This window comes from Anthonomus grandis, chromosome 1 (assembly GCF_022605725.1).
Source record: "Anthonomus grandis grandis chromosome 1, icAntGran1.3, whole genome shotgun sequence".
NCBI lineage: Eukaryota > Metazoa > Arthropoda > Insecta > Coleoptera > Curculionidae > Anthonomus > Anthonomus grandis.
Genome location: NC_065546.1, coordinates 46,542,909 through 46,831,266, shown reverse-complemented (window position 1 = coordinate 46,831,266; position 288,358 = coordinate 46,542,909). Strand labels below are relative to the sequence as shown.

The 288,358-nt window shown below is 29.8% G+C and overlaps 2 protein-coding genes across 4 annotated transcripts; one reads left to right on the top strand and one right to left on the bottom strand.

Annotated features, from left to right (window-relative positions):
• The first annotated feature begins 52,746 nt into the window (after positions 1–52,746).
• On the top strand, positions 52,747–66,595 carry LOC126736169 (major facilitator superfamily domain-containing protein 12-like). Of its 2 annotated transcripts, none has more exons than XM_050440417.1 (3): positions 52,747–52,870; positions 56,056–56,408; positions 65,283–66,595. In XM_050440417.1, the coding sequence occupies exons 2-3, from the start codon at positions 56,247–56,249 to the stop codon at positions 66,546–66,548; spliced, it is 1,428 nt and encodes a 475-aa protein (XP_050296374.1). In that variant the 5' UTR covers positions 52,747–52,870; positions 56,056–56,246; the 3' UTR covers positions 66,549–66,595. The 2 variants fall into 2 exon arrangements, with proteins under 2 accessions (XP_050296374.1, XP_050296366.1); XM_050440409.1 differs by lacking the exon at positions 52,747–52,870 and adding an exon at positions 55,864–56,000.
• Positions 66,596–71,947: 5,352 nt separating this feature from the next.
• LOC126736162 (chaoptin-like) lies at positions 71,948–257,973 on the bottom strand. Of its 2 annotated transcripts, none has more exons than XM_050440393.1 (6): positions 257,727–257,973; positions 175,678–175,851; positions 107,095–107,239; positions 93,645–93,755; positions 86,441–89,448; positions 71,948–74,051 (listed from the first exon to the last, which is right to left on the bottom strand). In XM_050440393.1, exons 1-6 carry the CDS (start codon positions 257,752–257,754, stop codon positions 73,726–73,728), a joined length of 3,792 nt encoding a protein of 1,263 aa, XP_050296350.1. In that variant the 5' UTR covers positions 257,755–257,973; the 3' UTR covers positions 71,948–73,725. The 2 variants fall into 2 exon arrangements, with proteins under 2 accessions (XP_050296350.1, XP_050296356.1); XM_050440399.1 differs by lacking the exon at positions 71,948–74,051 and adding an exon at positions 86,075–86,202.
• Positions 257,974–288,358: the final 30,385 nt, after the last annotated feature.

Genomic DNA, 288,358 nt, shown 5'->3' with positions numbered 1-288,358 from the left:
TAATGTTGGTTGTTGGATAACAGGTTGTATTGCACCAACATACCATTAATAGGCTTTTAAATTTGAACCTTACTATTTAAAAGTTTTAGTTAGATTAATGTGACTTGACTAGAGATTGTAAAAGGTATTTTAGGGCCAGTGAGGTATTGTGAATTAGGCTCCAAACATATACTTCTTGTAAACAACACGTGATCACGTTTTGGATTTTCCCCTTGAACAGTAGTTCAGTGTGGATTTGTTTCTTTTTTTTATTACTAATTCCTCGCCTTAAGCATACCTCAAGTAACTCTTAATTCTTTTATCAATTTTTTAATTATTTAAAATTACTACAGTATTACATTTTGAATAATTATCTAAATTTAAATATCTCAGTTGAATTTAATTTTTTTATATAAATGGTTATAATAAAGTGACTATGTAAATTCTTGGATGATTATATCAATCTGGTGGACCTATGGATTGTTATTTGAATTTTTTCCAAATTATTTTCAGCTTTTAGGATCTAGGTACAAGCATAAATATAGTTCATCATTTTCTTGATTAAGGGGGGCTTATATTACCATCATAATATATCAGGGTTTGGTGTAAAATACTTAAATCAAGTGGCGCTCTTATTAAAATTTCTTCCACTACCTTCTCCACTGTCTAAAAGCTGGCGGCCACCAAATCTCTGAATCTTTTAAGACAAAATTTGCTTGTCTGGACTTAGTAATTTTTTTTTGTAGTTGGATAGACTCACATGGGTTGGAAATAAATTGGTTTAAACCGAGTTACGCGCTACAAGCTAATAATACAAAAGAAAATTATTTTGCATCTAGCCTTATAATTATATATTAAACTCTAAAAACTATTAGACTTTTATCAAATTTTCACCCGCAGCAATAATGTCTACAGTATTCCTAAGCAAAACCTGTAAGTGTTTAAACGTAACTTTGGTTTACGGTTGGTAATATTATTTAATAATCGTCCTTCTCATGTAAAAAAGTCACCCAATACACAGAGTTTCCATAAAAACATTAAAAAACATTTATTACCATCTCGAAGTTAGGGCGTTAGTATCCACATTTAAATTTTATGTATTCCAGTATTGGTAGTATTAGTATTCTTAGGAAAATTGTTATATTGCATATCTTTAAATAACTAAATCTAGATCAATTATTTCTTTTGTTCGGGTGATTTTATATGAGCAGCGTCACGTTGTATACAGCCACATCACATATTATTTTTTCTCGGTATTATTGTAAATAAAGGCATTTATTATTAATATTACACCTTCCCATATATTCTACACGCCCTTAGTTTAACTTATAGTATGAGATCTAATAAACTTTTACTTTGTCATAACCTGTGCCTAAAGCTTTTTTAAAGGGAACTAATTTAGAAAAGTCACAAAATGTTTAACCATCTACCTTAAAATTGGTTAAGTCTTTTGCAGTCAGCTTAAGAAATTGCTTTTGAAAGAAGCCCTTTATAGCATGGATGAATTTCATCAGGTTAGTGTTGATTAATGCCAGCAGTTATTGTGCAATCCCTTCACCATTTTTAATTTGTACAAAACTGTATTATAGAAATAGTTTATTTTTTTAACATCAATAACTTTATGGTGTTAAACTTATATGTTTACTTTTGGTTGGTTGGCCTTTTTCTGGAGTGGAAATAAATTATAGAATATATCTAAATCTGCATAACTTAAGTGAATACGATGCTTGTTTATTTATAAAACCAGAAAAAAGTGTCCTAGAATATAAAATTAAGATAATACAATTTCATGCGCTGTAATTAAAAATATTAATGAAATTTAATTTAGATTTTTTCGCAGATTAAAAATTAGTGTTCATAATCTAAAATAACATAGGTATAACAGCCACTCATTACTTTTTTATTTTTACACATAAATCCCACTTTTAATATTATAAAAAACGTGGTTTAATTAACCTTTTTTTTGTTTCATTAACCCAACTGCTCTCGTAAATCACGAATAAAAATTCATGCTAAGGGGTGCAGGCAATCTCGAAAAACATGACGTCATTTTTTACCTCCAAATGATTTCCCTCTTGGGAAAAGCAAAATAGAGGTATGAATGTTGCCTCATAAATTCGTAGCCGATTATTTATTTCATTTTTTTTATTGTTGTTGATTTATGACTATATTTATAATAGGGAAAAATATTTAACAAAATCCGTGGCGTAATTTGAACTTGATCAATTGATACTCATTTATTTAACCTCAGAGAATTTTTATAATTTAATTTTTTATAACGTTTTATATAAAACCGTCATAACTCAAACATCGACATACTCAAAACACAAAATTTATGCCTCGACCGCTGATAAATATTTAATTAATTCGAAATGTGAGCTGTTTTAAAATTCAAAACACTCACACCTGCCATTTACCCCGTAGGCTTTCAACATGTAAATTGACGAGGGTTTTTTTCGGATTTTTTTTTCTTTTACTTTTATTCACCTATAGGTCGCGCCCTGTACCTTTTTTCCCGAAACAAATTTGATGTTTCGCCCCGACTCAATTAAGGCGAATAGCCTTAAGAGAATAGCTGTTCTTGAAGTAGAAAAAAAAATTCGTTAGGGCTTTATCACGATTTCGAAAATAAAAAGTTTTCGGGGAAACTCTAAATGTTTTAAAAAAAATTTGGAGTTTTCGTGGGTAACTGCAAAAATCTAAATAGCTAAGTAGGGTATTTACTAATTCTGATTTATTTAATAAAGAACTTATATCAGAATTGATTAAGTAATATGGCAACGAGGTTGTTGTTATCTTTAAAAACGTATAACATAGAAGAAGAATTTCTTAGTAGAGCATATCATAAACTGAAAATATACCTAGTAAAATGAAAACTGTTTAAATTTTTATATCTTCTATATTTGAAAATTTAGAGTTTTAAAATTTGCTAAATAATAATACCAAAAGAATATTGTTCATCTAAGGAGAGGATGAATATAAACCATAATATTCTTTATATAGTGCACAGTATATAAATAAACTTTTTATAAGATCTGATAAATTTGGTTTCTTATAAATCCAAGTTTGTTATAAATGGAAATTCTGAAAATTGCTTAGTACATCCTAATTTTAAGTACATTCCAAGTTAATAAATATGATAGTTGGATCAATTGATAGCTATTTTGAACTAGTTTTAAATAAGTAAAATATTTAAAGAAGAATACATAAACTTCGAATTTATAATTCAAGTTGAAAATATTTTTTTTTTAAACTAGTGTTCTTTTCTTATTTTAATAATTTTTTATGCCTTTCAGGATTACCTGAAGTTACCTGAGTTTGTTGTTGGTTTTATGTTTGTTAAAATATACATGTTATATATATTCCACTTGGTTCTCTTTATGTTTTTTAGTAAGCCTTTATTGCGAACACACTATTCGTCTATTTTAAAGTAAATCGTAAATAAATTAAAGTATTTATTTAAAAATTAGAAAAGTCCTTGGAAATTACTTATAATATAATTTAGTAATTTATGAAATATTTTTTTTTTTAACCTAATTCTTATATGCATTAGTGGTCAACTAATTAGAAATAATTTAAAGAAATAATTTATTCAATGTTTTAGTTCTTTAAAATAAATTAAAACAAACTAGTTGTAAAATTTTGATTGTTTATCATAAACAACAATACATAATTTATTGATAAATATTCCACTAAAAATTTGTAAGAAATGCAGAATATAAACAACATTTATAGATAACATAATTGGCTATCTAATTAAAAACGACAAAAATAAACGCGCGTAGTTCACTTTAAACCTTTGTACTGATAATAATTTGTTTTTTTTTTTATATTTATTAGCCTTGTCTTTGTGTATTATACAGTTTAAAATGGGTAGAAAAACAATTGTGATCCGTCAATGGATAAAATAATTTTTATGCTAAAAGAAAGAAGTTGGATTATTAGTAAAATAGCTGACCACCTAAAATGGTTTTTTATACACTTAAACACATAAAAGGAAATTAAACGTACGAAAATATTCCAGGCCAGAGTAGAATAAAAAAAATCAGACAACGAACTGATAAAACTATTGTTCGCTAAAATAAATCCATTTTTAGCCACATTAAATAAAAACTTTCTTCAGTTAACGCGATATCATCACGAATGATAAAACAGCTTAATGAGACCACCTTATTTGGATGAGTATCTCGCAAGAAACTAGTGCTAAAGGAAAATAATCACCAAACTCGATTAAGATTCGCCAAGGACCATATTAATGGGACCACAAAAAAGTAGAAAAAGTTATTATGGTCTAATGAGATAAAAATTAATCGCATCGGTAGTGATGATAGAATATTTGTAAAAACATCAAGATGTTTCGAAAAAGAAACCGAAGTGTACAACCAGCAAAGTCAAATATAGAGGTGGCAATATAAAATTACAGGAATGTTTTTCTTGGTATAATGTTGTCTATTAATGAAAATTGACCGTTATTTTAACCAACAAAAATTTAACGGTATTATGGAAAACCACACGTTGCCGTTTGCTGATAAAATTTTGCCGTTGTCTTGGATTTTTCAACAATTCAATGATCCTAAGAATACGGCGGTCTGTGAAAAAATGGTTTGATGGTAATTATGTTATTGTACCCAATTGGCCCTCATGTTTTTCGGATCTCAATCCCATTAAGAATCTTTAAAGAGACCTGAGAATAATTTTAGAACATTAAATAGAATACAGAAATATTAAAACTTTTAAATGCCTGGCGGAATTAGCAGAGCAGGCGTGGAGATCCATACCACTAGCAAAGTGTCAACATCTGGTGGAGTCAGTGTTTAAGAGATATAGAAGTGTTATTGCAAATAATGGATTTGCTACAAAACATTGATTTATTTAGGGTGTAAAGTAATAATTTTTTTAATTGATAACTTTTTTGATGATTTCTTTTAATGTATTCATACTGTTTTTTATTAGTTGTCCAGCACTATAGCTTTAATTAATTACAAATAGGTGCTCACCAAAAAACCTAACTAGCAATACTAGGCACCAAAATAATACTTGAGTCTACTAATCAAATAAAATCCCAGGCATAACTTAAATGAGCACTATGCCTATTATTTAATAACTAACAGGAAAAACTTAATAAATGTCTTTTTCATTTGGTTTTGTTAGTAATATTAGGAAATATAATTAACAAAAAATAGTTTAACAACTTGGGAATAGAAACCACATAAAATAAATTACATGAGGCAACATATTCCACAGCAGTGTAGTGAACATGTCGTCGTCTAGTGATGAAGAGGACATTGTGTTATATATGTATTTTAAGAGATTACAACAGAGAAAAAAAAGGAAAATATTGGGTGCATCCATACATCGAAAGAAACATTAACTGTAGGTTATTTGTTGCCGCTCAAGAATTAACTTTAAATAATGGAAAATTTCAGTCAATGTACAGAATGAGAAAAGCTTCATTCCAAGAACTTGAACAACTTATTAGTCCAATTATTCATAGACAAAATACGAACATGAGAGAATGTGTAAGTGCTGGAGAAAGGATTTTAATAACTTTGCGGTAAGTGATATGAATAAAACAAAACACATTACTCTACATTATCTGTATTGAAATTCGAGAAAAAAGAGTAAACATTTGGTGCTACGGCTGACCCTGATTGCGCTGTCGGAATTTCATTGTAATAAGTTTCTTCTGGAGAGTGAATCGGTCGATCAGGAGACACTAAAGGTGTTAGTACAGAGTGGCTGGTAGATGGTCTTTCGAATGAAAATGAGGAGGATGGATTGAATGTAGGTTGAACATTTTGCGATCATCAGTTTGATTTTAAATTTCCTTTATTGTTCTTCTGTCATACTTTCCAGGTCAGGTAGCATGCTTAGTAAGAAGTGATGCATGTGGCTGATTTTTTCTTTATTTTCAGAGTTCTCCACGTCTTGAACCTTTCTTGTTTTTGCTTTTAAGTAGTTGACAAATGTTTGCTCACCTTCTGTATTGTAACGTTTACGACATTGAACGGTACTCATTAAGGTAGATGCTGGCGTCGCTGATAAATGTTATATTGTTTTCTGTTTTGCTAATGATGCAGGTCGATTTGTTTCTTCTGTTAAATTAAAGTCGTCATTCCGAGAATTTTCATTAAAATTTTCATTTGAAGGTGAGTCTTCTGTTGCTAGATTTTCACAACTACGGTCTTCATCAGGACTGGGACTTCATCTGGGACATTGCCATTATTTTCGGAAGTATTTACTGCTTTTACATCAGGCAGTATAAATTGCAAATAATCCTTGCGGTAATACGGTTTTTTTGGTTTAAAACCACTTGGAGGGGTCTTCATACTTTGAAGAAATGAAGATCTGATGTTGCGCCATTTTTCCTTACACTCTTGAACTGAAATAAAATAAAAACAAATCAATTTGTAGAAATACAAAAGTTACATGTTTGATTGTTTCTTATTAATTCTAGGTATCTTGCCACGGGATGCACTTATTCTGCTCTGGCCTTATATTTTGCAAGAGGAGTTACGATAGTATCGTATATAGTAAATGAAACAACATTAGCTATTTGGACCACTCTTCACAATATTTATATGAAAATTCCCTCTAACGAAAATTGGAAGGAAATAGCAAATCGCTTTTACAAATTATGGAACTTACCTAACTGCTTAGGAGCAATTGATGGCAAGCACGTTAGAATACAAAAAATTCCCAACTCTGGCTCAACAAATTACAACTACAAACACTACCATTCAATTGTTTTACTTGCGGTTTGTGATGCAGATCACTTATTCACAATGATAGAAATCGGCTATGCAGGCAGAAATAATGATGGAGGAATTTTTCGTGCATCAAATTTAGGTCAGTGGTTGGAAAGAAATAATCTAAATCTACCCGCTCGTGCTTGTTTGCCACATGATGAGAGCCAGGAAAAAGTACCATATTTCTTCGTAGGAGATAACGCGTTTCCCTTAAAACGATATTTAATGAGACCATTCCCTATAAAAACTGGATAATAAGAAACGTATATTTAACTATAGGTTGAGCAGGGGACGAAAAACCATAGAATGTAGTTTTGGCATGGTAACTCAAAAATTTCAGGTGTTGCTAACCCTCATAAGGTGTACAAAAATCTCTAATATTATAAATATAATAAAATGTGTTTGTGTTTTACATAATTTTATACGAATTAAAGACGGGACGTGGTATTCGACACCAACATCCGAACATCGACTGAATATCGCAGTTCAAAACTATAATTTGCTAGAGGAGATTATTCGCATAAACCCTGCATCTTCTGGAGCTACTGTTCGTAATTATTTAGCAAATTATTTTATCTGATGATGATGATTATATCTTCTTGATCTTGATAATTTATAATGCGGTATAAACCATTTACCGCCTAAAAACTTGCAGATAAGCAGCATGTCGTGCCGAAATCATGTTGCGTCGACTCGTGTGAAGTCAAACATTTAGTTATATAGAAGCGACATTTGCTCTGCATACCGAACGTCTGCCGCACTGCTGTTGTACCGCTGCCATACCGAGCCGTCTGAAAGCGGCCTAAGACTGCCCAAAATTGCCACGAAATGGATACCACCAAATCGCGCGAAAACAAGGCAAACTGAAGAAAACTTAGATAGAAGGCATAAAGAAAGTTATGATATTGAATTTTAGAATAATTAATTTACACTAAAGGTACAAACAATAAATGCCATTGCCAGCCTTAGGGGCTGCCTTATATTTACCTTGTTGAATGACACATGACTCAATTTAATTTGTTCTTTCTGCTTTCACGCTAAAAAAGATTATACTACTTCCGAGGGTTAAATATGTGGTACTTTATTTCAAGTATTTTGTCTTTGTATAACTGCCCTACCTCTTGTTTTTTAGTTTACAAATTAATATATCACAAACGGAGTTTAAGGTAAGAACAAGCTGTATACACAAAAGGTTTTTCTATTATCATATCACTTAGGAGATGTGGGTATTATTCCCAAATTTCTAAATTCAAGTTCTTAGAATTCCATTGTACCAGAGTACCAGAGACCTGCAAGAGGAAGAGTGGAACCACAAAAGACAGTGGCAAATAGGCATCGGAACATTTATATATATCTATATAAATTTAATATTTAAAAATTAATATACAGACTTACTAAATATCCTTTTTTCTGTGCAAAACTTGTAAAATATGACTTTGTTTGAACTACTAAAATAATAAACTATGCATAACTTAAACGAATAGTACGCTTATTATTTTATTAGTAAGTGTTTTTTTGGTGTTTTTCAATGCTAAAAACGTATAAAAAACACCTACTAGAATAATAAAATATATATTATAATACTTCATTTATATTTATATCATGCTAAGCGATCGGTCTTTTAAATTCCGTCTACGACATCCCAAATAACCAACATATTGGTATAAGGTCTTCAATCATCGATTGGAGATTGGATCCATGGCGTATATTCCCACTTTTCTTTCTAAAACAATTCATCACACACTCTGTTCGCCGGCCATAATGGAATTTCAAGTGTCCGTCGTGTCCACTTTACTCCCTAAAAATTCCTCTCGGGTGCGGTGGCTTTAGGGATAGATACCCGCTTATCGTTTATTTATTAAGTAAAATTTATGGTTTAAATTTCTGGTTATATTTATTAATAATAAAGGGAAAAGATTCATTAATAAATTTTTAAGTAAAATCACCTCGCTCCACGCTCTAGAGAACTTTTTTTTGATTAGTTTAAATTAAAATTTTAATTAGGCAGAAAATGTATGAGGTGCATAATGTGACGTTAACTTGAAATTGTTTAATATTTAGTGATGAACGTAGATTGAAAAAAGAGAGAGAGAAAAATATTTTAAGCTTTTGTCATTCTCTTTTATTTACCTGATAGCTGCTGTAATTAAATTCGTTAACAACCATTAAATTAGTGCATCCAAAGGCATAAATAAGTGGTAAGTTTAAATTATTTAAAGTTTCTTGATTTATTAAGTTAGGAATTTAAAAATGTTTTGATGGGTTTTCAATATTCTGATTGCTGTAAATTGCAGTTTTTATGTTGAAATTAAAAAAATTTGAAAATTTAAAAAATTGTACGGCATTGAATATTAAATAGGATTAACAGAGTGATAATGAACGAAAATATCTGGGTGTCTTGTACTTCTATTGAAAGATGATGAGGTAAAAGGGAAGCAGTTTAAAGAATTATATTTTTATTCTTGTTATTTTTTGATAAGAAGTTGAGACATTGAGAGTATCCCTATGGCGTTTTAATTAAATTACTTTGTAAGCTAAATATTATGATTATTCACTAGACTAATGACAAATTATTATCTTGACTACACAATTAAAAGCAAATTTTTATTTCTTATGGAGCTGCAAACCTTGGGAATATAATCACGGTTAATCCTTAAAATTCAAATTAGATAAAAGTTGTTTAAACATGTTATAGGTTAAATATTTTTTTAAAGTTTTTTAAACTTCTAATGTGCGTTAATATACCAAAATATTTATAATCTAATATTTAGTAGTTTCTTATAGAACGGTATTAACTTTAGTATTAAAATAAAAATTAAAATACTTTTTAAATATCAAATAAACTTCATGTAATTTTTTTTTCCAACTAAGGACACACAAAACTAGATAACACAGTTTAAAACAAATCCACCCATACAAATAAAAAATTATTTTTAAAATAGAAATAAACGGTTACTAGTAAACTAAAACATATTTTATACATTTTCAGCAGATATGATGCTTTGAGAAAAAAATTGTTTTTTAGGTGGCATGTGATTAACTAGTTCTTTAATTATTTTTTTTGTATGTTCTACATTGTATCCGTCGAAGTTTATACATCAAAAACATCTTTGGCTTTGTTCTTCTTTTTTCCAATGCCATCTGCTTTCATATAAGAGTGACCAGATTCAAATAAACTCATGAACTAAATGAAAAAAAAGGAAATTAATCTACTTACAAAGAATGAATTTTTAATATTCATTTTCGAAATAATTAAAATTTAAACTCTTTTCTCAAGTTTAATTAAAATTATGGTCATATTATTTGCCTATATCTGATTTTATGCTGTTTATATTATTGGCAGGTTTTGCAATTATTAGTAAAATATTGTCTTCGTCATTTCATTTTATTGACCACACACACACACACACCACAAGTTATTGTTTTCTCTTATCTTATTGTTGTTTTTGATTAAGTAGCTCCATCTTGATAACTAGTTTTTTCTTTGTGTCATTGTGTCTTATATGTCAACAACATTTTTTTAAAATAACCAATAGATATTTAAGATATTCATATAAGTACATGGATGCAACATACAAGAAATCTTAAATCTGTCATTGGCTATGTAACTATAAGACAAAATGCAATGTTACAAATAAATGACATATGAGCGTATAGAGGAGCCATTTGTGGCTCAGACCATAATATAGTCAAAGCAACAAGCAAACTGTAAACCTCATTCAGACGTCAGAAGTTCACAAACAACAAGAAACAGAGAAGTGCACAAACAACCAGATAATATAATGTAGACAGTCTAACTAATGAAAATACAAACTGTATAAACTGTACAGCGTAGTAAAAAGCTTTAACGAAATAATGAGATTGAATAATTGGTATATCAGAAAAATAAAACTTTATCAAAAATAGTTGAGCTCCAGCACCAGGAAGGTAGAGATCAACGCATAGAAATTAAAAGAATAACCAAAAGATCTATAAATATGGCACATAGAAACACAATAAGACATGTGACGACAACTGTAGATAAATTAATACCTATATAGCAAAAAAAGGGCTCAAAATCTAGTCCGAAGTCCGAGTCAAAAAATAAGAAAAATGTCCAAACTATAGCAACAAAGGAGTGGCTCATCAAAAGCTATTAATTGATAACAGAAAAGAATATTTGTTGATCACACCTATGAATGTGAAAGTAGATGGTAATACAACAAAAACAAAGATTACAATGTGACTAAAATTACACATAGAATTAATAAAAAAAATTGACTAAAGCAAAGTACTTTCACTTAATTAAGTCAGCTAACTAATGCAGTGAATTATAGTACTTTATATTTCTAAAAACCTGTTACGATATTTCTAAACTAACATAATTTCTTTTAGGTAACATATAATTAAAGAATACTGTTTAGGAATCAATACAGTATGAGAGATTTGTTATTAAGATCAAATTAGACAGAAACCAAGGGCAAAAAAGCAAAGAACAAAAACGTGTATTTTCAAAAGCGCCCTTCGCCGCCTTTTAGAATTTGGCGATAAAAACAACATGAGCCAACTTTGAGCGTGATCCAGCTTTAAAGTTGTTCATTAATTATTTTTTAAGTGACATTTTAATGTACTTATTTTTAGTTTGGTCTTGACACTTAATTTATATAGTGACCAGCATATCTTACGTAAAACATTTTACACTTAAAATTTAACCATACCCATTAAACAAATGTGATGTGCATAGGTTGTATCAAATTAATTACTTTTAATGATACGGAACGATCTGTTCTAAAGCCATCCAAATTTTTATTTTTATGGTTGCGTATCATTTAACTCGTCTTGAAATAGTATAATTTAAAAGAACACGATGCCTATTATTTTATATTTACTAGAAAAAGTTTTATCAATGTTTGATATGCTATTTTCAAACTTTTAGAAATTAACATAAACAATTAAGAAACTTGAATAAATTTGAGCTAAAAATATAAGCTTAAATAAAACAGATATAAAATTCACTTCCAGTTATATAATTTTAATAGTCAGGGATAATCTGTCTGGCTGCTCCGCTGCTAGGATTAATATTTTTGAAATAAACAAACGCGTTCATCGTAAACTACCACTTTGTTTAAAAATCGTAATTAATTTCTAATCAATGCAAAAGGCTTTGCTTTTAAAGAATTTGAATTAAAATAAACCTCACCATGCTCTTCTTTTTGAAAAAATAAAATTACCTTTATAATCATTTATAAACTAAGCTTAACAGTTTTTATCGATACAAAACCAATATTAATATTATTGACAAAAAGTATAAGATAATGTATAAGTTAATGAGTTATTACCCTAACCTTTTCCACTTAAATGATAATCAGTGACTGTCTTTGATAAAAACCAGGACCCCTAATTAAAAGTTTAGTTGTTTCTTCTTTTACCTATGTCTAGTTTAAAAATTAAAATTATATCACAATTAAGACAAATTACAAATTACAATTATCAAATTTTTATTTTGGCACTTGAGAATAAACCTAAGGCAAAATGCCATAACTCGAGTAATACGAGTGAAAGTCGAAAATTTGCAAAAGCGCAAAATTAACTGGTTTTCGATTTCCAAAAAAGTTTGTGTTACTTTGTGAAAAGGAAGTTCTGGCAACTGTGAAGCAGCTACTGGCTCACGAGGCTGCAATGGACCATAAAATCATTTGTTTGAATTAATAATATCATTGGGTAATGTTCGTCTTGATATAATATCTGTAGGGTTTTGCTCGGTAGAGACATATTTGCATTAGTCAATTTAAGAAAGTTGTTGTAAAGTGAAACTCACAGATAACCTCACAGTAACTTACATACTCACATTTAACTCTACAAAAACTTGTAGAGTTAAAGAACACTTGATTTAACTAAACAATTGTTATATTGTTATATATAATTCTAATTTTGGAATACTTAAAGACTTTGGAGTATTGGATGTAAGAAATTCGTAGTAAAATTTATTTTATTCGTCTACAGTTCGGATATAAATACTTGCTCCATATGCACTATTTAGTAAGTTTTTAACAGTAAGGACCTAGAAATCCTACTAAAATGTTTAAGGCACCGTGTGGCTGAGAAAGTAGTGCAGTCGTACCACATATGACAATGTTTAAAGACAAAACCTTTAGATCATATATGTCTATACATTTTGCAAACATCTGCTTAAAAGGCTTAAAATTATTAAAATTAAGTCGTGCTGAAGTACTAGCACTACTATTTGAATTAAACTATATGATAAACAAGAAGAGCTTAGGAACGAACTCTTCAAAATGACGCTGAGTTTAATTATTAGACGTCCTTTACGTAGAATATCATGACGGTGTAACTCTGAAGACCTTAAGTTAAGCTTCTACAATAAACTTTTTCAACATTTTCAGTAAAATATTTTTTAGCTAAGGATTCTTCTTCTGAAAGAATTCACGAAGTTGAAACCTCTTCAACTTCCCAAAATTTTTGCAACTTATTTTGAGAACCCATGGTGTTTAAAAAATAATAAAAAGTATGCTTTGATGAGTCAAAAATGTCTATAAGACCTGACTATTGCTTGCCTGCAGATTATTAGGGCCTAAAATAATGCGTACCATAAAAATAATATCTCAAAATATCTAAGCTCTAATAAATAGGTCAACGTGATTAAGCTCCAAAAATGCTGGATAAGCTAAATGATAGTTAGTTGGAATATCTAGGCACTCTGGATTTAATTACGTTAAATATCCTTAATTTCTAGAATTAATAAACAAAGTAATGAAACATGAAGGTTATTATAGCAAGACTTGAATTTAGCGTGATACGATTTGTCAATTTCAAATACTGTTTGCCTTATTCTTAGGCTAGGACTAAATATACTTTGTCTAGAAAAGCTCTGCTTATATTCCCTTTGCCCTGAATATCAAAAACTGAAACTCCTGCTCTGGCTAGTAAGATTTGATTCTTAATTGAATTATGTAAGACAACTTGACCTTGAGTGCATTTAACACTTGATACAAGGTAGATTCAATTGAAACTAACGGTTGCTGTTTTTGAAATAATGAATTATGCCTTTATTTACCATATTTACAATGGACATATCGACATTTATCCGATTTGTGGACACTGCCTAAATAGTTAACACATAATTTTACTATTTTCAATTAACAGGATATCAATATACAGTAAATATAGATTGCATGCTGTTATTTACGTAAGTTAGAAGTCAAAGGAAAATGAAAGGTTAATTGACAGTAAACATTTTTCGAGATTCAGACTTGTGTATTGGTAAATTATTCAAGAAGTCTACACAAAATTAAATAGTTCTGCTAAAGATAGAAGTTGTTTTTCGAAGCATGATTGTTTTCATTTCCGAACTAATTTTTTTAAAGATATTTCCATCGTTGTAAATGGCCAAAATCCAATTTTATATTACAATTATTAAGCAAAAATTTAATGTAATTTTTTATATTCAAATTTTAGACATATATAATAATATCTCATGCTCAGTCATAGTTTTCATTAGTATTATTACTAACCTAAATTGATTGTCCAGCAACACCTTTTAGATGGATCTTTTAATACTAAATTTTCTTGATTGGCTTAAAGCAATTATTTTGCTTAACTAGAGGAGTGTACAGATACCTGAAATCTAGGCCCTTTAAAAAGAAGATTTTCTTCCCTTTTAACATGTAACAAATGCATTCCTTAATATTTTAAGTTGAAAATATTAGCAGCTAAATGCACTCCATAAACAACTTTGCTCTTTTGATCACTTAGGTTTTTAATTATTATTTCTTTCTTGTTTCTTGCCCTTGGACTGGTAGCCCACGTACCTCTTTTAGAAACATATTCTGAAGTTTATAAAAGGCTTTTGTGACATCACACATTTATAGGTTATCGCTTTCTAGTCTTGTTATCTATTTTAAAATAGGTGACAAAACTCTCATTACCTTTTCAACCTTGAACTAATTTGATTTGCTTAAAAATGCTAAGAATTGAGAGATGGTTAGCATTTTTATTATTTGTCTAGTACTCCATAATTTCAAGATAAATCCCCACCGAGTTACCACACTTCTACTGCCTTATCGGTTTTCTCTGCTTTTAATTTATCAAATGCAGCAAGTACAATATCTGAATGTTTAATTTGTTTAATAATTTGTTTGCACCACTTTCACAATTTTTTGAGAGATTCAGATTTAAATAATTAACACTAAATGATGCCAGTATTTTTAGCAAGAATTTTACTTGACTTGACATCTGTAGCTACATTGTATTTAACAAGAGCCATATAGTACTTTTGACTGTCTTATATCCGATATTATTTCTAATAATTCACTTGCAAGATAACTTGATTAACTTATTTGTAGCATTATAATAAGTGGATTTAAAATTGTATTTGTTCTAAAAATATTTTTTATATTTCTTTGTTTACCTATCTCAATAATAGGTAATAGGTACTATTCTTACCTACTTTGCATTAAACCAACTGTCAAATTGTATTCCAATAGTCTTGGTTTTTAATATTTTTTCTTTAGTATGATCTTCAGCCAATTTATTCTGTTCATTCAAAATTTATTATAAGTAATATGTCTGGATGTTATCTTGCGCCAAGGACTAATTTTTAAGAAAAAGTTTTACCAGTATTAAGCTTCAGCAATGGAAAGTGTGTACCATAGGTGTATATAGCCTTTTCCAATAATCCATCCAAGTGTTACTACAATTTATTAAATTACTAAGGGCTAATATTATATATATTGGTTAATGCTAGAAACAAAATAAATTAGTTTATTTAACGAATTGCGATTTTTCAGCACAACCCCGACGACGATACGTAAACCCGGTCTATTTATTCACAGTGGTAAAATGTAAACATTAGAGACCTGAATTGCAAGGGTCATAATATGAAGGTAAATAATAAATAAAGTTCTGTAAATAATAAAAAATCTTATATAACTTGCAGATCCACAGTTGAAGTTGTTTATATTGTGTTAATATGTAAAATTTCAAAATCATTCAGATCCTGTTCGGTAAAATTAATTATAAACCTTCATGTTTTTTATTCATCTTTCAATTTATAAAAACTGTAAGAGCAACCTTGTTTCTATTTTCTCTAAACTCAATTTTAAGAATTGTTGTTTAGTTATCCTTAGAAATATGATTTATGAAAAGAGATAATTTTCTTTTAAAGAGGTCCCGCTTCCTTGCTAGATTTTAAATTTGTGATGGTATTTTATGTTCGTCTGACCTGTTACTAGTCTTTACACCTTTACTTGGTGCAATTATAAATAGTTTAACAACGTGTTTGTATTTTAGTTTAGAAATGTACTCGATTTCACAAAGAAATATAAAAGATGCATTAAATGAGCAATCCTTGAGGATCCAATTATAAATTTACTAATTAAAAATGCACCAATTTCCTAATTTTAACTTTTTTGAACTTGCTTGCAAGTTGCTATTGTTTTTGCTAAACTCTACCCTACATACAAAGATAAACTAAGTATCAATGTTAGTCTTGAACATAGCTGATTATAATTCTATGCACAAACTGTTAGTGTAAAACATTATTATGTTAGTAATTAAATTAATTTTTTTTTAAAACAATATATTTCTATAAAATAGGTGTAAAAGTTTTCTTATTTATTTAGTTCTTATGGTCAAAAATAATCTGTACCATCGTCATGAATATTAATATTTTTTTGAACCAGCATATTTTTCACTAACTGGTTTAATAGCATAACATAAACGAATGGGATTCCCACTATTTTATAATTACTTAAAAAATTATACATTTTTATGTAGTATTCTTTGTTTTGCTTTAACAACTTATATAGATTAATATGAAGAAACTCTATACAATTACATACAAATTTAAGTAAAACGGATGCAATATTTAAACCAAATTGATAAGTTTTTATAGTCAACAACAATCTGCACCATCGTCATTTATATTTTCTATGCAGGCATATTTTGCATTGAATCGTTTAAGAATATCATAACTTCAATGAACAACGTAATAAGCTTAATGAAGATTTTTTAAATTTAATGTTTAGAGCCTAAATGCTCTTCATAACGAAACAAAGGGTTAAATTTATTATAAGCATATAATAAATTTATTTATTATCATATATTCATATAAAGTTCAAATTTGTGATTTTCAATAAAATGTTTTAGAAAGAAGTTTAAATTTATAATTAGTACCTGATTGTCAAAAAAAAATAGTTTGATATTTGATAGTCTTAACAGTCTACAAATGTCAATATTATTATTTTCTAGATCACTGGGACTGATCAGCTAGTATTGTATCGAAAATCAATAATTAAAAGAAAATTGCTAATAGATTTAGAATATTTCAAAATATTTTTCAGCGCAAACTAGTGTAAAGTATGTTGAACACGTCGCACTTAACTTGTGATAAATTAGGAATAAACTGATCTTTAATTGTAGATAAGTCATTCGGTATCAAGGAGATAGAATGTCGTTGTAGTATGAAATACTGTACTTAAATACGTAATGGTCTGACGGTAATTTTTATATATTTAGTATTGAAATCCTTAAATTTTAGAATAATGTTGTAGTACTGCAGCAGCATCTTAAATCTAGTATTTCTATGAAATTAGGAATTATAAAAAAAAAATTTAGGCAAACATTGGATGTTTCTCTACTTTATTAAACTTTGTAATTACCAGAAACCCAAGATAGAACAAAAGAGGAAGTGAAATAAAGAAAGTCATAGAAATCCTTTTCTGAAAAGTTTTTTCGTGCGTTATTCAGTGATTAATTACGTTAAACTAAAATACAAAAGTTTATTTTCAGGTATTTCAAAGTTTTATAAAAGCGGAATTAAAGATTCGAAGTCGGTGACTAATCTAATAAAATATAAAATTTATAGGATAACGACAGGCATTATAGGTATACATGGCACATAAATCTTCGTTTTATAACTCAAGTATAATCCACAATATTACAGTAAATTTGATCGTTGGCCTCAGGACTATATGCCCGGATGAATATGAATAGCTCAAAAATGCCGTGATGAAAAATAAACTTATTGGATTTTCTGATACATCTAGTTGTTTCCAGATATCTTAACTGCCGATTTCGGAAAATATTTATATAGCAGATGGTTGGGACAGGGCGGGCTAGAGTTACAGAAAGAAGCAGACAGACGAGCAGTTTCCAAAGCAAATCCCTCACTCAGCTCGGCATACATATTTATGTGACTGACTGGTATAAACGCGAACGACTTCGTCTAGATAAACGAAAACGTGGAATTGGATTTGGCCCGGTCGGAGATTTTTTTAGACCCGTCACGTTTTCTTTTATGGCGCATTTTGGTATTATTAAATCATATTTTCCGAACGCGAGGGTTTATTCTTTCGCTAAACCATGGTTATGATTTAGGAGAACTCGCTTGCATATCTAAGTGCCGTTTTACGTTTTATTGTCATTAAAATTAATTCGTAATTAGTTACTGTCGTATTATGATTGTTTTCATACGTAATTGGATGAACCTCAATAGAAAAACACAATTTTAAATTGATACCGAGGATATTTAAAAACTGAGACAAGATTTTGGGTCTCTCAAGATCTATATCCTGGAGGCAGTTTAAATATAAGCAAAGGATTATTATAAACTGAGCGTTTTAATATGTAATTGGATAAATCTTAATAGATAAATACAATTCTAAATTAATAGCAAGGATATTTGCAAACTGAGACAGGGATATATCTCAAAAAATTGGCAAAAAAGTCGCAGTTTTGCCTTTCCAAATACCTATATCCTGGACGTAGTTTAAAAATATGTAAAGAATTATTACAAAATGAGTGTTTTCATACGTAGCTGAGTAAATCACTACAGAAAAACATAATTTTAGAATGATACCGAGGATGTTAAAGAACTAAGATAGGGAAAAGTCCCAAAAAACCACCAAAAAGATCGAATTTTTAGCTCTTATAAGACCTTTATGCTGGACGCTGCTCAAAAATAAGAAAAGAACTATTATAAAATAAGTATTTTAATACGTTATTGGATAAACCTCAATAGAAAAACACAATTTTAAATTGATACCGAGGATATTAATGAACTGAGACAGGGATATATTCCAGAAACTGGCAAAAAAGTCGCGATTCTGGCTTTCCTAATACCTATATCCTGGACGTAGTTAAAAACTAAACAAACAATAATTATTATAAAATGAGTGTTTTAAAATTACTTGGATTGTAATATATTGGATCGTAATTGGATAAAGCCTAATAGAAAAATACTATTTAAAATTGATACCGAGGATATTTAAGAACTGAGGCAGGGATAAAAACCGGCCAAAAAGTCCAGATTTTGGCTCTCCTAAGATCTATATCCTGGACGCTATTTAAAAATAAGCAAGGAGTTATTAGAAAATGAGGGTTTTCATACGTATTTGGATCTACCTCAATAGAAAAACATATTTTTAAATAAACACCAAGGATATTTACTGACTGAGACAGGGATATGTCCAAAAACCGAAAAAAAATCGAGATTTTGGATCTCCTAGGAACTATATCCTGGACGCACTTTATAAATAAGAGAAGAATTATTATATAATGAGGTTTTTTATGCGTAGTTGGATATATCTTAATATAGAAGCACAATCAATGAAAACAAACTGAAGCAGGGATATATATAGAAAACTGGCCAAAAAAACGAAATTTCAACTCTCCAAAGACCTATATCCTAAAAATAAGCGAGGAATATTATAAAATGAGGGTTTTTAAACGTAATTAGGTAAACCTCAATAGAAAAAAACAATTTTAAGATGATACTGAGGCGGCTTCTCAGACGGTTTTATTTGTATTGATACTTATATTAATTTTTATATTTTATATAAAAATAGTATTAAATTACTTACAAAAAAATCGGAAATTTCACAGGCACAAATGTGTCCTAATAATGAGGAGCGATTAAGTAAAACTAGATAAATCAACTTTTTAATAAAAATCAGTTAAACATGGATTTCTATTTCATTTTGCCAGATAAATCCAATGGTGAACTCAGATTTATACAAAACCTGCTAAATCCCTTTTAAAATAGATCTTAAAATCAATTAAGTTAAGCAAAATCAGAAAAATCCACAAAATAAAAATAAAGTATTAAGAAAGTTAAGTAAAACGTATAAATGTAATAGACTAAATATAAAATAATAGGGTTTTTATTTTACTTCTTTATAAAGGAACTTATAATAAATGATACATAATATAAATTAATACCGAGGATATTAATGAACTGAGACAGCGATATATTCCAGAAACTAGCAAAAAGTCAAGATTTTGGCTTTTCTAATACTTATATCCTGGACGTAGTTAAAAACTAAGCAAACAATTATTATAAAATGAGTGTTTTCATACGTAGGTAAATAATTGACTACAGAAAAATTCCATTAAATTGATACCGAGGAACTTGACAAGCTGAGACAGTATAATATATCGGAAAAACCGGCCAAAAGGTCAAGATTTTGGCTCTCCCAAAACCTACATCCTGGACGCTGTTTTAAAATAAGAAAAGAATTATTATAAAATGAGTGTTTTAATACGTAATTGGATAAAGCTCAATAGAAAAACACTATTTTAAATTGATACCGAGAATATTTAAAAACTGAGGCAGGGATATGTTCAAAAAACCGGCCAATAAGTCAAAATTTTGGCTCTCTTAAGACCTATATCCTGGACGCTATTCAAAAATAAGCAAGGAATTAATATGAAATGAGGGTTTTCATACATAACTGGATAAACGTCAATAGAAAAACATAAATCTAAATTGATACCAAGGATATTTACCGACTGAGACAGGGATATGTCCTAAAACCGATTAAAAAATCCAGATTTTGGCTCTCCTAGGAACTATATCCTGGACGCACTTTAAAAATAAGAGATAAATTATTATATAATGAGAGTTTTTATACATAATTGGGTAAACCTCAATATAAAAACACAGTTTTAAGTTGATACTGAGGCGGTTTCTCAGACGGTTTTATTGGTATTGATATTAGTATATATTTTATTTAAAAATAATATGAAATTACTTCGGAAAAAAAATCGGAAATGCCACTAGCACAAATGTATCCTAATAATAAGGAGCGATTAAGTAAAACTAGATAAATCCACTTTTTCACAAAAGTAAGTTAATCGTGGATTTCTATTTCATTTCGCCAGATAAATCCAATGGTGAATTCAGATTTATACAATACCCGCTAAATCCCTTTTAAAATAGACCTCAAAGTCAACTACATCAAGCAAAATTAAATTGGGGTATTAAGAAAGCTAAGTAAAACGTATAACTGTGATAGGGTAAATATAAATTAATAGGGTTTTTATTTGACTTCTTTACAAAGGAACTTATATAAAATGATACATAATAAAAATTGATACCGAGGATATTAATGAACTGAGACAGGGATAAATTCCAGAAACTAGCAAAAAAGTCAAGTTACTTCGGGAAAAAAATCTGAAATTTCACAGGCACAAATGTGTCCTAATATTGAGGAGCGATTAAGTAAAACTAGATAAATCCATTTTTTAACAAAAATGAGTAAATCGTGGATTGCTATTTTATTTTGCCAGATAAATCCAGTGGTGAACTCAGATTTATACAAAACCCGCTAAATCCCTTTTTAAAATAGACCTCAAAGTCAACTAAATCAAGCAAAATAAAACTGAAGTATTAAGAAAGCTAAATAAAACGTATAACTGTAATAGGGTAAATATAAATTAATAAGGTTTTTATTTGACTTCTTTACAAAGGAACTTATATATTCAAATGTTACATAATAAAAATTAATACCGAGGATATTAATGAACTGAGACAGGGATAAATTCCAGAAACTAGCAAAAAAGTCAAGTTACTTCGGGAAAAAAATCTGAAATTTCACAGGCACAAATGTGTCCTAATATTGAGGAGCGATTAAGTAAAACTAGATAAATCCATTTTTTAACAAAAATGAGTAAATCGTGGATTTCTATTTTATTTTGCCAGATAAATCCAGTGGTGAACTCAGATTTATACAAAACCCGCTAAATCCCTTTTTAAAATAGACCTCAAAGTCAACTAAATCAAGCAAAATAAAACTGAAGTATTAAGAAAGCTAAATAAAACGTATAACTGTAATAGGGTAAATATAAATTAATAAGGTTTTTATTTGACTTCTTTACAAAGGAACTTATATATTCAAATGTTACATAATAAAAATTAATACCGAGGATATTAATGAACTGAGACAGGGATAAATTCCAGAAACTAGCAAAAAAGTCAAGTTACTTCGGGAAAAAAATCTGAAATTTCACAGGCACAAATGTGTCCTAATATTGAGGGGCGATTAAGTAAAACTAGATAAGTCCATTTTTTAACAAAAATGAGTAAATCGTGGATTTCTATTTCATTTTGCCAGATAAATCCAGTGGTGAACTCAGATTTATACAAAACCCACTAAATCCCTTTTAAAATAGACCTCAAAATCAACTAAATCAAGCAAAACCAGAAAAATCCACAAAATAAAATTGAGGTATCAAGAAAGTTAAGTAAAATGTATAAATATAATAATAATAATGTTTTTATCTTACTTCTTTACAAAGGTAGTTAATTTAAAAAATAATAACGAAATAGGAGAATCTTTGCAAAACGGTAAAAAAATAGCTGTTAAAAAGTTTGAAAAAATTGGAACTATCTGCGTGAAATTACTCCAAGCGAACTTAGTACCGATTAGCACTACCTTTATGAAATCTATACTGCAATTTCCACAGGAAATATGTCTTTAAGATCGCAGAGCTGACTCGGAAAATTGAATCATTCCAGGTGGTTAATTAAATCCAACCAGATTTTGAGATTTTAAGTTGCAATCAAAATTCTTATACTGCATAGTAGGAGGTGGAGTGAAAACGGCATCGAAAAAAAAATTCCTTAAATCAGTTGATCTATATGTGGAAAAGTTGCCTAGTATAATGGTCTACTCTAGAAAAAATAAGTGGCTTAAAATATTGCCATTTGACCATTTGACCTTGAAATTTTATTAGTTAAAGAAAATATTTTTTATAGCCGTGATGCAGCTCTTTGCATATTTTTATCGAAAATCTGTTATTTTTGATAGAAATAACCCAGAACTCACCGCGTGGAGGTAGCTGCATATCGAGTTCCACCACCCTCCCACCCTTATTTGTACTTTTGTGATTAAAAACTTGAAGGTATTGACTTTTTGACTCGAGTACTGGCAAACTACCTCTAGAAGCAATTCGTGCCCTTATAAATCCATCCCTTGCTGTATTTCCACATACAGCAACTGACGCTTTGTTTTTTAAATCAAACCTATTTCCTGAAACCAACTTCCTGTTGGTTTGCTGTTTTCCTACATTTCAATAATCTTCTGAGATCTAATTCTCACACTGTTTTGCGACTTCATCCAAGATAGCCAAGATAGCCAATAAGAGATTTTCAGGATGACCAAAATAGCCGTTCCTTTGAATCTTCCTATTCTGTTAGAATACTTAGATTTTGTGATGGTTTCTCTGTGGAGACCTATAATCGCTAAATCCGGTTTGTGGTCGTAAGCCATCTGGAATGAGCCATTTTACCTGGATTCCTTTTCGACAAGTTCAAAGAGATGTTACCTTTTGAAATGGCATTACAAATTTCATATAGGTATTGTTGGTCGGTGCATTAGTTGATTAACACTAATTTCAGGCAAAGTAATTTGTATCCTTTTAAAATTTGTAGGTTGTAAGGTTTCACATTTTTCTAATTGCTTTCCTATCTCACCACGAAATCCTTTTGGGCCAGTGGTTTTTGCGTCCAAATGTTGCAGCAAATGTCTTAAAGGTAGTTCGTTTGCGTGCAATAGGCAAACAAACCATTGTACGGATCGACTCAGCGAGAGCTCAAGCTGTCTAATAATTCCATTCTTATTACCAGTATTTACTGCTGTACCATCACAACCTATAGCCCACAAATTAGAAACGTCAAAATTATGCTCCAAAAATTCTAAAATGCTACTCTTTATACTTTGCGAATTGCCAGAGGCAGGTGTCAGATGACCAATGTATTTGGATCCTGTTTCTGAAACTAGAACTATATGCTCCTCAATCTTCGTTTTCTTGGACGAAATTCCTTTTCATTAGTTTGAACTAACGTTTGGCCTTTTCTTCCATCGAAATGTATTCCATATACGAATTCAGAACCTTCTTCTTTATCTTTTCTCTTGAGGTCAAATTGACATTTTGCCCTTTCTCTTCGAATTTTACTGCGGTCGACAATTTTTGATGAATCCGCGGTAGTAATTATTCCCATATCTTTTAACTATCTTACTTTAACTAATCTTTGTTTGCCTCGTTGGCGCTTAGCTGGCGCAACGCGGTGTCAAAGAACATGTAGTATTCTTTCAAGGTCGTTATATTGAGTTGCTGTTTGGTTCTGGGAATGTTTTGTTATACCTTCTTTTCGTAAATATCCAGTAATAATTACTAATAAGATATTATTAAAAATAATAAAAAATTATATATTTTTTTTTTACTATTGGGAAAATTCCAATTTTCAAAGCTATTTGGGCAGTAGAAGTTTTAGGTTGATTGAACTGAGATTTTTTTTGGTGAATACTGGTAGTAAAAGGCAACTATTCTACACATAGGCTTTAGGGAATTATGAAAAAAAAAATTTCGCTCCAGCCTACTGCATAGTGAGCCGAGTATATAAAAAGCTGCGCTGTCTTTTGCTAATGACAGTTTAGTGCAGTGCAGTTCGGAATATTGGCGTATTAATTAAATCGGTCATAAATAAATATGATGAAAATAAATATTTTTAGGAATCGTAGGTGATTGTGCTTAGTTGCCTAAGTGTTTAAATAAACCAGTTGACTATTTTCATATATCTAAGTCAACGGGAAAGATAGTTACTTCAAATCTACGGCTAAAAACGTGAGAAACACTTATAGTAAAAGGTTATCAATTTAGGTATTATCAAACCTATTATTTATTAAAAAAAAACTAAAATTAAGTATAAGATCTGCAAATTAAAGCAATTTGCTTAATTTACTATATTCGTTTATTGGCAAGCTCTCCTTATAATGTTTTTTGACTACGTATGTTTTGTAACTGTTGATTCAATTAAATAGTCCTTCAAGTAAAAAAAAATAACATTATGAAGTGTTTAAATTTTTTTTTTACATTTTCTATGCTTTTAGGGACTTTTATCTTTTAGACTACGGTAAAAGATTTATATTTTTTAATCATTTAAGCTACGTTTTTATTTTAATTCAATTAAAGTATTTGACGTATTTTTCCTAATTTATTGTCTTTTTGCTGCAGTTTTGTGGGAAATAGCAATGTTGTCTGCAAACTTATGTAAGGATTTACAGGTTCATAAAAAAGAAAAACAATATGTTTAATAATTAGTATATAAAAATGACACACTGGTAAGTTTGTTTGTGTCCTGAAATCATTATTTTTCTTCTGGAAAACAAAATAAAAGAAAATTCGACATCTTCACAAATATTATTTTCAGGCAAAAAAAAAACACAAAATTGAAAGCCTCTGTCAAGAACATATTGCCCAAGGGCTTAGAGAGGTGATAATAAAAAAAATACTGACATTCTCCTAATCAATTTAGATCTCTCAAGGATCGAATACTTAACTCTCGAGGCATCTTGTAAACGCTACCCTATTTACCCTCCTAACACTTGACGGTGTAAAAGCTGTCCTCGCTTTTCCATTTTATTTTATCTTTCATCAGCAAAAACGACGCTGCTTTCTGCCTTTTTAAAATAACTTTTTAAGTACCTGCTCTCGCTATGGAATTATTTATTAAACTATCTACAACAGCTATGATTATTTATAACTTTATTAATTAAAAATGAGTAGTTAAATTTTAATAAATAATATTTAAAAGAATATTCAAGTAAATCTGCTGAATCAAATTTTGAGCCTCTTAAAATGTTAACCTAGAAAGACCGTATTCTACAACTCACAATCCTATTATCTCTTAATACGTTCTCCTGTTTATTGCCAAATATAAAGTTCGGAAATATAAAGTTTCTAAAGAGAAACCGGTATCAAAGAAATCGTTTGCCCCAATAACATTTCTTGTTAGGATATTGAAAAACACCCGGAAGCTGATATTTCCTGTAAACCCGCTTATGAAATTTTATAAGGGATATATTTTGTTGAAATTATACGCTGATATATTTTTTTCTTTGAATTCAATAACAAATTTTTATACCTTTTCTATAGCCTAATGCAATATTAAATGATTATATCAAAGAAATGTAATTTAGTTGAATTATTCAGAGGCAGCTTTATTGACGAGAGGCAAACATATTATTTTTTTTTAATTTCTTTTGATTTTTTGTTATAACTACGCTTATTACTATAAATTTTACTCGTCTATAGAAGAGCCTACACTTTTGGTTGAATAATTATTTTCAAAGTATATCTACTTTCACAGTATTTAAAACAAAATAACTAGAATTATTAAGGATCTAGAAAGATTTTGATTTTAAATAAATTTATAATAACCTCAATAAATTCGGCTTACTAAAATATTCAGTCGGAGATAATCCGGTATAGAATTTTCCCCCCAATATAAATTGAATAAGCGTAGCTCTCGAGGGTACGAAGAGCAATGGAAACCCAATTTTCGGCAAAAGTTTTAAAAATTCAAAACGAAATAATCATATTAGGAAGCAGTTCTTTACGTTTTATGCCTTTCGGCGTTTCCTTTACATTTTTTGCGATATTCACCGAGCTATACAGAACCATATGTTTTAAGCGCTTTTTATGCCCTAATAAATTTTATTATGTTTTGTTGTTATCTAAACTTCTAATTTCACAGGCACCATTTCCTTTCGTAGTTCTTCTTCTCGTAAAATAAATTTATCTAACGTCGCTGTGCGGAACAACAAAAACAATGAAAGAAAGTTTGAACAATAAAAGGAAAACCTTTTGATATCCCAAACACTTGCCAAAGATACATAGAATTTTCCCCAGTTTACAACAAACTTTTCCAAAGAGAAATTTAGTTTAGAAAAGTGTTTTCTTTTTGGAAGGCTTAAAATTGAGAAAAGGTTCTTCTTAGAAAGTCTGCGGGACAATATGTGCTTGGATAAGGAATGAGGATATCATGTTTTTTCTTTAATAAATTCAAAATAGAATTAAAATTGGGTTTTTTTATCTTGTTAGGAATCTCTTTAATCATTATCTTTTTGCCAATAGCTGCTATTCATTTTTGCAAAATAGTTACTTTAAAAAAAAGTATTTATGACACATATACTTTCATAACAATCATCCTACGGGTGTTCCCAAAAATTGAGCAAAATCGTGGATGAAAGATAATTTAACCTTTAACAAAAAGCTATTTTTGAGTATGGTTATCTATCAATCTTGCAAAATTCGACTGGTAATTCTTTTTCTAATAATCATAAAATAAAGGGCACTCTATCCATTTTTTTTATGCATATAAAACTAATTGGAGCTTCTACTCTTTATAAGGTTATTATCCTCTACGGATGTATATAATATTATCGTTTCGTAAAAAAATATACATAATATTATCTTGCTACCCAATACAATAAATAAAAAATAAACGTTTAGGAATATCACTGAAGTACACTAAACACTTTAATTTCAAATTTAGTTAATTATATTTTTATTGAGTAAACAGACTATAGCCGGGTTAGAAAGTTAATTTCAAAGTATAATCGGTATAGTATACACCAGTAATGCATGTAAGTTGATATTTCGAAAGCAGTTTAAAACAAAAAACATTTATTGGGATTTACGAAATCATTAAAAATGTCTGTACCTTTTAAGAATATCGAACTGTTGGTTTTGCGTTTGAAGGAGTCAAAGTCAACCATCTTTGTATTGGAGCAGAATATTTTAAGTTCCTTCGACTCGATAAGTTTTAAAGGTCATGACTAGATTCGCCAATTTGTTCTGTCGAGTAGTTGAATTTCGGTTAACATTTAACTTTACCTTATTTTTCTTTATATATTTAAAATTTTCTAAGCAATAAAGTTGACGCAAATCTAATATCATACTTTTAGAAATTCACTAGGTTAACAGTCAAATATTTTCGGTCTCTGATAAAAATTATTTTTAAAAAACCATTTTTAAATTGATTTTAATTTTTGTACAGGTATTTCAGAAACGCTTTTCCATCCCAAAATACGATAAACTAAATGATTTTGTTAAGGAGAAATATATAGAAAAATTTTTAGATGTTCCGTACTAAGAATTACGTAAATTACGAAAAGTCCTCTTAACTTGTTGAATTATTAACATGGTGAAATATGACCTTCATCGACATGAAGGTTCCTTTTAAACAAATTGTCAATTTTTTTACTGAGATATTTAAAAGATTTTATATTTTCAAATTTTTATGCTGCTAAGCCTCTGAAGGTAATTTTTTTAAGATGCAAGTTACTAGTTGTTAGTTTTTTGTATATTTAAAGTTAAATTATTGTGTTGAAACCAGGTCTTTAATTCCACAAAGTCCTTTTCATTTTGGGTTGTAAAATTTTGCAACACAGACTAAACAGCAGGTGTCATCAGTAAAATTAATCAGTGTTCCATTTACTTAAAGATTAAGCATGTCGTTTACATAAATGGTAATACCTATGATACGCCAAACCTAAGATCTCTTTTAATACTTATACCATTGATGTCAATACTCTACGTTTTATTTGTAAGATAGCTTTTAAGCAAATCGAAAATTTTGCCTCAGAGTCTACAACAGCTGTGTAGTTCTTTTAAGTGTCTCGTGACAGATAGTATCTAATGCTTTCGAAAGATCCACAAACAGGTATAAGCAAGCTTCAGCAATATCTAGTGCAGCAGATATTTATATTGTTAAAAGTTTAATTGCATCCTGCGTTGATCTTCTCTCCCTTAAACCAAATTGCAATGCAAAAGTCTGACAATGCAATAAATTTAGTCATTAAATTTGTCATTCTTTTTTTAATTATTTGTTCAAAAATTTTTGAAAATGTTTACAAAATTGAGACAGTTCTTTTTATCATTACTTTTACATAAGTGCTTACTAATTCTGATTTTAAAACAGTACGAAACACCTGCGTTAAACGACTTATTTATTACCCACGTCACATATGGTGGAATTTCTGTCCATATTTGATTAACGCATTCACTTTTTATAGTCCTACCTGGAAGATTTTTTATTTAAAGATTTATTATTGTTCTTTTGACTTCAATGATTAACTGAATATCGCTCTTATAATTTTGAAAGTTTTTAATTTTGTTTTTTTGCAAGATTTTTATGTAAATCTTTAGTTAGAGTTATTTAGTCTAGAAGTTATTTCATTCATATGAAATAGTATATTTTTCAGTGTATTTATTACCTTTTTTAGTTTTTATTTGGCGTATTTTAGATTAGTTTTGTTACAAATTTCATTTATGTAGTCCCAAAGTTTTGATTTGTACAATTTTGATTTGTTTGCAATTGAACATATTTTTTTCTACAATTTTTACTTTAGGCTTTCAATTTATTTTTATATGCGATATATTTATTATTGTTAAGGTCTACGTTATTTAATTGTTAAAGTAAGTCAGTGTATCTATTATTTTTTTTCATGTTAGTTTTTTGTAGATTAGAGTTCGTCCAATATTTCCGAAAATGGTTTTTGTCTTGCTTAAATTTTTCAAATGTGGCATTGTTTTCTAAACAGAGTCTTGCAGTCTATCTATAAATACTTTTATACTTGTACTTTCATCATTTGTGTTATAAATATTATATGTATTTATAACAATATTCTTAAGGTTAGTATAATTTATAAAGCGCTGAAATTGAACTCGTTTTATTTCATTTGAAAATTGTTTAAAGGAAACGGACAGTGCTACTGGATAGTGATCAGTAATATGATTTGAAGTTTTCTAGTCAACTACTTTGACCTTTAAGACAGATATGATCAAGACAAGTACCAGTCGTGTGACTTTGTTTATGAACAATTAAAACTGAAATTGCGCAAAAATATTTATGTAGTTTTTCATGTTTTGATCTGTTATATTAATTAAATTCATGTTAATGACTCCTATTAGAACATGTGTGTTGTATTATTTACATTTGTCCAAATATATGATCAAACTATTATTATAATAAATTTTTTCTATTTGCGAAAATTTTAGATTTATATATTCCTGTTATAAGCACTTACATGTTTTTATAGAGTAACTTCCAAAATCCTTATAACGTTAACTTGTACAATATTATAATTATATTACAGATCAAAACCTATATAAACTACTACTACTACATAATTTTTGTTGTAGTCACCACGATTATATAAGAAACTATATATTTTTATTCCAAAAGATATGTTGTCTAAATTAGCACGTTTAAAGGTTTCTGTTAAGATAATGATTTCAAAATGTACAGTTAAACTATTTAAAAATACACACAGTTAGTCAAAATTTTTGCTTTTTGCATAACTCTTACAGTTTTCATATTCGATAATAGTAAATAGTTAATATAAAATAATTACCCTTACGTTTGCTAGTAACTAAGTATATAGATGACAAATAAAAAAGCTATCATCTAATGTCGAAAGAATCGGTACACATTCTGAAAATTTAAAAAATTAAAAAGATGGGTTTGTTTAGCTTAAAACACATTAAAGCCAGTTTAATTTACTTTTATTAACTAGTTTAATTCGGTTTTACTATCAAACTTTTTATATTTACTAAGATTTCCTCTAAAAATTATATTTCTGACCGATTTTTCAATTTTCTCAAGCCAATGAGTAATATTACGGTTCAAAGTAATTACCCATTGCTGCTTGCTTGTATTTTTTTTTTTTTGGAAATTGGTTTGTTAATGCTTTTTACTGGATAAATAAAATTAAACGCATAGTATCTTCTTAAATAATACATAGATTTAATAATTATTTTTGCGTTCGATAATAGTTTTATTTAGTTTTTCTATTATAAGTTTTGTTAGTTACTATGAACCTGGTATAATTAAATGTGAGAGGAAACTTTATTTTTAAACAGAATCTTTGGAAAGAGAAATATATTTTCTCGATTGATGAAAAGACCCTAAAAATGCAAAATTTTCAGAGAATATGATGATACCACGATACCTAAACGCTTTTAGTACCTTAATCTAAAAATAATGAATTAGCTACGAGATCAACATTTCGGAATATTTTTAATTTAGCTTTAATCCACCCTCTTAAAATTATTTTTAGGTAGCTGACGAAAGTCATTAAAAAGCTATTTTGCTTAAAAATTTACTTAATTCTATAAAAATTATGCAATATATCTTTGATGTTAGGTCTTAAGTCACTTTTTGACGAAATCCCGAAAAATGTTGGTCTTAAGTCAACATTTTTTGCTCGTTCTGGTGATATTAGAGACTTAAGTCGTACCGTTTTTATTTAGGTCCCATAAATTAATACAAAAGACTTAAGTAAAAAAAAAAATCTGGTCTGGTAATAGAGTCTTAATTTATCATTATTATGTATGTGGAATTTACACGTGATTAGAAGTTTATGTGTAGTCGTTGTTTGTTTATCGTAGAAAATCGTTGAGTTAACATGAGTGCAAGAAGTAAACTTATTTTGCAATTGGCAAGAAAATGTGAAGAAACAGGTAAATATCATTGTTATATTTTTTAAAATTGTCTTATGTTTATTTTTAGTAAAGTATTTTAATACGACATAACAAAACTTCATTATAAATTTACAAAAATATAAATTATTAATTCCAGTTATTTCACACTCCCATACACCGGATAATGATCACGAAGAAATGCCTAATACTGATCACCCAAGTTACAAAATTTTAATGCCTTCTCCAACTGTTAATTCGGATTTTTCAAATATTTTAGACTTTGATGAGAATTTTTTGGGTGAAAATTATATACAGTTGGATACAGCAAGTAATAAAGGTAAATTCTTTTAAAACGGTATAGTAAAAGAACTATTTTTGCTTGTAATTTTATTGTGTATGTTACTGACTAATTTTACATTTCTAGTTATCGGCGATACAATAAATAAAAGTTTAGCTGTGTCGCTAACAGAAGATCAGATCCGAGATATAGGGTCTGTAACATCATCGCCAGCCCCTTCACTGACGGCAGATTTGACAGCTATCTTAAAATCAGATGACAGTTATGCAGATAAGGACTATTTACCTGGACAATCTGAAAGTGAAAGCAGTGACGACAACATTGATTTATTGTCCATTCAGAGAAAAATAAGTCCTTCAAAGGCTAATATTTCCTCTACTAATATTCAAAGTAAGTACCTACTAATATTTAAAGTAGTATGTTAAGTTTTTAGAGAGTTATATTTTTTAAATTTTAGAATCAAAAGAAAAATTGAACATAACTGATCAAGCTGGACCTAGTGCTTTCTCAACAATAATTGGAGCAGAAAAGGCAAAAGTTCATATAGATAAACCATTAAAAAAGTGGTCCCGAGCTGTAAGAAAAGAGAGAACTGAAAAAATTCATTCTGGATAAAGTTACGTGAATATAAGCGGTAAAATGGTAAATGCAAGACATATGAATCCTTTAAAAGATTGTAAAAAAAAATGCTCACAAACACTAAATGAAGACATTCGAAAAAAAAATTTTGATGAATATTGGTCCTTAGGATCCCATAGCAAAAAGGTAACATTTATTGCAAATTTAATTAATTCCAAAGATACCCAAGTAAGTCGTGAAAGAAAACGCGACTCTTCAAAAAACAAAGAAGTACCTTACAAATATTTTTTTTAAATAAATGGAAAAAGAATATCTGTATGCAAAGATTGTTTTTGTAAGACTTTGGATGAAAAGGAAAAGTTTATATAAGTGGTTTTAAAAAACAAAATGCAAACCACTTCTGGCATTACTGTTAAAGATCAAAGAGGTATAACACCTTCCGTAAATAAAAAATCTGAACAGGAATTAAATGAAGTGCGTACACATATTAAATCGTTCCCTTCTCACGAGAGTCAATATACAAGACATACAAATGATAAAAGGTACCTACCATCGCACCTAAATCTGCGAATTATGTACGATCTGTACAAAGAAGGAAGGCAAAATCCCATGGGAAGAAGGATATATGAAAAAGAATTTCACAAATTAAAACTATCATTAAAACTATTATAACTATCTATTAAAACTATTATAGTTTAAAAAGCCATATGTTGATACCTGCTATAAATGCGACACTCTTAGTATGCAAATACAGGTTGCTTCTAGATCAGAAAATAAAGAAGATGAAATTCGTTTACAAAAGGAACTGGAATTGCATCACAACCAAGCTAATGCTGCATTCGAAGCAAAAACTAAAGATGAGACGGAAGCTAAAATAAATCCCCATAAAAAATGCTTTAGTTTTGATCTCCAACACCCTTTATAACTTCTTCAGTAGAGTTCGATAAACGTCAGCTCTGGACGTATAATTTAACAGTGCATGATAGCAATGGAGAATCGTCGCATTACATGTGGCATGAAGCATTCATTGGCTGCTCGGGGAGGTAATGAAATGGCTTCCTGCTTGTACACTCACAAATTAAAATTTGCCCAATGATGTAAATAATATAACTTTATACTCCGACACATCTGGTGGACAAAATCGAAACAGTCATGTCGTTGCTATGTTTATAAAGGCTCAAAGTGAAAATCCCAATTTAACGATAAACCACAAGTTCTTAATATCTAGGCATACACATATAGAATGTGATATTGATCATTCCATGATAGAAAAGCAAAAAAAGAAAATGGAAATTCCAGTATATCATCAACATGATTGGTACCAGTTGGTGAGAAAAACTAAAAGATAAAGACAATTTAAAGTCCATGAAATGATGCAAAATGAATTCTTGCATTTTTCCGGGTTATTAAAATCAATAATGGTCAACAGACAGAAAAATATATTAGGGGAACAGTTTTATTGGCATAATGTGAATGGCTACAATATAATAATGGTGGTATGGTACGTTACAAAAGTTCTATATCTGATACTAAAGATTTTAAAATTATAAGCTTTCTGAGACGGGGCAAAAGTCAAAACCTAAAAGATTTGGTAGTTAAGGAACTGTATACTAAAGGGTTACTTCCAATATCAAAGGAGAAAAAGAAAGACTTGTGTTCGCTTCTTTCTTTGGTGCCACCAGTGTTTCACCAATTTTATCAAAATTTACCTACCGATACTAAAGTTATTGATAATGACCCAGATCTAGTGGATGAAGCAGTAGAACAAGAAGAAAATAAAATACTTACTTAGGCTAAATGAATCAATTAGTTTCTAAGGAAAAAAAAGTTAGTTTGATATTATTTGCCTTATTAAAAGTTACTTCATTCTGACATAAGTCCTTTATTAAAAATCAGTAAGCTAAAAAAAACTTTTTTTTGTTGATAAACACTTAAGTCATTCAAATTTTGGAAAATACACTTTTGTAGATAATTAATAGTATTTGATCTGACAAAGAATTAAATACTCTGATTAATATCAAAAACTCTAGGCTTTGGATTAATAATCGGATTTACAGCAATTTTTGAAATTTTCAAATTCGTTTTCTGAAAAACTATATTTTTTGACTTAAGCCCTTATTACCTAACATCAAAGATATATAATATTAATACCTATCAAAAGTGGATTTTGGATCAGGCATATTTTAGGCATATATAAGATGTCACAAGAAAGCGTAATATCTGTTATGTCTTTCCACTAATAAAATTTTAAATAACTAATAACTTTTCTGCTGAAAATTTAATTTTCAATGATGTTTATTAATTATGTTGTTAATGCTTTTCAAAGGAAATATAAAATAAAGACTATCATATCCATTTATGTTATGCATATGCGTAATAATTAGTTTTTTATTTAAGCATTTGATACGTTATTAATTACGTACCTATTTCCTATAAATGTGTACAAAAACTTTCTTTAAGAAGACCATATTTCTTCCATAGACAAGAATTTATTTATAAATGTAAATGCTTTAGACCCAACACTTGTTAATTGCTTACCTAGAAAAAAATCAGTTACCAAATAAACGTTTCAATTTCAAAAAAAAAAGACGTTGTAAAACTGTATATTTTAAAAATCTAAAAGATATAAAGAAAGCAAATTTATTCAGTAACGTTTATATAGGAACTGAATTTGCCTTTCATATGAAGTATTACTCGACCCTCTTTTAAAAAAATTATTGGCCAGCTGGATAGGGGCTGAACTCTGAAGTCATTAAAAAGCTTTTTTACTTAAGAGCTTTAGTAATTCGTACAAAAATACTACAGTATTATTAGCTTAAACACTTAAATCGAATGTGAAACTCATATGCCATATATAAAAAAATTAGTACGCTTGAGACCACATGACTGAAGCAAAACTTCTTTAGCTCCATTCATATGTATATATAATATATCTATGTATCTACTCTCTCTTCCTCCATACAGTAATATACAAAACGTACCTTTACTTCAATAAACTTTACCTAACGATATTTCATCAAAATAATTATATTTTCGATCATTAAAGCTAAAATTACTTCAGAGAGAAAAATATAATCGAAAAAGTTACTGAAACTAAATTTATCCGAGGCACTTTATTTCTTAAATGCTTTGACCTATTTAATCTCGATAGTATCTAATAGCAAGACGAAAACTCGATTTTCGAAGGAATGCCTAGTATCGAGCAAAGCGAGATTTATAAAGATTTTAACAGAAAATTTTGAAACGTAAAATATCTTCGTTCCTGCGAGACGTTAACTGCAGCAGATTTAACGTTGCGAGGGTAGAGCGTCGGCGTCGCCTCTGTTCCCGGACGCTCTAGATATCGAGTGCACGCCACCATCCTTCGGGACTGTCTCTCACTCAACAGCATATATATTTATATGACAGGAATAAATGCACAGGCAGAGTTGTTTCCTTTGATAGCGCCGAATAACCCGAAATTGGATTTTTGTCGAATGATTTTCTGTTATTTATGTCACTTTGTCGAGTTGCGGCGACGATATTGAACATTGTTACAAAAAGGTACTGAACTGATGTACACAATACAAATATTATATCAGATTTTTTTTAGCAATATTACCCAGTTTTTCACATTCACTCAGTTCTTAGCTGGTTGGCAGTATTACTAAGTACCTATTTTGTTCAGTACTTCGACACTTTTATAGTAAAAATCCATTTAGAAAACACAATTTCGCACTTTCAGTTATAACCTTAAATTTTTAATGATACCTGGGATGCTTTCATTTAATGATTAGTTAACACTGAACCTTGGTACAAAAAGGGCCAATGTCCACTTCAGCTGTTTCAAGAAAAACAAGGTTAATGGTATTGTTTTATTTTTAATCCTTGTAAATTATAACCAGTTTGTCTTACTTTGTTTATTTGTAGGATTTTAAAGCAATATTTCTTTTAAAGTTAATGTTATCTTCTAGATTGCAAAAAATAGACATTGGCCCCGAGAATCAAAAAGGAATATTGACATTGGTCAAAGAAATATTAAAAAGTCATAGATCTGGCCGCTACAATAAAAGAATACCTATTGCAATAACACTCTTTGTTATTTATGTTAAGAAATGTTATAATTAACCTTTAGAAAAGTATTAAATTTACTCCTTATACACTAAAATAACAAGAAAGCTTAATTATTTTCTTCGTCGTCAGGGTCTTAAACATCTACAACATTTAAGTTAGAAGCTCTTTTAATCTTTTTATAAAATGGTTTGTTAGATGCGCTTATATAGGGCAGCAAATCTAACAAATCTTTGACTTTAAGATTAGCCAGTGGTAATGGTTCTTGATTTATAGGTCTAAGCAGACCAATATCAAGAGCTACAGGCCGGTGGTGTGCAGCACCCCTTCTTAGGTCAACAACTTTAAACTCTTTATTGTTGTTAAATCTCGTTTTCTAAAAAAGCTTAAACTCACGTTTATTGAAAAACTTTATTCATTTAATCCGCATTCATCAAACAACTTCACCAATCTTTTTTTTCTCTGTAAATTAATTTTCCAGTCAAAAGTTTGTTGACATTGTAAGGGTGGATTTCTGGGCACAGTTCTTCTAAAATTAATCCGGCCATGAACGACTTCTATTTTAGTTGTCGTTTTCTTCTAGCATATTTTAATTGCTGCATGAGTTGTATCGCCCTTCATATATGTATGGCCAGGCTCCATAAATTTGATCGATCTCCTGCAATTTATGTCTAGATCTTGGCATTTTTTAAAACATTATGCACTTAAAAATATGTCTGGTTTGGCTTAGTCACTATAAAAATTTAAGACTTTCGTTTCCTTTGGTAGCGACAGGTCATATTTTCAGACACATGAAACAATTTCTTGACCTCCACGAGCAGCAATTGTCTAATTTCATAAAAAGCAACTTCCCAAAGTGCCAGCAGTTGTAGTCTGATGAACAGTTAAATTATAAGTCCAAAGTTGCCTTTTATAAAAAGAAACGCAATTACGAAAATAAATTTGATGTTTTTTTTGCTCCCAAATGTCTTTAACTTTATATTATAAATGCCACTTTATAGCAAATATCGTTTGTAAGAGCCTGAAATAAAAAGCTTTTCATTAAAATATTATACTGTTTTTTTTTGGGAGTTGTATTTTGTTCTTCGCAATACTGAATGTAAAGTGGATACATTTGGGTAATTAAAAGATCGAGGCTAAGGCATTTTTTAAATGTCCGCTCGCGAGAATAGTGACTGCTGTAAATTGGAAAACTATTAACATGCCATCTAATAAAGTCCTCGTTTACTTTATAATGCCTTTAATATTTTCCCCGATCGTCTTGAGAACACTTATATTTGAATTTTTTAATCTTTTTTTTTCGATTATTACTCTCACTTTTTCAAGGGTCAAATTAAAAGTACTTAAGCACGTTTTTTGGCAAACCTCCACGCTCTGCTCGTCTCCATCTGTAAGAATGTACTTTCTCTTGAAAAGTGTCTTCAACTAGGTTTTATTTGCTTATTTGGCTTTCTTTGTCACTCTCTAAATTTATTATATTCTTTTACAGTTTCTGCTATAAACTGATGCTATAAACTTGACCATGCCTTAATAAATTGTAGAAATCTCTAAGTAAATTCCACCTTTGGATATCTTCAATTTTCTGCCAACATATTTGTTTATATTTGCACGGTTCCTTTCGCTCTTTTGCCCTTCATAAAATTTAATTCTTTCTTTTATATTCTTTTTCCTTCAAATCCTTTCATGTTTTTTCTTTCGACCCCTTTTTTTTTAGCTGCCAGTCATTAGTTCCTGAATAAGCTTGTCTCAAATTTTAAATTTTCATGAAAATCAAGACTTTTTTACAACTCAAGACTTTACAAGGAGTAATGTAAATATCCCTAATGTTAAAAATGCATAGGTTAAGTCTAAAAAATGTAGCGTCTATTAGTAAGGTTACGCGTTTCACATTACGGCATTATCAGACCTAGAAAAAAATCTAGGACATGCAGCTATGGCTAGACACAAAAAATATACGTTATTTTAATGTGTATTATTGCCTTGAAATAGGGTATATTTTTTATGAATTATTGTCTAACCATAATGCATGTCTTAAACTCTACTTTGGGTCTGATGATGCCGTAGGGCGAAATGCGTAATCTAGCTAATAGATGCTACATTTGGGAGACTTTGAGTTTATTTTCCTTCTTGTTAGATACCTCAAATAAATTATTATATTTAAGATTTGTTGAACTTAGATTAAATTAGATATGACGAAAAGTATTGGGCCGTTCACATTTAATTTGTGAACGTTCAAATAATATTGATTATTTTTTTATTTATTTTTCTCTCCAAATTAAACTTTATTCTATTTCCCTATATTACTACTATAACTTTAATTAAATCTTTCTAATTTTTCTGTCTTTTAACAATAACAAACTTGTGCGTGTATGGTAGACACATTAAGGTTCTAAATGCTTCTGGTTTGTGCGCAGCGAAGACCAGAGAACGCAGAACTGACTCCCTCTATGTATCTTTCCTTAATTCAAGTGTCGTAATCTATACATAAATTCACTCGCTTTTATATTTTTGCAAATTTTGTTTTTTTTTACAATACCGCATTGTGACTTACTTATCAAACCTGCAATCACTTAGTGAATAAAAGTGAGTTAGAAGGTTTAAAATATCCAGAGCAGGCTTGCCTAAGCCCGTCGCAGAGACCTTAAAATATAAATCTTTCAAAGCTCCTTTTTTTCTCTTTTACCTTTATTTTAAGCGCAAAGATAAAGTCCACAAATCTCTCACTAAAGTGCTTTATAAGTTATTCTTGATTTCTGTCTCGATTTTAATTTTTTTTCAGGTCATCTTTCATGGTCTTAATGAGGTCCTCATTTTCTTTCCTTAGGTCATCTTTTATGTTTCTAATCAAGTCTTCATTTTGTTTCTTCACGTCAAATTTTCTTAACAGCAGCTCCATCAATTTTTCGGTCTTCATCTTGGCCTAACTTTTTGTTAAAGCCATCCACTAAAATATGCTTCCTACTAATATCATACTTATGACACCAATTGTAACAAAATTCAGGAACACACTTTTATTAACAACGTCAAAAACTCTAACCTAACTCGCGTTGACTGTCGTTTAATTATTTTTAAGGTGAAAACTGAGTGAATTCATCTCACGAAACGCGTCCCTTGTAAGGAGAATCACTAACGTATTTACATTATTATAAAAATATTATGAAAGGCATACAAACACCATAGGCAACAAAGAATTCACTTCTTCCAGATATAATATTTTTTATTATTGCTATATTGCGAGTGATATTGTTCTTGTAATTTTTCATTTCATTCATTGTTTTGGTGTATCTTATTCAGGGGAAGGTTTGCTTTCAAGTAACGTTACTAATAGACGTGACTTTTCACCCATTTGATTTCCTGGTTCCTTATTATAATTTTCACATACAAACACATAATAATACCTTTCTCAGTGATAATAAATCAACAAAAACCGTGCTAAAGGATTTTCACAAAATCTTTCTCAACAGCCCTTATTTTCTTAAATACTTAATCCCGTATTAGTTTTCCTGTAGCCATACAAGTAAGGCGTAACTAATTTAAATGTGGAGGGTAAAACACCCTAATCATTTTCTGGTAAGCGGGGCAGGGGGGACGAAAAGGGACAACCTAGAGCCTAGCAGAAGGCTCCTTCCTTATCTGGGCGTCTTCGTAAAACCTCAAGTTAATGAAGACATTTAGCACTAACAGGCAGATTAATTAGGGATATAAAGTAGGGGTGTCTTGCGGCTAGCTAGCGAACTAGAAACACTTTACTTATAACTTATTTGGGTTTAACTTTAGGTATGAGCACAGTAGCTTATTTGCTTGAGGATATAATATAATTAATACGTAATGTAATAGATAGGGTAGCAGCTGCTCTATGGTGAAGATGAGATAGAGAAAGGCGGTAAGTCTAAAATTTATCACCAAGATTAGTTCAGATCTGTATTTAGTTCTATTTGACATAAATGCTTATTCATAAATAATTGAGGATAACTAGCGTTTTAGTAAAGTAGCAATTATTAAAAAGGAAAGTTTTTCCGCCGATCAGCTTATTATTAATAATCTTTTTTTGGACATACATTTATAATTTATTCTTATAAGAAATGTAAAAATAATCAGTTGTCTATTTTATTGCTTTCTTATTATATTTTATTTTAGCTATTTAAAGAATACTCTATTTATTTTTTTTCCATTACTATGATAAAAAACCAGGGATTGTATGTATGTATTATATGTACAAAATAAAAATTAAAAAAATCTATTTGTGATTTACTTGAGATGAACGAATCACACAAATTATGCATGAACTGTAACACTGACTATTAAATTATTTCAATTAGTACGCATTCGGGGTTATATGTGTCCCAGTAACAAATTACAATATTTACATTATACAAAGGTGATAATTATTGACAAGTCGTATAATAAGAAAGTGAAAGGTACATATCTAGTTATTTGTTACGGTAAGTTAGGCCCATTTGTTACTATATTAATATTTTTTATTTATATTTTTTAAATATTATATATTTTCATAAAAAAGCTTCAAATAATTAATCAAATAATTAAAACTCAGAAATAATAAACAAGCTCAAATTCCATTAAAAATAGCATTACGCCATTATTTAAAATAGCAGTAAATGCTTTTTGATTACTGGGTCATAATTTATATTTAAATATATACGTATGTTTCATTAATATCAGTAATTCCCATAAAGCATCCCTAAAGAGCAAATGAATGCTATGAAGGTGCCAATTATGTCCATTAGCCCTAATGGCATTTAACCCTTCAATACGAATACCTATTAGCAAGATCTGTAGTTAAGGCTTTTCTTCGTATTTCAGTTACTTTTATATTTTCTAGAATTAGCTTAATTCACAAATGTCACAATTTTCTTACTAAGAAAAAAAATTATAATTGTTTTTAGATAGGAAAAAAGATAGAAGACCTTAACACGTTAACTGCCAGTCCCAATTAGAAAAAAAATTACCGGGTCCTACGAGCCACGTAACTTTTTTATTAAAAACAGTGTCTGTGTGCATCAAAACGAACGCATGTGTAAAAATTTATGTAATTTTTGCTTTTTTTAGTTTAAAAAAGCTGTGTCCAAATATGGTACACATGGCACCTGATTATACAGGTTTTATTTTTTGATGTCGTGTGCCATGTGTACCTTATCTAGACACGTACAAGGTCAATGTTGATTCGCCTAAAGAGATGGCAGCAGTTGTACGGTTTTCACTAGAAACGCAAATACCACGTGCATTTTATGTTTGTTGCCTTCTTCAGTCATTCTTTCTATAAAAATCGGTGTAAAAACATGTTGTTTTGTGAGCTATAATTTCGAGGAGCAATGGCGGCAAAGAAAAGAATTATTTCTAATACTGAGTGAGTGAGATGCAACAAGCAGTGGAGGCTGCAGCAGAAGAAATAGAGATTTATAGAGACCTCGACATGAGTGACGAGTTTTCAAATATTTCAGATTCTGATTTGGATCCGACATATTTGGCCGGCGTGATATCTTCAAGCAGTTCTGAAGAAGACCGCCCTAGAAAGAAAAAGATAAAGTATGTACGTCAGTTAGGTACGTAGGAGGTTTGGCCATTTTTATATATATTTTATTTTCTAAAATGTTATTAGAAAAAAACAGTGTTGTAAAAAGTTTCAATATACTAACTCGCGTACGAAACTAAGTGAAATACTTATGTATATCAAATTTAACGTCAAAAAATTCATATTTTCTCTTCCTAGTAATAATTATCATCTTATACACTACCCTCCATTTTTTTAGATACTTCCGAGCCTTCAACATCTGCTCAGTTAGATATAGACATAGATTCTGTAGGCAATGATGAAAGACTGGAGTGGAGACCAGCTTCAGGAAATTTTTCGACATTCACTCTACCAATGAATATTGGAATTTCACTGGCCTTGCAGACCTAAATGTGCGGTAAGGATGAACTTCATTTTTTTGAATTACTTGTATCCGACGATGTTATTAATAAGATCGTTGTCGAAACAAATTGATACGCGGAACAGCAAATTATTCTTGCAATAACGAATGAAAATATTGGCCAATATTCTCGCCTAAATGCATGGGTGGATACTAATTATAACGAAATACGAACATTTATTGCTATTTTATTTTGAATGGGATTGGATAAAAAACCATCACTAAAAGATTATTGGCGCAAACATCTTGTTCATCATCGTTGCTAGTACAAAGTTTTGAGATTTTTAACATCATTTTTGAGATGTATTTCTAGCACAGTTGTTATAGTACCAGATTTGAATGCAAAATGTTCCGTGTTTAAGTACGCTCAATGTTATATTAGGTTTTCCTAGGATATTTCAATTCCTGAAACAAAAATTAAAAATTGTTTTAAAAAATTATTATTTTACCGTCCTGATAGAAGTTTGTTGAAATGTCGATTTTTCTATTTTTTCAGTCAGTTGGGAACGTATGCATTAGTTAAGCCTAACTTATATTGACACAATAACAAACTTTTATATATAATATATAAAAGTTTATGTGATCCTGGCTTATTTGATTTTTTCCGAGTGGTAAGTGATTTTTCTTTAAAAAATATTTAAATTATGTTCAGAACAGTTAAAGTGTCATATTAATTTTTCCAAGAAGTTTTTCTCGTCTGCTGCTGAAAGGTCAATTTTCTTTTTTCGGTGTCAGTTGGAAACATAACAGCTATGCATAACTTAAATGGATACGCCCAATACATTTTTATTATATTTTCCTTTTTTTATATTATGTATCTTGACGCCCACCCATTTGAGTTTTTCTGAGTGGTTAATGACTTTGATTTTAAAAGATCATAAGCCAGAAACAAAATGACTAAAAGACATGAAAAATATTACAAAAGCATAAAAAATAGGGAAAGAAAATAGGTGAAATACTTGCTACAAAATTAAAAATTATTAAAAATGCTTAAAAGGCATTAAAAATTTATCTAAAATTCATGAAACAAAATGTCCAGCCTGAGGTAAAATGAAAACTTTAATAATATCTCTTAAATGTAGTAGTAGAGTAGTTTCTTATAAAGTATCATTACTTAACTAAAAACGTAGCATTACAGAACTAGCAGAGTAAATTAGCAGATGATAGAAGTAAATTAAGATACCTAAAAGATATCTACAGTAGATACCTATTTTACAATAATAATTTTTTTGTTGCAAGTCACTTGTTTACTAGACTGGTCATGTTGTTTAGTTATGTAGAAAAGACTATAATAATTATATAAACTTTATTAAATGCAACATAATAACTTTTTTCTTTAGACAACTTATTTTCAGCACTATCTAATATTAATGTTATTGCTTTTTGTTATTGCTTAAAAAGTACCTTTTTTAGACTGGCGATTTTATTTTTAAATATAGTAAGTATAATATTATTTAGTAATTATGCAATTCCATATGAACTTTGTATTAAATACAGTAGTTGTAGTTGCTTTCAATAAAAATAACCATTATCTCTTACTCCATGCAGTATATATCAATAAAAAAAATTCTTAAATTTAAGGCACTAATATACGTAATGATACGTCATCATCATATACATACGTATACATTGACCCAACATCATATATTTTAGTAATGACTACAGTAACTTTCGTCTTCCTAAAATAGAAAAATATAACTTTAATTTATATTTTTACCAATTAGAGTAGTAAGGCTTTATTTCAGTAAACAGTCGCATAAATTCTACTACAGAAAACAAAGAACTCTGTACAGTAGCCTTAATATTATAGCACTAATATTGTTCATAGTAAAAGTACTAGTAAAAAAATATCAAAACTTGTCCCAGTATGCTAAAGACACTATTGTGTAAGACTACTACATAAAAGGTTTCTAACTATTTTAATTAGCTAACTACTAAGATTATATGAACTATTCCGGTTTGCAAATTAAATTAATTAAAATTCAAAACAGTATATTAAAAAGATTGGTTTAATTAACTATATTTCGAAAAATTTAAATAAACAATGTATTGAAAAACGTTGTAAAAAGACTCCAACAGCGCTTACCTTTTACCGTCCTAGTAGGGAAATGTCGTGTTGTGTAAGCGACATGGACTTGCTTTTCGTCCGTCGCTCTATTTAATTCGAAATTAATGCAGTTTGTTTCAAAGGGAACAGAACTTTTCGGATTCAATTTATTTTAAATCCCCGACCGTTCTTGTAAACATGTAAACGTAGTACTAAATTAAAATCTACTGTTGCTATGCTTGTTTTACAAAATTTCAAATTAGTGGTTAGTTTCCCTTGTTTTTTTTATGCAGGTTTTACTTTTTAACGTAATAGTAACTCATTTTATGCTATAAGGAATGTTAATTTAACTTAATTATTTGGAGCTTGTTTTATAGAAAATAAATCAGAATTTGTTTCATTCATTAAGTATCTAACTAATAGTCTCTTTTCATAAATTTATTTTTTTTAAATAAATTTCCAATGAGCAGCTGCTAGTTGATTTTTATGGCGAATAGTCTAGTAGCTTTAATGAAGAGACTTCTCAAGCAATATAAGTAGTAAAGATGTATGTGTGTAAATCTTAAGATTCTAGTGGTTGATAGATGATTAAGAAAATGGCAATATAGTAATACTAAATCTTTAAGAAAATCATAAAGCTAAAATCAATTCTTTCATAGAATCTATTGAGAGATATTATTGACAATTTAAAAAATAATTATATTCGACAAGCATTTTCAGTTTAGAATTTCTTATTCTAAATACAATAATTAGCATTCAATCAAATTCCTGTAAGTCTGATAGAAAAATATAGTGATCTTTTGCCCAGTGAAAATTCCCTTATATAAATAATTTTAATAAATGCATTCTGTTTGGCCAATTCCCTAATGAGTAAAAATGAGCTGTGATTCTTGCTTGTTGAAAAATAAATATTTCTGACCTACGACCTATAGGTTTTTTGTGTGCTATGTTTTTAAAGATCCATGAAAAAATTTAGAATTACTTAGAATTTCGTACATTGTTTTTGCCAATGGAGGCCGATAATTTTAAGAGATTACTGATAGTCAAATACAAAAATCTCATTAATTTTGTGTTTTTCACCCTCTTTGTGTATTGCTTGTTTTTGTCAACTGAGAGTCAAAGTAAGCAAGTTAACAAATTTCAGAAATTTTAAACTAAAGTGATTTACAATAATATTATCTAAAATGTATTATGCCTGTTATTAAAATTATAACTCTTAGTATACAAGCTGCATACATTTGTATTGCTTCACCACCAAATTGTTATTAGAAAAACTTACTTCAGTAAATAAATGTCGTTTTCTTGTTCTGTCTGTCTAAGAACACAATGTCTGGTTAATTATGATTTACTGTTTCAGTTACTGTAAGCCGCGTAGCTTCTTGCTACTGGGTCATGACGTTCTTTGTATTTAGTTTATGGTTTCTGATGGTCGAAAGCCATATCTTCATTTATCATCATTTATGGGTCCGTCGTTTGTTATGTATTTATGCTGATTTTTATTGCAACTTTTCGATCTTGCAATGCATGAAGATTTTGTTTCACAAAACAATTATTTTAAAACCAATCAGTACTTTAATGCTGATTTGTCGACATAATCTTGGTTAATCTCATTGTAGTATTTCACAGGTAATGATTTCGCCTTCCACATCTTGATTTTCTCGTTTTTGGTAAAATTACCAGTAAAAATTCCTTGCTTTTTTAATTGTAAAGATATGGAGTTATTTCGGCCTTTGGTAGAGGTTTGTAGTTCGATAGAAATATATTCGTCAGTTTCCTATATGCTGGTCCACAATTAAAGTAGAATAACACTTAAAAATATAGCAAGGCAAGGTTACAATTTATATTCTTCTTTTTTTTTGCGCACATATTTTTTCCACAATGCACGCAAATGTGACGTCCTTTTCGGTCTTGAGTCTTGCGCAAAAGTCTTAAGGACTTCAACGGTTTGGAGGTTGTTGTGGCATCGGGTGTTTTTTAGGATATCCTAGGTAAATGTAAATAGATCCTCTTTATTTCCTTCGAAATCTTTTATTTTCCGCTGTTTTCTGTATATGATTTTGCACCAAAACATAACCTAATTTTTTAAAGAAAATTTGATCGCGTACCAGCATTATTCATTAATGTTTGGAATCGATATAGTATAAAATAATTTCAACAGCGTCCAACATATCATAAAAAACTTTTAAGGGCTTAATCTTTTTGTTTTTCGCGCGACTTTTTTGAGGAACAAAGCTGATCAAAAATATGTATTCCTCCTTTAGTAGAATTATAAAGCGTCGCTATTTTTGGCCCCATGGTTTTTAAATTTATGTCATCCTAAAAAAAATGAAATTTATCAAAAGAACTAATATCTTCTTTTCTAATACATGTAGTACCAAACTAATATCTCTGGAAAAGGCAGAAGCGGATAAATGATTTTTTTTGCGTTTCATATAAAAAAATTGGTTTCTTCAAGGCAGGGCGACCAGAAACCTAAAGGAAAAAAGTTTTTTTTTAATTTTTGCTTTGAGTTTGTGGTTGTTCTGCCCTGAAAAAGCCAAAAATCGAAAACACGCGTCGGCAGGTACCATCTTTACCTGTTCTGCTTCCCGTCTTACAGAGTATCTCCATTAACCTATAATGTACTATTTAACTCTCCGTGCTAGCTTGCACTCATTGAAATAATTTCGACTCGGGTTAAGGTTATATCACACCGGTAGCTTTTGCTGCCTCAGTGTGAATGCTGTATTTTTTCTTTAAAGCCGGCTTTAATAGAGCTGATTACACATGTTGGTTATTTGCTCTTGTTCGTGATTCCTTAGGTTTCTTTCCATTACTTTTTCCTTTTTTTTTAATTGTTTTGCCCTAAAGATGCCAAAAAGCAGAAACAAGTGTCGGCAGGTACCATCTTTATTTGTTCCGCATCTTGTCTTACGTAGTATCCTAATAAACATTAATAGGTTTAAGGTTTATTAGCAAAGTAATCTTTGCTATTGAACTCTCCGTATCAGCTTTCACTTTTTGAAATTATACGGGTATTTTCCTTTTATTTTTTCGTAGTGTTTCTACGATAGTAAGCTTATTTTTAAGCAGCTTTTCTAGTAATTCGAATGAAGAAAGCCAATTAGCCATTGCGATATTGCGATTGATTCCTGATAGGAATTTGATATAAATCGAAACATCCTGACGATTTCTATCGGGATGTTTTCCAGTATATGCAATACCAGACCACATATAAGATGTTTTTGCATCGCATATGATAATAATCTTATGACCAAATTTAGCCAGCTTACTCGGTAAATACATTTTAAATAGACATCGTCCCCTAGAATTTAAAAGCTTATTCAAAAATATATTCGTTGCTTTCACAGTTTCTTATAAAGTCTCTCTTCTCGGTGAGAATTTGTCTACTGCTTTTCTCTCAGCATGTGGCTTTATCATCAAATCGTAAACAATTTTCTAGAAATTTAAATAAGTTTTTTGCCATTATGTAACGGAATATTGCTACACCAAATTTTTCGGATCACATATCTTCCAGGGAAAGACGTGCATCTTTTAAAACTCTAACAAAGTGAAGAAACCCAAACAATCCCATAAGCTCCTCTTTATCTATCTTATGCAGATAACGCTGCCTTGCAGAACCTTTTGATTTTGTAAGCTCTATTTCTTTATTTGTAAACTCAAGAATTATATTTATATCACCTGGGTAAGAAAGAGCAGCCTTTTAACTTTTATCAGGCTTCATTCAATAAAAATCATAATTTAAAACTGAATGCTTTGAAGTCTTATATGAAGTTGGTAACAAAAAATAAAAACTTTTTAAAATAATTATATGGGATGAAGCATAGGAAGCATATGAGAATATACCCATTGTTATTGGGAAAAAGAGTTTAGGAGTGGTAACTGATTTAAATTTAACTTTTACAACACGTATTAATAATTAAATTAACGCCGCTTATGTACAATTTAAAAGTACAGAATCATGTTTTTGGTGGTAGCAGTCCAAAAATAAAATATTGGCTGCGTGTTTTGCTTGTTTTATCATTGCTTGATTACGGAGACATTGTGTATGGTGATTCTTTAGCAGTTAACTTATCTAAAAAAATCAAAAATTTAAAAATAGCTGCATGAGATATTCATTTAACGTACCATTTAAAAATCACACCACTCCTTATTTAAGTTCAAATTCTTTTTTAAGTAATATGAGCAATAGGAGAAAAGTTCAAATGTATAATTTAATATATAATTTTTACTCAGGAAGTTTCATATAATACTAGAAACCCTACTTCATAGAATTTCAGCTTTTAAAAAATCAATTGAATACACAGGTATTTTTATGTGAAATTGTCTACCTAATCATATGAAAGAATATTCACCGAGTAGTTTTTTATTGAATATAAAGAATCATGTTTTAAATACATAACTTGTTGCAGTTATATGATATTTGGAGGGTTCACCTGTCATAGATCTCCTTAGCTAAATTCTGCTTTAGGCTTATATAAAGCTAAATTTTTTATATTTTAATATTTAAAGTATGTCAGTTTTAGTCTTGCCTATTTCCTCTCCTGTTTTAGCTTCTCGTTGCGCTGATTCCTACACTTTATTTATTACCTATTATAACACATATACTGGTATTTCTAATATTTTGTCTTTTTATGAGTTGTACGATACTTTCTCTGATGTACCGGGATGCATGAGTCGGTCTTACCTAGTGTCTTACATATGAACCTATACACTAAGGCCAATCTCCGATAATCGAAATCAAATCTCAATAATTATGGAATACTTAAACTAGAAATGGATGCGCACAATTATAGGACAATTTCACTAACTTAAACTGATAAAAAGAGATAACAGCTCCTATAGCAGGTAATCTTAAGTCACATTTGAATTTTTAAACTAAAGCTAATAGCAATGTAGATTTATCTTCTATAGCTACTCTTATTTCAGCGCAAAAAAGCAAATATATATATATATATATATATATATATATATATATATATATATATATATATATATCTTTTTTCTTTTGAAGTAGAGTTGGTATAGTCTTCTAAGCCCTACCTTTGTGTTTCACGCGATCTCCAAATCGTCCACGTATGATAACACCTTTAATTTCCTGCCCATTTCTATAACCTTATCTTCTAGCCCTCTTATTACATACTCTAGAGATATTTGAACAAGTAGTAAGCGAGTTACCCTATCGTCACTCTCTTTAAATATTGAAGCGCTCTGACGTTCTGCTTTCAACTTTAACTCGGGCCTTGCATTCGAGGATGCACATCTTCGTCAGATTAATAGGTTTATTTGGGAAACAGATAATTTTCATGATTGCGGTCGATGCGGTCATTACCCTGTTTAAGGTCTACAAATAGAGCAAATGTAGCTTGGGCGTGCTTGCATTACTTCCAAAATTTGTCTCGCGTTGAATATCTGATCTATTTTTTCTCTTCTACTTCGAAATCCAAACTGTATTAGGAGCAACACACCTTTCCGCAAAAGAAGTCAGTCTATTTAGCAGGATATTAGGGACTAATGTGTTTGTCATAATCAGTAGTGAGTTGCTTCTGTAGTTTTGACATAGCTTTTTTGGGTCTCCCATTAATAATTGATCTCATTGATTATGATGGAGTAACTGGGCAGCACTTCTTAAATATTTCTGATGCTGCATTAGATACTTTGATAAGTTCCATAAATCAGTCTTTTTCTACAGACATAATTCCAGAATCTCTTAAGAGTAATTCCCTTGCATAAGGATAATGATCCTAAAACTCCCTCTAATTACAATTACAATTACAAACCCATAGGATTACTCTCAACCCTGTCCAAAATTATTGAAAAATTAGTAAAAAACCGCATGGTGTCATATCTGACGCAAAAAAATATCATTCTGAGTGAGCAGTTTGGGTTTTAGGAGACCAAAGGAACATTAAATGCCATTTTGTCATTTTTAGAGTCTTTTATATCTGGGAATCAACTGACCAAGGCATTTGATTTTGTTTATCATGGAATGCTGCTGTGGAAGCTTGAAGGATACGGATTTAGAGGGCTGTCTCTTCAATGGTTTGAAGAGACAGCCCTATGTATGGGCTGTGTATTATTATTGTCAAGGAAGCAATGTATCACACGTGGTATCCCAGGCATCAGTGTTGGGTCCGATATTGTTTTTACTGTACATAAATGCATGGCAAGTGTAAAGATCACAGGTAAATTTATTCAATTTGCAGATGATGCAATAGTGCTGTGGCATGATATTAATGCTGCAAATCTAAATGAAAGAATAAATAGAGACATTGCTGTGATAAAAAAATCGTGTGACTGTAATAAATTAACTCTAAATATTGCCAAAACCAGTATTATAAATTTTAAATGCAGTTTAAGTAAAGTATCCTTAGGTACAAGTGATTTAAAAAATTTGAGTGAAAATACATTTTTGGGAATAGGCATAGACAATAAATTAAAATTTGAAAGCCATATAAGGCTACTAACCATTAAACTAGCATCAAATTATTATGCTCTTAAGATAGTGTCCCAGGAGGTTGAGTTTAGTGTTGCCAAAAATACTTATTTTGCATTAATGGAATCAAATCCAAGGTATGGATTATGTTTCTGAGGTGCATGTTATGACCAACTTTTCAAAAGTGTCTTTGTGTTGCAAAAAAGGGTTATCAGATACATCTGGAGCGAGGTATTCATGCAAAGAACTTTTCATTTCACACAAAATGTTAACTCTGCCTTCTTTATTCATTTTGGAATCCGTTTGTCTTATTCATAAAAAATATAGAAACTACAGCAATGTAACAGAAAGACATGATAGAGAGACACCTATACCCAACAGTACATTAATAAAAAAATCTTTTATTTTCGATGATGAAAGGCTGTATAATCATCTTCCTGCAGATAATAAAGAGATTTATAATAAAAAGCTCTTTCGAAGAAATATAAAAGGATTGCTTGTTGCAAAAGGCTACTATGAAATAGGAGACTTTTTAGCAGAGAGATTTTAAATGCACTGTGTCTTTTTTTTAACATTCTTTAATATTAAAGTTCTAATATTTTATCTTTGTATATGTAAATTTAAGTTTCAATTTTAATATTGTAATTTGTTTATTTGTATTATATGTTAAATCTAGTTTTATTGTATTCTTACTATATTATGGTTTGTTAATTTTTTTTGTTTTTTTTTGCAGCTTTGTCAACAAGATTTCTTATAACACTAAAGCTTATATTGATTGATTGATTATTGCCTCATTACTCTAAATGAAATAGAAAGTAACTCTAGCAGCAAAGTTTATTGTCTACTAAAGGTTAAATTTCTTAATATAAAAAGTCAAAAATCTAACAGTTAGAACAAAGAGGACCTTTTAAAAATTTATCTTTTAGATCGACAACATGGCTTAGACCGTTGATACAATCGTATTATAAGAGCAGATACAGTTATAAGTAATATTTTGAATAAACATCTTACCAATGCAAGAACTGAAACAACCAAAAGAGGCACATAAAAAAAAAGCGACTAAATGTACCTCCAGGTTTTCAATAATGATTCAATTGCGGCTCAAAAAATCATATAAGAGTGACAATTCTGAACCTGGAAGCTCCGCTATCCAACAAAATAAAATTCTAAAAAATGGTCGAATTTACGAATCATTATCAGACAGTTTCAGTGAAAATGAGGATAATGGTAACTACATAAAAATTGATGCGTAAAACTCAAAAAGTAGGCAAAAAAATGGGCAAAAAAGTGGGCAAACTCATTTATATGTGTAATAGCATGTGTTGAAAAATGATGAAAGTGGACTCAAAAGAAGGACGAGATATTTTTAAGAAATAAGGAATATTTATGGGTATAAAAGCTTTAATGCAGCAAGGAAAGTGGCCTTTATTAAACGTTTTAAAGTTAAATAACTTTTTTCAGTACTTTCTATTATGTATTTATGTGATTTATATACGTGTAATAATGAGTATTTTGTTATAATCTGCATAAGAATTATTAGTTATGCCAAATAAAGATTGACTTTGTATTTTTTGTGCTTTTAATTTTAAATAGTTTTATCTAAACTAGTACTTCTTTTTATATTATTTGTATATTGAAAAAATGAAGAATTTGTACATTGATAAAAAAAAATTGTACTTTTTGGTACCAGAGCTGCATTTCGCTTTTAATACAAAAGTAAATGCTACATGTCACAAAGTAATTCCTTTTGGTTTTTTTTTTTTGAAATTCTAAAGTCTATGTATTTCACTTAAAAAAAAAATAAAGCAACAGGGTCGCATATAATGGACCTAAAATATGATACACAATATTACAAAATTTGTTATCAAGCTTAAAAAAGTGTCACAACATATCCTTAGTTGATCTATTTTTAAGCATATTTCAAATTACTATTAAAACCCTATTTAAGTAAAATAAATTGATTCATAAGGTTTATTCCATCTGACGTTACCCTTAAATTTTTATGAAGGTTACCAGACATTATATCCTGCGTAATCTGATTAAATTTAAATTATTAGGCAACTCATCCTGAATTAACAATTGACGTGATATAAAATCTGAAGATTTGCGAAATATCTACTTCTCACTTCAAAAGTATTCCTACGAGTCCCATTGTTTAGTTCAATATTAATAGATAACAGATCATATCTGTAACCTTTAGTAGTTAAGCTAACCCTATGTTGCATATTTTAATGCTTCAGTGTGTTTCTTATGGTAACGTATAGATTTGAAATATTATAATTTTATAAGTGTAAGAAATTCAAATTTTTTAATATCCAGCTTGTGTTAATTCAGCCATCTATGTGCAAGTAATTGAGTAACTGAAAAAATAACAAAATATGCTAATTTATTATATAATTAAATGTATAACGGATTTATATGTAATATTCTAGTGGAGGATACAAAATATAGCAAAGAATAATAAAAAATTTGGAAGTCTGTACAATCTGATATATTTTTTTATTTATATTTAGTATGTTCTCAATGCAGGTTATCAAATTTGTCATATACTGTATCATATATAAAGTATATATATATATATATATATATATATATATATAGCAAATACACAACTACCTATGTATATTGAAGTGGTATTGGTAATTTATTTATTTATAGACTTACTAAAGTGTTTTTGGCACAAATATAAAAATTTACCAGTACTATTTAGAGGGCAATATTTATCTATTATATGTTTTTGTTTATTTATTTGAACTCAATATCAAAAAAAAAATAATATATCGCTACATATCATCCTCGTAGTGATTTTTTAATTTAAGGTTAAAATTTGAATTAAATACACCCTAGTTGAACTTTAAGCAAAAAAACAATAAAAAAATAACATTTATCTGGGTTTATTTTGTATAGGTATTTTGTTGACTATATTAATATCTAAGGGAAAAATTATAAACTTATGCGAGTGATTGATATTAGTGTGAATATTTTTAAAGTACTGCAAGAAAACGTTGCAAAATCTAATCTTATTGGTACTCTAATAGCAAATCTATAAAGTCACTTAAGTAAATATTTATAGTACCTAACTAGTTTTATCTGTTTCTTGCAATGATCGATTAGCTGTTGCATAACTTATACAAACAAATACTGAACCCAATACAAATACTTCCGTATTTTATGTCATAATTACTCATTATTTAGATGTCTTTTTAAAAAAGGAGGTTATCAGGTACCTTTAGTAAATCCGGATTTGTAAACTTTAATCAGGAATGTATGTTGAAATATGTGACAGAAAAAAAAATTTATTCTTATATCAGCATCTGAGTTTGAAGTTGCTCAACCCTACTTATTTTTTATTTAATGGGATACTACCACATGTGGCACAAGAGCACTAGGGAATTGTTTTCAGTCAGATTCCCCGTCCTGTATAAAAAATAACGAACAAAGTAGCACACTATGTTTGAATAACATAAGAAATTTTTTATTGTTAGAGAAACTCTTGTACAATGTAGAAGGCTCTACCGAATACTAAATTTTTAATTGTTTTCTTGATATGCATTATCGTGTCAGGACGATGGCTATTAAATTAACCCATCTAACTTGATCAACTGTAGCTCGAAAAAATTAATAATTTCTAGTATTTTTTTCATTAATTTTGCGTTGTAGCATTCTGTATATTTCTTCTTCTTATTATAGGTCCAAAGTAATTTGATTTTCTTTGTTTGGCAGTATTGACCATTTGTATTTGTTTTTCTATACTGTTTAGGACCGCGATGTTGGTAATATGATTTGTCTAAGGAATTCTCAGCATCCAGCAGTAGACCATATTTCAAGGGCATCCATTTTCCGTTGCATTGTTTCTGTTCAAAGCAATATGCTAAAAACATAATACCTCAGAACATGGAGCTGGGTTTTTAGGTTAAGCCTAAGAATACATGGCACCTTATGCAAGCTAATAAGATATTGCTTTTGCTTTTTTTATTTTATCCTATTTCAAATAAATCATCATTGAGTACCGAGCCCAGGTATGACATTTTCCTCATTTGTTCTAGGGTGTTTCAGATGTACTGTTTTAGTTATATTGATAATTAATTTTATATTCTTTGCAAATAGTAACTAGTGTATTTATAAGCCAGTGCAATTCTTATTGATGTTGTTCACAATCGACGTATCATCCGCGAATCGCAGATTATTCAGACATTATAATATGTATATCTTGCTTGCTTTCTTGCTGACTAAATATGTTGAATTAGGTTTATGAACAATATTATTAATATTATATATATTTTTATTTTTAGTAACTTTTGGGGAAATTTATTGTTTTTGTATGTAGCTATTTATGCTAAATAAAGATTATTAATATTATTATTATTATTATTTATACTATTATTATTATTATATATTTAGACATTCGCCCATGATAATAACAATTCATTTGTTGAGTTGAGATTTGTCCTTTTTTAAATATTTCCTTCTAATATATATTAAACAGAAGAGGTGACAGTATACATCCCAATTTTACTTTTTTTTTAATATTTGTATATTTTATAGTTAATTCTTATTTTTAATTTAACTTTACTTTATTTATTTTGTGACCTATGTAAATACAATCGTATGATAGCAGTCATATATGAATATGAATTTGACTTAGTAACAGAATATTTTTATAGTATTTTTTGACAATCTATGCTAAAAACATAATTTTCAGAATATCCCAATAATCGTCCATAGATGAATTGGTAGTATAGGAAAATTAAAAAACTTGTATTTTATAAATGAACCAACCAGGAAGGAAGCTAATCTTATTTATAAAAATTAAAATTTAATGGACTGCTTACTTAACGGGTCTTAAAATATAAAAAAATTATATATAAATAAGCTTAAAACATTTAAAATAACATATGACTTAAAAGTGCTATCGGACGTACTTTTGCAAAATTTGCGGAAATATCAATTTTATTTAAACTTTTACGTTCGTTATAATCTACCCTACTTGAAATTAACCTTCAATTTTCTTAGAAATGCATATTTAAATAGCGTAAAAGTTTAGTTAGAAGATCAAAACAAATATTTTTCCATAAATAATAAATTAAAAAAAAATTATTTTTAATGATACACGTAATAGAAACATATATGTGTATAACAATTGAGATAACAAGTTTGTAAATATTCATGCTTATCTACCTAAAACTGATTGATGAAAATGAAAATCTTCAAGGTGGTTGATATCAATAACCTATTATATTTAGATAATTTTGTTAAGATTAAATTTAAATTACAATAATTTTAATTTTACCAACCATTAATAAAATCATCTGCTTGTAGCCCACAGCGGTTCTAACTTGTGTTGCAACAGAAAATATTTAACTTACATACAACTTTTATTGAGGTAGTTTAGTTATATAAAATTGTACGTTTTATTGAATGTTTGTATTTTATTTTAGGTCCAATGTATTTTACGAAAGAAATGGTTAAAGTAAACAGCAGCACCTCCATTGTGTCCATTGTCAGCACTTTTTCGGCAATTTGTTGCTCTTGTCTTTGTTGTGGCTGTCGATGTTAGGCCAAACAGAACCAAAATTTTTTTTTAACTATTATAATAACTTAAGAAAAAAAAACATATTTATATATAAAAATGGACAAGAAAACCAGTACACAAAATATTCATGAGAATATTTTATTAAGGGTTAATAAAAAGCTCACATTAAAAATTTATGTTGCTTATGGATTGGGTCATATCCTCAATGATGTGTGTTCAGCCATGTGGTTCAGCTATCTTCTAGTGTTTTTTCAACTGGTAAGTTATATTAATCACTTTTTGGTTACCGATCAACAATATTACCAAAATATTCATTATTTGCTGTATGTATATGCTTTAAGTGCTATTCTCAAATGATCTACTTAAATAGCCAATGTAAACTCTATAAATTGAAATAAACTGGGTTTTAGCCAAGGTACTGTTAAACTTAAATATTTTTAAAATGATGTAGGCTATCTACTAAATAAAAATAAATGGTTAGCTTATTACACTCTTCATCTCTTAAAAATTATCTAAATGACAAATTTCTAAAATTACCCTACTTTTAATAAAATAATGTCAATTGTTTAATCAGAGTTTAAGATAGGATTAATATATTAAAAAAAAATAAATTTTTGTATTTTTTTGAATAATCGTTACTTGCCTTCCTGATACTTCATACAATACAACAATACAATACAATACTTCATACAATATCATTTATTTAATAAATTATTCAAATTGTTACGTTTTTATAATACAGGGAGACTCAGGTTTATCCAGCAAAATTTAACTTTTACTAAACAAAGTGAACAACTTTTGTCCATAAACTTAATTGTCCATAACTTTACCCATTTTGAGATATTTGCGATTAATGTTTTTTTTAAAATATTTCTGAATGTCAAACCTAAAATTTTTCGAAAATTGCACTTACTAAAAAGCATTATGTTATATCAGATGCAAGGTAATGAAATGCTTTTTCAAATCATGGTAATGAAAATCCTGACAATTGATGCTAGATTCATTTTTTAGAGCCCCAAAGTTTAAGCTTATAATTTTTCAAATTTTTTTCTTTCTCTTTAAAATTTTTTAAAGAAGCACTAATCAAACTTCTAAACTTTTCAACTTCTGAAAAACTCGCTTGTCCAAAGGAGTTTCATATGCAGTTAAAACAAAATAGTTTTTATGCTGCGTCTTTTTATATGAGGACTTGTTTAAAATTTTTTATTTTTTTTTTGGTATTTAGATGATTGTTAACTGGACATGCTAAAATCGCTACATGCCGCTTGTGGGTCTTTTTTTTTCGTTGTTTGACCTTATGCTTGGCACAATTAGCCACTTGTTCTATGGTCAAATCTAATCATTGTGAAACAAAAACTAGACAGCTACCGTACAAAGCACTGTATTTCACAAAAATAGTAACAGCATACGTTAACAAGCCGCTTTTTAAAAGCTAGTTAATGATTTAACCGTAAATTCATTTTTCTTATTACTTTAGCATACGTAAGCCACCCCTAAGGTTTGTTTGTTCATCAATGTTGGTCAAAGAAATGTTGTTGACATTAATTTCTCTAGGCAGTCATTTATACAGGGTGTCCCGAAATTACATCGCAATATTTTACCAGTTTTAAGAATTATAAAACACCCTGTAACATGAAAACGAGTCACTTTTCAAGATTCCTGTATATGAAGTTTTTGCCTTATTTTTAGACAAAGATGCAGCTGGCAAAATATTGCGATGCAATTTCACCTATATAAGAAAGGTGTTTACACTAATTTTGTAATAATATAATAAATTTTATATCGTTTTCTAAATTATAAAATACATTTCAATATGAATGCGGTTGGAGTTTTCACTGGCAATCTTTACATTTTCTTCAAGTTTCACAATATTTCCTGCAAATAAATCAAGTTCATTAATGTTGTGCATGAGTTTTTCTTTAATTAATTTGTAAATTGTGGATAATGCTGTTAAAACATCGTTATATATAATAAGTGAATCAAAACATCGTTATCAAAATTGTCCAGTTTGAGTTTTTTTTTTTTTTTTGTTACATTGACATTTGGTGAATATAAGAAATATTTGTTCAATTTATTTTGGAATTAGTTTACAATGCCTTATGCTAGGTACACAGCGCATGAGTATGCAGAAATGCATCTTATCTACGGAGAAAGTCATCAAAATGCCAACGAAGCCGCTAGGCTCTACAGGGATCGATTTCCTCTAAGAAACCATCCTAACTCTCGAGTGTTTCCTGCTGTGCATAGAGCGTATTGCGAAAGAAAAAATGCCAGGCATACCAGGAGGTCAAGGAACTATCCAACGACGAACGGGAATTTCAAAAACTACTGTGCATCGGACATTAAGAAGATACAAAATTACGGAAAACGGGTAGTATTTTGTCAAGATATGCTGAAAAGAATGCGTGGGGATCCAGACTTTTTTAAGAACATTCTTTGGAGTGACGAATCCTGATGTCGACGTTTCGGAATTTTCAACATCCATAATGTATATAAATGGGCAATGGAAGAACCCATATGCTATTCAGTAGGATAAATTTCAGCACCAGTTTAAAATTAACTTTTGGACGGGAATAGTCAACAACAGGTTAATTGGTCCAGTCGCAATTCCCCATAACTTTAACGTAGCTAGTAGCTTATTTGGAGCTACTTCAAGTCAACTGCCAAGATCGTTGTCGTCTAGATTTCCTGTGATCACTTTGATAGCAGTTCCCATGTTATTTGACAAGCCTCGCTTTTTACGGGAAAAATTGATATTAGGTTCATAATCATCTAATTTTGCATAGGTGTCATATGTCTTAGTAACTAGTTTTACTAACTTGTATTTGAAACAAAGAACTATTATGATTATCTAAGAGGTTACTTGAGATTAAAACACTAGACAAAATATATGCTTCTATTTTTGTAAAATTAAACAGGATATAAGTGGAGTGGTACTGACTAGGGATGGAGTGATTTCTTCTAAATAATATGAATTGTTACGTAGTTTTTAAACTTAAAGTGCTAGGCATGGGCTCTTTAGGGTCAGAAGGAATATAATTAAGAAATTCATAAAGCTTGCAATATATTCGTCTCTGGATATGCCTCGAGAATGATTAGCTTCAAGGTAAAGGTTTTAACAGAGGTGTCCTCGGAACATGGTTGATGGTCTCATTCCTAAAGTCACTGGCTGCACGTTGGCTTTATAAATTTTCCTGTCGAGATTTTGGTAGATCTTTGTAAAAACTTTACCCTTTACGGAAATTTCTTAGCACTTCTTTCTGTCAATCTACGAAGTTTGTATAGGTGGGATATAGGGCATTAAGGCTTAGAAATCACTTCAATTCAACGATATACGATAGAGGATAAAATTACCATATCCTATTCGCAGCGCCAATTAGTTACGGTTTTTTTTGTCAGGTTCGTTTTAAGTTGCCTTAACGAAATTTAATTAGTTGTGTAAATTTCCCTTATACCCTAATTTTTCAAACTCTGAAAAATGCTATTTAATTTATTTAAAATGTTAAACGTGCCAAATATAGAGATCTGGTTATCTTAATTAAGCACTTTTCAATTGATATTTACGCTTTAAGACTGTTTAAATGAATGTTATTTCAAAATTAAGCCAAAAACTATAATATTAAATTTCTCGCAAAATCTGGGACCGATTTTAATAAAATAAAAATGTCTTTTAAAAAATTTTATTTGAATTTAATAAACAATTAATGACGATCCCTTATTTTAAATCAAAATAATTATTTCTTTTATTACTTTTTGTAACAATTTGATTTCATGGTTGTCAAGTTCTGGCCAATATTTCCTACTTCAACCCACTATTTCCTACACAACTCCCTCACTATACTCATGACTGGTGCAAACATCTTAACTTTCTAGGAGTTTAGCAGAAGTTTTCTTCAGAGAAGGTCTGTTTCTTGGTTTTTTTACCGGTTTGTACTCCAAAAATTAAGTCCTAATCCTTTGATTTTGTTAGGTACCATCCTGCCTTAGTGCATATTTAAAAAGGTGTTGCTTATCCAACATTTAAGTTTTGTGTCGTTGTATGAAACAAGGCCAATTTATATTGGTAAGTCCCAAGACTTTCATAGTATTTATTTCGCAGGTCTAGGACCTAGAAATCAAAAACTTCCTGTTTTGAAAAAGTGCCGACGTTTCGACGTTTATTCGCGTCTTTTTAAGGCTGTTTACTGTGAAAAAGCTTTTTTGTCAATTGCGTATATCCTAATACCAACAAAACGATATACAGTGACCGCCTAAAGTTCCTCATAAATTCGGTAAAAATTAGAGACATATTTTTTTGAGAAAACGCTTGAACCCGTCGAATTTTATTTTAAGTTGTGCATTATTGTACGTAAATTTTTGTATACAGGGTGGAACAAAAAAAAATATGTAACCCAACGAATTGAAATTTTGATGATGCTAGGGTACGGGGATCGAGTGCGCACGCAAAAAGAAGTAAATGAACTGTTTAATGCCAAATACCCAAGCCATCCTTTTTCTCAGTCAACAGTTAGTAGAATAGAGCACAAATTCATAACTTCAGGTCATCTAAGAGATTTGCCAAGATCAGGTCGTTCAAACATTTCTGAAGAAACAAAATTAAACGTTCTGCTCTCCGTCGAAGAAAATCCAAACAATGCAAGTTCACAAATTTCAGTTGAAAATAATATAGCCGGAGCGACAGTAAGGCGCATCTTAAAAGCAAATGAATACCACTCTTATAAAATTAGACTAATACACGATTTAAATGAGGACGATCCTGATCGAAGAAACCAATTTTGCGAGCAAATGATGAACATTAATTTTATTAATTGCATTAATAACCGTCAGTTTGTGTTATGAGTTTTGTTTTCGGATGAAGCAACTTTTTGTTTAAACGGTGTCGTCAATCGGCAAAATTGTCGGTACCGGTCAGTGTCAAATCCATACTGGGCAACTGAGGCTCATACACAGTACCGTAAATCTATTAATGTTTGGGCTGATATCGTGGAAAATAAAGTAATAGGGCCATACTTTTTCGAAGAAAACTTAACAGGACAACGCTATTTGAATTTTCTTCAAGGAGATCTTATCCCTGCTTTGGCCGCCCTATACCCAGATGAACAAGACCCTGCTGTGCTGACAGATAATTTGTGGTTTCAGCAAGACGGCGCACCGCCACTTAAAATAAAAATCGACGGGTCCGAGCGTTTTCTCAAAAAATCATGTCTCTAATTTTTATCGAATTTATGAGGAACTTTAGGCGGTCACTGTATGTAGATGGACACGTGTGATTATACCACAGTCTAACATGTCTTAAAATCTATGTACTTTGATTATACTTTGAACAAACATAACATACATTTTTATTTTTTTTAATACTTTACCTCACTTATATATCTATGATACATATCATATGTTAATTGTAGCTTAGTTTATCTGTGGCTCTTGACCGCGATCGTTTATTTGTAAATATATATGTATATCGTAGAAGTAACGTACCTATGTATATCGTTTATAGTGCTTTGATTTAAATAATTTCACAAAATCCGCATATGCTTTATGGTGGAAAATATGTGTATTTAACGATAAAAGTTCCATACCTTTGGCGGATTTTTTTGCGGAGATTTCTGCGGAGTTCCTACTCACTGGAGTCTTTCAGACCTTTTTTTGTTCTATAATTAAGATAATCACATACGTTAATGTTTTGCTGTATGGAAGAGCAAGTACCAGAGAAGTCTTGTCTCCGCTCTATGTCTTCGCCTTTTGCAAGATTCTTCTTGCCTGTTTGAGGTTCCACAATACCAGCAGCTTTACCTACCTATATAAATGTCGGGTTTATTACATGTGATAGCTCTTGCAAAAAGTTCTCATGTATAAAAGATAATTAGCTCTTGCCAACGACCTTACATGCTAACGCCAAAATATCCTTAAAAGTCACTCTCATTTAGCCTCGACCTAAAATCAAAAGCACTAAAAGTTGTGACTCACGAATATAAAATAAGTAATTTGTCGCACTTGACTGTCTGTAAACTGGATAACTGGCCTATTTCGAAGGCAATTTCGCACTAAATGTTGATTATGATTACCAATTTGTAAGTGAAACGGCTTTATAACCACGAGATACCCCATTTTTTTCATTATTTTAACAAATAAAGTATTAAACTGAAAAAACTTGATACGGGGATAATATAACCTGACAGTCAAAATATCTTCCCATCTTTCTTCATGTTTTATAATTTTTCGAAAGTATTTTCAATTGTTTTCTCGGTTGCCAGTCGTAAAGATAGGTCAAAGATTTATTTATGGTTGAATAATACTTGCTTTTAGAGTTAGATACATTTAATAGCAGTAAAAGGGTAAGAGTGTAAAATAATGCCAAATCGAGCATAATTATAATAATTGTAAAGAGTTTATTGTAATTATGGTGTAAAATAAAGGTTGAAGCAAATATATATTTTTTTGTATTTTCTCTATGTCTAGTAGTTTTCTTAAGAGATTTCAGTTCGAATTTTAGAGGTTGTCTTCAGTTAGAGATTTTTATTTTGGTTGAGGACATCGGTATCTTCTTTTTTATCAGTAATAAAATAGGTGGCGCTCCATTATTTTAGTTATTTAAGTTTATATTATTTTATTTAATTCTGTTTTTACAACCTCTACCTTTTGAGTGATTGTACTAGTAGACTTCCCTTTAAAGTTGATCCGTTGAGCACCTGTTTTTGATTTTCTACTCCTTTTTCTCTGTTTCTTCTCCTCTCCCTTCCTGTCTACCCCATTTATAAAAAAATAGGGCTTTATTTATAAAAAATTAATTACACAAGCCGGCAAAGTTTCTTTAAAAAAACTTTTAATATTTTCAAAAATATACACAAGATATTTTTATATTAACATTTTAAAGCTAATTGAATGATTATCCGAACAACCTGCTCTGACACTGACGTAATGTTACCTGTAATTATTTTATATGTCTATTTATACAAATAATATGATTATTCGGTATTATTCTTATGGCTTGTGGATATCACTCGCTGATTTTAGGCATACAAAAAGTTTTCAGAATAAACCGTAGAACTGTAAATTGATGGATATTCCATTGAAAAAAATTTATATTGCCCTTATATCTAGTTTCTATTTGATGTACCCTGTATAGAAAATTGTTATTGCAAAAACGAGCAAGTGGCAATGCTAATTGACGTGTTCAAAATATAATTAAAGAAAAATACACCTGAATTTTAAATAAATGAGTTCCTCTTATGCACTTTTCAGTGTATCCCAAAAGTTATGTCTAAAAAAAGATTTTTATTCCAAAGTTGCGCGTGAAGGTTGCATATACAGGGTTGCTCAAAAATAAATTACGACATCAACTTCATTTTTTTAAATGAAGCACCTTTTTTATTTCATTTTTGAATTTCGCGTGGAATTCTACGTATGTTTCATGCATCATTTCCTATACCTAAAGACAACAGTTATCGAAAAAAAGACAACCAAACATTATTATTGAAGTTCACCTTACGAGTCACCTTATCCCTGAGAATTTTTATACAGAGCAAAATTCCATTCATTCGTGTTTTCTTATTGTTGGTGATCGTGTGTTTTCACAGAAACTGTATGACAGTTGTACGCCAAACAGATATTGTCAAGTGTGAAGTGTACAAGCAAAGTTGCGGTTTTCACAATGGTAAAGTTAACGGAACGAGAAAAAATAGAAATTCTGTGCATGGTTGAGTTTGGTGATAGAACACGTACTCAAAGAGAAGCTGCTCAATTATTCAATGAAATCCATCTTGATCATCCTCCGATATGTCAAAAGGTAGTGAGTAGAATTAGTGATTAGTGAATTCGGTCATGTTAGAGTTCTGCCGAAATCTGATCGCCCTGCTCGAGATGAAAATGAACAACTTGACGTTTTGCTTTCTTTAGAAGAAAATCCATGCACTCCTCTGTCGCAGATTGGGGCAAATTTACACATGGCGAAATCTATAGTTCACCGAATAGTTAAAAAGCACAAATATCACCTCTATAAAGTTATTCCTGTGCAAGAGTTATTTGATGGCGATTTCGATAGGTGAAATGAGTTTTGTGAACGCTTACAAAACATGTGCAATCTAAATATTAATTTATTAACAAATATTATTTTTTCCGATGAAGCCACGTTCTGTTTGAATGGTAGTGTGAACAGACAAAATAATCGATATTGGACAACAGAAAATCCGCATTGGATGATGGAGGTAAACACCCAGTACCCTAAAAAACTAAACGTGTGGTGTGGAATTGTGCGCGGAAGAGTAATAAGTTGATTTTTCTTTGAACATACTTTAACAAGACAAGTGTATCTCGATTTTCTCCAATTTAGATTAGTTCCAGCATTACTAGCTTGATTTCCAAATCCATTGGACCCAGACTATCCTGACGAAGAACTAATTTTCCAGCAAGATGGCGCTTCTCCGCACTATGCTGCCACTGTGCGTACATTTTTGGATGAAACCTTTCCCAACTGGTGGATAGGAAGGAGAGGACCCATCGAATGGCCTGCTAGGTCGCCTGACCTAACACCAATGGACTTTTTTTGTGGGGATACCTCAAGTCAAAGGTATTTGTTAACAGGCCAAATAATCTAGACAACTTGAAAGACAGAATTCGCAGAGAAGTATGCCCCATAACTCATTGAAAATGTGCAACGAGACTTTATTGATCGCCTTGGATATTGTCAACCGTGAATGACAACCATTTTGAACATTTAACTTAATTTTTGTTCTTTTTTTATTTGTTACATAAATCGTCTTTTTTTCGATAACTGTTGACTTTAGGTATAGGACATGATGCATGAAACATACATAGAATTCCACGCGAAATTCAAAGATGAAATATAAAAAAGGTGCTTTCATTTGAAAAAATTAAATTGATGGTCGTAATTTATTTTTGAGCAACCCTGTATATACAAACTTCACGTACAAAAATGCGCAACTTGAAATAAGAATCGACGGGTCCGAGCGTTTTTTTTTTCGAACACATCCCTAAATTTCAAATGAATTTAGACATAACTTTTGGGATGCACTGTATAAAGAAAGCCTTGTTACCTAAAAAATGCTCCATTTAACAGAAAATGCTTTGAATAGACTATATTATAATTATTTCAAATATTTTTATTTATTCCAGGTTTTAGGATATAGTACCACCGACGCCGCGGCCTTACTATTGGTAGGCCAAGTAGCTGACGCAGTGGCCACACCTATAGTAGGCTACAACTCCGATAAAAACCACGACTGGTGGATTTACAAATTCGGAAAACGAAAAATATGGTATTTTATGGGTACGATATGCGTCCTGGTTGCGTTTCCCTTCATATTTTCCCCCTGCATTAATTGCCAAGACGCTCCGAGACTCAATCGAATGATTTACTACTCGTTTTTCGTCGTGATGTTTCAATTTGGATGGGCTGCCGTACAAATTGCCCACTTGTCGTTGATTCCCGAAATAACTTCCAAGGAACATGAAAAAACACGTTTGGCCGCCATTAGAAATGGTGGTACCGTGGTGGCAAGTGTTCTGGTGTACTTAGTGACTTGGAGCATACTTCATATATCAGGAGGTAGTGAGAACCAAATAGATATATCATATGCTTCAAGGTTTCAGCATATTGTTTGGTCTGTGATGGCCTTTGGCACTGTATGCTCAATAACATTTTATGCTATTATTAAAGAACCTGAGAGCAAGAAGTTCAATAATCAAGAAGACTTTTCAGCAAAGGTTAGTTTTAAGCAAGTCTGCCTGGATGTAAAATTATATATAGTGGGAACAGTATACATGTCCTCGAGGCTCTTTATCAATTTAACCCAAGTTTTCATAAGTTTATATTTAGCTAAAAGTTTAACCATGGTTGCCAGTTCTTTAGCAATAGTTCCTTTAGTAATGTACATTTCCAGTTTTGCTGCCTCATTTCCTGTAGGACCCTTAACTCAAAGAGTTGGAAGGAAGATTGTTTATATTATTGGAGCATGCTTCGGCTTAGTTGGATGTTTATGGATTCAATGGGGGCAAGATGATTTATACAAAAACTATTTTATTTTCGTAGTTGCATTTTTCTTGGGCATGGCGAGTACTATCGTCTTAGTAGCCAGTCTTGATTTTACAACTGACTTTATTGGTTCTTCGACCAACAGAGGAGCATTTATTTATGGCATAATGAGCTTTGCGGATAAAATGGCCAATGGGATCGCCGTTGAAATAATTCAAGTAATCTATGACGACTCAAACATAGATTTTTATAAAAATGTACTGACTTATGTGTGCGGTGGAGCATTGATTTTGGGCACTCTCTCTGCTCTTTTAGTGAATAGTAGCAAAGTGCAGAGGAAGAGAAATAGACATAAATCTACTGATACTTTGACTGAATCGATTTCTACTGTTAGTCAGACTGTTTAGTTTATTTGTGATGGTATTAATAAATAAGCTTTTTATTTTACATATAAGTTTTTAAATTACCTTAAACGTATATATTTATACAGGGTGTTCATTTGAAAACTTCCCACCACGGATTTATCAAAACCACTATTTAAAAAAAAAAATGCCGAAATGCGTCAAAAGGTTTGTCAAGGGGGACAACTTTCTAACCTAAAATTACTTCACCCTCTGCTCCCCAGGGTCATCCCCTTAAAAATTTTAAATGGCAAGGGGTATCGAGTAATAGCTTGTTTAAAAGGTTTTTCGAAATCTTTAATTTTGACGTTTGATTTTTTCAAATCGATCGATTCGTTTTCGAGAAAATTAGAAAAATCTTTGTTTATCTTAATTTGTTCAGATAGAAAACAAAAACATGAAAATATCAGTTTTATTTCAATAAGTGTTTAAAATGTTGCCCGTTTTTTGCCCAAACAATGATATAGGCGATGTTCAAATTCCTGACTGACATTTTCAAAAACATGTTGTGGGACATCATGGCAGCTGTCGATGATGCGCTGACCAAGTTCATCCAAACTTTCAGGTTGGGGAGTAAACACAATAGATTTCAAATGACCCTATAGAAAAAACTTCGGCGTTATATCAGGAGATCTAGCAGGCCATTCTATAGGCGCCCTTCGCCCTATCCACTTATCTGGAAACCCGCCTTTTATTAAAAAAAAGTTAAGTAGTCATCAATGGTTAATTATTTATTATTTATTATCTTTATTTATTTACATTAAAATAAGGCAAAATTTGATAAATCCTATCTACTTGCCAAATTTGGCTTTGAGCCAAATAATTTTAACCGTATTATTGACTAAAATCCACCGAAACGGTCCTTATGAAAAATAATTAATATTCAAAAATAGTTGTATTTATAAACTCGGTATTATATTTAATATTTTTTTAAATTTCTGGTTAATAAAAATAATTAAAACCTTAATGATATACATTCTTATATAATTTTATAGGAAGTATATTTAGGTAACTTATTGTATTTTTAGGAATCTTACAACATATGGTATATATTATTAACGGTACTTAATTATTTATAGGATATTCCTTGAAAATTTTCAAAGATGATTGTATTTAATGCTAATTTCATGTTCCTAAAGAAAATTTAATATTAAATTTTTATTATCCACTGTGCTTAAAAATAAAGAAAAGAGATCTTAACAAATATCAACGAACTACTTGTAGAAAGACCTATACCATAGTGATTCCATAAAATCCCTTTTTTACTATTGGAATTACTTGTTGACTTTAATCTTGATTTTGCAGTAATCACTGGACCAGAAATTCTAAAACAAGAATTAATATTAATACACCAAAAATATTAAAGCAAGTGGTCTGAATAAAATTTCCATCGAACTGCTTAATTAATTGGCTAATAACTTTATCAACATCATTGTTCATCTCTTCATTACTGCATATACGACAGGCATTAGCTCCTATCTGCATTTATAATGCTACTCAAAAAACCAAATGCCAAATGTTGTTGATCCATATACTTAAAGAAGTGACGACCAGTCAGGGTTTAGAAAAGGTATAAGTTAAGCGGAAACACTGTTTGGACTAAACGTTCTTATGCTGAGAGATGTCTGGATTAAAAATTTTGCATTTCCGCTTAGGTTTTTTCATATAAGAACCTCCAAGATCAACGTTTTTACATGTTTTATAGAAATATAGAATATTACTACACATTTTGCATCATCAAATATAGATTTAATATTAAAGCAAATATGTAATGACCACTCACATTGCCACTTTTAGTTCCCATCATTTAATAAATACCTTTATCCGAACCTGTCTCCATACGGGACTTGACTTAACCATCCACTCACTATGGCTGCCAAAAGCCAAGTGACAAATTATGATTTAGTATCCTACGTATATTATAATTCTATTGATTAAATTCATTTATAAGTCCACATTACATACTAATCCTTATTAAATGCCATTTGTCCTCAAAAATAAAAAATATTACAATCAAAAATAGATGATCTAGATTATTGTTTCTAAAAATATCTATGCCTAACTCTGCATATAAAAAATTTATTAATAAAGCGGCTTAATTAAATTTTTAAAGCATTTAACGTTTTAACTTAATAAAAAATGGAACTTAATAATAAAATACCTTTATTAGAAGCTATATTTGATTCATTCTCGAAGATTTTAAAATAGCCTTAAGGGTTATAAAACTTAGTGCAAATTGAAACTTTCTTATCAGAAATTTGGCATAACTTAAATGAATATGATTCACTTTGTTATAAATTCCAAAAATTTATTTAATCACTGTTTTAAAATATTAAAATTTTACTTTTAGAAAAATGTCTTATAGGCTTATAAAAAACGTAGAGAATGATTAACAAACTATTCGAAAATAGTACTTAAACTTCTTATTATCTTTCTCTTAACTTAAATGAAAGATATTCGGTAGAAATCTAAGGGTATTATTAGAGAGGTTAAGAAAAAACTTACTTAAAATATTCAATTATTTTAAGTTTTCATTAGAATACATGAAAGATCAACAATTACATAACGGAAGTATATTAAAAAAACAGTTTAACATTAAATTAATCACAACTACAAAGTAAATTTTGTTTAATAATACAAATTCGTTAAAGCTTTAATAAACATAATGTCCAATTTTGTGTTTACTAAAAAACTATATTTTTAACTACTTTATATAAAATTCATCAAAATATTTTTTCATGATTTTTTAAAAATTTTACTTGTGTTCTCTGTAAAATACTAAAAAATCACTAAAGATTATTTTATAAGAAATTTATGGTTTTACTTTTTTTTAACAAAATATGCAAAGTGACTACTTTCTATTTTAAATGATTTAGGACTTTAAATTTTTTACTTTTATTAGAAACTTCATGAAAAAACGTTTATTTAGCAGATAATGGAAACTGACTTGACTTGTTATCATACTAAAATATGTTTTAATCAATATTGAAATTTTAAACAGTTAATTAATCATTTTCCTAACAGTACCAAATTATAATAAAATTTGATGGAAATATGATTCAAATATAACTGATGAAAAATTAAAATAAATTATAATTTTTAAAGGTGTTCTTTTACAAAAATTATTTCATTTGTTATATTTTTATTTATTAGATTTATTTTTTTTAAAATTAATATTTATACTGACAAAGACAAATAGGATATTTTATACAAATTTGGCATAACTTAAATGGACGCGATAAGAAAACTAACTTGTATATTAAAAACAGTTTAACCCTTAACCTTAAGTTAAACTAACTTAATTATAAAATAAATTTTTATAAGAGGTTTTATTGAATTTATACAAACATAAAATGTAAACAATTTAAAAGATTTCGTTAACGGTTATGGACCCTAACATCATATGAAAATTTTAAAATGCTTAACAAAAATTTATCATAACTTAACTGGGCATGATATTGACTTTTTTATATTGCCTTAAAACAATGCTTAATTATAGTTTTAAAATTTAAAAAAAAATTTTGGAAATTTTGTTAAGGGCTTGATTTTAATCATTTCCTGAAGATAAAGAATAATTAATAAACCATTTGAATCAAATATATTTTTGTACTTAAGCTCCTTATTATCAGATCCCATAAAAAAGTGGTTTTTTATGGGATCTCAAGATCTGAGATCAATTCCATAATGCCAAGGGAAATTTTAAAAAGTATAAGTTTACCTACAGGGAGAATAAAAAAGGTTAATTATTGTAAGTTAATTGGAAGTAAGTTTTCTTTAATAATACAAATTTGATCTAATTTCAACAGATACATGCTTTGCAAAAAAACATATGTTAAACGTACCTTTAAAAAATTAACTTAAATATATTTTTTTTTCTTGTGATCATTGTAAAATGCAAAATATTTTATAGAAAATATTTCGCTTTTGTTTTGAACCATAAAAAGAATAAATTAATAAAACATCAATTGGCAAAATAACGTTCTTTATTAACGACAATGACAGATAGGATATTTTATACAAATTTGGCATAACTTAAATGGATGCGATAAGAAAACTAACTTGTATATTAAAAACGGTTTAACCCTTAACCTTAAGTTAAACTCACTTAATTATAAAATAAATTTTTATAAGAGGTTTTATTGAATTCATACAAACATAAAATGTAAATAATTTAAAAGATTTCGTTAACGGTTATGGACCTTAACATCATATTAAAATTTTAAAATGCTTAACAGAAATTTGTCATAACTTAACCAGGCATGATATTGACTTTTTTATATTGCCTTAAAATAATGCTTAATTATAGTTTAAAAATTTTAAAAAAAATTTTGGAAATTTTGTTAAGGGCTTGATTTTAATCATTTCCTGAAGATGAAGAATGATTAGAAACCATTTGAATCAAATTAATTTTTGCATTTAAACTCCTTATTATCTTTGTCTTCATTAAGGGATATTCTATAGCGATTTAGGGATACGGTAAAAAAAAAAAAAGGACCTTTAGTTTCATTTTCAAGCTTTGCTTCACATACCATAAAAAAGTGGTTTTTTATGGGTGCTCAAGATCTGAGATCAATTGCATAATTCTAAAGAAAATTTTAAAAAGTATAAGTTTACCTACAGGGAGAATAAAAATGGTTCCCTCTTAAGTTAATTGTAAGTAATTCTTCTGTAATTATACAAATTTCATTTAATTTTAACAGATACATTTTTTGCTTTGCAAAAAAACAAATGTAAACTTACCTTTAAGAAATGAACTTAAATTTTTTTTCTTGTGATTATTGTAAAATGCAAAATATTTTATAAATAATATTTCGCTTTCGGTTTAAATCATAAAAAGGATAAATGAATAAAACACCAATTGGCAAAATAACGTTCTTTATTTAATTTTTTTTTACAAATACCAACTTATTAGTACGTTTTTTAAACAAGATACCTAATTAGAACAAAATATAAAAAGTCACTACTTTTCATTCTGTAAACGTAAACTGAAATTTTATATTTTTCAGTTTTATTAAAAATTTCATGGAAAAATGCTTATTTAGCAGACAATGGAAACTGATCCTAGTTGGTTTATTAAAATTTTATGATTAATAATTAAGTTAAAAACAGTTAATCAATACTTTTCTTAACGGTATTAAATTATATTAAAACTTGGCAAACATGATCCAAATATAACGAGAAACACATTTGAATAAAAAATTATTTATGCGGATATTATTCCACATATACAATAAAGTTATTAATTTATTTTATTGATCATCTGGATTATTGTTTTAAATTATTGTTTATCTTTACGACTGCAGAGAAGAAATTTTATTGAAATTTAGCATAACTTAGATGGATACGATAAAGAAACTAGTTTTAATATTGAAAACCTTAATCTTTTAACTTTATAAAAACCGAACCTTGAAGATAAATTAGCTTAGTTATAAAATACAGTCTTTATTAGAAGGTTTATTAAATTCATACAAACCCCAGTAACGGTGAATTATATTAAAGATTTGTTGAAGGGTTATAGAACCTAACCTCAGTTTAAAATTAAAAAATGCTTAAGAAAAATTTTGCATAACTTAAGTGAACGTAATTTTAGATTTCTTATATTGCCTGATTACAGGCTTTAAATAATGCTGTTAGAAGATTTTCTCGAAAGCTGAGCATAAAACAATTTTTGCACTTTATCTCCTTATTATTTTTTATAAAATTACCAATTTTTCAGTATTGAATAGAGTTGAGCAAAAAAGTAAACCTAAAAATAACTTATCCGCTTATCTCTATAGTGTTATCTAAATTCTACATCTATATACCTCGATCTCACTAAATCTTTCGTTTTAAGTTGCATAGCCATAAGTTATTAAAGTGATATTTTACATTTTATTTACATGAACATTTTTAACAAATATTGTTTACATTGTGTTATACAATTCAACATATTTTGATACTCATTATTCGTAAATTAATGCGGAAAAGAAATTATGTTTACATTATATATTGTTCTATCTACTATACAAATATCAATGTAATTTATAAAAGACTAATATGTAATTTACATGTGTTATCCATATAACAATTTTGGGCGTTAAATTACTTTAAATAGTCGATTTTCCATTAAGGTGTACCTAGTTTTATTTTTAAACTTCTATTGAGTTATGAATTACGTACTGAGACCATAATATTTATAGACTTTTAATTTTGGAGCTCTATTCTGTAAAATTAAAAATAGATACTGATAATGGAAAATCCTTACATATAGGTATAAGTGAGACTTATTTCCATCATTCATTAATATATTAAGGTGTACTTCTACAGTGTAATTTTTATCATCGTCCATACATATTGACAAATAAGTTTTAATTTTTCTTCTAATCTTAACTAAGTCTAAATGTTAGGATGGTTCAACAACAACACAAATATTTACAATAATTGATATGTTTTCAATGATTAATTTTCGGGTGCGAATTATATAGACCATAGACGAAAGAGTTGGCATTACGTAAGTTTTCAGTACAACTTAACTGATTAAATGCCCTTTTATTTAAAGAAAACAAATTGAAAATTGTAAAATTTATTATGCACGTTTGTCAAGACTGTTAAGTATTCAAAGAGAATTTGTTCGAGAAATTACTTCTGTACTAAAAAAATCGTCAAATCGACTTGTGAAATGTGGCTCTTAATATTTTTTCCCAAAATACAATTGAAGCAGTGTTTGATTAAATCCCTCCTTTGCATCAATTAATCTCAAATTGGAATCACAAAATTTTGCATTTTTTGAACGCAGTTAATTTAATTTTCACTTAGGTCATATTTTCGCACCTAAAAGCAGTAATCAGTGATATAATATGTATTTTACAAAAATACTTATAATGGACAGTCCTATCACAGTACCTTTTCAGTCAATTATTACGCACATGTCACAATAAATAAATAAAATAATTGTATTTAGGTGCCAATAAAAACTGAAATATTTGAAAAAAAAATATTTCAATGCTACTTTAACCTCTAACATTATATACACAAATATGTAATAAGGATAAGCAAAATACATTTATTTTAACGTTTATTATGACAACCGACCTTCAATCACTCGCCATTATATTAAACAATAACTATTTACAAACTTGAGAAAACTATTGTTTATCACATGCCGTTCTTTTCATGTCTAAACATGATTTCTTAGTACTGGCCTTCAAGATCCAAAACCCACTAAGTACCACACCAAAAACACTGTAAAAGCAACACTAACCTTGGAGATAAGAAGACACTCAGCGTTGCTACTTAACGCGCTGGCTTGACAGCTCATATCTACAGGAGGCAACTTCATTATGGAAACGTGTTGCTCTAGTACTGAGTCCCAGCAAGTACCTTCTCGCGCTGTTTCCTGGATGTTTTGGATATATTCATTGGTGGAGGTACGTGGGCTGAAATTCTCTCTTGACCAGCGGCGAAGCCAGTGGCCCAACCACGCTAAATGACAGCCACAACGGAAGCTGTTGCCTGACAGAAGAAGACCACCTGAAATAAGAATGTCAACGCTATAGTTATATTTAAAAACTTGTATTTTCAATGTTAGTAGATGAGTTATATCAAGACAACATACCTAATTTTCAGTAGATTTATGCCGTAATCTGGAAATACAATGATACTAAAAAAAGACTTTATGGCAGTCCTAGTTGACCAACCAACCCTCACTCCTAGTATACCTCATATAAGAACATCTTTCCAAAATAAATAAATATAATACCATTTATTTTTTACCACAAATTAGTTACAATTTTTTTCTGAGAACATAGACATCCTAATATTAAAAATAGCAAGCAAAGAATTTTTTTAAATTTTTATGTGTATCTATCGGCCCCCCGCAAATGATACCAGTTTAATAAAAACCACAAAAAGCTTTTTGAAAAGATGCAAGACTTGTCAACGACATCTGAAAATTAAGTAATAGTCGGTGACTTTATACTGATCATCATCTTAGTGTCTTGCGTATTCCTATGGGTTATTAAAATTAGACAATACAAGCAACGAGAACCCAGACATAAGACCAGAGAGACCGAGATGGTAGAACTCCGACCCTTAAATATTCCTCCAGCAGAAAGCAGAGAGAGCGGGGAATATGTCTAAACGACATTTTTTAAATATTTTACATTTTTTGGTAGTTTTAAATATTCATACATATTTATATAAAATTGTTTATATTAGCCGGTCAAGGTGTTTGCGATGGATTTTAAGCTCACGTTTGCTATAAGTTCGCAAGGTCGAAATTAGTAAATAGTTAAAATTATGATTACGATGATCACCTTGATTTGTATAATTACCTCGAATTGTTATCTTAAGACTGATATAAATAGTTGTTAATTTTTGTGAATAAGCCAGTATTGAATTCTACAATCAAGTGGTTCTCTAATCAACCTATTACGGCCAAGACACCCTTGCCTGTAAACCTATAGTGAGGCTGCTATAGGGTAATAGGGAATAAAAAAAGGTTTAGGGAAAAGCCCTAGATCTTTTCATGGTGATTCTAGTCGGTGAATTTTCCTACTTTAAAATGGCCGATTACGTTATTTCCTGAACCGTACAAATTTGAAACCTATTTTAGTGACTTAATATTAAATAGTAATCTGTCCCAACTCATCACTGAACCAACCAGATACAGACAAAACCAGGAACCATCGACCCTTGGCTTATTACTAACAAACCAAGAATCTCTTGTTGGCAATATTAAAATCGAGGACCTTATTGGAAAATCAGATCGTAATATAATTAATGCAGAACTTCAATTTTCTACAAAATCTCACAATGAAAAACAGAGCACTAGTCAAAATAAATACTTGGTGACAGATTTCGAACATGTCTGTAATGATCTAGGAAAGTTGGACTGACACCAAATGTACATATCCTGTGAATCCTCATTTGAAATGTGGTCAGTTTTTTATAATATTCTTTGCGACTCTATTACTTTGAATTCTCAAGAAAAACTAATGCGACAGAAAGCAAAGAAACCTTGGATAAATACAAATCTTTTGAACATGGTTAAACGGAAGAAACATCTCTGGAGAAAATATAAGCGTTCAAGAAATGACATTGACCTGACGAATTATTGTAGTTTTTCGAAAATGCTTACAAACTTAATCAAAAATTTTGAAATTAATTTAGCAAACGACAAAAACCCCAAAAAACTATTTAAATACATTCGCTCCTCAATTAAATCAAGGGTTTTAATACCGTTACTAAAAAAGGGCAACAACAGCATGTGTGAAAATGAAATGCAAGTCGCGGAAGAGTTGGCGAGAACTTTCGAACAGGCATTCACTAAAGAGCCTGAACAATCTTATACTCAATAATATCTTAAACTCAATAACAACAATAAACATAAATGAGGAAAAAATTAAACAAAAAATTCAAAAACTAAAAAACGATTCGTCTGCAGGTTTGGACAAATTAATGGCAACTATTTTAAAAAATGCAGTGAAATGATGGCTGCGCCTCTGGCAAAAGTAGTGAAATACTCAATGATTGAAAACTCTGTACCCGAACAGTGGAAAGTCGCATCGGTTACGCCAATTTTTAAAAAACGGGATAAGTTCTTAATAAGTATGACTTATACTTAATAAGTATATAAGTTTGATAGAGTTCCCGCGAAACGATTGTTACATAGGGTATGGACCGTTTTCAACTGTCAGTAGGGGATTGTACTGTGCTGATTTTACTGTAATTTGTCGTTCCGATTTTATACAGCATGCTGTTTTGCTCCAAAAAAGGAACAGTTTTCAGCACTGTTTTCACAACCACAACATAACCTATAAAACTTTCGAACAAACATATTTCCTGTGAGAAAGTAAAATACACATGTACTTTTGTGTCTTTTACTTTCTGCAGTGCAGTATGTGAACAATTACGAGTTTTCTAAAAAAATTAAAGGGCTAAAGAGCGCAAATTTGTGGTCTTAGGAAAAATTGTGTATACCTACATTACTCATGAAAAAAGTAAATTTCATACACTCGTGTGAATTTCAAAAACATTTCCACTCGAGTGAAAAATATCACTTTCTTCACTAGTAATGTAATATACTATATTATCTTTTGAATTTGTACCTAGGTACCTAAAATGCATCCTAAATTCCTCTTCGGAATATAGGTTTATCACTTTTCCAAATAATTTGGAACGCGAATACGGGCCTGTCCTTAAGCCTGTAATTGGACAATATAAAAAACCGATTCCAAGCAATCTATCGGTTTTAACCGCGGTTAAGCCCTTGGTTCACCTTGAACAGTCCCTTTATAACATAACCAATCGTGTCCGCTTGGACGTGTTTGGTTGAAGTAACTTCATAATTTGTCAGTTGTCACTATCATAATTTTGTTTGTTTTTAAATAATACCCCAGACGCCAGTAATATTATATGTAATTAGTTCTTAAACATAAATATCAAAAAAGAAAACTTATTAGCCATAATAAATTTTGTGTCATTTTTAAAAAGGAAATAATTTGTTGTTTGCTTTTATTTTTTCCTGCACTTATTTCAATATCTTTGACATTTGACGTTTAGAAAACAGCTCCGAACGTGGGTAATTACTGTTCCAAATTGATGAGGTATAAAGGGCTAATTGGCGACGTCACGTATCTCAAGCGGTTATGACTATAACCGCTTGGACGTGTTTGGTTAATACCATTTAGGAACGGTAATTACCGATAGACCGCTTGGAATCGGTTAAAGCCTTCTTGGTCCAGTTCATCTTCCTCATCATCAGTTAATAATAAAACGGAAACGGTGTTTGCCACTATCAAGGCTGCTACATTACTGGGGTTCATAGCCATAGCTTTTATCTTGAACAATTTATGTTTTGAACTTGGAAAATAATTCCCACAACGTAAACAAGAAGATTCAAGAAATCAACATCAACAACACTTCTGACAGTTTTGACATTCCCCCACTATTTTACTGTACCTACAGTAGCTTTTATCCCCAGTCAATCCAGTAAAGATTAATGACGTCACTGACGCATTTATGACGTCATTCAGTACTGAACCAGTAAACTGAAATAAATATCGGAACGACGTCCAGCAAATTCAGTACTGACAGTTGATAACGGTACATACCCATAAGCTATACTTGGGTTACCGAACAGATGGAGTGATCATGTGATCGTTCTGCGCCGGAGGTGTGGCCTAGAGCCTTGATAGGGTTCATGACTTGGGGTTTTATTTAATTTTATTAGTCGAGCGGCTTTAGATCGTTTTGGTTGAATTTTCTGCTATTCGAATATTGAAAAGTTGAGATTGTGTTTATGTTTTTGTTAATTCGTTTGTTAACAAATAATGGCTGACGCGCCACGTACACCCCCATTGTCACCCCCCAAGAAAAGAGTACGAAAACATTTGACCATTGCTGAAAAGGAAGTGATTATGAACATATATAAAACATATGATAACGAGCATCAACAAAGTGCAAAAAGTCCAGTTTACAGCAGAAGCAGCAGGTAATAAATATTTTTAATATACAGTGTGTGTGTATCAGGATGAGCGAATTTATACGTGAAAATGACAAAAAATGTTGTGGTTAAAATTTGACCGTTTGGCATCCAGCCCTGCTTGATTAAAAAATAAAATTTAGCATATTATTATTTTTTTTAAATCAAGCTTGCCTTGATACGAACCTTTTTTAAATTTTATAAGTAGGTAAAGTGGATGGTAAAGTAGTAATTCTAGGCAAGATATAAAAAAAGTTTATAAGAAAAGGTTGTTTAGAATGCAAAATTATGCCCGAATACCGCATTTAAAAGACAAAAAAAGAAGAGCAAAAAATTTAAAAGACAAAAAGTATCATTTTTGATGCTTTATTTTAAGAAAATATCATACTTACACAGTGGCGGCTCGTCAGGGGAGGCAAGGGAGGCTTAGCCTCCCCATCAAATTGTAATGAAATAATATAAATATTTAACAAGAATAAAAAAACGATTTTTTTTTTCCAAATAATAAGTACCGACTCTATAACTTCTAATACACCAATATAGAGCGAACCAGCCATACGTCATACTGTTAATTCGCCGCGATTCGCATCCTTTTTTAAACAGTTGTAAGAAAAGAGAGAAAGCTAACCGGCTTCATCCACATCGACACAGAACGTGTGCGAGAACGCGATACATTACGAAATAAGAAAAGCCATACGTAGCAAGGGAGGCAAGCCTCCTCCAGCGGTCAAAATCCAACGGGCCGTGCACTCGATTTGGCGCCGACAAACGCCGTTTTCATCGCGCGAAATAAGGCGCCAAGGTAGGCTAGCCTACGATCATCTGATTAACCTGATTTTTGTTTTGTTTTGAATTTTCAGCAGTTTTCAGTCGTTTTGATTTCGGTGATTGTCGTGTCTTTTGCCCGCGAATTTTGACAAGGTAGGTGGTTTTGGCTAACGGTTTTATTGATTAGTTTTGATTTTGTCGATTCATCGATTTAATTGTGCGGCCGGATTTCCCTCTATGTTAGTGTTTGGTACTTAATTTAAGGTATTTATCGTGTTTAATAATTTATTATTATGTGTATTTGAGTGATGCAAGGTAAGATATTTTTATTTAATGGCTTCTTTTATTAATCATCATATCATTTCTAATGTTTGTTTGCTGAAAGATGGACAAATTAAATAAAATCAAACAAGCTGAAGATTTAATAGACTGGCTGCTATTAAACAATTTTAGTTAATTAAGCTTTGATGCTAAATATTATGTTATTAAGACTTTGGGCAGGCCTTAGCCCAATTTAATTTCATTGCGATCTGCAGACAATCGACAAAATCGAGGGTTTAATTTGACTTGGTACAGCAAATATGATTGGTTGACCGGATCGGTTAAAAGAGAAAAGCTTTTTTGCTGGGCTTGTCTATTATTTTCTGTCCAAACTGAATATTCTACGTGGTCGAAAACTGGATATTCTGATTTAAGAGATTTGCCTCGGTCCATTAAAAGACATTTAAAATCAAAGGAGCTCATTTTTTCGTCTTGTAAATTAAGGCTTTTTGAAAAACAAAATATTAATGCTCAAAAAGAAGCCATTATTTCTTTTAACAATCAAGTACGTGAAAACCGGTCAAATTTAAAGCGGCTTGTTGACATTACTCTTTATTTAGCTTCACAAGAACTAATTTTTTGTGGACATGATGAGACCGAAGAGTCGATTAATCGTGGCAACTATAAAGAACTTTTGACGTTGTGGGGTAAATACGATTCAAAATTTGACGAATTTTTAAAAGGTAATGTTTTTTCGGGCACATCAAAAACGATTTAAATGAAATCTAAAAAACTAAATAAGCGGGGTTTAGCTAAAAAAATTTTAACTGAAAAGCGGGCTTTCTATCTGCACTTATCCTTTAGCCTCCCCTTTCCAAAAACTCACGAGCCGCCACTGTACTTAACTACTGTACTACAAAAAATGTACCGGGCGATATTTTTTTTACAAAAAAATCATCCGCCTTAGCCCGTGGGCACGCCCCTGAAATTTCTACGCCAGATGTGAGAATTCCAAAAGGTACCTTATAAAGTGACTAACAAAATGTAAAGATATCAACAAATTCGGTAAATGCGTTTAAGAGATATTAATAAAAAATCGATTTAAAAAAAAAGTTTAACACCCTGTATCTCGAAAACGAAGCATTTCCGCACATATGTTTATATGAATTTTTTTACTTAAAATATGACAAGGAATCACCCCTTAAAAAAGTCATCACTTATTTTACACCCTGTATTTTAAAAAAAGCTGCTTATAAAGCAAAGCTGTACGGTAAAATAATTTAAAATAAGTAGGCATAATTCTCCTCGTCTAAATCTGCCAAGGTTGCATCGATGGGCGGGCCTATATTTCGCGCACATCATTTGTTCGGTAATGCGACTATAGAATATCTTGGCATTAGAGGAGAATTGTTAAATTGGATTCAAGACTTTTTAAAAAACAGAAAGTTCAGTGTGAGGGTTGGGGGCACCATGTCAAAATTGTATCCAGTATCCAGCGGAGTCCCTCAGGGCTCCGTCCTCGGCCCTCTCCTGTTCTTGGCTTACAATTGTGATTTACCTTCAGAACTTAAATGTTGCGTATCAGTGTTTGCTGATGACACAAAAATATAATATGCAGTTCCCCTAAGTTCTCACCAACAATTGCAAACCGATCTGGACACTATTTGGAACTGGTGCAGTGAATGGTTACTTCCTCTTAACGTGGACAAGTGTGTGATGTTACATTTAGGAAAAAATAATCCCCAGCTACCCTACCAAATAAATAACATTGAACTTAAAAAAGTCGATTCTTATTGTGGAATAATAGTAACTAAGGATCTCTCTTGGTCCAAGCATATTGCCTCAATTGTGAAACGTGCAAATTCTGTGTTAGATCTGCTACAAAAAGTTTTTGTTTAAAAATTAAATTTTAAATTAAAAATATATGACTAGAAGTAGAATTTTTAAAAAATATATGTTTTACAATATTTACTTAGTAGTTGAATTATTTTATTCAAATATCACTAAAATTGGATACTTATTGGTATATTTATTCGATTTATTGTCCCATTATTATTAACCATAGCTAATGATATCACATTATAGTATATTATTATTTTAAAATTTAAACGTAGGTTCTAATGGTTCAAGTGAGCTTGGGTAGACTATGATAATCGAAAAAACTTCCAATTAGGTTTTAAAAATTTTGTAAATTTCTTGGAAAAATTAAACATCTTTGATTTTTTTTAATTTACAAAGAAAATTTGCACATTTATTAAAAAAAAAGATAAAATTTCACATCAAAGATTTAGTTTTAAAATGTCCAATATGAATATTTTTATTTTTATATTATCTACAATTTTTTTTTAAAAGAGTCTAGATTTAAAAAAAAAACCTCGGCTTCTGAATACTACCCCCCTTGTGATCAGTCCTTTATATCTGCATTTAATTTTAAATAAAATTTAATGGAACTTTTTGATGCAACCGGTGGAAAAAATGAAGAATGTGTATTCAACATTGACCAGGTGTGCAATGCAGTGGTTTATTTTAAGTTCTTAACCGTTGGAAATTTAAAAACCAAACTTTGTTTCATTACTATTTAATTTGAGTAAATATATTTTTTCTTATTTGCATATTAATTAAAATAATTTCAATAACTTGTTTGACCTCTCATTTAGTCAAATCACGAGCCACCACTGATATAACTTCTTCTAAGGGTTTTCTGCTTTACCAAAATTACGTTTATTAATTTACATGTATATCTGATTAAAGTAGTTTCAAAGGCAGCTAGCAAGATGACACTCAGCAGTAATTTCTTACTTGGCTAAAGAATATTAGCTTGATGAATATAACCGTTTTGAAAGCGAAGCACTTCAGATATTATAGAGGACGGAAATTTTCTGTCAACGTGGCACAAATTTCTCTTCGACAACGTTTTCCATAAACAAAACCAGTTTTCAGGACAGGCTAATCTTTGATATTCAAAGTGATTTTGAACCTATACGTATAAACTTAGGAAATAATAGCTAAATATCAATAATGAGTAATGATGTAGTAAAATATTGTTGGTCTCTGAAATAAAGTCAAAAAATGTCAATAAAACGTGTATCAGACGAAATTATTTTGTTTATGAATAACTGACAGTAAACAAGTCATGATGTTTGAAATTTTTAGCAGTACTTAGTTTATTTTTGGCTGTAATCGTTTGTTTCGTTCTCTCTTCTTTTATTACTTTTTGCTAATTTTACTTATTTTTAGTTAACATAATTTTTTTTTTAAGTTTAAGATATTTAATAATTAATTCGGTAATACTTTGTTTATTTTGGTTTATTTACATTGATTTTGCATATAAAAGTTCACCCGGTACAACACACGCGTTTCTTGGTAAATTGTTAATATTTAAACTCGACCTATCTTAGATTTCCTTACTCTCTTACTCCAATGTTCCTTCCATAAAGCCTTGCTCTTTTATCCTACTTTACCTTATGGACCCCTCGGGGCGAGAGGAGTAAGCTATTTGACCGAGGTCATCCGCCAAAATACGGAACAGGTGTGCGATACCGGAGAGCAGTAGTACTACGGCAATTATTCAATCGGTACCTAAATCTCATGCGAGATAATACCGAAGTGCATCACGTCTTTGTCGATTTAATGAAAGCTGATTGGGGTGTTCCTTATATCAACATCCTTTACTTCATTTATTACTAGGGTAAGTCGAGTCATTCTTTTTCCTTTTACGTCAAATTGTGTCTCTTCTTATTTCGTTTCTATTTTATTTCGCTCATTACATAATCGCTAAGGGTGTGCGTCGAAAACAGAAGGATCACCTTATTTCAGTGTGACTGGAGCAGCGTCCCTATTTCTTTATAGTCTAGCCTTGATAACTTGATAAATAATAAAGATCGAAATAACCTTGATTTAAGTAATTAAACATATATTATAGACAGGTCCGAAACATCGTTTTCGATCGTTATCTTCACACGAACAAAATAAAAGTCTCAAAAGTATGGCGCAAGTTTTTACTGACCAAGAACGACTTGTCGACATGGTTTTGGTTTACGGAGAAACGCATCAGGATGCAGTAGCAGCAGCTGATTTTTAGGCCCAAAGATAACACCCGAGACCTGGGGCTTTCTTAAGTGCTATTTAACGATGTAGAGAACCTGACCATCTTCAAGATAGAGGAGAAGCTATTAGACCTCGGCAGATTCTAAATGTGGAAAGCGATATTTTAGAAGTTATCGAAGAATATCCTGGAATAAGCACTAGGACAATTGCAGCGCGATTTAGAATATCGCAATATACATGTCGGCAAATTTGTAGATTGCGATGAACAGATGAATAGAAACGGGCACAAGTTGATGTACCCGTTTCATATGCAGAGGGTACAAGCCCTAATTCGAGTACACTTTTGTGATCAGTTGTTATATTACCAGCAGTTAAACTCAAACTTTACTATAAATATTTTAGTTACGGATGAGGCTAATTTTAGACGCAATGGAATTTTAAACTTTTATAATACCTACTCATTATTGGGCTTTGGAAAATGCACATATTACACGAGGAACATGCTTTCAACAACGTTTCTTTCTGTAAACATATGGGATGAAATTGTAAACGGATTACTTATCGGACCTTTTATTCTGAAAAATCGTTTGACTGGTGCTCAATACAGTAAAAGCTCTTTATTCGCGGGGTATACGTTCCGTAAATATGCCGCGAATAAACAAACCGTGAATATGGAATGGTAATTTATATGGGATTATAAGGTATACGTTCTTAGATGACAAAATAACAAACCAGTACATACATAGAGGGTGTTCAGTTCAGACGAGTTTCCAGATAAATGGATAGGGCGAAGAGGGCCTATAGTATGGCCTGCAAGATCTCCTGATATAACGCCGTTAGACTTTTTCTATGGGGTCATTCGAAATCTATTGTGTATACTCCCTAACCTGAAAGTTTGGATGAACTTCGTCAACGCATCATCGACAGCTGCCATGATATATTTTTTTTGGTGATCAATTTAAATCAAATTTGAATATTGGCTCATCCTGTAGATTTCTGTGAGACAAACAGAATCTTGAAAACATCTTGTCGAACTTGCATTGCCTTATTTATTTAATGTAACACGACGTTTCGGTTGGTAAGTATCTCCAACCGTTATCAAGTGTAAACTTTATAACGATAACGGTTGGAGATACTTACCAACCGAAACGTCGTGTTACATTAAATAAATAAGACAATGCAAGTTCGACCAGATGTTTTCACTGTACCATTGTCTACCACCTTCAAAAACAAACAGAATCTTAACACTGATAATAAATATTTTGAGAATTTTTTCACAAAACAGAAAAAACCATGGTTTTTATATTGCAATAAATATTCTGGTAGTCTCGATTTCGTTCATGGTACAGAGTTACTGCTTTGCAGAGTGAATAAAAAAATTGTGTTTTATCATGGAACGACGTCACTTAACTTTGGACGAGATGAATAGAGCTGTAGGACTTTCTCTCAGAGCGTTATAAGTTGATTGTGGCGGCGTTTTCGTGAAACTGAAAATCTAGCTGAACAACATCCAGGACGTGACCGCGCTACGACAGCTGCTCAAGATAGATTTAGCTTTAACTGCTAGAAGGCAACCTAACATTACAGCTCCTGAATTGGTTATCAACTTGCAGAGAGCACACAATATTACCGTAGGCCGTGATACTATAAGAAATTGTCTCCATAAAGCTAACCTCCACAATTGAAGGCCACTTAGATGTCCACCTCTTTCCAGAGGCAATTGCGCTGCGAGATTAGAATAATGCCAAGAATATCAAAACTCGAATGAACATGATTGGGCTACAGTTTTATTCACCGACGAATTCAGACTTGGATTTACTCCAGATTCACGTCGAGTAAGGGTATGGAGACGATCTGGAAATGCAGAACGGTTAAGACATGTCCAGGAAGTGTATACATACAGAGGGGGTACAATTATGGTATGAACTGGAGTAATGATGGGCGGTAGAACCGACCTCGTTTTTCCAGATCGCTTCCTTACAGCTCAGCAGTACCATTCTTCAACCTGTTGTTCGTCCGTTTGCTGGCGCAGTTGGCCGAAACTTCCACCTAATGCATGATAATGCGCGTCCACATGTCGCACGCGTAGTGAGAGACTGGTTGGAGAACGAGTGGATTGATGTATTGCCATGGCCAGCACAATCTCCTGACCTTAATCCAATTGAGCATGTATGGGATATGCTCCAACGAAGAATGACTCCACAGATGGATGACATTTACACTTCCTTTTGGTTCCGGGAGCGACTGATAGCGAAATGGGCAAACTTACCCAACAAAACATCGACAACGTTATTTTGTCTATGAACAATAGATGTCGAGCCGTCATAAACCAGCGTGGAGGTCATACTTTGTACTAATTTGCGTTTTTTATTAAGATTTTTTTTGTATCTAATTTAAAAAACATTTTTTTTTTCATTATACAAAACAATAAATTTTTAAAGAAATTGTAGACTTTTTTTTAATTTTAATTATAGGCACTTCTTTATTTTTAATGTAATTTTGGTTATTTTTTTAGTATAGTAAAAGAGTCTTAATTACTATAATTCGGCTATTATTTATCCAGAACAATAAAAAAAAAATAAGGTCAATTTATAAAAATATCCCTAGACTTTTCCGATGTGTTTAGTTACATTGCAAACGACTAAATAACATTTTTACTAAAATTTGGTCATAAAATTAAAGGAATATATTTCTCTAATAAAAGCACATTAACTTCTTTCCTGAATTATTGCAGGTTATTCATTGTGCTTATTATTGCAGGAGGAACAAATTAGTATCCTATTTTATATTGGAGATCTATTTAAAAAAAAGTGGATGAATGAGTGTGTATATTAAGGTAGTGAAAGCTTAGGTACATGCCCTCAGAATAAAAATCAACGGTTTTGCTGAAAAGTTGTTGTTAATTTATTTACAAACATTTTAAGAGACATGAAGCAGAGTTAAAAAACCATGCACTTTTATGCTTTAAAGATTTTAATTAACAGTTGTGATTTACCCCAATACATGATGCTATAGTTAATCATTCATTATAGACTGACAGTAATCGTTTTAATGAATATGTTAATATAATATCTCTCAGACGTATTTAGTTCAGATATCAGTTTCTGGAGATGTAAGTTCCTAAAAAAATCACATTTTTTACCAATGGTGCTAATTTCTCGTTCAGTATATATTCATTTAGTTACTAAAGGGCACAAGTTTTGTCTTATCTGAATTAATTTTTAACCCCTAAAAATCACCTCCATTGAAACATCTTCACGTATCCTCTGTTGAAATATTATTTTCCCTTACCCCAGACATAAACTTCCCACTGATCGTTTCCTACCTAAAAAAAAATTTCCTTGAACCTATAACTTACCTGAAACTAATCCAGTACCAATATCATCCCACGTTGACAAGTTCCCATAAAAAGTCTCTGGAGTCAGTATAGTCAGCATATTATTCGTCAGATCAATACTCAAATGTTGAATTTGGTGCATATTTGAAAACAATCCGGAAGGCAACTCAGTTATTTGTGTTCCAGAAATCTTTATATTTAGACTGGGGTTCTTGGTGAGTTTGGAAAATGCTTCCCTTTCAATTACTTGTAAGTTTCTACCAGAAATTTCTAAATAAACGAGTTTCTTGTTTGATAAGCAGGAGAGTTGATCCTGCAGTCTGTGTTCAATAAAATTTATTTTCAGTCTTCTAAGTTGGTTCATATGCGATAAAACATAGCACAGTTCGTCATAAAAGTTATCTACAATTGGTGCAGTTTGCAAATATAAGTCAGAAAGGATCCTTAACTGCACCAAAGATTTTCCCTCAAATCTTGATAACCTTTTAAGATACTGTATATTTAATACTTGTAAATATTTTAGGCCATGAAAACTATCTACCGTTATTTCTTTTATAGGGTTATGGGATAAATCCAAGTCTTTTAAGTTAGCCAAGTGCACCCACAGATGCGATGGTATATAATTTAAATTACAATGACTTAAATCGAGATATTTCAGTCTTGACAGCATTTGAAACGAATTTTTATTAATATTCTGCAAATTATTGTAAGATAAGTTTAAATAAACTAAGTCGGATAAAGGGAATATGGGAGTTGAAGTTAAGCCAGTATTCGCTAAATTCAAATGCCTTAAGTTCTGGGCATAATGAAATAACTCTTTGAAATTAGCTCGTATTGGATTAAAACCTAAATTTAGATACTGAAGTAAACTAAGCTGCGTAAATACATTATCTGGTAAAATAGTTAATCTATTTTTACTTAAATCCAGATAGTTTAAATATGGCATGTCGGGAAAACTAGTGACGTCGATATGCTCCAGATTGTTCGATTGCAAAGAGAGGTGCCGTAAAGTGTTTCCAACTTCTAGCAAACATTCCTTCGGTACTATTGAGAATGAATTGTAACTTATGTCCAAGAATTCTAGCTGTGTTCCCACAAAAATTTCCCTCTGGAGATACGTTAATCCATTTTCCTTTAGCTTTAAAATTCTCAACTTTGGCATATCGGAAAATCTAAGATTCTGCAAATTATCTATGGCATTCTTGGATAAATCCAGTGTTTGCAAGCTTTGCAAGCCAAAGAATGCCCTCCTATCTATAGTTGATATAGAGTTTTGATGCAAACTTAGTTCTTCTAATGAAGTCAGTTTTTGAAAGCTGCTATACTTCAAATCAGTAATTTCATTAAAATTTAGATAAAGCTTTTTCAAGAAGCTCACATATTCAAGACATTTAGGGACTTCAGTAAATTTATTAAAGCGCAGATCCAGCACATCCAACTTAAGCTGCTGACCGCCTGATGAGCATGATATTAAATTATTATGACTAAGATTTAATAACAGTGGGCTCTCTAAATTAACAAACTGCCCAAACGAGAATTTCCTCAGCATATTAAACTGCATATCAAGCTGCTTAAGGGCACGTAAATGTGAAAAGGCGCCAACACTCACGCTGCTTATCTCGTTATTACTAAGAAAAACGGCGTTCAATGCCGACAAATTCGAAAACGATTCAATTTCCAGATGCCTAATCTTATTGCCAGTCAGCCAGACTACTTCCAGGTTTTCCAAGTGCTGAAAAGTTCCAGTTTCCAGGGTGTTAAGCTCGTTGTTCGATAACACGACGTTACCGAGTTTCGAATGTATGCCGGATTTAAACAGTGTTGCCGGTATAGCTTCGATCTTATTTGATTCCAAGTTCAGATAAGATAATTCCAAAAGGGAGTCGAACGAATTGGATTTTATCTCGTGAAGGTTATTGTGATCTAAAAACAGATGTTTGAGATTGTCCAAAGTTTTAAATGCTTCGTATGGCAAGTCGTCACGTTCGAAACTGGATGAAAGTTCTAACGTTTCCAGATTGTCCAGCCCGTAAAATGCTTCTGGGTCAATCGTCCTTATAGGGTTGTAGCTTAGGCAAAGCTCCCTTAGCTTTGGCATATCCTCGAAGATTTTATTGCCTAAGCTGGTTATTCGGTTATTATTTATATTGAATATTTGCACAGTACTTCCCCAGTATAAAAAGTCTCCCTGGTTGATCTCGTTTATTTGATTTGAGGCGATATTAAAGTATGTAATTTTTGTGCAATTCTGTATGGCTTCAACAGGTGTTTTCGTTAATCTGTTGCCACTTAGAGTCAAGGCTTTTAGGCTCTCCTGGAAATTTTCTAGTGATCCCACAGAAATTTCACTAATATAATTGAATGATAAGTATAAAAACCTTAAAGCAAACAGCTGACTTATGGCAAGAGGAATTGCTTTTAAGCGATTATGGTCCAAATCGAGATACTCCAAAGAGTTCAGAACTCCATAAAACGCTTCGTCTTCAATACGCTCAATTCGATTATAAGCAAAAATAATTCTACGGCAATCAAGCCCTTCAAAACTATTTGTGGTGACTGTTTCAAACTCATTAGATCCCAAAAACATATCTCTAACAAATATTGATCCATTAAACGGTTTCGTTGGTAAATATTTCAAATAATTCTGATTCAGGTCGATTTTCTGTATCCAGAATTTTTTTGCAAACGTATAATCTGGAATGGTTTTTATATGGTTTCCTCTTAGATAAAGCCACTCTAAGTGAGGCATCGAGGCGATCACGTCTAGCGGAAAGTTTTCTATTAAATTATATGACAAACTAACGGTCTTAAGTGAAGCTGGGAGTGAATGTTTATGGATTTTATGTATTCTGTTGGCATCGGCGTTTAGCCAAGTTAAGTATTTCAGTTGTCGGATTCCGCTGTGTGAACCGTGAGGTGAAGTTGATGAAGTATCGGCAATTTCGGTCAAATCGTTTTGACCTACGAAGAGGGTGTTGAGGGAGAGTTTCATGTAGGACCAATCACCGTTAGTGGAAGAGATCTGATTTCTGAAAAAAAAGAGAAAAATGGTTCACAATTAAGATATGGACTTTAAATAAATAAATATACATTTTATTAGTTGATAGGTTTAATTTAATTATTCAAACTTTTTAAAGCGGCCCTGTGCTCTCGAATCCGTTCCGTTAACGATCCGATAACGGAGATACGATGGGGGTCCCAAAATGCAAAATTTTCAAAAATACCCTGTATCCTAAAAACTAAAAGGGCTATGAAAATTTTGTTGATAACATCTTTAATTTTATGGAAAAGTATCACAGTGTCGCGAAAACCGCAACTCTCTATCAAAATGAGACACCTTGTACACCTAAATTTGTATTAATAGACCAGGCGAATTAGCTCAAATTTAATCAAAAAATGCACAAATTGCTATCCGGAAACTGACTGTTGGAGTTGGTAGAGGGGTTCATAACGAGTGAAAAAAACGAAAATCCAACAATGGGGTAGTAGGGGGTTGTTTTTGGGGGGGGGGACGGTGAAAAGGGGTGGAAAAATATTCTTTTGCAATTTCCGGCGAAAGTTGACGTTCAATTGAAAAATGTTCAATAAAAAAGTTGTAGATCATAAGAAAATCTATAATTTTTGTAGAGGTCACTTTTGAACATAACCTCAAAATAGCCAAGATAAATGCGAAAAACCGTTTTTTTTTTTCAACTTCACCGTTTTTTCAATTTTAAATTTTTATTTTCACAAAAATAGTTCAATCTTTGTAAAAATTTGTGAAAATATACCTTTGTAGGTCTTAAATAACCTCAATTTTTTTCAGATCCAAATATTAAAAACTTTCGGAGATATGCGTTTTTTTCGGAAAAAACCGTTTTTTTAAATGAAAATTGTACTTCAGAAAATCATGGTACAGGGTTCATCTGGGGCTCATTTTTTTTGTTTTCACATGGACTTTCTTATGAAATAAGGAAACTATATACTTCCCATTTGAAAAAACGTCGAAAAATGCAAAAAAAGTAAAAAATGATTTTTACAGCAATAAAATTTTTAGAAATTGTTAATTATTTATTTAAATCAGTTAAAAAATCAAAAAACAGATTACACCATTCGATTCTACGGAAAAAAATACAAAAGAAACTATATATCATTATTTTACCGGAAATTTAATTGGGCACAGTTGGGCTTTGTACACCGTGTAAATACAATCACATTCTTAGGTATTTTTTCGATTTTCATAGAAAATAATTGTTTTTCGAAAAAAATACAAGAGACAAAAATTATTTAAAATCAAATTGTTTACAACTTTTGTTAAAAACATTTTTTGCAAAAATCATTAATTTGTCAGTTTTAACAAAAAAACATGCAAAAAAGCCAAAAATCGTTTTTAACATTGTAAATTTTACAGTTATTCTTAATAATTTGTTTGTTACTACACATTTTATTTATAAAATTAAATGTTTAAAAATTAAAAAGAATTTTTGTGACATTTTTTAAAATAAAATTTTTTAAAAGTGAAATTTTTAAAATAAACAACTTTTATCAAATTCGCTATTTTTTCCTTTTTTTTATTACTTTTTTTTAACAAAAATAAATAAATAAATAAATAAACGGTCTTTACAATTACAATTTTTATTTGGTTTAATTACAGATCATGGATGATTCTGCATGCAGTACGGATAATGCTACGAGTAGTATCGACAATGCTCTATGATTTCATTTATTGTTATCATTTCTTGGATCGATAGGGTTCATAATGGATGGAAGAAGATTTATCCTGAAAGAAGCTTTATCTGTCATATATGCTGAAAAATCTGCCGAAAAAGCTCTTTCAGGACATGCCTATTCAAGAGCCATCAGAGGTCATTTTCTCATTCAAACAGCTTTAGCTTCCATAATTTTTGAATCGCTTCAATTAACAGAAGAAGAAAAAGCAAAGTTAGATGCACTTTTACTAAATTTAGGCTCAGTGACTTTCAAAGAAGATATGCAACATTTGGAAATTATTGAAATTAGAAACAAATTTGTTAAAGAAATTGATGCGATACAACAAAGAGGTCCTTTGTACGCAAAAATTATGCAAACAATACGGGTATTTTGTTTAATGGGTAGCCAGACAGTGACGATGAAAACTCAGCTGCATGTGCGATAAAAACTATTGAACGTTTACGACGAAAAAATACGTCGAGTTATCCTTCTTTTCATATTGAACCACAAACTAAAATAACAATTGCCCAAGACAAGTTTTTGTCGATTGGCAAAAATAAAGTTGAATTAATAAAGAGGTTGTCTGCAGCCTTTCGATTTGAAGGATATTCGATCAAACAAGCTAGAGAAGACGCAGATGTTTTAATCGTTTACACAACAATAGAAATGGCAGAAATTAATAAAAAAACTGTCATTATTATTGGTCAAGATATTGATTTATTAGTTTTATTACATCAATTAAATGTCAAAAATCTTGCAGTTTATTTTTTAAAAGCAGGATCACAAAATGTAAGTGACTGCTTATATTCATCAAATAGTTTCAACTTCTCAAATTACCGTTCAATCGTTGCATTCTTACACTATTTCACCGGTTGCGATTCAACGTCTGCGTTTGCTGGAAAAGGAAAGAAGAAAACAGTCGAGTCGCTCATGAAAAATACAAATTTAGCTGAACTAGTACAGCCTTTTTATGAACAGAATTCTGATCCAAAGCTTATTGCTCGAAATGGCTGTGTATTGATTGCATCTATTTACAAATCAACTAAATCAACCTCATCTCTGGATGATTTGCGATTTCAGCGGTACCAGGTATTGACTATAAAATCTACGTTTCAATTGGAAAAGTTACCTCCAACTGTTGGAGCAGCTAGCCAGCACTGTTTTAGAACGTATTATCAACTGCAAACCTGGCTGGGACATGAATTAAGCGCTACCAAATGGGGCTGGAAGGAAGTAGTTGATGATACTTCTAAAATACTCGTGCCTCGCTTCACTGACATCGCAGTCATACCTGAAGAGCTGTTGAAAAAAATCTCGTGTAATTGTAAAACAAGCTGCTCAACAAATAGATGCGGATGCCGCAAACACGGATTTAAATGCACGGTATTATGTGTAAAATGTCAGAATTCAGATAGTTGTTGTAACACTGAAAAAATTGTGGAAGATCTAAGTGATTCCGAGGATATTTCCTATGAATTAGAGCAGCCAAGTATTAATTTGGATCCAGAATGTGAAGAACAATTCAGTGATATTTAAGAAGAGTATGAAGATGAAGGAAGCACGAAATTCAATGAAAGTACGGATGATGAGCAAGAAATTATGATTTTGCCTAAAAGAAAAAGATTGATGTAATTTTGTAATATTCCATAATGTAAGCTGTGATACGCTACATATAATAAAAATCTAGTTTCGTATAAAAATTATAAAATTTTCTTCTGTACTTTTTTCTGTAGAATTAAATTATATAATTAGTTTTTTTAATTTTATAAAAATTCAAATAAATTATTAAGAATAACTGTAAAATTTACAATGTTAAAAACGATTTTTGACTTTTTTGCATGTTTTTTTGTTAAAACTGACAAACTAATGATTTTTGCGAAAAATATTTTAAACAAAAGTTGTAGACAATTTGATTTTAAATAATTTTTGTCTCTTGTATTTTTTTCGAAAAACAATTATTTTCTATGAAAATCGAGAAAATACGTAAGAATGTGATTGTATTTACACGGTGTACAAAGCCCAACTGTGCCCAATTAAGTTTCCGGTAAAATAATGATACATAGATTCTTTTGTATTTGTTTTCGTAGAATCGAATGGTGTAATCTGTTTTTTGATAATTCATTTGATGATTGTGCCCCCCTCTATTTCGAGAAGAAGCCAGGCAGCAGTTCTACCCCGAATAGATCTTATAGGTCGCAGAGTAACTTCACCCTTATTTTAATCTAACCTAATCTTGATCATCTAAAGACGGATTGAAATCTTTATAAATGTTTTGAACATTTGATCAGATCAATTACTAGCAAGTGGATTCCGAGCTTCTATATTAGAGAACCTGTAACTGATTATTATTTTTTTTTTAATGAAGTTTTTTGAATTGAAGTAGTGGTTTGATTATAAGTATCAAATCCTAAAAGCAGTTTTTTCTTAAAAAATCTTTAAGTACATTTTTTTTTAATTAAATTAAATGTAATTAAAAGTGAGTAAAAAAAAAGTATTTTGTTCTTTTTCGAAATATTTAAATAAATTTATGTCTTACCCATGCAAATTCAGCCAATGAAGATTCTTAAGTTCCTTAAACGCTTGAAATGGTATTCCTCCTAGCTGATTGTAGCTTAGATCCAGGGAAACTAGGGTATCCAATGACGAACTGTAATAGAAAAGAACAAACAAATTAATTATTTTTTTATTAAAGCACTAAACAAGTATGTACCTTATTTTAAGCCAATGTTAAAAAATATCTCTTTGAAAACTTAGATTTATTAAAATATCATTAAAAGCTCATTTTTAAATAAATAAGTGGTCTCTTTCTGAATTTAGTTTCCCGAAAAAAAAAAGCTTTTTTAGTAAAATGTAGTTTATCGCAGTTTAAATTAAAAAGAATAAATTAAAGAAAGAACTGTATTGAAATTATATACTAGAATAATTAGTTTAGAGGCTTTATAGCTCTAATTATTTTCCACCAAAAACTCAGAATAATAATTTAATAAACTCAAATACGTTTCCATAATTTTTGTTATCACCCTCTAAATCCACTTGTAATAACGTCTATGCCAAAAGAAAAGTGAGTTTTCACTTAAAGACTCTAGACAAAAAAAGGACCAAAGCGGAAAGTCATTACCGATGCCAGAACATAATTGACCTTGCTGAAATAAAATTCGCCCTCCTTTTTCTTTAACAGTGGGGGGCGAATAAAGAAAAAAAATTCAAATCAACTTTTTAGGCAACGGAGATTGAAATTAGGCGTTCGCGAATGATAAAACGATTTGAATTTAAAAGAATTACGCATTTGATCAATGATGAAAGCTTTTAGAATTTTATTTAATATTCTATAGAACGTCCTATGGAAAACAATGCTCTATTGTTTTCACGGGAAATCCATTTAAGTTTTGGGAAATCATTCTATTATTCTTCAAGAGTTTTAAAATCATCTTGAAACAAAGTTTCGTAGTGTTCATTTAGATGCAAATTTAACTTGAAAAATATTTTTGGGACGTTCAATAATTCAATCAAGTTTATTGGTAATAATAGGTAGGTATAATACTTCAATACTTAAGACTTAAGATTTAAAATTGTATTACGCAATTTAAAAGGTTACTTTGATATGATAGAATCGTTAAAACACAAGCTAAAAGTAGAAAAATACAAACGTAAGCTAAAATTATTTTAAAATCTATAAATGAATAAAATTGTCACTAATTACTTAATACTCCTCAAAAGTGTACATATCACTATTAATTAGGAATGTTTTCGTTCTTAACAATCGCACTGGGACCCTAACAGTGTACCCGGAGAATATGGAAAAAGGGGGTTAGGAACTAACCCCAGGTTTCCTTGAAACCGGAACAGGGGGGTTAGCGATTGACCCCAGATTTTTGTGTGTGTAGGTGCTTTTTTTTTAAGTAATAAAATCAATGATCTTATTAAAAAAAAAAAACATTTTATTATTATAAACATTTTATTAGCCCAAGTTTGATAAAATCGGCTAAGGCGTTTTTAGTATACAGGGTGTGTTTTAAGCCAATTTTTGAACACCCCCACCACTTTATTTTTAGAAATACAGCAAAACTATTCAAATAAAAAAGGTTCGGATTAGTCTCTACTTTAATAATCAGCTATTTTTTTGTTAGGTTAATTCAGCAAAATTTACAGAAACATCAGTTTTCTTCATTTAAGATTGCAGTTGCGCCCCCTAGCGGCCATTTTAGAAACTTGAAAATATTTTCCAGGTCATTCTCTTGGCCATTTTAGTCATAAATTTTTTTATCGCAAGCTTCTACGATGAATAGTTTCCCAGATACAGTACCTCGCATTCTTATTTGGCCACCCTGTACAAAAATAATATTCGTATATTATGTAAATAAATTAGTAGTTTGCTAATAATGTTTTTGTAAACAGGTGCCTGCTTTTTTTGCCGACTTTGTATACAAGTGAATGTATATATATTTTATAGATTTTAAGGAAATGTGACCTCAAACAATTTATAAAATTGTTAAGTTTTTTGTATGTTTTGTTGTATTTTTTATTTTTATATATTTGTATTTTTTGTTTTTTTTTGTATATATTTTGTTTGTATGATTTATTTAAATAATAGCTTCGTCGACAAAATTTTAAATTTTATGATAATAAATCATTGATTGATTAATTGATTGATTTAGTTTTATATTGTAATACGGCTTTACTCCCAATCTACATGTTAAGTTTAATTTTTTTATTTTAGTCATATTTAGTGTTTGTTCTTACTATTTTATATTAACCATAAGTGTTTAATTTTTTTTTGTATTTTAAATTCGTTTTTTATTACTTATAGGTATTTCAATATTTTATTTATTATTTTAACCTACTGTAATTTATATAGTGCATATTTGCTAAATTAAGAGATATTATTATTATTATTATTATTGAAGGCAATATTCTTAACTAAGAAAATTAACCAGATGCCATTTTAAAAATTTGTACACATATTCTCTGGTCAATTTGGTTAGACACCTATTTTGAGCCTTTCTCCAAATTCGTACAAGATTTTTAAAAAACATATATTTTTTGAGAATTTTTTTTTTCATTCACAACGGTCATAACTCAAAAAATCTTAAAAATGGCATATTGACAACTTGTACACATATTATATTCCCAGGACAATTTGGTTGGACAAACGTTTCAGCGATTTTTTATATTTTTATAGGATTTTTAGAAAAAAAATTAATTATTGTATTATTTGAATATTTCATTGAATGTATACTTTTTTTCATTGATAATGCTCATAACTCAAAATAGTTTTTCAAAATATTGATTTTTTTTCTAGATATTCGACACAATATCCTGAACGAAAAAAAATTGACCAGATGCCATATTACTTATTCAGCGTTTTCTAAATTCATACGAGATTTTGAGGAGAAAAAATATTTTTTCTAAATATTGATTTTTTTTTCTAATCATACGACATATACACTTCCAAAACATATAAAAAACCCTATTTTAATTTTTCGCGTTAGCCTCCCATGGGCTCTTAATTTTCCACTGTTCTTCTTAGGTAATTTTTTCAACATTCATTACCCTCGTTCAAGCAATCCGACTTCTCGCTATTTAAACTAAACTACGGCCATAAATTGCCGTAAGAGGTACGTGAAAAATACCCTGCTCGACTCGGAGTAGTCTCATGATACAGGAGTGTAAATTACCAATGTTTATTTTCCAATGGCATATTTACGACCCCGTGACGTGACCTCACCCTAATCAATTCGCGTAGGGCGCGGGCCCTCTCGCCAAGGGGATATGACCTTAATTTGTTCTATAAAACGTTCAATGGCTTGCCCCTTTTTATTTAAACGTCAAGCGTTATTAGGTATTTTTTAACTTTAGACCTATGATCGTCTTGCGGTTGTGAAAAGTCGGATAAAAGTTCAGCTAACGGATCCTAGAGGAAAACACAAATTACCACATTCACACAGATACGTCATAACGTACGAAAATCTTCTGGATAATTGGTCAAATTTACTCTGTCTCCACACTTTGTGCACTTCGTTGAATTGATCATCTTCCAGAGATCTCTATCTTGAGCTAAGTGGGTAGTATAAGCTGAGCTTTTTGTAGTGTTTCCCTGTTTTATTTATTTTATTCATCACATTGGCGATATGCTTGAATGGCGTCTATCCATGTACCATGTGAAGTCTCTTTAATGACGAAGGTTGGTGGCACCACAGATTGAGGACAGCAACAAATTCAGTAAAATTTTGTTTTGTTAAATTATATTGATTAATTTGTCTGGTTATGTTATTGCAGTTGTATTATAACTACAGCAATTGAGTTTTATTTGCTAAATTGGATATTTTAGTCATTATATCTACAATTTTTAATAGCCAAAAATCAAACCCAATTTCACATAAGCTTACAGAAATTAGGTGGCTAAATATGAAGAACAGGTTTATTCTACAAAAAAAATGCTTCTTCTATCCTAAAGGAGAAAATTCCAGAGTATCTTTTTGATAGACTAACAATTCGAACCGACATTCACAATTTAAATGTAAGACATAGAAACACTATAACTATACCAAGACATAGGAAAGAATTATTTAAAAGGTCTTTTACTTACATTGTGACTGTGGCTATGGATAATGTTCTCGGCTATTCGTTTTCCTTTGATTGGTATAGGAAAAGCCCGTGGAATATATTGTTATCAAGTCAGACTCAGCGAGTATGATCTACATGGTATTAATATTTTAAGTTTATTAAGTACAATTTTTATTATTATTATTTTTTTTGTTAATATTTAATATGTTTTATTTTATTTCATTTCGAGAAATGGTCGCGAATGAAACTATTATAATTAATTCTGTTTTTATCTTTGTTTTGTTCTGTTCTCGAGCTATATAAATTTATTATGTTTTTGTCTTTTAGTAACAACATTTTAAACCTATATATGTATATTTTGGCGTGCTACTAATAATAGTTATTCTATTTTGTCTCGATTTTTTTTTCTAGTTTAATAAGATATTGGAGAAGAATTGGCACTTAGTTGCCTACCAATACTCCTTTATTTACCAGATATTGTTGTAGGATTATTGTGATATAATATATTCTTTTTATTATATGGTGATAAATAAAAACTGTTTATTATTATTCTTATTATTATTATTATTAATAATAAATGTGTATCTAAATAAACTAGACAGATAACTAGAACAAATTAATAAATCTAAAATATTTATGTACACTGTTTTTATTTAAAACACTTAAAAGATATACATGAGTTTTTCTTTTATTTATTTTTAAATTTTTGACTATTTTTTTGTTCCTTTTAGAAGCGAGATTCAATTAGGGCTAAGTAAGGGTTTGGTGTTATTAGATAAGATATATTTAATCCTAGAGTCTTTATATCTAATACCGTTGATTAAATATTTGGGTAATATTCAATCAACGCGCCAACTATATCTTATTTGACAAAATATAATGCAATATGCCTGGAATATCCCACGAATATGCCAAATATCGTATATACAAAAGCAATATTCTTGTCATATATTTAACGTGCAGAGAATATTAAATTTTAATATATGTTAGATATTTCAGCGCCATAAGTTTCTTTTTTGGGTAGCTATATTTAATCCAATATATATTTTATTTTTGCATTAAAAATACAATTTTAAAACTTATTATTGTTTAGATATATAATTGCTATATTCTCTTACCCAATACCTATTAGTGTTTTCAACTAAAACTCGTTTATTTGTTTAAAAAGAAAATAAATACATAACCATATAATTTCTCAACAAACTACAACGTATAAACAAATCATATGAAATCTTACAACAGCGATTCCGATCTATTGTCCGGTCACCATCTCTCACTCTCTCTAACTCGCTCCTTGTGTGTGCGAAAAACGTGCTTTCCCTGTTACTACCATTGCCATTTTATTTTAGGAATAAACATAAATTCGAAGTAAGTATCGATACATTGAACATATATAACCAATGTAACATGTATCCGATGCTTAAGTTTGTATGATTAAACACTTCTTTCATAATTCATTACCATATTTTTATTTAATATTGGGGATGAGTCATTAAAAACAAAATATTTTTGATCCCGTACATCGAAGTTCCAAATAGAATCGATACGTCATGGATATCCCTGTATTTTTACCTCATTCTTATAAATGTTGGTTTTATGTGAATAAAGTGTTTTTTTACCTTTTTTAAAAGTTTTTCTTTAGTTTAATTTTGAAGAAATAAAAATACCCAATACTTGTCACTTTGTAAGTGAAATCTGATTTCCCTAATCTACTTAATCCACCTTAAGTTATACACATTAATTTTTGGATAAGCATGGTCATTTAAAGAAAAAGTTATGGTTGGTTTATTAACATTTTTTTAAGGACTTCTCTTTTTGTAACCAGCATGACATTGTAAAACAAATTTTTCAAGGTAACACTAGCTTAATAATTTATAATTATTTAAAGGATTAAAATGAAAAGCCAACTTCAAAACCACAACAACAATCTTTTAACAATCAAGTGTTGGCCATTCTAAAAAACAGAAAAAGTTTCGACAATCTAAAATGTTTTCAAAAAAGAACAAAAATCTTGAACATCCTCATTTAATACTCATGATGCACAATCAAAATCATTTTGTTATTTAACTTTTCAGCTAACAGATAGCGCTAGATATTAGATAGATAGAGCTAGATATTAGTAGATAATATCTTATTTTTAAAAAGTCAATTCAGCTTTTTAAAAATCGCTGAATTTAAATTATTTTAATTATTGCTGAAATATTTTTAAAATACCTAAGCTAAATTACCTGAGACATTTTGATAGTAAATGTTTTTACAGTCTTATTTTATTTACTGACCCATAACTAAAATTATGTTATTTGCTTAAAGTAAAATTATAGATTAATATAAAACCCTTTAAAGTATTATTTGGAACCTTAATTGTGATCATAACTACTGTGATAATCCATATTTAGTACTAATAAAGACTTACATATTTTGAATCATTAGGATGAAAAAAAAGTTTTTTACTAATAGGCGCTATTGTTTGTAACCTTGAAAAAACTTAATAATTTTCAACGTATAAAAGAATCCTATTTCGTTTGGTCCTTACAAGCAGATTTTCCTCAAACAAAAAAAAAAATTAACGAACAAAAACCCGCACCGTCAGCAACCGAGCCTTTTAAAGTAAAAACTCATCTAAATCCGAAACGCTGAAAACCTTTTTTCCAAGGTTTTCGCTGTTTCCTCGGAGAGGATACGAAAAACGTTTTCCGGGCGTAAACTTGTTAATAACCGCACAAAAGGAGAAATAAGAATTCGTATTTTCGGAAATTTGCACGGGTGACGGATGGGTTTTTAATCAGGAGATTTTGTTTAAAATACACGGTTTTCGTTTAAAATAAACATAAAAGCGTTATTGTTAGCGGTGGTAAAAAGCATTTTTTAGGTCGTGGCTTTTTTTTGTTATTAAAAATGAATAGAATATTTTGTAATTTATTTTTTTTGTATTTAAAACAAATAAACTTAGAATATACTTTAGTCTTTTATAAAAAAAAAACATATTTGCTTGATTATCTTGAATATTAGCTTTTTTTAAATTTAACTTTCCTTAAAATTAATAATAATAATAAACGTCTTTTTATTGCTTAATTGCGTCTTTTCCCTTTACCGGATTATCTTAATCGATTTATATTCATTTATACTCGTACTTAAAGAACATTCTGTTAAGATTCTAAAAAATAATAGAAGAATTTTATTGGGAATCTTAGAGGGACCTGATTCAATGTTAAGTGGAAAATTATAGTTGTGATTTAGATTCGCTAAATAATCATTAAGTGATTTTAAGTGAATTAGTGAATAAAAGTTTCGTGTTTAGTGTTCAAGTGTGTTTAGTTATTGAACCCACAGGAAATCCGTAACAATTGGTAGAAAAGGGATTAAAAAGGGAACGCAAAGTATTAGGGAACCAGAAGCTCAAGCGAGTTAAGGAAACGAATTTTTAAATTTTCCTGGTAAATACGAGAAACGAAAGAGCCGAGATGGACCAAATGAATAAATTCATGTCCAAGTTGATGGATAAAATAAAAGAGCGACGATGATAGACGAACAGCGAAAAATTGAAAATGAGATAAAGGACAAAAGGGACTGTGTAAACAACTTACTTACAGTCCGAAATTACCCGGATAAAAAGGCAACCATTACAGAATATAAAGCCTCCAACGTTTGACGGATAGACTTCTCATAATGTACAAGCGTAAACCTGAAGGAGCAGCAGCAGCCAATGGCTGAGATAATGAAGATAAAGCAACTGCTTTGGTGGTAGCTCTTCGGGCGTCGGCATTAACATTGCTCAAGACAATGCCAGCTTCTCACCAACGAGACTATGAGAAAACTTGGGCATAGCCTTAGAGAGAAGATTTGGCGACCAACATCGAAGGCAGCTATACGAATCTCAAGAAAAGTCTAGACCTCAAAGAGCCAAGATAACTTCACAAGAGTTTGAGGCAGATATAAGATGGCTTATTCATCTGACCTACTTAGAAGCCTCTAAAAACTTCAAGATGAACTTATTGCTCAATATTTCGCAGATGGCATAAGAGATCAAGAAATCCAACGAATGCTAATGCGTATCACCAAATCTGAAAACAGCGGTGAAGCGCTGGCTATAGCACTTGAAATTGAAGCTGTATATACCATTTTTATGCTAGAGATTAGAACTGGATTTATCGAAGAGGATAAGGGTGATGTTCTACAAAATCTCTCTAGTAGATAATAAAGATCAATAAGATATTAGGGTAGTAATTAAAAGAGGAGCCTCCTCATTGCCAATATATTCATCTATCGATGTGAACGAACTGGTAACGTGAAACGTGACTGTCAAGTCCAGATGCGATCTTGTTCTCCATCCAGAGATCGAGGAACCTCTCGCATCAATATCCGGCTGGGAAGTCTCACTTTAAGTGACAAGGTATTGGTGGCTGATATAGAAGATAAATTACTTTTTGATCCTTATTTGACGGTAGGCTAAATATTCTTATATTCGGTTCGGAAGAATTTATTTTATCCAGTGTAAGTGAAGGCGCGGCTGCTATGAGGGTGGTGGCAGCAGATGCTGTTCGAGTGAGTGGTAATACTAAGAAGATTATTTTTTGAATTACTTCTGAGAAGATTGAAGAAAAATTCTGGATAAGAGAATGTCTGTAAATACCTTGTGGAAAAGTCACTGGAGAAGGTGACTTTCATATAAGGATTGCCAAGATCTTCTCTAATAGCCTGCAAGGATGATTTGATATATTTGTACCAACAATTAAGATCTATGTCCAGATGTGGAGAAGGTTGCGCGATTTATGTTACCAAGAGACTCGACGCGAATCTGGACAGCTTCGCAAAGGATTGGAAATAGAATATAAAGAAATAACAACATTATCCGGTTAAATTAGGCAAAGCCGAAAAGTTTATCACAGAGCACAACAAGATCTTTGAAAAGCCTAATGGTAAATTTGGAAGAACTGGAGTAGTTAAGTATAATATAAACAGTGCAAATTCTCAAGCAATCCGTCAGCCACCTAGAAGACTGCCTGCTTTCAAATAGTCCATGGTCTTTTCCAGTCGTCCTCGTGGCGAAAGAACATGGATCAACAATCAATCAAAAGATTCTTTGTCAAGAAAGATAGCTGCACACTTTCTAGAACTGAAGATACGCTTTTGACTCTTGCCGGTTCAAGCTGGTTTTCGACATTCGATCTAAAGTCGATATTGGCAAGTGGACATTGAGAAAGAAGACAAGGAGAAAACTGCGTTTTCTACTGGAAATAGCCTCTGTTATTTCAATGTTTGGCATTTGATCTGAGGTAATGTTCCCACGTTTAAGAGGTTAATGGAATTTACTCGTATACTAAGAGGACTTGCATGGAAGACATGCCTTGTTTACCTTGACGATATTCTCGTAACAGGACAAACTTTTGATGAACACATGGAAAACCTAAAAGCAGTCTTTAAGAAAACTTAGAAAGTCCAGCTTAAATTGTACCAGCAAAGAAGTGCTCGCTTTTTCAACAGAAAGCTAATTTTCTTAGCTATGTGGTATACAAAGAAGGAATACAAACTGAACCGAAAAAAATTTAAAGCCGAATAGGCTGGCCGCGACATAAACATGAGTTAAGAAGTTTTCTTAAACCTTTCACATACTACCGAAGGTTTGTCGAAGGATTTGTTAATATTGCTGCGTCCTTGCCTAGGTTGACAGAACATAAATCTAGATTTCAGTAGAACAGAGAGTGCGATCTTGCTAAAAGCTTCTTAGGGTACGTCAACAACGGCGCACCGCCCTAAGCCTATACCATAGTATCGCCCCTGCCTCGCATATATGCGAATGAATATTAAGACATTTGATTATGTCTTAAGTAAAATAGAGAATAAAGTAAACCTATCTTGGAAGAACTGTCATGCTCAACCAATAGTAGTTGAAGAAAGGTTAATGCTAACACTGCGGTAAGTTTTATAAAATGTTTTATTAGTAATAACATTGCTACTAGCAAAAACTTTAAACATTATATTTTACTTCATATTATTTATATATTTTTTCTTTCCACTTTGATATTTCTATTCACCCCAATTTGCGTTATTGGTAGAAAAGGGTGAAGCGCATTGCTGGGACGAGATGTCACGTTGATGGTGATTATCGGGAATGATGTTCCGTTCGGAACTATGATGATAGGACTGAGTAGAAGTAGACCTATGCCAAGTATGTCCAGAAATTTCGTTGTTGGATAACTGCATGTTCTGCTCAGAGTTTTTATGTAAATACCGAGGTAACGATGTCAATAAAGTAGATGTCGTAGGTGATGGTCCAAGAAGAATTAAATTATTTAATGACTGAGTGTTCCGTTGAGAATTTTCATGGACATTTTGAGCGGGAGTAGATCTTTGCAAGGTATATAAAGTAGATGATGGTCCAGAAGAAACATCAATGTTTAATAACTGCATCTTCTGTTGAGACTTTTTCTGAATATGACGAACAGGAGTAGATCTTGACAAAGTGTGTAACGTAAATGAGGTTCCAGGAGGAACCTCATTGCTTAATAACTGAATGCTCCGTTCAGAATTTTCATCAACATGATGCTGAACAGGAGTGAATCTTTGCGAAGAATGTGGCCTATTGGTAATTTCATAATTGCTATGCGAAACTTTATTTTTTGCCTAGGGTTCAATACTCTTACATACGGAAGTAAACTATTAAAAAATGATTGGTCTTCATCTATTTCCTTTTTGGACCGATTTTCCTCCTTTTTTTAAGTAAACAAGTTTTTTTTGTTCCGCCTTTAATAAACCTTCTCCGATTGTATCAGTTCTTTTTCCTACTTTTTGGATTTTCATCTTTTTGAGTAATGGAGTAGCTAAAGAAGAAACTGGAGTCGGTGAGCGAGAAATTTCTGCCGAATAGGGTGTGGTGGACTGTGATTCTACCTCGCTGGTAAATTCGTATGTGCTGTTTGCTACGTAGTCCACCTCAGTTTGTTCAAAAGTCTCAGTTTCAATTGTATCAAAATTTCCTGTAGATTGTCTAGGTAAACACTGATCTTTTAAAAAGAGGAGTGACTGAAAATATGGCCAATCCGAATGTTCACTGTCATTGTCTTTAACTCCATCCCCTGAACGCTTCAATGGCATTTCTAACAGATTCTTTTTAAAAGTTTCCACAGCCACCTCTTTCCACAACTTCGATAATAATATCGAATTATGATGATTTCTACTACTTTTGTTTCAGATCGCCTCCCTGGTAAACACACTGGTAATTAATTTATCCTTATCCATCCCGCTAATAATTTCAAAAACAAAGCGAACGACCATGTGCGAGGCTCCGAAAAATACTAAGCTCAATCTGCTCAATTCACTGTGCGATGCGCCTAGGTACAAGGGCAATGCGAAGCGAGGGGCGCTGCGCCGGTATGGCCGCACGCATTGAATTTAATAGTAACATTTGCTTAGCACATTGATGCTAAGGTACAATGCTAAGTGAGGTGCGATGGGCGGTGCTTCGTTATGGCCGCCCACTTATATTCCAGTCTCAAAAACAAGAAAAGTTTATTGTGGATACAGAGCAGTATTGGTAATGGAGCTGTGGTATCACAAGTCCAGAGTAGCAAGGAAACAGTCATCGAGTATTTTAGCAGAGTGTTGTCAATGCCAGAAAGAAATGTTTGCATCATGAGGACCATTTTCACAAATACTTATATGGATAAGAGTTTCTGATTTAGACAGACCATGGAGCCCTAAAATGGCTGTTGCAGATGAGACAACCAGAAGAACAAGTCTCAGGATGGTTAGAGAAATTCCAACAGTACAACTTAACAAACATTAAACTTAGGTCGGGTAAATATTGCAAACTTTTATTCAGGAGACCCCTTGCCAACCACGATGCAAACATGTGCCAAAAGTTGAAGAACGGGAAGCTAAGAATAAGAAGTCATAAATTGGAGGTGTTTAATGTAAACAAGAAATTTAGTCTAACCGTACCTATTTTGCTTCTGCAAATAGATCTTTCTGCTGGTAGCAATTGATACTTATTGCTAGTTAGGTCTTCATAGATTATGTATGTTGTTATTTAATTTTTTGTTAGGAGGAATATACCTGGTTTCATTATAAAGTCAAATATTACTGCACGGTGTTTGACATCGGATCGTTTTTTAATGCAATATACGTAGTTAATATTAGTTACATGATCGAGTACTTCGTTGACTATTGCAGACACTAAAGTCTCAAGGTTTTTAGGAAAAGTTTCTTTCATTTCACAGATGCGAGTGCTATTGCCTGCTCCAGAACTCGGATACTATACGATTTCAGTTAATTGCTCATATAAAGTATCTGCGTCTTAATATGTTGTAGCATCTCTAATATGTGGAGAATCGATAATGCACCTTAGTATAAGAAAATCCCAATGACAGTGGACGATGTAGGTCGGAATCTTTGGAAAAACTGCCCTTTTCTCTGTTTAGCACAAATGGTTGAAAAAACCTGGTAACGCCAAGAGTTTTAATTTTTCGAACGTTTATACCACTTAAATTGATTAAAATTTCCGAAACCCGTTGCAGACTAGTCAACTCCGATTGTATATCTTATCATCAAGACTCTTGAAATCACTATTAAAACCAAAATTATCATAAAATCACTGCTGCGAAAAACATGATAACTTTTTAGTGATTTTCAAATATTAATAAAATCTTACTTCTTTAACCTTTCTTTCAGTTTTTTTAATAAAACTACCTATTATTTATTCATAAATGTTTTGACTAAAATGCACACTTAAAATACCTAATAAACCTCAAAATAGAAAATCAACCACAATAATGGAAATTCGCTTTTAAAACCACCTCCTCCCTCCTGGTTTATTATTAACGGAAAGTGACCCTTCGGAAATTCCACTGTTTTCACTAAATAATTTATAGTTACAATTATCATGGGTCGGTTCAGAAATTATAATTAGAAATTTCTATCGCATTATTCGATTGATTTGAGTTCCCGTTCATTGGATTATTGATTCGCAGTGGTTTGTGGGATTCAATGTTTTTTTTTTGCTTTAATGAGCACCAGTTAGTGACAATAGTTTTGATTAATAGCTTATCATTGTTTTGAGATGCATAGGAATTTTGGTTTTATCTTTCATTTTCTATGGGTACATTTTTAAGAGTTAAGTGTAGATTTACAGAAACTTTGTACAAAAAAAAATATTTAAATCAGGGTTTTTAATAAGTGTAATGATGGATTACTGTTATGCAGTATGAATCACATTATGAAAAAAAGAAGATGTAGAAAATATGATATATTAGAAAAAATAAGTTAAACAGAATGTTTGAGATATTAAAAAGAAAATATCAAAAGAAAATAATAAAAACCTTAGGATCAAATAAAAAAAAGTGTGCTTACTGAAAAATGTCCAACTATAAATAAATATTTAATGAAGGGCTAATTTAAGAAAATATGAATAAATGAACAAGACTTACCTAAATACTCGATCTGATATGTATTGAAGTTTATTGTTGTTAAACACCAGGGCTTGGATTTCGCATAAACCCAAGCTTTCTGTCTCCAAACTATGAATTTTGGAGTCAAATATTTCTATTCTATCGATTTGTTTCGTTGGCATGGCTAAAACAAATAAACCAGTATTAAAAAACGAGAAAAAAAAGTATCTTATTTTATATTTTTTTATGATTTTAAAATAAGTTAAATATTTTGGTTTAAATGTTTTTAAAGAAGTTAAGGTAATTTTGGATTGTGTCGTATGATTTAAAATTTACATTTGAAGTATTTTTTTAATGTTATTTCAAAAACTTTATGCAAATTATAAAATTGTATTCATGCATTTCATAAGTTTTACTGCTGGCATTTCATTTCTTTAACGGTATTTTGATGTCTTTTACTCTCACGTTCATGAAACTTTATCCAATTTTCAATTATTTAATAATTAATCACACGGTCAACATTTAACCTGGTAAGTTTGCTGTTTAGCATAAGACTACGTAAGAATCGACTAGCTTTTAACAATTCATATGTATAAAATGCAAATTCTTCAACAGCCTTTTGTTGACGATTTTGATAAAAGAATTGACTTTTGTGAAATAATGAATAATTTTATAAACGAAAACCGAAATATTTTACAGATTATGAATTGGTCGACGGGGAGCAATTAAATGTCCATCATGATCACCCGATTTATCACCTTTAGATTTTTTTATGGGGGCATTTAAACTCAATTGTTTTTAAAACACAACCTAGTAATTTGGATGATTTAAAAAGAAGAATTATAGCTGCGTGTGGAGAAATCCAGGCAGAAGTTTTTCAAAATGTAAGAAAGGGTTTCCTAAAAAATAAACTTGGGATCCCTGAAAAATAAACTTGTGTCTTTGGAAATTTTTAAATTTCATATAGGGGCAGAAATATAGAGGGTGTGTATAGTAGTATTTATAGTTATATGGTTAAGATTGGAAGCATGCTTCAACTTTGCTCTTTATAATTTACTTTATAAATTATAATAAAGACACATTATTATAATTATTATTATTATACTGTGTAGTGACTATGCTGTGTAGACGCTTAATCCAAAAACTTTAAAATAAAGACGTTTATATTTAAATCTTATATTCATATTTAAGTTGTTATATGGTCATAAGAATTTAATATGCCAACTAGAAACCTCAGACATAATCGGTTGTTTTCACTGCCTTTTTGTGGCTCTAATTAATCACTCTACAATTGAGAAGACTCTAAGATTGTTAAACTTAGGTGAAATAAACATTTTAGGCAAAGTAATGCCAGTCTCAGTTTAGGTATCAAATTATGGAAATTATTATTTTTTATTAAGCTTTTTTTTACTAAATAGTTTAATATTGTCCTTAGGTTTTAAATGAATAATTATGTTGTATTATTCTTTTTTTTAATGGGATTATTCCTTATATTAATAATAAATTAATGAACTAAATACATTTTTATACCCTCACACTTATGGAAAAAGTAAGGGCTCTCAAAATTTGCTATTCAACTTATTCTTTGGCATAATAAGTTCTAAATAATAATTTCGAAATTTCATTCTGACGGCAGCTGCTAGGGCGCCTAAAACCCCAGTCAATGAAACAATCATAAAAAAACCAATAAATCTAAGGTTAGGTAATGAAACCACCTACTTATCGTGAAGTAATAAAACTTTCTAATACCTTTCATAATTATTACGATCAAATCACTTGACTTGCTTTGGAACACGCGAGTAAAGAACCGCGCGGAAGCACAATAGGATTTTCGTTTATATTTCGGGAGCACGCAACAAATCCGTTCGTCTTGTATGCCAATTGTGCTGACAGAAAACTGTTTTTTTCTTAAGCCTTAACCCGGGTTAAATAATGAAAAATTGCTAGTTATCCGATTCGGACGAGAAACGGCTGGTCTCCGTTGATTAATTCGATTAAACAGACTATTAATAAATTAATAAATATTACTTTTATTTAAGTACTTATACCAATACAAATTATATAAAACATATACAGGGTGATCGATGATCAATGGTACGTTAACCGTATATGGAAAATCGGACGTAGTATTTTTTTAAAAACAATGCTCTATCGGTCTAAAATATTTTCAGTACTCCAGCATTGCCGCTTATATAGAAAATGGCAATAAATTTGGTTTCTTAAACACCCGAATTATTTTTAGGTTTTTTGATTCCCTGTTCTGTTTTGAGTCTTTTTTAATCATAGTACCTATCTATATCTATCTCTAGCGGTTTTCAAAAAAATATATTTTGCGTATTTTTTAATTACTAACTATTTTTGTTAAAAACCAAGGGATAACTAATTGTTTATTTCACAGCTTCTTAAATTCCTAAAAAGCTCAAATTTTAGACATGACTTTAAGAGGCTATCTTGATAAACTTCCTATATTAATTCAGCATTATAGAGGATTGTTAAATATTAAATTATTTTTTTTAAATACCTAAAAACACCCTATATTTTATTTTATTTTCTAATATACAGTTAAAATGCCTTTAATTTAATATAACACATTCCTATACTTAAGTAGCCTCGTTTTATAAGTAAATACTTATTTTCATGTAATTTGATAATTTTAAACATTTTTATTTTGTAAATTCCTTAGCTATGAAAATGTCACAATGGCTTAATAAATGACAGTGACATTTTTAGTTATAGTATTGCCGTTATGTTTCATAATAAACCTATTTATAAAAAAGGAACATGTGGAAAGTTTAAGACAATGGATCTAGAATTATACCAAATGGATAAAAAAGCTTATTTATGCTATAACATACTTCATAAAAGTAAAAAAAAATATTATTATAGGAAATTTTTGAAATGGCCCTGAAATAGCTTTTCGGTTAAATTACTTCAAAAATATGTATGGAAAGTTTTAAAATTTTATATTCACAGGTGTTTGAGTTATAGGCATTTTCGAAATGTTAAAAAAAATCGACTCCTCCAAAAAAAAATTTTTTCCTAAAATTTTAATTTTCTGAAAAACGTGTGCATAGTTAAAATATTTCAAAAAAATGTATAAAATTTTAAAATTTTTTTTTTACTGATTTTCGGGCATTTTATGAAATTTCGGAAAAATAAAATCGGCCTCTCCTAATTTTTTTTTTAATATGCTACACATTTTTTGGAAAATGCTTAAATGGGCGCTTAATTAAATTATCTTAGAAATACGTGTAAAAACGTTCAAAATTTTATTTTTACTGGTTTTTGAGATTTGGATATTTTGTATAATTTTTGTAAACAAAATCGACCTTTTCAAAAATACTGTTGTTAAATTTTGTCTCCTTACTTCGATAAACATGAACCGTATGTAATAAATAAAATAACAAAACGGAGAAATGAAAAAGAGTCCTTGGATTACAGATAATATTAGATATCTTACGCTTTTAAGAAATAGAGCTCTTTCAAAATATAAAAGGAAGAAAATTGGGAAAATTTAGAAAGTAATTGGTAAAACTATCGCCAACTTCGTAAACAAGTTACAACAGCTATTAACTGAGAGAAGAAGTGCTACCTTGATCACACACTGTGTCAGGGTGAAATCCTAAAAAACGTTTTGCGCAGGCTTAATATACCCTCAAAACTTATATTTACTTCAGAGTCAATAACTTTGGCATTTTATATCTAAAATAAAAAGGAAGGAGTTGGAAATTTTCAGTTTCAACTTGTATCTCTCGAGAAAGTTAAGGAGGCTTTATTTTCTATAAAATTCTATATGCTGCTATACTGTTGTCCATTTATTCTCTCTTTTGTTGTGCATCTCGCTAACTACTGTATAGCCTAAGGGGTGGAAATCTTTAAGTCTACTTCCAATACCTAAAGTTCCGTCACTAAGTCAATTATTTGAATTTAGACCTATCAGCAATCTTCCTACTATATCTTAAGTATTAGAGAAAGTTTTGAAAAAACAATAGGGATTAATTTGCTATTTTGTCTCCAGTTCAATCTGGATTTAGAAGAGACTACAGCTGTTTCATTAGTAAAATTCAACAAGCTAACGAACGTTTTTCTTAAGATATTGTTCTGCTTGCTAGAGCCTCCACAGATCACTTTTTAACTTTAAATCCAAATAAATGTCACATTCTTCTTTTTGGTAGGATTCAATTTAGAGACTTAAAGTATGAAAGCCTTGTAAAAATTAACGAAAATGGTAAAACAATAAAATCTATTGCTGTAGCTAAAAATCTTGGTGTATTATTGAATGTTAACTTAAGATTTCGTGAACATATTAACAATTGCATTAAAAAGGCTTTTATAAACTTAAAATTGCTCTATAGTCAAAGATATCTATTTAATAAAATCTTAGGAAAGTCCTGTGTATTGTCCCACTTTTTTAATTTTGTAAGTGTTACTATTGGATGACCTATTACTTGCCCATAGTTTTTCTTTGGCAATTTTAGAATCAGTAAGAACTACCTAAAGTGGCCTTGATCTATTTTCTCTCTTTTTACCGAATAGAAGTAGTTTTATCAATCATCTTTTCAGCAGCAGGTTTCTTGTTTAATATGTCCAACAAATCCCTGATATTCTCATGGTCATCCTAAATTCCTTACTATATTGAGTTCAGGCATTTTGTAAACTATAATGTTGTTGGCCCTCCGGTTTCTCTTGTTGACCTTAGTAAGAATAGAATCCATATTTTTATGTTCGGCACACTCGACAAGATTAGATTGTTGCAGATTGATAAAAGTTTTGCTACTCTTTATATCTAAATAATCATGATCTCATCCAATTGTTGCTCTAGAGAGGAAACACGATCCTTAACTTTGAATAACTTTTTAAGCTTAGGAGCAGATCCTTTACAAATATATGATATACAGCGGTTCACAGTGGTAAAGCACGCACTTAACTAGAGCCAATATTGGTACACTTTTTACACCTTATCAATCAAAAGTGGGCCCTTGAAAAAGTGCGAAGAACTTGTCCAGATATACTCAAGATAAAATACTAACTACTGGTAATAAGAAAGTAGCATAGATAGCCCCGTTAAGTACACATAGAGGCAAAAAAATAGTTATAAAAAAGTTCTACTTTTACTAACAGGCACAAGAAATGGTCTTATAAATGCAATATGAGCAAAATAAAGGCCCAGATACAGATTTTACTTAAAAAAAAGGTTATTAAAAGTTTCTTAAAAAAAAAAATGCGATCTTGATCTAAAAATGATCTTGTAACAGAAAATTAATTATTTTTATACATTTCTTTATTATTCCTCGACTTTTTTAAATCAATTCTAAGACAGTTTAAAAACTTTGTTATTATTTTATAGTAAACGTAGAAGGACCATAGCTTTTAAAAAATGTGTTGAAAATAGGTATCTAATAATTATTTCCAATAAAGAAATTTTGGTCAAGGGAAATATTTTTTATCATTTTGGTGAATAAATTTTATGTGTTTTTTTTGAAGAACGTAAAGATTTCAACGCGTAATTGAATATTTCTTTTATGTATAAATAATTTCTTAAGCTATTTAAATGATAAGATATATAAAAAGAAATTTCTATTAGCTTTAACCATTATAATATCTCTATATGCCTATATTTATCATTAGGGATTTATACATAAAATATAATACTGTACAGCCTAATGTTGTTTGTCTATAAATTACTTTTCCCAAAGAAAAAAACTTTGCCGAAAAAATATTATTTTCCATTATAAGTTTTTATATTATTAGTTGTGTATTAGTAAAAATATTATTAAGTAAAGTAAAACCTAAATACTATATAAATACTAATATGGCGAATAAAATAATAACACGAGTACTGGCTTGTTTTATGAGTAAATTAAACTTTAAGCACGCACTTATAAATTTTCTTTGACAAGACATCGTAAATAAGTGCTTTATTTCCATTTTTTTATTAGGATCGATACAAAACCCAATATAAAACTAAGAACTAGAAAAAAATTAAAAATAATGCAAATTAAGCACATCCAACAATACCCTTTTCTGGCACCAAGATGGAATTATTCTTATTTTGTTTATGTTTAAAATTTTATGGACATGCTCGATCCCACAGGTCAAAAAGTGATTATTATGTGGTAACACACGTTGTAACTCTTTATGCACTAATACCATAAGTATAAAACATAAATTCTCAAAAAACTACTAGGCTCTTAGGTTATTTTTCACATTTCTTTTTGATAAAATATGCACTTAATGAGCACCTTTTCACTTAGTAAGTAAAACTGGCCGCTGAAAAGTTACAGGGTCAATGTTTGGTTGGGTAGCCGAGGTGTAGTGTATGAGTCAAGTTGTGACTCGTAGTTTGGGTTGAAGTTAGAAGATTTTCACGAGTTATCCCTATTCCCTTTACTCTTTAACCCTAATAAAGTGTCTCTCACTAGAATCTTCATAACCAACTACTAATCCAAAAGTTGCAATACACAGTCAAGTTGTCAAAGAAAAAGTATGAGTCGATGCTCACTGTCTTTAAGTATACTTAATTTGACATTACTTGCATTGAATTTTGCTTCTAAGCACTTCTTCTTGGAACAATGGAGCTTATACTCTAATCAAAATAAGTTAAATACCTTGTATCAATATACGAGGACGGAACTCATAACTAGAGACATTTATACTCGGAAAGATCGATTTCAGCTGGGTTCAAATGAATTCACAGACCTTCACTAGGTCACTAAGTAACTAAAGATATAGACACGTTGTTGAGGATTATGGACATAAACTTAGGCACTAGGTGTAAACAGAGAGAAAGATAGAAAAGGAGAAACCCATCCTGGGAATAGAATATATAGGACAAAGTATAGTGAGAAAAAGTGTAGTCACTGTGATCGACTCACATATTATCTCTATCACATACTTACTCTTATAAGCATTTAAAGATTAAGGGGAATAAACGTAACTCCTGAGCAATTTTTTTACTTTTTCTGACTTGACTCATAAACTACATCTCAGAAACAGTGACCTAACCTGACTGTGTCAATAACTGAGACCTATTGTAGAACTTGTATTGACCGTAAATGGATATTAATCCAAGATTAATTAATATTGAAAATTTTTATTTTTTTTTTAAATTATTTTTTGGAATGTTTAAATTGGGAAATCATAGGATGGTTTTTTAATAATTAACTATTTTATTTAAAATACATTTTTCCGCGAAAATACGCACATTGTTTTGCGGGCTTGTAACCTTACTGACGTTGCGCAATGCAGGCCAAATGCATTGCCAAAAATTGGAAGGAAGTACGCGCAGTAGTACCTACACACACTTGCAAGTAGGTTTCGTAAAACAGCTAACCGCTAACAGCCTTATACATATTGACCGCCGGTGATTTTCCTGCAGTAATTATTTAACGAATTAAATTAAACTTGTAACGACTTACATTAAACTTTACCTAAAGTGTGAGTGCCTGATATGGAAGGAACGATAAACTGGTAGCGCTACCAAGCCCGACTTTAACGAAGCAAGGTAAGCCATTATGCATTACTAATGTGCGTTCGAACATTCATTGTAAAAACAAAGAACCATATTAAATCTCAATATATCTCAAAAACCTAATAGAGTCGACTAAATCAAAAGTCTGACGACGACAACCGTTCAGAGTTAATATACTTAAAATATTTCCATTTTAGAGTAACCACTTGAAAATCATTGCTTTTCAACCTGTGTGAACCTTTTAAGGATCGATGATCGATGTCTTTAAAATCGTAAATATAAACAAAATAGGAACAAATCCATTGTGATGACAGAAATGGGTGTTGTTGGATTGTTTCCCAACAGTAATATTCTTAAAAGCTTAATGTAGATTTAGAATACTTTATGCATAACTTAATTGGACTCGTTAAAGTTAAATTAATATACAAACTAAATGCTGGAGTTTTATTTTTTGTTTTTAAATATATGAACTTCTAATTCGTAAAACACTATTTCATAAGCTTAATTATGGTATTTACATTAATTGTTTGTCATAGATCCTATATCATTAGTTGTGTTTTAGTAACAAATTAATTTTAAGAAACTTATTACTGTAAACGAATCATTATAATAGATAACTGTTTATTAAACCTAAATTATCGTTAAATTACCATATGGGCTTATAAATATAGTTAAAATTGTAATACAAATATTTAAATACTGACATGGCGAGGAAACACAAATATACAAATAATATATACTGCAAAAATCGGTGGATTTGTGCAGTATATATTGTTTGTTTAGCGTGAATAAAATAAACTTTAAACATGCACTGTTACTGCTTTTTTATAAATTTTCTTTTACAAGAAATCACAAATAAGCAACAAGCTTTTTTTTAATAAATTAAATATTAAGCCCAATTTAAAAATGTAAGTTTGAAAAGAGCAAAATTACAAAACGCTTTTTATTTAAACGTATTATATTATAAATAAATGTGGTTTCAATGTTTTTAAGATAGTAGCCTTCAGAAAAACTGGAAGTCAAAATATACATTTAACGTACAAACATTAATAATTCATGCATAACTTAATTGGATATGTCTTACTTATATTAAGAATAAATAGGCTGCTGGCATTTTACTTTTAGTTTTGAATTTTAAAGGATTATTCTATAAGTTGCAAAAAGCTACATTAAAAACTAAGCCATGATTAGAGTTATAAAAGTTAAAATCTTATTAATTATATTTTAATAGCAAACTATTAATAGTGAACTTTACAATTTATTCTTTTATAATAACTCTTATTAAATATAATAAAACCTAATTTCTATTGAATTACCTGGTATGCTTGAAAATATTGTTAAAGCTGTTACTTAAGTATTCTATAATTACTGGCATGTGAGTAAATATGTGCAGATTTGTGCCATATACTCTATTTGTTTGGCCTGAATAAATAAACTTCAATCACGCACTGCATATTACACCTTTCTTTACAAATTTTCTTCAGCAAGCCGTCGTATAATAAGCACTTTCTTTCCCCTTTTTCTATATGGATCAATATTAAGGCCAATATAAAAATGTAAATTTAGAAACCAAATTGTAAAATCGTTGTGTTTTACCTTATAATATTAGGAATATTTGTTGTTTTAATAGTTTTTAGATTATGTGAACAGCTTATAGCCTTAACATTTTGTAGTCTTTGAGCTAGAACTCGATATCTCCAAAAAAGACATTATTGGGTATATGAATTTTTAATAAGCCATAATTATTGGCTACTCTTCTTTTATGTAATATTGGTTAATATTTTATTTGGCTTGAATGAGTTTTTGTGATTTCTTTTGGTTTATAAAAGTTATCTAGTTTGATATTTCAGTGACCAAGTTATTTAGTTGTCAGTTAAACAATTTAAAGAAGAAATTTACAATACTTAACTTTAAACCAGCTAATAAAACCTTCAGATTTAAATCCCTGATAACAATTTGTATTATATTATTCTTTTTTTTCCCGTTTTTTGGCCTTGTGCTTTGGCACATCAAGCCAGGTGTTCCAATATAGGAACTCATTTATAATAGAACAGGTTGCTAATATAGTATTGAAACAATTGTACTATTGGGTACTATAACATTGTATCTAAACTCAAAAAAGAGTATAAAAGAAGGAATAGTGCAAGAAAGATGAATACTAGGGATCTTAGACAGGGTCACACGCTTCTGGTCCTGGAGCCAATGCAGGACATTTTTTAAAAGACAAAACATAGGGGGGCTTGGATAGGTATAGCTAAACAATAGGGAAAATTATTAAGAGCTGCCACAACTATTCTTTTAATTGTAAAATTCAAATTTTTTGCAATACACAGAACACTTAATATACATCTTGCTGCTTACCAAATACTGAAGCAACAACTGAATCAGTAGAAAAGCCTAATTTGATTTTGCTATAACGGGGCAACTCGTGTCGTTGCTTTGACAATGTCTTAAGCCTTGATGGTGGTCTACGGCCGAAAGAGCTAGGCAGCAATTTTTTTATCTATTATATACTCAATACAGGTAGTATGTTTTATTTATTTAAATATTTAGTTTGAGTATAAAATATCATATGTTACAAAAAAATACCTATTTTCATATGCCCTTTTTCGAACCATTTTATGAATTACATAATTCATGCATTGAATAAAGTAGCCATTTATTTTATTTATTTATTTTCATTTACTTTTATTCACGTTTACAGCATTTTTAGAAAACAAAAGTATTTATACATTAATTTATTTAAGACTATTCGTTATGAGTTAAAATTATTCTAATTAGAGAATTTTTTTAAAAAATTTGATGTGCAACAGAAAAATTTAAGATTTTTTGCGCGCTTGTTGACTGTTGCATAAATTTTGTTGACTGGATTCTGTGAATATATGTTGTTCGGCAGAAAGGGACTTAATTAAATAAGAGACAGAATTAAATAAATTTGGGTTGAGTAAGAAGGAACATGAATTGAGAAGAGAGCAAAGCAATCAAAACACATTAATATTCCATGTAGAACTTTAAAAGCAAAACATACATCGTAGTAATCCCTTCTACTTGAGAAGGGATTTACTTACAGATATGATATGGTCTGATCAGTAAAAAGAAATGTACCTGATATTGAAAGGACAAATCTCATAATCTTGACAAATTTGTGCTAAACAATCCTATTGATATTTATTTGGTAGTTAGAAGATCATATTACATTAGCAAACTGAAGATTGGATCTGACCAGAGATATATACAGAGATTTAAGTACTGGAATATTACTAAAATGATAATCACCATACAAAGCCCAACATTCTATTTGCCTCAGATATAATATGATCAAAATGATGAGAAAAATTAAGCTTAGAGTCCAAATGGATACCAGGATCTTTTACTTAATCAATATACTTTAAAGTTAATGCACCAACCAAGGACTAAACAGCTAAGGATTTTGTAATAGTGGGTTATAGGACTGATAACTTCTTTAGTGGTAATTATCCAAAAGTGAAAAATATTAATACAAAAATCAAAAAACATGTGCATACAAACATTATATTTTTATCTACTACTGGAGCAAATCAAAAAATAATCAAACAACAAAAATTCATATATTTAATTATAATTTTTTAGATTATGTAAATAGATTTAGTGAGAATTGTTTACTATGTGTTAACATCTCTAATTAATTAGGTAGAAAGATAGGAAATATTAATATCTCTAAGTCCCTATATGATATTCTTAGACAGAAACCCTTTAACTATAAAAATAATACAACATTGGTACATGTAAAAATATGTATACAAATAATAACCTACCTACTAATGCAATTCGTATTAGACCGTAAAATTGCAATAACAATATTAAATTGGCAGAGAATATCGTAATTTGCAATATTAATGTATCTGCCGATAATAATAATAAAAACATTATAAACTCAATAAATATAAGTCTCTAAATTTTCAGAGCCTAAACGACATAACAGACAAAATCTAAAAAAAACTACAAGTTTACTATCAGAACTGCTGGGGTTTAAAAACAAAGTAGAAGTACTAAAATTGCATTTATTAAATCATGATAGTGATGTAATTGCACTAACAGAGACAAAGAGGTTAAACGGTTTTCTATAACCAGGAATATAGGACAGAGATCGTAAAAAGCAAGGTGGAAATGTTTTATTGGCTTTAAATAACAAATCTGTAGCAGTACAATGTGATATATTGGATAATGATCTTTAGGATTTGTATGTAAAAATTAATCTTGATCAAAAAGAATTCTTGTACGTTGTCGTTGTCTAATTTATACCTCGATGTAGTATACAAATAACACAAATATTTTTTGGTAAGAAATAGCCAACAGGTGATTTCAAAAGTCAATAATTTAATTCTGTGTGAAAACGAATTTCTTGTTTCTTTCGATGTATCCTCATTGTTCCCAGGCATTCCCATACCAGAAACTTTGGAATATCTGATTGAACTTCTGGAAAGTAATGGTTTTGATAATATCCTTAAGAAATAATTAAATTAACAAAACTTTGTATGTCACAACAACTCATACTATAAACAACTGGAAGGTACAGCCATGCGTAATTTCCTCTCTCTTTTCCTAGCAGAGCTCTTTATGAACCGTTTTGAGTTAAATGCAAAAAATACTTCCCACGAGTTTGGTTAAAATATGTTGATGATGTGTTTGCTGTGATCGACAAAAGCAAATGCAATATTGATAATTTTGTAGAACAACTTAATAACTGTTTTCCATCTATTAAATTGACCTTCGAACAAGAAACAAATAACCAACTTCCATTCTTAGATACTCTTGTCATCAAAAATAATAATAAGTTAGAATTTGATATTTATAGAAAAGAAACAAATACTTTTAGATACATACCTAGTGACTCTAACCATTGTTTTTAACATAAAACGACTAGCATGCATTTCTTGATACATCATTTCCTTTAAGTAATAGCAGATTTAATAAAGAAAAAGCAACAATTAAAACAATTTCTAGGGTCAATGGATATGACGATAAGATTATTAAAAGACATAGGTTTAAAGTTAATCTTAAAAACTCTACCACATTTCAAAAAGATGCAAATAAGCAAACGTTTGTTGCAATACCAGACGATCATATCTTGACGAGAAGCTTTGATAGAGTTTTTAAAGACTTAGGTCTAAGAATGGTCTATCAAAGTTCGGCCAAGTTACGAAATCTTTTAGGAAACCCAATAGATAAAATAAAGACCAATGAAATGAAATTATTGCAATGATTATGATGTACATAGGACAAACCAGAAGATCAATTAATGTCAGATTTAAAGAACATGTAGTTCATGTGAAATATGGAAGAGTTGAAAAGTCAAGCGTGGCTGAACATGTTTTAAATACTGGTCACTTTGTAGGGATAGACAGTTACATCGTTAGTATATAAGGAGATTTGTAAGTAGTTTCAGTTTAGTTTTAATCTTCTCCGAAAGATGCTAACATCATTAGCGAAACACGTGTCGAGATTAAAAATAAAAAATTTTGGTTAGTGGTAAAACTGTCTCGTAATTTAATTTAAGTCCTCATTTGCGGGGCTTTTTGGTAAGATCTGCTGATCACCGATTATTGCCTGTAGATCAGTTGCATATCATATTATCAACTGAGGTATATATGAATAATACCTTACAGGGATGTGAAATAATTAATAATTTAAAATTTAATTTCAAAAAAGCTATTTTTAGAAAAATTTATATGGTATTTAAAAGTAGAAATTAGAATAGCATCTGCCTCTGTCCTGATATTAATCAATCTGTAAGTAATTTTTGTTAAACTCTTAATGAAATTCAAATCAAGTTGAGAAGGTATTTTTCGTGTGTTATAATGGTAAAGTAATTAGAATGATTTAAGCCAAAGACTGATTCTTAATTAAATTTAGAAAAACTAAAATTGGATTTTGGTGGGACAAATATAAAGAGGGATTGTAGGATATATTAATAAATATTGCCGTGATTTCTTAGTAAAGCCTCTTTTGCACATTTTTACGGCTCACATTTTTTACGGGTTACAAACTTCAATCTACCCTAAGGCTTGGCGTACAAGTACGATAATTGCAATAGTAAAGAAAGCATACAGGAATAAAGTGAACTATCAACCTGTTACTATTTTGAATTCCCTGTCTAAAGTTAGTAAAATTATATTATTTAATTACATGATTAGGTAAAGTATAGTATATTTGAATATCAACATTGGTTTTTACCAAAAAAATCAATATTAATTAACTTAATAACATTTTTCCAATATGCACACAATGCTTTTAATAAAAGGAAAGGAGTTGATGTAGTTTATACTGATATGGAGAAAGCTTTTGATAAAGTAAGGCATAGTCAGATAGTAAATTTCCTCTATAAAAGTAATGTGAAATAAATTTTAATTAATTTATTTAATTTCTACTTAAATGATGGGCAGCAATATGTTGAAGTCAAGGGTACTGAATCTAATGTATACTAGCACCACTGGGATCCTCCACGGCACCAATTTGGATCCTCCACTGTTTATAATTACTATAAATGCCATGTTAAGTTCTGTAGGGAATTCAACGAGCTTATGTTTTGCTGATGACTTTAAAATGTATATGGAAATAAGTTCGATGGAGGCTTGTCATAGTTTATAAAGAGTTGTGCTGTAATTTTAAACAGTAAGAGTTGTGGCTGTAATTTGAATCTTAAAATTTTATTGAAAAAAATGTTACTCTGTGTCTTTAACTCTTAATAAAAATGTAATCAAATATACTTAGAGTATTAGTGGTGCACAATTATAAGACTGTAAGCATAAGAAAGACTTGGATGTTATAGTAGACTGTAAACTGGAATTTACAGATATCATTACTAAATTGGTTAATAAGGCATATAAAAAATGGGATTTGTCATATCCACTAAGGATTTTAGCATTGAGTGTTGTCTTAGATTCTTTGATAGTCTGGTGTTACCGGTGCTAGAGTATGGTTACATTATTTATATGAAATATGGATAAAAAAGGTCATGAAGAAAAGGAAAAATAAAATAATTTTTAAAATATTTTATTCTATCGAAAACAAAGCTTCGTATGCATAAAAATAATTTTAGTTCATCAAATGTTCGAAATGTCCTCCGTTAGTCAATAATAGCCTAATCGATCTACAAATTACGTTATTCACGTATCTCTTAACGGATGCGTTATTGTAAATCATCTAGATTTGCCGATTGGCTTTTAAATACCTACCTCTTCTTTAAGGTATCCCCGCAGAAAAATCTAGTGGTGTTAGATCGGGTGATCTTGGTGGTCACTCAATAATACCGCTCCTTCCAAGCGACCTGTCTTAGAAAGTGTCGTGCAAACATAAATTCAAACTTCTACAACAAAATAGGAGAGAGCATCATTTTGATGAAACCAGATGCTATGGTGTGGCAAATGCAGGTTGTGGAACAAGTTCCTCTTCTAGGAAACTAAGGTAAATTTCACCTTTTAAATTTTCTTCAAAAGGCTCGATAATTAGGACATCAACAATGCCAGCCCACACGTTTATTTTTTCAATTAAGTTGTGTATGTCCTCCTCCTGCGTGGATCTACATCGTACCAGTACCGATAGTTCTGGGTATTTACTCCAAAATGTAAGCAAGTGGTTTTGTCGGAAAAAAGTATATTTTTGTACCAAGTTTTGTTTCTCCAAATACATATTTTGCAAAAGCTCACAAAATTCAAGGCATCTTTTAAAGTCTCTTTTCAAGAGTTCTTGATGAACTTGCATCTGATAAGGGTGGTATTATCTTATAAGGCTGATGATACTTACCTACCTAGATGCTACATGCTGATTATGTTGAACCGCCAATAAAACTCCTAACTGTTTATTTTTATCTACTTGAGTCGAACAACCAATCATAATTAATTACCTTAATTAAAAATCATAATAAAATTTAAGTTATAAACAGAATAATTCAAATCAAAGTAAATAGCGTGGTCATTTGTTTAAAAGTGTAAGATTTTCATGTTGCCTTAATCTATTCTGCAGTATGGACTATTTTTTCACTATGAATATAGCAGTTCTCACCCAAAAGCAATCATTTAAATGTCACACCTCACCTTTCCAAATGGTTCAATTAAAAACGCCCATTAGCTCCAATCGATTTTGTGGAGCTCCTATCAACGAGTGCGGGTATTTTAGAGGCGGCTGTTCCGCAAACAAGCCGCCAGTAAATGTATCTTACCCCCGTATCTCTAGTCGTTCGTATCTATAATCCTGTTTTGCGGACGAAGCCGGAACTTGCTTAAACCTGAGTTTAAACCGCACCCCCTTATCTGTACCGTTAGCAATATATTTCGGTCGGCCGCGATTGACCCCTTTCGTGTTTACTCTTTAATATCCTATAGAGCGAGCGATCCTTAATCATTAATAGAGAGGTGATTTTAAGAGTAAAAGTCAAAATTTTAAAATCTCACATTTTTGTGATTTTTCTTTTATCATCTTTCGGTTACGTGTCAACAGATTATGCTAATCAACGGATTTTGTTTGTTAATATCGTTGTAATATTTAGAATATTTTGGCCTGAATAAGAACTAGTTGGTATAAGATGAGCTAAACCCTATTCTCATTGGTTGCTACAAGGTGTACTTATATTAGAAATAACCTAACCATCATTAGCTCAAATAATTGTTTTTTTTCTGTACTGTCTTTCTTTTGTCTGTCGACTGTATTACTTTAGGATTATGCTTATATGATACTCTATAAGTTTGCAAAAATATATGCATGATCCTAAATATATGCATAATAGACTTAATTATTTGAAATTTTTTAATAAAAAAGATCCTAGTGCTATGCCAAAAAGTATCGTAACAAAATATAAAAAAATACAGAATATCTATTCGATCTGCAAAAATTAAGGCGAATTATAAATGTATACAAAAATCTAGTAATCTTCAATAAGTTATGTGAAACCATATTAATAAAAAAAACAAAAAATATTAAATTAGACGCAAATAGTTTTATTAATCACTTTTATTCAACCGCTGAAAATGATACTGTATTAATAAACTTAAAATATCTCAACAGACATGTACAGACTACTTAATTTCTATTTTAAATAAAAAACATACGTTGATGTAGCGGTTGATATAACAGACCGTATTTAAGCAACAAAAAAATAGAATAGTTCAATCTAAAGTTCTAAAACATGCAAAGGTGTTTTCCCTCATCAAGAATAAAAGCTCAATTAATGACTACAACAATTATTGTCTATATATCTGCTGCCAATATTGTTAAAAGTTTATACACGTACCTTAAGAAATTAAATTATCAAACGCTTGCGATCTTTGAAAAACATTTTGATACTCTTGCCTCGTTTTTAGATCTAACAAAGGCATTTAATTGCGTCACACATACGACGGTTACAAAAACTACAATTTTCATATTGACGGCATTTGGCTTCTTCACTCGTATCTCTCTGATTGAGATCAATAGGTTTATTTCAACTGAAAAAATTCCAAAAAACAGTCTTTATTATAGTTTGGCCCTACGTTGGTTCTCATTTTTACAAATGACCTAGCTGTAATGTTTTAAAGAAACAACACAGCGGTTTCAATTTGTATTTTTTTTTTGTAAATTGTCTTATATGACAAAAACTACTTTTACAAGAAAGACTGCCAAAAATAGTGCTCGTATCCTAACTAAACGTTGATTACCTTTTTGCGAAGTGCCTAGCATAATACCAAATCTAAACTCTAGAGGCATGTCTTGGTTTAACTAAAATAAACCTACAATTGTAAATATGTGATTAAGAAGAAATTAATACTGAATTATGTGTTGATAAAAAAACTTTTTATATAAGCTAAAAATTTATATTCCTAATTACAAAACTTATTTCAATGGTTTTTGCAAAATCGTCTATTTTTAAACAATTTAAAATCGCAACAATAACCCTACTCTTAAAGAAAATAATGATTCCTTGCCCGAATGTGGAGTAGAAGCTTAATTTCTGGGCGCACATTTAGATTATAGATTAATCTGGGAACAACACCTTGAAAATCTCTCAAAAAACTATATTTATTCAGATATCTGGTTCAGGTGACTTAAATGGATTCTTTTCTAATAATAAATTACAGCAACTTCATTCTGCGGTCAGTCCTAATATATTAAAGAGGCATTTGTCCAACAAAGAAAATAGATTTACATAATCTTCAATAATGGTTTTAGAGATTAAGGTCGAAACTCCTATAAATATTAAAATCTTAATCTTTTATCATTTAAGCCTATTATGCAGTATTTGTTGCACATTAAGCAAAATCCTAATCTATAAAACCCTTATGAAGATTGTCACACCTATCCCACAAGAAACAATAATAATCTTGTTACAAATGGCTCAAAAATAAAATTAATAAAAAGAAGGTACAAAATCCAATTAGGTTATGCATTCGAATTTACATTTTAAAACAGTTTTTGTCTTTAAAAATAATTTGAAACGAAGGTGAAAATTGTATCGAACCAACTAAATTACCTTCATGTGACTCCTAAAAAATAGCAGACCGTTTTGCTCAATTCCTTCATGGCTTATACATCAGCACATCCCAACCAAAGATAACTGAAATTAACTTATTATATTTTGATATTATTAATACCCCATCTTTAACAGAAAATGAAGTATTAAGAGCTTTAAAATAAATTAAGCCCTAAGCTATAGTTACACCTGATAAAATACCTGTATTTCTTATGTCAGGTGATGCGTATGCTTCTTGTAAACTGCTGCCAATATTGGAAAATATCTAAAATTATTTCTCTAGATAAAAAAAGGGCTTTGATCTTAATAACCGGACCATCTTGAATTTTTAACTTCAACTTTTTGACATTTACGGGCCAGCCTTAGGCCCGCAAGGTATATCCTGTCGCCACTACTTTCTATATTATTCTGGACTAACTTACCTAAATACTTAAATAAGTTAAACTAACATCAAATCAACCAATTTCCTGATGACATTTTCCTCCAGTTCTTATCTGAATAAATAAAATCTTATTATAGACCAACAAGTTTTACTCTAATATAACCTCAGTATGATGTATTGACAATGGCTTGATTTTTAAGACTCAAAAGTCTATACCCATTAAATTTTCCAATCCCTATTTTCGACTTGCTGTTATTTAAACTATACATAAAATTATACTGTTGGATTGATACTACTGAGGACTGTAAGAAACTCCAAGCAGCCGTTAACTCAGTTAATAAATGGTGCAAGAATAACAACTTGTCTGTAAATGCTGTGTGGTTTTCTACTCTTTAAAAAGAAACTGTGTCACTTACCAGTACAAAATTGATACTGTGACTCTACTAAAATCGACTCAATTGTTAAAAGAAAGTTAGTCATTTTTGATAGCTCAGCTTCATTTAATTTGCATTTCGAAGATATCTTAAAAAGAAGTTATAAAATGCTGGGTTTTAATGTCAGGGACAATCCATTACTTGAGAATATATCTAGCAATAAACTCCTGAAGTTCACCTATGTTCGTTCAAATTTGGAATATTCTTCCCTCATCAGTCTGGTCGCCACACTATTAGACCCATATTTAAGAGGTTAATAAAATCAATTACAAGCCTAAAAACTATAGTAAATAACAAACAAACTAAAAAAAGTAAATTTAAAAAGTTCATTAAGTGTTCATAGCAAAACTTGTTTTGAGACTTTGGCATCATATAAAGAATAATGATTTTTTTTAAATGTCACTAAGACACTTAGTTTGTCTTTTTAAATTTCTAGAGCTTTATAGTAACATTTGAAAGATTAAAAAAAAAATCAGACAAACAAATAATTCGTCAAAACTTGTAATTTCTTTAGACCAAACAATCGAGTCAAGTAAAAAAGGCAAGAAAAACCCGAAGGGTTAATCCCAAGTGTGTCGCTTGGGCAGTCATCTGACAAAGAGTCGTAACCACGCGGCATTGTGTTATATTCGCTCTGTGGCTTCAGCGACGGAGCGTAAAATCGTAACAACAAAAGCTGAATGAAGTATTGTGTCTCTGGAATTATTAGTGTTTTAATACTAAAGTTTTATTGGTACAGAATGCAAAATGAAAAAAAAATCTCCTTAAATTTTTGATGAAGATTTACTAGGCTGGTGATTCTTTTAAAAATGACCTTAGAAGTTTAAGCCTTTTTATATAATTATGCTGTGACGTATTTGGTTTAGTTCAGTATTGCGTAATACATCCTACCGCGACACGTGGTTTAAGAAAATAATGTCTGATTCACGCATTTCTGTTATGGAAGATAAATTTAATGCAGAACTAAAAAGCAATAGAAATCAAAGAGTAAGAAATTGTGTTTATATTGACGATGAACAGTACATAGTGTCAATAAACGATGTTAATAATGCGAAGTCGGCCTCTAAAAAGATTTTCCGAGATTATTGGCTATTGAAACGGTATGACGTACTTAAAATTGATCAGAAAACCAAACTCATATTTCCTGTTAAAGAGACTACATGAAACTCATCTTAGTATTGGCCACGGAGGAAGAGACCGTTTGATTAAGGAACTATCAAATCAATATAAAAATGTAACAAGGTAAAATTTTCATCAAAAACAAAAAGGCATTGTTGTGAAGCCTATCATTTCGTCGGAGTTCAATTCCCTCTGTCAAGTCGACTTGATTGACTTTCAGTCTTATCCAGATACAAGTTTATATTGGCTTACCAGAATCCCCTATCAACTAAATTCGTTCTATTGAGAAGTCTTAAGTCGAAACGGGCAGAAAAGAATGTTTACCCTAATTACTGCCCCTGCTATGCTCCAATCTGATAATGGCAGAGAATTTTCGAATCAAATTGCTTATAATTTAAAGCAGTATTGGCCTTCGCTGAATATTGTTCATGGTAAGCCGAGGCACTCTTAGAGTCAAGGTAGTGTTGAAAGAGCGAATCATGCCATTAAAAACATGTTGACTGTATGGATACAAAATAATAATACTGGACATCGGAATGATGGTTTAAGATTTGTACAGCTTATGAAAAATAGAGCTCTTCGTTCTGGAATTAAGCGAACGCCTTAAGAGGCTCTTTTTGGATGTAAGGTAATGGTAGGAATAAAATTACCGAATGATGTTGCGCAAAATCTTGAAACCGAGGAAGATTTAGAGATTAGGTTTTAAACGATTTAAAGATTAGATTTAGGGGTAATTAAGAATAATGCTACGCAGTAGAATGCATAGCAAGAGCATTCCCAGAATGTCACCCCTAAAACGCCCAAGTCACATAATCTACCAGCAGTTATGCAGGACATAACTAACAAGCCATTTTGTGGTGTTTGTTTGGAAGAGACAACTGGAGTCCAAAATTGCAGAGAGTGCAAAGAACCTATTCATTATATCTATGCTATACTGGAAAAATCAGAAAATGAAGAGTCTATGTCCTTTATGCTCCAGAAATATAGTGGCAACTGAAAATCGTCATAGCGCAAAAGGAAACTTAAAACAAGAAGCAAAAAAGATGTTGAAATAAAGTGATAAAAAATTTCCTAGTATCTGTCAGTACAACTGTTCGAATTCCAGTGCCCGAAGTTGATAGAGGACATCACCACGTCCTCTCGAAATATTCCTAGCCATTGTCATAAGGCAAACAGACGATGGGCTGTACCAGCTTGGTACCAAGCAAGGGTTGTTAAATTACTGTATGCTACATCTCAATTTACGATTTGTCAAAAAGGATTCGTGGATAATAAATTTGTTCCTGATAACGAAATCATATTGCGTCCAGTTTCAACTTTTTAATTTACTGGCACGGGTCAATGATTTATGAAATGTAGCTGCAAAAAAAGCTGTGGAATAACGAGACGCTTATGCGTTAAGAAAAAAACACTTTGTTCCAGTAAATGCCTTTTAAGTTTACCTTGCGAGAATAAATAAAAAAATGTCGCTCCATAAATATTTAAGAAATATATGAGTCTGATGTTTGCTTAGTTTTAAATAATAAATTTTTGTACAAGAATATGACTTTTATGTTCCGCTGTTCCATAAATATTTAAGAAATATAACATGTTTGGCGTTTGTTTAGTTTTAAATAGATTTGGACAAGAATATGTGTTTTTGTGCAAATAAACGTTTAATTTCTAACTTTTTTTTCCAACTATGTTTTTTTTAATTCAACACTTTTTCTAATAATACATAGGTACTTTACAACTAAAATTCCTAGGCATTGCATGAAATGACTAGGCAAAGTACGTAAAAATATTTAAAATTAACAATATTTCATACATTGCCTGAAACTGTTAGGTATTCTATAAAATATCTCGGTACTCTAAAGAATGTTTGAATTATACATATACTTTGCCGGTAACATCTATAGTAAAAATCAATTACTTATTTTGTACAAAGCATACTTTGGATTAACCCCAGATACCCTTTTATTCAGGTCTTAAGAACTCGCGTTAAATATTAAATTGAGTATCCTTTTATAATTTATATCCAATTTTGTCGGAAATGTTTGTATTATAATTTATGAAACGGAATTTGTGATTTAGGCAATGAAAGTAAAATCTAAACTCATCAAAAACATATTTTTCAAATACAGTCTTTTGATTCGAAAGAAATTAATAATTGAAATAAACAATGATAACCAATTAAATTATGCATTAGAATAACTTAATTATGAATGAAGCTTGTACCGTAAGAATAGACAATTATTAATAAATTGTAAAAAAAAATAAATTGTTAAGTAATAATTCGAATAATTAGTATTTGGAGTATTAGTAAAAATAATTACAAATGTTTAGTTTTTATTAAATTAAATAAGAATTGCATTAAATTATTATAATTTCTGGTGCACAAAATCATGGTCTATTTATTTTTATTAATTCTTAAATATAAATAAATTAAAGCAAAGTATTTATGACTGAAGAATTAAAATAGTATCTTATTAATGTTGAAATGTACTTAGTATTGTTTTATAATTATTAGGACTATTAACCTATTGTTTATTTGCCTGAAGCCTAATGGTAAACAAACAGATCTCTGAGGTGCATCTCAAATAAAATTGATTATTGTGCTATAAGTATTTTGCCATATAACAGATTTTGATTTTAATTGAGTAACCAAGACTGTAGCTAGAACCAAAAAGGAATGTTCAAATTTTTATTGGCCTTAAGCTATTTAACATATTTGCCTACTTCCAAATGAAGATGTTTATATCAGTTATTATCATAAGCAAAAAAAAATTCACCCTACAGGAGTAATTTCAACTCAACCCATTCATAAACTTTGTTAAACTCTTAAATCTAGGTGCATGCTTATAGGGAACAAATTTAACAACAACAGTATTTCATTAACATACCAAACTTACAAGAATATTATTATTTAGTTACAAAACCCACAAATTACTTCGGGGCTCGAGTTTTCATTTGAAAGTTTCTTAATAATTTCCCCCTAGTTATTATATTAATTATTATTAGGCCCCTTTAAAATTACACCCTGAAAAGAAAATAACCACCCTTAAATACCTGTAATTTTCAAGTCCTACATAGAAAGTCCAATTAAAAAGTTTTACTGCAACATTGTTATCCTGCTTTAGCGTCAAAACCTCTTGCATGACATGCCGTAATTTTATTGGATTTTGCTTTTCATATGCGAGGTATAAAGCCCAAAATTAGGTTTGACGATAAAATCTGTCGATGCTTCCGATAAGAATTAATGCAATATTCTTTGATATTTATACAGTTTTATGTGAGAATTTATTTATTCCCAAAGACATTAAAGGGGAGTGCATTTTTGTCCGAAACACCAAAAGGAGACGTATGTCTTTTTTTAAAGTGCTTCAAGGCTAAAATAATGTCCTACTTAGCATAATAATATGTTAAATCCCTCTTTCGCAGATGTTCGTTCTTTCAAAAAGATTGCATTAAGGACCCGCGGCACGTAATATAGTAATGTATTACTGCACTATCAGTTTTGCCTTTAGCAACTTTGCTGATTATGTCAGTTTGGTTACGAAAAATGGTAAATTAAAACAGAGTGTGAGTACCGCATTTGATCACATTGTGATATTACTGAAATTTATATGCTTTATTAATTATAGTAAAGAACTTATGAATCACTACATATTTATTGGATTGGAAGTTCACATGCCGAAAGAAAGAGGATATATTTAGTGGGATATAAGTCTTTATAATTCTAAAGAGTTGATGGACTCACATCATACCTCAGAAAAGTTTTCATTTAAACCTTCTCATCAGAGTTTCTCCATTTTGTCAAAACTTGTATATATCTCTTTTTCTTCCTGATAGGGTCTACAGTATTGTTCTGAAGACAACTAAACTATAAAATAACGGATTTTGATGCTTTTAAGGAATAAATTAGAAGTTGTGCATATCACCAATTTAAGCTTTTCTAGTACACTTCAAAGAGTTACTGGTTTCAGTTTCATTTATACTATCAAACAGCCTTTCCAACCAGAGCCTCAAATAGTCTGTTTTTTCTACTAATGAATTGCACAGTATTGCCCTTATGCTCCCTTAAATCTGAAATATTGGATTTTGATACTTTTGAGGATTATAATTTTATTAAGGTTTTGGGATAATTATTAGTGATGAGATAATTCAGATTGAAAATCATTTATAATTCGATTGTGAAAATAATCGGTAGCATCCGATTATGTTAAAATAATCCGATTATTTCGAACGAGTGATGGAAAAAGTAAAAGATGAAATATAATCGACATATGTTTTATTGGCGATCACTCGCAAGTCGGTAGTCAGCGTTTGAGTTTTCACTTGAGCATAGTTTGAGCTTCGTCATGGGAATATGGACTAAAGCGGCGGAAGCGAAGTTTTTAATTGCATTGCTATTTCTTTTCATATTTTTTATTACTAATAGTAATAGATTTTATTTATTTAATTTTCTATAAAATATTCGATGTTTAAAAATAATAAACATAATACTGGTATTATTTTTTGTTTTTTATTACTGTAGGGTGTCGGACGAAAGTAGGTATGACTTTTCGATACAATTTAAGATTATAATTTACCTACAAGTAAATATGAAATAATTATATAAATGCCAAATAATGGTAATATAAAATTATTCCAAAAATAATTTTATTTTTTCTTGCATTTGTTACAAACAGCTTGTTTTGCATCGAGTTTGTTAAATTAATCCCAAACTAGTGATTTTTTTAAAATTCCGGATCTCATTGTAAACATCATTTACTATTTTCAGTAATACTGACTTCCCGCAGTTTATCAATAATTTAAAATTAAAAATATTAAAATTTTAAATATACCTTTTTAACAAACAGCAACAGTATAATGATCACAAAAATATCCAAAACTAAGTATTAATTACAAATTGTTGAACTGATAAAAGGTGTTATATGTCTTGTGATTTGCGATGTTGCAATATATACACACGAGTGATTTTTAATTTGAATTATAATCCGATTATTGAGATCATTCATAACCTAATAATCCGATTATCGAAATAATGCGATTTTTCCCATCACTAATAATTATAATCAAATATTATGTTATTCATATAATTTGTATTGACAATATATATGTGTGATACTCATTTTATCATTAATTTAATAAAAAATAGCTTTTATAGCTACTATTTAAAATCTCCAACTGACTCTATGTTCTTAAGTAAATATTCAATATCCAAGTCTCATAATCCAAACTATATTTAGTTTACTTTCTGTTATTATTTTACTACAATTATTATTTTTTGAAAAAGGTCCTTTAGAGCTGCTCTAACATATCCAGATTATTCTTTATTTTTTACATATTAAAAGAAGTATGCCATTATCTTCACGTGCCTTAGTATTCTTGGGTAAAAAGTTAAAAAAGTCACATTTAAATATGTAATCAATTTACAGGTATTTTGCCAAATTTATAATTTTTACTTAATTTTGCTCATTTTTTTAGATACCACTTTCTTCTTCTCAATATCCAGCAGCATTTCATAATTAAAAAAAGAAGAGCATGTATATATCCAGATATCCATATCTCTTTTTAATAAAGCCTAGAGGTTTTAAAATGCACTAAATTTTTAATGAAAAAAAAAACATTTTCTGATTTACTTCAATATGATAAATTGGTAAAAACTTTTGTATATTGCCAACTTTAATTTTTATATTGACTCCAAAACTAGGCAAGTTATATTGAAATTAAACGACTTCTTTAATCTTTTTTAAAATTATGAAGATATAATTGAAAGCCTTTTTTTCATAGATGCTTTGGCCAAGCTAGTTGCCTAGATTGCTATTCACTCAGGTATAACATATAGAAAAGAAAAATTATATCTATACTTCTGGATTTGGTTAAGGCATTCAACATTTTATAACGGTACTCGAGGGTACATTTTATAACGGCTGTTTCCAGATGCGTAATCGGCTCCTTTAAGGAAGCATTTTCAATTTACTACAGTTTGGTTTTTATTAATCAAGATGTTATTATTATGCCTTCCTCAATAACTTAAATATTTATGTAGATGATGCATAGCTGTAATATTCCTTTAGGAAAACCTAACTGCCATAAACTATTAACTCCGATTTTATTCACTTCTTAGGCTCCAATTCAAGATATGCTAAAAAGAAATCCTAAGAAATATATGGTTATGCTTTTTGGGAAAAGGCTCACAACATAGACAAATAAACAAAATTGGGAATCAAGCACTTCAAGTAAAAAAATGCAAGTAAGCAACCGAATATAAATTTTACTTTATATTTAAATTTAAAATCGTCTTCGTCAAATTAAGCTGGAAAAGAAAACAATGTTTATGTTATAATTATTTTATTTCCTTTCTTCTCTCTTTTTATTCGAGTGATTCGACTAAGTTATATGTCTCTTTGTTTTGTTGCATAGCAATAGAACGAGAACGAGATAGTTATAAGCGCTATTGCTGTATATTATGGTCTGCATGATTGTTCTTTCGCTTTCAGCGTTGTTATTAATTTTTGAATATAGAATTTATTATTTTTTTAAAAAAGCTTTGTTTTTTTAATTTTTTGTCTACAAAAATATTAGTATTTTTGGCGTACTATTACTATGGGTTTGAATATACATATAGTACATATAGCGTTGAATAATATACACATACTATTATAATATTACCGTTGACAACACTGGTCTTTGTATTACCGCTTAAATTATTCAAGCGGATAATAGAAGCGTTTCGTCACTTGGACATACAATAGTTTTGCATTTAATAAAAAGCTCTTGGAGCTATAACTTTCCGCAAACAAATAAATAATGGGAAAACTGGACTTAGAATTCTTATGCATTAAAGTGACGATTTGTTCTTTTAGTGATTTTAATCCGACTTGTAAAACCTCCGAGACTCGTACCCTAGTCTTCAGTTATTCATTATAATCCATTAAAGTTTAATGAATAGTGAAAAACACGTCAAGAAAAAGATGAAAAAGAAGAAAAACCACAGAATATTCATTGATTCATGCACATAACGAAAGGTTTTAAAAATTATACTTAATAAAGCCTAGGGGTTCTTTATCGAAAATTTAAATTAAAAATAATAAACATTCTTCAAACATAGAAGTATATTAATTTCAAAAGACTCAAAATAGCTAGACAGTAATTAAAAATAGTACGTGATAACTAGAATTTCTTAAAGGTGATTTACTAAATTAAAATTTCATAATAAAAACTAGAAACTCCTACTTAAAAACAATTATTTACTGCATACATGTAATTTAAATAATTTATATAACTTACTAATGTACTAACTTAATAAGTCGAATATACTATTACAAATGAAGTATAAATATAACTTGTGCTTATTACATGAATAAATACTAAAAACTGTAATTAAATATCCAACAAATACTATCTATAAACACGTTTCAAGTCCAGATACCATTAAGAGAAAATGCTTTCTAATTAGTTTTTTAAAACCTAAAAATTGCTGATATCTGATGGTAGCTTGTAGTATTACTTTATGTTCCTTTATAATAATCCTGTCGTGCCAGGCCGGTCGACCTTTCCAGAAAACCTGCAATAAAACAGTAATAGGCCAATTATGTGTGAAGCGGAAATAACAGGAAAAATAGGTTTTCCTGGAAGGTAAAATAAACAACCCCGATTTACGGAATTAAATGTTTGCTTTTGTCCAACGTGTATTTTTTTTAGTGCATTCAATTTGCTCCTGATTAATTTCTCAATGAGATGGTCAGATGGATCTACTTGAATGGATACTATTAAATATATGAAAGAGGTTAAATATAAGGTCGAAGCTTAGAGTGTATTTTTAATGTGGAATAAAAAACATATCTTACAGCCGTAATACAGAATTTCCTCGGTACGGCTTATCCACATTTTTTTTGAATACATTATTATATAAAAAACTTCTTTTTAGATAGTCTTCAGTTCCACCGCCTTAAAACGTTTAAGTAAAACTGTCTTCTCGAAGTTTGTTTTTTTATCGGGGAAAAACTTCTTAAAAAGAGAGCCATAATCTTTGTTAAAGTTAATATTATCAACTTCTATACTTGGCTAAATGCTTATTGCAAACAAAGACAAACGATTGAAAGATTTTTGCGAAACTTTTAGAGAAACTAATTGGGCAAACTTTATGTAAACATTTATTCAATGAAAAAAGTAGTTGTGTAGTATAGCATTCAGCTTTTTCTTTTAACGTTTTAAATATATAAAAAAATTGAGGTTTACATCACAATAATAATATAACAATAATAATAACAAAAAATGTCTTATATTTTGTAAATTTACATTATTTTGTACAAAATTAATCATTTATAAACGTAATTACCTCAAAAGTATTGCGCAATTTTACTGAAGGGCAGCTACTCTACTAAACCCCACTCGTTTGGCTAAATTGGATTTTATCACATTATGGATTCCAAATGTTGGTACCTGATAAACTGGCGTAAAATCTATAGATGCCTAAAATCTATACAATAATTTCTACAATACTTAGAAAGAGCTAATATACAGGACAGGAAATTTAAAAAAAATACAGGACACATAAAAAAAAATCCTTTACGAAAAAGCTAAAAACTTGCCTTATTTATTAACAGGGTCACTTCTCTAAAACACAAAACGTTAGCCATATTAGTTTTTTTAATATATTTTTATTATTTCTAGCGGTGTTGCCATTCCAATTTTTTTAGAAGCGGTTTTAAGAATAAAAATATTAATATTTTTTTTTTAATTTGAAGATGTTATTTTTGCATTAAGAATAGGTCATATCTAATTCTATTATTAATTTTTTTTTTGTAAACAAAACCCCCTTGCTTCTGTGCATATGTTAAACTCAAACAAAGTTGTTGCTTACTGAATCTAGTCGTTTAATGTTCTAAATTTTAAGTCGATTAAAATTGGAACACTTTTCATCAGCATTGCCTTCGACCTCTTTGGTTACCTATTAGGTAATCCAGAATATTGTAGACGAGCTTTTGTAAAACCTCAAAAACTTACCAATACAAGGTCACATTTCCATTCTTTCCTTGTCACTCCTTATCGTAATACAATTGTTTTTTGCCTCTTTTTATTGAGCAAACCCCGAGTCAAAAGCATGAAATTAGGTCAATAGCCGTTGTTGTAAAGCGGCTCGGCAAACACTTGCCTGTTTTCTTTCCATCTATCCTCCTTAAGCCTCAAGCCAATTGTCATATGTAAATAAATCGTTATCGTGCGACAGACGAGACTGTACTTTTACTCCCTTTTCCTCGGTTTCTATTTTACAAGATCCTGGGTTCTTAGCTTGCGACCTCTTGTAAATCTGATAAAAAAAAGGAGGACCGTATTGCCGTATAAAGCCAAGGATTATATACACTCACTGTTCTTCTTTTATCGGAAATTATAGTCGTGTGCTTATATTTGGGAATTCTGGGTTATAAGGAGATTTTTTTTGTTTTATCAGGCGTTGAAGGCAATTTTAGTTCTGGAAGCCATTGTCGTGTTGTCTACATTATATTTTCAGGACTGGACATTTATATTATCAGCTGGTAAAATTAAAAATTGTTGTAATATAAATATTATTTTTATGACTATACCAATATTTTCTATTACAAAATATGTACTGCTTACAAAACGATTTAATTACTTTTTTATACTATACTAGGTAATTTTATACTATAGTAATAATGTATATTTTTTAGAAATTAATAATGTTAGAGGTCTAAAGCTTTCCAACCTAAAAGTATCTCAGCGAATGTCAACGATTTTGCGAAGGCTGAATAATACAGGGCGTACTTTTAATCAAAATATAATACTTAATAAAAACTCACAGGTTGAGATGAAAGATCTGAATTAAATTACAGTGATTAACTCCATATAGGTCAAAACTAACTGTCATTCTGTCGGCTTGAATAATCTGTCGAATAGTATTTTATCAGATAGTGTTTTGTCTGAGGGCGATCATTTGGAACCTCAAGTGGATACCGTATTAAGCTCTGGATTTAGTCATGGCAACAACATAGAGAACCTTTCATTATCTTATGATTAAAATTTTTTATCTCCAGGTTTTTGCCAGAGTCCAATAATATGAATCACAGATACTCTCCCATAAATTTTATAGAGCAGTCTAGTGCTTTTGGTATGCATTTAAATGTCCAGTAAGTAACAAGATAAATCTTATTGATATGTTGTTAGGTAGCTTCCCCAAAAGACCTATATTCTTATGTTTTACTGAGCACTGCCAAACTGAAAAAAAATTGAAATGCATTCATGTGAATGGTTATGTTTTAGTGAGTGCCTTTGGTAGAGATAAGCTTGAGCATGGTGGTTCAGTAATTTTTGTATCTGATATGTATGTGGGAAAAACAAGAGTGCTATCAAAACTGAATAATTAATCAGTTAAGAGTATTTTGGAATGTTGTGCCGAAAAAATTAAAAACTATGTTATTGTAAATAGTTATCATCTACCGACACCATCTTTTAATTTTTTCCTTGAAATTTTATCAGAGGTATTAAGAAGAGAACTATGAAGATTTTAAACTAAGCGTCAGTTCTTTTGTAAATGACTTGCTTAATGAAACTGATAAAACTAACTTAGTATTGTCTTTCTTTGATACACTACTGAGCTATTTTATGCATTTTTCCACTAAAACAAGGGAAAAAACGAAAATTAATGTCCAAAATAAATTTCACCGATGGACTACTAAAACAAACGGATGAACTAGCAAAGCTTGAGTGGTTAATAAAAAACACCAACAATAATTAGCGTTCATGCAAAATGCAACAAACTTAAACGAAAAATTCGACATAATATAAGGAGAGAGAAAATAGAGGTGCACAATAAATTAATAACTGATGCTAAAAATAAAACATGAGCAAGCTGGGAGCTTATTAACAAGTTTAATAATAAACAAATTAGAAATAGGACATATAATATAAATAAGATAAATAAGATATAAACATCAGAAAAAACTTTAACAAATAATAAGGAGATTGCAGATGAATTTGGTAAGTATCTTTCTGTAGATGTGAAGGATAAACTGCAGATTTATTTTGTTGCTCATCAATCTGCCACATGTACTTATGGGAAGTATGTCCCTAACTCCATGTTTTTTATGCCTACTACTCCTCTAAAAATCGAAAAAATTAAAAAATCTCTACCCAACAAAAAGTCCACTGGACTTGACAACGCTCGTGCAAGTGTCTCTTGTTAAAGCATGTGTTGATGAACTTTCAACAATGCTGTCTATAATTATCAATATCTCGGTAGAAAAGGGCTTCTTTCCCAACCAGTTAAAAATATCAGTAGTCGTTCCAATCTTTAAAAAGGGTGAACAAAGCAACATAGAAAATTATAGACCTATTTCTCTTCTCAGTGTGTTCTCAAAAATTTCTGAAAAAGTGATTCATAATAGAAGGACTGATTTTCTTAATGCAAATAGTGTCCTTTTGCTCTAACCAATACGGGTTTCGCAGAGGTTTATCTACAGAGAATGCTGCAGTAGAACTAACACAGCACATTTTTGATTGCATTGACAGAAATGAACATATAGTTAAATTGCTATTTAATATCTAGCGAGCCTTTGATTCAGTGAGTGAGAAGTTGGAGAGAGTGGGGATTAGAGGGAATATTAACTCAATGTTTCGATCATTTTTGACCGATAGGCATTTTAATCTAAAAATAGGAAATGAACAATCTGCAGTTTTTGTGATAAACCTGGGTACACCGCAGGGTAATGTGCTTGGACCGCTTATTTTTACAGTTTTTATAAATGACTTAGCAGAATTTATTAAAAGTGCAAAGATCTTTATTTTCTGTGATGACACAACAGCTGTTATTTCTGATCCGAATTCGGTAAACTTACAACACAAAGTCCAGTCATGTCTAACTGAAATTAATAATTGGTGTAAATCGAATAAACTAATACTAAATCATGCGAAAACTGATATGGTTGAAATATATAATAGATATAGAAAGAAAGCCAAATAAATTTGTTTTTAGTTTTAAAGGCAACTTTCTATCGGGCTCAAAATCGTCTAGATTCCTAGGCATATTGATTGACAAACACTTGGACTGGTCGGAACTTATTAATATTGTATGTAAAAAATTAAATAAAAGTGTCTATCTTATAACTCAACTTAAAAACTCACTTGATATCAAAGAACTAATGAATGTGTACTATAGCTCTGTTTAAAATATATTGGGTTACTGCATAGTAATATGGGGTAGGGCCATGGATATAGATAGAGTGTTTGTGATTCAAAAACGTATAATTAGGATTTTATTTAGCATACCATTCAGACAGCTTTGTCGAGAATTCTTTGGGGAGAACAAGATCTTAACAATGGCGGGTATTTATATTTTAAAGGTTCTTCAAATTATATTTAAAAATAAAAGTAAACTGATTACATTGGGTGATCGACATCAGCACAATACTCGTAGTAAAAACAACTTGCTTTTCACTAAGCATACTCACGAATTTTATAAAAAATCTTCTTTGTATTCTGGAAGCCATCTTTTTAATTGTTACCTACAGAAGTAAAATTGGCAAAATCGCTAGTAAATATTAAAACAAAAGGTAAAATACTGCTCTTCAGCGATATTTTTTATACGGTTGAAGAGTTTGAAACCTTCTTAAAATGTTATAAATGTTAGAGTGTATACTGCATACCAAAGGTGTGTTTAACTTGTGTAATTTTATTAGTGTTAGAATTTTTAATGTTTACTGTTTTATATACTATTTTATTTTTATAATATGTATGTTCATATATTTTGACAAATTCCTGAATCATGAATACCCAATCGTGACGTGTCTATGCTATGTTTCTAGTATCTAAGACAAAAAATGATTTTTTATTTTTTTTGACCTTTAAAAACCTTAAAATCCTAAAACCATTGTTCAAAAATTAACAACAATTATGTCTAATTTTTGTACATGAAGTTTGTATATATAGGGTTGCTCAAAAATAAATTACGACCATCAACTTCATTTTTTTAAATGAAAGCACCTTTTTTTTTAATTTCATCTGTGAATTTCGCGTGGAATTCTACGTATGTTTCATGCATGGGTCCTATACCTAAAGTCAACAGTTATCAAAAAAAAAAAGAAGATTCCTGTAACAAATAAAAAAAGAACAAAAATTAAGTTAAATGTTCAAAATGGTTGCCATTCACGGCTTGACAATATACAAGGCGATCAATAAAGTCTCGTTGCACATTTTCAATCATTTCCGGAGTTATGGCACCCACTTCTCTGCGAATTCTCTCTTTCAAATCGTCTAGATTATTTAGCCTATTAAAAAATACCTTCGACTTGAGATATCCCCACAAAAAAAAGTTCATTGATGTTAGGTCAGGCGACCTAGCAGGCCATTCGATGGGTCCACTCCTTCCTATCCACCGATTGGGAAAGGTTTCATCCAAAAATGTACGCACAGTGGCAGCATAGTGCGGAGGAGCGCCATCTTGCTGGAAAATTAGTTCTTTGTCAGGATAGTCTGGGTTCAATGGATTTGGAAATAAAGCTAGTAATGCTGGAACTAATTCAAATTTGAGAAAATCGAGATACACTTGTCCCGTTAAAGTTTGTTCAAAGAAAAAGGGATCCAGCCAACAATAAAAAAACACAAATGAATAGAATTTCGCTCTGTATAAAAAATCTCAGAGCTAAGGTGAGTCGTAAGGTGAACTTTAATAATAATGTTTGGTCGTTTTTTTTTCGATAACTGTTGACTTTAGGTATAGGACATGATGCATGAAACACATGTAAAATTCCACGCGAAATTTAAAAATTAAATAAAAAAAGGTGCTTTCATTTGAAAAAATTAAGTTGATGGTCGTAATTTATTTTTGAGCAACCCTGTATATACAAACTTCACGTACAAAAATGCGCAACTTGAAATAAAAATCGACGGGTCTGAACGTTTTCGAACACACCCCTGAATTTTAAATGAATTTAGACATAAATTTTGGGATACACTGTATATATTACAGGGGGGCTAACCGAAACGGCGGCCATGTCGAGCTCAACAAACGCTCGGACACGTCAATTTAGATTACCAGGAGGAAACATTTTCAGAGTATAATACCACCCCCATCTGTCATTTCTTAGCTAGGGTGGAACTATCGTCAAAAATGTATTACTATCCTTTAAATTTGTTATAAATGGAATAGTGGGTCGAGTTATAGCTTCTTTTGAAAGGTCTTTTGATTCTCTTTACGGCTATACCTAGTTTAAAGGACTTTACTTTAGCGGTTCTCAAACTATTGACTATTTTAACATTTAATGCAGTTTTTTAGAAAATAATGGCAACTCTTTGTCAAACAATTAATTAATAACAATCATACATAAACACTAGTCCAACAAATGCTGAAAATGGCCACCGTTAACTTCTATGCAATAATACAGATTCAAATCGACGTCGCAAATTTCGTAGCATATCAGGAGTTATCTGTTGGCATTCAAATGTAATCCTTTCGCGCAATTCTTCTATTGAAGCTGGTTGGGTAGCATAGATTTTACTTTTTAGGTGACCCCACAGAAAAAAAACCAGAGGTCAGGCAACCGCACGGCCCATTAAACAGAGCCTCTCAGTGTAATCCAGCGACCAAGATAGTACTCATTTAAATAATTGCGGACAGCTATTACCTATTGAGGGAGTGCAAAAATAATAGAAAATTACATAAAAACATCAAATGTTTAAACAACCCCCCGTTAACAGCTAAACAATATCCTAACCGATCATAAAATTAATTTCTAACGTTACTAAGTTGATATTGGGAAATTTTATTACATGCTAACGAAATAGCGTTTTGTAATAGGATTGCAGTGAGTGGGTCATTCTCTGAAACTAGCATAATCTGTTTCGTGTTGAACTATTTGGTTTTTACAAGGTCATTCTCTAAGATGTTTATTGTACTTTATATTTTAATATTTGTACTTTTGTTTCTGTCTTATGAAGTATAATTCTTCCAATAAACTGAATAGGTTCTCTTAAGATTGTATGCCAATAATCAATAGTAGACTGTGTAATAAAGTGTACCCTCACACATGCTTTAACAACTATCGACTTACAAAAATCTTACCTATTGCCTTCTGCCTAACTTACCGGAATAGCAGGGTGCTTTAAATGCAATAATTAATTTATTGACAAGGATAAGAACAGATATATTGTCTGCGTTGGGTACAGATAAAGGTTTTACTATGAATGTGCAGATTTTAATAGTTCTGAAATTGAGCTAAGGAATAAACCTTTATAGTGCAGCTGGGGGTCTGAAACTCATTCCAATACATCAAAGACAAATTGAATCCTTTAAAGAAAAATTATCTTCCTTTGGAATCTAATATAAACTTACGAGTCAGTACAGTGTTTACGCAGTTTAATGACATACAAAACCAGCAAAAATCGAATGACGATACAATAGGAGTCTGGTTGCACCAGAATCTATTTTGTGCAAGAACTTCTTGAATGTTAAAAAATTTTATGGTATTTAACATTAAATTATTGCCCAACGAGTCTCAAGCTACTTACCTAATTATCCAATCCATTAAGCAAAGTTAGTAGTAATTAAATGCATTAGAAAGTGATCTTTATACTATACAAAATTTTTTACCATCTACATATATATTAAAAGTTGAAAGATTACTATTAACTATATTATTTATATTCTACTTTTTAACTGTGACTGTACGCAAAATTGTTCCTTCCCTACTTCTACTTTATTTACTATAATATATATTCTGGTCTTATACTCATTTCAGGCGCCCTCATTTTTATCTACAACGAACTTTTTGTATAATATATCCCTTTCTCTTATAATAGATTACAGTTATATCTTTTAAACAATCTTTAAAAAAAATAAGGATTTTAGCTCTTTTTGTTGTTGAAAGATATTTATATTGATTATCGACTGATTTTCGGTGGTAGATACCCTATAAGCCAAATGCCTATCATGGCGTGACTATTAGTCGGGGTTTAAATAATTTGAGTAAAACCATTTGGTAAATAATGTTTTTTATGTTATTGCTATAAAAATGATACCATGATACAATGCAACAGACAAATAGTTAACTCGATATATGCACAAGTCTAAAGACATTAACCAGACCTAACTATAAACAGAACATATTTAAATTTGTATTTTACATCCGATCATAAATTATCTCACTATTAAGTAAAATATTTTGATCTAATTGCTATTTTATTTATTTACTTCTTTGAATCTCTTCAATTTATTTGTAAGACGTGCATTTATTGACATCCCAGGAAATATGATTCACACTAAAACTCAGACCATACTTTCTATTTAATAAAATATCAAAAATGTCCATCAATCAAACCCAACTTATGAAATTTTCAAAAAAAAGTTTAACAAATTTACTAATTAAAATCTAGAAAAATTAAATGAAATGGTTTTAGCCATTGATTAATAAATATTTTAAAAATCGAAATATAAAAAATTGAGTAAAATAATTACCGTGTCATAAAATAATATTATTTTGACTACTTACAAAAGTTAAGAAACAAATTATAATTTTACTGAAATGACGAATATAATCAATAAAAAAAATCTTCTTTGCCTGACCACAACTTAAAAAACATTGATTTTGACCTAAATAAAAATGGAAAATCAAAAAAAATTGTATTTTGAATAATTATAAATATTCCAAAAATATAAAATGTATAAAAATATTTACTATTTTGAAAACTAACACTATCTTTTCTGCATATGAGACTACTAAAATATTTTTTCATAAAATGACTATTAAAATCAATAAAAATTAAAGTAAATCTACGTTCACTAGTCAGAATATTCAAAAAAATCAATTTGTACCAAAATCAAGACTAAAATCCAAAAAATTAAATAAAACTACTTTATTCATCCATAAGGTTAAGGAATCAAGAATTTCGCCGACAAAATTTAAATTTGTATTTAATATAATTTCAATGAAAATTTGAAAAATAAATTAATATATAAAATTTTTTAAGAAATCTACTAACTAAAAAATTTATTAAAATTCTGAAATCATATGTATTTTTTTTTAATTTGAAATAATTTACATATAAATAAGTTTGATTTTTATGCGAACTTAGAAAGAACATAATTTTTTAACAAATAAAAACAAATATAAATGCCAATTTTATATCTATAAGAGTATATTTTTATTAAGCTGCATACCTGTATATATAGAATGTTGTAAATTTATTACACAAAAAATATTTATATTTATCCTAAAAGGAACATACACTATGTTAGACTAATGTAATAAATTACATTTTACCTTTGTAAGAGTTGCTAATTGTTAAGTTAAAATTTATATTTATTTTCATAAAATAACTTTGACAATATTTGAAATGTTATTTTATATAGAGACCGCTCAACCCTATTAATTTACTGTATACAAAATTATTTTAAAGCTCATGTCCCGAAATATGTAGAGAATACTTCACTTGTACAGCCCTTTGTTTTAAATAATATAATTATATTTGAAATTTCAAAATATAACCGAAAATGTGCTGAATAAAACAAAAGGGCTTGCAGTCTACTTTGTGCAAATATTTTCGAAACAAAACTCGCCCAAAGTAGAGGGTACATTTGCATAACAACCAGTTTCTTTGGCCTCCTTCTCTATGCTCTTTATTTAGTTTTGTTAAATGTAAAATTTACGTATTGCTGACTGTTGGCAAAGGAAAACTTTGCTTTAATTTTCAGATTTAAAATTTGCGTAGAAAATCAAAAACGTAAATGAGTTTAATAAATTAAATTTTCAAATAGTTTTAAATTTATTAGAGAGCAGTTTTATTTTATTGCCCTCTATCTACATTTTTTATTTTGAAGTACTTTATTTGTGACTTCCTTATCACTTTGGAATATACTATTTTAACCAAAAGGCTGCCTATGACCAACACATTGCCAACAATTTACCCTGATAGTTAAGTATTTACTGATTTATATATTTGTTATATTGTGCTGTTTTTTTTTCCCTCCTCTAAGCTTGTATAAAAATGAAAAGAAGTTTTATAGGGTGTAACAACTTCAATAGTAAGTAAGTAGGGATAAGAAAAAATTGTTTTAAGTTATATTAGGATACCACTCTATGAAAAACAGTCAACAAGATTCAATTATTTATTGGAAAAATATGGGTCGAATATCTTTTCCTATACATAAAAGAAGTGCCAGCAAATAGCTCTGTAAACGAGATATAAAAAACTTGTTTATTAATTAGTTTAAATGCTTGGAATGCTATTTAAAGTCTAGAATAAAATTGTAGAAAAAAAGTATTTAACACCTGTGCATAAAACCCTTAGAAATTAATGTAAAACCAGTTAAAAGAAATCAACAGTTATTAAATCTACTTTAAAGTAATATCAGAAAGAGATTCTAGATTGCAAAAGAAATTAGTTAAAAAAACCTAAAAAATCTTTAACCTAAGTAACACAGTATATTAATATCGTTAAATATATACACATTTATTTAATAATTTTTTAGTTAATTTTTGGTTTTGGTATATTTATTAAACTGTGGAATATAAATATATCATATACTATTCTGTTTATAAAATGAAGAAAATTTCAACATTTAAAAAATTGACAAAAGATTTACATATCTAGTTTTTAAACTCGATTACTATACCTCAAATATTTGTTTGTTTTATCAGATAACATCACCCCGATATGACATATATACACTATGTAGCATACAATTTATATACGTGAGCATACTTTTTATACACGTACATATCATATAGCATAATAATTAAATATCACACACGGAAATCTTGAAAAAAGTAGAAAATGCATTAACGTATATGAAACACCATAATTATACCAAATAACATACAAATTAAGAATACAAATTTGCTCAAAACTAAACAAGGATTTGAAAAATAAAATTTATTTTATAAAAAATGCAGTGGTGTGCATTTTTATTAAAAAATATTTACGATCATTATTTTTTAATATTGACGCAATTGGTAATTTTTTTTCTTGTACGCCTGCATAAAATACATTTGCAAAATTTAAAAATAATTTCTATATTAGTAGAAAAATTATTATTATATATAAAAAAAAACTTTTTCATAAAGTTTTAACACACTGTAGATCCGAAAGTAAGACGTTTAGAACATACATTCATAGAACATTTTTTTAAACTTTTCGTTGGAGAATCACCCTTTGTTTGTCGGTAGAGTTTCTGGACGCTCGATACAATATACCACAATTTAAAATAAAATAGATACCTTTTTACCATTGTTAATTCCATATCAAGGATTATTTAACGATTAAAATAAAGAATTTATAATTGTTTTCTATAAATAAATATTTAACGTTTTATTACATAAAAAAAGAAACCAAAAACCGAAGAAAAAAGAAATTTAAAATATCATTAAGAAACTCCAGGAACTGCCACTTTTATTCCAGATTCTGTGCACGTAGTAATTACATAATTACTTCCTGGTGTCTAAAATAAAATAGGAATTTTCTGAAATTTATAAGTAATAAAATATAAATATTAAAATAAAAAGTAAATAAATAAAATTTAGAGTCTATACAAAAACTAAATGAAAAAATTACCAAAATACCAAAAAAAATTAAAAAAAAATCTGGAATAAAAACCTGTTTTAGGTATTAAAATTTAATTCTTATATTACATATTCCAGATACATTTTTAATTTTGTTCTAAATATTGATTACTTATTAGAAACTTACACCTGACTTTGCAGGTATCAGAACATTTTATCATTTTGTGCCTACTTGACACACAAAAACTTTACAGACTTTGAAAAAAACAATTTTTATAATGATTTAGTTAATTCACATTAAGATACTATATTTTACTTGACAGATATTAATGACAAGGTTGAAGTTTTTAATGCTTGTATTCTTAGTCTTTCCGATAAACGTATGTAATAAATAAAATAACAAAGCGGAAGAGTCCTTGGAATATAGACAATATTAGATATCTTATATTGTCTATAATCTACTAAGGAAAAAAATAGTAAATAATTGAGAAAACTATCGTCAATTTCGGAACCAAGTTACAATAGCTATTGACCGCAAGAAGAAGTGCCCTTTTGATCAAACACTGCGTCAGGGTAACTCTAAAGAAAACTAAAACGTTCTGCGCAGGCTTAAGATTTCCTTAAAACATCGTAATTTCCATTTATTTTTTTTGTGCATGTCGCTAACTGCTGTATAGAATCGTTTACTTTCCTAGAGGCGTGAAATTCTTAATTCTACTTCCAATACCCAAAGGTCTGTCACTAAGTCAATTATCCGAACTTTATCAGCATTTTTCAGAAAATCAAACAAGGATTTATGTGGATAGATTTGCTCTTTGCCTCCAGTTCAATCAGGATTCAGAAAGGACTACAACTGATCCACTGCCCTCCTAGAGTTAATGGAGCTGTAGAGAAATAAGGCAATTCCTTGTCGTTGGATGTTCAAAATTTGAGTGAACCAAATGAAGTGAACGGCATCGAGATACAAAAGGCAACGAGAGACCACTGCCTTAAAGACCTATACAGATATCTCCAAGATATCCGTTAAAAAATCTTAATCATCAAAGTTAATAAAAATCTTAATAAGAAAATAAAAATAGCTACCTGGAATGTTAGAAAGTTATACGCAATAGGAAAACTACACAACCTAAGCCAATAAATGAACAGGTCACAGATCAATATTTTGGGAGTAAGTGAAGTTCGATGGCCAAGTAACAAAGTCAGATAACCACTGAATATCATTGTATATATTGAAATCCGATAACGAGAAACAAGACTAACTAAACTGAATGAAATCAACAGACTAATGGGATATTTTAATGCCAAAGTGAGTAGGAGCAAAATAGGATCTTACAGAAAAAAAATTGTAATATATATAATAAATTATAGATAACTTATGGCAGATAGGGGTATCCAGGGTTTAAATTGCCTTTAGTTAGCCCACGAGAGTGGTATGGGTAAACTTAACTAAATACATATAAGCCTATAAGCGCTATTTGCTTTAGTACCCTCGTGCAATGACATCCAAAATCTTGCGTTTATTTGGACCTAAATGTGGCCCTGAACCTAAAGCAGGAAATGTTGCTGTGGATAGATATCATAATTTAAGTTAGTAAAATAAAACATAAACGGCAATCTGTAAACTAAGCTATAAGTTCTAAATGATTGAATGATGAATGAAAACCGGCGATTTACACTTAAATAAATACAGTACATATTATAATAATATAATAAATATCTTTATTTAGCAAGAAGCTACATTCAATAAAAACATAAATGAAAAATAAACTAAAAGTGTAAGTTGGCTATAACTGTATCAGGACACTGCGGTTTATCCATGGATGGTCTCGGTAATCCAGAAACAGCATCCCGGTTCCAGAAATATCATGTCAGAGGTAGACCATAAATTAAAACTAGACTTAACATTTATAATATACCTTACATATACTTACACAGTTCCCAGCAAAAACATATGAGAAAAAATTGCCTCAAAAATTAACTAAAACCAGTAAACATATATACTAAAACCAGTAAATGTAATATTTCAATTGGTATTAAATTGTAAAAGTCATGTGTATGGCCTTTGTTTTACACTTCTAAAAATCATTAAATTATTTGTGATACCTACCTAAAAAATTTATTGAATCACATATGATTTGTGTTGAAGTGGTTTTCTGAAGATTTTCTACAGGTTAGTAAATTTAAAACTTATTAGTTTTTGTTTTTTTTGACAATGTGTTAATATATTTTTATTAATGTTTATAAATTTAAAATTTTATGTAAATAGGAGCAAATAACTGATGCATGTATTTATCTAAAATTGTTTTATGCTGAAGAGAAAACTAATATTTAAAGTGGTCGACTAAGATAATTTATTTACTGAATTTTAAGTATATTTTCGAAATTAGTTTTTTTTTAATTATTTGTGTGTTTCAAAAGTAAGCTAGAGCCTTGTTGAATCTAACTAACATTTCGACCCTGAATGGGTGAATATTCAGACGTAAATCATACCACAGATAAATAAATATATGTTTCGCGAATTTGTCCATCTATCTGTGATAATACCTAGAATATTGACTTAACTATTCAACTCATAGCTGGGTAGCCTCTCGTATGGGACCTTAGTACCTTCTAGTGATGGCTGGATAACTAACCCAACTCTCCTCAGTTTTAAATGGGTAGTATGTATGAGGAATTAGAAAAGAACAGTAAATAAATTATCTTTATTTTTTTTTGTTGTAACCGAAGGAAGAACTTATTACTCAGCATGGTTCGATTTTTAGGGAATTGAGATCGAGGGTTTCTCTGCCGTGTTCTTTCCTCTCGTGAATTCCAGGCTGAGTACCGCATTATTTTTTTACATAAATAAGCTAAGTAGGTGTATTATCAAGACTGCATTTTCTTTAATACCATCCTAATAATTCAGATTTCCCTAATTTTGTCTTGTCAAGCGCATCCGAGATAAGTAAAAGAGAGAGTGATTCTGTTACAGAACACAACGTAGGGAGGGTATTGGTTTCTTATTTATTTATTTTCTTCTCGTTCGATCTTGTCTTATTTATTAAAAATAAACTTATCTCACCCATTCTTTATGGACGAACCTGGGTTTGTTATACTACAACCTGTAGTCCTTATTTTCGCCCTAATGATAAATCAACTATTGCAGACCTCATCCATAATGGAAAAAAAAGTTTTAGATCAACATTGGCTCAGGCAACACAAAGAAACCTGCAAATCCTCGCAATGCAACAATCAAGTAACTGACAATATCAACCTAGTCACAATTATGCTTTAATATGAATTTCCTTCTACAATAATTAGTTAACGTTATAAGACAAAACGTCTCATCTATTAATGTTTATATTCTATACTGATATATTTATACATATTTGCAATAAGTTTATAGTCACTAAGCTAAGACCTTAGAAGCTTTATTAACTTATTTAAGACGTATGCATTATACGCAATTAAATAGATTATATCGTAATCAATTATCAAGGAACATATAACCAGTGTTACTACAATGCCAGGTGCTGATATCGAATCAGAACTAAGTTAAGACCAACATCTCGCTACATCTGTTTAAAGCTTAAAAGAGAAATTAGACGGACAGATTCAACGTCGCTGCTCAAAATATGGACAATCAGAATTTGTTCAGACACTAGTTAAATTATCAACTCGACATTATGATTTCAATGAGTGATATTAAGGGATATTGGTATGACATAAAAAAAACTTTTGAAATATCAAACGAATGGATTAACGCGAGAAATACTAAAGCTAATGGAAGAATAAAAACTATTTAAAATTTCAAATGACTATTATAAGTAAAGACCTACAAAGAAGAATTAGAAATGAGATAAAAGCATTAACTGAACGATTGATTTTATGAAAGTGAACATCTCAGTCGTCTTAATAATACTATCCATCTACACAAAAAAGTGAAAGAAATAGCTTGGATACATGAAGCAGTATAGATTACTAAAGATGAAAATATTGAAATGGTAGTGAATACGGACCAAATATCGAAAATCTGGATGGACAATCGACCAAACAACCCAATGATCTAACTATAAGTGCTGACAGATTCAAGCATACTATAAAGGGAAGTCAGACACGCGATGCAGCTTTTAAAGGATAATAAAAACTTGGTAATATGTTTTCGAATACGTTAAAATTTATTAATAAACAGAGCATAAAGATAATTTCCAAACGCTTACATATATGAAACAGGACATATTTCAGCTTCGATGTATTTTTATAACTTAATCAAAATCAAGTAACGCAAAAACATGAAAAGATTACCGCTTTATACGTCTAATAAGCCATTTCTTAAAGCTCTTTCTGCTGCGAATTTTGCATACGAGGATCTATAATAAATGCGAAGAAGGCAGCAGTAGCGGTCTATTTGGCTTTAAAATCGGTATAAGAACAAGAACTGACCTCCTAATATCGTATTTGACAGATCCGGGTCTAGATATTTAATTAATTAACAACCTATACTGAAACCAAAAAGCAGATATTTTATCGAGCAACTTGTCAGCACCCGAGCAGTTCGATATAAAAGAGCGTGTAAGACAAAACTGCGATTTATTACCGATGTTGCTCAATCTCTACTCGAAAAAAAGTTTGCGATTGCTTTTAGTTAATTCTATAGGTATTAAAGTATAGAGTAGGTATAAACATTTATGAAAATAATATTGAGCAAGTGACGCAATTTAAGTATCTGGGATGTATAGTGAACCGAACCTAATGAGATCCAGAACAAAAGAAGAGATGTAAAAATGAATAATAAAGAGCAACCTTCCTTAAACTCAAAAAATTCCTCACAAATTTAAACTCTACGATACAAAATGCTACATTTGGTTCTTTTTTACGATAAAAAGGCCTGAAAAATAAAGGTCGATAAATATATTGGAAGCATTCGACATGTGGTGTCTGTGAAGAATGCTAAATATATCACATAAGAAATAAAGAATACAATTAAAAAATCGGAAATTTTTGAAGTAATGAATCCTAGAACAATATTATTCTTTGAACATTTTACGAGAGGAGAACGCTATAAATGTTAGCGCCTTATCCTTTAAGGTAAGATCGAAGGAAGAAAGACAGAAATAGGAAGAAGTAAGCTTTAGTGGTTAAGGAATATTAGAAAATAGACAGAGTTAAGTAGTTTAAAAAAATTTAAAATGCTGCAATTAAAAGAAGCATATGACGGACGCCTACTTAAGAATTTGCCTAGCACTCAAAGAAGAAGTTTCATTTTCTTGATTCTTCTGATTTTTTTTTAATTTTGGTACATTTTTTGTTTATTTCCACTCTAAAACCAATTTTTTACATATAACAACAATTATTTATTTTATTCCATATTTTGGGCACTTAATTATTTCGAATTTCTTAATATTATTTCAAAGCCTTTTTTGGTTTTTTTTCCTGTATTTTTAATTAAATTGAAAATTAAAAAAGAAACTACACCATAATTGATGTTTTTTTCCATATATCGATACCTGAAAGCAACAGTGAGATAAATCTGGAAAAATTGATATTAAACTAATTATGGTAAATGCAAGTCAAAAAAAATTAATTTTATGAAATACTGAGATATCTCAACAAAAATATTTAAGATACTGAAAAGACGTAAAAAGCAGTGTTGCGTTTCGACCTGTTGGTATATCCTTTTATTGCAACATTGAGATTTTATACATGTCTCAAGGCTGCTTAGATAATCCTCCAGCTATATTAATGCTACGCTAAGATAAATATGAAATAGCTCACTGTTGCACTACAACCGCCAACTTTCATTAAGATATCAAGTATCTTCTGTGTTTCATTTCTTTCCAGTGTTCTAACCTAACAATAACTGTTGCCTTGTCAATTAATTTGTTAGTGAGTAATTCTTTTGTAAAATTTTGATTTTTAACGTATATAATTGCGATTGACTATAATTCAAAAAATATAAGGGTGTAAGGGGAAAACGACTTCGTGCTTTGGCTCTTGGTGAGATGAAAACAGATGAGCATTTTTTGTTTTGTAAATAGAGATTTAGGCACAAAAAGTATCTTATGTGATATTTAGTCAAGGTTATTCTATTATTACCTGTTACTAATAATATATTATAAAAAATAATACTGTTTCTAGCAAATCAACCATTCCAAACTAATACAAACTTTTCTGAAAGTGGCAATAGTTTACTACAAGAAGATTTTCAAAGAATAGATATAATACTTGTTTTTTTATTATTATTCACATACAAAATTAAATTATTCCATTACTGGTTTTGTTTTATTGGTATTAAAGCTTATTAAAAATGTTATAGAATTAAATTATAGATAACGTTTTTAATATTTCGATGCAAAATAATTTGGTTTTAGCAGAACGAGACATTATATCATATTATACTTGTTACCTTTGATTTGCAAGCGGTGATGCCACTTCCAAATGGAAATATTTCGACATTCTTTTATAAGAATAAATTAAATGCCTATAATTTCACTGTGTATAACAGTAAAAGTAAGGAGGGTACTTGCTACTTATGAAATAAAAGCGTTGCGAAAAGAGGTGCCATAGAAATTGCAACTGTAATATATACGTATTTAAAAGATTAATGTCAACGTAAAAAAAGGTACAGCGATAATTGCATTGCCCAAAATAAAAATAAATTCATATTTTGTATGAAAAAGAAACGATTTCTTAAACAAGAGCCCATTTTTCCCCCATCAGGGTTAGTCATGATTATCCAATGTGCCAAAAAAGATGCTCCCTTGTATACAGTTAAGGAAATGGGAACTCGAGACTTTGTAGACTGGAAAAAGGTGTGTGACCAAACGGGTAAAAACTTTAATGTAAATAATGATGGAGAAAAATGTATTTGGCAAAATGTAAAGATGATTTAGGTGAATATTAATGATCCGGATCTAATAAAATATAAGGTTTCTTACTTTAGAAACAAACTTTACCAACATCAAATATCGTATGGGGGGTCGTAGAAAAAGCACATTTGAGATTATTGAATTAGAACCATATAAACCACCTTGAATTCCATCAAATAATTTCATTATGTGAAAGTGGAAGTATCCCCCAAAGGCATCATAACTTTTTTCTTAATCTAAAAGAAAAGGAAAATGTTGAGGGTACAGAACAAAATAGTGATGAGAGCTCTTATTAGAATATAAGTCATTTATGTTAAAAGAATTAAAAGGTATATTTTTTTAAATAAATTTGTTTTCTCAACAGCCTTCTATTTATTTGATGCACTTTAAGATAACTAAAAATTATTTAAAAAAAATCAATGCAATAGTGAGATTAGATTAAAGACTAAACGGCCAAAACAATTTTATCAATGTTTACATAAAACTTATTAACTTTCTTAACCTGACATGACTAGACTTAGAAAAATTTACAACATAAATATTAAACTACTACTATAGAAAATAAAAAAGCGATTATCTTAAAACAATGAATTTTGAGTTATCTCACTATTGCTTTCAGGTATCGATATTAAGATAAATTTTTAATTTCTTAATATTATTTTAACTCTTTTTAATTACGCTCAAAAATTAACAAAAATAAAAGCATATTTTTCGAAATTATAAAATAAATTATTTTTATGGTTTTAAAGTTTTTTCTTTTATTCCAGATTCCTGATTTTAAGCACGTTTGAGTTAACTTATGTTTTTTTAAAGTCTTTTTTAGAAATTCTTGGGTGATCTTGCAGTTAATTCTAAAAAACTGGATAATTTTTAAATCAATGTTTTATTTTTAGGGCACTGCATTTATTAAATAAATAACGACTCCATTTATCTGTTAATAAAACAATACCTTTAATTCAACACACATATTTTACTGTACAAAATTTAGTTATCGGAGCAATATGGCAACATTTATACAGGAATTTTCACCAAAAATATTAAAATCATTAAATTAATTAATGAACTTATTTGAAGACTATTATTTATGCAAATTATCTACATGTAAATCATATTATTCTCATTTCTACAATATTTGATTATTTAATGAATTTATATTACCTGAGTTAACGAGGGTTAGGAAATGTATACATCATTAATTTATGTAGATTATTATTATATTAATTTAATAAATGATAATTACAAAAAAAAAGATTAGGATACAAATTAACAAATTATTAATAGAAATAAAAAAAGTCCACCACGCTAATAGTGCAAATTCAATCTTTCTTTTCTTTTATTTTCAAACTTAACATATCATATATTAACCTAAAAATAATTTTAATACTCTATATTCATTCCATAAATATCGCAAAATGTAATGCCAAAAGGTTATTACATATTCGCTTTCCGGCACCCCCTCTATAACGGCAAAAGCGGCAAGTAAAACAATTTCAATTCGTCGGTTCGGTAATTGAAATTTCACCAAGGCGAGCGGGTCAAACTTTATATAAACATTTTCCATGCTTGAAAACTTTAACCTCAATATATTATTGCTTTGCGTAGATCTTAGGTATACTGATTAAATATGGAAATTTAATACTGGAACATATTTGCTCCTAATATTTTTATATTAAAAATTATATAGAAGGACAAGTTTTACGGTTAAGAAACACTGAAACTTCTTGTTCCAATTTATCGGTTTTCTCTTTTTCCAATGTAGAGTAAAAAAACGAAGACTTTAGAACTCAATATTTAATTCATTGACGAGAAAGGCAAAGACCACTTACGTAACATAAAACTTTAATTACTTTAAGCGAGTTTTAGGACTTAAAAATAAGTTATTGTTGTAAGGGTAAAGTATAATAAAACTACAAAAAAAGCTTAAGAATTTTCAAATAACTAATAATAATTTGATTTATTTTTTATTAAAGTTTCATGAAAATCACTCTGCTTAAACGTGCTCTTGGATCAATTATAAAAGGCAATTAAAACAATGATTTTGCATAAATTGCGTAGTTTACTTATTGTTATTTTTTTAAAAGCTATAGAAGTTCTTAAGGCCCTTTCTTTTGCTCCTGCTAGTTGAGATCATTTACTTTGTTTATTTCTTGTTAGTGCAAAAATTAGCTATCCAAGCACATACTAATTTTGAGATTGCTAAGAGCAACGTCGAATTTCCTACTTATGAGTCACTTTTTAAATTTCTCGTATATAAATATAGCCTTAGAGTTACTTATTTTATTGGGTACTACGTCACTTATAGTAAAAATCTATTTAGAAAGTACTATCTCACATGCTTAAAAATTGAAAAGAAAACGAAAATTTTTTTTGAGCGTGTGAGATAGTAATTTCTAAATTGATTTTTGCTATAAGTGGTGTAATAAAATAAGTAACTCATTATGAATTCGTCACACTACAGATTTTACTTATAGTCTTAGAATTAATACGACTATTTGTTTATCAAGACTTTTATTATACAAAAAATTACAAGAAGCCCCCAAAGCACAAGACATAAGGTACGACACGAGACATAACCAAATATTTACATATGTACCGGTGTAAAACTAAGAGAGGTCGCCGGCCATATCTGAGTAACTACTCATCGCACAGCGTAGGAAAAAAAATATTTTTAATAAAAGCAGACGACGAGAAATTGCTGGAAATTATTTACAAGTTCGTACGATGACCGCTAGGGGGCGTAATACAACATTGAAATAGAAAAAATTGGTTTTATTGAAAATATTCAAAGTAAATCCTAGAAAAGAATGCTGCCATTTAAAAGTATTATAAATTCTAATTATTTTTTATTTCAAACTTTTTTTTTTAATCTGTCAAATAATAGGTGGGGGAAGGGTTGAATATTTATATCTAAAAATGTTGATAACTTTTGATTGGCCCAATTTTAACGAGCTTACTTTTGTTTTCAAGAATAATTATCAGGCTTCTATGTGGTATAATTACTTAGCTGACTTAGTTGTTTTGTTAAGCGCTAGAAGGCTGTTTGAATTATTTTCGACTTTTTTAGAGATTTTCTGCCTAATATTAAATACAACGATATAATTTTTTTACCTAGGCTGAAAGAGCATGAAAAAACATAAAAACTGGCGTAAGCCGCAACTTGATATCTTATTTTATTTCGAAACTATTAATTAAAATATTTTTCAACAATAAAAATAAAACTCCAGAACTCAAATTTTTGCAATAAATAAACTGTTTTATATTTTTAATAGTGTCTTAGATGCTCAAACTGTTTTCCTTCATTTTCAATACACAGTCAAAGTCGTTGCGTCGTTGACAGAACCGCTGTCTGGATTTCTGCTGTGGATAAGGAATTTATTGCATTACGTATTCAGTCCTGCATGTCGTTCTATGTTTTGGGTGGGGTGACAAAAACTAAATCTTTAATTCTTCCCCACAGATAAAAATCTAGAACAGTCAGATCTGGGGATCGAGCAGACCAAGGAAAAATACTTCCTCTTCCTATCCACAAACGATACTGTCTGGTTAAGTATTGACGAACTTGAACTGTGAAATGTGCAAGGCAACCATTATGTTGGGAAATTATTTGCCCTCTTGTTTCAAAATCAACATCTTTCAGTAACCTCGGGAGATCATTTTGCAAATAAATTAAATACACATTACCAGAAAGTGTTTGATTGAAAAAGGAAGGACCAATAATTTTTTCGCCAATAATTCCGCACCACACATCGATGCCTCGTCTGTTCATAATATCTTCGAGATAAACCGAAGATTTTCTCTAACCATGTTCAACAGCCAATAACAGAAATTGAGTCTGTTATCAAAGCCTTTTTCGAGAAGCGCCTGGTGCAAAACCACGTGATATGGATGAAGTCTAAGTAAAAAACAATAAATATAAGATAATAGGATGCTTATTAGTGTTGTAACAAATAAAAATAGGTACCTGTGCTCTTTCAGAATATTTTCTACTGTACCGAGGGACACTCAATTCCCTAGAAATATTTCGGATGCTTATGTGAGGGTTTATTTCAATATATGCCAAAATATTTATAACGTTTGCCTCTATGCGCCCTCGCCTTCGTCTTCGATGAATATTGCCGCGAATAATTTCTGGTAGCTAAACCGGTAAAGACTCTATGATTATAGTGTCTTGTGTGTGATATAATGCATTTTGCATTAACTCAAAATACACTGCTAGCATATCAAAAGTTATGTCGGTTAGAGTTACGTTTGGCATTTTTGAAAACTTAGAATGATTTCAAAATCTGTCTTCGACGTTACATTTGACATCTATCGTAAACGTTTTATCATGACCCCGAAAATCTTTATCAAATTCATTTGTTTCCAAAGCTTAATATAATGCCAGCGCGGCGACAGATTTAATTGTTCAAAAACATTTTAATTTATAATTTCGGAATAAAATAAGATATCGAGTTGCGCCAGTTTTTATGTTTTTTCATGCTCTTTTAGCTTAAGTAAAAAAAATTATATCGTTGTATTTAATATTTGTCAGAAAATCGCTGAAAAAATCCAAAATAACACAAACCGCCCTATAGTGCTCAACAAAACAACTAAGTCGGCTAAGTAATTAAACCACATAAAAGACTAATAATTATCCTTTAAAACAAAAGTAAGCTCGTTAAAATTCGTTAGGCCAATCCAAAGTTATCAACAATTTTATATATAAACATTCAACCCTTCCCCCACCTATTATTTGACAGATTAGAAAAAAAAGTTTGAAATAAAAAATGTTTAGAATTTATAATACTTTTAAATGGCAGCATTCTTTTCTAGGATTCAATTTTAATATTTTCAATAAAACCAATTTTTTCTATTTCAATGTTATATTACGCCCTCTAGCGGTCATCGTACGAACTTGTAAATAATTTTCAGCAATTTCTCTTTGCCGCTTTTATCAGAAATATTTTTTTCCTTACGCTGTGCGATGAGTAGTTACTCAGATATGGCCGGCGACCTCTCTTAATTGTACACCCGGTACACGAGCAACCTGATGCTCGCTACAGTATTAAGGCGCCTTCACAATCTTTCCCCCTACCTTAATATAAAACCTACATCTGGGTTAAACTAGATCTAGGTTTTATAATCCTACATCTAGGTTTTATAATCCTACTAAAGCTAGAGACCCTAAAACCAGCCTTAGGAGTAAAATTTACAACTGTTGTTGTATTAACGTCTGAATTGCTAAGAGATTGCAAATGAACATTAGTGCTACAGAAGTAGAAGGTAACACAACACTTGGAAAATTATTTATATTTATATCTGCACTTAACAATACAGGATTTTGATTGTTCTCATTCGGTAAAAATATATTACTTTCTAAATGTTTCACTTACATTACTCCTTAAAGAACCTGCGTGTACAAACTTTACAAGGGAATCAACCTTTACTAAATAAGTATAATAACCAAATATTTTAACAGTTTTACCTTTTTGACATCGCCGGGTTTGTTTATTTTTAACATATACAACCTACTATAATCTAAATAATTTTCGAGCTCTTAATGGTTTTTTACAACTAGGTTTAAGAAAATCAAAAATTTGGTTCTAGGCTTTAATTTTAAAATAGCTTCAGCTGGGTGAGTTATGAGGAGGAATATTATGAGATGAGTTATTGTTGATAGGAATTTTCTATGTGGAAATAGAAAACTAGACAATTTTATTAAAATTTCTTGCTCAGTTATACTTTTTTCTTTCTTAAAAATAGGTCCTTTTTAAGTCTTTTTTTACAATTTCTACTGCTCGCTCTGCAAATCCATTACTGGGAGGATGTCTAGGGTGGGTTTAATTAGTGTTTATTGTACTATTCGACTGACAAAAATTAACAAAATTACTTAAGTTAAATGGTGGACCTCCATTTGTAACTAGCTCTACTGGGAAATCAAAAACTGAAAATGTTTCCTTCAGCTTTAAAATAGTTTATGAAGCAACAGTACTATTGTTCATAAGTTATAAATTCAAACTCAAATTCAAAACGTTTATTTGCCAATATCAAAACTTACAAAACAGTTGTACTTTTGATGTAAGTGAAGTTAGAAAATAGGAATGCATCTCGATTATAAAAACCGTTTCTCAAAAGTATCAAAGAGACACTTATAAGTGATACATCCTCAAGAAAAAGCAACAAAAAAGGAAACAAAATAACAAAAAAAATCTTACGTAAGAATATCTTTTCGATACATTTTGACAGTGAGAGCTTGAAAAAAATTTAAAAAAAATACAATTTATTTATATTTATGACACAGGGCTGTAGCACTGAATCAGGGAAGCGCAGGAGAGGAAACACATCCAATATATATGAATATAAATATTAGGACACAGGTATATCTTGTTAAATGCGAAACGAAAATGTAAGTGTAGACTTTACCCAGTACAGCTATATGAATATGACACAACCTGAATGAACAGAGACTGGAAAAAATCCAATTGACATTCATCTCAATACATATTTAATTATTAGGCATCATACTGTGACTGCTTATGCAGTCACTGCTTATACAGTGACTGCTTATGCAGTCTTATGTATTTCTTATATTTATGAAAAGAATAATCCTTAACACAATAAGGCAAATTGTTCCACAAATGAACTGCAACGTAACTAAATGATTTTTGAAAAGCTGCTGTTGTCTGCTGAGGAACCCTAAAAATATTAAACCGTCTGGTATTTTGGTTGTATTCATGCACATTAAAAAGTTTTCTTAGATATGGTGGGTTTCCCGACTTTAAAATTCTGTATATGAAAGAGTACATATGATATTTGCGTCTATTTGACATTGAAAGAATAAAATGATTATTAAGATATGGGGTAATATGACTTCTGTAGCAAATATCGAAGGAAAAACGCATACAAGAATTTTGCACTTTTTGAATAGAAGATGAAACTGCCGAAGTAATTGCATTATTGTAGATTACATCACCATAATCAAACAATGATAATATTAAAGAGTTGCACAAAAAAATACTTCGTTTCACTCGGTAAGTGCCGCTTTAGATTATTTCAATATTTTAAGCGCATATAAGCAGTGGCAATTTTTTTGCTTATGTGGGCTAAAAAAACCATCAAAAAACATAAAAAACGTAAAATACCAAAAAAAGTATTATCAAAAATAATACCCAAATTTTTTGCTTCATTAACCACCGGTACTGCTGTATTATCTATTTTAACCACAAAGTCTTGAGAAACATGTTGTATGTTATTTCTATTAGATCCTAGAAATAAGAGACACGATTTTGAAGGGCTTAGTTTCAAATTATGAGCCTTAGCATATATAAGTCGGAATTAAATTGTGTTTGTGAGTGTTGTAAGGAGTTTAATGAAAACGAGGTATAAATCTGAGAATCAGCTGCCTATTGTTGTAGTTTTAAATAAGATATAATATTTTTCATATCAGCAACATATAATGAGAATAATAAGGGTCCTAATAGAGATCCCTGAGGTATCCCAGTGGTAACAGGAATAAATTCAGAAAGAATCAATCTCCACGCATTGAAACCTGCAGGTCAAGTAGGATCTTAGTAAGGCAATAGAAGTATTAGAAAAACCAAAAGAATTTAATTTAGCTAGCAGCATATCATGATTGTCATGAGTCATGATATCATGAGTGTCAAATGCCTTACTAAAATCCAGCAAGCATACGGTTGTTACTTGTTTTTGTTCTTCATAGTGCCTGATATCATTCATAAGATTTATCAGATAAGTAGTTGTACTAAAATGTTTCCCAAACCCGGATTGATATTCAGGTATAATTTTATAGGAATTTGAAAATGCAGTAATTTGATTATACATGTGTCTCTCTAGAACCTTAGACAAAACAGGTAAAATACTAATAGGGCGTAGATCTTTAGCTTCTTTAGGGTTTGAGACTTTTGCAAATGGTTTAATGATAGCCTTTTTCCACAGGTCTGCAAATTGATTTTTTAAGATAAGGAATTAATAATATTAAGGAGCGGTTTGCTACAGAATAGAAAACAAACAACAACATCTCTTATTGCTAATCCATCATGGCCTACTGAATTAGTACCAATTGATGCTTTTTTTTAAATTCATTTATTGACCTTGTGCTGAGCACATTTAATCACGAAAAGCCTCTATATAATTTTTTAGTATTTAAACTAAATCAGACATCACCAACGAGCATGCCAAGTCTGGGTCCCGAACCCAGGGCCACACGACTGCTAGGCAGGTATATACCCACCGCGTTAGAAGTTAAATAAGAAGTTAAATATTTATATAATATTCAACTTCTTTACTGTATCCCAAAAGGCCTTTACAGAAGTTTTAGATACGTTGCGAAAATAAGCATTTTTCTCGCGTATGATAGCGTGTTTAATAAATTTTTTTCAATTACGATAGTACTGGAGACCGTTACTACTTTTAGTTTTCAGATATTTTTTATGTGCTTTGTCTCTTAGTTTTATAAGTAGTTTAATGTTATCGGTTATCGATGGAGTAAAAGGCTTACTTTTATTATTTTTCTTTAATTTTGTAGGTGCAAATTTATCAATTATCGACATCTTTGTGAGTTTGACATCTTACCATTTAGACTTTTGATCATAAATAAGTAGAAAGATGTAGCTAAAACTTAAAAAAATCCACAAAGGTTCTACAAAAATTATGAAGTACTGCTGGCCAAGAAATATGATTATTAAGCTATTATATTTTCTATATTATTAATAATATTAGACCAACGCCTTATCACATTAAATAAAAAATATTATCACAAACTTCTGTTTGCTGGTCTAATAATAACGGCTATAAACCGTCGACATTATACCAATATGGATTAACCTTTTTTTATATATATTATCATTTTGATACTCGAAAAGAGTAATTGCTTATCGAGTGATTTTTTAAATAGCTATTTTTGGTATATCTTTATAAAAAAAAATGTGATTGATGGTCAGTAATAACGGCAAGCTTACGTCCATATAGGGACTTATCGTTGTCATATCTATTACGTTAAAATATTAGGTCAGTCGTCATGATTACGCATTAAACTCTTGTTGGTTAATCACTCAAGAATATAGTGTTTCATTTTATCCCTAAAAACTACTAGAAATGGAAATCTTGAAGCAAGTCTGAAAAGTTAATATCAGCAATAATAACTATAATACTTTTTTATTAATATTTTTTATATAATAAATAATACTTTTTTGCTGTTGTATTTCAATAGTAAATTTAATAAAGAGATGTAAATTATTAAGAGAATCTAAAATATTGTAGGGGCTAGTGTTTTTAGTATTAATTATTGCAAGACAATCATTCATTCACGTAGCGGAACTACTTTTTAATTTTATTATTATTTAACAAGAGAAGGATTATAGAGTCTTCTAACCGGTCAACATAAAGAGGTCTGCCAAAAGAGGCAATAAAGGATTTCCCATTGCCAATCCTGTTTTTCGTGAGTAAAAAATGTGAGTAAATACGAAAAAATCTTGTAAGACGCAGAATTCTAAAATTGTCAGAATGCAGTTACGCCTTTCGGTATTTATATTATTTGGGAGAGACTGAGTTACAAATGATATTAAACACAAATGAGTTTCTTGTCCAGGAATTAAAGTGAACAAATTAATTTCATTAAAAGACACTAAAAAGTCTTCGTTATTGATGACCAGGTAAAAGATCAAGCAAAATGTTATGTATACATTTGGAAAGTAACGATTAAATTTATTGCCATATTTTAGGAGTCAGGTTTTAATGCGGTTTATATTTTTGTTGTAAAAGTAAGAATGTCATTGTTTTAAAGCTCTGCGTTTCAAGTTGCTTTGATTTTATGATGAAAGGGATGCGTTGACTTATAATTGAGTAATATTTCAGCAAACGTTAGTTTCTTTATTATAATTTTGTTTTTTGTTCTCAGAAGTAACACATCATCTAGAAATGAAATTTTGATGTTCTATTTAAGTTCGGCTGTAACTTATCATGGAAACTGTTAAATGTGTATATATACTTCTAAATTATGATCTGATAATCATTTCTTTTGTAGTCTGATATGACTATATCTGCACATATTTGGTGACAAATACAGTCTCCCATATCTAGCCCAAAATTCTGTTTATAAAATTTATCATCAAAATTTAAATAATTTTTATGAAATGTGTAAAGTACAAGTTGAAAAAAGTACAAGTTGTTCTGTTGATAGACTGAAATTTGGTTGAACGTCTAACCATTTTTTCTGAATAATTAATATGGTGAGGTTTGTTGAAATGTTTGTAAATAGAAAAATAACATAAAAAAATAGTATATAATTTTGGGGAATAATTAAGTTTTGGAGACGATTTCAAAAGAGTTTCGTGTGTAATATTGGTTTTTATCAAATGCATACTTCAACAATTCAGAAAGATATTTTGAAAGGCTAATTAACGGAGAACCAATAAAACTGACAATAGGTCTAAATGGGACATTCTCTTTGTCCATTTTATATAATAAGTACATTCTAAGAAAAAATACTATTTGTGCATTTGTGTAGAAATGTAATAAATAAGTTTATATAATTTTGAGTGTTAGTGGTTGGATCTTTGTTAAGAAGTGTGCACGTATTTTTATCGGATAAGACTAATTGCTTCTTTTAGCTTTCTTCTTTGATCATTGCTACAGCGGTATTTTATTTGTCTGCTGTTATTATAATTACGTTCGGTTGCTTTTTGAAAATTGTCTTGCATTTTTAAATTTGTTAGTCAGAGTTTTATCTGAGTTGTTAAGACTTTTGTTGTAAGTGTTGTATTTGTTATTATATTAATGATTTTGTTTCTTTTTTAAATTCTTAGATTTTCAATGTTTATTTGGTCCAAAACATATTTTGTGACAGGTTGTCCTAAAGGAAATTCATTCATCCAAAAGTATGGAATATTAAATTTTTCACCTAAGCTTAAAGTACGTTAAATATCGTTAGGAAAATCAATGTTTGTTAGGTTTATGAACTATTTATTATTGGTATTGTTGTTATTTTCTTGATACGTTTCTTCTTTAAGAAGATTTAGTGAATTTGTCTGTTTAATCTGAATTTGTTTAGATATTTTTTTACAGGATTTTGTTTGCGCAAGTTCAAAAGAGTGAGAAAGATTATTTGATAATTTTTAAAACTTTTCTAAATCTTTTGTAAGAGAGAAATGAAAATTTCTAGAAATGCATACCCGAATAATTAAAAAAAATCTATAGCATAGAAAGTTCAACATACTATTATAACTAGTTTCTTATAATTGTCTTTATAACTATTTTTTTTTAATATTTGACTATAATTAAAATTAATTAAATTTAAAACTTCTGATTATATAATCACTTCAAATTATCTAATAAATTTTATACCCAGTTCTTTTATCTAAAATTGATCGGGCATGTAAAAAAATACATCAACCCTATTACCAAACAAATTATAATGGATTTAACTAAACTACCGGACACATAAAAAGGTCCGATCGAATTTATAGGTTGAATTTAAAGCTGCTCATTTAAAAAATTGCGGTCGATTTTCAGATAGAGGCTTTGGTCAGTTAAAACCCAATTTATATGAAAGCTAGTGGCATTTTTCAATTTTGTTACTTATGTTCTTTAAAATGGTTTAAAATTAATTATTTTTTAATTAGGAATATATACATGGCGTTAATTCGAATTCTTAAAAAAGCAAATAAAATTTGAAAATTTGTCGTCTTCAATTTTTCAAGATATCCTTAAACAATTTCGAGTTTACTTACCTTCTATGGAATTCGAATTAATAAAGATCAAAAACATCAAAAAGATCTTTTAATTAAAAATAATGATAGTATTAAGTACAGTATCATTAACTCTAATTATGCCATTTATATATAATTTAAATTTCGGCGCCTGCACCTTATCGATCGTTTTCAACTGATTATCGTGCTCATCTCGCTTGATGAGTTTCACAAGTTTTAATATCGGATATTGGCAGGAGCGGTGCAAGCAATTCATGAGACAAGCGGTAATGAGAGAGGATATTTGACGTGTTGTTAATTTGCAAACAAGACGCGTCTGTTTAGTAATTGGTAGGAATCGTCATGTTTACCTCTGTTCATAGAGTCGGCTAATTACTAACTGGTAAATATGCATAACGTTGGCGTTATTACCATAAGAGCAATTGTACCATTTGCAAACCTACAATAACAGGTTTTATTAACGAGGTACCATTTTTAAACTATTCAAGTAAATCGATAATTGAAAGTAGCAAAGGAAAATTATTATATAAGGTGTCCCAGAAGTGAGCCGATAGAAGTCATTTCTAATGAAAATAACCGTATTAATGATGGTTTAACAGTTATTACTGTTTCTATGGTTAAATTTTACATACAAATTTTTGCGTTTGAGTTGAGGCTGCTACAAAGCACATGTACGACCAAAAATTAACAGGTATCAGAAAAAGGTACCTTCTTATTTAATACAGATTTTCATACAGTCAAACATTTTATTATAAGAAAAATAAAGATGCAATAATTTTTAAGATTTCAACAAGCCACATTCTTCATCTTCTGCCACATTTGTTATACTTTAGGTTGTTTGTCTTTGTGGTATTTTCAGTCCTTTACTACTAATACAAGTAAACCTATATAAATAGCTTATACTTTTCGCGAATATGCAGAAATGCAATACGCTTATGAACTTTGTGAATATGAAGACGTTTTTTCGGTCGAAATCGCTACCCTGACTACAGTGTTCATAAATGGCATCAGTATTATTTAGAAAGCAACACCTGGTAAAGGAATTAGGAAGGCCTAGGAATGATAACGATGAAGAAGATCCAATAGCAAGCATTCTTCGCATATCAAGACGTTTGCCATTCTGTTATATCCTTATTATATGCAACGTGTTTAAGTACTTTTGGCTAATGACTATGAAAAAGGGATTCAGTTTTGTCGGGAAATGCTGCATGGTAATAGAAAAAATCCTCAACTTTTCCAAAAAAAAAACGTAGATTGCGAAAGCAGTTTTGAAAAAACGGGGTGATTTATTATACACAATTTACATTACTGGGATTATATTAATCATGAAAATGGTAGGAAATTCGTATTTTCAGCATCAATTTTCAATTAATTTATAAGCGGTAATCATTGAGGTCATATTATTGGGACTAATAGAAAAACTCAATGACGAGGTTTATTTACATTTTTGGCAACATTACTTGAACGTTTTACTTTAAGACGCATCTCTAGGAACACGCCAACACATTTTCTTAATACTTTGCATAATCGATGGATGGAAGGGGAGGAACCATCCTAAAAATGGCCGCCGCGCTCACCTGACCTGAACCTCATTGACTTTTTTCTGTGGAATATTTCAAAGAACTTGTTACTAGTAATGAAAGCCAGACTGAAGTGGAATTGTGAAAAAAAATAAGACAAGCAGCCATCGTTAGTATCAATAATCAAAGAGTTTTCCAGCACATAAAAAGTAATTTCATTCACCTTTGCTGAATTGTTATTAAGGCATTCACATTTTTGAACAGTTATTGTGATGTCTGTAAGCAATAAAATCCCCTTTTTACATTATTTAGACTTAGTTGTGAGGTAAGTAATTTTTGACCAAAATTGATTAATTTAATAAAAATGTCAATCAAAAGTCTTGTATCACTTATTTAAAAGTATTTAACAGTATAAGACTCTTCATTAAATAAGTCACTTTTTCCTGTTAGCTGTAAACTTATCATAGTAATCTTGTTTCTGTCAGCGTTACTTGGAAAGCAAATGATTTGTATGTTAAAATTAAGCATATTGAGAAATGTTTTTTTTTACTACCGAAAGCAACAATTACTCATCAAAATCATATTCATGAAATGATGCACTCTTTAGACACGCACCAAATAACTTTATAAAGTAGAGAAAATAAATTATAATATTCTTGCTCTAAATTTTGTACATGATGCAAAAATTGATTTTTATAAAAATTAGAAAATGATCTTCACTATCGCCTCCTTTCATTTGGACGTCACTTGTAGGACAACCCCTAGATATATTTTTTAAGTTAACTCTGGCGTTCTTTTTTTCTTTAGGTACTTATTGATCACAGATATTGATAATTAGACCTTTTTCTTGTAACATCTCCACTGAGCCTAATGTTCTTGTTTTCCGGGCCTTCTTTTACCCAATTTGTGAAATACCACCGAAATTTGTCCTTTATGATAGTATCAAGGCAGTAATATTGTTGAACATATTTAACTCGACGTATCTCCTTTCATATCTCTTTTGCTAATTATCATTTATTTAATTTTTATTACGTTGATAATAAAACTATATTATTAACCTGCGACTGGTGGGGAAAGGTTACTTATACTCCAAGAGTTCTAGGGATCTTCACATCATATAATCATAGTCTTTCTTTATTTAGCAAAATCTGCTACATGAAAATAAAATACAAAGTATGGCATTTAATATAATATTAAAAGCCACAACAAAACAAAAAAATTAGTATAATATTACAATAATAGTGCTGGTATAAGCTACGAGTATTGTTGGCAAATAAACATGTTTAAGATTATGCATTCACATATGAGTGGGAATATAAAAAAAGGTAAGAAAAAAAAAACATATACAATGTTGAAATAAAATTTTAAAATATAAAATGTTTAATAAAATCAGAACACAAACACACAATAAATTAAGGTAAAATAAATAATAAATAAAACTTATTATGACACAAAATAATTAAAACCTATAAAATAAAACGTATAATAATATAACACAAAATATAAAACTTATAACACAGAATAAAGATAAAAAAAGACAAATACTAAATCTCTAGAACAAATTTTCTCAAGAGCTTTTTGAACACGTTATAACTATCACAGAATTTAAGACTAGCCGGTAACCTATTGAATTCTATTAAGCCCCTATGTAATATTGACTTGAGGAACTGAGTTGTATTACATCTGTCAACTAGGAAACTGTTCGGTTGCGAGTATGATAATTGTAAACATTATTAAAAATTGGCAATTTATCATAGATATAGTCTGGTAGCAGACAATGTTTTAATTTAAAAATAAACAGATAAACATTAAACATAATTCTTTGGTTCACAGACAACATACCTAGGACGTTTAACATAGACACAACTTGAGTATTCCAATTATAATTAAGCATCAGTCTTATAGCTCTATTTTGTATTATTTCAAATCGGTTTATTATATATTGAGATAAATTAAATAATAATATCGAACAGAATTGCAGATGGGAAAGGGCAATAGCATTATAAAGCATTAGTTTTGTGTGCATTATATTAAATAATAGTAGGAGGCCCGTGCTAGCCTGTGTAGTTTTCGTTCAGTTATTCATCAGTTCTCCAAGGTAAGCATGATGCCTGTCATTTTTCCCAATGTTTGATTTTACAACATTAGTAAAAAAGTGGGGCTTGCGAAAGTTTGCACCAGTTACGTTCTTTTTATCGATAGTGTTTACTTATTGATGCGATGGTTTTCACCTTTGCTATTCTTGAAATGATAGCAGATGATCCCTATTATGAGGAGTGGGCTAAAACTGTTTTGAATGAATTAGAAAGTGACGATGAAAGTAACAATATAGCGTCTTATATTCAAAGCGACTATAAAACTAATTCGGAAATAGAGATATCCCAAAGTGATCGGGAAAATGATGTGGACTCGAGGCAAGGCTCTTTAAATTCTGATACTAATCAAGATTCATCACCCAAAAAAAAATGCAATCCTAAAAGTTATTATAGGAAAATATATTGAAATGGTCTTTTAAATTTCTAAATGCAAATGTTCGTACAAGGCAGCACAACATAATTTCACATCTTCCAGATAATATTGATCCTGCAAAACAGCTAGAAAAATATTATAATAACATTTCTTTATGGGAGCTACTGTGTACTGAGATATTTTGGATAAAATAATTTTCGATGCGAATGAAAAGCTGTCACAAGTTAGGCAAACATTCTCTGATCCAGATCGCCATACTTATATAAACATAAATATTATGTGATGTATTTCAATGTGCTATTTCACTGGAGCGAGCTTTGGTTATCTTGGCCTGCCGTTATTTTGATAATTAGAGATGCGCGAAAAAATACGAGATCGCTGAAATTTCTTAGATTTTTAATACATTTATTAAAAACTGTGAAGCATCTTACTCTATCGGTGAATATGCTTGCATAGAATAACTGCTTGTCAGATTCAGAGGACATTGCAAATTTAGGATGTACATGCCAAACAAGGTACGTAAATATAGCCTTAGGCGATGCAAAGACACATTACAGCTTAATATTTGTATTTATTCGGAAAAGGATAGTGATAAAAGTCTTTTTGTAGCATGGCCCTGTAGATCTCCAGAACTAATATTTTTGAGTTTCTTTTTGTGGGGTGGTATCAAAAATAAAGTATATAAAACCGTCGATGGACATTAGAAGAATTAGAAACTCGAATAAGACAAACATAACAAGAAATTTCTAGATAAAAATTACAAAAAGTTTGCTCAACAAATAGGAAAGTCTATCAATTTTAATGTTGACTTTTAGTTTTTTAGTATTGAGTGGAATGCTAAATATGTACTTAAAAAAATTATAATGTATCAATATTTATCAAAATCAGAACTTGATTATCTCGGGTTGAATTAAAAAATATCAAACTTTAAGTCTATGAGATACCTCATTTGAATGAAATTAAAAAAGAAAATTTAAAAGATCAATCAACAAACAACCAAATTATTGGCTTGCTTCTATTTTAAGTGGAACATCCTGCATGTTGCTTTTTATAAGTTTTTTTCTGTTTTAATCTGAGGAGGCTAAAACCGTTTATTTTTAAATAATATTAGCATTAAACAGATTGATTTGGATAGTGAGTTATTAAAGGAAGAAAACTTTAAAATTTCCGAATGAAGTCACTTACTTCTGGTCTCTTGTCCAAAACAAGGATCACTCGACAGCAATAATTTTTTTAGATATCGCTGGAGCTTTTGACAATGTAAGTCAAAAGATCTTAATATATAAGCTGCGGCACTGCGTGTTCAGAAAAATGGAAAATAAAATGAAAAAAATTTAAAAAAAAATGTTAAAAATAGAAGTCAGTATATAAATGCTGATATGACGACGCCTTTTTGTAAGCCGTTAGAATATGTTCTATTGCCTATTTGGTTTTTACTGCTTATAAATAATATCATTATTATGTACATTAGCGGCAAAATCTGCTGCTTTGCAGTCGACAGAAGTTTTACTTGCAGTAACCTAATTTTTAAGGCACTACATAGCTAAAACTAAAGTCTGATCTATTAGGAAAGTTCAACTCAAACATGTATTTAGCGTAAGAAAGAATACGCATCTTACGCGTAATAGCGTAAGATGCTAGTAGTTATTGGAAACAAACAAAAATAGTAAACCATCGTTACATATATGGCTTTCGTTTCCAAAAAAATTGTGCACAAACCAAGACATACTTTAAGTATTACTTTACTAGCTTTACATATAAAAATTTTTTTTGGCAAAAAATCAAATTATTATTTAATATTAGGGTTTCGGATTGGAACAGTCAGGACTATATAAATTAGTTGTTCCTTATTTAAAAAAACATAAAAATATAAATAAATACATTTAAGGAATATGACACGTTGTTGCACGTATACCTTTCGAATGTAAATTTCAAATAATGTTTTTCTTATCTTAATTAATAACCATTAATTAACATAGTCCTAAAGATAATTTTTTAGGGATCAAAAAAGTCTGTAAGAATGTTTTACTTTTGTCCTAAATCTACCTATTATTTATATAAAAACAAGTCAATTTTTTTAAATAAAAAATCCGTTCTAAAAAGAACCTTATAAATACTTACGACTTAACCTTTCCTCTATGCCATATAAATACTTAAGGCAATCCTGAGGTCCGCTGGCCAGCTTTTATGGCTCGTCTTGAAGGGGTTTAAGACCTTTCTACATCCGAGATTCTGTTCGTGGGTACAAGGGAAAAAATTATTTTGTAAGGGATTTAATGTAAAAGATTTAAATAAAATTATATTATTATATAAAAATATTGATTTTCTTCAATTAAGGTTTATACATTTAAGGTCCTGTTTTTAAATTAAAAATAATATCTTAAAAAAAATCAGAAAAATTAGAAGGTAACTTACACTATAATTTTAGAATAACCACACATTTTTCATCTCCTTTTATCAAGCTCTTATTTATTACGTTAAGATGATTTAATATTATGCATAATAAATAATTTTAGTAACTAAATTATTATATTTAGCTTTTTTTTTAATAAATAATGAAAGGTAAAATACCTTGATAAGTAATATGTATTTTTTTGCTAAATTTTAATTATTCAGTTCCAACGCGTATTGTGGCTCATTTATCCACCATTAATTAATTGTGTTGCAAAAAAATAAAATGAGATTTGTAGGTATTACTAAAGAACCACTTGACTTATTACAAATTTTGCATTTATTTATAAAACTTCTGAGGATAGATTCTAGGATAAAAGTATCGTTCTACGTTAAAATTTTTAGTAAATAGAGCTGTTTTGGTTAAGAATTTTTTTTTTGCTAATTTTTGTAGTAAATCTTTATTATTTTCTAGAACATCTTCAGGAATAATTAAAATATACTTTGAAGTTTGTGATCAGTTTTGTGATCCAAATTATAAAACCGATCAAATTTCAGGTTCTGAAACAGATCATTCAATCATTCACTTTCTTCATGATTAAATAATTTTTAAAGGAATCTAAATTATTTATCAATAATTTAATATAAGAATATTATTTGGATCTCAGACACATTCTGAGTTAGAGGCAATTTTGTTATTCAAGGTCCAAGATCGATCAAATCTCAGATTTTCAGAATTATAGAAATATCTTAATTTTTTTCCATAGTATGCTCAAAAAGATTTATTTATATACAAAAATCTTAAAGTTTCAATGTAAAACGTATATTAAAATTTTAAGATTTTTTATATAAGTAAACACTTTTGAGGCTACTATAGAAATTAACTAAGATATTTCCATAATGCTTTTACATTGATATAAAGGGATTCCTGAAAAAGGCTTTGAGGCTAAAATCATGATAAATTGAAAACTCGGGCAGTTGAGGGATATTCTTTAGTAATTTTAGAAAATATTTTTTAAGGGAATATAAACAAAGAAAAAGTAAAGATAACAAATAGGGGAAGTCTTTATCTCCAAGAAAAATGCATGTGGGACACTTAGGTAAATGTATTATGCATTTCGGCTGTGTAAACAGCCATCATCAGATACAGAACATTACAAAAAACATATACGTTTACCAAATAAACCAAAAAATTACCCGTTATCGGGAAAAAAATTTTTTTTAAATTTTTTTAAATTTTTTTCCCGATAACGGGTAATTTTTTGGTTTATTTGGTGAACGTATATGTTTTTTGTAATGTTCTGTATCTGATGATGGCTGTTTACACAGCCGAAATGCATAATACATTTACCTAAGTGTCCCACATGCATTTTTCTTGGAGATAAAGACTTCCCCTATTTGTTATCTTTATATACGCATTCTCCTACAAAATATGGACTTCTATTCAACCAAAGAAAAAGTAGTTATTTTTTGATAATTTTTAATATTTCTAATACATTCCTTCTAGTCAAATATTTTTTGAGATATAGAGGCAATTTTGATAACAAAATCCAAAGGCCACCATAGAGGTAGAAGAGGTATTTGGGTATACTTAAGGAAGCACTTAAAATATTTTAGTTTTCCTTTGCATTTATTTAAGGCATTTCCCAAGGATACATCTAAGGGTAAAACTGTTATTCTAGGTTGAAAATTTCAATAGATAGAGCAGTTTTGGTTGAACCATTTTTTTGCTAATTTTTTTTTAGTGAATTTTGGCTGTTCTTGAGAATATCTTAATGCATTATTAAAATATTCTTAGCAAGGTAACGGGATAAAAAAGTATAATTTTTATCTAATAATCTAATATATAAATGATTTTTGTACGTCAAAAGTTATTTGAGTTAAAGATAATTTTGCCATCTAAGGTTCCAGACCCATATTCAAACTTTGTTTTTTAAACAAGATTTTAAGAAAGTAAATCCTAGTAGCTTCTTACTTTTTCTGTATAATTAAAAATGAATTTAAGTACCGCACTAGACGCACTTAAAGGCTTAAAAAATAAAAAAAAAAATTTTATTAAAAGAATGGTATTTAAACATCTACATAATTAACGTGAAATTTATTAATCGTGAAAATTAATAATATGCATAACTTAAGTTGATAAGATAATCCTTTAAATTTTTTTTTAGCAAGTTTTGAATATTTCTTCATGTAACTATTTCTGTAGCTTTACAAAATTTAAAATTATTTAAATACGAAATAATTAAATTTAAATTTTAATAATATTTATTAATGACATATAAAATATAATGATAATAATAATATTTGGTTATTGTACGATGTTGAAATTAATTGAAAACATATATTATGTATTGCAAATAACTTGTATATTATTTATATAGTTTCTATTTTAATAAAAGGAAATGAATGATTTAAAAAATTGAAAATATTGACTTAAAGCTTTTTCTAAAAAAAAAATTAATTATTTAGGTTTTAAAATTTTACCTGTGAGTTAAAAGATATCTACCAAAAAGTTATAATAGGCAATTTATTTAAAAAGAATATTTTTTATAATCAGAAGGATAAATTCTAGTTTTTCGCAAAATAAATGGGTGTAGATAAAAAAATGTAAATTACCCAGAAAAAAAATATTGGCTTTATGAAAAAATTACAAAATTATATTTATGTATAAAACTAGATAATAAAATCATTTTAAATTACTTTTTTAAGAAGCATTTAATAAAATTAGTTTACTTTCTTTTTAAAGGAATCCTTGTTGAGGTATTTAAAGTTCTACTTCAAATTAAAAAAAAATATAGTTAGATCAAACTACATAAAATAAGAATTTAATCAACGGATATCCTTGGAAACAATTTGTTTTAGATAAGGCTTCTTTTATATCTAAGGTGATATAATAAAAAGTAGTAATTTTAATTATTATTAAAATAGACCCTTAACATCATCCCGTATAATAAGTGATACTTTAAATAATTATATTAATTTTACTCGAAACATTTAATACCTCTTAGAATATTTAATTATTAATTATTAAATTGAACTTGAAACATCAGCAGAATTGTATACTTAATGCTAATTTTAAAAACAAAATTTAAGGTTAATATGCATAACTTTAATGGCTAGGACACCCACTTCTATAAAGTTGTAGTTTTCATACCTTAATTATGAAAATCGTTAGATTTATTGGGTAAAAATGTGTTATCCAAGGTGTTTCTACAGATAAATGAGGGATATAATTTTACTTTCGGTGGTACTACTGATTGCTTAGAATTCACTATTATAAACTAATTTTTATTAGATAATCGAAGTGAATTGGATGCAGATCTCATTGGTAAACAATAGAAGATTCCACATTAAAACAAAGCGTTCGTAACATGCATTACTTATTGCATATGGGTACGTCAATACTATGTCCCGATTTTACATCCATAAGATATTCAGAGCTCCTCCTTACATCATCATTATTCCTTTAGCTTCCCTCTACTATTTCCTATAGGCCATTGAACCGTTACATACTAATAACCGATATAACGCCCCATACTGATTTAGTTATGGGTGATAAGGCTCTAGAGTACGTGGTATTAAGCCAGAAACAGGAATTAACACCATAAGCATTTCCGGATTTAATAAGGAGAGAATTCGTGTGTCGCAATTCCATTGCATATAATTAGAATATAATTACCGGTAATTAAGCGGTGCTATTCGACTAGTTATTTTCACTTGAATTGTTACAATATATAAGGGTTAAATTTAGTAAGTTGGTTATGATAGGACTATGTAGCCTTTTTTAAGATATAACTAATATTTCAAACAGTATTTTATTATCTTCAGATTTTTTAAAATTTGAAGTTGTAAATATGTTTTTCTTAACATAGACTTAAGATTTCGAATGCTAATAGAGTCGGTTATTGAAACCCTCTTTTTGCATTTTCATTCACGTATCAGTCTACGAGTTATTTTTTTGTTATTTTTGTCAGTAGAAGATAAAAAAAAAACAAAAAAAAATATACATATTTTGACCATTTACATTATTGTCCTTGGACTACTTTATGATAGAGGATAATATAGGGCGATCAGTTTTTACCTGTTCATAGTTAACATATTTTTTATTGCATTTAGCAAGAACTAAAACATTTGATCTTTTCGGATATAAAAAACAAAAACTGTGGAGTTAACACTTTACATCTAGCATGGAATAACTCCGTATGCTTCAGTTGCAAAAGTTATAAGCCAACTATTACGAATATATAAAGCTGGGAAAAGGAATGCCTTTTTTCGATATAATAAGAATTTTTAATATAGCTACTTACTTGGAAACCTATAAAAAGGCACCGAAAAACACGCGATGCTGTCGATCGAAGGGTTTGGATTTAGCTGGTCTTGAGAACAAGAACACATGGAGTTAAAAATGCACGGACTCACTTCCAAATCGTCACAAAACACTGCACTTAGGTAGAGTATGAACCAGAGCAGCCACATAGTCCCTGAAAAAAAAAAAGTTATATTATTCCTTAATAATGGTTTTTAATTTTTAATCTAAATAGTTTGATGCTTATAAACTAGACTATAGAATTGGGATAATCATTGAATTTCAATAATTTTATTCATTATTGAATTGTATTCACATCATCACAAACTGATTGTTGCTCTTAGCAAATTTTGCCTTTTTCTTGCAGTATTACCAATTAAAGTTGCACTTGATTTTTAACAGTGTGTAGTATCTTTCTTAAGCAACAATGTAATTAAGTTGTTCTTCGATAATTTTTCTTACTAGTAGCAATAAATCAATGAAAACTAAATCTCTAATGTTTACATTTTAACAATAGACTAGGGTATGCATATTTTTGATAAGTACTTATGTGTTAGTGGGGCAGCCTTTTGGGCGAAACTGATAGACAAATTATTTGACTATTAAATGATCAGTAGAGCAGATTTGTTAGCTTTATTTTATTTTGATTTAATAATTTTTTTCTCCTTTTTGTAAAGCTGGCTGAGGTCTTTAAATGCTATAAAAATAAAACCCATAACAGCTTTGCATGTTATGTATGTAACAATTTTTTTAATCCTAGCTGTTGGAGAAAGACATGGAATTATATTGTTATTTCGGACAACTTTGTATATTGTTTAACTACCTGTCAGGAAAACTCAGAAAGTCAGAATCCTAAGAAAATTTAAACGTTAAGGATTCTGGTCGACGAATTAAGAACTGAATGAATGAATATTACATTGCCCGACTGAAAAGAGGTTTACAAGCATATCAGGAAAACTTCTTTGATATTGAAAATGGTGGAACAGATCGAGTGATATAAATCACAGATACGCATTTTAAAAACTCAGATGGAAGAACAGAATCTTCAGGTATTGAAGTTTGTTGATAATCAAATCCAGACTCAGTTGTATACCTGGTTAAGACCAAAAATTCCCTTGTAAGTCAGATAATGTCTATTTAAACACATAAGGTCCGTCGACGCATAAATTTAAATTTGTGAGGATATTTCTCATTCAGTTGCAGTTCTATAGAGCATGGCACCGAGAAATTTTCTATTGATGCATAAACAGCTTCAGAAATTAGAGACAAACAAGTTGAGCGCTGTGCGGTTGGAACTAGGATTAATTAAGCCTAAAAGCGGTCGTGAAGCACCAGAGTTCCTAGTTGCATCAGCCAATTACCGATATAACGTGCACAAATTGAGCAACAAACCATTATATCGACGAATTTTAATAATAGGAAGTGTATCAGATGTAACAAATGTCCCGTGGCTCCTAAAGAGTCAGTCAATGAGCAAATTGAATATAAATTGTCAACCGTTTAATAATTCCGCTTAATTTGAAGACCTAAAACAGAAGGGATTATCTCTCAGCAAGACCTTATCCTATAATAATTTTGTGGTTTTAACCATAAACTAGAGCACCGAATTTCTGTGTTTAAAAATTCAAATTTGTTGATTGTTGGCTATTGGCATTTAGCCGCATCATAAAAGCTCAAGCAAAGTATGTATGCCTACAATCTACACGTGAAAAACCTTTTTCGCTCCTGGTGATGGTGATGTCTATATGAACCGGTTCAGATTTATCAAAGAAATTCCTGTCTCACTGGCATATGTGCGGAATACATTGATAATACCTCTGAAGCCTTAATTCCAAATGTAACATCTTTTGATGAAGGATTGGTGAACCGTTAGGGCAAACGGGATACTTGGATTCAATCGTATGGCCTTATGATGGATGTTCATGCTCCTATCATGTTCACACGTATTACATCCTCCTCGGCTACAATCATAGATTACTTCTGCACTAACGGCGTAACATGCTTTGTCTTATCGTTTGGTATTTATCTATTTTCCATAGAGTAATCTGTCTTCTTCAAGAAGATATTCGGAAAATAATATTTAGTAAGGCTAATTTTAATAAATGTACACAATAAATGCTGCGTTAGATCCATTTACCTCCTTTTTTACAACGTAATTTATGACAATGTTTATCAGAGTTTTTTCATTAAATGCGTAAAAATAAGAAATGTAAAAAATCGGTCATGCTTGATCTGTAAAAATTTGCCCTTAATCTTCGGTTCCTGACTAAATTGTGTTGAGTTTATAAAAAACGAATATCTGGTTTCATTATTTATAAACTACTATTGGACCCACTTGCATTCCTTAAGTAATAGGCAAAGAGAGAATTGGTCTATTGTAAATTAGTTTACGCAATCTCGCTATACCGCCGCACCAGAGTTGGCAATGAATAAGTTAAATGACCGATTTTGTGATTCCTAATTCATTCTTTTTGCTTCTTACAAACAACAGTGAATTTCTGGAGGCGGTCATATGCATTAAAAATCACAAATCTGCGGGTTCTGATAGTGTTTCTGTAAAAAATTTTGTCGTTACGGCAGAATGCTTCCTGAGCAGAATGAGTTCTTTGATCTGTGCTATGAATTCCTCCTGGCAGACTGGCAATTTCCTGTTTGTCTGAAAAGAGCAATCAGGTTTGCAACTATCGTCCAATCATGATTTTATCCACACTCTCCAAGAATTCTAACTTTTTTTTATCTTAGAATAAGATTTTATCCACCAATCAGTTTAGATTCCAAAAAGCCAAAGGTAATCAAGATCCTATATTTATGTTCTTGTATAGTGTTTATGCATCTATGAATTCTAGGATATCGGCTGTATAATGTGATCTACCAAAGACTTTAATTGTTTTTCTCAGCTTAATAATTCTCAGGGTTTAGGGGTTCAAGTTTTATCTAATTCATCGCACTCAGCGAGTTGCAGGATATTTTAATGATTAGTGAATGGTGTGCTTCAAACAGACTAATGTCTATTGCCAAAAAATGTTTCGGTTTGGGTCTTAAGTGTGACGTGAGAAATCTTATGTTTGATGAGCAGACACCTCTACAGAATAAAGAGTGTTGCAGGTTCTTGGGTATTACCATTAATGGTCAACTGAGATTTAAGGATCATATTCTGGATCTAGCATCCAAGTTGTCTTCCGAATGCTTTATTCTTAAGGTTGTGAAACCTGAGCTTGGAAACAATGTTCCCTTTCGGTATTCTTTGCCTTGATCGAATTATATATTAGATGTAATTTGGCATTCTGGGGTTTGACTGGGAAAGATCTATTCAATATAATATTTTTTTTATATAGTTATTGATTAAAATAAAAAATAATTAAATTATCTTTACATTAGTTATTTAGAAGTTGAAAATTTTCATGATTCTACTAAGGTTTTCTCAGTTAAAATATTTAGTTTACAGACTAATATCTCATTAAACATAAACATATACATTACGGTTGGGATGGGGAATTTTTCTTATATTACCATTAGACTTATCAATTTCGACTTTTCAAACCAAATTTCCTAAAAATAAGCTACATACCTTCAATTATATTTAAGGTCCTTTAACAAATGTTAATTTGTAAAACCCAGGCATCATTTAAAAATCCGTATAGTTACAAAAGACTTAAATCCATAAACATTACTGTGAAGAGCAGATCGTAACATTTGAGCCTTTTAAGGAAACGAGATTTGAGACTCATCCCGAAAAGCCCGTGATACTAAATGCCGCACTTTACAAGTAAATGTTAAAAGGAAAGAGAAAGTTAAAGAGAAACCTAATAGAAATCTGTTGTTTGTATAAGTCTCTTGAATGCCTATATAGTATTTCATTATGAAGCTCCTGTAATAAGGGATACATAAACTTTAATACACTTTTTTTTTTAAAGAAGTAAATATATACTACTATAAAAAAATGCAATTTTTATTTCAGATAACTTTTTCCTGTTTACTTATCAGCAAAATTCCATCATCATTCCGGTTTACCCAAAAAAGATCCGAATCTGCTGATTGATGCTCGCTACCGAAAAATCTTTCTGCTTCAGCAACACTTGTCATAAAAATAACGCTGGGTAAAGGGAACTTTTCCCTGTAAAGCTCTCGATAAAATTTTGATAGATTTGCTCCAGTTCGGATTGAGATTTTTTATTTAAGGGATGATTTTCGGCTTATATTAAATTTGAAAGTTATGATACGATTGGCTATTTCCTAGTAGGGGAAGAGATTTTTTTTTCAAACGAATAACTTTGACAAAAATTCTGAATTGATAAATTCGTTTTTTAGGGTATTTCTATGTAATAAGATGAATTTTTTATGCACTTGGACATAACGTCTTATATCGGTGATTAATTGATGAAAAGTAATTGATGGAATGGCAAATCAATAAGATAAAAAGTAACTTAAAAAATCGGTTATAACTATTATTCAAGAAAATAACTAGAAGGTACTAGATCCTTAGAGAAGAATGAAGATGAGAACATAACAAGATACATAATTCTCAAGAAAATAAATTTTAATAAAGTGGAGAAAACTGTAGTGAATTTTTTAAACTTAATTAAAATTCATAGAAATTTAGAAAGTGAAAAGAGTAAAATGTTTGTAAGAAAAAACCTAAATATAAAATACAAAAAGTATATGAGAAATGGTAGTGATTATAATGAAATTAATTAATTTTTTTGTATTATTACAGGAAAGAAAATGAGATGCAAATAGCGCTATACCATAGAATTTTTTTAAATATTTCAATAGAGGAAAGAGTGGTGATCCAGCAGCAGAAACGATAAAATACATATATGCTGATACTCTTTAATTTTTATTAAATACAGTAGAAGACTGTCGATCATCAGGTAATCTTTAAGCTACCAATACCATCGAAACTCAAGCACCATAAGAACGATGCATACATCATCATATATCAGTAACGCAGGTGAAGCTCCAGCTATTCTGAAATTCACTTGTTCATGTACAATTTTCCGACCGATTTTCCATACTAATTGTCGCCGTCAACATCAAATATTTCACATTTAGGGCCATATCCAACACCAACACCAACTTCAATGAATTCTTCGTCATCCGTGAATCAACCGTCGCAATCACCAGCATCTTTTCCAATGTAAAGGCAAATGCAAATTTTTTTCATTAAGAACCTTCAACTTTCATGGACTTTTACTACACTTACTAATATAGATTTTCTTTAATTCCTAACGTATTATTATTTTGTAGTGATATGACAATTAAATATATCGAGTTCTAACATACTACTAATATACTCTAATCTGGACATAAATGGTAAAATTTGTCTCTTTGCGGACGATACTAGTTTTTCTTGGAGCAACTTAAATATGGTGGCTCTTCGTAGAACCATATCTCGTGACCTAGTCACCATTAAATCGTGGTGCGATTCAAATCTCTTGTGCCTTAACGTCTCAAAAACTAGAGTATTATCATTTAGCGGTGCGTTGCAACCTTTTGTAATTAATAACAACAGAATGGAGGTCGTTGATTCCGTAAAGTTCTTGGGACTGATGGTAGACAACTCTTTAAAATGGGATATCCACATCGATTACTTATCCAAAAAATTAAGTTCTGCATGTTTTGCTCTGAGATCAGTATCCAGGGAGCTAAGTTTGGCAACGGCTATAACAGTTTATTATGCCCTGTTTGAGTCGCACCTCCGATATGCCCTTCCGTTTTGGGGTACGTGTGGTGCGACTCAATTTGAACGTATATTTAAGCTACAAAAGAGAGCTATACGCTATTCATTGAGACTAAATTACAGAACTCACTGCCAGGAATATTTTAAAAAATTTAAAATACTAACTCTTCCTTCCTTATTTATATTTGAATCTGTCTGTCTAATCCGCAAGCACTTATTAGATATGTCAGAAAGGCCATCTCACAATTATCCTCTTAGAAACGCAGAGTACGATCTTTATCTACCAACCCCACGATCAGAACTAGTTAAACGATCCATTCTTTACAAAGCAAAAAAAATGCACAATCATCTCCCATTTGAAATCAAATCAATAACAACTTTTTCCAAATTTCGGAAAGCTCTGAAATCATACTTGCTGGAGAGAGCCTTATACACAGTAAACGACTTTTTTTAATTTTTTAATAATTATTGGTGTGTAATTTTAAGCACGCGCTTCCTAAACACTGGTAAATTTGTTTATGTTGTTATGATAATGTACATAAATAATATTCGTATATTATATAAACAAATTAGTAGTTTGCTAATAATGTTTTTGTAAACAACTGCCTTTTGCCGACTTTGTATACAAGTGAATGTATATATATTTTATAGATTTTAAGAAAATTTGACCTAAACAATTTATAAAATTGTTAAGTTTTTTGTATGTTTTGTTGTATTTTTTATTTTTATATATTTGTATTTTTTGTTTTGTCTTTGTGTATATTTTGTTTGTATGATTTATTTAAATAATAGCTTTGTCAACAAAATTTTAAATTTTATGATAATAAAGCATTGATTGATTGATTGATACCTGAGTGTAAGTTATATTACTTATTGCATTTCTTAATAAATTGAGAATTTTCCTATATTATAAAATTTATGTGCTTTTTTTTAGGCAGTAAAATGTTTACGATGGCAAGACTATTAAAGTATAACACCAGCAAAATACACTTAAATGGTATAATTACAGGAACTTAAAAAGATTTTGGATAATTTAGTAAATTTTTGTAAATGAAGATTAAAAAGAAACATTTATTTTAATGCTTATTAACAAAATTAACAAAATGATATCCATTAAAATTATGCATAAAAGGCATAATTTAAGCATTAAAATTAGAATTTGTGTAAGAAAGTGCGGTGAATTACAGAATTATAATAGACCATTTATAAATATATTCGCTTCATACTTTAAAATAAAAAATGAAAAGGCTAGAAAATGATTCTTTTATTGTTTCTATCTTTTCTTTTTATTACTTTACATAATTTAGTTATGCCAATCCTTTTATATTGTATAAAACAATCTCAATTTTCCTTTACTCTACTCTAACAAACTCAACAATTTATCACTCTAAATTTCTTAATCATTTACTAGTCTGTTATATTAGTGTACCAAGAGCTCACCAGTCATTATTCATTATGAAATAATCAAGCATAGCACACGACCTTATAATATGCGTTACACGTATGTCAAAGCCAATAAGATATACGCAATCATGATTAAGACTTTTTAAGTAAAATCTGTATTGTTGTGAGGAGTTCATAATGAGTTACTTATTTTATATAATTTTTGTTTTATAAATATATTTTGTTCATATTTTTAATTTAATTAAGTTTAACTTTATTTACGTTGATAACGGTAGTAGATATAACTTTCAAAACGTTGGTTCAAATTAGGTATTTTTATTATTCTGTTATACCTCAAGTAAATTATTGTATTTAAAACTTATTGAACTTAAATTAAATTAAGTATAACGAAAGGAATCATTATGACTTAAGTTCATATTTCTTTTAAATACGTGAATAAGTCTATTTTCTTCTTCTTTTAAATTTTTGAGCGTGTGAGGTAGTATTTTCTAAATTGATTTTTGCTATAAGTGTCTAACACCCAATAAAATAAGTAACTCATTGAGATTTTTTAATTAAACGAAGAATGGACATGGTTATGTTTGGTTGGTTCCTCTGCATATGGAATATTTAATTATTTTGATCATAATAGAAATTCGTTGGAATGCTATATTATGGAAATTTTGAAAGATATATTGGGAAGGTCAATACAGTTATTCTTATTCCAATTTTTAATTGACTCACTTACCTGCTTTTGCCAAATAAAAGTGATTTTTAAATTGCATAAGAGTGGTGAAATAGTAAAACGTTCGATTTAACTAATCCATAATGCGAATTAAAAGTGCATTGTACAAATACAAGTTTTGCGAGTGTATAATTTAAATGGACATATTTACTGAATACATTAACTTCGTTTAACAACTTTGTAATTAAAATATATTTTTAGGGAGAGTACGAATGGTATAAGTGGTTGGATTTAGTTAATCTGGTATCGATTAAAATTATTTATCATTTACTGAAAGTAAACAGTATTTAATAAAGTTATGCAGAAAAAGCATACATGAACTGGAACATAAAATAAAACCTATGAATGATTTTGTACGATAATATCTTCTGAATGTGTAAACATCGAGGAATATTTATTTTTCATTTGGTAATTATTAAACTCGTATTTTACTATTTTTGTGAGTTAAATTCATATTTGTAATTGACTTTCGTCCAACAGTATGGCACAAACTAGTTAAATATAGTCATCTACTTTTAATTTTTTTTGCTTTTGGTTTGAATAACTTTTTATATTAATAAATATCGTTTCAAGTGAATATCTAAATAAAATTATATAAACATATAATTTTGTTAATACGTGTTTATGTCTAATTATTATTCAGGAATAAATATAATTTCTATAATTTAAATATAATAAGATTTTAATTACATATTGAGACAATAATAGTCAAAAAATATAATTATCGTGATATTTTATTTAGATATTATTATTCTTTATGTTAAATTAATTTAAGTTTTTCCATGATATTTCTATAAATAAAATTGAACTTTTTCACATTTTTACTGTCACATTTATAATTCGCTATTACCGCCTGGATAATAATGGAAAATTGTAAATATCTGGTATAGTTTACTTAATGACATAGAAGAAAGGATATTTTTATTTTTTATAATGTATATGGCAGATTAAAATATAATAATAAAAATTTAATTCCTATGTAGTATTTTCATTTTTTTTTTTATTTTCTTGTTAGTTATAGCTTTTCTAATATAATTATTTCTCATATTGATGAATTTTCTATTAAATCAAAATGGTTGCACTTAAAATTAAATGCTTGAGTAAAATAACACATAATAAGCAATCATCTGCGGCATAACTGAAATGAATATGATGATGGTCTTTTTATTTTCTAATTCTAATATTAGGATAATTTAAGTAGCCTATTTTTTTTTAATTTAACTTTTTTATATTATTTACAAATACCTAAATAATTTAGATTATACTGAAGAATAAAATTATAAATATAAATATTACTATAAAGTCGCTTTTAGTTAATATGCTGCCAATGCTTAACCAACTTTAGTATGTTTATGTATTCATCACTAATAGTTCAAAATTTATAATTTTGTAGTCCTGTTCCACTCGAGAATGCTGTCTTTTCATTATCCTCAGATCGAACGTTGAAAATCATTGTGAACCTTTTTATCGTTAACTCTTGGTCTCGTTACTGTCTTTCTTTGTAATGTCATTCAGTCGCCGATAGTCTACATAAAATCTGGCAGATTGGTTTTTCTTTACCACTAAAACTAGAGAATGGTTCTCATTTCTATTGTCCTTATTTCTTGAAGCATTAAGGAAATTTTATCTTTTACCTTGAAATTTTACCATTACCTTAAGGAAATGTAAAGAGTAAGAGCAAGGATAAAAACTGGAATTTAAAGACTAGAACACAGAATTAGGAAATGATAGAAGAACGACGGATAGAGAAATTACGCTTAAAATTAAGAGAAGAATATAAGCGTAATAAAACATTTTTCTTTAGCAATTGAACTTGTTTAAGCCTAATTTAAGTGACTATTATATAAATATACCGATAAAGAGATTAAAATTAGAGAGGATATAATCATTTTTACTTATAATAATTCGACTTAAAATTAGAATATTGAGGCCTGAAGTGATAAGAAAAAAAAGTTGAATACCTCTGAAGGATACGAAAACCAAAGACAGAGCTCGAGTTCTTTTCTATGATTTTTTAGAGCTAAATCATTGATAACACCGTCATCTTATAAATCATATCCATTTTTTTATTTTTATTAAAATCAACTGATACGTCTTAATACGAGCTTCTCCCGTTTTTATAGCAAATTTTTCAAGGCACATACATTACAGGGTTTCAATGAGTAAAAGCAGGGCATGAATCACAGCCCAGGCTGGCTTGTCGTGCTTATTTCCCCGACATTTCGCAAAATAGGATTTACGTAATCTTGTCGGGAATTGGATGTTCTCTCTCTCGTATGCGAACCGACTAGAAATTTACTTTGAGTTTGCCGTTTAAATTGCATGTACGAAAAGAGGATTGAAACGGATTGCCGACGAATTCATTTTCGGAAAAAAATATTGGTTTTGTGTACGTAAGCGGCGATTTTAGATTTGAACCCGATTATCAATGCATAACTTAACTGGATACGTTTTACACTAATTAATTTATCGCTTGTTGTAATTAAATCTAGAATTAAATTCATTAATTAATAGACACGGCGATCTAATTATTAAATGTGGCAACAAAATCTATGTACCTAAATTGACCACAATACTAAAGCAGTAGGCATACGTGAATCCTAATATTCTTTTAGCAAAATGAGTTCCTCTTTAAAACTGCAAAACCAAAATACTTAAATCTTGGTTATAAAATAATTAAAATGAGCCATTTTAATATATAATTGGACAAAGAGATATAATATCAGTTTAAACGTTGCTGAACGTTGATTAACTGCTTCATATGTGAAAGATTTTTTTTTAAAAGTCTATTGTACCTATGAATGTATAACATATTAAATGTTGAACTTAGAGGCAAATTGTGTTGGTGAGAAATCTAACTTTAAAGTTATAAGTCGTTGAACAAAATTTTAAAACAACAATTTACGACGCTCTTATATACATAGCCAATGAATCTGTGAAATACAGGTATACAGCCATACGAACTTAATCCATATATAAATCTACAAAATTTGTATATGCTCTGTATGCGTATTTTATCTCAAAATACCAAATATAATTAGAGTATAAGTAAAATAATGGTTTGTGATTTCTTGTCCCCAAACCATTCTCATTGTCCTAATATTGAGAGCATGTCTAGAGGAATATAGAGCAGCCTTAGAGGTAAATAACTAATATATATTGTATTATTGCCTTCAGTTAATCTTAGCTTAGAATCAAGTATTATAACTAAATTCATACGATAAGTTATAAACTTTAAGAACTTCCTATTAATATTGATTTATTTTAAATTCTAAGTAAATTAATGATTTGCCATTATACCCCTATTTTGAATGAGCGTAAAGTAAAATTTATTTAAATTTAGCATTAACTTATACTAAAACAGAGATTATATATCATCTATAGGTCGGAAATTAAATTTTCTGTTGCTTTTAAGGCGTAATATAAAAGATCAATATACACCCATGTATCATTAGTATACGCACGTAACTTTAATATTATATGTTAAAATTAATGCAGTAAGTCTAGAGAAAAACAAAGATAAATATAAAACCCTGGAAAACTTTAAAAAACTGGGATTTATCATTAAATTTTACTTTTAAATTACGAAAATTTAACATTTTGGTTTAAACAGTAACAAATCATGATTAATTAAAAGAAAAGGTTTATCGGGATACTCCGTCAGATCAAGGCAGCAGAACAAGTAAAGACATGGTACCTGCTAATACGTGTTTCTGCTTTTTGGCTTCTTTAGGGCAGAGCAACCAGAGTACCAAAGGAAAAAAACACAAGGAATCACAAACAGGAGCAAACAACCAATTTGTGTAATCAGCTCTATTCACTCCAGTTAGTTAAATAGCAAAAGCCATGGGCTTGTATCACACAGGTAGCTTATGCTTTCTTAGTCTGGATGCTGAATTTCTACTCCAAAACTGGAGTTAATTAAGCTAATTACACAAAGTGGTTGTTTATTCCTATTTGTGATCCCTTATGTTTTTTTTCCTTTAGTCTTTTCGTTTTCTGGTTGCCCTGCCCTGAAAAAGCCAAAAAGCAGAAAGACGTGTCGGCAGGGACCATATTTTTCAATAGGTTTTAAGAAGTATCCCGAAAAACCTATTCATTTGCTATGTATTTACCAGTACTATCTTTAATTTTTTAAATCATGATTTATGTTTCTAATGCCTTTGTAAAGTCAGGAATTGCTAGGACAATTAATCTCTTATAGTCTATATTTTTAGAAACATCATGCACCATGTTAGTCAAAACTATTGTAATACTACTTCCAGCTCTTAATTCCAATTAGTAGCCCGATATTTTACAAATTAGCTTAGTTAAAATATTGCCTGTAAAAGTTTATCACAAATAATTTGAAAAGTGGTGAAAGAATGCTTATAAGTCGTAGGTCAGATAACACTTTCGGATTTTTGCTTTTATTAAAGGCATTATCGCCCATTTTTTTATTTTCACTGAAGTGGAAAATAACTTTCTTCAATATCAGAATAAATATTATGCAAAACAAATCTATCAATAAAAAACTATTACAATAAACCATAGGTCCAGTTGCACTAACATATAATTCTACAATTATTTTTAATTTCTTTCTTCACTGTTATTCACTATTATTATTACTTTAATTTTTTTGTTTGTTTAATAATATTATTATTGCATAACATAATTGGACCTAATGCATACTTTTAAATATGTACTTACATTTGCTTATTGTCTTTACTTAAAAATAGTTTTTTTATGTATGTACTAAAAACTAAGTATAAAAATAAATATATAATAATTGATGTGACACTATATAAAATTTGTTTGCTTACTATATTTGAATTTACTATTTTTAAATATTGGTAAAAAAAGTTCATTACATAAATCCATTACTGTTTATCGAAATATGTGTTTTTCATATTCAAATGCATTTATGCTATAACATTGAAACGCGTAAAAGCATCATTCTATAAAACGCGTTGTCGTATGTTTTTTTTTTTCGATTCGGGTACATAAAACATTCAGTTTTCGTTTAAAAAATTACCAGATATGTTTTATGGTCGGATCAACAAAAACGCCCTTAAAATTTTTTCCAAAACACGTTTTATTATTGATGTTTATATTAGTGTTCAAATGCAGCAATTAAAAAAATCATATCCTGTTTTAACAACGGTTTTTCGTTTGGCCAAGTTAAAAGGTTTCGTAAAAATATTTTAACAGGTTTAATTTTTTTTAAAGCCTTTATAATGATTTTTCTTGTTTTTTTAATGATTTTAAAAGTAATTAATAATTGCAACTTCAAAGGTTAATTAAAATACAAATATTAGAAGTCTAATGAACCATTTTTAATATTTACGATAGTATAGAAACAAATACTCGAAGGTGCAATATGTTACAAATACATTATTTTTCCCTTAATAGAAAGAAATTTTAAAATTTTAACAGTACCGTATTCAGTAGTTAATACTTTAGCAATTAGAAAGACGGTAACAATTAAATATTTAAAGGGCCAATTATGTTATGCATTGATGAAATATGTTTGCGACAGATAAAGACTGGAAAGAAGAAGAAATAAAAGAAAATTGAAAGGAGAACTTTAAATAGCAGTAATAAGTAATAAGAAGCCTAGTTTTTACAAGTTTTTACATATGATAAAAATACCAGATCTATTTTTTTAATTTATTTTTATCTATATTAAATACTAATTTTCCACCTTATTTTTTTATTTTATTTGTTATGTTCATTATATTTTTCTCTTTAAGTTTGTGGTAAACAGTTTTCAGTTACAACTGTCGCATAGTATAGCATCTTGACAAATATTATGTTAAATTTTATTTTTTAATATTTATGTACATATCACTTTATTTATTTAATAATGTTAAATTACACACAATTTTTAATAAGAAGAATAGGATTTTTAAATTATAATAATAAATAAATTAAAATGAACTTTGTATTTAGAGATCAATACAGTAAAAAACATAATTAATCAAAATACAAAAAACACACCTAACAGAAATTAATATCAAAATATATAAATGTATGAATACTATTTTTGATAAGTGAAACTACTCTCTAAAGCGACTAGAGGATATTCTAGTCTGAACAATGCCTTTACTATTTTTTAGAAATAAAAATGAAAAATTTTACATTACAAGTAGTTCAGTTTCATATTTCTGATCGTATTAGTGCAGATTGCTGATTTTAAGTGATCAAAAAGCCTACGGGACCGACCTTTAAGGACACACATTGCCCTATTAATTAAAGAGGTATCTCTTGGGATGTTATACTAGCGGAGCAAATTACTGCTGATTAAAAATTTGGCGCTTTTATGTCAATTTTGACAGAAGTTTTTCACTGATCATTTCCCAAAAAAAAACATTTACAAAGAGATCTGTTCGTCGAAATAAGCAAGCTGGTTTATAAATGACATGAAGAAAAGTGATTATAAGTCAAATGATTATCAATAAATTAAAAATTTTAAAAATCAATACAAAATGTGTATATTGGTCAAAGAGATCTTGAAAAGACCAAGCAGTTAGAACTTTAAAAAACGTCAAATTATATTACCACTAACAAGAATAATTATTATGTGTATATGTGAGCAAACTCTAGAAAAGATATTGCTTATTATATTAATAATATTTTTGAGTCCAATGAGTTTTACACATGCTATGCTCTATTTTCTCTATAACATTATGAATGGAATTGAATTTTATCACGAAAATTTAAGTATTTTAAATTTGATGAAAACACCATAAAACTGATAAAAGCAATGTTCAAGTCTTTACTTGAGCGAAAGTACGTATAAAAAATCCTCAAGGCTTCATGTAAATGTGTTCCTCCTAATTTTCATTACTTATGTTAGGAAGACAATTATAGGAGTATTTGCATTTATTGAATCTGAGGCAAAGGCGCTTTCAAAACTCTCTGATGCAAAGGAACAGATTAATGACTGGTTTCTGGCAAACAGGCTTCTGTTGAACCAAGATAATATCTGATGAAGAAGACCACAATCATTTTCACTTTATTAAGTTACGTAACATTACTTTCACTTTAATTATAGAATTCGTTACATATTGCTATGTACTTAAATTATTAATCCTATTATGTCGATCTTAGTTTATCTCTTGTCAAATTAGCTCTTTTATTTGGGTAACTCCACTTAAATCGTTATAATTATATTTTGCTGTTAATACAAGGTATTTAGTAAACTATATATTTTGTTTTAATGCTAAAGCGTACCTTAAGGTCCCAGTTACATACATGTAACCGTCACACGGCCTTGTCCTAGACTGGCCCAACCCCCGGTGTGACAGTATTTTATTACTGATCAAGATAGATATTATTTCAACGCCAGAAATAAAACTGGCTATGTTCCAGTGTATTGCCGCTTAGCGAAGAGTCAAAAAACATCACGTTATACTTCTTCATTCTATACTCTAGAAGAATTTTCAAATTTTCGGGTTTAACCCCCGTGCCTATCTTGGTACCTCAATACATCTATTAATTAGTGTCGTAAAGTAAAAGTTTAAATATTATTCAATGAATTTCACTTTTAGTGGTAAATGTTTTTTTTTTCTGTATACGTAATAAATTCTATATCTTTTAAGCAAACCAATTTTAAGCTTATTTAGAAGCAAAAAATTGGTAATTTTCAGTAACGTTTATACTCGTATAATTTAAATTCGGAATAAATATACAACTGGGTTCTACTTTATAAAATGGCAAAAAAAATTCTTTGAAGAATTGAATAATTTTGAGAAGGCACTTTAAAAACTTATTTTTGAGGTTATTGCAAAATGATACTTTTTTTTATAATTTTTTCTTTGATTATTAGTAATCAATTTTATATACTTTAACATCTGTCTAATTTACTTTATAGATAAAACCATTTTCTTTATTGCTAACATGAAAAAGCAACTATAATTTTTTGTAATTAAATATAATTGTTCATTTGCAATTCTGGCAACAAATAATTTTATATTTTTTTAGAAATTATATTCTTTTACTAAGATTTTTGGTTCATAAAAATATATAATTACAAAAATGTTATTAATCAACAAATATATAAATGATGATAATATCCAATTAAGTTATGCAGGATTTTTATCAGAAATTTTAGGTTTAAGAGGATTAAAAAAGCTAATTTCGTTATGGCTACATGGTTTTTAGAAGATTTAAAAATGCATGTTTATTTTTTATTAAATGCAATATGAAATCAGAATTTAATATAAAATCAAAATACTATTTATTAATCACCAGAACAAAGCCTTAATAAGTTACTTATTTTGTTGAATATTACGTCACTATTATAGTAAATATATAATCTCATACGCTCAATTATTGAAAAGAAGAAAGAAGTAGACTTATTGACGTATTTACAACAAATATGAATTTAAATCTTTGTCGATACCTTTTGTTATATTTAATTTAATTTAGTCTAATAAACTTTAAATACAATATTATTTTTGAGGTATATTAAATTGTTTTAGATTCCAGGAGTTGAGGTTTTATCTAACGACCTATCTTATGAAATAATGTTTTCTAACTTCATATTTACTATAATAGTGATGTAATACCCAACAATATAAGTAATTCATTATGAACTGGTCATAACAATACAGATTTTACTAAAACAAACCCGTAGGTGAACATATTTTATTTAAGGCTTTTAAAATGATTAATAAAATTATATATTTTTCCTATATACTAATATTTCCTTTAGTTTTTTCCATTTTTGTTTTTAAATTTCAACTTTTCTCAAGCAACTAAAGTTAAAAAATATAAATTATAAGGTTAGTTAAGTTAGGAAAACTTAATTAATTAAAAAGTTAGTAAAATTTTTAGCCAGATATCCAAATTTACATTTAATAATTAACCTACTTTTGTGTTTTAGTTTTCACCAATCGCGAGAAAAATTAAATAAATCTGGCATTAATTGTTCACATTAATGGATATTTTATATTATATAATTAAAAAATAACTTTAAATAGCTTATAACTTAAATTCTCCTACTTGCCAACAATACATTTTACAAAATACATTAGAGAGTTCTGTACTTCATAACTAATTACATCAAGATTTCCTAGGCACAATACATTCTCCTTAATTCAATTAAAGGACCTAAATTTCCAGCATCAACTTTATGTATGAAGGATTTCTTCTCTGTGTATTTACATCGGGTTCAGGTGTAAGCAGATCCCAAAATACACGAGAGTAAACAAGTCTTGACACACGGTTTTGCTGAAGGATGTCGGAGGAAGTTTACTGAGTTTTAGTACGTCTCTTGAATAATAATGAAGCGGTTGTTTTGTTCCATTTTTGTGTAAATTTTAGGTGTAGACGTGTAAGACAATGATTGTTGAGTATTTTGGCAAATGTTAGGATATGCTGCTCTTTAATATTAAACATGCAATAGGATAATTTTAATTTAGGCATTATTAGAAGTTCGGTCAAAATATTATCGGCAAAAAAATTCTTTGAAGAAGGTAATTTAAAAACTTACTTTAAGGTTATTGCAAAATAATATTTTTTATTAATAATTAATTTCACTTGATTAATAATGAGCAATTTTATATACTTTAACATCTGCCCAATTTACAATACAGATAACTCCATTTTCTTTATTGCTAACATGAAAAAGCAATTATAATTTTTCATTTTCAATACTACATCAATTTTAGATTTTTTCATAAATTATATTAGAATTTTACTTAGCTTTTTGGTTCATAGAAAAATAAAATTACAACCATTGTTATTACTAAACAAATATATAAATGAGGATCTTATCCAATTAAGTTATGCTGTATTTTCGATAAATAGAGATTCGAGTAAATTTTAGGCTTAAGAGGATAAAAAAAGCTAATTTCGTTATGGCTACATGATTTTTAGTAGATTTAAAAATGTATATATTTTTTTAAATTAAATGCGATATGAAATTATAATTCAAATAAAATAATACATACATAGTCTACTAAAAATAGTAGGTAAGTAAGTAACTCTATATTTTAGTTTTTATGGGTATTTAAAAACTCATTTTAGTATTTACTTACTGATAATTATGAAACATATTATAATAATTACTATTAACCAGCATTATATCTGGATTTATCTAAAGCCTATGACAATGTGGTATTATCAGTATTAATAGACTAAATGGTAAAAATCAGCATACCCAGGAAATTTGCAATTAATGTAACCAAAATGTACATGGACTGCAAAATATTTATAAAAACTAATAACTTGGTAACTACACCTAGATAGTCAAGAATAGGTCTTCCACAGGGTTCTGTATTAAGCCCTTTACTATTTAATATATATACTTTGGAATTGAACCGATTTTTCCTTAGTTATAAAATTTTTCAGTGTGCTGATGATTTTTGTGTATACACGTCCAGCTACAAGTTAGAAGATACATTTAGGCAATTAAACAATATTTTAAATATTTGTAATTCTTATTATTTTAATAGTCATGGCTTAAGTATATCATCATCTAAATCCGCCATAGTTGTTTATACTAGACATCGTGTGTAATACCTAATCAAGTGAAAATTGGAAATATGAATATACCCTGGAGTCCGAATCACAAATATCTTAATATTACAATAGATTAAAAGTTAATACATAAATATGGTATTGCAAAAGGCAAAAAAAAAGCCTCAACATCCTTAAGACCATAGTTCGTCGTCACTGGGGTGCAGACCCAAAAACTTTCCTTACCTTTTATGGAGCCTATAATAGACAAATCATGGACTTTGGTTCTATATTCTATGCATCAGCAACAAAAAGTCGTTTAATCAAAATTGACAGAATCCAATACAAAGCTCTTCGAATAATAACTGGTGCATTTAAGACGACTCCGACACAAGCCTTATTTAACGAATGCAAAGAGTTGCCATTAAATAACCGAAGACAATATTTAGGACAAAAATTTGTAACTAAGACTAGATACTTGTATAGAAAAGGTTTTGTTGAAACTGTTTTATGGCAAAATTATATTGTGTTACTTCAGCAAGCCATCATTATTTGATTCAAGGTATAATAGTTGTTTAAATACAGTGAATTTTTCCTTGTTATTCAGAGTTACCATCCAAAAAGTTTTAGACAACTATCCTCTTACTCGTAACATCTATATGGACGGATCAAAGAGTGATCTTGGAACAGGATGTGGATTTGTAGAACTAAAAACTAATTATAGGAAAATGTACAACTGCAAAAGAATTTGTCAATCTTCTTCGCCGAGGGATATACTATACAAAAGGCTCTAGAATAAATACTTACAAAACAAATATTATTCTATCATTCGAATTCTAAATCGTTTGTTCTTGCATTGTTAAAAATGTATTCATTCAAAACATATATGACCAATTGGAATTATTATTTGCAGCCCAAATAGATGTAATATATGTTTGGGTCAAAGGCCAAGCAGGTATTCACGGTAACGAGATGGCCGATTTAATCGCCAAACAATTAATAATTCATGGTGCGCCTCTAGAGTCCTTGCAAATATATGATGTTTTCTCAACCCTAAAACAAACAAATAAGCAAAAATTTTGTATAGAATATAGCAATTTTGCTAAACATAATAAAAGCCACTATTTTTAAATTACACCCGATATTGTCTAAACACCTTAATTTAAACGTTTAAGTAGAAGTAAATATACTACCTGGATGAATATGTAAGAATCAATTCAGGTCATGGCAACCTTAATAAAATGCTCTATAGAATGGGGCTGAGTACAACCCCACTATGTTCCCTTAATAATGTTGACTTAGATGATATGAATTACTGTCTCTTTTCATATGCTTTTAATGAAGACAAATATGCTTGAATTGAATTTGAATTATTTAAATTAAGAAAAAATTTCTTCAGCATAATGTATCATTACTTTTAAAGTCTAATAATAAATTAAAAGTATTATTAAGATTTATAGACTTATGTAAAAGAGTAATTTAATGGAGGTATATGGATACAGGGTAAAATCAGGGGCTTGGGGCAACAAGGAACATAAGCCACATTTTCCTAAAAATCGAACTTTAAAGGCCACAAGCCATTTGCAAAGTCATTTAAAAGGAACTCAAATTATTTCGTTGCCTCTGCAGAATATATTGGATATTTTCAGTCAACAACTAAGTGGTCAGACAATTTGTCTGAAAGTTATTTTAGTTTAATTGAGTATAGCAGACAGAGATTACTATCTAACTGATAGTGAGCTTGAATGACTATCTGAATCTAAAATAATGGTAAGTAAGCAAAATTGTGTCTTGAAAAATCTCAAAAAAGAATTTTTTGGGTGTCCAATAAGTAATTTGTATAAAAATAGAAAAATTTGTAAAGTATGGAAAAGCTAACAGTTACATACATATTGGAGAGAAACTTGTTGCCATCTGAAAAAATTCAAGTATTGGAGAAACATTAAAAGCCCAGAAGATCTATGAAAAAATTGGATTTTTTATTATGACCAAAGAATTTCTAAAACCATTTTTAAGTGTGTTTTATTAATAACAAAATTGTAGTTTTATTTGGACATGAAAAAGACATGCCACCTTTAAAGTTGTTTTCCTCAAAAATTACTGAATGTGGCTTATGTAGGTAGCTTGTTCCCCGAGAGCTTTAATTGTAAGATAAGATTAAAAATTATTCAAATATCCTTAATCCAATCCTTTAAACTGTGGCCCAATATTTTTGTTTGTCGTTAATCAAAGTCCCTCTGAAAGACCGCAGAAGCGTGAAGAGAGTGTCCCCGTCTTAAATGTTTAGATAATTAATATTTGTAGTCAGTGGGTTAGTTTACAAATAGTGCTTTTGACCAGTTGTTGATTTATATATATTATGCACCATAATGTCATAGCTTTAGTATTTGAAACATAATAGGAATACCTTGGATTTTAGACACATTAAATAAAGTTGTTGAATTTTAAAGGGACTATATTAGGCGTTTTCGAAAATTTGCTTAGACCATTCAGGTAACCACAAAATGACGTATAACGCCAAAAAAGTAGTCAAAATATGGTCATTTATTGACGTAGTCAGCAAAAGTCGTGCCCTTTTGTGACGATAAAATAATGTCATTTGAACGACAATGAAAAAGAGGACTTACATTAATGTTTTGATAATAGTGACATAGTGAATTACTTGTATCAAATGAGTTTTATTGTTATCAAATATTTCACTCATTAACAAAAAATTTAAAATCATATTTAGATTTTTAATTTTATAAGGTAAACATTCCTATTATCGGCACCTTTAGCTTGTTAGAATGCCTTTGAATTTTATTTACTAAATGAATTTTAATTAAAAAAAAAATCAACAGCTGCTGTTCCACAAAAGGTTTCAAGAAATTCTTCTTCAAACCTTTTGTGGAACAGCATTCTTAGTCTTAACCTTCTTCTTTTCGTTTCCCACTTCTTTCTTTTGGCTATGCTTTATCTTTCTTTTTAGCTTTAGCTGTTCTTCTTGTTTCTTCTTTTCTTCCTTTTTTTGATAATATTGTTGCCACTAAGATGAAGTTGCTACAGCAGGTACCCTATCCTTAACTGGTTTAGGCTTAGCACTGTTTTCCTTAGGAGTAGGCCAAAATAAAATTTTCTTGAATGGCGTCGGAACAGATTCATCTAAAGCAACAATTTGTTGCAAAGGCAACATTTTTTTTTCTAAATTCGAGTTTTTCTCGCTTATCGAATCTGTTTTATTGCTGGGCATTGTCGTAATTTGGTCAGAGCCAATTTTTTTAAAGTTTTGTTTTACAGAAGAAGAAATATTATGCCAAGAGTTTTCCACATGTACGTCATGTTGAGATTCATCGAATGTTTTTGCAATTATAATGGGAATATCTTCAGCAACACCTACTGGAAGAGATAAATTTGTACAGTCAATCATTTCTGTAACATCAATTTCAGTGTCTTCTTGAAGTTGATTATCCACTTATGACTCGTCATTCATTAATTTGTCATTTTCATTGACACCTGTGACATCCATTTCGTTGTAAAATTCTGCCTCTATAGAAGAATCACCCACGGCAAAGTCTTCTTGGAGATCATTTTCATTTAAGTCTTCTTGGAGTTCATTTTCACCTTGTGCTTCATCAACAAACTTTTCTATTGCATTGATATGTTTATTGGTTCCTTTGGTCTTCATTTTCATCCAGAGTGAAAACAGGCTAGTATGTTCTATTGGTCTTTCCCAGACTGGCCCGGAAAGCTGAAATAATCTAAGGGTCTCTGGTGGAATATATTGTTCCACGCTTCTTAAAGCTGCTTGTGATTTTGTAGGCTGTTCAGGGTTCTCTTGATGATTTTGTGCTCCGGTTTCTGTCTTGAAATATTTGGAAAATTTTATATTCTCAACATTGAAGGGAACAAGCCCGCAGGTTCGAAACCCGTTTTTAATTATATCTGGGATATTGGTCACTTTTTGAAAAGTGGATTCCAAGATAGGCGCAAATAAGTCTTTGGTAATCTTTTGGCCTTGGTTTTTTATTCTACATCGGTGTACGCTCTTTTTCCACTCAAGTTTCAACGGTCGGAACACAGCCACGTCGAGTGGCTGCAAAATATGTGTTGCGTTGGGACAAGGAGCTATTAGGATGATATTATTTTTACTGCAAAATTCGCTAAGCGACATCGTCAGGTGAGATGTGTGTCCATCCAAGAACAATATAACGGGAAACTGGACTTTCTGAGCAACTAACCAAGGGTGATGAAATATATTGGCGACGTACTCAAAAAAGCTTTCACCAGTCATCCACCCATTTTCCGACTTTCCGATACCCCAGTGTTTTTTTTGGAACTTTTTCGACAACTGATTTGGGAATTCTTTTGTAGTTGTAAACGATCATTAGCAGTAAAATTTGACCAGAGGCACTACATGTCACCAAAGTCGTCAAGCATTTTTTGTCATTATTGTTTACAAATGAGTAAACTGTTCTCCAAAAGCCGTTTCATCACAATTGAACACACGGCTGGGGTCATAGGTAATGTTAAGGTTTTTTGTGTCTTGTAAGTAGGCCCGTACTTCTATGAACCACTGACACATGCGATTTTCTGTTAGAATATTTCTAGCAGAAGTGAGGTTTTGGGAAATTCTTGCTGCCAGTTCTGGATGCCTCTTTAGAAATAGTTCATACCATTTCCGTCTAGGCCTACCGTCTGTGAAATTATTAGGCCTATTCAGTTCTTTGAGTAATAGTTGAACTCTATCTAACAACTGCGTTTTTGTTGCTGGAAATTCACAAGCTGCTATCCGGAATAACCATGCTACCAGTAAGTTTTCTTCATACTTGTTAGTATAGTTCCTGGTCCACATTTCTTATCTAAATTCGTTCTACCTTTTTTTTGTCCTGAAGGGTCGATCTTGGTACCCGATGTAACTTGCTAGCTGTTTTAAAAGGCATTCCTGCCTGAATGGCGCCAATAGCATTCTTTATAGCTTCGGTAGAATATTGAATTCGTTTCTTCTTTTCCATTGTTATTAAAGTATTTCTGATCTAAAACAAACGTATCCAATGATCGGCACTTATAGTGTATGTATTATCGGTAGATATATTATGCGTCAAATAAGGCTAACTCTAGTACAAAATATAGAGTGCCGAAAATTGGTGTATAATTTCTTTGTTTTATACTGCATTTAAAGATCAATCACTTCCCATGGTACGTTAATAATTCAACGTAAAATCGACCTAAATGCACTCACTATAAGGCACATAACTCATAACACACAACAATTATCGGCACCTCTGCCGATAATTGGGTCACTAATTAATATTTACGTACTGATTATCGGCACTCATAAAATTCTCGAAAAAGCAAGAGAAAAATAGTTTTTAACAGAAAAAATATCAAAAACAATAGTTTCGAAACATATTAAACGTAATGGAATGTTTATGCGAATTTTTAATCATAAATTATAACACGATTTAGCTTACCTGTTTCTTAACGGAAGTAACAACAAACGCACAATTCAACAGTTTTGCGCGAACTGACCAGTATTGTTTTGACAGCTGTCTTTTCAGATTTTGACAGAGGAGAGTTCGATTTTACAGAGGCGTAGATAAAGATTTACGGAATTATTTTTATTCAACGATTTCGTAGCAGGAATCTTATTTAAGGGGATAATTTGTAATAAATGCCGATAATTGGGGTAGTGCCGAAGATAGGTACATTTACCTTAATTGACCTGCCTTTTACCGGCATGGCGGTCTGTGTGGAGATCCAGTGGATTTAGTTTCGAGTTAGAATGTTGTGGCGTGTAGTAAAATGGTAAAAATATTATTTAGCTCTGGACAGGTTAAATTCATGGACAGAATAAATTATTCCTGCAAAAAAATCAGTAATTAGTAATTAAACTCCATAAATTTAAAAGGTTGGAAATTGATGACAACGGACTGTTGGCAACACTACGCCTTTCCCGTGACGTCCGTCGATGTCAATTATCTTAATTATCGTCACGTGCTCTTCTTTCGTTTGTGGATGGCGTTCATGATGGCGGCGGCGTCGTTGGTGCACTTGTGCGTTTTTAAGCAAATTTGTGTTTTGTGATGCTAATTGTAGTACACTCATACGGGTAACTAGGTAAAAATAATCTGATACAATTTATTTATATCTTTCAAAAGATACATTTCCTATATTGTGATGTTTTATAATCAATTACCACCATATTCTTACAGCATTTCCGTTTGGCATTTGATATAGTTGCCGGTTTTGGCCGGTGGTTTCTATATTTTATTATGTTTAATATTTATGCTTTTTATTGATTTTAGTACTTCTTGTATAAATAGTTGGAATGAGTATTGTATTTCATTTTGTTATCGAATGGTGTTTTTATAACTTTTTACTTTCTTAACATGTCACCGCACTGGTCTTTAATAGCAAAATATTTAGTGTTAGTTACTTAACTGCTATTGAAATAACCATTTTATTATTAAGGTAATGCATGAATCCCTAAGAAAAAGAATAAAAAGTATTTAAAGAAGTTTATTGCATTTTGATTTTCAGTACCGTAATTTAAAATACAAAAACTACCTAATCTTGCCATTTTTGATATATAAATAAATTTTGTTCCTCTGGTTGCCCTGAGAATGGCTATCTATGAGCAAAAATTAAATCATATCATATTTAAAAAAAAATAACATTGCATTTTTCGGACTACAGTTATATATTCACAGGAAAATTACCATTACATTTTTTTTATATACATAAATGACGAGTGAAGTGTAAATGATGAGCCAGCGGATATACATATTTTACTAAATTTGAGAGCTCTGTATAAAAAATTGAGGCTCTTTAAAAACGCAATTAAATATTTAAAAAATAGGTCAGTAAAAACGTCTTTAAATGGTCAGCAATAGACATCCCCATAGGCGTCCCGTTTACGTCACCCAACTGACGTAATTTTGGTGGGACATATTCACGTGATTTTTGGTAGTCATAATGACGCTATGTAAAAACGTCAATATAGTCATTTGCTGAGTTTTTTGTCACGGTTTTAAGACGTCTTTTGGTTGCCTGTGTGGTACCAAATGGCAAGATGCTTTGGCAAAGCCAAAACACCAAAAAAAAATCTATTCTGCTAATAGTACATGGAATTGGTACATTTTACCTCGCATGAAATGAGGTAGTTCTGATTTTTTGTTATATCTGATGAAGTAGTTATAACAAATCCAAGTTTTCGACATCGAAAACCCTCCGGATCATTGTAAAATATTTCAAAATTCTTTAAATTTTCGCACTTTTTCCTAATTTTTTGTTAATTTTGACCATCAAGTCATTTACCGCAATATAAGTCATATTGCGGTAAATGTCGTAATATACAATCTGAAAGTAAATAAAATTTGAAAAAAGACGACATCATTTTGACTACTGTTAGTAAAATAGTTTTCAAGATATGGCGTGTCAAACTTCAGCAAAATTTCCAAAAAAGAAAAAGTTTTTTTTTAGTTTTTGTCAATTTTAAGCATTAAGAAACTAGTTTATAAATAAGTTATCATTATATTGTAAAAAACAATTAATTTCTCAACAAAATGACAGTAATTTCGTTTATTTAGACATAATAGCACTGGAGACACAGAGGTCCAAAGTTGATGAGATGAGAGCAAACATTATAAGGACTGTTTGTGCAAAAGTTCGACAGTTAAATATAAATTTGTAGGTATTGTGAATTAAAAAAAAAAAAACGTTGTTGCAAGTACAAACTTTTTATTTTGATATATTTATGACATTAATATGACATAAGTATATGTATATTAGTACGTATATGTATATTATAAATATGATAATATGTATTTTAAGAACCTACTAAACTTGCTAATTTATTATATTTATTCTAGTTATTTTTTTCAATCTTTGATGGACCAGGCTGGTCCCCTAAATCTATAGCACCTGCTTTGGAGGCAGCCTGCCTTGTCTGCACTTCTTCCTCATCAGGTAGATATAAATCGTCATCTGACGGTGGATTGTCAATAAGTGACTCATCAATGTCGTAAATAAGGTCAGGTATGTTCTCGCAAGATTTACCGCTGCAGTGGTTGCAAATAGCCGAGGATTTGAGTCCTGCTTTTCTACAGCCGCAGTTATACGTACAACCTTTCTTGCAAGTGCAGGAAATCATGTTGAGCAGGAGCTGAGGAGCTGGTGGTTTCGTCATCAGTATAATTAAACATTTTATATTTTTAAAACATTTATAATTAAACCCTCAAAAACCTCGTGTCGACGAATCACGATGACGACTACAGCGAATACTTGGTAGATAGAATTTTCATTGATTTCAAATTAGATAACGCGATGTTAAAATCACCGGAACCACTGATATGAGCCAATTAATAGCTATAAGAATATTTCCTGATTGATAGATTGCCTTTCAAAAGAAAAAAAACCATTAAACAGACATACCTTATGCAAACAAAAAAACTGATAAACTTATAGAACTTCTCTTTTTCGCGTTCGAGTCGAAGTTAAAAAATAATCTCTTTACCTGTTGGTACGTGCGCAGACAGTGAAATCTTGCAGCATTTTTGGGTATTCTGTGTTGCATACTCGAGAGCGAATATCCTCCCGGATAATATCAGCTGCTGCCTTAACCACCCGGAGTCGCTCTTCTTGGGGATCGGATTTCTGTTCGGTATACCACGCATCAGATAAGATTTGGTATCCTGTATATTTAAAGCAAACAAGCGGAGTTTTGTTTGATATAGTAACTAGTAGGCGACTTTTAATGGTTCGTACATCAAGCGTATTCTCACCTAATAACTCTGTCAACTTCGTCAAACAAAAATTGACACTGAGCTTCTTCTGGCAAAAATTATGATATCTGGCATCTAGTGCAGGCAAATCGATATCTTCTGAAATGCGTTCGATTATTTTCAGTGCCCATTCATCGCCTCTTTTCTTCGCTGCTTTTAATATGGATGAAACCAACTGAAGTTTTCCACGGCAATCACATTATTTCTTTTTTCGGGCTTGTTTTTTTTCTGAGCTTCAATGAATTCAGCAGTTATTTGCTCTCTACATAAAAAACAGTTTTCTCTAAAGTTGAACTGCTGAGTTGAGCTTCTTGTTGGTCTCGCTGATCTTACTTCGTTTTCCCCACGTTGCACAACTGCTTTTATTAATTTGGGATTAGTGTATCGTTTTTGACAACCACGGTGCACTGAAATGTCGCACACTTTCTTTAGTAAACGTTCATGTTCCTGGTTTTTTAATTTAATACTACACGCAAGCAAAGTTGCTCTCTTTTTCACTAAAATCACCTCACCCTCACTTAAACTGTCATTGCATATGAAGCAAGAATCTACGGAGGGTGTTGCACCCTCCATCACTTTTATTTTAATGTTTATTTAGTATAAAGTTTATTGTTGTTGTTTTACTTTTAAACTAAACGCGCCGCGTAACTATTAAAAAATTTTAACTTAACAACGTATCTAACTCGACAAAATTATAGTTGTGACCGATTCGACTGGACTGACGCGACGCGATGAACTGAGCTGTAGCGAAGCAAATCAATTTATTATTACGCATCGTAGGATTCAACTGAATTTGCTAATAATCGAAAAAAAAAGCGGCATATTAAGTCAAATATCCTCTGCGGCAACCCCAAAGCTTGGCGGCATTTCTTTGATTAAATATAAAGGAAAAGCCGTTGACAGTTTTTCACTGCTTAAATTGGGAATAAAAATACTATTGTACTATATACTATAATTATACTATTAGGGATACTATTATAATAAAAAACTATTACATCTGGATTTTTTATGATGATGTATTTATGCCAAAATTAAATTATCTTATAATAGTGCATAGTACGTATAGTATCTATATTCTACTGCAGCTTTGAACAGCTGTATCTCAGGTGTTATTAGGTTTAATTAAACGAAGTAATTAGTGTCATTTAGTAGAGAGTAGTGAGAGTAGTGTCATTTTGTAGAAAAATTATCCAGTCTTCACAATATAATGACAACTTTTTGGTAGAATAGGTTCTTATTGGTAAAAATTGACAAAAACTAAAAAAAGTCAAAAAAATTTTTTTTTCAAAATTTTGCAGAAGTTTGATATGCCATACCTAAAAAACTATTTTACTTACATTAGCCAAAATAGTCTAATTTTTTTGCAAATTTTATTAGCTTTTAGATTGTATATAACGAGTTTTACCGTAATGCAAGTCCTTGATGGTTAAAATTGACAAAAACCGAAAAAAGTGCGAACATTTAACGGTTTTTGGCATATTTAACAATGATCCGGAGGGCTTTCGAGGTCGAAAAATTGGATTTCTTATTATCATTTGATTAGATAAAACATATAAAAAAATAAGAACTACCTCATTTTATGCGAGGTAGCACCCCTTTTTCAGTACAATTTCCATGAGCTATAACGTTTTATTCGACAATATTCATTTAGGTTCGCAGTAGCAAAAATCAACACAAAATGTGATTAGTTCCCTAAATACCCGGAAACTTTTCTTTCTGTTTTATTTAGACCCGAAAATTGTTTCCCAGGTTCATCGGGCGAACGCAGTCTCGGTCCCGACCGGCACAAAATAAAAATCTACTTTTAAATTGCATTTCAAAGTAAACAAAACGAGTTGTGGGGCGAGGGGCGCGGACCGCTTTTGAACTGCGGCAATTGCCGAACTTCAGTAAATTCTTTTACTTCAAAAACTAAAAATTAACCAGACGTTACGCCTTCTTGCATCGCGATGAAAACGGCTTTCGATTAAAGTTAACTAATTAGCTCCTAATGAGTTTTCCCGATTTCTTAATTAGTTCTTTTTCATGTTCGTGTCGATTTGTGGAACGAAATTGGCTTAATTTATTACGCTGCTGTGATATTCAAATGAAGGACGGTAATTATGTTATTATGCAAGGTTTATCGCGGGGGACTTATTCACTTATAGGGTGAATTATTTTCCAAATCTGAGGAAGTATTTTAAGACATAAATTGCTATGTAATGTCTTTATTAAGGAAAATCATATATTATTAAGTGTATTTTATTAGGCTTACAAAGGATATATTAGAAAATTTACTGGATTATTAACGAAAAAAAATTGTCTTGTAACTCGTAATGATGTTACTTAAATGATCTATGTGACTTAATTGTTTTTATATAATTAGGCAAGTGGTTGAAGATCTTTAAGAATGTTATTTCTAGGCCTGTTATTCCAGCCAACCTATTGTACCTGCATTATACTAGCACTGAGAATAAAGACTTATTATTATTATTAAATTAACAAATTACAACTCGCACTTGTATAGATTAGACTACTTATGGTATTGAATATAATGGCATATGCCTCTGTATTCAAAGTTGGTATCATACAGATCTAAGTACGCTAAGTCACAAATGACTTGTTGGATCTCACTAATACATATGTGCTTTTACTTTCAAGTTTTTATTTTCAATTTTTTAAAGAAAACGTCAATTTAGGTATGCAAAGTATAATTGTATATTTGACAAAGTTCTATCAATCAGTTCCTCATTTAAATTGTCACAAATCGGTTGACATACCAGCGAATAGCGACCAAACATATCTGGAAATAATAGATATTTTATTAACAAAAACTTTTATATTTGAAATGGCTACCCTAAGTGTTTTTTAAAGGGCATACAGGTTGATATATAAGGTAAGCAAAAATGTGTGGTAATAGAAGACAGTTAAAAAACTTAAATTAATAAAAAATTAAAATAGGTCAAATGGTTACGTCATAGTGTCACGTATTATTATAAATAGCAAACAATTTTTCATTTTTATTGAGTGGTGGCAGGCGTGGTGCAATTAAATGGCCCGCACGGTCGCCAGACTTAACACAACTAGATTTTTTCGTTTGGGGGTATTTAATAAACAAAGATTTTAAGGATCGAATTACTCGCGAATGTAGTGATATTAGCGGACAAATACTTGCCAATGTCCGTGAGGAATATCAAAACATTATTAGTATCTCGCGAAGCATATTTTGGGCACTTAATAAAATAAATTCTTTGAACTGATTAAATTGTTTATTTTTAAACACCTTTTCACAGCCACTGTTAAAGTCCATAAACTTATATTATTTACAAACCGTTGGGTGGTAAATTGTATGCCCTTTAAAATATCACACTATAGAATAGCTTTAATTTTTTATGGCACTGTTGAATAAACATGTTAATGCTGCTTATATCCTTTTTTTTGTTTTAAGTTATTGGTCGTTCATTTTGAAATGAAAGCACTGTATATACAGGTAAGCATTCATATAGTCTTAAAAAATTTCGCAAAAGATTGACAAGCATTGACAGGTCGTAAAATCCACCATATTTGAACAAACGTGTTCTTGCACTTTAGATCGTGTATTGGGAAAATGGGCAGATATAGCTTTATATTACTTTTAATAAATTTTACGTTATTTTGTTACTCCTTTAAGGTACTTTAATTTAATTTTGAAAATCTTCCAGGAATTTAAGAAAAAAATATTTCAAATCAATATTTTATATTTATATTAAAATTTCTTGGTGGCGTACAGAAGTTACGACAAATGCCTGGAACAAAAAACAATTCAATTTTCTGGAAATAATTTTGGCTATTTGAAAACCTAAGCAAGTAGTGAATTAACTTTTGTTTAAATGAAATGTATATTTTTTATATCTTGTAGAAGTTTTATCGTAGGTATTTTTTTATTTCTTTAAGGTTTCTTATGGTATTTTTTGTATTTTTGTGGGATTTAATAAAAAAAATGTTTTAAATCCCTAAATAATTTAACAAAATATTGTCAAATATCTGACAATACATGAAAAATTCATAGAATAAAATGAAAAATAATTTTATTTGCTTAAAAAAAATGTGTGGAATTTTTAATCGTGAAAAATCTATAAACATGTTGTATATTAATTTTTATTGAAGAAAAAGGATGTCTTTCAAGAATTTGACGTTTTTTTTAAGTTCTTATAAGTGTCCTTTGGTATATCTAACTTTTACTAAGCTGTAATAAAATTTAAAACCATATAATAACATTTTAAATCCCTGTAAAGTATCAAAAAATTACATCAAATACCTCAAGAAAATACATAATATAATTAAAATCACTTGAAGGTATAAAGAAATTAATTTACTACAAGTGCCTAGAATAGCATGCATTTTTTCAATTTTACTGATTTATTTTATTGTGATTAGTTACTTTGTCATTAGTGTTTGTTGTAGTTTTTTAAAACTCAAAAGAGTAGAAAATAATTTCTTATTTTCCAGGATTTGACGCTATATTGTTATTCCTATGAGGCACATATTGCAGGGTTTTAAGGTTTTTTTTTGTAAATTTCTGGAAAATGTAAAAACTTAAGCTAACCAAATACTTGGAAAATACTAAAAATTATTTACAATTCCTATAAGTAAGAAATCCTAAGCATGAAGAAAATTTCTTCAAATATGAAAAAATTTGATGCATTTACATATTAAATATGATACCTTGAGAAGACGAAAATTACGGCCTTTTTTGATTTTTGTTGAATTTTTTGTTAATTCCTCACAATTTATTCCTGGAAGAACAGAATATATTTTGAAAATTTTAAGATTTTAAAAAATCCAAATTTACCAAAAAAGAATACTCATGAATTAATCAAAACTCATCAAAGTTCTTTTTTTTGGAAACTTAGATTTTTAAAAACCTAAATAAGTTAAAAATATTTTTATATTCCAAAAATTTGATAAATAAATATCATTTTTATCTAAATATATGTATAGAAGTTTTATTGTAACTATTTTTTTATTTCGTTAAGGTACTTTTTAAATTTTAATTATATGTTAGAGATTTACTTAAAACATATTTCAAATGTCTGGAAAATATGATAAAATTACATCAAATATCTAAAAATTATCTAAAATTCTTAGTCATAAAAATAAATTATGATAGATTTCTCGAACCAAATAAAGAATTATTTCACTTCTCTGAAAAACATGTTTGGATTTTTCTGACCTTTTTTGATTTTTGGAATCCGAGTGTTATGAATGAATTATAATTTAAAAAAATGACAAGAATTTCATATATATATTTTCCAAAAATTTGATAAAATATTATTTAATTAAATTCCTGTAAAATTACTGTGGCGTTAACTTTACAGTGTTACTATTTTGCCAAGAGTTTGCAGACGGTAGCTCAGAATTATTGGAGGCTTGGGATTGTTTGAAGGTTCACTTATGACTGGCTATTAAAGAATCTAAACTTGATTATAACTATTAAATAAGAGGGCGCCACTTAGTTTTTTTTTTATAAATGAAAGAAAACTAAGAAAAAGACTTGGTATATAGGTTTTAATTAACAATTAAATGACCCTGGATAAGGTAAATTTAAAGAGGCAAAAAAATCTAAACAATACAACCAAATTATATTTACATCAAAGATATGTACACACCTCATGTTCTAATTTGATAAATGTTAATAATTTGCTATGAATTAAAATATAAATAATGTTGATATAATTAAAATAAATTTGACAAAAGTAACATTTAAATTATGATTTCGCTACTAGGTAGATTTTAACACTTGAAAAATAAATTGCAATTATTAAAATTTTTTGTATATATTTGTAGTACGCAGGGGAAAGTTCATGAACCTTTTTACCTAAGGCATATCAGCCTTGACCGAGTTATATCTACTTAACTACTAAAAAAGGTACTAAAAAATACTGAACAAAAAAAATAACTAAAATTATAGATAAGAAATTGACGTATTAAATTATGATATTGATTAAATATTTGTAGCAATAAATTAAAATTAAAGGTAGGTTAATAAAAATTTAAATAAGTGAGACAAATCTATGGTTAGTAATATTTAAATAAATGGAATAAACTGGCCTGTATATTCTTCCAAGAAATGAACGGCTCGCCTTCAAAACCAAGGCTGTGAACGTATGCCATTTGTAGCTCAGCTATCCGGACTGGGAATCTCTAATACTAGCTATAACTCTGGCTCCAGCTCCACCGCTTTCAGCTATTTCCCGGGGAAATCAAAAGCTTGCAGTCATCAACAATTCAATAAAAATAAAGAGGAAAACGGAAAAGTAAAACCCTTGCTAAGTTTCATTCTCTATCCATCAAAATCTTGGGCATCCTGCACCAGAATTATGAATTAAATGGTTCCCTAAAGGAACAAGATGGACTATAAATTACAAACCATATTGGCCACTTCCTGCTTCACAAACTTCGGAAATAAAAAACTGGCCTTTTACGTGTGCGCCTACCTGCGCCACGGGAACGAGTCCTCAAAAAATGGATCTAGTACCGACTAAATCAGTAACGACCCCACCTCTCGCCTGAGTTGTCAATATCAGCCATCCAAGAAAGCATTAGTTAAGACCAATCAGAAAAGTGACGGACCGTCAACAGAAAGCATGGATAATTAAACCAGGAGAGTGATGCGTTACAGTAGTAATGTGTCATTGACAGTGTGAATTTAAAGAAATATGAATAGAAGAAGTTGACTGAAATTATTAATGTAATTATTGAAATTAATGAATTATCAATGGACATTAGTGAACATAAGAAGTAGAAAAATAAAACGCTACATTGCATCAAACTTCTAATGAATATTTAAAGATTATTTTAAATTCTTTGCAAATTAAAAGGAAATTACAAATACCTGAAATAGAATCTTGCTATTTCAATTATAGATTTTTTAAGATGTTGTTGATTTATTTTAATTTGTGTTTGATTCTTTGATTATTTTTTGGTATAATTTTTATAAACTCACTAACTTTCAGGGATTTCACCAAATCCGTATTCTGTTATTTACATTTTACATTAAACCTTCCGCAATTAATTTTTATTAAAAAAAGTATAATATTTAATGCCTGGACAAAATATAAAAAATGGAGAATATAGTGAGTTCTTAAGTTTGCATTTTTAGCCTAACTATTCATCATTATACCTGTTCAGGTAATTTTCAGTGTTAATGTCACTTAAGAAAATCTCGGAATAGTTATTGACTTAAATCTAAATCAGTTGGCGTTTATACAATACATATTAGCCAAAATTAGAAAGCTCATTTAGAAATTCTACCAACTAAGGCGGTTAATGGACTATGATTTATTAAAGTAAGTTTATTTATATCTCATAAAAACTATTTTTAATAATAGTATTTCTGGTTGGGGAGCAACAAATAAAAGTAGTATAAAACCTTTAGTAATTACATAGAAGTATGTATTAAAACCTATTATAAGAAAATCTAAGATGTACTCATCTACTGCTCTTTTCTGTGAAGCTAATGTATGAAGGTTAAATCAATTTTATATTAAAGCATAATATAAATACATATCAAGGGACAAATTATTTGTATAAAGCAGTGACACAAAATGTAAAACTTGGAAAATGTCAAAAAAAGTCTGTTTTTAACGCAAAATTAATACATACTACTTACTTGTTATTTATAAATAACATAGACTGGCTTACTAAATGGTTTCCATGCTTTCTTGCTACTCTATTTTGTGGTATAACTTGTTCTTTTCATCATTTATATATTGAACTAGTTCGTGTAATATTATATTTATCATCACTTATAAATATTTTTCATATATCTAATATAACATGTGCACACACAGAATATAATCTATTGTTGTGCAGTCTAAATAAGATATATATTATATCTATATCACTTAAAATAATTGCAATAAATTTTGAATTTGAATATCTTAATTGCCTAAAATAAAAAGTACATTACTTTTATGATTGACCCATAAAATTATCATTTTCTCTTCATATTGACTCGAATTATCTTAAGATAATCGATCACGTTAGTATTATTTATATTTTTTCTTAATCTCATTAATTTTCTTTTGCAAAATTAATTTAGAGCTTAAATTAACGCAAAAGTTTTTAATCCTGTCCAAAATCCAAATAAATTTGACGTTTTAAGTTATTTTTTGACAACGTTAAAATCACTTCAATCACCATTTTACCCTATTGTAAAAATGCATTTAACCGAACACAAACGGGTTATTTTTCGATTTAAAATCTCAACCCCAAACAAAATTAAAATGGTCGGACAGTATTGTAGCAAAATAAACGATTTATTTCCGTTGAATGCGTATATGAAATCTATTTCCCATGTCAGCTAATGCAACGAATAAATCAATTTTGATAGTTCGACGCATATTGCGATCCCAGTCCCTCGTAACACGACTACTGTTAGGAAACATATGGGATATATTATTAAACTATTGAGAAGTGGTTCTGCAATAATTTACATTCTCATTAGAAATGTGATTGTTTTAGGTTTTATGTTATACCTTTTGCAAAAATAAAATATCAAAAAGAAAATGAAGAAAAAGCGACTCTTCAAACTCGAATTTAAAAAACTGTAGGTAGGAGACCTATAATTAGTCTTATATGTCCTGAAACAACGGATTTAATTGGCTGAAAAATAAAATACGTCGCACATATAGTCTCTTATGTAGCACTAATTCATTTTTTCACTCTTCTTTTATTTTTATTCTATCGTATTTAAAGCTATAGTCACCTTTCAAGCTTTCTCGCTCAAATTAACGCGATTAGAAGGAGTTCAAATAACTAAAAATATTTTTTACCTTATATTCTTATTGACTACGTCAATTATATTAAGGTTTTTTAACTACATGTTAATAGAATATTTTAAACTAATACATTTATAAAGTATATCTTGAAAAACTAAGTTTAGTTTGTAATGGAAAAACCAGAAGTAGTAGAGGTGACAAATATCAGGTATTTCGAACTCAAGTATATCATCTCTTTTTCTTCTTCTTCTTCTTCTTCTGCTTCTTCTCCTTAGGAAAAGTTCACAAGTTGGAATTTTCCTTTTGAGTTTGCGTATCAGTACATGATGCCACATCTTGTCAAGAGCCTTGGAGATGTCGAGGAAGGCTGCACCTGCATTGCAAGTACGGTTTGCTTTATCTAAGATGTTATAGAGGAGTCTTGTTTTTTGGTGTACCGTGGAATGCTCCCTTTGGAATCCAAACTGTCCAGGACAGAGAACCTGAAGCCTTTTTGTAGTGCCTTATAGGTCTAAGAGGAATAGTCTCTACATGACTTTCCCCATAATAGACTGATGAGCCTGTAATCCTTCGGGTCCGTAACTGATTTTTCCTGTTTGAGGATCAGGATGATGTTGGCAAATTTACATTGGAATGGGAAATGGCTGTGGACAAATATTACGTTAGAAATTCCAATGAGTTTAGTAAGCTGCTTACAGTATATGGCCTAGACTGCGTTCCTCGCATTCTCTAGGAAGAATTTGTTGATGTATCCCCTGAGCTCCATAAGGAATACATCACAAAGAGAATCGATGGAGGAATTTAATAATAACTGGCTCTCAAGACTATCCGCAAAGTGTTCAACTTTTTGCTGAACATTGTGAATGAGATTACCATACACCTTAAGATATATCAAGTTTTTCTTGCCTCCTTTTGTAAGAATTTTAGCGAGTCTAAAAAGTTCAGTATTCGCGGATTGTTCTCGACTTTGTTATGCTTATTGTTATGCTTATCCAGCATGGTCTTGATCCTGCGATTAGCCCTATAGAGCTGATCCTAAATTGCGGTCTCTGGTCTCATCAGGGAGAGACACCCTTTTGAACGAGATAGGGGTAGAACTTTTCGCAATTTAGACAGCACCAGAGATATCACCAGTTTTTCCACCGCTACGTCAAGAAAGGGGGTATTGGTAATAAGAGGAGCTGGTTGGGTGTTTATGAAGTATCCTATCTAATCTACCAAGTAGTATCTGAATTTATTTGGCTGTTGTTTCGCAGAATCTATATGCTTTACCGCTTATCTGACTCCTCCGGTCTAACAGTTCCGTCAACCGTGCATGTCAATCATTATGCTCATAATATTATAAGCCCAGTTGTACAGTTAAGAATTTTGGTCACCTACTTCCAGAAAGAGAAAAAAAAAATAAAAAATCCATGTACAGGGTGGCCCATTAAAAACAGTCCAGCAAGGTTTGATCCCTTAATTAAAAAAGTGGACGGACTTAGACGGAAAGTCTCGGACCCATCGATTTTTAATTTTAGGGGGACAATTTTCTTAAATACTTTTAACCCCTTAATAACAACTCCTTGGCGGGGTTGCAACCACCCTCAAAATCTTAAATAGGTGTTTAGGTCAAGTGATACTGTGACATACTATACATGTGATCCATTTAAAAACTAAAGGTAAAAGTCGCCCCAGCTAAGGGGTTGAATTTTTAGAGTTAAAAATTTAAACACAAAATCGTTTTTTCAAAATTAAAAAACGACGGGGGCATACGTTTTTGTTTTGTAAATGAAGAACCTCTAAAAATCTTTAACAAGCTGTCATTCTGCGAAAACCCAAGTAGCAATTTCCAACTTGGATTTTTTTTTAATTTTTTAAAAAAGGGCCCCAAACCTTGCTGGACTGTTTTCGATGGGCCACCCTCACCCATGTTGTGAGAAAACACAATGCCTCAGATTACTTTTAACTAATCTAAGGATTTAATTAAAAGTTTCAGGAGGGTAAGTGATAAGTAAGATAGTAAGAGGTAGGGAGATAAATATAACGTATTAAACAGGTAAATACTAAAAACAATAAGATATTAAAAGGATAAGAAATCCTGCACATATTCTATTTTAATTTTAGTTTAAAATCTCTAACTGAACACATCCTTAATGAGTCATCAATACCAATAAATAATTTCACCCCGATGTATGAAAAACACCTTTTAAAAGAACAGCTTTGTAATTTAGGAAGCGAAAGTGAATTGAATGATGTTGAACTGGAACTTGATGTGTTCTTTGCACTCGCTGGATTCGGTTTATTGTAGCAACATCTGGGCAAAAACCATAAATAGTATAGCGGTAATTAAATATTGAAAATGCCAGAGAGTCACATAGAGATTTTCTTAGAATAAAAATAAGTACATTTTTATTAGCATATATAATTTTTATAATAAAATATGACCTTCGTAATAATCCGGAGACGTACTCCCTGAATTGTAAGTTTGTATCAAATATTAAACAAAGGTTTTTGGCTTATGACGTATAGGGAATTTTCTTATTATTTATAGAAGTACAAAATAGTTATTTATTTAACAATCGATTTTTAATGATCCTTTTTTTATGAATGGGAAATTTGACAATTCCTATGAATAAAAAAGGGCGATTTTACACACGTGTAACCTACAAAATTTTTTCAACTACCGAAAAAAACATTAAAAAAATCAAAAATACCAAATTACTTCAAACTCAAAAAAAAATCAAAACTAAGCACTTAAACAACTCTACGGTAAAAATAAAACGTCAAAACATTTGTTGACAAATTATAAATTAACTGTCAAATAAACGTCAAATTCCTTTTTAGGCACTAGTGCGTAAAGTAAAGAAGGGAACATTTTTTAACGTTAAGAGACATGCCAAAAATGTTTACTTATTTTGCATTGCTGTCGGTAATTGCGCAAATTGCTGTTGCATTTGTTCTAAAAACTATTGAAGGATAAGATGATTTGCATTCCTTGCATTAGAAGTGAAGGGTTTAGGGTTGGGATTGGGTGTGGACGCAAGACGGGAATTGTCATCTTTAACTTTAAAATAAATTACAAACAGTTTAAAAAATACCTACAATTTTTTTTTGTGAGAGATGATTTTCAACAAATGAGAAGGAAAGGCACTAATTATCTTCACAAGTTCACAAAATATAAACAAATAATTTAACTTAACAACATATTTAAAACACATTTTCTTTTTATTTACACCCGGTAACACTACAGTCCAACGATTCTCTCTTACTCGCTCTCAGTATTGAGTAGAAATCTGTTAACCACAGGTTGCTCAATATTATTCGAGATTTATTGTAACTTTCTGTAAGTTTGTTTTCACAATTTTAATCTGTATTCTTGAAAAATTATCTATCACAAAAGCTTTCGGTAAATGTTTTTTAAACGGTTTCTAATAAACTTTAGAGTCGTTTATTTGTAAATATAAATGTATATCGTAGAAGTGATATGTTAGTGATGTGAAGTATAAAAAAAATATTGTTTATTATGTGCGATTTATATTAAGTTTGTTTAAAGTATAATCACATATGTGCCCCTCTACATATATTGTTCTGTTGCCATTAGTATATATGCAATTGACAAAAAAGCTTCTTCATAGTAAACAGGTAATTTTTATAAAATCTTTTAATTGTCAGTTTTATAGATAGTGTGATTTTATTGTTGTATTTAATTTTCTTTATTTACTATTTTTGTCCATGTTTTATTGCCTATAAATTAAGTAAAAAAGAATTTTTATAATATAATAAAAAAACTAATTATGTCTATAATTTTGATGTTTTAAAATTATTATTCAGTACGTGCTTCAAAAAAAAAAAAAAAAACAAATTTCTAAATGCCGTAGATTTAGTATTTTATAATACCTCATCTTTTAGAATAAATAAAAATCTAAATTTTTATTGTAAAAGGAATTGCTTTCTTAAAAATTTAATTCATCTGGTTTAGCAGTATAATACCTTCTTTATTATTTTTATAGGTGATAAGGAACGTCTCTATTTGTATTTTTTAGGATATCCAATTTCCGCAGCTCAACCTATTTTGCTTTAGGTGTACAGTTTTGATCAGGATACGCTTTTTTCCTGCTCGAATTGCATAAATTCTTTATAATACACCCTTGAAATCAATATCCTCAATTTGAGAAATTGAGCTAAATGACTACGATTTATTATTTTAAAGAAATATCAAGTCTTAGTAATTTCAGCTGTAATCATGCTTGTAAGTGATCGGAGACCTTTACATGATAAACACCAACATCTAAGACGACATCAGAATGGAAGGATATTAAATTATTAAGTCAATTAATGTGGCATTCAAATGCGAAATTCTAGTTGGATCAAAAACCACTTGGGTCAAGTTAAAATTGTCTATAATGTTATGTAGCTGATTAAAATAAAACGCATCATTGTCCATCATGTTTATTATTAAATCACCAAAATATTAGATTTGACTACTGTCGGCCTAAAAATCAATTAAAACATCATGACAATAATTTAAAAACTTCTTGATTAATATTGCATTGGGAGATCTGTCAACATTACATATAATTATTCAAATGTAAATAAATAAGTAATCTCTTTATTTCACGAAAATATACAACACAACACTTGCTTAAGACTAGACACACTTTAATTTTCAATTGCTTGCGCATGTATCTATATCATATCAATTATTGAATAAAAGCAGAAAATACATATATAAAAAAATAATTTAATATAGTAAATGCCTATATTATTGTCAGATTTCAAAGAGGTGCTATCAAGTAATTGTTATGTTTATTTATAAAATTATTAGATCTGTCATCATCAATATTTAAATCACTATTTCCTACAGAAGCAATTATAGTAATAAGTTCACTTTCCAAAAATAGTGTAAAAAAAAACTACTTTTAAAGTTATATAAAGGATTAATAATATGATTTTGAGATTTTTTTATTTCAGCGGCTAGTTTTTACCCTACCATACTAAACTATTTATTAAATTCTTCTGATATTTTTTGATCTATATTAATTTATAAGCATTTGTTTTACATTGAAATTATTTGGTTTAATTGCAGATTTTTTTAAACCTATAGCTCGTATACAACTTAATAAATTACTCATTAACCAAGATTTTTTTTTCTACATTTACATTTAACATAAGATCCCTCTGTCGTCAGTGTATGATTCTAATTTTCCATTAAATAAATGTTATTTTTTATATATTTTCTGCACATCAATATGCTTTTTTCCACAAATTCGAACTCTAATAATTATTCAAATATAAAGTAATTAAATCAATAATTGTTAACCGAATTATAATTGGTATGTCCACAAATGTTTGCTTTAGAAGCGAACTGCATTTCCCATTTTATCAACAAATTTTATGCTAACAAGATAATTCAGACCAGCGTATTTATTAATGCATGACTCTATTATTATATACACGCTATTTGATTTCATGTCGCGGCTTGACAATTGCGATTAAATCAAAAGGCGGACAATTTAAACTAACATTTTGGACTTTATCGTAAAATCGTATCACGCAATAGCTAATTACCCGAAGGGCTAAATCAATCGACATGAAAATCCAACGTAACGCAATTACTTAGCAGTATTTTTTTGAATTATGGCTACGGTGGACTGCACATATGGCCATAAAAATTATATTTTCCATTGAAATTGTTATTTTATTCGCTAATAAACTTAATTTACGTCATTGCAAAAAATTTATTAACGATGAAAAGATACAAAGTTGCATAGGTTTACCTGTAGGATTATACAAAAAAAAATTGTTTAGTCTTTTCTCCACAAATAAAATGTCAATTTAAATATCAAGATTTCAGCAAGTGTCCTTGCCATCCTCAAACTCTGAAATATATTAGACCGTTTAAAAAACATTTACCGAAGTTTTTGTGATAGATGATTTTCCAAAAATTCAGATAAAATTGAAAAAAAACTTGCAGAAATTTACAAAAAATCTTGAATAATATTGAACAACCTGTGGTTAGCAGATATCTACTCAGTACTGAGAAAATGTGTTTTAAATATGTTGTTAAGTCAAATTAATTGTTTATATTTTTTGAACATATAAAGATAATTAGTACCTTTTTAGAGAATGCAATTACATCAAAGTTTTTTTCATAAAATATGCCAATGAATAATATTTAAATCAAGTGAATAATATTTAAATCTCTTTTCTCATACTTAAAAAAATCAGTCCTATCTATGCTATCAATAACATTGGTAATATATTCTGGAACATCATCGCAGATTGTCTTAGGTGCCATTTATGAAACAAGAATATAGACTTTTCTACTCTTCTATATTTGTCACTAAATCTTGCAAATGATATAGTGAAAATATAATAATGATTTATACAATGCATTATCGTAAATATTTAGTATATTTGGGATGCCGACGGCTTCTCCAGTAATTCTTCTTTTTGTAGATATTGCTTTAAGCAAATCAATTTTATTCTTTTCATTAGCGAATATAATAACCACCATAGGTTTATCTAGTTTCGAATTTTGTATTTTGACTCCAGTGATAAATGCGTTTCCAATACCTTCATCGATATGTCCTAATACGGTCAAGGTTTTGGCTTCGACATGTTCTTGCTTTTTATGTTTTTAGAAATTACAACGTTGCTTTTTATTTTTAGATACTTTACGGCATTTATATTTGTAATATGATGCATTTTTTTTCTAGGCACGTATTTTCTGTTTTTAGTTCCGTCGAAGATTCGGGTACGCATCCTTTTTATCTCAAGAATCTCGTTAATGTAATCGACTCTTTCATTTTTTGGATTTCCTGCTTCAGTTTTTTTACTGCTTCAGTCATCTTTGTTCTTTTTATTTTTTACATTTCTTGCTAAGGTAAAAGGTGAATTCTGCGCTTACACAGTGGAGGTGAAGATAAACTTCACACAACTCACCATATTTTAAAATAACTTTATTACATAAACTACAAATGATAACTCAGATGTACGTACTGTTGCCACAATGTTGTTAATTTTTAGCCCCGTATATTTTTAAATTATTTCCAACAACCAAACTCTACAGGCGATTTAATGCTACTAAGGAATACAAAGAGACCATATTAATATAAGGATTTGCACCAAAAATAGTAAAACTACGCACTTTCTCGCGCAGCTGCTAATGTGTTTTGCTCCGACTGCGTTCGCGACTGATACGTTCTCTTATATACAGGGTGTTTCTTATATATTGCGACAAAATTTAGGAAAGTGTTTTTTGGACAAAAATGCGCAAAAAAGTTCCTATAAACATAGGTCCTAAGCCTTTTAGATTTTGAGCTACAGGGTAGTAAAGTTTTAACAAAAAAATTATTTTTTTTCGATAACTTAAATACCCCTGTAGATATTTGTCCAAAGATTGGTATGCAGAGTCTGTGTATCCAGAGCCATTTACCAACTTACTTTTAACATTTTTATGTTTTCCAGTGGCGTGTGTGCGGGGTTTCCGCTGAATACTTTTATAAAGAAAAATGGTACGCCACTGGTTTTTCATGTATTAAAAAATATTTTTAAATTCTCCGTTTTATTTGCAACATTTTTTATCCCTTGGACTTTGTCCACTAGATGCACGGTTTTTGCAAAAAAAAATTAAAAAACATATTTATACTTTGACTCGCTAAAATTTATTTTTTCTATGATCGTTATAAAAAGTAAGTTTTTTTTTTAAATTTTATTTAAAATTTCATTGTAGTTCATAATATGTCACTTTATTTAACATGTTAAAAAAAGTGACATATGAGTACCGTGTTAATATTTCACGCTTCCAAAATCGCGAGGTAGCCTGTGAACATAATTTTTTTTAACGTAACTACGGACAACGCCGCCGCAACGATAATCACATTCTTGTTTAAGAGTTTAATCTTTTTACCACATTCTTCCTCTGCCCACTGTGATATTTTAAATTTTAAATCATTTTAAACTTGTTAAAAAAATGGCTAACAATTACACAAATAATGAAATGTGTGATATGCACTTCATTTATGGACTGGCTAACGGAAACGCACGAGAAGCCTTGCGTATTTATGCTGAACGTTACCCGTATCGTGTTATTCCTCATCACTCCATGTTTACGCGTTCACACCAACGTCTAAGTGAAACCGGCAGCTTTAAAAAACTCACCGCTGAAAACGGCCACCGCCGAACAGTTACTCTTCAAATTGAAGAACAGGTGCTCAATGAATTCGAGGAAGACCCCACCACAAGCACTAGGAAAATTGCTCAGACGATACTCATTAGTAACTATACAGTTTGGTATATTCTTAAAAGAAACCTTTTATACCCGTATCATATTTAACGGATGCAAGCACTTTTGCCAGGCGATTTTCCGAAAAAACGGCTTTGTGTCGTTGGATGCAAGAACGCATAAGGCAAGATGCACCGTTTATAAGAAAAATACTTTTCACCGATGAGGCTAATTTCTCCAGGGACGCAATTATGAACTTCCACAATAACCACATATGGCATTATGAGAACCCACATGCTGTGGCAGAAAACCGTCATCAGCATCAGTTTTCACTAAATGTATGGGTCGGCATTATTGAAAACTTTCTCATCGGTTCATTTTTTTTACCAGCAAGGTTGACTGGACAAGTGTATCAAGAATTTCTTGAAAATGAATTACCAGCGATGCTAGAAGATTTCCCCATTCAGCTGAGACAGCAAATGTTTTTTTTACATGACGGTGCTCCAGCCCATTTTAGATTAGTGGCTCGGCAGTACTTGGATATTACGAAATATCCAAATCGTTGGATAGGTCGGGGAAGTATTTACCCTTGGCCCCCACGGACTCCCGACTTAAATCTTTCGATCTATAATCGAAGTATTAGTCGAATAATCGACTAAATCTAAAGATTTTTTTTAAGGGCCACCTTAAATCACTGGTTTATAGAAATCTAATTGATAATGTGGAGGAATTACGTAATCGCATTATAACGTCTTATGACATAATTCGGCAGACACCAGGAATTTTTGAACGTATCCGCCAATCAATGCGTAAATAAATAATAAAAAATTTAATATTTTTTTATCACTTAAAAACTTGTATTTTAAATTAAAGATTGTAGAAGCAAAAGTTTTAAATCCTCACTTACAGTTTTAATAAATTGGGCTGGCTTTTGTACTAAATTAATTAATAAAAATTTCATTATTTATTATTAAAATTGCAATAAACTAAAGGAGTTACTAGAATAAAGAAACTAAATAATTACTAGAATAAAGAAAGTCTAATCAAATCTGAGCAACATGTCCATGGTTTTTAATTTTTTGTGCGAAAACCGTGCATCTAACGGACAAAGTCCAAGGGATCAAAAAATGTTGCAAATAAAAAGGGGGTATTTAATATTATTTTTTAATACAAGAAAAACCAGTGGCGTACCCTTTTTCTTACCCGCACACACGCCACTGGAGAACATAAAAATGTTAAAAGTATGTTGGTAAATGGCTCTGGATACACAGACCCTGCATACCAATCTTTGGACAAATATCTACAGGGGTATTTAAGTTATCGAAAAAAAAATAATTTTTTTTGTTAAAACTTTACCACCCTGTAGCTCAAAATCTAAAAGGTTTAGGACCTATGTTTATAGGAACTTTTTTGCGCATTTTTGTCCAAAGAACACGTAACTAAATTTTGTCGCAATACATAAAAAACACCCTGTATATGATGAATAAGTTTTTTACATTACGTTTTTAGTGGAGTAAATTTAAAATTATATGTTAGCCGACTCTCTGTTTCCCCTAGAATGTCTTAAATTTACTAAAATTACTTAAGAGAAATCAAAATTTAATTATGCGCAATGCATCTGGAGTAAATCAATAACAAGAATAAGGAATACATTCTTTATAAAGACCACGCTAAGAAACCCGACCCCTAGTATTAAAATATTAAAAAATTATTCTATTTATAAGCAAAATGTAATAAATCCCAAAATGTTTAGTGACAGCGACAGTAATCCCCCAACCATAGTTTAGCAAATAATATATGAAGAGCTTATATTCAAGTGTAGTGTGCGAACTCGACCCACTAAAGCATTACTCTTGTGAAGGCGTTAATTGCATTTGCATAACGAAACCGCTTAAATTAACCTGGCGGAAGCAAATTTTGTAATTTCGTTATACTTACAAAAGCATTCCATTAAAGTTGTCCTTAAAATTCACTTGAATCCGAGCTCAAAATTACGTAAATGGCACGACTTATTATAAATATATAAAACAAAAATAAAAGTTTTTATAAATGAATGATGAATTAATAACACTAGAGTAAACTAAAATGATTAAAAATGATTGTGCCTAATATATGCACAAGAAGAATGAATGAAGAATGAATTTCTTAGAGCATAAAGGAACAGGAAAATTAAAATTTTACCTGAAATACTCCAGACTTTATCAGTTACATGGTGTAATAGGCATTTCAGTTTAAACTTTGTTAGAAACTTCCTGTACGTAAATTGAGAAAGTATTTAAATTATTTAGTTAAAAATTACTAGGAATGTAATGCTCATAATTATGAAATCCAAGGGCTAAATTTTACAAATTCTTAGATTACAAAATTACAAATACTATTCAGAAGAAAAAATTTACGACAAAAGTCTTTAAATAAAAAGTTTTTTGGACAAAAAAGCAAACTTAAGACAAGGCATTTTAGCTACCATTTGTTACCGTTGCATAAAAGAAAGATGTATTTTAAATACTCCATTGATTTTTCATTCGGTAATAGTTAAAAAAGGTTTTTCTTTTTGTTCTAAATGCACTATTTTATTTCTCAGGTGATAAACTAAATGTGATTTAATGTCTGAATAAATCATACATGTATCTTCCAGGTAACATAAGTATAATTTAATAAAAATATTAATTATATTACTAAATTATGAGTAGAATGAGAAATTAGATACAATATAACCTAGTCGATTTGGCTGTAGAATATAAAATATATTCATAATTTCTTAAGACACGCTAGGACACTTTTTCAACAAGTTGATTTCCTTATTTATAGGTGTTTCACGAATTTTTAATGTTTTTTTTTCTACATTTTTTCAAATATTTAATTTATTTCACGATATAGGATACATATAATACCTGTTAACTTACTACATCATTTTAGTAAAGGAAAATATTAAAATAATTTTTTGTATGTTTTAGTTTTTTGGACAAATTTGGAATTTTATTTGAGGTACTAATTTTCTTTTTTATATATTTTTTTTGTGTCTTGCTTAAACATTTTTTGTTTCCGTTTTGATTTTCCAAACTACTTTTTTTTATTTTTAGCGGTATTTTCCTTGTTTGTAGATATTTTTGTTAATCATTTGTATTAAAAATAGCCAAGCTTTTAAGGTCACTTTTTTTTTAAATTTATTCTGTTAGCAATTTGCGATAGTAATCAATCTAAAAAAAACAACAAAATGTGCCTATACGTGGTTGAGTCTAAATGAAATATAATTAAAAGATTTTAAGAAATAAGACAACTATAAAAACCAGTTCATATTGCAACAAGGTGCGGTTTTTATTAAATATAAACTCTAAAAAGGAACGATAAGTATCCAATACTAAAACCAAGTAACTCCTTTCATGCTTATTGTCGAATTTTTACTCCACCAAAGGCTCATATAACCACCAGCTTTCAAAAATGTAACGTTCACCATGTATTTTATTGGTTCAATTATTCTAACAGGCAACCAGCAGCAATGCTAGAAAGTCCATTCAGTATTCCATTTGAGACGGAGTGGACTGCCTGTTTAGAAACAAAGTGCTGATATTACACTGGCCAGCAACGTAGCTGTTTCTTTTTAAGGGCCACTAAAAGGCAGTTTATTTCTTACAAAGGACAGGTGCTCTCCTTTTATGTTTGTTAAGCTAAAAGGAGGTCTTCGCTTTTATTGAGATGAATGCTCTATGAATACTTGCTACTGTACTAGCATTTATGGCTTACGCCTTATTTTTAATAAAAATTCCATTAATTATATCACAGGGGGTTGATTTATGAGCCCCGAGTCATAAAGGCGTAAAGAACAACTAACGATACAGATCGTAATAGTTGATTATTTATCCATAAAAGTAGATTATGAATAACATTGTAATAATTTACGAGTTTATTTAAAATTGCATGCTATTGTTCTTTTGAATTAAAATTTCGTTTTATAGGGTAATCATTAAATCTTTTATTGGTGGTAAAGAGTTTTTATGGGTAACTAAGGACTTCATTTATTTTTCATGAATATGGTTTCACTTTTTTATTCTTTGTATTTTGTTTTTAGGTTAGTAGTTTTATTTTCAATAGGATAATTTAAAATCTTGTGTCACCTTGTCCAATATACTTAAAATATAAAAAAAAAAAATTTTTAATATGTTTGGGATTTATTAACGTATATGTTAATAGTGAAAATGTATTATTAATAAATTTGAAAACTGAAGCGATCACTGTTAGTTTTAATTGAAATTTGTGTTATTATAATGCAGGGAGCCAAATTTATATTCAACTCAGTGTTTATGCATTTGGCTAAAAATGTATTTAACCCGGCTGTAAACAATTATTAACGTGTGCATTTTCGCTGCAATTCTATTATGTATTTTTTTATTGTAAAATATTGTTTTAGTTCTCTAATTGTTATATCGGAAAACCAAATAATTTCTGGTAAAATACAATAAAATTTGTGTATAAAATCTATAATTATGTTATTTCATGCTTTGAAACGATATTAAATTTGTATATTAATAATAAATGAATTTATTTGTTTATATAGAAAGTACTAAAAAGCTAAAAAGAAAAATGAGGTGGCGGTATCTAACTAAAACTACCCCTCAACATTAAAACGTACTTAATACAACTTATGGTAAAGACTTTAAACCAAAAGTTGTTTAATAAACCGATAAGATACACCAATATTTGATATTTATTTTTGTTTTTCGTCATAAATAATAGCCACGGCCTACTATCAAATTATGCATTTGATTTTAGAAAATTGTCATATATTTATGTGTTTAAGAAAAAAAGTGTATACTATTATATAAATTTAAAAAAAAAAGGAAAAAAAACAAGTTTTTATAGTCTAGAAATCTTCTGATTGGTTTATTTGAAAAAACATAAGTTTAGTTTATAACTCAAAACTAGTAAATATTTAACAAAAAATATATATACCACTGTATTTCATGGCAAAAAATCTATAGAAATATTGTTTTACCTTCTCGATAAGTTAAGGGATAACGGAGATATGAGGAGAGTCCCAAAATGCAACATTTTGAAAAATGCCCTGTGTATAAAAAAATAAGATTGCTATGAAGATTAACGGCATGTTTAGTTTCACGAAAAAGTAGCATATTGTCGCGAAAACTGCATCCCGTTAACGTTAAAAATAACGGCGATGCCCTGCAAAAGTACTGAAAATGGGATACCCTGTACATATTACAGAAGATTGGTAAGAAATTTCGCGAACCTTGCAAAACCGGAGGACAAAAAAAGGGGATCGGAGCATCATAGCTAACTACCGGCCTATCTCCAATCTCTCTGTGTTTTCGAAGATTTTTGAAAGGCTTTTCTATGACAGATTAGTAAAAAACTTTGAATTTAACAAACTCTTTTCACGAAGTCAGCATGGTTTTCTTCAAAATAAGTCTTCAAAAACGGCCCTTTTCGAAGCACTCATCTACATAAATAAAAGTCTAGACTCGGGTCTGAAAACCTTTGGAATTTTCTACGACTTAAGCAAAGCGTTCGATGTAATTGGTGGAGAAATGCTAAAACAAAAGCTGGAAGCCTACAGCATTTATGGGTCACCTTTAGACTGGCTAATTTCTTATATTTTTGACAGAAAACAATACGTTCAAATCACTAACAAACTAAATAAAATGGAAAACCACCCTTTTAAGTCCTCAACACTTGATGTGAAATCTGGAGTTCCCCAGAAGGGAATTCTGTCCCCACTTCTTTTTCTTATATTTTGTAATGATCTTTCTAATAACATAAATAACCAGGATTCGCATATTTGTCAATTTGCAGATGATACCTCAATCATAGTCCGCAATCAGACATACATTGATGCAGTTACAAGCTGCAATGAGGTTTCAATGAAATTCTCAAACTGGTGCAAACAAAATGGTTTACTATTAAACGCCGAGAAGTCTGTTGTTATGCACTTTAAAAATAACCGCTCAACTATTAAAAACTCTCAAAGTGCCCTTGTAAAAACTGATAGCCAATCAATAAAAAATGAAAACTTCACTAAATTTCTAGGTTTACATATCGATAGCAGGCTAACTTGGGACACCCACATCGATTACATAGCGAAAATCTTGGCAACGTCGTGCTTTGTTGTAAGTAACCTAACACGTATAGTAAGTACGGATGTTGTTCGACTCTTTATTCATGCCCACGATCAAAGACGACTTTCTTATGGTATCATCAACTGGGAGGCTTCTGCTGAGCTGGAACGTTTACTTGTCCTACAAAAACGCATGATCAGAACGCTATATGGAGCTGGGTTTTTAGACCATGCTGCACTTTTGTTTAAAAAACACCGTATAATGACAGTATAGTCCTTATACCTCTATAAACTTTTGGTTTTTGCAAAAATATGCAGTCATTACTTTACAAGGAACGCAGACTTTAATATGGGTATGCCTACAAGATATTACCAAGATCTCAACATTTTGCATCATAATACGGCTCTATTTGAAGAGAGTACGATTTTCGTAGCGTAAGTTCGTTTTAGTAAGTATTGTTAGTATATGTATGTCTCTATTTAACTTTTAATTATTAATGACTTTAGTGTATAAATTTAGGTAAGGCTTGAAATTGACGCATGCTATGTTTATTGTTAAACCTTTGTAATGAAGAATTTTAAATGGTAATTTTTTTTGATATAGATGCAAGCAATATTGAAATTGGATCCGTTTTTAAACAAATTTGAACAAAAATGGGGATGACGAGCAACTGGTCAATAAACCGCTATGATAGGCAGAAAGAAACTATTGTGTGCCCGGACGAGAGCTTTTATAAATATTTATATGATCGACTATTTATTCTTAGAGCTGGCCCTATTTAAAAACCCTAAAGGATTAATGACTACAAGAGCATCACTTTATAATAGAATATTAAAAGTCGAATATCATCCCAACGTCGATTTCTTACTCAGAAGAACTTGCATTGAAACAGGTCAACATTTCAGTCTCAAAAAAGTTTAAAGCCAGAATAAAAAGATATTTTTAACAAACCTCCAAAGCTAAAAGCTTATTATTTATTATCTTAGAGTAATCAATAATTGTTTAAACAAGACAGATTATTAAAAGAGTCTTGGAGGGCGTAGATATAAAAAAAATATACATATACAGAGTGTTTGTGAAGAACATTTTAGAGTTAGTTAGACCTTAGCAAAAGCGAGAGAAACATTATACTGGCTAAGCGGTCTGAATATGCATCAAGCGAAAGTCCAAGAACCAGGACTAGAGCAAAAATAACAAACATCTTATTGGTGCACCCTTTGAACGATTTCCTTAGATGTGCCACTACTACCAGAAATCGATGTAAAAGACCCCTTTCTGTTTCTGAAAAATACATACTATTTTGTTTAATTTTTGTCACATCCTCTAAATAGTCTCTCAAAACCTAAATGAATAAATTTAAAAAAAAATGATTTAAGAAATAAATTTCTTGACACAAATATAAAAAAAGCAACAAGCAACTGAAAAGAAAAAACAATATTTCTCCTTAGCTTAGCCTAATGATGAGGCTCAATTTTCTACATCAAACCAGAAAAGAAAAATAGAAGACGATTTAGTCTCCCTCTCAGTTGTATTAGCCCCATTCTTTGCGGCTCTTTTAGTAAACACAAGAGGCAGTTTATTGGCCAATAAAGGCGTTGTTGACGTTCCTAAGTGCGGTGCCAAATGAATTTAATTTTCTTTTATTCGCTTAAATGTTACAAATAGCTACTTTAAAATGTAGTTTATTTTCTTGAGGTCGTAAAGCGTTACAGTCGAAACGATTTTAAAGAGTTTATGGTTAATTTGAGGAGCATTTTAAACTAATGGCAGAGGGAGTTTTTAGCGACTTTATATTGGACAAAGAAAGGAGTGACTGATTAATTGTTACGTCTAATGGAAGGGTATTAGTTTCAGCTTATTTAAAATGGGCAGTTTTGATTTAGTTAGGGTTGGAGTGATTAGAGATTTATTTTTAAGGTTTTTAATTTATTGGGTATGAATAAAAGTGAAGTACCTTCTAATACTATAAGTATTAGCATTTTCTACAAAGTATATACTTCAAATCTGAGAAAAACCTACATTTCAAAGTAGAAACTTTTTGTTTTTTCCGGAACTTACTATATCAAGTAGTATTTACCAAAAGTGGTACTAGAATTTGAAGTACCTACTCCAAATAGTAGATGCAATGAATTTTAAGAGAAATTTGGTATATGCTTGACTTTTGCGAAGTTGGTATAAGTGCAATTTTATAGAGAATACTACAGTTTGATATTTTATATCATAGAATATTTCAGTAATTTAATATTATTTATTATTATTGTTTTTAATTACCTTGAAAATTCTAAACTTTTTACGTTTATTAGAGAAAACGTGTCTTATCTAGCGAATACATTTCTCACAGAAGTAAATGACATTCTAGGCTGTGCTGTTACATACATTCAACAAATGAAAGTATTTTTAAGAAACTTACGTATGTTTCAATAGAAAATAAATGAAATAGGATTAATAATATAATTTTTATATCTTTATTTCGGGAGACCCTGGATTTCAGCTAGACGTTGAACTTAATGTTGTGATTCATTAAACAACTGTTTCAAAAATTATTGAAAAGGTATCACGTGAAATTTGTAGCAAGAAAATCAGTGGGTTAAATTCCCTGACACGGCGAATACGTTCAAAGATGAATGGACAGCACATAATTCAATACCTCATGTCATTGGCGCCATTGACTGCACACTGAAAATTATAAAACCATATGTATATGGCAATTAATATATTAACAGAAAAGGATTTTCTACCATAAATATATAAGCAACATGTAATAGCAGAGAAATGTTTACCAGTGTTGGTGCTTCCTCGCCTGGGTCTGTTCGTGATTGTAGAATATGGTACAATAGTCCTATTTACCGTATTATGTATAATAAAAAGAAATAGTTTGTCTTTTGAGTGATTTTGGATATAGTGTAACTCCTTAGATGATTACACCTTTTAAAGATTCCATAACAAACATTCAAAAATATGTTAACAGAACACATGCGAGAGAATGTGTTATTATAGAAAGATGCTTTGGTGAGTTAAAAAAAAAGATTTATTTATGTTAAATTATGCAATCCGACTTAAAACAGATAGAACATATCGATATATTATGTGTGGATTTATTTTATATAATCGTGTAAAATATTTGAACGATCCAGATATTTTGATAAAATTAACATAGAAGAAGAAGAAGCAGTTATGCCTAAATTATACGTTGAACGAAATAACGCTGAAGTCAGACGCCGAGGTATCCAGTTTCGAATTAAAATTCCAACAATAATGTACAGACAATGTTGAAAAAATAAACATTTGGGTTGTTTGGATTTTATACATATTTATTTTATGAAAGTGCTAACAAAATAATTAAACCTAAACATCATGTTATAAAAATAATAAACCAAAACTTAATTTTTCTTTTAACAAAAAAAAACATATTAATCAGTAGGTATTTTTGAATCCAAATTAATTCAAAAGATCGCCTATTGTCGTACAAAGTAATCTTGCTCTACAATTCCTGCGGCCTTTTTTACAGCTTTCTTGAGCTATAGTAGCTTTTTCTTGAGCTGCCGCAGTGTTGATTTGTTAAAGAAGTAATTTCTTTTGTAATTTAGTCAATAATTCTTTATCATCACAAAAATGTATTCAATTCTCTTCATCGGTAAATGATAATTCAACCTCTTTACTGGTGCTTGTAGTTACACCTCCTAAAACGTTATTATTAAATTAACAATTTTGCACAACAATAGTATTTACTATATAAAACTTATTTAATTGGATTCACATTTCTCTTGCCACCCAAACTCTTCTGTTTTCTTCATATCGGTTATTTTTTTTTAATTTTCCTTTTCATAATATTTCCTGTTTTTAACAGTTGTTTTGCATTTAAATTTTGTTTTGTATTTCTGTTATACGTCCCTGTTTATGCTTTAAGTGCTTTGTCTTTGGCAAAGCACTTAAAGCATGGGAGGTGTATTTTTTATCCAGAATAATTTTGTAGTCTTCTAATATCGTAATAAAGGCTAATTGTAACTCTTTATCTTGGGACTTTTCTTGATTTGGCATTTCCTCGTCGGAAGACATTTTATACGCGTGCCGTACAATACCACGTATGTATATATTCTAAATAAAATAAGACAATGTGTTTAACTCAATTAAAGTATTTACTTCAGAATAAAAGTAGATACTACAGGAACGATAGTAAATACTTCGTACGTCGAAGTATTTACTATCGTCGTAAACAAACTGATTATGAGTTTTTTGTTCCAAAAGTAACTACAAAAGTAATCAACAAAAAATAGAAAAAACGTAATTTCTATTTTTATTCTAACATAGTTATTTATTTACCAAATTACTTAAATAAGAAGTTTAATGGTGAGCCGGAAAACATATAAGTCATTTTCAGAAAAAACTTCTTCAAATTTTTACTGGCATTAAATTTCTGCCACTAAAGCAATTTTTATCTTAGTGAGTACAAATGCTTTTTTCTTCGGTGTGATTTATATTACTTTACAAGTATTTCTTACTTCCAATACTTAAGGAAAAGCTGATAAAACTTTCCTATTTAAATAAGAGCTTTGGGAATTATATAAAAAAGCTCAAAAAGCGTAAAGGGTAAAAAATTGCTTTGAAAAGATTGCAAATTTTTGCATGAAAACTTTAGAACTTAAAAAAATTGCATTGCCCCTTTTAAAGCTTGGATAGTATATGTATGTACTGCATAAATTTTAATTTTTTCCCTAAAATTTGTTGGGAAATTACCATAGAAAGTATTAAATATGCATATTTTAGGACCCGTATAACGTCACCGCAATCGCTTAACGATGCTTGCATAATTCAATTGTTCCCGCAGCAAACAATTACGGTAAAATGATTCTGAGGTCTTTTTTTATTTTACGGTCATGGCTTTTCCCTTTACTAGGCTCATAAACCGTTTATAGTTTCGCTATGAAATGATGGTCCTACCAGAGCTCTTTCGGCCTTATTCTTACATTTTATTTAGTGGATTTAATATGGCGAGGGGTAAGATTACCCTGGATATAATGTTATATTATTCTCTATCAAAAAGACATTGTGTAATAAAATATTTGCAAGCGCAAGATCATAAAATTTGTAACAGAAAAACATAAAATAGACTAAAAGTTGTTTGAGGAAAAAGGTACTTTATCTCGTGTTTGGAGTTTTTCGGTTATATTTTTTGCTCTAATTATCCAGAAAGTATTTTACTCTCTTTATTATTTAATTTTTTATTATTTAATTTTGCTTTATTTTCCAAGATCTTGACTAATATTCAAGTTCTTCTCTTTTCGTGGTTTGATTATTCTTGTGACACTTTTTCTGGCATTTGAAATTTGCTCTAATTTTCCATGGTTTCGTTCAGTCTTTAAAAACTCTACTAGAAATTGAGTTTTTCTAGTTTTTGGACTTTGTTTATATCATTTGAGATTTTTGTCGTTTTTTTATTTTACCAATTTTCTTGGCAAATTTCTTATTGTGTTTTTTGCCTATTTTTCTGGAACTTTGCCTAGTCTTTGAGATTTTGACTTTGGCAGGGATAATAAACTTCTGTTGTATTGGCTTGTCAGGGGTTGCGATTGGTCTGAAGTCTCAAGAACAAACCGCATAATGTTTCTAGGAGTACGTACGTATTAAAATAATGATAGGTTTTTAATTTTATCTTTAAATGTAAAACGCTCCGCAGGAAAAACTAGGAGTGCATAGTAAAATATGTAGGGGTTCATAAGCCATAAATACCGTAGTCTTTAAGTGTAAAAAATTATAAATGCAAAACGAGACTAGAGCCTTATAGAAAAATTACTAGTAGATTATCAGCGTAATTAGAAAGTCATTCACGGTTTTTTAAATATACCTAACTTAGATATAACTAGAAGGGTTTCATGTATAAATATAAGTGTATAAATAACCAAACTAAGGTTTGATAATAGTTATCAATGGTTTCTTATGGAGAGACGGACTGGCAGTTTTTGCAGATATAACTAAAGGGATATCGTACTCTAAATGAGTAAATGTATAAATAAATAAATGATAAAGGTAATAAAGGGTTTGTAAGAAAAACTTACTAGAGTATAGTAAGTTTTTCTTCATACATACAAGATAGTTGATTTGTGTATATAAAGGAAGAAACTAGCGGTTGCTAAACCCAATCTAATGGGTTGTCTGAACTTTGTAGTTAAGTATAAAACTTATTATAAAACAAACTATGGGCTTCTAAGAAAATTACTAGGGGAGCATCATAAATTAAACATAATTTTCCTGAAAAGGTAAAATGCCTTCTGACTCTAACTCACTTGGCAGTTTATACCTTCTACATCCGAGATTATGGAATATTTAGGTGAATAAAGAATGGACTATCTACCTTCTTACACCCAGTAGACATAGCAAGTACTTTCTTGCAGCACGTTCAATCAATGTTTCAGATTCCTATTATTAACAACAACGAAAGCTTTGATATAAGTGGTAGCACATTTAATTCTTCAAATAACTCAATCTCAAATTATTTAAACTAGAAAAACTCTGAAACTTTAAAAACCAACTGAACATTTCAGCTTATATTTACAAGGGCCTGGCAGATTGTTTACCTGCTCCCATAAGACATATATTTAATTTAGATATAAAACATAGACAATTTCCTGAACCTTGAAATAATGGCAGATATAACCTCTATCTTTAAGGATTAAAGTGAAAATGAAATTAAAAGTATAGACCCACAATTTAGAATTAGCGTTTTAGAATAATTAACGGTTGAAGCTATTTCCAATAAACATCAATTAAACGTAGTTTATACAGACTGTAAGAATCCATTTGATAAAGTCGACTATGAAGAACAGCTTGGAAGACTGCTGAAGATCAACTTTGGAATAACTGCATGGTTACTGTTTGTTGAAGTCCTATATGACCGATACAATCCAGCGAGTTAAGGTTGACTCTTTAAGATCAAATTCATTTATAGCAACCTTAAGAGTTGCTGAGGATAAAGATCTAGGAGTTTTGTTTAAGTCTAATTTCAAATCTAGCAGTCGTGTTTCCAACAATATGAAAAGAGCCTTTAAAGCACTGTCATTTCTCAGTAGAAACAGGCATTTTAAAGTTTCCACTCTAACAAGACTATAGTTAAACCGTTATTCAAAATATTCTTTAATAATCAAAAATTCTTTAATAAGGATCAATAATAATTCATCTCCCTTTAATCAAATGATGATTGTTGCTAATGAAGTTGTTGGAGAAACCAGAATAGATATCCTAAACATATTTCTTAAAAATCTTAAATCTCTAATATGAGTGCAACTCCTTAATAAGGGTGAAATTCATAACTAGGTTGCAATCCCTTTTTACATAAGTTTTTCATTATTTTTTGTATTTAACTTGAGTAATTACTCAACTTCACATGTTATTCCCAATTTCAAAAATTTTGCAAGTAAATAAAAGAGTTTTTATCCTTGTTTTATTTTATCTTTATTTTTCGAAACTTAGTCTAGTTTTCAGGAATTTTTTTGATGTTTTTTTTCTGGCCGGATATTTGCCTCTATATTGATGTTTAGTAATTTTATTATTAAAGTATTTTGCTCTTATTCTACTAAAATTTGTTTAGTGCAGGAAGTTACTTGTTGTGTGTTAATTGACTCTATCTACTCTTTTAAATGTTTTATTGTTTTATTTTGCCTATTTTTATGGTACTTTATCTGGCATGTAAATTTTATTTCTTGTGTTACTTTGCTATAATTTTCGATGTTTTCGACCAGTATTTGCAATTGTATTTTTGTATTCTTTTACCTGAATTTTCCAGAAGTTCGTCTAATAATACAGTATCTTATTTTCCTTATATTTTTTAATGCTTTTTCTAGTTTTTGGACTTTTTTTTTTAATTTTAATTTTTTGGTAAAATAAAAGGTAGGAGTGCCTAATAAAAAATGTAGGGGTTCATAAGCCTTAAATATCGTAGTCTTGAAGTGTTAAAAGTTACAAATACAAATAATTTGTAAAAGTTATTAATGGCTCACCATACTTTAAATTTAAAAATGTATCGAAAGACAAACTGACAGTTTCTGTAGATATAACTAAAGAGATATCGTACTAAACTGTAAAAGTGTATAAATTCACAAATTAGAGGTTTGTGAAAAAAGTTACTAGTGGGTCATCATATATAGAAGAAAATTCAAAGTGTAATAAGGAAGAAACTAGAAGTTGCTAAAAAGAAACACTACTAAGTTCTCTTTCTAGCTAAAATATAGAGTTTATATTAAAAGAAACTAGGGGTTTCTAAAAAAATACTAGTGGGTCATCATCATAAATGAACATAAATAAGTCAATATGTATTATAAAATAAACTAGGAGTTTCTAAAAAAATGAAATGACTTCTGACTTTAATTCATTTTGGCAGTTTATACATTCTAGAACTAAGATTATGGAAGACCGATGAAAATAAAGAATGAAATATCTACTTTCTGACACCCAGTGGACATAGCTAGTATTTGCATTTTTTTTTTGTTGGGTTATTTTACCTTCATTTTCCGAGACTTTGACTAATATTTAGGAATCTTTCCATGGTCTATTTTGCGCTAGTTTGGTAGAATTTTTTTTTGTTGTGTCATTTTGCGTAATTTTCCGGGACTAATTTTCCAATGTAATATTAAGGGATTTTTTTTGTTGTCTTACTTGCCTCTTATTTTACAGGACTTTTTCTAGTTCTTGGAATTTTCTTACAATATTCGATTTTGCCCTAATTTGTAGGATTTTAACTTATCCGCTATCTTACTTAGCCCTAATTTGTAGGCTTTTATCTCGTTTTTGTCAAATTTCTCTTTAAGTTTTTTATTCTAGTTTTCTAAGACTCTTCCTTATCTTCGATATTTATATTATTATTTTTTTTGCTCTATTTTTTTTTTATATTGTCTAGTCTCTCATAATTTAAAAATTGTTTTATTTTGTCGTAATTTTCTGGGACGTCTTGTAGTACTTAAAATTTATTTCGGTTTTTTATTTCGATCTGGTCTTTTAAGACTTTGCTTAGTATTTGAACATTTTCTTATTGTTTTATTTTGTCCAGTTTTTTTTATTTCGTCTAGTATTTAGGATTTTTTTTATTTTATAAGCAGCATATTGCTCTAATTTACCAGAAGATTGTCATGTATTTGGACATTTTTGCTATATTATTTTGTTCCTATTTTTAGGTGTCTTAAATATTGTAGTATTAAGAATTTGTTTAGTGTTGACGTGATATTTTTAGTTGCGTTATTAAAACATAAAGGAAAAATTATCATATATGGAACAAACGTTTAAAAAATATAAATAAAAGTAAAAGATATTTTTAATACATTTTGACTTTACAATTAAATTACCTTTGATGAAAGAATGGTAAAATAATTAATTTATGCTTTTATTTAAAGATGCTTTCCTCATACTACATACTAAAGTGAAATAAACCTATCCTTTAAGCACACATATTTATTAAAAAATTATTGAACTTTTGTTTCAGATTTTTTGCAAATATGCCTATTTAATTTTTTTATTGCTTTCTTAAAACTTCTTAAATAAAATACGGTTATTAATATTAAAATCAAAAAAAATAACACTATGATATTTATAAATAACTTTAGTCGAACTTAGGTTTTTTTAAATGTTCCTAATTTGAATATCGCTTAAAATACAAAATTTTCCAACCTAAGATAATCTGATAACAAAAATAATATTTTTAAGCAAAAATATCTTTAAATCCTGAATAAAACTAAAATATAAAATTATTAAAGAATAAAAATTACCGAAAAAAGATAGTCCTTAATAAGAATGAAACAACTAAAATAATTATGTTAGCTACGTCGGTCTACCCAAATGAAAAATGCATCATCTACTCTACCTAATACTACCCCATCTTTCTATTAAAAAGCACAAGTTGGTAGCAGTTTATGTGACACATTTTATATATGTCCCTTTTGTGGTTACATTAAGTTTAGCTGTTCTTGGATTTTAATTATTAACTTAAGGCAAAAGGTATTAAAGTTTTAATATTTCTTCTGACTGTTACCACTACTAAGATGAGCAGATAAAATTATGTTAACGTTAACTCAAAATTCGGTGGCTTTACCAGTGCTCTAGGTGCTCTTGGATGCTAATAGATCGTTAGACTGTACAAAAAAGTCAAAATAACCTCTAAACTATATCTAGAAAAAGACAACCGCAGCTTAAGAACTGCTCATTTTTTAAATGACATTTTTAAAATTTGTAAACTAATATTTTGAATTTTCCTTAGGTCACTTTATTGATATTTATTTATGACAATGTATTATTAAATCTTAAGAATAGATTTTTAAAACTTAACACCGACACACAAAAGTACCGAGATAACTTAAGCAAAGCCTAATTTTTGTAGTTAAGTACACAAAAAAATAAAAATTATTTAAGAGTATATCATGAATATAACAATTGTTACAAAATTATTTAACATTATATAAATTAACAAATGCTATAATGCGAACTTGTTGGTTCAAGGGCCTTCGGAGCATTTAACATTAACATACAGATTGATTCGGAATGAGAATTTATAAACATATGTTTTATGTTTTTATATTATGATAAGTTGAATATGAAAAGCACACACATTTTATTATATATAATATAACATTTTTAAATAATATAAGTTTTTTTATGATATTAAAGGAGAACTTCGAATCTGTAAGAAGAAAGGGCTGTCAATTTAATTTTAAATATTTTCCTCTTCTTCTTTTTTTAATTGCCTATTTGGTCTCATCTGCTTTTAAGTTAACCACTTAAATAAAAAAAAATAATTAAACATAAAAATATTTGTTATTTAGAATAAAGTAGCCTGCTTATTTACATCTACGTAACCATTATAATAAAATATAGGACAAACAAAATAACGAATAAGTATAACTATTCAAGTTTTATTACTAACAAACATAAAAGAACTGATTATTATCTTAACAAGCTTTTATGGGCGGTGTATATAATTTATCATTCATATCGGGACAGGTTCTGGCATAATAAGTTTTCCGCTACAAAGGAGTCTATTGTGCCGCGAACATCATAAAAAGTTTAAGGTTGTTTTTTTATAATTTAGTTATAAAAATTTGAAAGCTTAAGAAGATACTTTATAATTATGTAACTTTTGCAGATTTAGAAGGCCTTGAAAGTTATTTGGGAGGGAAGTTTAACAATAATATTTATTTGACAATTTATATGTTTGCTAACGGTTTGTTTTAATGGGAACCCCTGTCATAAACATAAAAAATATAATATTTTTTTAATGTAATTGGATATACTTTTCCAGATAAACTTAACTTTTTGAAAACATAGTAAAGAAATTTTATCGAATATGTTATTTCTAATTTGTTTTTAAATTCGGTTGTAAATTACTTTTTACAAACTTTTTTAATATTTGAAATAATTAAGCAGGTAAAATCTTAGTTTTAGATAGAAGATAAAACGAATTTTCCAAATTCAAAATGGAATATTACAGGTACTCGAATGTGTGTACTATACTTAACATGCCCTAGGTGAAATTTGCCATTAAGAGTATTTAGGAAAATAACGTGAACCCCCTCTAGACTAGACGATTCAAAATGCACTTTGGCACTAAGAAGCTTAGACGAGAACTAAACGCCAAAGAGAACTGAAACTGGTTGCACATTAGCATGGTATTTATATTTACCTAGTTTAAAATGTAAAATGTAATTAAAATATAAATGTGTACTTCAAATGATTTCTGCAAGTAGAAATGATTTTTATAATAATCGACCAAAAGAAAAAAAATTAAAAGAAATCAGATTTATTTCGAAGGAATAATGGAAAACCGGTGTTAAGTGCATGATTTAATTCCCCATTTGACAGTCATATTGTAAATCAAGTGGGCAAGCCACATTTTCTCAATTTCCGAAAATAGCTATCCGCACAAAGCGCTTTAACTGCCGAGAAAAATTCGTTTTGCGACTACCAAAGTGGAAATTAATTCGGCGGTCGTGCTTTGATCGCATTCTAATGTTCCTCTCGATTCTGAACGGCTAATTGTATTTCGAAGTGTGTTTCTGCTAATTTAAACTCTTTGTTTTTAATAAACTATATTGAAATTTTTCATTTGATACCGATACTTTGACTTATAATGATTATACTATACTATTATATGTATATATACTGTGTCTATTAAGTATTAATATGCATTTTAGGCATTTAAATTAACATATATTAAGAACTCCTATTTAAAGTGATGTGGAGCATGATTTTTTTAAATAGTCATTAATACTCTAATTAAAGATGTATAGTAATTTGACTGCACAGCCAAAGACGAGAAAAAAAGAATTTTCAGACAATCACTGATATCCTGAATCAAAGATTAGAAGAGTATCCGGAAGTTAAGTCATCACTATCAGAGATGAATGGTAAAGATCCTGATGAAGAAGGTATTGTGTTTAACGAAGAGGGAGAGATCTTACTGAAGGCAATTATAGTCATATTTAATAATTGTCTTATAGAGGCAACAGCTCGTACAGACTGGAATAATGCCGTAATAGTTAACAGGCACAAAAAAGGAAATATTTTCAACCTAAACAACTATAGGTCAATAAGCTTCATATTACACCTCTAAAAATTATTACTAGATGCCTTGAATTTGAACTGGACTTCTATCAGCTTTCAGAATAGGCAGGTTCGGAATAGGTACGAAAAGAATGAGCATCTATAGGTGGCCAAAAATTAGTTTAATGCAATTTCATTGTGACTAAAATTTAGAAAAGACCTTAAATATTTAAATCTCCTTTAGACCTGATAATAACATTTCTCAGAATGCTATTTAATTTCTTGGTATCTATGTTAATTAAGATTTAAATTTAAGTCCTTAAAGCTTGCAAATATAATTATCCTTATCAGAAAATTATCAACATATTCTAGTCTAGAAATTAATAAAACATAAAATATAGGCAGGTTTCAGAGCCAATTACTATAGGGGATTCTATTTTGGAAAAACTGTCCCGATGTTTTAAGTATTATTAAATAGCAAAAAGCAGTTATTAGTATAATTGCAAAGCTCTCATACAATGACTCATGTAAAATTTACTTAAAAAAACTTTACATAATTATTTACAGTGCCTGTACTTTTTATTTTTAAATGTTTGATTTCTTCTAAAAAATAACCTATCCAAATTCATTACTAATGAAAATTTGCATTCCTATAATACTAGGACAAAGTCTTTAATAGTTTTACCTTAACATTACTAAAATAAAAGACACAATAGTTTCGTAATTGATAACAAAAAAAACATATTAATGTCTCTGTATCCTTACACATGACAGGAATTTTTGGATAAACCACTGGAAATTGAAAAAGTTTTGATGAAATTGCTATGTTTCAACCTATTTTTCCATATACAGCTTTTTTTATGATACATATTACTTCTTAGGCTGTTGCTAAGTACTTCCATGTTTTGGCCTGACTCTTAAAACTATTCTTTATTTGTGACGATGCTAACATTGTAAAAATTTTTAAAACCTTAATAAAAAAGTTCTTCGAATATAGCAAACCGCTCGTGCTAGTATTTATGGACTATTAAAAAGCCTTTGACTCTATCAGACATAACAAAATTATAACATGTCAATGTTACAGTTAAATATTTTAAAGGAATCTCAACACTCTAGTACTGAGTACTATTAAAAAGCCTTTGACTCTATCAGACATAACAAAATTATAACATGTCAATGTTACAGTGAATATTTTAAAGGAATCTCAACATTCTAGTATTATACAAATTGGCGAACATCCAGATCAATAGACCATTCATACGTTAACAGTGGTTTTAGGCAATTATCTATGCTCAGTTTTAAATACGTTCACTTGCTAGATTATAATCTTAGGTTGGGAACTTAATAATTTGATGTTTATGTATGAATTGTGTCATTTATGACCTTAACTGTGTGCTTTTCTTCATATTTTATTATCTTTTTTTTTGTAGGAACTTACTTGGTAATCGTATGACTTTCTCATTTATATTGGTCTAATTGTCAATATTATTCATTCATTTTTTTACAAATAATTAAGTTCGATCGTTTTCTTTTGAGTTGACAAAATTCACGTTACTTGTGCTTCGAAATGTCTGTCAAAATGTCTCTATATTATTATTTATATGTATAATATGTCAGTGCTACTCATGACCTGTGACCTTATTCAGGTGACCTTCTCGGGCAGCTTGGCAGGTACCAGATGTTGGAAAGTTGTTCAGATCAAATTGAATTAGTGTATTTTACTGTATTACTGTTGAGGTTTAGTATAAACATTTTTTTAAATTAATTTTTATGTCTGGAAAAGTTCATGATTTGATTATCTATAGTGGAGGCTTCTGGGCAATACTTTAGTTTTTCAATATTAAATATATTTTTGATTAAATAAATTGTAATTTTTTTTAACTCCGATGAATCTGCATTTAAATTCTTTGCTGAAAGGAACACGTTTTTCTTTCTTTCTGATCTGAACGGCCGGTCGGTCTAGATAGCATGACGTCGACTTACTTTCAAAATCTCCTAAGTCTGATTTTTACTATTTACAAAGTTTTCATATAAATAGATTTTAAATATCATTATTTATCACGAACCTAATAAATATACCTGGACTGCTAATGCATATGGCCCCCATACCCTAAAATGACCACTGTCTGGTGGCCGCCATTTTTATAGTGGTTGTGTTCTTTTGATGTTGGTCACTCTGACTATTTTCAGTGTTGGCAACAAAAAATATATTAAATAACGGTAATGAAGTTGACGACGCTGACGTTTGACGTGTGACCTGTCACGAACAGACGCCACTAAAAAGCACCCGATTCCGTTTGTTTGACGTCATTGACGTGAATGACAGAAATAACGACACGAATTTTCCCGCTTTTTTTGCGTTTGTTGGCTGGTTGTTTACTGTCGTAAAAAATCTCCAACTAATTTGATCGATTATTGCGATTATCGCGATTATACTGAACTTTTCTTTGTTTCTTTGTGAAATATTGACCATCTTGTTGTTTATTGTATTTTAAAATAATACCTGAAAAGTTTATTTTTAAATACTATATTTCCATAGACAAGTACCATGTTACAGTGAGAGCTGGAAATTAGTAATTGCTAATAATAAGTAACGTACTGTAGTTGGGTCGGGTTAAGCCTAGGATTTGTATATATGTATTTTATAAATTACAAATTCTTACATATTTTATTTGTCATTGAATAATTTTCAGCTTTCACGCTGAAATGTTACACATTCTCTGTTTAATCTGTTTCCTAAATTTGCATCGAAATTTGTTTATGCACGAATCTAAGGGCTTTAAAGTTGATATTAATTTAAATTATAGGTTGATGGATGTAATTGAAGATTTGGTGGACGCAAAGATGTGGCAGAGAGTTTTAAAGTTGAAAAGACCAGATAAGTACTAAGATAAAGTGATAGTAAAAGCTCATAAAATGGCCGAAAAAATGGATATGGCAAATATGGTAACTGAAATTGGATTTGGACGGTTTCAGGTAAAAAATGCAAAAGAAGAATTTTATAATGTTTCCCTAAATGAAGTCTGCGAGGTTGGTTGCAAAATATTGTATTGTAAATTATGTAAAATCTGTTTTCATCGCTACACATGTGAGTGTCCATAATATTGCATTAAAACAACAATATGCAAACACATACATTTAATATGTTTATACGAGCAAAGGAAGGGAAGCGATTCTCTTTTAGGTGATGTCGCTGAACTCCTTGGGGAATGTTGTTCCAATAATATTTAAGCTAGCCATAGTGTAGAAATTGAAACGTTAATGAGAAGACGACTGAGAATCAACAAGTAGCAGTACAACCATTGAACAAGCAATCAACAAGAGAAATTGAAATTGAGAGCATATCAAACTTTTTAAGATCTTTAAATGATGAAACTTATGATAAGTAAGTTATCTTTTTATAAAATTGTCTAGGTGCATGAGACAACTGACATCAATGATGAAACAGGTAAATAAGATAAATTAATTTATTTGAATAAACAAAAAATGGACAAACAAGTTTATTTTCCATCAAAGAAGAAGAAGGAGCAGTAAATAAAAATAATAAATTGTATATTTTTTTCTATTTATCAGTATTTTTTTATATAATAGTAGGTATATTTTTAAAGGTTTAAAAATATGTGTATTATAATTTTTTATGTAAGTTTTAGGCAAATATTTGAAAAAACATTACCTATCTCATAAGTTTTTTGCAGTTTCTTCTTATGAGTATTAATCGAAACTGCGGATTGTAAATTAATATTTTAGCATAAAATAATTAAGTTTCTTTTCAAATCAGTCATATACATGTCTTTGCAGCATTTATAAAATAAAACTTTTAATATACATATTTAAAGTATGTATATACAGTGCATTTTTTTTTATCTCGGGTCATAAGGTTTTACGTGTAATATTTTCAACCCCATGTTAGAACCTGTTCTATTTAATCGATAGGACTGAAACTTGGAACAAGTGAAGTTTAAGTTAACAGACTTTAAAAAATCCCATTAATTTGCAAAAAAAATTGCGAGAAACTTATTTTTTGAGGAAATTATTTTGTGTCACTGTCAGATATTTGTCTACCTGCTTTGAAGTGTAAAGGTAATGAAGGTTACGAGGTGCAGAAAAAGCAAACTTTTTCATCAGAAAAACGTATTTTAAATATATAAAATATATAATATATATAATAATAAAAATAAAATAAATATAAAAAAATAATAAAATATAAAATATATAATAAAATCCGAAGCCGTGGCTTCGGATTTTATTTTTGTGTATTGGGTTGCATTTACTATTAATGGAGGCCTTCTTCGACTTTTTTTTTATTTTCACGCGAGCAACGCCGCGGGCATTCAGCTAGTTGATAAATAAGGTAAGTAATACATAGTTAACTTTTACATGTTGATCGTTAGATTTTAAGTTGCTAAATTTGACCAGTTTTTTTAGGGACCAGGTTTCTGAGAAATGAACTTGTTCGATTTGGGTTCATTTGGATATTTTAATAAAAGTGTCGCTTATTTATTACCATAAGACGCTATGACAAATATCGTACCACGGCCTGGTACTGTTGATGTCACAGTAGGATCAGAATATGTGAATTCGCCGTGACGTATCATAGTTGTAATTTTTTTCCAAAAATAAGCTTAATAAATATTTCAATAAACTATTTTACATCGAGAGTTGAGAACTGTGTTTATTATTGGAAATTAATTATATTAATATTTTTGGAAATTTATTAGTGTATAAATACCAATGATATTTTAACAGTAACAAAAACAAATGGTAAGACTAAATCCGAAAATTGCAATGAACTTGAGAAGGAAATAGATGAAACTATAAAAATCTTGACTGTGGATAACAAAATGATGAATTTGTTGTATTATTGTTTATGTTATTGATATTCAACGATCAAGTCAATGGTAAGCAGTTACACTTTAATCTTAAGTACCAATGTTATAAATAAGATAAAAGATGTAGTTACAGCAGAAGTCGACTGTGGCCAATCAGTAGCCATTTAAAAAGAATAAAATATTTTTAGTAAGAAATGAAGTGAATGGTGAGTACCTACTTTATTTTCTCTAACTATTTTTATTAATAATTTTAAATTGTAAGCATCACATCAACTTAGGTTTCCAATGGAAAGCCACAAATTGATAAAAGGTTTTTCAATACGATAGATGAACCAAAGTAACATGATATTGATATCGCTGAGGCTGGTTCTTTAGGCGCCTTAATGAACAACAAGAAGCGATGTGATAATAATAGCAAGAGTCTAAGATCGAACAACATCAAAAGAGAGAAAAATGTGATGCGTTTAGAAAAAATCCTTAGGGAAAATGGACGATTGTCGTAGCACAATCAGCTCATGAAATAAAACCTTCCTGTAATTGTAAAATTTCGGAAATATCAAAGAAAATATCAATGAAAATACAAATTTGGAATATGATCTGGCCTGAAAAGAAAATTTACGTTCCTGCAGGCATATGCTGCATAAAATCCTGCAGGCATTATAATTATGATAAAAATAATAATTGTACCCTACGTAACAACTACCTCAAATACAAAAAATCTATACAGTGCTTTCATTTCAAAACGACAAAACAATCTACCTTTAAGAACTTTCTTCGTCAAAACGTCAAAAAACACGTCAAATTAGATATACAGGGGGACGTTTAATTATGCATTTACTGAAGTTCTGTCAATCACCTCCTCACCTTCAGCTAACCTCACTTTAATATGTCAAATGTGAACCCTCACCGTGTGATACATCAGAGTAAGCAGCGGCGTAAAATTCTCTATCAACGGTACCAAAAAAATGAAATCGTGTAAGCAATGTGTAAGCAAATAGTAAATAGTTAGCGAAAATGTCTAGAAATAATGAATATCTTATTTACGCCAAACTTTGGTATGTCAAATGGCTACCCCATGGTGTGATACATTATTTTAAAGGGCATTCATTATGCTAGCAATGGTTGTAAAAAAAATAAAATTGATTGACCAAGAAGCAAATTAGATACACTAATTTGACGTGTTTTTTTTTTTTTTAAGAAAGTTATTAAGGGTGGATCGTTTTGAAATGAAAGCACTGTATATATAGACCTAGAAACAGTACTTATGACCTAAAAAAATTTAAAAAGGAAAAAAAAAACAACAAAACATTTAAAAGGCAACCCATATACCTACATATACAATAACATAATCATAAAAACAATTTACATAAATAGAAAGTTACACTACCAGCTTGGCCGTACATTTATTTCATTGTCGAAATAAAATTCTTTACATTTTTTACGAAATCCACTTTCTACCCAATTAAAAGCTTTATACTTGCAAGAATTTTGTTGTAAATAATGACATTGGACAAAAAACTTAATGTCTGAAATAATACCGAGGAATGCTTAACCTATCCAAAAATGTTACGTTGACATTATATAAGTCATCTCTACGTACCAATTTCTTAAGCAAATAGAGGAGTGAAGATGTAAGATGACTTGGAGAAAAACACTGAGGTTATACTAAAATAATTTTTTTATATGAAGCCTAAATATGAAATATGAAAATGATATGATCATATTGAAACTTAAGTCTTAATTACTTTTAAAATCAAACCCAGATTTTTTGCTTTTTCTGTAAATTAAAACTCTGTTAAACCAATATATAATCTAATCTGTTTCCTAAACGTAAAGCAACTTTTTTTCACCAAAATACATAACAGAACATTTGAACGCATCAAGTTTCAAGTTATTCTGCTGCGCATATTTATATATTACTTTCAAATCATTGTTAATTTCATCAGACCATATGAGAAACATACACCAAAAAAAGAATTAGTTTAAGAACTAAACCTTGGGATACACCTGAAGTAGTTTTATGATAATTCCACCATGTGTTTTCTTTTTTTACGGTATCCTTAAATGAATATACTCTAGCTTCCACACATAACGTCATCTTTGAAAGTATCAAATGCTTTAAAAAAGTCCAACAGTACCAAGGATCATATATTTTAGATGTTAATAGAAGCTATTATATCACCTGTTATATTAGCTAATACCGAAGTAGTACTATAATTTTTCTGAAAATCAGATTGCCAATTGTAAATTATTTCGTTTTTCATGAAGTAGTCATAGAGCTGCCGATGTAAATAGTTCTTTAAAATTTTTGATGTTGAAATAATTGAGATAGGTCTAAGCTCTGAATAATTTTCAGGTTTACTAATCTTGGGGAGGGGTCTTATTAAAGCACATTTTCATATATATGATAGTACCCAATTTTCAAGATCTAATGTAAAGATCAATTTTAGATTATTAATATTCCCCTTTTTAATATTTTTATTTTTTCTAGCAGATCTTCATAATAATTCTAACTTTAATATTCCCCTAATGCCAAATTATTACTTTTCTTCATTTATAACTCCTAATATCATTAATTCTACAATACATTTTTTCTATATATTAATTATTAAATTGGCTATTTTAACTCCTCAAAGATCAAGAATTTAGTTAATAATATTAATACGGGTTTACGTTTGAAAATTAAAATTTTAATTTATTGTAAATTCAATTATTATTCTAACAATCTGACAAATAATAATATTACACATAATGAAAAACTAATAATTAAATAAATACCCACAATAGAGTCACCAAAGAATGTTTATTTATTTATTCTGTTTTTAACGTAAACATTTTTATAAAGGGATTTATATTTTAATGGCATATTTGCATTCCGTTTTAACATTTTAATCCAACTAATGATGAAATTTGCCTTACATAAAGCATGTCGAATAAACAAATGACAAAAATCATTATAAAAAATAAAGAATAAAATAAGAATATCCTTGATTACCTGACATCTGAATATTTTTTTAATTACATGTTAATTACAAATATAAAAATCTGTATATTTTATCAAATTATTTGAGCGCATGCTATAAATACATAAATTTTTTTGATTTTTCTAACATTCTGTTGTTTTTTTCCCTACATATATAATGAGAAATATCCCACTTTTTAGTATTCTCTTATGTATTTTAGGGACTAATATAACCTTAAATTACATAAAAAAATTATACCCTTTTATTTTAAATCTCTATTTACAGAATGTGAAAATATAATAATATGTTGCCAAGTGGCCTTACGGTTCTTAATCTTTACGACTTTTTATATATTAAGACTGCAACGTATCATGTTTGACACATTAAAATCTTGATGTGAATTTATAAGAATCAACATGGTTTTCGTCAAAATAAGTTTACTCCTACGAATTTGATTACTCACTAACCGGACCTTCTAAAGCGGAAACAAGGACACGAACTGGTAGAATCTTTCTTTACTTACTTTTCCAACGTATTCAATTGGGTTAACCCTCATATCCTACGGTATGATAAGTTGATGAAACTAGGGTTCATTTATGGTTTTGGAAATTATTCTGTAGTCGTATGCAGCCTGTTAAAATTGATGGTTTTTTAACTGATATCATATACGTCAATTCAGGTCTTCCTCAACACGGACCCTGTTGGCTTCTACTTTTTATTTTATCTGTATACAATATTACTTATATTTTAAGAATAGCAAATATCTACAGTTTGCTAATGATTTTATTTTTTAAAAATCTGCTATGAGTCCATTAAAACAGGAACTTCTGCATACGAAAGGTCAGTTAAATAATCATAGAAAATAATTACATTTTATTAGTTTTACATCTGAAAGTATATGCTAGGATAAATTACAATATGACAAAACAATATTCAAACTCGCCTTCACTTAGTACTCACAAAGAGAGATTTGATACATTGTTTATGTTTAAATTTGTGTATGTCATTTTGGGCTGTCCTATTCTTTTAAATTTAGTCGTTTTTAATTTACCATACCAAGACAGCAGTCAATATTTTATATTCGCTTTCATAAAACCTTGTAAGATATATTTAATAAATAAGTAAATGCTTAAAGTAAGATAAGATATTTGTGTACGTGAAAACCTTAAGACTGTAGTTACAGCATATGTAATTTAAACACTTTTTTATATGCAAGCATATGTGGAATAACAAAAAACAATATTATTTTATTGGTTCATTTATTATTTTATGACGACCCTTGTTAAACCAACGTACGAAAAATAAAAGCTACACGAGCCCATATACTCATGTATAATTCATATTTATGCAATAAAACTGAGTATTATTTCCATTTTTGTTTTCAGTTTTTGCATTAAAAGCACGTGTGAGTGATTTTAATATTCAGTTATTTAATTAAATTCAGTTTATAAAAACATGTCAAAATCCTAATTTAAGTTTATTTTATATCAAGCTTTATTTCATTTATTCGGCTTATAGTGTTTCGTATGAGAATTTAAAGCAAGGTGTTTATATGAAAAAGTTTGTTAATAGCTACAATTTATTTAGTTAATTATGTGAATTAGGGCAGTTTTATTTATAATATAAACTAATCTATTGAATCATATTAATAATTATATATGAAATTATATTAATTTTAAAAAATATATAATGTCCATTTTAGGCTCTTTTAATGTTGTTTTTATGTTGAGCTTTTCGTATATTATATTAAAATTTGTAAGTATTTTAATGGGCCCTATTGAGAGCATAGGTCCATAAAGCACAGGCATAAATGAAGATTGCGAGCGTATTTTAGTTAAAACTTTGCATAGAAATGGGTTGTTTTAAAACGTTGGGGTGAAGCATAAAAATTTACATGCTTGTTAAACCAAACAATATTTTCATATTTATATCCAGCTTTTATAAGTATAATAGCACCAAGGAGAAGATGAAAAATTATATTTAAATTTTTGGTATTAGGGCATTATATAGTAAATATAAAAGTATAAAAATTGTGATAAATGTTTAAAAGTTAAATAAAAATTTGAAAAACTTAAAAAAAAAATTAAAATTTTAAAAGCTATTTGAGTGACATGTATGACAAACTTTTAGAAATTTGGGATTAAAGAATAATTTTCTATAAAATAAACATGTATTAATGGAGTCCACTTAAGTTATGGAGTTTCTATATAGTTTTTACTGATCATTTAGAATTTTACTAAGCAACTATAGGATATAAAAAATCTGTTTTAAAAAAAACAATCGTAGTGTTCTCTAAAATACATTGTAACTTTTTTTTTTTAAATAAATCATAATGTGTTAATTAATAAATAATTAACTTCTTAATTTATTTAAAAAATGTGTTAATTAAATAATTTAAAAAAAAAATGGTTTTATATTTTCTCTAAAATGTATTATCTTCCGAATGTTAATATGACTTATCTCAAATAGGACTTTTTGTATGAATACAAATTATTGGTATGTTGTTGAAACTTAGGTTAAACACCCAAAATGAATGTAACTCTAAAATAATATTAGAAGTTAGCAATTAATGGAGTGCTAATGTGATCATTAGCTCGACTTAAAAAATAGTTTCATTCAAAAAGTGTCAACTATTCGGTAGCACTGAAAATTTACAGAAATCAGCTTACAAAGATTGATACGACGAAGTCTTCTTGCAAACCAATAGAATGTGAGGTACCTCAAGGTTCAGTCCTGGGCCCTATTTTGTTTCTGATCTTTATAAATGGCGTGGCCAACCTTAATATCAGTGGTAAAATCTGTCTTTTTGCTGACGATACCAGCTTTACATGGAGCAATGCGGATGGTAGGGCACTATATGCTACTATTTCTAATGACTTAATTACCATTAAATCGTGGTGCGATTCTAATCTTCTGTGCCTAAATGTCTTAAAAACTAAAGTCTTATCATATAAAGCTACTATTTATTTTTGTACTTAAGAACACCAGTTTGGATGTCGTTGAATCTGTGAAGTTCTTGGGACTTAATGTTGACTACTTCCTAAAATGGGACTTGCATATTGATGCCTTATATAAAAAATTAAGTTCAGCATGTTTTGCCTTAACATCAGTTTCCAGGGAATTAAGTTTTCAAACATCAAGAATAGTTTAATATGCTCTTTTTGAGTCACATCTACGTTACGCCCTTCCATACTGGGGCACATGCGGTGTGACTCAATTTGAGCGCATCTTTAAACTTCAAAAGAGAGCAGTTCGGTATCTGCTTGGATTTAATAGCAGAGCGCACTGTCAAAAAATCTTTAAAAAATATAAGATACTTACTCTTCCCTCTTTATTGATATTGCAATCTATTTGCTTAATACGCAAACATAAGTCAGAAATGCCAAGTAGGCCGTCTCACAATTATTTACTTCGCAACGCAGTGCATGATCTTTATCTGCAAACCCCTCGGTCCGAATCAGTAAAAAGCTCTATTCTATACAGAGCCAAAAAGATGCATAATCATTTGCCTTTGGAAATTAAATCAATTACTTCTTTTCCTCGATTTCATAATGCTTTGAATACTTTCTGGAAAAAGCCTTGTACGCAGTGGAGGATTTTTTTCACACACACACTGGCTCTTTTTATGTCTTAAAATAGAGAATATATTAGTTTTTTTTTTTGATAATTGAATTGCACTTTCATTCTGTATTTAATTAATTTACTATTATTCACTATTGTGTTTATTTTTATTAACATTTTATACATCATGATGTATATTGACCAGGTACATTGTTTTTGTACAGTTTTTCATGTATTTATTTTGTTTGTATATTTATTTTTATTTTATTATTTTGTGTGATTAAATATGATTGATTGATTGATTGACTGTGGTTATGCCTTTTATGATGAATGAAATTATACCTTTTACTAATTTTTTTAATATGGATGTACCTCTTGAAAACTAATAGAGTTTTGGTGTTTCAAATTGTAACCATCATTTTCACTAGCATAACCTTAGCATAAAAAATAAAGATCATTCATAGTAATGAATTATTGGTCGTTTTCTTAATTCAAACCACTGGGTTTTTTATGCAGAATATTTATCTTACTGTGGAATATTATTGGCACAAGGAAACATAAACGGTATTAACATTTTTTTGTTAAAAGAAAACTGTTTAAACTAATAGCAAAATACTAAAGTAAAAAATATTATACTAAACTAAAGAACATTTTCCGATTTATTCCTAATTTCTATAGCACCACCGAGAAAATAAAAAATATTTTTTCAATTTTTGGTAATAGGTTACTATTTAGTTAATATAAAAGTATAAAAATCTAATGATTGTTTATAATTCCTAAAAGCTAGTTGAGGCCAAGTATGGCAAACTTATAGAAAATATATAGTTTTATAGGGGATTTAAAGACAATTTTCTATAAAATAAGAATGCATGTTTTTCCAAGTTCATTTAAAATTTGCATGTAAAAATTTTATATTTATTCTATATAATTTCCATTGCTTATTTTAAACCTAAATTGGTTTAATCTAATAAATAAAAATGAAATGCATTTCTTTAAAAAAAATAATGCTTAAAATTCAAAATTATCTTTGATTGCATTATAAATGAAACCTATTACATTTATTACATTATTATATTAACTTATTAATTATTTTGCTGAATTTTTTTATTGTATTTATAAGTTAAAAAGAAACGACTTCAGAGGATAGATTTATATATTTTGGTCCACGTTTCGATCTTTACGAGATCATCCTCAAGATCTTAAAAGATGCACAAAAATATAAATAATATCACTTATTCTGGCATAGTTAGAAAAGTTTAATTTTCTCACACAGTAAAAGTAATAATTACCTACCTCAAGAGAAACTGTTCAGAGGTATAATTCAAATCAAATCAAATCAAATCAAACTTCTCTATTTGCCCAATATATACATATACAAATTATACACAATCAATTTTGCAACTATATACTATATAACCAGAGGACAAAAAGGACTACAGAGCGACCATAGTGGCCGATAATACAAAATACACAAATCATGTGAATTTGTACGCGGTAACCCTGTATCACCTAAACTATACATAAATAAATACATAAATAAGTGAATAAGTCAATAAGATTTTCAATGGAACAGCAAATGGCAGAAAAAAAGGCAAAAGGCGTGCGCGAGACAAAAGAAGGGCAGCTAACAGTAAATATATTAATTCTACAGGGTATCCTATCTTATTTTATTTTATTTTTGCGGGAAAATCTGACAACAGCACAGCACGCATGGTTTGGAAGAAATGTATTATACATGTATACTTATTAAGGATATTTTTATTATTTAAATGAGGTTTAATATGTTCTCTAAATGGAATATTGTAAGGGAAACGCATACAGCTATTTTGTATTTGGTGTGCTAATTGCATCGTCAAAGATGAACCATAAACCACATCACCGTAGTCGAATACCGATAATATTAAACTGACACATAATTGATACTTTATTTTGGATGGTAGCCATTTTTTTAAATAATTAATTTTTTTCAGTCTTATATAAGCAATTTTTATTTTTTTATAAATATGTGCTTTAAATGTTAGCGAATCATCAAAAAGTATACCCAAATGTTTCACCTCTAAAACTAAGGCCAAAGGCATATTATCTATTTGTGGAACAAATAATTGCCTAATTCTCTCAATCTGATATTTAGCATTAAAAAATAGGGTACAGGATTTAGAGGAGTTTAGTTTTAAATTATGATCATCGGAGAATTTTTTAAAATTATTCAAGTCCGTGTTAAATTTGTCAATATTTTCGTTTACATAATCTAAAGAAAATGAAGTGTATATTTAAGAATCATCAACATATTGTTGAATTTTCGAGTTTTCAATAGAATTGCTCATATCTACAACATATATGAAAAACAACAAAGGGCCCAAAATTGAGCCTTGAGGCACACCTGTGGCAATTGGTATAAATTCAGATCGAACGCTTTGAAAATCTCTCACAATTTCCACACAAAAGGATCTATCTATTAAATTTTGTTCGAAAAATTTTACAGAATTATCAGAAAGTCCATAGTAATGAAGCTTGGCTAAAAGCATATTGTGGCTAATCGTATCGAATGCTTTGCTGAAATCGAGAAATACTAGGCAAGTCATTAGTTTCTTATCTTCACTGTGACGAACATCATTTGAAAAGATTAAATAAACAAGTAGAGGTGCTGTAACCAGATCGGAATCCTGACTGGCACGATGGGATAAAATTTGTTTAGGAAGTTCAATTGTTTATTAATATGTTTTTTTAATTATATTTATAACTTTAACTATGACTAATTCAAGTGCCTACAAAAATAATTTATTAAAATTCACTGCTTGAAAAAATAGTCCAAGACTATATAATATAGTAATTCGATGCAATTAACCATAATGTCAAATTTCTAAAAGAAATTATTATAAAACTTAAACTACCTTAAAAGAAATTATTTAGAACTCCTATTAACCTAAATTTATTGCTTAAAAGACATAAGTCAAGACTATAGACCGTAAATTCAGCTAGTAAGAAATCATAATTTGAAGTACTTGGAAGTAAGTATTAAAGACTTACAATGCTCTGAAAAAATTATAACTTGAATTGGCTAGAAGGCATTTTCTACAATAATAAGTGCCTAAGAAAAATAAGTCAAGACTGTTGTTGTGATATCAACGGACTCACACTAGTTTAAAAAAAATAATAAAGACTTGCGTGGAAAACTGTTACTGTTTTAAATTTACTGCCTGGCACAAATAAGTCAAGACTATATTCGGCAGATTTAGAACTTAAAGGAGATTGATATTGACTTTAATTGCCTGAAAAAAATACGTCAAAACTACAAATAGAAAATTTAGAAAGTGATTTTAAAAAATAAGTTTCTTTCAATCTAATTTAAGTCACTTGCATAAAATTAATTATTTCGAAGAATTTATTCGTTTTTAAAATACTCAGCAGAGATTTTTTGAATTACTGTTAATATGTACATGAGGTTTTCTACTTCTTTTATATTTAAAAATGCTAAGTTTTAAATATCAAAACATTTGACCGACGTATAGTTATTAATTGATTATATTTTACATCAAACTAATATTTGTGTTTAATTTAACTACTTAATAAGTTTTTCTTTTTAGCTTACTACATATGGATTTAAAATAAATTGCTAATGCAAAAGTTAACTTTCAAATATTGTTTTTTTAATTTTTATCTTGAGAAAATAAATATAAATATATCAACCTGAATGTTAAGAACATGTGTTAATCACATCAATTATTTATGTTATATGTATAACGCTTCAATTTCTAAAATATATTTTTTGCACAAATAAAAGAAATATGTAATTTATGTTAATGATTCTCTACAAATTTTCTCCTTTAATTTATTTCGTTTAACAATGTTATAGAAATATCACTAGCTTAAGAAGAGTCTAATAAGAGTTCTTGCTCTCATTTTTGGCCTTTATTACTCGTTACTATTTAGCCCTATATTAATGTTAAATTTTTGTTCTAATAAATTAAATATCTAATCAATTTCCTAATTTTCTATACTAAAGGATTAATTTTATTTAGCCATTTATATCTACATGGTGTTTCACTTTTTTGTAGCAGGACTTTAACAGTATTTAGAAAAATTAATTTTAAGGTAGGTTTTTCATATAAATATTGATCGTCAAACTTGTTGTTTCTGAGATACAGGGCGTCAAAGTTTCCCAAAAAAAAAAGTTTTTATTTTTTAATATTCGAACTATCAAAGATATTGAAATCAAAATTGGTATAAACAATTCTAGGATGAAGGGTCATAATCGTAAATAATGTCATGTTTCTACGTTGGCCAGTAGCGGAGATATGACTAATTAATAATGTTAATGTGACTAAAAAAGTAGCACGCCATTGGATTAAGTCGATTAAACGATCATTTCTAAACAGTGCATTTAGTTGTAAACAAAAATGCCCTCTTGATATTTTTTCGTATCTGACTCCGTTTTCTGCTCAAATTGGGTTGTAAAAATCACTTAAGATTTGAAGATACATTTATTTCAACCGTCTAATAAATACTATACTACGCTAGATAATACGCCAGAACACAGCACCAGGCCTAATACAAAATTTTATATTATTAGAATAAACTCTAGAAATTAATGCGTTAGGTATGTTTTAATTCCATAGTTTTTGTTATAGGGGTACAATTTTAAACATGCTTAAAATAGTATTTTTTATTTTATAGTATTTATTTTTTTTAAGATAAAGGTCTCATAATATAAAACTTATTTACTTATCAAAGTTAGTAAATAAGTTTTATTTTACATATTTTCAAATTTTTTTTATCAATTTTTATACATAATTGCTAAAAAATTGTCTTTTATTAAATGCTTATATGCTATGAAATATGTAAATATCTACAGTAAATTTAAGTGCCCAAAAGAACAAAATTATTAAAGCTTATTTATACTCAAACATTTTAAAAAGAGATTTGTTTTTTAATCGGAAGTTTTGTCGTAAATGCATAACATTAATGGATAGGACATCCACTTTCTTATAATGCTATTCTTTTTTTAACATAAAGCCTTATATTGAATTCTATTTATTTTTAATACTAAGAATTCCCTTATTTTTCTTAAAAACGTACATTAATGATCTAAATTTTTTAGTAAGATTGTCTTTATGTACACGTCATTTTAACCGTGAGTCGATTGTTACTCTGAAGTATTTCGCTATCAAAAAAAATTGGGATGATCTGAGTTTGTTCCTTTCGAAATGCTAACTTCACGTTTATCGGGTTACTCGGTTACCCTTTTTTATGAGTGCAAAAGGAAGACAAATTATTTTTTCTAAGTTTATAAAGAGTAAAAACAATTCGTTGTAAATTTACGTTGGCACAGTTTTTATATTTATTTCTCTTCAGGTTTTTTCCTCAACAAAAAAACACTGTATCGTCGCTTTATTAAATCAGAACACTGTGATAAGTAAGTTTAAGGAGCTGATTTATGTATATGATAAATATATAAAATGTATATGATATGAACCATGCCGTGAGGAATTCTGAAATTGAAGAACTGTCAATGTTTGGCTGTAAAAATTTGAAATTTTTACTAATTGATTAGAACCATTCTCTTATTCCTATCTCTTCCAGCCTTAGTAAAAGTGTTCGATGACTAACTTTATCGAAGGCCTTTGCCAAGTCCAAAAGTATTGCGGAATAAGCGTTACCTTTATCAAGGCTTTTGTAAATTCTGCTTGTCTGATTTATTATTTCGAAACCCATACTGTTATGGGTACTTAGTATGTTAAATTTTTCTAGAAAATCATAAATTTTAAGTATATTTTACAGAAAAACTGTCTTTAACTTTTTTAAAGGTCCGAGTGAGGCAAGTCATTATACCAAATTTTATTACTTTCTAATAAGCGATTTAGAATTTATTTGAAAAAAACTAGAGACCTAAATATTAAACTATCAGCCAAATTACCAAAATGTTATGCCAAAGTATTGTAATTTTTTTGTTTAGTGGTCTAGTGTTAAATAAATAATTAGAACACTTATCAAGGGAAAATACTGCATGAGAAATAGTTTTCGAAAAGCCTCCGAATTATTCTCTGTGAATTTCGCTGATAGGCATATTCTAAGTAAAACAATAGTGCAAAATATTGTAAATAACTATGAGACCAAGGGTACAGTAATTAGTAAATGCAAATACTTAGAGCAAAACAATAATGATGACAGAGCTGGAGAAAATAATTGAGATTTTGAAATGTTACTGCATGTTGAAGAAAATAAAGGAATTAGTAACAAAACCCTTGGAGAAGTTAAAGGAAAAGCTCATAGTATAATATTGCACATGCTAAAAAAATGCAAATACCATTCCTTTAACATAAAAAAAAATCAGAAACTAAGGAAACGCGATGAAATCCGAAGAGCAAATTTCTATTTTGAAGTTATGGAAAAGAAGAGTAATTATGTAAGTATCACAGGAATATTTTACGAAACGTTTGTTTTACGGAAGAATGCCCCTTACTTTAAATAATGAGTCAAATGTTTAAAATTCTCATCACTGAAATAAAAAAAACGCACATAGATATATTCTAACATAAATATATTTTAAAGAGCGAGTACTCTCAAAAGGTAAATATTTGGACGGGTATTTTTGGTCAGAAAATTATTGATCCTTTTTTTTAGAAAAACATTTAAGAGGAGACGCATTTTTGGAACTTTTACAAAACCAAATTGGAATAGTGTTGGAAGAAGTTGTACCTGTTAATGAGATTTAGTTTCAAATGGTAATCAGGTCATATCTTGAAAACGTATTTAATGGACGTGTAATTGGGCTGAATTACACTATTAATTAACTAACCAGGTCTCCGGATCTTTTATCAAACGACTTTTTCCTATCGGGTAACATTAAAAGTGTTATTTATAAAGATGTGCTTTATCAAAATTTAAAAGAATTAAAGTTAGCAATTTCAATGTCATGTAATTAAAAGATTACATATCTGCTTAGTAAAAATCTTAGTGAAGAACAGAATTTTACAGCCGATTAGGATATTATTTGGTGGTAAATGGAGGATTGTTTGAAATGTCAAGAAAAATTAATGTGTTACTTTATAAAAATATTTAGTATTTATTTTTAATACTTTTTTGTTTGTTTGTAAGTAGTTGTATTTATTTATAAAATCACTTAATAAGAAGTAATGAAATTTGGTATGGTGGCTTATCTTACTCGCACCTTTAAAAAAGTCTAATATAGTTTTTCTTGAAATATACATTGGAGCCAATTTTTGAAACTATCATAATTTATATGTTATATATCACCCGGTATAAGTTTAATTATTCCTGTTTTTAATATTTCGAGGCAAATTCCAGTTTTAAATATTTTGTTTATTAAGAATATAATAGGCTTCAGTATTTAGTTTATAGAGTGTTTATAATACAATATCTAATAATCAATAAATTACGAATTCTAATGCATATTGAGACATACAGCTTTGGATTTCTATGTGAATAAGTAAATAAGATCCAAATAGATTATGCCTTAAATTTTTAAAAGTTAAACCATTAAGTAACTACAAGCAAATATTAATTCTCATATTTTTTTTATTTATTTACAAAATAAATTTAATTTCTTACAAGCTACTTTCATTATTAAAATATTATAGAAGAAGCAGAGCTAAAACATCAGATTCTTGATTTTAGGGATTTATAAAATGCAGAATTCTTCGGAAGCAGAGAAAAGGGGAACGAAAAAGTGTTTGTGCATCCTCAAGACCCATTCCGGAAAATAGGGGGTATCAAATATACCGGAAAGGCTCATGGATGATAAATTTTAATGATGGATTGAGTGAGAAATAAAACAGGGTTCAATTTGAGTGTCACTCACCAAGAATATTTTTATGGAGAAATTATTAAATAAAAATAAGACTAAGATTTTCCAGAGAATTTATTATATTAGTATTATAAGGACTAATGGAAATAGCTACACATATATCTTAGTTTTTTTTTTTAAAGAAAAATCTTAAATGAGAATAGAGCAAACTGAAGAATTGGGGTTTCAGGAAATTTTCTGGACTAATGAAGAGTGCTGTTAAAAGATTTAATAAATATATTTTTTTTAAAAACCTTAGGTAATTACAACTATTTTTTTTTCAGTTTGCGCTAATATTGTAAATAATTAAACATAACAGCATATAATTCTCCATAATACATACCGGATTTTATTAACACAAACGGCAGCATAACATCCAAACTTGAATAAATTTTAATCTAATAACCACCACAGTATCAACACTTTTTCTTTAAAGATTTAATCGCAAAAATCAACACTCATCCATGAATTGAAAAACCATTTTCCGAAATATGTACAACTGGCGACAAAGACGAAACTGACCTGCAAGACGCAAAAACTCGTCCCCATAAGCAGCGTCCCGACGCCCCCGACACGTGAAGCGCTTTCGATGAAAGCGCACTGCGAACTTTAAACTTGCGAAGCACCGATTTTGGACGGCGGCAGGTGAAGTATGGCACAAAATGGGCTTGCGCTTCGACTCATTAGGGATGTTACGAGTGAAGTAGTGTCTTGGAACTTATAGGTGTCGAGAGCGGATTATGGAAAGATATTAATTTTTCGGAGATGTTTTCAACGTGATAATAATACTTATAATACTAATAATAATAAAAACACCCCGATAAGATTCCAAAATTTATTACTGAAGGAAAAAACCTACTTATTATCCAAGGGAAAACCTACCAAAGAGCCATCATTGCTTTTCTTAACTTTAATTGTTGCTTCTGTTGGTTTTTGTGGCTTTAAATTTTACCTCAAAACAGAAAAACTTTTAAATAGTCTCAAATAAATTATCTTTAGAGCCATAAATTCATACAGCTTGGTGACATAAAATCTTTAAAAAATATTATTCAAGTGTCAATTTATTATAAATTTGTGGAATAACATTTTAATTTTAAGCTTTTATTTTCTTTTAAAGCTTAAAAAGGCTTATACCAACAAATAATTTGACAAGTTGTCAGTATTTTTTATATAAGTTTATAGCATAGACAATAATTGTAATACTAAGCAATACACGATAGGTAAATAAACGTTTATTTTTGGTTTACACCAGATGTTCATTTCTGGTTAATAGAAAAACATTTTACCAATGGTGTTTATAAGGATTTATCGTAAATATTAACTCAAACTTAAACTCAAACGTAAAAAATGCTTTATTGTCAACATAAACATAGAAGTTGTAGACAAAGCCAGTCTATACTACATTTATACATTAAAGGAATAAAAACGAGAAACTAATTTAAAATAAAATAAAATTATATTAAACTTTGAAAAATACTTAAATGCTAATCATTAAAGAATTCACTTAAACTATAGTACGCTTTACTAGCAAGAAATATTTTCATCCTTATACGTAGGCTTTTTTCAGTCTTAAGTTGTCTTATTTCTAGTGGAAGTTTATTAAACAGCTTTTTACCTCCATATATGATAGAGCTAAGGACAAGTTCAAAATAAGGAATGGGTAGCCTCAACAAATAATTTTGTCGCTTATTATAGTGGCTTCCTAAATGGAGTTCCTGTTTATATTTTCTAAAAACTAAACAAACTGTTTCTAAAATAAAAATACAACACAGGGTTAAAATATTATGACTTTCAAAAAGCGGACGAGTCACGAGCCTTGGCCCCACATATATATCGAATGACCCTCTTCTGGAGTACAGATGCTGAATTAAAAAGTGAATTTGAACATGAACCCCAAAAGCAAATTCCATATCGAAGGTACGATTCGATAATCGCGAAGTATGCAGATCTGGTGATGGAGAAATTAAGACTGGTGGCAATAACCCTTCTAAGGGCGTAGCAGCCTGATAAGACTTTTCTACGTACATTCACAATATGGTCTTCAAATTTAAGGAACTTGTCTATGGGAAGACCCAAAGACTTACTGAACGGTGGCATGGTGATGGCTTCATTATTCAAACATATATCATTTGTATTACATTTAAAATTAAGGATATTTGTTTTAGTAACATTAAATGTCAAAAAATTTGCATCACACCGGTTTTTATTTTTAACAAATCTGCACGTATATTGGCTTCCATTTGATAAACATCAGAGTCGTGCCAGAGGATGGTGGTATCATCGGCAAACAATGTAAATTTACCAGTTACCTGCAGTTGTAGCAGATCGTTCACATAATTGAGAAAAAGTAGAGGACGAAGTACTGGTCCTTGCGGAACACCCACATTTATATTAAGTTCCTTAGAGATATCACCATTAAGTTTGACAGCCTGGACACGATTTGATAAGAAAGAACGAAACCACTCGAGGGCAGTTCCTCTGAAACCATAGTGCTCCAGTTTCATCAGCAGCACTCTGTGACTCACGCAGTCAAATGCCTTGGACAAGTCACAGAATACCGCTACTGCAACTTCACCAACATTCAGTCGGTTGTACAGGTGCTCTAGAAAGCTAAATATAGCATCATTTGTGCTCACAGACTCACGAAAGCCAAACTGCTGAAGACTCAATAGGCCAAACCTATTTAAAAATGAAACCATCCTCACCTTAACGAGCCGTTCCACTATCTTGGCTAAAGTAGGCAATAACGCTATAGGTCTAAAGTTAAAAGGGCAGTCGCGATCGCCACCCTTGTAAAGAGGAATAATCATTGCTCCTTTTAAGCACTCTGGGAAAACTCCAGACATAAATGAAAAGTCAATTGATTCGGCCAAGACTTGCAAAGCAACAAGAGGTAAAGCAGAAAATATTCTAAGAGAAAGCCCATCCAAACCTGATGAACTGTTATTCTTAATCTTAACCATTAACTGTATAACCTCTTCCACACCTGTGAGGGCAAAAAAGAAAGATTCGGCTACTACCACATTACTGAGATAGCTCCTGGGATCTATTTTTTGTGAGATATTGGCTGCAAGGTTACTAGCAATATCATAGTAGAAGGAATTAAGAACATTGGAATCAAAGGTACTTGGAATAACCAAGACATTATTTTTGCCCCTTAGCTCATTTAAAATCTTCCAAGACTCTTTTGCTCTATAGGAGGAAGTATTTATCCTCCTTTGAAAGTAGGTCACTTAGTCATTTTGATTGAGTTTCTGTAAATCTTGCGGGATCTATTATATTAATTTAAAAATGTTGCATTGTTCATAGCGTATTTCCTAATCTAAAAAAGGGAGCGCATATTTTTCCCAGATACTCGTAAACTGTTAGTATACCAAGAGTTTTTTTTTTTTTTTAATATTGACAACAGAAAAAGCAGTACTAAAATTATTTAAAACTATTTGATGAAAGCTATCCAGTGGGTTAACAGTAGTCAATACATTATTCTAACTTGACATATTGCCAAGCAAAGAGAATTTGCGGAAATTAGCTCTAGTATAAAATCTACCGCGTCTAAACTTATTCTCATTAGCTGCACTATTAAGCTTTACTAATCTCACTATTGCCTCATGGTCAGACAAACCGGCATTGATTGTTGTACACTGATTATCGTGTTGGTTAAAATTCGTACAGAAGTAATCTAGTAGTGAGGAAGAAAATGCTGGGATCCGGGTTGGCTGATCCACGTGCATCTTAAAATTAAATGAGTTTAACAGATTAAAAAGCATTCGATTTGATCTATTAGATTTGTCTAGAAAATTTACATTAAGATCGCCAGTCAGAATCAACATCGCATTAACCGAAATTTCACTTAAAAAGATCTCCAACCTTTCTAAAAACAATTCTAAATTAGCAGATAGAGATCAATACAATCCTAAAATATACAAATTTAACTTACTGCTAAATACAATAGAAAACTCGCACACCTTTTCAATCAATAGATGATCAAATCTGTCAATAGTAATAAACATAAACTTAGTTAAAAAAGCTTTCTCTAACATAATAAGAAGAGTACCACCATGTGTATATTGCTTGCGTGAAAATTTGGAAATTAGTACATAACCAGGGATATCAATAGGCTCATCAAACCTCAACCAGTGTTCAACAAGAATTAACACACTAGGAAAGTTAACCGATTCTAAAAATAGTTCTAATTGATTATGGCAACTTGATTATGGTGGCAGTTTTTATGAAAAAAAGAAGAAGATCCAATAGCAAGGGTGTCTATAGAATGGTCTAGTTGAGGCGTAACCGAAGACCTAGCTTCGATCAAGGGTGTATCGCTGATTATCTTGCTATTGCTAATACCCAAAGATACAAATACTAATTTGGATGACAGAAAAGTATTTTTAACATATAAAGATAAAAGTTCGCACATAGATTTGGTGACAGTACCTAAAATGTTGTCTGACATCAGTAATTATTTTCACAGAAAAGTTACGGTTACAGGTAAAAGAATTCATAAAAATGAATTGTATTGTAATATCTGCTTCTTGAGCACTTATTAAAATCGCATTTAATACAAACAATTACATTAGTTATCCTGCCAATTGATAGCAAGGATTTCATTTGGGAAACAGATGGCAATGTACAAGAAAAATCAAGACAAACAACAACAACATCATTCTTCGTATAGTTAACAATTAGGGGAAACGCATAATTACATAAGGTCTGGGCTGTAACATTACTAAACACATAACTACAGGTGTTGTATGACGACCTCAGAATACCTGAGAGAAGAGAAGAGAAACCTCTAGCACTAGAATCACCATAAATTAGTACATTTGATTTTGCTCGTGGATTGAAATGTGCTTTTGTTAAGCAGTTTGTAGATTTTGATTGACGATTTATAGTCATCAAATCTTTTAAGTTACTATTATTAAATAAAAAAACCTACACCACTAAATTTTTCTAAAATAGCTTTTATTCTTTAAATGCCTGTTTAGTTTTGAGCAAATTTGCATAATTTTTCTCACCTTGTTTACATCTCTTATTTTTCTAGATTTCTTTGTATATAATATTTCATTGTTACACTAGAAGATATATATACGTCTATGGAAAGTATATCGTATCCTATATAGTGTCATATATGTAATATCAGGGTCATCTTATTACATATTTGAGATGTAGTGCAGTGTAAAGACTAGCTATATCGTATATGATAAACGTATATTCTAGAGTTTAGTGAATGTATCTTGACTATATACAGATATACATATCTATATACAGTTGCTTATTATTATACACCAACAGTTTTTAAAAACTGTATTTTTGAGCACAGATAATAAAAAGTTGTCTAGGAATACTACTGCCATTTTTATGGCGATTGATTTCGAGAAATAAAATAGACTTTTTCCATGTTTTACTCGAAAACTTTAGGGTTATGTGAGAAAAGTATGGATACAAAAATATAGATTTACCTATAATTTTCTTAAAAAGCATTTTTTGTCAGGCAGTTATTTTCTGCAAAAAATGCGATTTTTATTAATTCTACCCTTACCCCTCCCACCCACCCCCCACAACTTACCAGTAGGAATTTTTTTCAAAAGTCATTGTTTTCGGAAATAAATATTATGCATAAATACCAGCTGGTTTCGTCATTAATATCTAATTTAATAGCATAGTTTGTTTATTTAAATTTAATATAATTATATATGTATACAAATAAATATTCAATACAAAAATAGTGGTATTAGATTAGATATTATGGACAAAGGGTGATTTTTCAAAAGAATTTCTTACTAGGCAAATATTTGGGGTGGGTGGGGGGGGGTAAGGGTTGTGTAGATGAACAACAATGTTTTTGCAGAAAATTTTCTCCCTTTTGTAAAGAGAATTGTATATAATATTCGTTTATTCTACAATTTAATAAATATACCTTTAGTATATTATATTTATTGATAAATATACCAAAACCAAAAAATCGTTAAAAAGATATATTTAACGATAATAATATATTATGTGTTGCTTGGAATGTAATATCGAAATAAAAATATGTTAGTGTAAAAATGTCTATGCAAGATGAATTAAATCAACTAATAACTTCCAAAGTGGCACTTGATACCACCTAAATAGAATTCAATTTTAATATATATAAACATGAGTTTTTAAGTTTACTTTCAACAAAAAAACTTTGCGTCCTTTTTTAAAGGCTTATTTAAATTTTTGATTAAAAATTTTATTTTGTATTACTAAGTAAGTGTTAATTTTCGAATTTTTCAAAATTAAGTACGCGATATTTTACAATTTTTAAATAAGATACCCGAAGTATAGGTACCCATTAATAACGTGCTTGCAAATGGTGTACATGGTCTTTTCCCACACCCCCTCTCCTCTACAGGGGTTACGTAAAAAATAATAAAAAAAATTTATACAAAACTCTTGGAGTTTCACTTAAAATCTTTTAATCCGATGTCACATTTTTTGTTTTTTAGAAATGTCAAATTTTCAATCGGCAGATACTCCTTTTATAGAACACCCAGTATATGATTTCATAATAAAAAAGGCCGAATTTTCTGATTTCTAATATATACGGTTTGACTACTTTTAATTAAACAGTTCTCGGAATATGGGGCTCCAAACGTTTTTGCGATTTTTAAATGGGAAATATAATCTGTGGATCAGACGAACTGGGCCGGACGTACATGGGCCAATTGATTGGCCAGTGAACAGTCCATACCTGAGACCTCTTAATTTGTTTCTCTGGGGTTACCCGCAAATTAAAGTCAATGAGCAGAAAACTAAAAAAGTGATATTGTAAAACAGTAAATGTATTTTTTTGTCTTAAATTAAAAATCGTTTATTTTTCCTGAGACTAAATTTAGTTTTTTTGAAATAAAGAGGAATTTGGGAAAAGAGGAAAGATGAAGAGGTCTGACACAAAAGTTGCAAAGTGAAGAGTTCCACGCCATTCCATATTTAAGCAGCACCATTCGTTTTATACCCTTTTAATTTTATTTTTGTCAGTGCTATAGAGGCAAGGTCCATATATGACATCGCCGTATAAAAAATGAGTAAATTTGTATACTAACTATTAAAAAAAAAAAGAATAACGAAAATTACTCATCTAATATTAATCCAAAATTAAGCGTCAATTAACTTACGTGATAAAATCAATGTGATACAGGGTGTCCGAGACAAAACAGTCCACCCTGAAAAGTAAATTATTTAACCAAAAGCTGTTGAACATCTCAAATTTAATATTGAGAGGAATATTTATTGACAGAAATTGCGTTTTTTTGACGTCATCCCTCACCTCCCTGAGCTCTCCTGTAAATTTTTTTAAGTTAGGATTAGAAGTCAAGTAATACCTTGAATTAAAAATAATTTATTATGTACAGAGCCCTACTTTTATTATTTTAATAATTCGTTCTTAAAAAATATGAATAAGCGTGGCTGACATTGTTCAAAAGTTTATGCTTGCATAAATTTTTTCTTTTTTTTTTAATTATTCAGGTGCTATCTTTAATCAAGAAAAAACAACATTTTAAAAAGTCAAGTTACTTTGATAAACACGTTAAAATAATAATATTTTTTAATCTAATTTACAATATTTTAAAAGCCTATAAGATAGAGCGCCACTATATGTCCGAGAAAAATTGGCCGTGAGAAAAATTTAACATGATACGTTTAGAGATCAGTGGATTGGGAGAAGATGTCCCATGAAATGGCCGGCGAGATCACCAGATCTACTTCTCCTCGACTTTTTTCTCTAAAGTTACTTAAAAACTGTTAATATTAGTTTAAAAAATTATTTATTATTTATTTTTAATACTTTTTTGTTTGTTTGTAAGTAGTTGTATTTATTTATAAAATCACTTAATAATAAGTAATGAAATTTGGTATGGTGGCTTATCTTACTCGCACCTAAAAAACTATATTACCTTAAAAAAGTCTAATATAGTTTTTTTGTAAAATATACAGAGGAGCCAATTTTTGAAACTATCAAAATTTATATGTTATATATCACCCGGTATAAGTTTAATTATTCCTGTTTTCATATATTTCTAGGCAAATTCCAGTTTCAAATATTTTGTTTATTAAGAATATAATAGGCTTTAATATTTAGTTTATAGAGTGTTTATAATACAATATCTAAAAATCAATAAATTACGATATCTAATACATATTGCGACATACAACTTTGGATTTCTATATGAATAAGTAAAAGAGATCCAAATAGATTATGCCTTAAATTTTTAAAGTAAAACCATTAAGTAACTATAAGCAAATATTAATTCTTATGATTTTTTTATTTATTTACAAAATAAATTTAATTTCTTATGAGCTACTTTTATTATTAAAATATTATAGAAGAAGCAGAGCTAAAACATCAGATTCATGATTTTAGGTATTTATAAAATGCAGAATTCCTTAGAAGCAGAGAAAAGGGGAAAGAAAAAGTGTTTGTGCATCCTCAAGGCCCATTCCGGAGAACAGGGGTATGAAATATACCGGAAATGCTTATGGATGATAAATTTTAATGATGGTTTTAGTGGGAAATGAAACCATGGTTCAATTTGAGTGTCACTCACCAGGAGTATATTTATGGAGAAATTATTAAATAAAAATAAGACTAAGATTTTCCAGAGAGTTTTATTAAATTAGTAATATAAGGACTAATAGAAATAGCTACACATATATCTTAGTTTTTTTTGAAAGAAAAAGTTCAAATGAGAACAGAGCAAACTAAAGAATTGGGCTTACAGAAAATTTTCTGAACTAATGAAGAGTGCTGTTAAAAGATTTAATAAATACATTTTTACAAAAATCTTAGGCAATTACAATTATTTTTTTTTAGTTTGCCCTAATATTGTAAATAAATAAACTTAACAGCATGTAATTCTCCATAATACATACCGGATTTTATTAACACTAACGGCAGCATAACATCCAAACTTGAATCAATTTTAATCTAATAACCACCACAGTATCAACACTTTCTTTTTTAAAATTTAATCGCAAAAATCAACACTCATCCATAAATTGAAAAACCATTTTCCGAAATGGTTAATAAAATGTTCATAAAAAGTTAATAAAATGTTTCCGAAATGGTGAATAAAATTTATTTGATACAGGGTGTTCGAGACAAAACGGTCCACCCTAAAAAGTAAATTATTTAACCAAAAGCTGCTGAACATCTCAAATTTAATATTGAGAGGAATATTTATTAACAGAAATTGCGTTTTTTTGACGTCATTCCACACCTCCCAGAGCTCTCCTGTCAATTTTTTAAAATTGGAATTAGGGGTCGAGTAATACCTTGAATTAAAAATAATTTATTCTCGATAGATCCCTACTTTTATTATTTTAATAATTCGTTTTTAAAAAATATGAATAAGCGTGGCTAATATTCTTCAAAAGTTTATGCTTGCATAAAGTTCTTTTTTTTCATTATTCAAGTGTTATCTTTAATAAAAAAAAAATACATTCCGAAAAGTCAAGGTACTTTAATAAACACGTCAAAATACTATAAGACAGAGCGCCACTATAATATATCCGAGAAAAATTGACTGTGTGAAAAATTTAACATGATACGTTTAGAGATCAGTGGATTGGGCGAAGATGTCCAATGAAATGGCCGGCGACATCACCAGATCTACCATCCCTTGACTTTTTTCTCTAAAGTTACCTAAAAACTATTATGCTTAAAACGCAATCAGCTTCACTCGATAATCTTCGGCAACGGATTATTACAGAATCTACATCTTTTCCAAGAGAAGTGTTTCTAAATGTGAGAAATGAGTCTGAAAATAAATTTTATTTTTGTTTAGCCTAAAATTCAACGCATTTTGCTCATCTAATTAAATAAAATAATACTTTATAATAATGTAGTTTATTTTATTAAACTTACACCTTGCTTTGACTTTATAGAACATTTAGAAAAATTCTTATGAAAATGAATACTACTGCAAAAGACCTTTAATTTGTGGTGGTTGTAGTTCCCCCTACCTGTAAAATATTTGTACCTTATTGCGCTTTTCTAACTTTTATTATTCTATGTAGTATATTTTTATATTGTGACAGCTTTCAATTTTTATTTTATTGTACTGTTATTGTTATTATTAATAATAATAATAATATTATTATTATTATTATTATTATTATTATTATTATTATTATTATTATTATTATTATTATTATTATTATTATTATTATTGTTATTAATATTGCTAGTTAACTTCTTATTGCAAAATCGATATTAAAAGCACTGAATTAATTTTGAGTGTCTTACCATCTTATGTTTATTGAAAAACATATTATGTGAAATAATAGGCAAAAAATATACAAATATAAGGCTTTGCAAGAATAAAAAAAATTTTGAGAAAAAATACAAGACGAGAAAAAATAATTAGGGTTCCTATATTACGATTATGAAATGGCGATGATTTAAAAAAAAATCACATTGTAGCGTATCAAAATTAAAAAAGCCTTATGAATTTTACAACCATGTAGGTAATATTGATTTTACTAACTTTTTAAAAATTTTGAAGCATCACTTTACTCTATATTCTCACTATTTCTCTTTTTCAATTTTTTGCGTTAATTATTACCTATTTTTTAAGAGAACAGAGAAATTAGGAAAAAAGGCATTTTTTTCTAAGGGGTACACAGAAATTATATTCGTACATAAGAAAATTGATTTCTGAAGTATTCAAATCAACAGCAGATCACTTAAGTCTTTGGTCAGACTTGTAAAGGATAAAATTTGAGTTCCCTAATTATTTTATTATTAATATACATTTTTTTAATATTGTTTTATAATTTTCTTTAATAAACACGTATTCACCTTTACCACAAACTTTAATGATGATCTCATTAGGACGGAAAATACGCCTTAATCTCACATGCTATCTGGACTATTCAAAGAAAAATCAGTAACATATTTTTAGTACTTTAGTTTATTTTTAACACGTTCAAGTTCCAATTACTTACACCAATCTGAACAAATTAACTTTTCAGATATTATTAGCTATTTGCGGGGGAGTTTTTTTATTAATAGCCATTTTCATTATAAAAATCTGTAAAGGTGGAAAAATAATTTTATCTCTTGCATGACCTTTAAGATCCACTTTATCGACATACCTTTTTCTAAAAATAAATACTTTAAACTAATTTTAGCAAAAATTGATTAAGTTCTCTCAAAATGAATAAAAGAAGTTATTGTTGGCTTAGTGATATTTTGGATTTTAATTGCTTGTTATAGAGACTATTGTCGTAAAATAAAATTTAAATTGCTCAATAAAAATATGACTTTTTGGGTCCGATGTAGCTTAAGACATGTCTATACAAAAAACATGGCTTTTAATAAAAATATATATTTTGTCAGAAGTAAAAGAAACAGACACGTAATTTGGAGAAACAAAAAAGTAAAAGGTTTTTATTTAAATAGAGCAGTATAGGGAATTCTTAAGGCTCATTTCAGAAAATTGTCTAGAAAGGTCAATCGAAGAGGAATTTTTAAGATAACCTCAATGATTAATAGGGTTTAATTCTAATCTTTCCTAGTTTATCAAGAGAGATAGAAATTTTAATATTAATTTTAACAAACCTAGTTCACACTAAAATACCACTAAACACATAACAATTTCTAATTCCTATTCAGGTATAATACCTCATTTAAAATTTGAATACCCTTAAAAGCAATATATATTACTTTGAAAAAAGTAGACGCTCTCCGTACCGTAGCCCCGGTTTTGGCTGAATATTTTAAATGAACTGCTTATAGATTCTTTTAGTGCTTTCTAGCTCGAGCTCTATTGTTAGATTTCCTTTCATATGCTCTACTATAAGAAGTGGAGCGGAAAAAAGACTTGTTGGGCCTGTTTGAAAACATGCCACTTACTTCTACTTCGCATGATTCTCTATGAATAACATTTAAGACGTATATTCAAAATTTTCAGGAAAATGGGGCACGTAAATTACGATTTTAGTTTGGCATGTTTCACTCTATTATTATAGATATTTTTTTAAGGTATATTATTCTTACGTATGATTAACCATATCTTTATTGGGTCGATATATAGGAGCTCTCAATTTTTTTTTTTAAATAATATTTTTTCAATATACGAGTACATTATAAAAAAAATATAGGTAAATTATATTAATGCCATTTTTTTGAATCTATCGCAATTTGCATGTTGTGATGTAGGATATAATTCCTATCTCTTAACACAAGATGAAATGAGCATGTAATGTATACAAAATTATTGTGTTCGTTTAAATGGAGGTACAAAAAATTAGGATACTAGTGTAACGGCAAAGAAAGAAATCGACTAGACTACTTTATAGTTTAGTGTTATATAATAAAATGATGCATGACCAAGGTATTTGCATTACAATTTATTGCTCATAATTTAGATTTAACGCACAAACAGTTTCATCACCTAGGAACCAAGCAAGATTATGTGAAAAGTCATATAAGGTTCCAGATATCTAAAAAAAAACTTAAAAAATTGAAATTCAACAGAAATTAAATAAAATTATTTTTGAATATTTAATCTAATTTCAAGTTATTAAATAAGTCATTATGGTTAAGATAGGAAGCAGAAACAGATTATCAGTGGTATTCTTATTTCAAGGTAGTAATTCTACAATATAAGAACAATTCTTTAATCATGAAATTACGAATTTTAAAAAAGTGTGTATCGTAGTTCAATCGATTATGCATAATTTTTGCAAAAACTGGCTGATATGCCGTTTGATGTGATTTATGGACTTCAGATGCCTGGTAGAATTTTTTCTTTCTATTGTTAATTAAGTTAATAACCATATCGACTCTATGTTAGAAATATTCGGCAATGGCTTCAGTGCCTCACTAAGTACCGAGATAAAGCCATTGTGCCAGTAAGTGCCATTTTCTAAGGAAACTAGAACTATCGATTTGGGAGTTCTCAATATTGTTCGGGGATCTTTTGGTAGGCAATTTGGAATAGCTTCATTCCATATGGTAAAAAGCTCCCTTAATGCTGAATGTGTAATATTATAAGAGGTTGCCCAAGTAATAAGCCGCTTTCTAATTTCAATTTTTTTCTCAGTTTCAGAAAGCAATTTTGTTTTTTATTCGTCATCAGTAGAAATCGGACCATCATTTACATTATCAAAAGAAGTATTCTCAGATTACAGATTTGGAATATCCATACTATTACTATTATTGTCTGGTTTGTCTTGTGGGATCGGAGGAATTATGTTCTCAAGCTCTTTGGTATCAGGCCTACTTCCATTAAAATTAGAACAAAAAATCTCTGGATTACTTGCATGAATTTGTTGCTATTTTTTCTTACAAGCTCTTTTAATATTGCCACTGCGTTTGTTAATTTTTTTCCACTGAGAATTCATTATTAAGTATTATTATTTTAATTAAATTTGTCACCCAGCAAAATAAAATATTTTACTGCAAAAGTGAAGTTACGGCATTCACTTCACTCCTATAACGCAGATCTTAGAACAAATTTACTCTGTACACTGTTTTATCCTATAAGGCATTTATAAAGGAGAATGTAGTATCTAAAGTTCACGTATAAAAGTGTTTTATTATGCAGTGCAATTCAATGCTATAAAATATTTATTATGCAACACTATACAGCTTTTATAAGACAAGCTTAAGTAACTATTTTATTGTGCTCTAATATAGTATATTATAGAACTCTTATGCAATAGGTATACAGGTCTTAAAAAAATTATATTTTTGATATTGTATAAAACTTGCTTATAACGTATTATATCATTTTAAAAGAAATTATCGTCTATTGCGTTATAGGATATATCGTAAAAGCCACTATAAAACCATTTAATACAATTTTATTTATAAAACTAAATTATCGCAACAAAAGGCTTAATAAAAACAAACAGTCCCTAAACTAACGCTATTCGATTGTGATACAATAATTCGGTTCTTTTAGAATTCCATTTTGCTAGTTGGGTGGTAATGTTAATAATTATATTGTATTCATTTCGAACGGTACAATCTTATGAACAATAACAAAATAATGTATTATAATTCAGAACGTCTTTGTAAGAAACAACTAATGCTTTCATCAGAAAACGTCGAAGTCCAGATGAGAAGCTTTAGCGAGCACTTTTCTGATCGTATTTAACCGTTCTAATATGAATCAATAAAGGAACATTTTTAAACCAACAGCGACGAATTTTAAAATAAATCCATAGGTCTTAAATTCCCAATCGAAATGCAATTATATGGACCTAATTTAGTTATTAATTTAATTCACCGTTTGCAGATTTTTTATGTCCTTAATAATTGCCTGGAAGAAAGTTCTTTTCTCTTAAGGGCAGTCAAAATAATATCATTCTTCAGATAGAATTAATGAAGTAATTCCTCCTCTCAATATATTTTTTTGAATCTTGTAAAAAAGTGATTTAAAGGTTAGGAAAAAAAATTTGCTACTAAGGTTTAAACTCAGACCGCCTGCCTTATTTACAGTATACTATATCTATACTGTAGGCACCAGAAGGTTGCCTTACTGATTGAAAAATTTAGCAAATAAGAAAATTGTAAAATTTTCCAGGCAATTGGTCAATTTCACTTAGATTTAATGTCGATATTCTGGAATAATATATATAACATAAAAGATATTGATAGTAAGATAGCTTTTTCATAAGTAAAAATGCTAATATTTTATTAGATTTACATCTACCATAGACGTCGCATTACTAAAAGATATGCTCCATGGTTTACTGATACTCTTAGAGCTTTTATAAAAGATAGAGATAAGGCGCTTATAAAGTATAAGAAAACAAGGCTTGAAACGGACTGGATAAACTACAAAAGTTTAAAAAGAGCCGAAAAGAAAATGTTCTTTTCCCATAAGTTTGATACAAAAATACTAAAGATCTTTGTGCCTATATAAAAAAAATTTAAACATAAGCTCTAATAAAAACAATAGTATTCCAGAACACTTAGCAAACGTTGAAACTATTAATACGCAATTTTTAAATTCAGTACCCACTCTTGCGGAAAATCTTGAACAATTACAATTTTATTACCAAAATAATTATCTACCAAGATTTATTTTTCGTCCAATAAATGATATTCAAGCACCTAAGATTATATCGCAGATTAAAACTACAGCCACTGGAGTAGAGGGTATAAATATTCTGTCTTTGAATTTATGCATTCCATTTATCCTACCCTACATAACATGTTATTTACTACGCATTATAGAAGGTGTATTTCCGAACATAGTGTGGAAGAAAGCACTTGTTATACCACTAGAAAAAAGTAGTTTTATTGAAAATATCATGCAACTGAGTCCAGCGATTAGTAACTATGCTTTCTAAGATTTTAAAAAGGGTACCATACAATCAATTAAGTGAATATCTTTCGTTAAAAAAGTAATCCCTTTGACTCAGTCTAGGTTTAAAAAAGAACATAGTGTACTGCAACTATGGCTAAGGCTCTCTTGAGTATCACAGATGATATTTTAGATCAGTAGGATAAGGGAAAGCTTGCTTTACTAGTTCTTTTGGATTTTAGTAAGGTGTTTGACACCATAAGTCATAAAGTTTTATTAAATATTTTACGTTTTATTGGTCTAATAAATAATGCTATACAACTTATATCTGAATATCTTAAAGATAGAAGAATTCCTGCAATTTAAATTTATCTAGTTTTCAATCTGTCCATACTTGGACCACTCTTATTTAACCTATATGCATCTAAGCTTCCTGAAGCCTTTCTATCTTGAAAGTAATCAGGCCATGGCAGCACTTAATTTGGACTTTTCTAATGAAGCAAAAAATCACAACCTCATAATTAATCCTACAAAATATTTAGCGATGCTTTTTGGTAAATCTAACGATAAACTAATTTTTTTAAATAATTTGAATAAATCAATTAAATTACGAAATAACATATTGGAAATTAAAACAGTTACGAAGAATTTAGGCCTTTATATGGATCTTGAACTTCGCTTTATTGATCACGTTAATCAGTCCCTACAAAAAGCATATTTCAATTTTAAAGAACCTTTATTGACTCTACAGTTCTTTCTTTAATCTTCTCCCGAAGAAGCTAACATCGCTAGCAAAATACGTGTGGAGGGAAAAATAAAAAGTTTTGGTAAGTGGTTTCTCGTGATTTGAGTGTCACATCAAAGATTCCCAACATAGGACTACCACCCCTAAATATTTCACACGGAGATTTAAATTAGAGGCAATTTTAACTCTTAAGTATTTTGATCCAGGGCGGGCAAAATCAAAACGTTAAAATCAAGTTTATTGTGCATTTTTACAGCATACGGGGTAGTGCGTCGCCGAGCGGAACATAGAAAAACCCGTGTAAATTTTAAGGGGATCAATTATTGTCTTCCCTGTACATTTTATAGAAAAAAATTAAATTAACTACCTTATCAACAACAATAGAAAACTCAAAATTATGTTGTGGAACTTCTTAATATAATCACGTTTAAACTACTGTGATATTGTTTACGGACCCTGTACACCTGCTGCTGTATCGAGTCAAATACAAAAATTACAAAATGCATGTATTCGCCTAATATATGGTATTCGCAAATATGAACATATTAGTCAGGCTTTCAACCAATTACGGTGGTTGTCTATGAGTGAGAGAAGATATTTACATATGGTGTGTTTATATCCCAATGTCTTATTGCTTGAATTTCCGCCACACTTATATAATAAAATCCGATTTCGAACTGATCTCTATAATATAAACATAAGGTTTAAGGAAGAAAAGGAAACATCTAAATGATTTTCCTGCGGTTGTACTTGCTATGTCTCCAGTTAATTTCAAAAAGATCTAATTAACAAGTTACGGGCAACAAATATTTGAGATTTGAAAAATTTCTATGTAGTAAGTACCAGTAGTGGTAAATTTCTATGTGTAAAGTACCTGCTTTTTCCAATGTTTGTTTGAAAAATCTCCCATACATTGCAACTAACTATATGTACTAATAGTACAATGGAAACATGATGAAGCTAACCATCTCAAAACTTATAACCCTATCCCCAGATCGCTAAATCTAATGTCGGTTTAATATCACAATTTTCCAGTTTTTATTCAGTTATTTAACTATGTATTTTTGTAAAACCATACAAGTTTTGCCAAGATTTGAACTACAAAGTTAATAAGTTTATTTGAAATTTCAAATTCAGTTTTCCAGGCAGTTGAAGAAATTTAATTTTTTAGGTATAAATGGCTTCAACTGCCTGAAAGAAATAAAATAATTAATATTGGTAATCTGACACAGTCAATATGTGACTACTTAAAAGTACAATCCTAGCGACTGCACCAATTTCAACCTTTTCTTCGAAAAAACGTTAAGAAATTAGCACATTCTCATTTCATACAGACGAACCAACAAGTAATAAACTAATATAACTTTTGTGTTGAATAAAACTCTAATGTTTTGGGATTTTTAACTAATTATTATGTATATGATCTTGTCATCACATATATGTTGTTTGTAGAAAGGTATACCATATGTTTGTATATATTTACTCTAAATGGTTAGGTGAACAGACAGAATTGTCGATACTGGGCGACCAAAAACCCTCATTGAATCACAGAGTTTCATACGCAGCACCTTCAAAAACTGTGGTGCGGTATAGTGGAAGGACGAGTTTTCGGATCTTACTTTTTTAATGACACTCTCATTGGTGATAAGTATTTGAACTTTCTTCAAAATGGTATTATCCCCGCTCTGATAACTTTGTATCCAGATTTGGAAGAACCCGACATGCACCAACGTGATCTTTTTTTGAGCAAGATGGAGCCCCACCACACTATGCTTTACTCGTTCGCAATTATTTAGATGAAGTGTTCCAAATCGTTGAATAATGAAACGTTGGTAAACTGAGGGGGTGCACACTTTTGACGGTCAAAATTTTATGTGTACATAATTTTTTTTTTAAATTAAGCTACACCAAAAAATAGACTATATAAAAATAAAATTTTTGGTCTCTTGCATTTTTTTTCATACGACTATTAGTTTTTGAGAAAATCGCTGGTGAATAAAAGGATAGCAATATCGTAAATTAAAAATCAAAGAAAAAATTTACAAAGTAGGCTGTGTTTCGCAATTGTTGACATTTTTATTTTTGAGGTTTTAGTAGTATGCTGTGAGTATTTGTTTTAGAAATTTTTTAACTTGCTTAACATTTGGTGTAAAATAAATTTACTGTCATTGTTGACTTTGTTTAATTCCAGTAGTTTACTTCCCGTTTTAGATTTAAAGTGTATTTTTTATTCCCATGTTTTATTTCTAAACGCTAATATTGCTAAAATAGAAAATGAAAGTTATTTATTCGAACATCTTGCAGACATCCATTTTGTTTATGGTCTTGCTGATGGTAACGCGTATGAAGCTCAAAGATTGTATCAGTTAAGGTTTCCTAATCGCCGACTCCCGAATGTACGAACATTTTCAGAGTCACATCGGCATCTTAGGGAATACGGTAGTTTTCGGACCCCCAGGAACAATGCAGGCAGACCACAACAAGCACGAAACCCAGTGACAGAGGAGCAAATTTTGAATGCCATCGACGACGATCCTGGCCTAAGCACCCGACAAATAGCTCGGAATTTGGATGTTTCTCATGCAACTGTCTGGCGGGTTTTGCACGAAAATAGCTTGTATCCATACCATATTCAAAGAGTTCAAGCTTTGCTACCTCAAGATTTCCCAAGGCGCTTACAGTTTGCAAGGTGGTTACTTTGGAGATGCGCGAGAGATAATAATTTTTTATCAAGTATTCTATTCACAGACGAAGCTCATTTTTCGCGGGAAGGGGTGGTGAATTTTCACAATGTGCATGTTTGGGCACGAAATTAGGCAATCTCACCACCAGGAGCACTTTAGCCTTAATGTATGGGCAGGTTTAGTGGGAGATGAGTTAATTGGTCCTTTCTTTTTTCCTAGAATTTTAGTTGGCGACAATTATTTAGACTTTCTACAGCACCATTTAAATGGTTTACTAGACAATGTACCTTTAAATGTGCGAGCGAACATGTGGTTTATGCATGACGGTGCCCCCCCTTATTTCCGTATAACAGTGCGTGACTATTTGAACTTTGTGTTTCCTGAGAGATGGATTGGTAGAGCAGGCCCAATACCATGGCCTCAACCACGCTCTCCGGACTGCAATCCTCTGGATTTTTTTTCTGGGGATATGTAAAAAGCCTCGTCTATAATCCTGGTCAAGTGCCTTCGCTCGAGGTCCTAAGGCAAAGAATTATTGATGCCTTTGAAACAATGAGAAATACTTCCGGAATTTTAGAGCGAGTAAGACAATTTATGAGAAGACGAATGGAGGCTTGTATTGCAGCGGGGGTTGCGCATTTCGAGCACTTTTTATTAAAAAAATATTTGTTTCTCAGAAGTGTATTGTTTATTTAAAAAATAATTAATTATTATGTTAATAAATGTTAAATAATTTTTTTACCAATTTTTGTATTTTTATAAACCGTCATTCTTTAATGTAAATAATTGTTCATCAATTTATTGAAAAAACCTCAATAACAAGGTTTCAACAATAGCAAAACCAGTCTACCTATTTATTGTTAAATGTCGTGCAATTTAAATGTGCTTAAAAAATGTCCAAAAACAAATAGTCACAGCCTACTACTTAATATTATCTGTTTAAATTTTAATTATTACATTATTGGTAGCCTTTTATTAATCGGTGATTTTCTCAAAAACTATTCGTATTATCAAAAAAATGCAAGAGATATAAGATTTAGATTTTTGTATGGCCCATATTCTGGTGTAGCTTAATTTTTAAAAAAATGTATGCGTACATAAAATTTTGGCCGTCAAAAGTGTGCACCCCTTTATTTTACCCCTTAAAATTAGTTTTACGCCTTTTCTAAGATAAAAAGTAAATAAACCGCCTGAAATAACGGGGGTATTCCAAATTTCGTTAAATTTGATGCAAAACTGTAAACACAGTTTTAAAAAATGCGATGGCTGTAGCTTGAAGGGGGTGTATTTTAGGACCCATGTTTATAGGAAAAAAAAGTCTTATTTTGACCTCAGGAATACGCCCTTAAAATATATGTAGTGAATTTTGAAACACCCTGTAGATAGGCCCGAGTTCTTAAAGTTTTTCTTAGCGTAAAATATTGTATCTAGTTTTCATTCTGACATGAATTATACTAACACCGGCCGCGCTGAGTTTTGTTTTTAGGATTTTGGGCGTGAGTTTTTAGCAATAACAAATCTGGTATTGCAGTTATTACCTAATGATTTAGGTTCCCTATCCACTATTATATTAGTAGAACCTAAATAAAACAAACAATTTTCATACAATCTAACAACCAAATACCATATATGCACTTAATTTTTTCAACGTATTACAAAACTGCGTAGCAATTTTCATTTGCGTAGCAATACTAACAAATTTATAAAAAAAAACGATATTTTCCAATTTTATCAACCTGTAAACCATGAAAGCAAGTTCTTGATACTTATCGTAATAATAAAGGAAATACTCGATATACTTCTGAAATATTTTCAGCAAAAACAAAAAAAATAAATAATTAATAATGAAATAAGAGAATCAGAGACTTAAAATTTTTTTATTTGTATAATATGAGAACAAAATTAACCATTTATTTCAATAAATTGTTTGCTAAAAAAAGGAATAATTTTCAATCCCACGTACCCCTTTCATGTAATATTCACGGAAAATTTCTAAACAGAGTCTGATTTATGAAACAGGCTCAAATTCCCCGCCAGACCATAAGCAGTTCATTTAAAACATTTTTCCCGCACTCTGGTCTTATAGTGTATACGGAGCACGGCAGTTATATTGCTTTTCGCTTTCAAGCCAGCCCGTATATTGCCGGTGTTCGTTTCAAATTTCATTCTAAATTGCCCTTTAGGGCCTCTTTCAATTTGTTGCTAAACAAAATAGAAGTTTTTATGAATTTCGAGGGCTCGAAAGGGAATAAATCACTATTTGAAGAGAGAATCTTGTTTTAGCCCTGACCTTATAAAGTTATTTACTTGGATTATTTAATATAACCTTAAAAATTATGCATGTCATTTAATTCATTCATGAAAGCTAAAAAATAAAGACAAATGCAACAGGATCAGACGAAAAAAATGTTATTCGCTACATGAGTGGATGTCCGAGGGTTATAAAAAAGCCCTGACTAGGAATAGTAAAAAAAACTATATTAAAATCCCATTGCAAATGTATTACGACACTCTTCTAATTCTGAGGTTGAGATAGGGATATATAAATGAGAATTCGACTTTTCCACCTTTTTCTACATGATCATTGATGATGATTATAATCAAAAACATCTCTTTATTTTGTCTATTAGTGGCACGGATAATAGTGAGATTAAGAATAAAATGTAATTGTTACATTTAAGAACTTATATTATATTAATATATGCTTGGTTACTTCAAGTTCGAATAGTTGAAGCTCCGTGATAAACCAATGAAGGACAAAGTATATCTTAAAGAATGCTATCACCGACACTGTCCACTTATTAGGTACCATATTCTCTCACCATACTTCTACTTTTTTCAACTCTGAGTACTGCACATTTATCTTATCCCATTTCCATTATTATTGGCTTGCTGGTTGTCGTGATAAGTTAAAACATCTCTTAAATTGCTGATGATTTCTGGCCCAGAATTTAATGTCATCATTGTAAAACAGATGCGTCCGCTTAGCATTTGCACCAATCAAGTAACTATTTCTATTCTAGTTAAGCACTTTACTAAGTGGGTTTGGTGCCAAACAGAACCAAAAAGTTAATGGAAAATGTTTGCATCTTTATTATTATTCTCCATGTGTTTTAGTAGGTTGATGATTTGTAGATTTGTATATTCTTAAAAATTTTTTGAGGTAGGGAGTGAAATGCCTTATGGTAATCGACTTAGTCAATGAAAATCTTACGATGTTGTCTGCCAACCTGCTTTAAGATAATAGAATCAATGACTAACAGTTCTTTACAGCCTTGTACTCATGACCTAAGTGGTCGTTGATTTTTGAACGACAATTGATTGAAAAATTTTATACATTAAAAGAACCTTTTAATTTGTACTAATATTCTTTATTGTTTTTGTTTAAATCTACAGTTTAAAAATATATTAATTTTATTAATATTCAGGTTTTCGCTTAGAGTGTAATTCTTTATCAATATCTACATCACTTTTTTTAATTTTTTTTTAATTATGAAAGCTTTGCCAAAGCCAATACACGATCTGAATAAATCCAATTAAACCAGAAAAAGAAAGGAGAACAGAATTCATATTTTAAAAGTAGAATTGGATTATCTAAACATATTTTTTTGTACTGTATTTTTAGCTTTTTATAATTTGTATCCCTCGGCATTATAACTGGACCGTTTTTCTGTCGGGTCAGGATTTTTTTTTCTAAATTTCCGTTCTTCATAAAACCTCGACTGCTCGTTTTCTCTGTTTTACTTTTCCGACGCCCACGAGCCTGCCGGCGGTGAAATTTTAAATGCGTCGCCTTGAATAATTTAAATGGAAATTGTTTTTTATTTGGGAAAACAGACTACGGCTTTCCAAAAACATTATTTGATACTTTTAAGCACTTTTTATAAATGTTGTTTTAAACTATTTACATTTAAATGCTTTTAAATGACATTAAACGAAGAAATAATTTAGATACTAGAAGATAATAAGAAGTATATAAAATTTTATGGTTAGATGGCAAAACCATATACAGAGTGGTCCAGTATAAACGTCATTAATTTTAATACCTGATAGAAAATTTAAAAAGAAATAGACTTTCATCATAACATTTTTCTCAGAAATGTTTAATAACAGAGATGTGTTAAAGTTAAGAATAATTATTTGCTTATTTATTATAGCTTGTTAACTCCCAGTTTAATTTAAATTAAATTTCATATAAATCATTATTTCATTTGATAGGTTTAATTTAAGATTTAAGCCTAATTTTTTTTCAAAGTTTTTGCAACATTTTAACTGTACAATTAAACTAAGATATTTTTAAAATATTTCTTATATATTTTATCACCTCGCAGATTTGAGGCAAAAAAGGACCAAGTCCCTCCGTATGTTACGCCAGTGGAATTTTTTTTGAAAATTGGCTTCATCATTAATTGACAATTTACCACAATAACCTACATGCGAAATTTAATTAAAATTGAGCGGGTAGTTTAAAAGTTATGATAAATAAACAAATAGTTATTCTTAACTTTAACACCCTGTATCTGTGTTATTAAACATTCTTAGGAAAAATTTTATGATGAAAGTCTATTTCCTTTTAAATTCTCTATCACATATTAAAATCAATGACGTTTAAAGTGGACTACCCTTTATATATCAATATTTTATATTTTAAAACTAGACCTACCTGTTTGTCGATTTGAAATAAGATATGCTACAGACATTTATGTAATGTAATATATTATAATGTCAAAAGCAAATATAATTAAGCTAGCAATATCTTACGTTAGTAATACACATATATGTACACATGTATGTCAGTTTGAGATAATTAAAACTAGGATTTAATTATACTAAAAACCTTATGTTAAAAAGTCGTTACAGGCCCACTATACCACGTTATCAATTCTACCTACCACTAACCCTTCCTGGTGCAACTCCTGCCTTAGTTTACATGCTACGTTTACGGTTCAATCCGTTTAAGTAGCAACATAATACATGCCGATAATATAGAAGGATTTTCCCCTAATCTCTTAATCTCTTCAGCTAACCGATCCTCTTCAATCTTCAACCACTGGAGTCTATAGAAAGCTTCTTATCGTCTCTGAGTTCCCACATCTTCATCTGTACGTTTGTCAGTTTTTTTTTTTTTTTGGTAAATCAAGCACAAGAGAAAAGTCCTATGTCACTCTTGGAGTGGTGCTTGCGCGAAGATATTTGTGGGCGTTTATCTTAAATCGCTGTAGGTTGTATGCGTCGGGAAATATGTGAGGTGGAAGCCCGTTCCACAAAGAAGATGTTCTCCAGATGAATGAGTCCCGATACAGCGACGTCCTTGGGGTAGGCAGGTGGACTCGATGTTGATGAGCCGCAACTGCTAGACGTGTCCTTCTTGCCGGAACAGCCCTGGGTGGAATCAGGCCTGCCAGCTCAGAGGAGCACTTACTGTCATAATAACAGTAGAATAAACAGAGATCAGCCACCTTTCTCCTGTGCTCCAGACTATCCAGACTCTTTGTCAGTTCTGGTTTGTCCATAAGACGAATAGCTCTCTTCTGTATAGAATCAAGCAGGTTTAAACTATGCTTGGGTGCAGAGCTCTAGACATGCGAGCAATACTCGAGGGAAGGGCGTATTTGGGCTTTATAAAGAGTCAGCAGCTGTTCTGGTGTATACAGTTTTTTGTTTTGAAAAGCACTCCAAGTTTTTTGGAAGCCGCCCTGGCGACCTTGGCAACGTGGTCATGCCAGGACACACTGTTGGTGACCTCGACTCCTAGAAGATGTAAAGATGATTTCAATGGCAATGTTTTCCCTGCCATAACCAGCTCCCGACCACCAAGGTTATTCTTCATTGTAAATACTGCAGCCTGCGTTTTTTTTGCGTTAAAATTGACCAGATTGTTACCGCCCCACTCCAAGATTGCTCTAATATCGTTGTTAATTGAAGCTACTTACTGCTGCCTAAGATTCTGAGAACTTGCGGCTGTCGTTGGTTTGGCGGACTTAAATGTGGAAATAAGTGTGCTATCGTCCGCAAAGCTGTAGATTGGATTAACAGTGGTTCCTAGCAAATCGTTGATATATATCAAGAAAAGGGTGGGGGGCAGAATGCATCCTTGAGGGACTCCAGCGTTAATGTTAAATTTGTCGGAGAGGTATTCATCGACGGCTACTTGGATTATTCGTTGTTCAAGAAAACTTTTGATCCAATTCAATAATGAGTTTTGTATGCCGATTGAGGAGAGCTTGGTTAGTAGTCCCTCATGCCACACTCTGTCAAATGCCTTAGAAATGCCAAGAGCGACTGAGCGGGACTCGCCGTGCTTCTCCATGGCCTCCGTCCACAAATGTGTGACGTAAGCCAGAAGATCGCTGGTGGATCTAAGCTTTCGGAAGCCGTATTGATGATCGCTGATTAGTCCAGATGATTCCAGATATCTTAACAGTTGTTGGTTGACTGCTTTCTCCATAATCTTCGATATTATTGGAACTAGTGCAATCGGGCGGTAATTGGAGGGCATCGTCTTCTTACCCTTTTTGGGTACAGCTTGCACTCGAGCAGTTTTCCAGCTTGTTGGAAATTGGCCCTGTTTATACGATGCCGTGAACTACAATCTACATAACGGAGGAGTCAATTCGTCTGCACAACGTTTTAGTATTAGGGCTGGAATTCCATCGGGTCCAGAAGCTTTGTTGGTGTCTACGCTTTTAAGAATTTTCTTTGTAATTCGTTGGGGAAACGAAATTTCTCCCATCGATGAATTCACCCTTGGCAAATATGGCGGTGTTTTGCCTTGCGAGTGCAGAGTAGAATTGGACGCGAAGAGTTTACCCAGTAAGTTGGCTTTTTCCCTTGCTGTTACCGCGATAGAACCATCATCTGCTGTTACGGGTGGCAAGGCCGACTTAGCAAATCCTTGACTAACGGCTTTCGGTACCGACCAGAAAGATCTTGTATTCTTGATTTCTTTTTTTTCCATACTACGCTTAGGGGCGGTAATTTAAAATTTAGGGTCTTGGCCGTTTTATTGGCCGCGGTCTTTTGATCCTTGCCATCATTTTTGGTAGTATGCGCTCCAGGCTGCACTTTTGTAGTTGAAGGTTGACGTAAACCTGATTGAGAACTTGATCCCGGTTATCTTAGTTTTGAACCTGGCCTCTACATTTTAGTTTTATGTTGTAAATTTTCCTATAGGTAATTCATGCAAGGAGAAATACTTCTCATTGAACAACAAATTGCCGAAACCGTAATTGCATTGACTATACAGGCGATAAGAGTTATATTTATTTTACATCACCAAAGATTGATGAAACACATTAATTTCAGCAAAATGATTTAAATTAAGTTGATTTTTTATATATTCATTTTGTTTTTTACAAGAATTTTGACAATATTATATTATATTTGTAAGAAGCTTGGTTGGATCACATCTACAGTATGGTATGACAAGAAAGAATAGAAGCTTTACAAACTTTTAGTGACACAAAATAAGCGAAAATAAGAATTATAAATAAAAGAACATTATTACAGAATAAGACGTAATGAATAAATTATAACAATGACACATAAAGTATCTAGGAATTTCGTACAAAGATCAGGATAGTTTTTATCTGCTTACATTTATCCTCAGCTTCCCAATGTAATAGGGCAATGCATCTCGATAAATCAATTTAAGGCACTAATTAAACGATGCCTTTTAAGGCAACCTAGTTCTGCTTCTACATACCTTAATCGATTCGCTACGACATTATTAAGTATTTTTAAACCTAATGGCTCTAAGTACATATACTTGTGAATAACTTCACCTTATTATTTAATGCTATAAGTTTTATATTTTGGTGTTGGAGATTTTTTCTTTTTTTTTTTTAATTCTTGTCTTAGCAAATTTTTTATTTGTATAATTATGTTATTTTGATATTTGTATTTTGTTCTATGAATAATAGTCCATAAAATATAGCAAACATCTTACCTAATATTATATTTTATGATTTGTAGGATTTTCTATAAGACTTACCCCAAACTGGTCTTTGAACTTCAGTGAGTTTTCAATTTATTCTATATTTTCTTTCAATTTGTTAAATAGCTATAAATTGGAATTTGTATATTAGTAATAATATTGTAAATTTGGAAATAAATGTTTTTTATTTTATTGTATACACTTAGAATTTACACTTTGAATATACAATTTTTTATATACCATCATATGTGATATGGTTATGGCAAGGAAAACAGCTTAGCTAAGTCTTATAAATACAAGTTTGTCCCCTACTAAATATTTAAACAGCACTTTTATGAATTATACGGACCTCACTTAACCCTTACAATACTCCGTAATTCCAAAAACAAACGTACCCAATTCCAACGCTTTTGAAAGCTTTTAACAATAACGGTCAACAAACCATTTACATTTTAAAGCAACAGAACAAAAAGCGTCACTAAAAGGGACAAATTATGACGAAAAAAGTTTCATTAATAGTAGCAAAGTAAAATAATTTTAGGCAATTTACGTTCAAATGGAATCCCTAATTAGGGCTTAGAGAATATAGAAATGTTTTAAGGTTTCTCTCGAAAGCGAAGTTTATGAAATTAGAGCCAGACGAATTATTAAATTTAATGAATTTGTTAATGCGGACAGTTTTTAGGTAATTTGATTTCGGTGGGGTCCGGTTGGCAGAAAATTAATTTATGAATGTGTTTGTTTTGTTATTTGGTAAAACCTTTATAATATAAAAAGAACAAGAGTATTCCTTAACGTATTTTGGTATTTTGATAGGGCCCAAGTTAATTTCTTAGTGGTTATAAGGGGATTAGACTCACCTCTAAGACCATGTCATAATATATCATGGATAGCATATCAACACCATTACGGCTGACCCCAATCGGAACGGACATTCCGCACCTGCTTTGTCAATTAATCTGGGCAACCTGTATTAAGCTGTAACGCCAGTAATTAATCCATGTGTAAATACTGCTGATTTCCCTGTTTAGATATGAGAGGCTCAAGAGAATCTTAATCTAATAAATATAATGTGGAATTTTTTATTTTCTGGGGTCTAAAGGAAATGTTAGATCTTTAGATGACTACAGGTAAAATTTCAAGGTCAGTTCTAAGGTCCAAGGGTCAGTTTGATATATTAATAACTCTTCGTGTAATTTACTGTTCCGCTCATCTTATTAATATTATCATTAAATCACAAGACAGGATAAAACATTATTAAACTTAATTTTCAAGAATTTTTTAGTATCCCTAATATTTATTTACCACATTTTTTGGCGCCCAACATTTTATTTTTTTTTTTAATCAGTGATTGTTAGTTTATATGGCGTGTCCGTTTTACGTGATACCACTATCCCAGAAATATTAGAAGATGGTATGTCAGCTGAATTGGAAAAATGTTGGGCATTTTTATGGTCAATACAGTTGCTTTAGTACGATCTCCACATTTTCACTCATTTTTGATATACTAAGAAAAATTAAAAAGATGACAAACTAGTAGAATCTAATTTTTGAACTTCCATTGTCTTTATTTTAAATTTAGCCTGACATTTGGGTTAAGATGTATCTCCAACTGATATTAAGTTTTTTGGTGACTAGTAGGCATTACGTGATCTTCTATACTAAACCTTGTATTATGTGGTTATCTTCTTAAAGATAAATTTTCTCGCAAATATCTTAATTTTTTCAAAATTTCCTTGATGCACGGAATCGTTAATCTATTTAAACCAGGTGATTTTTGGCTGTTAAGTGTTCGTATCGTTACTTGTGTGGGATTTGTATTTGTTAAAGTATATTTTGTACCTATTCTCGTCATGTCAAATTTATACTACGGAAAAAAATTAATTTACAAACCACATTCATATTCATTCTTTACTTGTTTAGCGCCAGTAATTATCTAATATCTAACAACTCCTGATTTTCCTACTTAGATATGAATTAAGCAGCACCAGCCAAAATTTAAGAAATACTAGCCCTGGGTCCGAGGAACAGGTTTGATTAAATTTTGTTTCTATTTAGTAATCACCTTCTGCTTTACTTTTCTTATTCTTATTGTCATTTAAAGACAAGAACTTATAAAAATATTTGTAAACGGTTAATTTCTTTTTAAATTTTCAGTTTCTTTGATCACTTAGAACTTTTTAAGCGTGATAAGTTTTTTCAAATATTTACAAGGACATTTTAACTCCTTAAATATTATTTGACTCACATTTTTTTACCAACGTTTCAATGAAAAAAAAAGCAATATCAGGATTTTTATCTAAGTGCACACCTATTATTAATTTTATTTCTTTCATATTGAATTTAAACGGCCAAATTGCTTAATTCCTTTTTTATACTTTAGGATCTGCCTAATATTTAAAAGTATTTGTCCCTATTTATTTAAAAGATATTTAAAAAAAATATTACACAGAAATAAACAAAAAGTATCTAGGTTCTCATTAAATAAATTGAAATTCTTAACGGCCACTAAAAACCTAATGAACTTATTAAATTTGGCGGCCATGTAAACGCAACTTTTTCTAGTAACTACAAAGAGGTGTAACTAATCTGCAATTCTACGAACTTTCCTGATTCTTCTAGTTGGAAGATTTCAAAAGAAATTCTTCGAAATATATTACTAAGGAAAATCCGCTTATACTTATTAAAAATTAAAAGATCGTCGTAATATACGATATATACAGTGCTTTAATTTCAAAACGATCCACCCTTAATAACTTTAACTCTAACGTAGCGTAAAATTCTCTATTCAACGGTATTAAAAAAAATTAAATCGGTAAATGTGTAAGCAAATAGTTAGCGAAAATGTCTAGAAATAATGAATATTTAATTTACGCCAAACTTTGGTATTTTAAATGAATACTTTTAGTGTGGTACCTCCATCATTTTAAAATTCTTACATTTTTTATAACAGATCATCAAAAAAAAAAATACAAGCAATTTAGAAGTTAAAATGTGTGGTAACAAACAGTACATTTAGTTCAAACAAATTATGTATTTTTTTAAGTAAAGAATGTGTACCGTTATTTGCGAGAAAAAAGAGTGTCTTCAAATTTCTTGCAAAAATCTTTGCAGTCTTATAACTTTTTATGTGTATTTATTTCACTTATATTTTTTGCGAAACCTACCTAATAGGTACAAAGGTTTCTGAAGTGTTTTTTCAAAAGGTTTCTTTAGGTTATTGAAGAACATTTGCTTCAGTGACGAATCAACCTTTTTTTTTAATGGCCTGGTGAAGACATAACTGTAGATACTGGGATAATGAAAATCCGCATGTTTTTCGGGAAGGCCTTACCCAATATCCCCAAAACATTAATGTTTGGGCAGGAATTTATGGGAATAAAATAATCGGGCCATTTTTTTTGGGAAGAAAATTTGACTGGCGAAATTTATTTAAACCTTTTAGAAAATGCAATATACCCTTTCATCATCTAATCTATGGAAAATCAAGTAGATCAACATGGTGCTATATTATTAAATGAAAATAATATACTTTTTTTCAGCAGGATGGAGCTCCCGCGCACTACACTTTGGTAGTTCGAGAGTGGCTTGATGAAAATTTTCGAGAAAAGTGAATTGGCAGACTTGGTGCAATCGAATGGCCTGCGCGGTCTCCGGACCTAACCCCACTAGACTTTTTTCTTTGGGGCTACTTAAAAAGCAAAGTTTATAAAACCCTACCTGAGAGTATTGAGAATTTAAAAAATAGAATATTTCAAGAATGCAGAAAAATTAGTGGGCAGACCCTTGCCAATGTTCGTAAGTAGTTTGAAAATAGGCTTTTTTATTGTCTTGCCAATAACGGCGCGCATTTTGAAGATTTAATAAAATAAATTTGTTTAACTAATTAAATTTGTTTTTCTACCCTACCGATTTACACTTTAATTGCTTCTTGGTCAATCAATTTTATTTTTTTTACAACTATTGATAGCATAATGAATGCCCTTTAAAATAATGTATCACACCATGGGGTAGCCATTTGACATACCAAAGTTTGACGTAAATAAAATATTCATTATTTCTAGACATTTTCGCTAACTATTTGCTTACACATTTATCGATTTCATTTTTTTTGGTACGGTTAAATAGAGAATTTTACGCTCCTTACTATGATGTATCACACGATGGGGGTTCCCATTTGATATATTAAAGTGAGGTTAGCTGGAGGTGATTGACAGAACTTCAGCAAATGCATAATTAAACGTCCCCCTGTATATCTAATTTGTCGTGTTTTTTTTTATTTTATTTTTTTTTTAAGAAAGTTATTAAGGGTGGATTGTT

Bases quoted from the DNA above. Each gene is read 5' to 3' on its own strand.
- LOC126736169 (XM_050440417.1), top strand. From the start codon at position 56,247: ATGGACAAGAAAACCAGTACACAAAATATTCATGAGAATATTTTATTA. The intron at 56,409-65,282 runs GTAAGTTATATT...TATTTATTCCAG, and splicing joins TTCTAGTGTTTTTTCAACTG to GTTTTAGGATATAGTACCAC.
- LOC126736162 (XM_050440393.1), bottom strand. From the start codon at position 257,754: ATGCTGCCGTTTGTGTTAATAAAATCCG. The intron at 107,240-175,677 runs GTAAGTAGCTAT...TATTTGTTTTAG, and splicing joins GCCTTTTTATAGGTTTCCAA to CCATGCCAACGAAACAAATC. The intron at 89,449-93,644 runs GTAAGACATAAA...CTTTTTTTTCAG, and splicing joins CATTGGCTGAATTTGCATGG to AAATCAGATCTCTTCCACTA.